This window comes from Pogona vitticeps, chromosome 4 (assembly GCF_051106095.1).
Source record: "Pogona vitticeps strain Pit_001003342236 chromosome 4, PviZW2.1, whole genome shotgun sequence".
In the NCBI taxonomy this organism is placed as follows: Eukaryota; Metazoa; Chordata; class Lepidosauria; order Squamata; family Agamidae; genus Pogona; species Pogona vitticeps.
Genome location: NC_135786.1, coordinates 154,842,942 through 155,118,275, shown reverse-complemented (window position 1 = coordinate 155,118,275; position 275,334 = coordinate 154,842,942). Strand labels below are relative to the sequence as shown.

Genomic DNA, 275,334 nt, shown 5'->3' with positions numbered 1-275,334 from the left:
GAAGTTTAAAGAACAAATACAGAAGTATCCAAAGATCTGAACATCTAAAATGAACATCAGATAATAGTCAACATCCCATTGCTTAGTGCAGTAAATTGCACTGGAGTATGTCAATTGAATTAATGGGGATCTAGTGAGTCAACTCCTCAGTAAGTTCCATTGATTCAGATGAGCCTACTCTGTGGCTTACCATGTTAAAGTAATCTACGTTTAGAGTATGGCCATTTGTATCAATGGAACTAATGGAGGAATTGACCTACCAAATGATTAATGATCAATGGGCCTCCTCTAGCTGCAATTTACTAATCTAAACAACAGGATTTGGTCCAATGTGTCCTCAAAATGATGGCATGACTGGGAGTGTAGATGGGTTGGCTTTATTGAGAGAGCTCTAACATGCAATCTTCCCTTCTTGGATGCACACATTAACGTGAAGGGGTTTGAGTATGTCAGTGAAGATGAGAGCAATACTTTCAGGAGGCCAGTCTCCATTACAAGCCTGGACTTGTAAGGGTCTCTCAAGGGGGAATGGTCACAAGCTGAGGCACCAGACTAAGATGTATCCACTGTCTTGAAGGGTAATGGTTGCATCGGTGGAAGGGAATTGATAGTTCCAGTGGTGATGGGGGCAGCAGCTACTGGGCAACAGCAGTAGCTGAAAGTGAGACTGGCAAAAGAGGCAACAGTGGTGACACTCAAGCTAACTTCTGTTAGTATTGTGCAGAAGGTGGCAATAGTAAACCACTACTGAACTTTCCTTAATGATATGATGAGACAGTTTAAAATGAAACAAGAGATAATGCCGGAAGATGAGACTGCCAGGTTGGAAAGCACTCAATCAGCTACCAGGGAAGAGCAAAGGACAAGTACAAATAGTTGTGTTGCTAATGATACAACAGAGCTGAAATGACATCTTGTGGTTGACAACACATACAATTGGAACACGGAAAGTATGAATCAAGGGAAACTGTAAAGTAAGAATGGAGTGTATAGACATTGCAGCGCTTAGTGTCAGTGAACTAAAGTGGACTAGACTGGACTAGGTAAGATTCAGTGCTGGTTAAGATTGATTGCATCGAACATAAGAAGTTTTAAGTGTGAACCAGATTGTTCTGAATTGCCCTCTTTGGACAGGCCCATAGTTACTGCTGCTCAGAAAGTCCCAAGTCTTTGGTCCTACAAACCCTGGCTCAAGAGCACCAACTGCTGAGAGATGCCATGGTGTCAAAGTGGAGTACTTATGAAGTGTGGCATCATGAAATGTTGCTACAAAAATACTTCATCTTGCCTGCTGATAATCGCTTGAATGTTGCTGGAAGAAGAAAAGTGAAGTAGGCATCCAGCACGACTAAATTGTTTTTACAGGGTTTTTTATTTGTTTATTATGTGCCATCAGATTAAAACTGACTTCAAAGACTGTGGAAATTGGAAGGTCATGGTTTAAAAATGGGCTGGCATGCATATGTATGGTATGGAAAATTCAAAGAACAGACACATTTCTCAGAACATATTGTGAGGAAAGCGTTATGTTTAGTATGGCAAAAATTCCAAGTGCAAACATATAAGAAAATTCCAATATGTGTAGCCCTAATAGAGGCATTTACTGTACATTGAAAGTGTACTTTATTCGTGAGTAAAACCAAGAGGGAGTTTTACGTATAAAGATTTGTTAACTAAAGATAAAACTATTAAAAAAATAAACAAAACTTAGAGAAACTGGGTCTAGCAACAGATTGGTGGTCAATGCTGAAATCAGAAACATGATAGATAAAAAGAACAAAAATACGGGCTTTTTTGAAGGGAAAGTTCAGGTAGATGAACTATGGATCTACACAACTAAGAAAATTTTTAAAAGTATACATATCTATTAGAGTACGACCTAGATGAGAGGGTGAAGGAGGTGATGGTCAAATGGGCACAAAACGTTTGTTATACACAGTATTGATATTGATGACTGGACAAAAATGTGGAAAGACAAGTATAAGCTGATTAAACCCGTCCATCTTAGAGAAAACATCCTTAAAATGTTTCACAGATGGCATTTTACTCCGGTAAAAATGTTAGAAAGCATCAGCAATATTTGTTGGAAACGTAAAAAAAAAAAAAAAAAATCCAGAGATTAATTATCATGTATGGTGGTCATGCGAAAAAGAAAAAAAATGGTTACAGGTTTGGGAAATGTTACAAGAAATTGTTCAGCAAAAAATAATATATTATTACATACACACATACTGTGTGTATGTGTGTGTGTATATATATATATTGTATATATATTGTATATATACTGTATATATATACTGTATGTGTGTGTGTATATACTGTACATATATATACTGTATATATGCAGTATATATATATATACAGTACTTTATATATATATACTACTGTATATTGTATATATATTGTATATATACTGTATATATATACTGTATGTGTGTGTATACTGTATATATATATACTGTATATATGCAGTATATATATATATATATATATATATATATATATATATATATATATATATATATATATATATATATATATATATATATATATATATATATATACACACATACACACATACATACACATACATACATACATACATACATACAGTACTTTATATATATATATATACATACATACATACATACATACATACATACATACATACATACAGTACTTCATATATATATATATATATATATATATAAGTACTGTCTGTCTGTCTGTCTGTCTGTCTGTCTGTCTGTCTGTCTGTCTGTATGTATGTATGTATGTATGTATGTATGTATATATACAGTACTTTATATATATATACTACTGTATGTATATACACATCAGCCGGGTTACTCTAGGTCCCAAAATGGAAGAATGGAGAAGTACTAATGAAGCTACTGGACATTGCAGAACTAGACATGCTTTCAGAGGCAGTATGGGATCAACTGAGACACTTTGTAAAGGAAAGCTGGAAGCTCATATACAATTGGGCCCAGAAACAAACAGAAACTCAGGGGAAGAAATAGTTATGGTGAACTAGTGCTCACAAGAACCCTTTTATGATATTAGATGACCAGACGATGGCGAAATCTTTGATCCATATATGTAGCATGAATGCTTAGTTTTGTTGTTTTTATTATCTATGTTAGTTTCATTAGGTCCTATTATTGTCGTTTTGTATGTTTTGTATGTATGAATAGTAATTTTTTTTAAAAAAGATTAGAACTAACTTATAGCAGCCCTAATAAAGCTTTCAAGGTAAGTGAGATATTTAAGGAGTGACTTTGCCAGTTCCGCACTCCCAGTGAGTTTCCATGGCTGAGCAGGGATTCGAATCCAGGCCTCCTGAGTCCTGGTCCATCACTCTATTTACTATACAACACTGGGTATCTTTGGAGCTTGTGTACAAACATTATAATAGGGGGTTAGAGCATAGTAATCATTTTAAATCAGTTAACTCAGCTGAGAAGGAGAAAGCCAGCAGAGGGCAGAGTGACTCATTCTGCAAACTTTTGAGTTCCTGAGAGATTATGTCCTGCATAAGAACAGTTCATATTACAGGGCTCAAAACATAGAAAACTAACATAATCAGAAAAATATTACTCAATACTCATTTATATTATGCAGAAGAAATGGCTTAATTTTAATATGTTGGATCCTAGTAGGACAACATATGCATTTAATATGCTTCATATGCATATTTAGTATCAATATTTTAGAGCAGGGGTCTCCAAACTTTTCACACGGAGGGCCAAATAAATAAATTTTTGAGGGCTGAAGGAATGTGTGCGTATGCACATGCGCATGCTCCCACTTGCCCACGTACACGCATGCACTCTCGCCCACCTGCACGCACATCTGCATGCACGTGCATACACATGCACAGGCCAGATTAAAAGGCCAGGTGGGCCAGATGTGGCCTGTGGGCCGTACTTTGGAGACCCTTGTTTTAGAGCAGTACTTTTGTTCTATGTTGTTGTTGCTCTTATATGCCATCAAGTTGCCTCCAACCTTATGAATAAACTGTCTCTAAAATGTCCTGTCCTAAACAGTCTTGTTCACCTCTTGCAAACTCAAGACTGTGTAGAGTCAGTCCATCTCATATTCAGTCTTCCTTTTTTCCTGCTGCCTTCCACCTTTCCCAGATTTATTGTATTTTCCAAATAATCCTATGGTCTACCGATGTGCCCAAAGTAGCACAGCCTCCGTTTCAACATTTTTGCCTCTGGAGATAGTTCAGGCTTGATTTGATCTAGAATCCACTTGTTTGTCTTTCTGGCAATCCAGGGTACCTGCAAAACTCTCCTCCAGCACTATACCATACTTAAAAATAAACATTCCCCCCATCAGCTTTCTTTGCTGTCTAGCTTTCACGCCCATACATGGTGATCAGTAATACAAGAATATGGATGATATTGGTCTCAATCTCCAATAAAACATCTTTACACTTGATGACCTTTTCTTTAATTGCTGCCCTTATGACTCTCAGTCTTCTGACCTCTTGGCTGCAGTCTCCATTTGGATTGATTATTGAACCAAGATACTATATAAAATCTTTTATTATTTCAGTTTCTTATTTGTCAATAGCAAATTTGTGTGGTTCTTCTCTAGTCATGATTTTTATCTTCTTAACAAAGGCACTGGAGATAATTGCTGCTTTCTGCCTGTAAAATTGTATAATTGTATCTGAAATTATTGATGTTTCTTTCACCAATTTTCAGTTCTCCTTCATCTTAATCTATTCTAGCTTTCCAGATTATGTTCAGACATAACAGGTAAGTGAGTAAGATATACCTTTATCTATAAGAACCATTCTGTTTCTCCATATTCTGTCCTAATGGTAGCATCTTGTACTTAATACAGTATATCAGGACAATCAACTACTGAGTCACACCCATTTCTTTCAAAACAACCCATAGCTTCTCGTGATCCACACGGTCAAAGGCTTTGCCGTAGTCTCTAAAGCAGTGGTCCCCAACCTTGGGCCTCCAGATGTTCTTGGACTTCAACTCCCAGAAATCCTGGCCAGAAGAGGTGATTGGTGTAGGCTTCTGGGAGTTGTAGTCCAAGAACATCTAGAGGCCCAAGGTTGGGGACCACTGCTCTAAAGCATAGACTGATCAATCTTCTTCTGAAATTACAACAATGTATTTTACATTATGGTAACACAAATATTACTTCTTTAGTTCTGTCCCCAAAAGTACTGACACAGCACACACAATATCATAATTGCTGCTCTGCAGCATCTGTTGTGCAAAAGCTCGTTTTAAACTCTTGTGTGCACACTGGGTTCAAAAGGAAAACATGGGCAAAGTACATACGTAATTCCTGGCCATTTTATATTTGAGATCAACTAATTTAGCCTTTCTCTGAAATACTAAAGTTTGGATTTACTATTTTAACATTTTAATGTGTAATGGGGGATTCAGGGGTGTGGGGGATGCACTTGACCAAATCAGACAGGTCCATAATCATGTAATTGTTTTGATGGCGCATTACATTTGATGGGATAGTCCAAGAATAATTCGGGGTAGGCATGATGGTTATTATAATGCTCAAGTAATATAAACTGGGTCTTGGGCATTCTTTCGAAAACATATATAGCAAAGACTGCAGTGGACCTCACTCTCATGTAAGTGTGCGTATTATTGGTTGTTTTACTCAGACTGGATTTGGCTAGTGAGCAATAAAAATAATATGCTAAAATTGATGGTATTGTGTTGGTAGATAACAAACATGAAGCAGAGGGTGAAAAAGTATGGGCAGCAACTGTCCAGAGATCATTAATAGCCAACCATACTCCAAGAACCTGTCTTGTTGATTGATCATCACCAAGGTGGTAACTCCAGTTCCTTCTCCTGCAGCTCTTTGGCTCTTCTTCAAATAATCTATGGATAGCCAGGAATTACATGGCACTGGCTTCGCAGAAACAGCATTAATCTCTTCACAAATATTGGACATGTGTGCATACAAGAGGCATTGCGGATGTTGCTACAGCTAATTGCAGACATGTTGATAGTATATCTGATTGTACATTCAGCATGTGCCTGGCACAAGCCAATTCACTGCAATCAGCCAAGATTCCTCTTCTGTTTATGTAAATATAGAACAGGATTTTGTTCAGCATTAGTTTCTAATGTGCTAGTATTAATGTATCAAAATAGTTTATTTCTTAAAACATTAATAAAATGATACACACTCTAAATGATTTTTTTTTGTCTCTGAACTGGTTTAATTTTCTTCAAAACTAATTTGAAATTACTTCAAGCAGGTGTATGCAATGTGGAGTCCATGGTATGCATGTGGCCATTTTTGTGGGCCCCTGGCACCATAGCCCTTCCAATTCCACCACACCCATTGTTTTTAAAGGGTTTTGGGGAGAAGGCTTTTCTCAGAGTCCTTCTGTACCCTATAGGGAAGTGATGGTGAACCTTTTTGAGCCTGAGTGCCCAAACTGCAATACAAAACCAACTTATTTATTTCAAAGTGCTAACACGGCAATTAAATCTGAATACTGAGTTTTTAGTTTAGAAAAAACAACTGCCCCTGCGCTGCAACATTTAAATGCTTGTTGTTGTTTTTTCCTAGGGGCAGTATTAACAGAGAAATACTTACCAGTCCTCCAATCCCCCACTGGGTTAGAGTGGTAATGGTCACCATCACACCCCTCTGCTGGACCACTGCACCAGCAGAGGGGAGTGCCAAAATCCAGGATCAGAGGATGGGGAAGTATTTCTTAATGGCAACTTCTGACTCGCATGCCCACAGAGAGGGCTCTGCGTGCCAGCTGTGGTACACGTGCCATTGGTTTGCCATCACTGCTCTAGGGCTTTTGGGGGGTAATTCTGCAATGTTCTGAATGGTCTCCAGCACTCTGGGGCCCTTCATAGCTTTTAATTGGACACCAGAGGGCACAACGGTGTTTACAGTGAACCTTCCCTTTCATAGTTAAGCCCATTTTTGTTTGCAAAAATCCATTGCATGACAACTACATTAAGAAAAAAATAATAATACTGTATACAAATTTGCCACCCTTGCTTCTTGGGCTGCTGGCAAACCTGAAATATGGACTTCAGTTCCCCAGAGATCAGCCATCTCTGAATTAAAGTAAGAACCAGCAATCACTGCTCAGAAATAATGCCCCAGGCATTTAACAGAGCAAGAGATTTTAAAATGGTAATTGAAAACTTTGATGAATTAGGGGGTAGCAAATAAAACTGTAATGAATTAGTTCCAAGCTCTGCTTCTTCTGCCTGTTGAAAAAGGCCGGAGGAAGGTGATATAGTACAATCTTGCTCTCCTTTCCCCAGAATCAGGTGTGCTCAGGAGAAGGAGCAACTAGGTTTATCTTACACCAGTCTTCAGCAAAGAAAAGGAGTGACATGCTGCTGATGCTCCCCTGCCCCATTCTGTTGCCTCCATAGGCACATTAGCAGAAGGGGAAAGGGAGAGCCAGGAGCCATACAACGCTACTGGCCTCTTCTATTGACTGTTCCATCACCAAACATGCTTGACAGAACCACTGCTAACTACAAAGAAAAAGATTTTGGAAAATTGTTGAGGCAGTTCAGAGCTTTTAGTTTAATTAAAGTGACATCTGAGAGAAACATGTCTGCCTCCCCCCCCCCCACAATAGTGAAAGCAGTTTCTTTGCAATAGGCACATTTTTTTCAGCAAAGAAACAAGTTTAAATATTCAGTAATGCTTAAATTCACTTTCTCAGTTCATAAAAACAGTGTAGTTTAAAGCATTTCTTTTTTAAAAAAAGGAACACATTATATACTGGTCAAAAACTTTGCAAGACCTTCAAGGCTTTGGATTCTTACTATGGCTAGAACCAATACCTAACATAGTAAAAGACAAACTGTAGCCTCGGGCAAGGCAGCCCAGTCATTACAAAAGATAAGACAATCCAGGCAGCAGATTCTGGGTGCTAAAAATACCTGCAAAGTGTACCTTAAACCTCTTACTGCTTATAGTACATTTGCTTTGGGAAAGGCATTTCAACCTTTAAAAAGGGTGCATGTGTACAAAAATAAGAAGGCATCCCAGGGTAGGAGATGTGGCCCTCTGGGAAATCCCAGAGGCCTGGACTGGGAACCCATGAAGTTGGTTTCCCATTCATGGCAGAGGATCCTTTTCTTTTAGTCTGCTTTATGGTTGCTGGTGGCTATGTATATGCCAACATACAGTGGAACTGCACAAATCATACTCCAGTTGGGAATGGAGCTGCAATTGCATTACTGTATTTTATGTGCTCATGAATGACATGTTTCACCTGTGCTTCCTGTCAGAATATTATGCCACACAATAGAGCATTTACTCTTTGCACATGAATCAAAGTTTTATTAATAGGCATCCATCTTGAAACAGGTGTGCTGCCACAGAGTCAGCACATGAGGCTGATGCAATCCATGAAATGTGTATTGGATATGATGTAATGTCTGGGAGAAGACATCAGGTGAGGTGCCCAGTGATTGGCTATTCATACTATGTAAGTGCTGCACACTATGGTGAAGTTGGAAGTGTTGTGTTGGCGAGTTGCTGCACAAAGTGCTGTCTGTTTATTTACTGTAAGTGTATTATTTAGTCTGTTGATTGATGTACATAGTTCAGTTGTACATAGTCTATAAATATATTGCTGGTGAAGGAATCTACCATCTCTGTGAGTCTCTTTGCTGTCAACCTGGAAGACTGACTTGTCTCGGAACCATCTCTCACATCCCAAATCTTGACACTTTCTCCATAAATGTCCTTCCTCTGAGTCTTGAGAAAAAGTGTCGAAGTCAGTAAAAAGCTGCTTTCACAGGATTAATGAGAGCTTGATTTCTGGTGGCCCACAAGAATTGCCAAGTTGTGGTCCCTGCTTAAACCACTTTAATTTCAAATCAACGGCGGTGAAGGAAATGAAATATGGTGAACTGGAGTTGTTCTAGAAGCATGGTCACCAAACTCTGGTTACACAGTCCATGTTTCTCTAAGCTGCAGCTCAGGGAAGACTGGCTCTGCAAGTCTGCAGCGGAACCCAACTAAGAACAGCCCTGACTGACAAGCCTGGAAGAAGATGCACCCACTCCCATCCTAGTGACTTAACACCCCCCCCTTTAAAACTGGTTTTACTTTTGAAGAATAGGAGACAAACATGTAAAGGAATACATTCATACGGAATTCTAAATAAGTAGATGTACATGCAATGTTTCCAAAAGTGAGTGTTAAAAATACAACTGCTGTTTTCACTTAATTCTGCAAGTGTCCAGAGTCTAGCATTGAACCAATGAAAACTTCTGTATTAACAGTCTTTAGCAGCATGTACAAGATGTTTCAGGAGCTTAGTCTACTGGATTTGGGATGTCTGCAGTCACAACAATGCATCTTGTATCTCAATCCTTAAGTACTCTGCTTCTTCCTGGAACAGTAGGAGAAATGCACCACATAGCACCAAAACATGTTCCCTCCTATAGCAAAGGATCACCAGCAAAAGCAAAGGCCCTCTTTCTAATGGGTCTGTCAAAGCAATCTGACATTTAATCACAAAATGCATTTTTAAAAAACGATTTAGTGCTATTCAGGTACTGTATTCGGACCATATTCAATGACTGATAATGTTCTTTCTGACCAAATGCCAGAAGTCAGTAGGCTGGTAATGACTTTCATCAGTGCAAGGCTTGCTTTAGGAACTGTCCCGGCTTCCCCTCCTCTTGTACAGGCTGTGAAGCCTCATTATAGAGATGTTTACAGTCCTGGTCCTTATGATTTTCTTCTTGTATGATCGGCCCAAACGTCCTCTTGAACCCTCCCACAGTGCTTGGTGGTTCATCATGGACCATGCTGTGAGAGGAGTTCATTTCAGCACATTTTTCCTTATACGGAGGAGTGTTGCCTGCAAAAGTCTCACAGTGGTTCAGGTTTTCTTCTTGCACAGGGCTCCCCAGGCTGTCATCACTCGACCCGGGAGACATTGATCCCTCTTGGGAGTTCTGGCTGACATAGACCACAATGATCTCTCCTTTAAAATTCATGACTTGTCCACTTGAAATAAATGTTGAATTTCCATTTCCAGTCACATTTCCTAGAGGGTATCAGAAAAAAGGGACAGATCTATATTACTTGTGTATTTATGAAGAGAACTGTGATAGTATGGAGTTATATATTACAGTAGGTGTGTGGGAGGAACCCTTGAAGCTACAAATTCAACCTCTAACAGTAACCGTTCACTCCAGAACAGGAGGCAAACAATTTTGATTCTTATAGCAACGTTGTGTAGTTAATATACAGATTAGCAGGGTGGCCATCAAGATATGTAACATAGTTACTGTATTTTTCTGTGTATAAGACAAAACTTTTGACAAAAATCTTTAGACTAAAAATTGAGGGTTGTCTTTTACACGGAGGTATGCTGAGAAAATGGAGAGAACAGAACGGCCCATACCTTGCCTCTGTAAACAGGCTTCCTTTAATCACGAGGCTTAGCTTCCTCCAGTCAGGAGACTTAGCTTCCTCCAGTCACAAGCCTTATGGAACTGATGTCAGCTGATACTGAACAAACCAATTGGAACACACCTTGTTGGAGATGGAGCCTGTAGACTCAGATTCAACAGGGACTCCTAATGTCCTAGCATTCTGAGCCCAGAGGCTGAATAGTCAAAGCTTTCTTAATTTTGGGGTAAGAAAAGTATGTATGTGTGTCTTATAAAGACACATTTCCTTGTAAATGGAAAAATACGATATGTTCTCTGCCATTAACTCATTTCCTCTACTGCAACAGAATTTCTTCAGAGATATGTGCTTCAGCAATCAGAACCGGAAATTAAGCCATGTTTGTATTCCAATGATGATTACAAAATGAAGCATGATAAATGCAAAGTATGTAGGTAAGAAAAATTACACTCTATGACAAATTGATATCTTTCACTATATGGAGGACCATCTCTGGGGGGCGGGGAAGTGCTAAGTGTATTATCCACTTTGATCTAAAGTAACAAAGACACCAACCTGTGTTGTTTTTTTCAATTATTCCTTCCTTTATATGAGCACCACAGAAGTCAATTTCTTGCTGATATTCTTAAGATTTTTGTGTGATAGAAATCCACTCCCCAGCTCAGTTCTGTAAGCAGTAGAGATGGAGGTATTCGAATATCCCTGTGCAGCTGGACTTAACAAGGGTCCGGCCCCTGGGGTTGGACTGCCCACTCAGGCATCTGGCGGCGAGGGCCTTGCTCTTCGTTCCAATCAGTCTTGGAGCCCCACTCGGCTAGCCACTCCTGGCAATGAGAGGGAGGACGACTCTCCCTGCAAGGCTGCTGAGTCGATAGCCAAGCAGGAAGACACTTCTCCTTCTGGGAATGACTGGAAGGAAGAGCGAGGCTGCTGGCACCGGATGCATGAGTGGATGGTCTGGCCCTAGGGGCTGGACCCTTGTTAAGTCCAGATGCGCAGGGATATTTGTATTCATACATGAATACCCCCATCTCTAGTAATCAGCTTGAGGGCAGTTATGTCAATGATATATGATCCATAGGGTCCCTTCCAGCTCTGCAGTTTTAAGATGATACGTTTTTGTTATTGTTATGACACAGGAGCCTCACGGCGCATTGGTCCAACTGCAGTACTGCAGCCAAAACTCTGCTCACAACCTGGGTTCAATCCTTGGTAGCTGGCTTGAGGTTCACTCAGCCTTCCATGGTTGGGAAACTGAGTACTCAGCTTGGGGGGTAGGGATGTGTAACTTGCTTAATGAACTGCAAACTGCCCAGAGTGCTTTAAGCATTATGTATATGGGGCAGTATATAAGCATTTGATTGTGATGACATATGGTTTCAAGCAATAAAGTTCTTTCAAAGATCAAAGTATTCCTGTATGGCAGATTTCCCCAGCCAGACCAATAATATCAGGGTTAGGAAACAGTGACATAAAGCATAGTGTTTGTGTGTTACATGCTGTCAAGTTCGAACTGACTTAAAGCAACCCTAATAGGACTTTCAAGGCAAGTGAGATATTTAAGGATTAGTTTTACCAGTTCCACTCCCCCAGATGAGTTTCTATGGCTGAACGGGGATTTGAACCCTGGTCTCCAGAGTCCTAGTCTGCCACTCTATCTATTACTCCATACTGGGAATCCAGCAGTAGCATAGTAAGAGGTACTACTTTTCAAAAAGAAACACCAAGAATGTTTCAATCTGCTCAGTTTGTAATTCTCAAACTGTCACTGGAGTTGGACTGGTGAAGGAATTTGCTTCTCATTTCTCCACCATTGCCACAATATTTGGCCGGCCAACTAGCCAGTTGGGAGCGCCAGAAAATGGAGCTTTCTTTGGGCGGGGAAGAAACCACTGGCACCAGCATGTGACCACGCTGGGTCTAGACCATTTCCAGAATCTCGGAGAAAATAAGATTTCCTGGCTCATTCATCAGACTCTTGTAAGACTTAAAGAGCAGGGCATGTCTTACTATAAAACAGCATGAACTAATTGCTTCAGAAAGCATCTCCTAAGGAAGAGGGAAGCCCCCACCCTCATTATTCTACTCTGTTTCCACCTATGTATGACATTAAAAAAAATCAGGTGGTAAGTGCCACCTTTAACTTTTTATTCCGTATTTAAATATATCTAAGGCTCAGACTGGTATCATTTGATTTGTCTTTTCCCTCCCTGTTTTTCATTAAACTTCAGGCTTTGGGCTATAAAGTATGTGGTAACATTTGTCAATCTTCATTAAAAATAAAAGCTACTAGGGGAGGACTCCAGACTGGAATTCTGACATGGGGAAAGACAAAGTTAAATCCTTTTCCAGTGCACCTCCAGCTACTGTATTATGTGCCCTGGAAAGGAAGCTGGGATTGCTATTATAATTTTTTTTACTGGGACAATATTCACTGGGAAAACAGTGCAAGGGGAAGGTTAAATATCTCTTCACCCTGCCTTAATATAGATGAGAGATACTAATGCATGTATTTTTGGAATAATGCCATAAATAAGGAGAACAATTCCACTATAAAAGCCATAGGTGGAAGCACCTTTGTCATTTTGGAAGGGATATTGCGGGGATCCTAAACTTTGGTAGGGTGGATTGGGTCTTGGGGCTAGAAGTTTCCCTGATCGTAATGCAGTTACCCCAAGACATTACAATCATCACTTGCTTAACTTTAGTTTTCACAGGACTACAGATCATTCCAAGATTGTCCTCCTGTTACTGTCAATGGCAAACTCTGAACCACTTAAAAAAAAACCCTAACAGGACTGCCATAAGTCAGAAGCAACATGATGGCCTATAAGAACAACAGATGTACACAGAACAATTTCTTTCCCTCGTCTGATAATTTATTTCCTCCGTTACCTAGGTGCATATCTCCTAGCCAGATTTCATTCATATGGAGACTCAGATGTTGATATCTGATGATAAAGTACCTGATGATCCCCAACACTGGCATACAAACAAGAAGACTCCCAGACTGGCTTACCAGATGCGGCCGAGGGATTGGATGTGCTGCTGTTTGACTCAGGTGTTCTTTTTGTGTCCTGATGCTTTGTACCATTTCCATCACATGGGTCATTTCTTGCACTGGTGCTGCCTGCTGAGCTGTTATGGTCCACAAAGGAAGAGTCCAAGCCACAGGTGGTCAGTGGAGGAGGTCCACTTTCCTTGAAAGAATCTGCGGCATTGCCCAGTTTGCTGGGAGATTCTCTATAAGTTCCTCTACAGGCTGTGCAATTATTTGTATCTCCAGGCATTAAGGAGCAGGCTCTTAGGTCTTGATACTCAAGATCCCTCACGTTGCTACAGGCAGACGGGTGGCAAGAGTTCTCCATGCATTTGTGAGAGGAAACATGAATGGGGTCTGTTCCACAGAAAGAGTCTGTGCAACAGCAGTTTGTTAATTCTGCCAGACTTTCAGTTCCTGTGAAGCACTGGCTTAAACTATCATTCTCCCCCACTTCCACAGGCTCTGAGAAAGGTGAAACAGGTTTACTTTCAGGTTGGCTCAGTAAAGGCAGATAATGGGGGCCATGGGGCGTTCTGTCCGCATACTCATCTTCCGTGGGAATCTGCCTGAAGTGATCATCTTCAGAAAGAAGAGACAGTGCTGGGAAATCCTCTCCTGATCCACAATGGATTGCATTAGGGCCAGCTTTCTCATTCATATGCCCATGTGGGCAGCAGATATCGTCTGAAAATGAGTATTCGTCAAGGTCCAACAAACATGTCCCTTCCAGGAACAGATGACCGGTGGGGCATGCCACGTTTCCATTTACAAAGGTGTCACTAGGGGAGTCCTGCAAAAGGGCAAACAAAAGCAAAGCACTTAAAAACACATCAAGGAAAACACTATTTGGGCAATGGAATGCTAACTACTGTATTTTAAAAGCTATCTGAAGACTTTTCTGTAGCTACTGTGGTGGCATAAAAAGTGTGTTCTAAAAATATAAGATTGGGAGAGTTACTTTGTTGAATCCCAGAATCTCTTAGGCTCTGACTGCCCTGGCAAACTGAACTGGAGCAATCTGGCTTTGCTGCAGGTTGATTTGCAGCCTATTTTATGCTTCTGTTCCAATTAGGTGGTCACAAGGAGACTGCACAGTATCTGATTGTATAGTTGCAGCCTCAGTCAATATGGCCGGTGTCAATACTGCTTAATGGATGTGGAGAGTTGTAGTGCAAAAAAAAAAAAAAAAAAAAAAAAAAAAAGTAATTTTTGCAAGTTCTGGACCTCTCCAAAATCCTGCTTCCCACAGCCACCAGCTAGCTACTTCTCGGAAGCCCAGGATGATCTGTCAAACTTGCCTAGGAAGCCAATGAACAGGAATTAAGGCAAGAGGCTTCTCCTACAAGTAATATATTACACTGGCTTCAGAACATGGAGTTTCCATTTAGCCATCATTTATTTATTTCCTTGAGTTATCTGAGCACAGGTCTTTTAGCCAGGTATCCTAGGGGATGTTCATGACATAGATGTCCATCTATTCTTGCAAGGAAACATCCACAAACAGCATATAAAAGACAAGTAGCAACAGGTGGCTACTCTGAAGGAGACCAGAAAATCATCTACTGGCATGAGAAGTCTGGCCTTCTCTATAGTAGCACTAGCCTTTTGGAACCAGCTTCCGATTGAGCTGTGATTGGCTCTCTCCCTCCCCATTTTTAGGAGGCTGCTGAAGACACTGCTCATCAGAGTGACCTTTCAATGCAACCTTGCTTGATCCCCCCCCCAACCTCTTGTGCTCTGACTTTTTAATGCAGAAATGTTATGCCATCTTGGCTGGATTGCTGAGTTTATTCTTTCCATTTGATTAGTTTTATTTATGATTTTATTGTTGTTTGTTTACAGTTCATTTTATTTTATTATGCTGTAAACTGCCCAGAGTAGTGATTCACACTAATGAGACGGTACACAAAATTAAATAAATCAATGGCAAAATGAGGTGATTAAATTTAATTAAGAAATTTAGATATCTGTAGTGTGAACTGAGAGAAAAATCTGCATCCTATAGGTGCTTCTTTGGTTTTAAAGGTGCCTGGAATGTCTGCCTAGGAAAGCCAATGAGAAATTCAGAGTAATAATATTTCCAGAGAATAAAAATGGCAATTAACATGAAATTCAATGGATTCCAACCAGCTGTAGGCATGTTGCTCAGAGCAAAACTCAGACTTTCCCTGATATCCTTTGTGGTTCCTTGTTCCTTGCAATTTCGCCCTTCCCTCTTGCCCTTCCTTATGTGGTATGGCAGCTACTGAATAACTGTTGACAAAGCTTTGACCTTACTTCACCACTTTGAGTTCACCAGCTGCCAAGGATATCAAACGGAGATTAGAGACAGCATAATATAATAAAAATATGTGCGGGTTAGAATTCACCTTTGTCCCTTTTATTTGTCTGCATATCTCTTGAGCCCAGTATTGTAAATCTGCTGGAGAGAGAGAGAGAGAAAGGTAGGAATCAGTCAGATTTCTGACACAGTAAGAGAGTCACCAATAAAACCTTATACCATGTAACAATCCACAGAAACCAGTTCACCCAGACTGCTTAGTTTTCAACATCTTTTCGGCCCATTGAAAGCAAGGGAGTTCAGGTGATTCATTCACTGTTGGCAGTAGGACTGAGGGAATTCATTCAACACTCTGATGGTCTCACAAGAAGCACAGCACCAGGGCTTCTTTCCACAATGTCTGGATCTAGGAGCCCAGCTGGGTGAAGCTGGTGATATACATCTACCTTGTGTGGCTGAGTGATTGGCTGAAAATGAACTACATTGCTAGCCTCAATACACTGTTTCTTGAGACAAGCTTTACTTGAACCATGCAGGAAAACAAGTTGGGGTAGAATATGCCATGCTGTTGATAACATAGAAGTCACATCTAAATAATATTAAACCCAAGTACTAGAGTTCCGTATCAATTAATGCATTACATTCATACTCTCATATTGTATCTGGGTAAACCCACCACCCTCAGGCTGCGACTATATGGGATTTGCTCTACAGGTGAATTTGAAGTATTTTTTTTACTGACCACATGATGCAAAGTCTTATTTGAATCAAAGCAGCTTTTTTCTCTGCTATTGGGGTGTGTGTGTTTCTCCAACTTTCCAAGCTGGAATGATTCAAACAGGCTTTCTGCCATGTGTTTAATTGTGATATGTTCTTTTAAAGATGAGCATGTGTGTCTGTAAGTGGTGTTTTTGCCTTGTGTAGGTAGTTTGGATGTTGCATTCAGGACCAGAGGAACACCCCCTCCCGAATTCCTTCCTTCCTCCTGATCATCCTCCATTTTTAATTAATTAAAAAAAAATCTTACATACATGAGATTAGTGTTATATCATCCTATCACCTTATCACTGAGTTATTGTTATTATTATTCCCCATATTTATGCCCTCCTCAGTTCCACATCAGATTGACAGAAGTCAGATGGGAGAAAGAAAGAAAGAAAGAAAGAAAGAAAGAAAGAAAGAAAGAAAGAAAGAAAGAAAGAAAGAAAGAAAGAAAGAAAGAAAGAAAGAAAGAAAGAAAGAAAGAGAGGGAGGGAGGGAGGGAGGGAGGGAGGGAGCAAGGGAGGGAATTGTGGGCTGGAATGTGAATCACCTCACATTCCATATGAAGCGTGCACTCCCAAATCAATCCTTTTGTGAGCACTGACTGCAATTTCAAAAATAAAACAGATTGCAAAGCAAATCACAGCAATGTAGTTGCATCCACAATTTCTAGAATTTTAAGCACACTCAAAGCAAATTATTTTTACTGCTTTTTCAATTTACTGTGGACACCACCCTTGAGGGAATAAAAGGAATTACAAGGCATCAGATGTAGTACCAAATCCTCTAAACTCAGTTGAGCTGAAACTTCAATCTAATTTTCTCAAAATGTTCACATTTTAGAAGGGCTTGTATTAACATTGACTGTGTGGACCGTCCCCTCCCTGCCACATAAATGGAAGATGTGGAGCATTCGTGCCTAAAATAGAACATTCCACATGAACTGGATCTTTGTTCCATCTCATATGCCATCAGACTATGACTGACCTGTTCATGATCTAGCTGAGTGCAAGTGATTGGTTGGTTAGTCTGTTGAAATCACATGAACTGCTGAAGGAACAATTATATATAGCCCTGGGAAGACTTGAAAGGAACAACAAAAAAAGCCAAAGACCATATAATCTACTTGCCCCCCTCCTGAAAGAAATTGTGTTTCCGTGAGTAATGTGCTTTGCTGGGATAGGAAGTGGCGAGAACCCTGGGCAAATTAGGACGTCTGTCGATGAAGTAAAGAGCTATAAAGATATGACAGTGGAAGCAACTACTTCCTATCTCTCAAGGCAAGGGTGTGGACCCTATTTCAGCCAAAGTTAATTTCAAAGAAATTTGGGTGTGCTGCATTCCAATGATGGGCAGGATCAATGGCAAATAAGTGGGATCCAAAAACACTAGCATATTTTAGTGTAGAGCTGTTACTGCCATCAACTAAGTCTTAAGAGAGGCATTTATTTATTTATTTATTTATTTATTTATTTATTTATTTATTTATTTATTTATTTATTTATTTATTTATTTGATTTATATCCCGCCCATCTGGTCTGGTCGACCACTTTGGGTGGCTTCCAACAGAAATTTATACAATACAACATAAGAATATTACAAACAGTCTAAACACATACAATAGCAAATCAAATATAGAAGGGAAAAAAGAGTTAAATATTGACAGGAGGGAAGGGCTGAACGTATAACCATGTTTTTAATTGACTCTTGAAAGTGCCCAGCGTAGGGGCCGCATGAATCACCGGAGGAAGGTTATTCCAGAGGCAAGGAGCCACCACCGAGAAGGCCCGATTTCGTGTTCTTTCCTTCCGGCCCTCCCTCAGCATTAGGCTCCTCAGCCTCAACTCTTGGCTCGTGCGGGTGATCCAAGTAGATCTAGGTGGGAGCAGGCGTTCTGCCAGGTATTGAGGTCCTAAACCATTTAGGGCCTTATATATATTAACACTTTGAAGTCAACGCAGAAACGAATGGGCAGCCAATGCAGCACGGCCAGAGTAGGAGAGATATGTTGGAATTTTCTCGCTCCAGTAAGGAGTCTGGCCACTGCATTCTGCACCACCTGAAGTTTCCGCGTCAGCTTCAAAGGAAGCCCCACGTAGAGCGCGTTACAGTAGTCTAATCTAGAGATTACGAGCACATGTACTAAAGTAGTGAGCGTCCCCATGTCTAGGTAAGGTTGCAGCCGGGCAATCCGCCAAAGATGAAAAAAGGCGGAGCGAACTACCAATGCCACCTGTGTTTCCATGGTGAGCGTTGGGTCCAGGTGTACCCCATGCTGCGGACCCCACTCTTCGCAGCCAGGGTCACCCCCCCCCCCCAAATGAGAGAGAGTCACCCAAGCCGCCAGCCACAGCGCCACCCACCCTCAGGACTTCCATCTCGTCCGGGTTCAGCCTGGGATGGGAAAGAAAATGTAACCACTGATTGAAAGTGTCCTGCGGAAGAAAGTGTGGTTCCCTGGGGAACATCAAAGAACTGAAGTGGGACCACATTCAGTTCTAGCCTTTCTTTGAGAGTTACCATGTATAGATTTAATCAGCAGTCAGAAGAGTTGGCATCTCTGTTTCCTTGTAAGTAAAAATATATATGGGTAGGTCTCAAAGGCTACCTGACAGGTATATAGAGAAAGAATCTTCACAAGGGATTCCATTACGGCCTGCCCCAAGTTTGTCTTAGACTTGCAGTAGAGGCTACCATTAAAGTTCAACCTATTCAAGTGATTCTTGCTGGAGAGCAGTATAGATGGATAGAGCTAGCCACAAAACCACTTAAACCAGTCTGACATACTTTTAAAGCTGACTCACAGTTTTAGCCTCAATCAACAACCCAGTAAAGTTGAAATGTTTGCATTTCATCCTGTTTTGTCCAATGGGTGAAAGCAAACCAGCCCAAATTCTACTATTTCAACCTAAGTGAATTGTAGATCTCTGGAAGCCAGCAGTGTGGACTTTCTAGGACTATGAGAACCAAGATGTTTAAGAAGGGATTCTGCAATATCAGGAAAGGAGTCCTGGCCATTTAAATGGAAGGAAACAGATCTGCACTTACAAAATAATTCAAGCACAAGTGTGATTTCTTCCTTTTAAAGAAACTGAGATGCTTGTGTACAGGGCACCTGTTGTCTATACAAGCGAACAGTCACCCCTGGGTCCAAGATGTTGACAAAGGGAATAGCCCATGAGTATTAAATTGAAGGACTCTGGGATGACATTACTCTCTTAAGAATTTCCATTCATTTCAGTCGGCTTAAAAACAAGAACTTCCTGGTGGATTGCTCCCATGGCATATAAGCATACATTGCATTAGAGTCATGGCCAAAGAAATGCCTTGTGGGAGTGAATTCTATGTGTGAAACTCCTAAAACTGGATATAGCTCTTTAGCTTCAGATCAAGAAGGTACATTTGCAGAAATGGCAAGTAAACTTTGCTGAAATGAAGAAGCTGAGAAGAACACTGGCCAAAATCCTGTTGGTGATTCAGGTGCATGCAGATTAAACTGTGTAACTCACTGCAGTGAAGTGCCACTAGTTAATGTGGTACTGGTTGCTTTAGTAGGTATGTCCCTGTTGTATAATCAGATGTGTGCCTTGTAATGCAAGTCAGTAGCAATTCACTGAATCATGCAATTTAACTTGTGCACTCATAAATCACCTATAGGATTCTGGTTACTAAGGGTTAATTTAAAGACAAGTCTAGTGTATATATACTTGTTTATATACTTGTTTTTATAAAGGTAATTTAAAAAAAAAAAGGAAGTAAAAAGATAACATGCAGCTTATGTACCCTGTTTCCCTGAAAATAAGACCTAACCTGAAAATAAGTCCTAGTATGGTCTTTCAGGACACTCCTAATATAAGCCCTACCCCAAAAAATAAGCCTCAGTTAAGTGAAACTCTGTCTTCCACCATTGTGCAGAGCCAGAAGAGGACATGACTGTATCTGAATAAATGTAGGTTGTTGTACATGAAAAAAATAAAACATCCCCTGAAAATAAACCCTAATGTGTTTTTTTTGGAGCAAAAATTAATATAAGACCCTGTCTTATTTTCGGGGAAACATGGTAATAAGACAAGATATCATTAGGAGCCACATACCTTTCAGTGTTTTTCCCTTGTTATGATAGTATATAGCAAGGACTGCAATTCCAATCAAGGCAACAGAGAGGAGTGGAGCAATCAATGTATAAAACAATGTGCTGGTTTCTGGAAAATGAGCAAATCATGTCTGAACATCCAGGAATCTCAGATTCTGATACAGTTCTTAAACTGGTTTTATTCTCCCAAAGGAGTAATTATTTTAATTTATTTATTATTTTGAATTTAACAGTAATTCAGTGGGATCCCTCCCCCAAAAGTGTAGTGTTTGTTCCCCTCTGATTCAAAGCTTAATCAAAAAGTGCATAAAAGAAAACTGAAAACTCCCAGTACAATTTGGGTGTGGGTGGGTGTGCATTAAAAACAAATTGCAATCAGGCTTGCATAAATCCTATTTTAATTAAACTTGCAAGATGAGATGGCAATTCACTGGGAATGATCTTTGGCCTACCAATTTCAATGTTAAAATAATAAGTGGAGTTTAGAGCAGTGTTCCCCAACGTTTTTACTAGTGTGGACTGGGAGAGTCTCTGAGGGAGGTGGGGCGGCCCTTCGCGCTTGCCCTCATTGATGCACGTGCGCAGTGGTTGGGGAGTGCACGCGCCATAGGCGCGTGCGCGTTCCCTCACTGCTTCATGCATGCACAGGAGTGCCTGCACACCCGCACGCCCACCCCACTCCTGCGCGCGGGCGCATGCTTGAAAGGGTGAGGGAGTGTGTGCTGCCGGCGACGGTGGAAGCCTACGAGTCTTTTTTAATTTTAATTTTATTTTACCTAGCTTTTGACAACCCCCCACTCCCGTCGCTGCCGGTGCTGCCGTGAGGAGAGCACCCGGAGCACCCGGGCCTTGTTCTCCCTCCCGGCTCTTGCCAACCCCGGTCGCCGCCGCCGGGCTGGGCCGCCAAGACAGACCTCTCTCCGCGCCCCATGCACAACCTCCTCTCCCCACAGCTGCTTTGCGCCCGCGGGGGCTTGCGGGAAGGGGTGAGGGAGGACTCACGCCAGCGCCAGCACACGCGTGCAAAGCAGCTGTGGGAAGGGGAATGCATGCGGGGGGGCGGGGGGAGGTCTGTCTTGGCGGCCCGGTCGGGCTCAAGCCAGGGACCAGCAATGGGCCGCGGACCGGTCGTTGACGACCTCTGGTTTAGAGGACTTAGAGGATACAGGCCATGTGCCCACCTGAATGTTTTACATCTGATAAGGCTGAAGGGTCTGTTGTGTACACCAACTTCCATTCCCATGAAGTCATAATAAAGACTAATATATATCCTATAAACCATTTGGCCATCACTACTGCCCACAACGTGGACATGTTATTGCTGGTGCTTATATATTAACATCACATCGTTAAAGAAAACACAGTCTTTTAGTGCCAAAAGGTCATGTACACTTTCTAAAAATAATTTCCTTGATTAATCGGGTATAACGTTAAAATTGGCCCATTCCATTTTTTACAATTACCAAAACTATCCAGTAAGAAATTAAAGTCATGAGAAATATTCATTGTTACTCAGTTCTTTCCAAGCTCTGCTACTTACCTTCTTGCAACTGTGTGTTCAGCTGCAGCTTGCAAACGGCATCAGACCGATTATCCCCAGGACTTTTTTCCTCCATTCCAAGAGCTGTGCAGCTTGAGAAAGAATGAATGAAAGGAAGCACTGCATCAAGTATTACACCTACAAAGTTACAGAAATAGAGAACAAACACATGGTGCCTCTCAGCTGTATAAGCATCACTACAAACAGGACCAAGCTGGAGGCTTAAGCAGATGTTACAAGAGATCCAGAATGGAGCAGCAGCCATGATGTTGCTAGCCTGTCTCTAAAGCTGACAGTCAATGGTGTGGTGCTGGAGCAATGCATTGTACAGTAATATCGTATAAACAAGTTACAATAGCCTGAGTGCTACAAGGAAGAGAGAATGAGATTAGCAGTAAGTAGCCTGTTGTTGTTTAGTCGTTAAGTCGTGTCCGACTCTTCATGACCCCATGGACCAGAGCACGCTAGGCCCTCCTGTCTTCCACTGCCTCCCGAATTTGGGGCAAATTCATGTTGGTGCTGTAGCTTCGATGACACTGTTCAACCATCTCGTCCTCTGTTGTCCCCTTCTACTCTTGCCCTCACACTTTGCCAAAATCAGCGTCTTTTCCAGGGGGTCTTCTCTTCTCATGAGATGGCCAAAGTACTGGAGCCTCAGCTTCAGGATTTGTCCTTCCGGAGAGCACTCAGGGTTGATTTCTTTTAGAATGGATAGGGTTGTTCTCTTTGCAGTCCAGGGGACTCTCAAGGGTCTCCTCCAGCACCACAATTCAAAAGCAACAAGTCTTCGGTGGTCAGCCTTCTTTATGGTCCAGCTCTCGCTTCCATACATCACTACAGGAAAAACCAGAGCTTTGACTATGCGGACCTTTGTCGGCAAGTGATGTCTCTGCTTTTTAAGATGCTGTCTAGGTTTGTCATTGCTTTCCTCCCAAGAAGCAGGCGTCTTTTAATTTCGTGGCTGCTGCCACCATCTGCAGTGATCATGGAGCCGAAGAAAGTAAAATCTGTCACTGCCTCCATATCTTCCCCTTCTATTTGCCAGGAAGTGGTGAGATCAGTGGCCATGATCTTAGTTTTTTTGATGTTGAACTTCAGACCATTTTTTTGCGCTCCTGATTAAGAGGTTCTTTAATTCCTCCTCACTTTCTGTCACCAGTGTGGTATCATCAGCATATCTGAGGTTGTTGATAATTCTTCCGGCAATATTAATTCTGGCTTGGGATTCACCCAGTCCAGCCTTTCGCATGATGTATTCTGCATATAACCAGGGAGACAACATACAGCCTTGTCGTACTCCTTTCCCAATTTTGAACCAATCAGTTGTTCTATATCCAGTTCTAACTGTTGCTTCTTGTCCCACATATAGATTTCGCATTAGATAAAGTCGTCAGGCACTCCCATTTCTTTAACAACTTGCCATAATTTGTTGTGGTCGACACAGTCAAAGGCTTTTGCGTAGTCAATGAAGCAGAAGTAGATGTTTTTCTGGAGCTCCCTGGCTTTCTCCATAATCCAACGCATGTTAGCAATTTGGTCTCTAGTTCCTCTGCCCTTCGAAATCCAGCTTGTACTTCTGGGAATTCTCAGTCCACATACTGCTGAAGCCTGCCTTGGAGGATTTTCAGCATAACCTTGTACCCTGTAGTACTCAGTATAGTTCTAAAACAGAGTTACAGATACATGTTCCTAACTTGAGAAGCATCATTGATCTTTGTGGGTAGAATGGCAGACTGGGGACATGAGAAATCCAGATTCAAGTCCTCACTGAACACTGATATGGACACAGTGACCTTGGCCCAAACATTCTTTTGTAATCTTGACCTACTTTACTGGTCTGTTGAGAGATCACGTATGATGGGGAAGAGACATGTGTATGCATTCATGAACTTGTGGGGTCAAAAGTAATGGAGAAATTACCTTTCTCCATGATAAGAAAGGCATATATAATTTCTCCATTATAAATGTAATGGAGAAATTAAATAAATTTCCCACAACCAGAAGCAAATGTTTCTAAATGTAAACAAACAGGCACAGTGAGGCTTTCTTAAACTTTTTACTATGTCAGAGGTTTCTGCTACTTACTTAGTCCAGGTTTTGCAGGCCTCAGTTGCAGACGAGACATTAGAGAAGTATCCTCTAGGACATGGTATGCAGACGGTATTCTTGTTTTGTTGTACTGTGAGAAATATGATAAACAAAATTACTTAGTAGTGCAGCTTTGCTTCACATAATGAGGACAAGCTGCATTGCTAAAAAAAAAAAAAATCATATCTCCACCTGGAAGGGAGAAGAAGTGATTGTGGAGTCTGCTAAGAAAAGCAACCTTGGTCGGCCTTGTGTTTTATGCACCTTGACCTGGAAGAGGGGTGTGTGCCACTTTGCCTGAGGCAGCAAAATGTCTTAAGAACATAATAACATAAGGAGAGCCCTGCTGGATCAGGCAGTCCAGGCGACTCTCAAGGCTCTCAGGCTGACCATAGAAAGAGGAGTGCAGCCTATTAATTTCTATTAAAAAAAAGAGAACTCACTTTCAAATAAGTCAACTTCCCAGAGATATTCAATTAAATCAAACTCTTACCAGGATATTTCACTCCAGAACCGGGAGGGCATTTTATGTTTCGACGGCAGCAGTCACAGTCTTCATTCCAGTGATAGCCAGCCGTGCAGGCACACTGTCGTTGGGAAGTGCTGTTTCCTGGGTTCACTTCTATTAAAGCTCTTCCTTTAAATGAAACAAAAAGGGGGATGTAGATGGGAGTTAAAACCCAAGTTCATGCCTTGATCGCTTCTTTCAGAGCTCTCAACTTCACATAAAACCATAGGTATCCCAGGTCACACTACAGAGAAGTGAGGCTGAGAATCTATCTTGGCTTATGCAGTTTTGCTGTTCACAATGTATGCAGGATTCCTGTTTTATGTCAGTTTAAAAATGCCTGATCCTCCAAGTATGAAGATTCTACTGTTGTGCCAGTTGCAAATTACTTTGCTTTTGTTTTGGCAATTCCTCATCAGGAAGTCAACAAGGGACCCCATTTGGAAGTTCCTTGGGCAGACATGGCAGCTCTGAAGCAATCTGTTTCCTCAAGCATCCAAAGAAACCAAACAAAAAACAAAGGACAAAAACATGTAGCACCTTAAAGACTATTACATTTTAATGGGAGCTTTCATGGATCATGCCCACAATAATGCTGCATCACCTTCTTATCCTGAAACTGGTGTCTCATACATTTTGGCTCACAGTGATTGGAAAACTACCTAGACTAACCCGAACTGTGTATGAACTGTACCACATGAGAAAATTCAGAGATGCATGTAAACATGTGTGCAGGAAAAGAGCAAAAAGGATGATATAGCGGGAGCTTAGGAGCATTCTCCCCCTCCTCACAGGCTGTTGCACGAGAAGAACCCACATCACAGCTGAGTATACTCATTTGCTGTGGCAGATTGTAGTGCAATGCGGTAGCAGAAGTGTGGTCACACTGTAATCATAAATATAATAGAATGCCCTCCCCTTGGAGGCTTAACTGGGCTTGTGCTGGCTCCATTTTGGCACAAAGTCAAACAATATGGCTCTTTATACAAGGTATCAGGGCTCAGTGATCAAGGATGGCTCTGCACTTCTGGGCTATAGAGTTCTGTCCATTATTTTATTATTTATAATTGCTTTATGTTGCTTATTTATACCCAGTCCTAAGATCTCTAGATAAAAGGGCTGAATGCAGATATTTTACTAAAAATATATAACTGTCCATGTACAAATAAGACAAGGAGATGTTTTAGAGGGTACTTTCCCCCCTTGGACCCCTCTTCCCCCCCCCCCCCCGCTGCCTCTCCCAAATTCCTTTACAGGCTCTCTCCCAAAGCCAGCTCTTTGATAGATGCATGTATTTTAATCTATCAACATGATTAAATACTGTATAAGAGTAAAACAAATTCAGCCCTGCTTATACGTTTACAACCTAGTGTTCTGTTCCAACTAATGCAATCAGAAAAGTAGGCAAAAACCCAAATGAGAGTCATCATGACACTTTCCAGTGTTTTCCTTACCATGATCGCATATTTTATGAAGCAAGCACTTTTCTTCTTCATTCCAGACATCCATGTATTCATTTGGGCCACATGGCTGGCATACGGTCTCTGACATGGCAGTGCATTTTGCTGACATATACTTTCCTGAGAAGGACAGGACAAAAGACTGATCACATTTCATGATCCTGGAAATCAGCAAGTAAATCTTTACTAGGGGGGCTTAACTACAGTGATCTTCATCCTCCCAGGTAGAATCCTTCAATTGGTTTACTTGAAGTGAGCGTAGTCAAATGTTTATGCTACAAAGATGGGCTCTTTGCACAGAGCTATGATGGCTAAAAGCATGACCTGGTAGGCCAGGTAGTTTAGCTCTTGACAGAAGGTACCTAATCATGACTGGAGACTCTATAGCCCATGGCAAGTGGAATCAAGAGCAGAAAGCAATGTCTAGGACAGCTGTGGAGTTTGCTGGGTTTTCTGATACTTACCAAGTTCTCAATAAGTGATTCAAAATAGTGGCTGACATACTCTGTTGCTTAGCACAGTAAGTTGCACTAGAGAAGGTTCACTGAATGAGGGTTTTTTATGAGGTAATTTTTGTATTAGTTTCACAGATCCAAATGGACCTACTCTAAATGTTACTTAGTGTGCTAAGCAACAGGACTTCAGTCAACAATTGACAGATCACACCGAAGTATGTTATTTATAAGTCTTGGCTTAGTTGGTACAGGAGTTCAAGTGTCTCAGGTTCCATTTTGAAAATTCAATTCCATCCTGGAGGACATCTCCTGTCTGGCTTCTAAGGCTGCAGTTATGACTCATCTTCCCTAATTAATGACTCAGAGGTTGTGTCCACTCTGAGCATCTGAACTCTTTCAACACAGAAAACACAAAAGTAGTCCTCAGAATATGCTGCTCAGTCCTATGAGATCCAAGGGCTTGTTGATTGTCTCTTATATCTGTATTCCTTTGAATCAACGGATATGCTGTTTTCTTGATTTGGATCATAATGTACCTGAAAACAAACCTTCACTTTCTGTGTGCAGTCTCGGGTACCCATTTTAAGATTTCCATATTGTATACATCAGGCATATTTAATTTAATCTGTGCTTCATCTCCTGGAGAACTGGACCCTCTTTCTGTACACCTAGAAGGACTAAGCACTGTACAGTGGCGCCTCACTAGACAGTTATTCCGCATGACAGTTTTTTTGCTAGACATTGACTTTTTGTGATCGTTATAGCGATTCACAAAACAGTGATTCCTATGGGGGAATTTCGCTGGACAATGTTTGGTCCCTGCTTCGCAAACCAATTTTCGCTAGACAACGATTTTGACAGCTCCCTCCGCACTCGCAAAATGGGTGTTTTCGGGATCTAAGCTTTGCAAGACAGCTATTTAAACAGCTGATCGGCGGTTCGCAAAGCGGCTTTCCTGTGGCCGATCTTCGCTAGACAACGACGAGTCTTGCCCATTGGAACACATTAAACAGTTTTCAGTGCATTCCAATGGGGAAATGCTTTTCGCTTCACAATGATTTTGCTAAACAGCGATTTCAGTGGAACGGATTATCACCGTCTAGCGAGGCACCACTGTACCACTTTTCTAATCAAGACAGCTTCATCATCTCCAGTGTACAGACAATAAACCAGTATTGAGTTAAAATCACTGTGCAGCACCCTATCTCATATACGCAAAAAGGATGCTGATTTTGGAGGCTCCATGAAAAAGAGGATGGTTCTTTTAATAGTTGTGTGGAACAAAAGATTTTAAGTGAAAGAGCTTGCGTGGCTAACTACCCTTGCTGAAATTGCTCTTCTAAAAAACTATTTTAGAGACTGATGACTTGTCTTCTTTTTCCTTTTGTCACCCTAATTCTGATAACCCAAATTCCTTCCTGAACCCCTTTGGGACAGGCTCCAGTTCTATGTGCTAGGAACTATCTGTTCATCTATCTATTCATCCATTCATCTCACAGTACACTGTAAACTATAAACTGCTTCCAAATGTCAACTATTGTGTTTCCCCAAAAATAAGACAGGGTCTTATAATAATTTTTGCTCCAAAAATGCATTAGGGCTTATTTTCAGGGGATATTTTATTTTTATTTTATTTACAACAATCTACATTTATTCAAATACAGTCATGTCATCTTTTTCTGGTTCCTGCACAATGGTGGAGGGCAGAGTTTCACTTAATTGTGGCTTATTTTTGGGGTAGGGCTTATATTACGAGCATCCTAAAAAATCATACTAGGACTTATTTTCAGGTTAGGTCTTATTTTTGGAGAAACAGGGTATTTGAGGAATCTTCCAGACATTGCTGCAACCAGTAAAACTTAGAGGATCATTACATGGACATTTGTCCCTCTGTTTGGTCTTCTGCAATGGACTGGTTTCCTTCTTTTCCAGCAATCACACAATGTATGTGCCAGTGTATGCCAGCCCACCCCAGAGTGCTCTTACCTGTACTATCCTGGCTCCCTCTCAGTGGCTACTCTTCTTAAAGTACAGGTAGGACCATTCCAATTTGGTTCAGTTCCAGCATGTCCGATTGCTGGGACTGAACCAAAATGACTGGCTGGCTGTCCCTTTGAAGAAGCCTGTTAAAGAGGGCAAGAGGATATGATAAAATTTTGCATTTCTTTTTAATTCTTGCTAATGCATCAGTCATCCTTTGAAAGGGCTTCTTTTTTTTATATAAAAGTCCTATAACAATATGCAACAATTAGAAAGAAGTGCAAAATCATTCCTCCCTTCTCCTCCAAAGATGAATGTCAAGGAAAATTTCTCAAGATCATTAACTGGCTTCTTCCTCCATGCTTGCTTAAGCTGCTGAACGATCTCGAGAAATGGGAAGCTTTCCATTAAACGGAAGAAGCCTTGATCAGGCTAAACAGGCTCGCTTGGGTTTCGTGTGGTTGATCCTTGCATGTGGATGCATGGTTTTCACTCAGGGAGTGAACCAATGCAGGAAGAGGCATTCCACACACACACACCCCAGCTCTGACAGACTGGTGGCAGCCAGGCTGCTGGTAGGATGAAATTAGGAGTGTTTCCTGTAAATTCTCACTGTGAGAAGAGTTACATTGCTGTCTTCATGTCAGGGTGGAGGAGGTGAAGCTCTTTTCTTCTCCTGCCCGCTAAAGGCAAATCAAATCATTCTCTCTCTCTCTCTCTCTCTCTCTCTTTCTGTGTGTGTGTGTGTGTGTGTGTGTTTGTGTGTGTGTGTGTGTGTGTGTGTGTGTGTGTGTGTGAGAGAGAGAGAGAGAGAGAGAGAGAGAGAGGTGTGTGGGAGGGAGGTTGGCTCTGTGTGAGGTGCAGATTATAAAGCAGGAAGGAGCCAGAGTGTGGCTGAAATAGATTTGCCATTTGAATGTGAGGATTGCATCAAATGGCTTATGACTCCTCCCTCCCCAAACCCAGCCAATGTTTACACCACACCAGCCTGTATGAAAAGGGCCTGGGTGGACAGGTCTTAAGACCATCTAGTAAGAACTGCTAGATAGCTCAGTGGTTTAGGCATCTGAGTCAGAGCCTGGATGTGTGATTCCTTACTGTGCCTCCTTGACAGGGGCTAGACTCGATGATCCATAAGGTCCCTTCCAGCTCTGCAGCTCTAAGATTATTATTAAGTTTCTGTCACAGAGGTTTGAATTGGATCCTTCTCTGTCTTCTGGCTGTTAAGACATGAAGCACAATCCTATGTCTGTCTATAAGAAGTGGAGTCCAACCATGCCCAGAGGACCACACATTGTCCATGTCGTGCAGCCTTAGCACATGTGGATCTACAGATATACAGTGGTGCCTCGCACAGCGAGGTTAATCCGTCACGGATTAACCCTCGCTGTGTGAAACATCGCTGAGCGGGACAGGAAAGCCCATTGGAACGCATTAAACATAGTTTAATGCATTCCAAATCGGCTGAAAACTCACCGTTCAGCGATGCTTCTGGGGTCCGGCAGCCATTTTCGCGCCCTCCCCTCGCTGAACGAGGGCACGAAAATGGCTGCGATCAGCTGTTCCGCGGCTTCAAAATGGCCGCCGGAACAGCCGAAAGGGCCGGGCGCAGCGTTTTCGCGCCCTTGGTAAGCAAGGGGAGAGCGCGAAAACGCTGCGTGCAGCCATTTCGGCTGTTCCAGCAGCGTTTTCGCGCCCTCCACTTGCTTACCAAGGGCGCGAAAATGCTGCACCCGGCCCTTTCGGCTGTTCCGGCGGCCATTTTGAAGCCGCAGAACAGCTGATCGGCGGGTCGCAAAGCGAAGGTCGGTAAGCGAACCGCTTACCGACCTTCGCTCTGCGATTTTCGCCCATTGGGGCCATTGCTGTGCGATCGCAGTAGCGATCGCAAAAGCGTCCTCGTAGAGCGAATTCATCGCTCTACGAGGCGCTCGTTGTGCGAGGCACCACTGTACCATGGTACTAGAAAGCAAAATGTAAAGCCTATATGCTTTATACAAATCTTGCTTCTGTTGTATGTGTGGCCTTCACTGATGAGTCATCCTTAGCTTAGTAGATGGACATCCCAAATTCCTCTCCTCCTCCTCCTTTCTCAAACTATTACCTCTTTCACATCACAACCTCTCTCCAGCCTTTTTTGTTCAACTTTCAATATATCTTTTAGCTGCCACCTTTTCTATCTGTCTATCATAAACCCATTTCTTTTTCACAATCTTAGTATTTTCTAGTTTTAAAAAATGGCAGCAAGTTATGTGGGCTGTGTCCTTTGTGATGACATTGCCCTGGGATTTCTCTATGGTACCACAGAGACTTAAAAACATGCTGATGAGACTTCATTACGTCTTTACCTTATTTCAACCTCAAAATTCATCAAAAGTAGCAATGCAATAAGGAAGTGGTGGAGGAGGAGAGAACAGATGACTTTTAAAAAAACATTTAATTAAAAAATTAGATTTTGATTTGTGAATAAGAATGTCCTAACATGTTTACCTGGTTCACATTTGGTGCAGCATCGCCCAGCATATTCATAGTGCTGATCACTTTTACAAGGAGGAGTGACTTGTAAGGATATCTGTAGGACAGGAGAAAAGAGAAATACTGACATCACAATTGAAAACCTGTAAATTAAGAAATGTTTCAAGGAGACAAAATTTTCATGGCCAAATACAGATCCGACTCTGACTGCAGGTGCATGCCTTGGGGCTGTTGCAATATAAATATGCCATATATCAAAGATATTTATGGATTAGGCTTTTATGATGCAATCATCCTGCCTCATTCATTCACTCCTGGAATTTTACAGGAATTGTGTTCCTCCTGCCCCCTTCCTTATGTTTTCCCATCACTTTTTTAAAAAATTATAATGATAAAACCCATTTGGAAAGAAAATATGGAATTGCTAAACATTGGTTTTAGATCAGAAGTGCTAGGAACTCTTTCTGCAGAAACATTCCTAGCTCAATTGAAACAAAATGTTCTATCTTTCTTCTAACAGGATGGAAGCAAAATATAGGTGGATTAATATCTCTGACCATTTTCTCCCATTAAGTCACCTTCTTCCTCCTGCTATGTACTGTTGCAGTCTAACTTATGGCACTTCCAAATAGACAGCTCCTAGCTTTTGGGCCCTTCTCTCCTGACAGAATATGTGACAGGAAAAGCACAGGAGGTTTAAACATGGAAGACAGCTCTGAATCCTTCTTTACTCTTGTAAAATTTCATGAACAAGGCAGGATGATTCTCTGTAAAATTTAGAAGCACTCCTAAATGAGAGCCCAAGAAATATTTCAGTTTTTAGAGCTACACATAACATAAATGTCTTTTTTCCATTCATGGGTCATCTCTCTGATATCTGTTTCAGGCCATAATATACTGAAACTCCCCCTTCTTTTTCTTAATAAGGGGACAATGAAATTATACTCAAAAGTAATATTAACATGTGGAAATGAAATTACCTTATTTATATAACAACCGCCAGTTTCTAGGCATTTTAAACGGCATTTAAAAGGTAACTTTAGAAACATTCTGACAGGATTTTTAGAAGTCTGTGCCATTGCATAATCCTAATACTTTTGAAAAACAGGTAGTGAAACAGTAACAAAAAAGAGGAACACTTAATGCAACCAATAATTTTCTAACACTACAACAGGTACTTATAACGAATCATTTTTTAAAAACGAAATACCAAGCAAAAAGAAATTACTTTTAAAAGTAACTTCGCAAGGGCTGATAATAAGAGAGCTGAAATAACCAAGGGAGCTGAAATAGTGCTTCCCAGAAATGTACATAAATGTTTGTTTTGTTTTGTTTCTGTGGTGCCTTTGGTCAAACAAGTTTTTGAAACACAACAAAAACTTGAAATACCAGTTTATCAGACACCACACAAGCACACACACAAAACTGCTTTCAGCTCTCTGGTGAAAAAGAAAAGGGATCTCCAGTTACACTTCAAAAGGCTATATTTACAATTTCAGCACCAACTGCCCAACCTGCTTCTCTTTTTAACATCCTTTTGCAAGATAGATAGCGTTTAACAGCTACCACTAAAAAAAGGTTTGATAAAATAATTGTTTACATAAGCTTTGTAGGATTACCTTCAAACAAGCGAGATAATTTCAGCAAGGATGGGAAATTCCCAGATCTCATAGAAATATAATTCAGTCCCTTCAGAAGTTGGTAAATAATGGACTATACATTTGTGATCATTATAGGTAATCATTTGGAACTGCTTGGTTGACTTATTACTCAAATGGTTACACCTGGATTTAGACATTAATGAATACATATATATCATCTAAAAATCAGAAAGCCGTGAAAAGCTTTGACATAAGCATAACTGAACTTTCAACAGAGACACGGTTTCAACTATAAGCATGTGACTAAGTACGTAAATATATATAAAAAAACAGCACATAGCTAAACTATGTAATTTGCCTCTGTTGAATGTGGCGATGGTCACTAGTTTAGATCATCCCTCACCACATCTGAAGAAACCAGACCGGCTTGGGAGCAGAAGGCACGGCATCCAGCAATCTCCACCAACACTATAAGCCCAACACCCAGCATCTGTTGCTTGAGGCAACGACCTGACTCTGCCTCATGGTAGAGCCAGCCCTTTTGGAAATTCACAAGACAAGACATAAACGTGACACCTTTCTTCTGTTCATTTCCAAGCATACTGCCTGTGAACGTGGGGGTGGGATTGCTTTTCTTCTCTCTTATTGCAGATGGAGCTATCAATCCTCTATGAATTTATCTCATATGTGGTCTACAGCGGGGTACAACAAACGTATCTTTTTGGCACATAGTTTTTCTGGTCTGGAATTTTTCTAACAAAGCATTCATGCTTACATACTGATATCACATTCATTTCCTTCAAACGGCAACTGCAGTGGAAGAATCTAGCTGCAAAAAAGGGCTAAGAAAGAGGAAGCTGTTAATTCAAAATCCAATGGAAACTCATCAAGTTATACCAGCAGGACAACAGATGACAGCACCTACAAAGTGGTAAAGAAACTAGATTGTGCCTGTTGGTGTTAGTGTCACCTCTGTTATCCTCCATCTCTTGTCTTACATGAGTTCTGACCAGATTTTCATCAATATTGGCAAGATAATTTCAGCCCTATCCAGTCTTTTATTAAGAAATGTGATTCTGCGCAGCATTCCCTGATATTGTGTAAGCACTCTACTATAGCTCCTTCCCCTATCATCTGCACATATAGTGCAAATCTTTGTAGGGACAGAGCCTTCATGGAAACGATAAGATAGATTTCAAACAAGCTGGAACTCTGATAGAAAAGAATTCCAACTCATCCAAAGCCCCTGCATACTCAAGTATACATGCTAAGATCTCTTCTGTGGGCAAACTGCAGATACTGGAGAGAGATAAATGGCGTATGACATTAGAAATAGAGCTACTCAGCATATTACATTCCTTATTTGAGTGTTGATGTATTAATGTATTCTCGAAGGCTTTCACGGACAGGATCCGATGGTTGTAGGTTTTTCAACAACATTTGTTGTACTCTTAGAATAGCTATTTGCCTGTAGGGCCCATTCATTCTTGGCTATTCCAAGAATAAAATCACAAGAGCCATTAAACCGAGAAAAGAACACCAAACTGAAGAAGAAAAACAGCTACCCACAAATAAAGTATTTCTGCCATACATCAAAGGGGTCACGGACCACATCGGGAAACTTTGGAAAAAACACAACCTACAAATAGTATTCAAGCCCACGACAAAAATACAGCAAATGTTACAGTCAGCAAAGGACAAAAGGGATCCCCTCACCACTGCAGGAGTATACCGGATACCTTGCAGTTGTGGCCAGGTATATATTGGGACCACAAAACGCAGCATCCACACCAGAATCAAAGAACATAAGAGACACTGCAGACTAAAACAACTGGAAAAACCGGCAGTGGCTGAACATGCCCTGAAACAAGCTGGACATGGAATTCTATTTCAAAACACAGAAGTACTGGATAACACCAGCAATCATCATGTTAGACTACACAGGGAAGCCACTGAAATCCACAAACACCAGGAGAGCTTCAACAAAAAAGAAGAAAGTCTAAAACTCAACAAAGCCTGGCTCCCAGCACTGAAAAATACAGCTTGCAAAAGGTCAACGAACTCTACCCAGCCACAAGGACTGGTGATCACTGCACATAAAAGACTAGCTAATGACACCCATCAATCACAGTGACAGATCATCTCCCTCCCTTACCATAACAATACACCCATAACAAAAAACACCCTGATCACCATAATCACCCAATCTCCTGAAAAAGACAAAAAGCTGATCCCACAGCTATAAATACTAAACTATCCCACACACTACACCAGAATACAGACAGAATTCTAACTCCTGTCCTCTGAAGATGCCGGCCAGAGACTGGTGAAATGTTAGGAAGAAAAACCTTCAGAACATGGCCAAACGTGACCCACCTACTGTGTTTCCCCTTCCTCTTTAATATAAGACAGTGTCTTATATTAATTTTTGCTCCAAAAAGGCATTAGGGCTTACAGTGGGGTCTTGACTTAAGAACGGCTCGAGTTAAGAACATTTTGACTTAAGAACCGCTCTCATAGGAAAATATTGACTTGACTTAAGTACTTAGATTTGAGTTAAGAACTGAAAAAAACCCATGTGGGAGGCAGGGAAAGTGCAAAATTTGAACTTTCAATTAACTGTTGGCCAATGAAAAGGGTGCCTGTCTGCTTCCTCACTCCTCCCAGCGTTTAGAGAGTGGATTGGGAGACAGTCTTCAGACTGCCTGGTACTGTACTGCCTGGACTGTATTTTCCCTGCCCTCCTTGAACCTTTCTTGACCTAAGAAAAAAAAGAAACAAAATATCCCCCTCTAGTGGTCGAAGGCGGAATAGCAGCTTCCCATTAGTTTCTATGGATGGAAAAGAGCAGATACGGATCAAATGGTTTTCAATGCATTCCTATGGGAAATGCAGATTTGACCTGCGAACCTTTTGACTTGAGAACCGCCTTCCAATATGGATTAAGTTCTCAAGTCAAGCCCCCACTGTATTTTCAAGGGATGTTTTATTTTACAGTCATGCCATCTTCTTCCAGTTGATGCACAATGTTGCACAATGGTGGAAGGTGGGATTTCACTTAACTGGGGCTTATTTTTGGGGTAGGGCTTATATTACGAGCATCCTGAAAAATCATACTAGGGCTTATTTTCAGGACAGGTTGTATTTTTGAGAAAACAGGGTACAACAACCATAACTGCTGTATTACTTTAGGATAATCATTGGACAGAGCTACAGATGATCAGAAGTGAGAGAACATTTTGGTTTTACAGCTCCTAGATTTCAGGCAGAACACACACTGGCCAAGTAGCTTTTCCAAGCATTGACTCTATACAGAGCAATTTACTGCTTCATAAATGGCCATCAGGTGGCATGGGTGCAGAAGACTGTCAAAATGTTAACAAATGCGCATGTATTCTTGAAGTCATTTCTTCCTTTTTGGCTTCAGCCTGCAAGTTCCTCATGGTATGAAAACCTTTAACAATAACTTGGATAAACAGGGGCAAAGTCCTTAGCTTTAAGGAACAGTATGCAAATCCTCAAGAGAACACAGAACCCAATGTTAGAGAATACCAGGAAATCTATACATCTAATGAGAGTTCTGCTTTTTTTTAAAAAAAGGGCTACAGTCACTCATAATGAACCCATTCTATGACCTTTATGACAAAAGGAAGTTTTGTTGCTACAAGTTTCAGACACCACCGCACCTTGCAACACTACAATTGTAGACAATTAAAGTGCTTTGTATAGCAATATAACTCGCCTTTTTGATAAGCGGCTGGCAATAAAGTGATTTAAAAGCTGCTTTCTCTTCATATCATGATGCAAACAGAAAAATAAAGTCCATGTTCAGCACTTTTTTATCTCCTTACCAGATTCAGTGCTTTGCAGTCTAACTCCAAGTGCATTTACTCAAAAGTAAGTCCTATTGAGCTCAGTATGACTTATTAGGTAAATGCATACAGGACTGCACTTGTAATCTCTTAGTGTCATGAATGAGTGTAATGTTCAGAGATGGGCGAGCAGGAGGCATTTTAGTTATTTTACTGAAATATTTAAATGATTGTTCCCTGTCAAAGACTGGACTGGCAGAGTCCTGGTCACCTATCTTTCCTGGCCTTGTTGGTTGACATTTCCTGTTCCTTAGCTCCTCAGCCTTTCTATAGATATTGTAATTTCTAATTGCCATCTTTTTTCTATTTTAAAAATATTTCCTTCTGCCTTTAATTCCACAATCCCAAATGGCAAAGACAGCTCTGTGATCCATTCACAGAAACAAAGGTTTGAGTTGGGCAATAACTTTATTGACTCAAGAAAAAGTTAGAAACAAGATGAGCTTTTTTTTGTTCTCCAAAACTGTTCTTCAGCTAAAGATGGTGTAAAAACTCTGATTAAAGCTAATCGTTCAGAAATTGGCCAGATAGGCTGCCTATGGCTCATGAAACCAGACTGCCAACAAAGTAAAATGGAGTTCGGATTCCACATGAGACAGAGAAGACAATAGTAGTATCATTTTGCAGCTACCCTTCCATGGAACTACTACATGCATTTGGGCAGGTATAAGCGCTGCTGCCCCCACCAAGTGCCAGGGTATTGAGCAAAACTCCTTGGACATTATATGCATAGGCTCCAGACTGAGAAAATGAGATGAAGTTGCTTTTATTTACTTTTGGGTAGGTGGTACAGCTCCAATGATATCAATAGCAATCCCTCCCTGCCTGTCCATTCACTGGGAGGCTGAGTTCCAGTCACTGGCCCCTCCAGACAGTCTTGTGTCATTGGGACCACCAGTTGCCTCCACTGGGGCTGGCACATATAGGATCTCTGTAATTGTCCCTGTCAACTTGCACTCTTCAGGTAGGGCCTACAGTATATGGTCAAGCTGGCATTATTCCATGGGATTTACTGCCCCCTCCTGTAAGCACCACTGATGCTCCATTGAGGCATTGACATCGCTTGTACCTCTTTTGGGCTAGAGTGGGTGTTGACTGTCCAGTGGGTCTTGGAGGTCTCTGGTGGCAGCTTGGGCATGGCAACAGCTGACACGGGACCTAATTTAAGCTTTGAACGTGGCCCCTTCCTTGGAATAGGTAGAACTGCACCAGGATCCCCGTCCAAAAGTCCTCCAAGTATGTGTAATCACAGACAGCCTTGGTGAAGAGGACCAGCTCAGGTGTCACCCCAAACCCCCTCCTTCAATTCCCCAATATCTATTCCCATGTCCTCCTCTGTAGTTCCAACACTGCCTTTTCCTCTCAACCTCCTCCAGCCTGCACCTCTTCCAGCTTTATCTTCCCTAGTTATTGGCAGGGGCCTGCCCCCACCTTCTCTTCTAGGTTATTCTCATCACGGGTTTTCTCCCCTATCCTGCGCTGGCTGACCAGCTTCAGCACTTGCTGAGGTTATCTCCAACGGGTGATAAGAGATACTTCATCACAGGCACAGAAAGTAGCCTCCTCACATCAAGGCACAACTGTCTTTTGTAGACTCGGAGCAGAAAAACATGAGCCAAACCCTTTGTCTTTACATCAGCAAAACAGAATAAATCCTGCTATCACACTAAGGTAAAAGCCTATTCCAGTCGTGCCCTGCTGGATGATTACCCCGCTCTATGATGAATCTGCTTTACGTTGACGTTTTTGCGATCGCAAAACAATGTTATAAATGGGGTTTTTTTGCTCTGCGATGATCGGTCCCTGGTTCACTAATTGATTTTCGTTTTACAACAATCAGCAAACAGCTGATTGTTGGGTTTCAAAATGGCCGTCGGCTGAAGAAAATGGCCCCCCGCTGTTTTCTAGGATGGATTCCTCGCTTTACAGGCACCGAAAATGGCCACCGTATAGAGAATCTTTACTGGACGAGCAGGTATTCAGCCCATTGGAACGTACTGAACGGTTTTCAATGCATTTCAATGGTTTTTTAAAAATTCTGTTTGACAACGTTTTCGCTCTACAGCGATTGCACTGGAACGAATTAACGTCATCAAGCGAGGCACCACTGTTATAACCAAATTGGTAGTCATATGTAATAAGCTAGCAGTGATACAGTATTCACTGAGATTCTGTCCAATGGAAGAGTCTCTTCTCATGGCAGCGGAATTTCTTTCAGAAGTAAGTATAAAATGTGGCCGTGTAATTTGTTCACAGAAACTAAGTTTGTGATCAGCTATTATCTTTACTAGGCCACTAAAAATAACCTCTCAAGTTCTCCAGAATTCTTAATCACAAAGATGGAATAAAAGTTGAGCTAAGGCAAATAGTTCAAAAATTAGGACAGGTGTGAGGCCTTCAGACTGCCAACAAAGCAAAATGGAGTTGAGATGCTACATGAAGTGCAGACAAAGGTGTTACTTTGCAATTCCTCTTCTGTCCCATGTAAAATTTAAACTGCATTTTGCTTTCTCCTATGTTCCTTCTTTAAGCCTACAGAAGAAGCCGGTGCCTCACACAAAGGCAACTGACAGATCTAGGGGTCATAATCTTGTTATGTTCGGTGGGATTACTTATGTACTTCCACCCTGTCTGTGTACACATGTGTTTGCAGCATCTTGAAAGACAAATCTTTGCTGGAACAGGTCAAGGACTGAACAAGAAACTGTAGTAGCACACATCCCTTCCCCTTCCTTTAATATAGAAGCCCATGCCAAACTCAAATAGGTACAGCAGAAAGTGGGGTGGGCTCAGCAGAATTCAAAGAACTACCATTAGAGTGGTTTAGAGAAAATACTGATTTGTGATGTTAAAGAGCAATCTTGCTGCAGAAGAAAGCATGTGTCATGGGCTGCTAAAGTTGCTTTTTGTTCAAATGACTATTTAACATGAGACACATCACTGACAGAAGATAGAGTTGCAGGAGCTTCTTTCTTCTTTTGGAACAAAATAAATCTGGAAGAGCAACCTAGGGGTTTTCCACTAGCCTTCTGATAATATCCATTCTAGCCAATAACCTGACCCCTGACACAGATTATTCAGTGGTGATAATCTCCTTCTTTTAAAGTGAATGTTTGCTTAAAGTCTGCACTTACTGTGTGGAGAAAGCTACAACCACCTGGTATTAAAAGTCATGGCCTCTGTGTGCAAGTTTTAGACAGGCCTGAAAAAACTGGCACACATTGGAAAAGTAATTAGCTGTTTAGCAGAACAGATGACATCTTGAGCATTTAATTTGGTGCATCTGAAGCCTAGTACTCACTATGGCCCTCAACAATATTTAGAATTTTTTTTCCTTTTGAAAATGGTTTGTTGCTACTGCTTTATAGTCTAAGTCTGTGGTTCTCAACTTAAGGCTTGACAAATGTTTTGAACTTCAATTCCCAGCATTCCTGATTCCTGGACATGCTGGCTAGACTTTCTGATAGTTGGTGTCCAAAAGGCTGAGGTTATATGTCCAGTCAGCTGTTAACTAATACTGAGCCAGTGGCCAGGTAAATGCTGTCACTCCTTTGTCTTCCTTTCAAAGAAACACTACAGTTTATATGGAATACTGCATTACTCCATCATACTAGCTGCCATAAATCGTACCAAAGCAGTACAATTTTTTTGCCTTGCAATTAGAGTAGAAAAGAAATGGACAGTAGTAGATTCTGTATTAGGACTGTTGTTCTTACACATGATAAAATAACACAACGCAAGCTTGCCCAAGAATATGTAATGTTGCTATCTTATTGCCTGTCATACTCAGTTTGCAAAGAGGGGAACTACTTGTACAGTATCCATTTAGTTTTAAAGTGCAAAGAGAGACAATGGGATTTCTCCACTACATGCCACAATTAACTGGTTGTCAAGCTTTACACTGAGACATTAGGGTAATGAAAAGCAAAGCTGGTTTCCTTGCAAAGTAGTCAATTTCAGCTCTACTATGAACCCTCATAGTAGGGACCTAACAGAAGCAGAAGACGTCAAGAAGAGGTGGCAAGAATACACAGAGGAATTATATCAGAAAGATGTGGATATCCCGGACAACCCAGACAATGTAGTTGCTGACCTTGAGCCAGACATCCTGGAGAGTGAAGTCAAGTGGGCCTTAGAAAGCCTGGCTAACAACAAGGCCAGTGGAGGTGATGGCATTCCAGTTAACTATTTAAAATCTTGAAAGATGATGCTGTTAAGGTGCTACATTCAATATGCCAGCAAGTTTGGAAAACCCAACAGTGGCCAGAGGATTGGAAAAGATCAGTCTACATCCCAATCCCAAAGAAAGGCAGTGCCAAAGAATGCTCCAACTACCGCACAATTGCACTCATTTCACACGCTAGCAAGGTTATGCTCAAAATCCTGCAAGGTAGGCTTCAGCGGTATGTGGACCGAGAACTCCCAGAAGTACAAGCTGGATTCCGAAGAGGCAGAGGAACTAGAGACCAAATTGCTAACTTGCGCTGGATTATGGAGAAAGCCAGAGAGTTCCAGAAAGATATCTACTTCTGCTTCATTGACTATGCAAAAGCCTTTGACTGTGTGGACCACAGCAAACTATGGCAAGTTCTTAAAGAAATGGGAGTGCCTGACCACCTTATCTACCTCCTGAGAAACCTATATGTGAGACAGGAAGCAACAGTTAGAACTGGACATGGAACAACTGATTGGTTCAAAATTGGGAAAGGAGTACGACAAGGCTGTATATTGTTCCCCAGCTTATTTAACTTATATGCAGAATACATCATGCGGAAGGCTGGACTGGAGGAATACCAAGCCGGAATTAAGATTGCCGGAAGAAATATCAACAACCTGAGATATGCAGATGATACCACTCTGATGGCAGAAAGTGAGGAGGAATTAAAGAACCTTGTAATGAGAGTGAAAGAGTAGAGCGCAAAAAACGGTCTGAAACTCAACATCAAAAAAACTAAGATCATGGCCACTGGTCCCATCACCTCCTGGGAAATAGAAGGGAAAGACATGAAGACAGTGACAGATTTTATTTTCCTGGGCTCCATGATCAGTGCAGATGGAGACAGCAGCCACGAAATTAAAAGACGCCTGCTTCTTGGAAGGAAAGCGATGACAAATCTTGACAGCATTTTAAAAAGCAGAGACATCACATTGCCAACAAAAGTCCAAATAGTCAAAGCTATGGTTTTTCCTGTAGTGATGCATGGAAGTGAGAGCTGGACCATAAAGAAAGCAGACCGCCAAAGAATTAATGCCTTTGAATTATGGTGCTGGAGGAGGCTCTTGAGAATCCCCTGGACTGCAAGGAGAACAAACCTATCACTTCTAAAGGAAATCATCCCCGAGTGCTCACTGGAAGGACAGATCCTGAAGCTGAGGCGCCAGTACTTTGGCCTTCTCATGAGAAGAAAAGACTCATTGGAAAAAAACTTGATGTTAGGAAAGTGTGACGGCAAGAGGAGAAGGGGACAACCAAGGATGAGATGGCTGGACAGTGTCTGCGAAGCAACCAACATGAATTTAACACAACTCCGGGAGGCAGTGGAAGATAGGCGGGCCTGGCGTGCTCTGGTCCATGGGGTCACGAAGCGTCGGACACGACTAAACGACCAAACGAATGAACCCTCATGTTGCAGACGAAATGATTTCTTTTTGGTCTTCTAGATTAGAACACAAGTCTTCTTGTGGTTGTGGTAGGAATGGATATTTGATTTTCAACAGCACAATGTATGGAATAAATACCATGTTACTACTGAATGTGAGGGCTTGCAGGACCACACAATGTGGGTTGATGCCAGATGTTTTTATTGCCAACATTTCAATGTTTTTATTATGAAACATATTGCATTATAATGAAATATTGTGATACCTCAAAGATTCCAGATAATCGATTGTCAGTTCTTAAGTAATATTTATAGTCATATTTTCATATTTTCATATGTATCTTATATCTCCACTGCTGTAAATAGCTACATTCATTCATTCATTCATTCATTCATTCATCCATCCATCCATCCATCCATCCATCCATTCATATGGCTATCAACCTCAAATATCATGTGGACAAAATATGATCCTGCTGAATGGTGGGATGGTGGGCACTGTTCATCGAAGCAAGACTTCAAACCTGTGGCTGTTTCTCTCTTATTCCTCAGGAATAAGAAAAAGATTACTGCTTACAACTCAGGCTGCAGCATTTGCAGAATGGCCAGGATAACTTAGAAGCACCATCACAATACCTGTTAGGGGTGTGTGTTCATGCTCACAGATACACACTTTCAGTCACCTACATTTCACTCACCTGAAACATGCCTATCATCTAGGTCGTCTTGGGCTACTTCCTATAAAAAAAAAACACAACACAACAAAAAAAACTGTTCTAGTGCTTCTTGGAAGGCCTAGGTCTCTGCGGGAGGTGTAGTCTTGCTGCCTATTAGGCTCTATAGGGGGCATCCCGGAAGAACCACACTTCCACAAAGACCTAGGCTTCCTGGGAAACATCAGAGCAGTTTCCTTTTCACAGAGGAAGCAGGCCTGAGACAACTTGGAGGATAGGGCCTGTGCCAGGTGTGCAGAATGTAAGTATGTTTAGTTATCTGTGTGGGTAGGAACTTTCAGTATTCTGCCTACAAAAGTATTTGAGAATTCAGAGAACTGGATTCCAAAAAACAGAAACACAAGCAAGCAGCCAAAAACAACACCACCAAATGAATGCCACATCCTAACTCTTCTTCCAAAATCCATGAAAGTTTTGCAACTGTCTTTATTATTTCTTTATTAAATGCAAATGCTATATTTTCCCTATTTTAAAAAAAACCCGGACAGTCCTCCTAGAATACTGACATGCAGCTTGCGTTATTGACTTGAAAATAGTACAGATACGACACCATCAGTGGAGAACAAAATGTATTAATCACGTTAATTACTGCTTAAAGATGTCCTGTTTTCATCTCAATTTGCTTTGACTTAGGCTAGTATCCTATTGAGCTTGCACTGAAAGGCCAGTTCCACCAGTAACGTGATTGTGCTACTTGTGTAAACATTAGCAATATGTGAGCAGATGGCGTGTTTTCTTCATGGAGAGCATTGCTTTCATGATGGTGACACTTTGGGCATGCATTATGATCCCACATTATACACTAGAGGTAACCCTTCCTCACAGCAAACTTGTTACATATATTTATTAAATATATTTGCAAATAATATGGCAGTGGTTATTCATTGCCTTTCAAATGTGTGAAAGAACTCTGGGACAATTCTGAGTTTACATATCTTACAAAAAGGGGATCAAACATTTTTGAACCTCTAGAGTTTTCTCTAGGTCAATGGCTCTCAAGTTTGGGTAATCCAGCTGTTCCTGAATTGCATTCCCAGAATGCTTCACTAGCTGCAATAGCCAGGGTTTCTGAGGGCTGCAGTCCAAGAACACATGGGTTACCCAAGGTTGGGAACCACTGCTCTAAGTGAAAACTAAAACTATCACTTCTCCTCACAGAACCTCATTTGACAGCAGACCCTTCCTTATACCTTATGTCATTACACCAAGACTTCAACACAAAGCCAGATATAGTGGTGCTTTGCTTAATGATTGCCTTGTCAAATGACGAAACCGCTTGATGCTGAAGTTTTTGCGATCGCTTTTGCGATAGCAAAGCGATGTTCCCATGGGGAAAATTCACTTAACGATGATCGGTTCCCTGTTTCGGGAACTGATTTTTTGCTAAACGATGATTCTGAAACAGCTGGTCAGCAGTTCTAAAATGGCCGCCCGCTGTGCAAAATGGCTCCCCACTGTGTTTTCAGGACGGATTCCCTGTTTTACAGGCACCGAAAATGGCCGCCCCTATGGAGGATCTTCACTGGACGTGAGTTTTCAGCCCATTGGAACGCATTGAACCGGTTTCAATGCATTTCAATAGGCTTTTTCATTTCGCTTGACGAGGATTTCGCTTAACAGTGATTTCAATGGAACGAATTATCCTCGTCAAGCGAGGCACCACTGTACTTATTTACTCTTCATTCCTTCCTCAACTTGTCTTTTGTAATATCTTGGCTGAGAAAGCTGAAGATCTAAAAACCTGTGTACGTGATTGTGCCCTTTTTATTGGCCCAATAAAAATATTACAGTAGTATTGATATTGGAATATGGACCATTCAGTGTAACAATTACAGAAAAAGTTATGCAATATAAGCCAATGGGGGACTTTCTATCTCATTCAACCCTGGGGTGGAAATTCATTTTAAAAAGCTTAAGCGGCAGCTTCTTCTAAACAGAATCTTAAGAGTCTTCAAATAGGCACAGAAGAATCTGTGTAGCTCAAGACATTCACTTCCAGATCTCTAATTCAAAACAACTCTTAAACCGTGAAGGAAATGGTTTCCGTGATGTGAACTTTCCAAGGAAGCTTGTCAACCACATCACATAATTTCCATAGAGCAAATATAGGAAAGGGTAAAGCTAACTTGATGGGAGAACACTATTTTTTTTTCTTTTCAGTACAAATCTTGGCTTATAAAAATTTCTGTAAGATGAAGAGTGAATTGTGAACAGGATAAATTATAAATATATATTCAGCTCTTATAAACTGTTACTTGGGAAAAGACAACAAGTAAGCGAAATGCCTTTCCCCCTGCTCAAGGCACAGAGATGCGCTGCTCTGTCTACTGTCCGAAAAAAATATGAGAAAGCCAAGATATTGGCAGACAAATTAATCTGACTGCTGTTGTCGCCTAATGAAGAAGAAATATTAGATTAGGCATCCTTCAGTCTCAAAAGACTATGGTAATGTGCTCTGCATGGAGGACTTGGAACAGTATCTAGTGTGGCTGAGAAGGCCAATTAGACAGTGACAATCCCTTCCACACTGAAGACAAATACCTGTCCCCTGTCCAGCTCCCTGATTTTGCTAGTTTCGGGACTGCCTCTTTGCCTCGGCCTGCTGGACAGGTGTCTCTTCAAAATGGCAGGTGTCTCCTTCAAACTGCCTGCCTCCAGGCCGAATGCTCAAATGTCAGGGTTTCCCATCTGTTGAGGTCCATTCCTAAGGCTTTCAGATCCCGCTTGCAGATATCCTTGTATCGCAGCTGTGGTTTCCCTCTGGGGCGCTTTCCCTGCACTAATTCTCCATACAGGAGATCTTTTGGAATCTGACCATCAGCCATTCTCATGACATGCCCGAGCCAACGTAGACGTCGCTGTTTCAGTAATGTATACATGCTAAGAATTCCAGCTCGTTCTAGGACTACTCTGTTTGGAACTTTGTCCTGCCAGGTGATACCAAAAACATGTCAGAGACAATATGCGTTCCAGAAGAAATATTAAACTCCAAGACTTCGTGACATACGTAAGAATATAGTATTGTAATGATGCTGCCAATTGCAGTCCAATGAGATGGGGTGGACTTTTATATACAGAGGAATTGCCATAACTCAGTGGTATAGAGCATGCACAAGCTCCTCCATCTATCTAGTTAGCACAGAAGTAGTATTAGCCCTACCATTAGGCAGAGTGAGAAGGGCAGTACAGATAACAGATCTGAAGTGTCTTGACAGGGCATAAATTCCTTAGTCGTTTACTATTATATTTTTACTGGCACAGATTGGGAGATGTGTTTGTGCAGTTTCTGTCTCATGTGCAGAAATAACTTGGTTGAGTCTGGAAGTTGAGTCAAAGCAACTGGACTTATTTCTTGTTAGGCTGAAACATTTCGCTACTCATAGAAGTAGCTTCTTCAGTCTGAGGAGAGTTGGTAGGAGGCCCCTGATATATCCTCCACATTGGTTTCACTTCCCCCTGGTCTGAATAGGCTCATTAGACGGACAAAGACTGGGGGTGAGGGATAATCCCACTTCTGCATGCCTTCTCCACCCCATTGTCATGGGTTGGTAACAGTAGTTAACAATGATCTTTCTGGTGTGGTCCTAATCTTTCTGGGGCCGGATGAAAGGGCAGCATGATAAATAGGAGACAGAATGTATCTTACGCCTCCACCCCTGTTGAGTGAGGGATTTTCCATATGCACTTGTATGGCCTCCTTGACCCCTCTCTCAAAGCACCCCTCTTCTCCGTCCAAAATGAGTACATTTGGGACCTAACAAGAAAGAAGTCCAGTTGCCATGACTCAACTTCCAGATAACCTCACCTGGATGACTGAGAATCTTCACAGATAACTTGGCTGAGTGTGGGTACTCTGCATTTTGACTTTTGATGAACTGGGTGCATGTACAGCATCTCACACAGCAAAATATCTTGAGCTGGTGCTGGAAAAGACAGCTAGCTATCTGAGGCATAATAAGCTAGTTTAGTCATGAATTCCTTTTAATCATCTTTGGTATTATGTGAATACATGAAGCCAACTTTCTTGCCTGGTACTGATCCTTGCAGTAGTTCTTAAAGTAGCATTGAAAGATAGCCTCAGAAGTACTCAGTTTTGCTTCAATCATCTATGTGCAATATTTTAGAAAGTAAAAATTTTGCCCACAGATGATCCAGACAAAACTGAGTACTTCTGAATTTCATTTATTTAATCAGATTGTTAAGGATATGCCTAATGAGATCAGTGTCACAAATTTATTTCACTTGAAAACGAGAACATTTAATGTTGTTGTTTAGTCGTTAAGTTGTGTCTGACTCTTTGTGACAACATGGACCAGAGCACACCAGGCCCTCCTGTCTTCCACTGCCTCCCGGAGTTTGGTCAAATTCATGTTGGTAGCTTCAGTGACACTGTCCAACCATCTCGTCCTCTGTCGTCCCCTACTCCTCTTACCTTCACTTTTCCCCAACATCAGGGTCTTTTCCAGGGAGTCTTCTCATGAGATGGCCAAAGTATTGGAGCCTCAGCTTCAGGATCTGTCCTTCCAATGAGCACTAAGGTTTGATTTCTTTCAAAATGAATAGGTTTTTCTCTCTGAAGTCAAGGGGAGTCTCAATAGTCTCCTCCAGCACCACAATTCAATAGCAACAAGTCTTCGGTGATCAGCCTTCTTTATGGTCCAGTTCTTACTTCCATACATCGCTGCTGGAAAAACCATAGCTTTGACTATGTGGACCTTTGTTGGCAAGGTGATGTGTCTACTTTTTAAGATGCTGTCTAGGTTTGTCATCACTTTCCTCTCAAGAAGCAGTCATCTTTTAATTTCATTGCTGCTGTCACCATCTGCAGTGATCAGGGAGCCCAAGAAAGTAAAAACTGTCACTGCCTCTATAACTTCCCCTTCTATTTGCCAGAAGGTGATGGCGCCAGTGGCCATGATCTTAGTTTTTTTGATGTTGAGCTTCAGACCGTTTTTTAAGAGGTTCTTGCTAGGGTGTGAAATGAGTGCAATTGTACAGTAGTTGGAGCATTCTTTGGCACTGCCCTTCTTTGGGATTGGGATGTAGACTGATCTTTTCCATTTAATACTGTATTAGTGTACTGCTAAAGAAGCTGATTAGGAAAGAAAACACATTCAGTACAATGGGACTTACTTTCAATTGAATATGCAAAGGATAGCTTAATTATTTTAGGCTAAATTGTATACATTAAGATTATTACTAGAGTAATATTAAGATCTTGACGTAGCTGGATAGATATCTGGCTGTGGAGCCAAAGGCTGGCATTCTGATTCACCACTATGCCTTTGGGAGAACAAGCAGCCTGTGTGGCTTTGGCCAAACTGCACAGTCCCAGGGCAGCCCAGAAGAAGGGAATGGTCAATCACTTCTTAGTGTTCTTTATACAGTGGGGTCTTGACTTACAAACTTAATCCGTATTGGAAGGTGGTTCGTAGGTCGAAAAGTTCGTAGGTCGAATCTGCATTCCCCATAGGAATGTATTGAAAACCATTTAATCCGTATCTGCTCTTTTTCGTCCATAGAAACTAATGGGAAGCTGCTATTTCGCCTTCTACCACTAGAGGGGGATATTTTTATTTTTTTTTCCTTAGGTTCAGGAAAGAAGGGGGGAGGCAGGGAATAGTTTGCAAAGCACTTTTGAAATCTTTTTTTTTCAATGAAGCCAATTTTAAAGCATGTTTTAAAGCATGTTGTGCTGATTTTTTCAGCACAAAGACACACAGGCAGGCTTTTTAGGTGCTGAGCAAGGCTCCCCAAGCCTTTTCAGAGCCAGCCGATCAGCTGATAGGCAGGGAGAGGAGGGGGCAGGAGCGGGGGGGGGGAAGCACAAAATGGCTGCCAGGCTCCCTTCTGGTGTGGGCTTTTAGCTGTTTCCTGCTCTTTTTCCTGCTGTTTGGGGGCTACCAAGGCCTGGTAAATGACTTTCTTTTATTTATTTTTAAGTTTCTGACCTTTTTTTCCCCTCCAGAAGCCTCTAAGGGGACGGAGGGGCACTTTTTTCCTGTTCGTAACTCGAGGGAAGTTCGTATGTCGAGTCCTTGTTTCCCTATAGGGCGGGTTCGTAAGTTGAATTGTTCGCAAGTAGGGTCGTTCGTAAGTCGAGACCCCACTGTAAAGAATATCCTGGGGAAAAACAGGTCACCATCTATCAGAATTGACTTGACGGCACATTATGATCATTTATTAAGATTGTATTCCAGCACTTCAGTCTCACCTGGAGATATCAGTTTCAGGATAAAATGCAAAACAGATGAGTACTTGCATGGTACATCATTAATGTAATGTGTAGTGAGACCATTAAGAGTTTTACTCATACTGAATGAAAATTGAGTATTTCAATAATTTATGAAAAATAATAATTCTGGACAGTACCCCTGTAGGCTGCAGCTGGTGAAGTCATTTTTTTAAAAAAATGCTTCTCCATGTAAAAACCACCCAGTGGTAAAACAGCCATGGCAGTTTTGGAGTGGTATCATGTTTATGGCTCTGTTTAAATCCTGAAATTTAAATGGTGATGCCAGAGTCCAGGTATGGACCTCTGCTCCATGTTTTACGGACCACAACCAATGACAATTAAAACAGTGACACACCACTGCCACTATTATGGCATTACAATTGCTACATGATCAGATTTCCTTGTCTGCTGGCATGAGTTAGTCAATGTCCAAGATTCACTCTTTAAAAAAAAACACATCTTGTGCCTTTTTATGCATTTTCCTTCCGTGCCTACTTTTGATGCCTAGAATGATATTACTCTTCACACTATATACCAAATTAGAATGAGGAACTTGTTGCCAGGATGTGTTTGAAGGAAGCCAAAGATTTAGCAACATTTACAGAGGAAGCGGGACTTATAAAGCTGACAGGAGTATATACAACTACAGTATAGTGCTACATCTAATAAATTTTGGAAAATGGTAGAGTTTTAACCCTTTGTTTATACTGCAACTATCCACCATGCCCCAGCAAGAACTTCAACTATCCTCTGGACAGGGTGGATTTGATTTAAATTGATTTAAATCATGATTTAAATCACTAGTCAAATAAGAGCTGATTTAAATCATGATTTTTAAATGCAAAGACTCATTCTTACTGGTAATTATAATCTTTAAAATTTGAAACCAGATGAAGATTTCATAATTAGAATAATAACCTGTCAGATTAGTAAAACAGCTATATCAGAAGAGATTTTAGTCTAAGTTAATCACTCATATTTGGAGAACTACTTAAATTGTTTTATTCAACTAAAACAATAACATTATATAGCATAAATATTCCTTTATTTGCTTAAACATCAAGGTGTCCATTCTTTGTACATAGATTTGTAGAACAATGGGATTCAGGTCTCTTCCTAAATGCTGTTCATTTTATACCATTTTTACTGGGAAAATGTGCATGTCATCTCAGCTTGGATAACTTGGATTAACTGAATTAGTTTACCAAAAATGCAACAATTGCATGAATATACAGCTTCATGCTACGTAACAAGATTCTACTTCATGCTGAATAATCTTTAGATAGACTTTTCCCCCAAAAGCATTTCATTAAAATGAATTTGATTTAAAATTTTAAAATCTGATTAAAATTTTTAAAATCTAATTTTTACTTTTTTTAAATTATTGATTTGAATCTAGTGCCACTGGATCAAGACAATTTAATACCTTGTGGCTTAATATGCAGGTGGAACAGCACCACATTGGAAACCACATTGGAAATTGTCACTTGTTAAGGAATAGCTGTGTCTATTCCTCATGATGTGTCAAGCCAGTTTCTATTTAAAAACATTACACAATGTGTCTTTAATAAGACATATAATAAAGACTGGTGTCCAGAACTTCAGGTAGTTCACACAATTAGAAAGATTTATATGGCTGTAACACCCCACCCCTCTGATTTTGTCACTTGCTCCCACCCTAGCTACAGATCTTCCATCCTACACATCAGGCCAAAATGTGAGAATACACAAATGCATGCAGCAATGGAGGATGCACCAAAGGCCCACCACATGAAAGGAATTCTGCTCACGTTTCTGTGGATCCTACCAAAAATGTCAGAAACAGTAAGAGATGTTGAGCCACAAATGTTAGGCTGTCATTAATGACTAAAAACATTTTAGTACCATTCAAGAGTTGGATGACCTTCAAAACTGTGTGCTACTGTGAGTTATAAAAAATATATATCAATTAATGCATTAATCTTTTCCCTGTTGAACTTTGTTGTGTTAATGTATTATGTTACTAACATTTACGTCTTTACTATCTTCCCGTAACAGTGGAGAAATATATTTAAAATGAAATTAAAACTGGATGAATGCATACATGTGGAACTGCTTATTGTATAAAACACAAACTATTATTTTATAGGCAGAGCTTGAATATTCTATTTCACTAAATATGTTACACAGAAACATGATGCTTCAATTTCATTTTCATCAGCTAATCAAAACAGAAAGAATGTTACTTTTTTTCTCTTGTACTGGGAAACTAGAAAGTGCTCTGTGTCCTTGTCAAGTCTCTAATTTCCCCTCCTATGGCAAATGATAAATGCCCCAGTACAGCAATTGCCTTAGACCATGAATACCCAGACTGATTTCATTTCCAGTGATGCCTCGCTTAACGGCGATAATCCGTTCCAGGAAAATCGCTGTTAAGCGAAAATGTCGTAAAGCAAAAATAAAAAGCCCATTGAAACGCATTGAAAACCGTTCAATGCGTTCCAATGGGCTAAAAACTCACAGTCCAGTGAAGATCTTCCAGCGGGGAGCCATTTTAATTACCCGGCAGCCATTATGAAACCGCCGATCAGCTGTTAAAAAACATCATTTTGCGAAGAATCGGTTCCCGAAGCAGGGAAACGATCATCGCAAAGGAAAAAAACCCCACACCCCTATTTAGACCCTCGTTTTGCGATTGCAAAAGCGATCGCAAAAATGTCGTTGTGAAGCAGATTCGTTGTAATGCGGGGTAATCATAAAACGGGGTACGACTGTAGATGTTTGAGGTAGTAACTTCCATAGTTGCCACTGATTAGCAATCCTGGCTGCGGATAATGGAAATTTTAGTCCGAAACACCTGGGGAGAATGAAGTTGCCTACAAATGCCCTTCACTATTATGCAGCTTACAAAAGGCGAACCCAGGTGGATACCATGGTTTCTGCTTGAGCTGTTTCTCAGGCACTGATATCTGTATACATCCTTGTGCAGCTCTGCCACATTCTGTGCAGCACTGACAGCAACACTGACAGAAATAAGTAGTGCTGCACCTGAGGATAGCCTGGGTTAATTGCATTGGTGATTTTAAAATTATGGGCCAAATTGCATTGGAAAATGCTATGAAATTAGTTTCCAGATTTATATCCCATTGTTTTAGGTGTCAGGCTGTAATAAGGGCTGCCATTTTTGTCATGTTCACCTGCCTTATGTGATAGGTAGAAACTAAGAATGTAAAGGATGCTTCTTAGAGGAAAATGGTTTAATAGGAAAAGTCATACTTGTTGTCACATCTCCCTTTCCCACGCAGTTGTTACAATTTACCACAAATCACAAATAAAAGTCAACCATAAATACATGGGTGGTGATTTTGCAAAAGAGAACAAACACACTGAATGAGAGGCAAGCAATCACTCTGAAAATTATCATTATCATGCATCTGCTTATTATTAGACATTTACTCTGCACAATATATTTAACCCTTCAAAGTCCACATTCTTTACCCCATTTTACTTGTCACATTGTCAAGGTGGGTGAATATTATCAGTTGTAAACTAAGGGACACTGAAGACAGACCTTAATACAAGGAAGCAATTATAGACAAAGACCCTCTAAATACAACATTTGAAAGATCTTGGGGAGGGGGGGAAAAAAGGTGTTGAGCCAAAATCTGTCACAACACATTTTTCTGATAAATGTTCTGAAGTTTTTCTCTCTTACTCCTCTAAAAACTGGAGTAAGAGAGAAAAACTGCTTTGAAAAAATATTCCAAACTTCTCCATCATTTTTAAGGTGTCTGCTAACAACACTCTAGAATGAAACCAATGGGACGGAGGTGTAAAGAAACTAAAATGGTGGCCAGAATGCGAACATAGTAGTTCTTGCCACAGAAACTTTAAAAATTCTTATGAGGAAAAGGATAGAGCTTTCCTACAACCACAGCTAATGATGAGCCTCCTACCTCTAAGACGTTGTTAGAGAACTTATCTTTCCTATGGAGAAATTAGGTGACATTGTCCATCCAGTTTCTCTTCCCACAAATATGGTATATAATTTTAAAAAGTTCGTTGCATACAACTATATGTACAACAATATGGTGAACCAGTTTGTTACATCAACTGATACACCCTATAAACCAGTTTGCTACAAAATGACTGTCTTCTCTGTCTTGTCAAATTCTACTGTAATTAAATTGGGGAATTTTGCCATATAACTCAGTGGTTTAGAGACTTGGCTGTGGAGCCAGAGGTTAGGAATTTGATTCCCCACTGTGCCTCCTGCAAGTAGAGCCAGCCTGTGTGGACTTGGGCAAGCTGCACAACCCCAGGCCACTCTCAGAAGGGAATGGTAAACTATTTCTGAGTATTCTTTACCTGAAAAACCCTGAAAAAGGGTAATCATAAGTCAGAATTGACTTGATGGGACATGATTATTATTTATTACTATATAAGCCGTGTCCTCTATCTGTATACATTTTATCTTCTTCAGAGAAAGTTTTTTTCCGGTTACTAGAAACCAATTGTTATAATAATGGCACAGTTAATTCTATGTCTTCTGATTTCCACTAGCTCTTTTACATAAGAAAATAGTATTAATGGCAAAACTTAACTTGCCTTCTTTTCTTTTCTTTTTTTTGGGGGAGTGGTGGTGAAGTAGAAATGTAATTTTTTTCTTATTAAAAGACAATATCAGAATGCTAAGCAAACAGCTATACCTGACCTCTATTTATTTATTTATTTGATTTATACCCCACCTATCTGGACTACTCTATCATTCCAGCAATTATCTTTAACTGTTGTGTAGACGTTATTTAAACCTTGCAAAGTGAAATACAATTTACACTGTAATTAATGAAAACTCATTCAAGTTCTGACACAATAGCTGAAATCTTGTTGCTATAAATTACACTGAGTAAAGCTGATGATGCCATCAGCCTAAAGGACTGTCCAAAATTTGGAATGGTCTGGTTCGCACTGGAGATGTTTATTCTCCTGTGAGAAGGGTCCAGGTAGGTCTTGGGATTGCCACTTTATTCATGTGTAAGCATACCCAGTTAACTCACAAGTAAGCTTTACCTAATTTACTCATGAGTAAGGAGGTGACAGTGGCAGCAGATCAGGCTTGTGATGGCAGTACTGACATGAGCAGAAATCGTTGGGTTGAAGACTGGGAGACAGAAGGGAGTAAAAATCCCCTTTCCACCTTTTCCCTCAGCCAGGGCTCTTGATAATCAGTAGTAATCTGCTGCTGCGTTTTACACAATTAAGCCTATGCTATTATAAATCCCTATTAAGAATTTGGCCAATATTTTCTAACCATCTGATTCACCATATGTTGTACTTCTAAATAATGAAACAGAGGTTTTCATGTGCCAGGGTTTTGATGTTGTACATTCAATAAGCTTTCACTACTCGATTCCTAAATAGGTCTTTTAATATTGTTAAGCTTGCTTTTTCACAGAACATGGCATTGCATAATTGCCCCAATGTACCTTTGCATCACAGCCTACTTTTTTTTATTTTCTTTATGGATTTGTTACCATTTTGCAAAAATAATTAAAGTGAGTAGAAAAATGTAAATAAAAAAGAAAAGTTGGGAGATGCTAAACAGGAGAAAAACAGAAGTAAATCGTCCATTACAATAAGAACTGCCACTTATTTTTTTAAAGAATGTTTTAATGCTTAAACACAGAGTTTAATTTATAGGATAGCTTCCCAAGGGAAGTGGTGAAACCCACATCATTGGAGACCTTTCCAGCTGGAAGAACAGTCACTGTAATGGAAACCACCACTCAGTGAACTAATGGGCTAGTTCCAATAGCGATCAGAAAACAGAGAATAAAAGAAAATGGAAAGCATGGATTCACTACATTCTACTCATTGAGTGTTCCTGTTGCTGTTTTTAACCACATACCAATTATATCCCTACATAGCCTTTGTCTGTAAAGCCTAACTGGCCTCACATACCCTTGAAAGATGAGCTGAGGATGGCTTGTTTTCTTCTGTTATCTTCAAAACTTATTGGAGTCTCAAGACACTAAGGAGATATTTGTTCTAGATAAGGAGTAGCTGTAAGAAATAGAAAGTATAGAAAAAAACTTTCTCTCCCTCTGTTTCTCTTTCTGGGACTACCTTTCTGGGATTACCTCTCTGAAATAATCAGAGAGGAGGCCCTAGGACCACAACTTGGAAACCTTGCCACTGACCAGCTAGCGGGCCATGCTGGTTGGAAGATTTTAGGGTCTGGAATCCCCCAAAGGAAGCGCTTCAAGTTCTGCTTAGGATCTCCTTGTTCGTCATGAAGAAGAAAACTATATGATAAAGTCTTGGGCCATCTCTGTAGTTATGCCTTCTACTTAGAACTCTTTTTTCCCTGGAGACTTATGAGTGACACATGCATCCTTTTGAAACTTTTTCTCCAGTTAGCCAAAGCCTCCTCTTTAAGGTAGGCTTTCAAATTGTTGCAACCTATGAGGATTTATTTTGGATATTTCATTTTCTGTTCCGCTGCCTTTAGCTAAATGTACTGTACATTGTGTATTTTTTGACATACATGTGGGAGGGGAATGAACCCCCCAAAATTGCTTCTCCCCAACCATCTTTAATAATAATAATAATAATAATAATAATAATAATAATAATAATAATAATAATAATAATCATCATCATCATCATCATCTTAGAACTGCAGAGATACAAAGGACATTACGGATCATCAAGTCCAGCTCCTGCCAAGGAGGCACACTAGGTAATCAAACTCCCGACCTCTGGCTCACAGCTAGAGACTTAAATCACTGCCCTATTTTATTCCTGTGGAAACAAAGGCAATCTATACTTAGTGTAAATACCTAATGTGGTGGATAGTGATGGACTGAGATTCAGAAGATCCATATTCAAATCCCAGTTCAGCCATGCAAACTCCCTGAAGGATTGGCACTGGTAAAACTACTACGTACTGTACTTAAGTACGATGTATCTCACTTACCTTGCAAATGCCATTAGAGTCGCTATAAATTGTTTCCAACTTTATGGCACATTAACACACTCATATTTACTATGCTTGTGTGAGAATTACTTGTATTAAAATAAATATTAATTCAAAGAAAATAATTTTGGAGTGGTAACATTCGTTTAAATTATTAGAGTTGGATCCAGTTAACATTCCCCGGACATACATCTTGCTGAAATCTCCGTGACTGGTTACTCTTAACTCCCCTGATCTCAACAAGGTTTAAGAGCTACTTGATTTATAGCACAATCCTATTTATACTTACTTAGGAAATAAGCACCGCTGAGTGCAATGGGACTTACGCCCAGGCGTATGGGCACATCCCAGAAAACTTGTCCTTTTCCAGAAAATTCCTACGTGGGATGTAGCTCAAGAAACTGCGCTCTGCCCTTTCTGCTCTCTCTCTCTCTCTCTCTCTCTCTCTCTCGCATGTTTATTTCGCCACAGAAAGCCCATCTTAAAGCAGTAAGTTTCTAGCTCCGGATTGCCAGGATAGAAATGCAACAACGGGAATTTTAAAGCACACGCGCGCACAAGCACATATATACACAATAAGCTCCCCAGGAATTAGGAGACTGTGTGCCTTTACGTCCCCTTTGCCCCCCTCCCCCAAATCCTCTCACGGAGTCTTACTTACCTGCATGTTGGTGGTGAAAACAAAGAGTCCGACCAGGATCCCGCAGCTTCCCGAGAGAGCCATGCCACCGACCCGGGCGCTATCCTAAACTCTTCCAAGCCAAGTCCTTCAGCCTCCGGCAGAGGCACATTTACGCGCAGGGCTCCTCTCGCCGCCTTCTGTGCAGCCTCAAGGGAAGGGAAACCGCACGAGGAGGACGCAGAGGGAAGTCGGCCCTCCCACTGTGTGGCTTCAGCAGCGCCCCAGGCAATGCCTCCGGAGGGCTCGACTTGCCAAGGTCGGGTTCTCCTCCTCTTCCCCTCGCCACCGCCTTCCGCAATTCCCGCGCGCTTTTTTCTCTCCATTATTATGGTCAACCCCGTTCGTTCCTCTCACGCCTCCTGTTTTCCAAAGAGTTCTCACAGTGTCTGTTGAGCATTTAAGCGAGGCGGCCACTCGTGGTGCGCGCCACGACAGGGCAGGCGGGGGGGGGGGTGTTGTTGTTGTTTTGTTTTGAATTGTTTTAATATGCTATCACTTGTAATTGCTGGAAAAAGGGATTAGAAGTGGGCCCTGCCGTCTTGGGGGACGTAAACAGCTTGGCTGGCCTGGGAGCGGGAAAGTTGCTGCTGAGCCTCGGGCTAAACCTGTTTATAGGAAGGGCGTAATCACCAAATATTGAAATTAATCCAATGCCACCATACTTTGGTATTCAGTTTTTAATTAGGTATGCTGAAATTACCTCTTAAAAATGTGCTTCTGCTCCAGACTGACGAACACACTGTAGTTCCCTCAGCTTCTCTTCATCATCGTCATCATGTGCCCTCAAGTTAATTCTGATTTATGATGACCCTTTTCAGGGGTTTCCAAGTAGAGAATACTCAGAAATAGTTTACCATTCTCTTCTTCTAGGGTACCCTGGGACAGTGCAGCTTGCTCAAGGCCACACAGGCTGGCTCTGCTTGCAGGAGGAACAGTAGGGCACTGAACTCCCAGATACCTAAACGACTGGGCTGTCCAGCCAGTCATCTTCTCTTGCATGCGTCAAAAAAGTTGGTAGACCTATCTGTGTAACATACTCAGCTAACAGCTGGCAGCCTTTGCCTTAGCTTTCCAGTTACTTCCAGTCGTATTTTATTCACAGCTGGCATATGCTTTTAAACTATGGAGATATTAGGCTACTATTAAAGGGTCTTGAATTGTTAATTCATTATTGTAGTTAGTTATTTCTTACCAGAAGAGTCATATTTGGCATATCTGCTCCAGCACAAAAATAAACTAAAATAAACACTGGGCCAGCTCCAGACCCAGTTAATCTCCCCCTTATCTCCCTCCCCTACAGTGGACTGGCTTTCTTCACTGCCCACCAACTAAGCAGTGGTCATGACCATTGTTTCTCTCCTAGGTAGCATCATGCTGTTGCAGAAAGGCTGATTTTAGATATGCAAAAACATCTGTTTACAAGACAAAACATGCAAGAACTAAGTTCCTGGCAAAGGAAAATAGCTCAGCAAATTGAGCACATGCAGAACATCCCAGGTTCAACAGCTGGTATTTCCAGTTATTAAAATAGTTGGTTAGCCAAGGAAGACTTCGGCCTGACATGCAGGAAAGCTGTTGGTTGGAACGAACAATCTTGTAGTACACAGACAAAGTCTGATGTAGTATAAACCAGCCTCCTAAAATGCTATCTGAACTGAAATTATGAAGCTTCTCAATTGGAAAATCCACAGTTTGGCAGGGTGACTTGACAAGTCTGTAATCTCTATAATCTTTCCAGGCAGTTACTTGCTGTGTATTGTCAAGGTTGGATAGCTTTCCAGTAGTCCTCCACCCTGACAGGTAAACATATGTAAGGGGAATATAGCACTCTGGGACTTTTCAGAAGTTTCAGTTCCCATGAAAACCTAGAAATATAGAATTCTACATACATAAGCTTTCTCCCTGCAGTTCACAGACATTGGCAAGCAAGGCCATGAAAGTCACACAGACCCAATACCCTTTTAATTTTGTGGGAAAGGGCTAAAATGAGACCTTTCAGGTAGATTTAATTGCCTGCTTAAGCACTCTTTAAAATCCATATTCACTTCCCACACATACTGGTGAAATTGTGGTTTGTACTGATCAACAGTACATACCCTGCAAAATTGTAAGGCTTTTGGTTGCTTAAAAATGAAAACCACACTTTTAGTCTGAATCACAGATGAGTAAAGAACATGCTTACAATTGCAGAATTGTCTATAACTGAAAAGAGGAAGAAGAGACTTGACATTGTTCCAGCTGTAGTGAGTTCCTGGTAACAGTTTAGGAGGAACAGAACCTGCCTGAGTCAGGATCTGTGTTTTAAAGTGGTTGACCCAGAAGTATTAATAATATGTAAACTAGGGATGGGCAACACTTACCTCTGCAGATATTATTGGACTTCAGCTTCCATTAATTTGAGAGTAGGCTACTGGTACAATTCCACTGCCCCTTTAATCACATAGATCCCATTACACATGAGCAGGATACTGATGGAATTATCTCTAATGTAATTATGTATGAAAAATGGAAGAAGGATTTGTATGGTCAGCCTGGTATAACAATAACAAGATACTGCAAACTTAATTGTGAAGAAAAAGGTACTAGGAGTCTATTGACTTCTTCACGAGCAACTCCTCACATGCCTGTGATTTGACCATGCAGTGTTCACATACTGCAAAACAAGTTTTCAGAACCATAAAGACTTGATTTTAATAACAAACAATGCAGCAGGCTGAATGCTGTGAGTAACATACAATAACTGCATTTCACCTGAACAGTGACAAGCCTGAAGCAGTGCAGGTGACATGTTTTGTTCACTGGTACTAAATTATTGGACATGGAGGGGCACAAATGCTACCTTACTGCCACCCACTCGAATTTAGCAAATCACAGCCACTGTTTTTAGAATACAAGAGAGATGCTAACAGAATATTCAGAAAATAGAGAGGATGTAGAGGCTTCAGTTCTCCTGTAATCAGACCAGTGCTCCTGTCAAATTGATGCTATTTTGAAAATCAGGATAACTTAATATTTGTTAGCCTCAACCATAATTTTCCTGGGATATGCATTACTCAGTGTGCTAGTATGCTATACTTTCTGCCTGCCAAAATTATGCCAGAAAATTGGCATAAGTTTCACTAGATTAGTTTTTCCCCATATTGCCAATTAGCCCCTACTTCTAAAAATGTTTGGTTACTGCTAAATAATGGTTATGTATCTGTGGCAGCTGCAAAACCAGACAAGTAACATGAAATGTTAAGTGTTTTCTAGAGGCTTAAGATATGCTTGCAATCCACTGCTAAATATTTGTTCTAAGAAAATGGACCAGCTCTATATATCATATGAAAGATAACATGCCACTTAGTAATACCAGTTTGCAATCTTTTTCTGGAATGTTTATATATCAAATATTAACTAGCAGTCCACATTTACTCAGACTTTGCTCGACAGCCCTGCAAATGGAAACTATGTTCCTACAATTTGAGCTTTTGGTCTTTTCATTGAATCATAGAATAATGAAGTTGGAAGGGGCATAGAAGGTCATTGAATCCAACCTCCTGCTCAGTGCAGGAATACAAATCAAAGGATATCTGCCAGATCTAAATTTCTCTTGAATGCCTCCAGTGTTGGAGTACTTACCACCTCTCGAGGGAATTGATTCCATTGCTGTACTGCTCTAACCCACATCACATGGATGGCTCATATTCAGCTTGTGATCTACAACTCCTGTCTCATTTGTAGCATTGCTGAGCCAGGTATCCCCCATCTTGCAATTGTATGTTTGGTTTCTTTTTCCTAGATGTAGTAATTGGCACTTATCCGTCAAATTTAATTCTGTTGTTTTCAACCACATGCTTAAGCCTATCCAAGTAGTTTTGAATTTTGTTTCTGTCTTCCACGGTATTAGCTATTCTACCCAATTTTGTGTCATCTGCAAATTTGATTAGCATTTCCTGCATCCCCTGATCCGGGTTATTAATAAAAATTTGAAGAGCAGAAGGCCCAGGACTGAGCCATGGGGTATCCCACTTGTTACCTCCTAACAGTTTGAAAAGGAGCCATTAATCATCACTCTCTGAGTACAATTCTGTAGCACACTATATCCACCTGACAGTTGTTCTATCCAGCCCACACCTAGTTAGCTTGCTAATCCGAGTATCATGGGGCACTTTGTCAAAAGCTTTGCTGAAATCAAGATATACTATGTCTACAGGATTCCCTCTATCAGGGAGGTTACTGAATAAAAAAATGAGATCAGGTTATTCTGGCAGGATTTGTTCTTGACTCTTGGATGCAGTTCATCTGGACCTGGAGATCTGAACTCCTTCAAGGTAGTGAGGTATTCTTTCACTACAGTGGTGCCTCGCTTAACGACAATAATCTGTTCCAGGAAAATCGACGTTAAGCGAAAACATCGTAAAGCGAAATTTAAAACCCCACTGAAACGCATTGAAACCCGTTCAATGGGGTAAAAACTCACCGTCCAGCGAAGATCCTCCATATGGCGGCCATTTTCGCTGCCTGTATAGCGAGGAATCTGTCCCTAAACACAGCGGGGCACCATTTTAATTATTCAGTGGCCATTTTGAATCCACCGATCAGCTGTTAGAAAAACATCATTTTGCGAAGAATTGGTTCCCGAAGCAGGAACCGACCATCACAAAGCGAAATTCCCCCATTTAGACCATCATTTTGTGATCGCAAAAAGATCGTCGTAAAGCAGATTCGTCGTAATGTGGGGCAATCGTTAAGCGAGGCACCACTGTATTTGTTTATCAGTCTCCAGCTGCAATCTTGTCCTTTCCACTTTCACAATTGTCTGGAGGGTCATAGGCCATCCTTTGGGAAAAGACTAAGCTAAAATAGGAACTGAGCAGTTCTGCCTTTTGTCTTCTGTTATCATTTTTCCATCTCCATTGAGTAGCTGAGCCACTGGTCTTTGTCTTTTGCTTATGCACATACCTGAAGAATGCTTTTTTGTTGCTTTTAGTGTCTCTAGCTAGCATCACCTAATTCTCAGCTTTTGCCCTTCTAACGCTATCCCTGGAATTCATTGCTACTTGTCTATACTCTTCCTTGGTGGCTTGACCTTCCTTCCACACTGACCTTTTTGCTATCTCCCATCTTTTTTTCTTCCTGGATTTCTTTCTATTAAAAAAAGTGCCTTTGATATCTAAGAAAGCAAGCTTTCTTATGCTTCCTGGGGATCCTTCAGCTCTCCTCCTTCTGCCATCTTTAATTACTATTAGCCACATTACCTAGGGTAATGACAACTAGATTTTGAGAATAGCCAGAAGGTTCCCCAGCCTTGGCCTCCCTTCCTTGAGAGCAATACTTTAATTTTCAAACAGTATTATTTAGAGAAGCGTGTCATTACTATTTTTTTAAGTATATGAGATAATGATATGAAAAGAAACTTCCTAAGAATTTGGTAAAGATTCCACTTACTTGCACATTCTGTATTCCAACTAAAATCTGAAGCCTTAATCGTAGCTCAGGATAGCACTTGATTTAAAAGTAAAATGTGCCACTTTCAATCCCTGACATCTCTAGAGATGACTAAAACCAACTTTGAAATTCAGAGGACTTCCATCTATCAGTGTATACCATTACAGTGGTGCCCCGCATAGCGAGGTTAATCCGTTCTGGATTAACCGTCGCTATGGGGAAACATCGCTATACGGAACGGAAAAACCCATTGGAACAAAGTTTAATGCGTTCCAATGGGGCCCAAAACTCACCGTTCTGTGATGTTTCCCATCCGGCCGCCATTTTCGTGCCCTCGGTAAGCGAGGGCAGGGCGCGAAAATGCTGCGCGTGGCCATTTTGGGTGTCCGGCAGCCATTTTGGAACCACCAATCAGCTGTTTTTAAAAAATCGCTATGCGAAAATCGGTAAGCGAAACGCTTACCAATCGTCGCAAAGCAATTTTTGGCCACAGAAAGCATCGGTATGCGATCGCATTAGCGATCCCAAAAAACGGATCGCTATGCGAATTCGTCATTAAACGGTGCGCTCGTTATGCAAGGCAGCACTGTATTGAGTTAAATGGAGCCGTTGTGTACCTTCATAGAAGACAGTTTCCTAGGTTGTTCTATCACATGGAAATTACATGCAACCTAATAGTTTAAGGAGACTAACCACAATGATATTCACCTTTTCTCATCTTGGACTCAGTTTTAACTTTTCATCTCCCCTTTCCTAATTTATTATTGTGAGACCTGAGGCGAGGCTATAGAAGCGCTCGCCAGAGTGTCATCCTCCTTTAAGAAGGAAAAGGAGACCCAAACGGAGACTACAACTCCCCGTATCGCGGTCAGGCATCAGGGAATAGACACCTGTGAATTGGAACGGGGTTTGGAGAGACTCTCGGTGGCCACTCAGACAGGACTAGAAAAGGCAGGAACAAGGGTGAAGGAGCAACCATTGGTAGAGGCGAGACATGGGGATATAAAAGGGGAACGGGACAACATACCGGGTGGCTGGGAGCTGATATGGGTCGAGGATCCCTGGACAGGAAGGTGCGAGAAAGTGAGAGTGCCTCGGGAAGAGGCTGATTACAGGAAAAGAAGGGGATTGTCTCCCAAGCCGTCTTATTGGGGGGAATCCGAAGCCAGAGAGTGGCGGAGATGCTTGAGGAGAAGGAAGCAGTGGAAAGGGAAGAACATGAAAGACGAGCATGGCGTCTAGAGGAGGCTCGCCGGAGGAGGTATTTACAGGACCTTGGGACCCCTATGCAGAGGGAACCGACCCCTTTGACCATGAGGGGGGAGACGAGGAGACATTACCCCTGATTGAGGTGGACAGTGATAATAAAGAATAGAGTGAGACCAACCCTTTCACCCAAGGACCCTGGTATGATCCAAGTTATAATCCCTTCCTACAAGATTTATGGACACCCTCGTTTGACCCGTTGGCAACGAGAGAAAAGAACACGGACAAGTTTAATGTTGATACTTCTTTATTTGATGTTCCAATAAATCCCAGTTCTGTTTTTCAAAAAACTGAGCATCCTGTGTTTGTGTCCAATCAGCCTGAGGTTACATTCGAACCCTCACAACTATGTAGATCTTTCCTTTCTTCTTTCTGCTCTAAAGGATGACAGGACTTACCTATTCTGCACAACTGTTCAAAAGATTGTTGGCTGTTTCAGCTACACATAAAATCACTGGGTGAACTTGGGCCAGTCATTTCATCTGAGCCTAACTTAAGCTGCAGGGTTAGTGTGAGGATAAAAAGTGGTGGAGGCTTTATCTCCTAAAGCTTCTTGAATGAAAGGTAGGTTATAAATCAGGGATGGGCAAGGGCAGCCTATGGGCTGTATATGGTGTCTCAAGTCTGTTTTTGAGGCTCCCATGGCCCAGAGTCCCAACTTAGTCTTTCTACTAGCAAAAGGGGCAGTTTTAGCTCTGGAAGTATTTGTCCAGTCACTTCCAGGTTTGTTTTTTGTTTGGAATTTCTGGGCTTGGGCTGTGGCGGGAAATGGGGGGTTAAAATTTAGCCCCAGGTCCATAAAAGTTGCCTACTCATAAATTATGGGTATTTTACTATTAACTACCCATAAATTATGGGTATTTTACTATTAAAAGTTGCCTACTCATGAATTATGGGTATTTTACTATTAACAGCTATGTAGAAAAAGGAACTTCAATGGATGCCTATTGAAGACATCCACTGAAGTTCCTTTTTCTACATAGCTGTTAATAGTAAAATACCATAAAGTAAACAAAATTTAAAATATAATATTAGTCAGTTCTTGACAACTATGGTAAACATTATACTTCTAGAAATATATTTCTATTGACCTGTTTCAAGGGAAACTTCCCTATAGCAGTCCTGCCCATCTTTACTGTTTTTATTTTTTTTGGAAAGACTTAATTTTATTCCAGGATATTTTTAGCAACTTAGGTAGGACTAAGACAAAATAGAAATTGTAAAGGCCCATGATACTGAGGAAAATCAAGCACTCTCCTGGGAGAAACTGCAGCTGCCAGGGTGATGGCCTCTGAGACACCTATCAACTTCATAATGTTACACATAACATCTGCTGCATTCCAAATTGTATGCCACACATTTTCAGACAAACATTACATTTGGCATGTTAGGCGTTTCCTTGCAAACAGCATACCTGTTTCTTCTAGGTATGAGTTTTAACTATTTAAATCATTGTGACAGAATCTTAATGCTGAAAGAGGGCCAAATAATCCATGTAAATTAGAGAGATTTCCCCCAATTATCCTGCCCTACATTGTTTGACTTCTAAGAAGACAGCATTATATCATTATACCAAGCAAGAACGATGAAATACATTTGTTTTGGTCTGATTTGTTGTTTAGTTGTTAAGTCGTGTCCGACTCTCCATGACCCCATGGACCAGAGCACGACAGGCCCTCCTGTCTTCCACTGCCTCCTGGTCTGTTTTACCCTATGATAATTTTCAAACCTTCTCATGTAGAAAAAGATTACAAAAATAGAGATATCCCAGACAGTTCAGTGATGTGAGTTGTATAAAGGTCTAGCATCAATCAGTGAAGTAACTGAAGGTAAAAACACTGATCAGCTGGAAATCCTTAAACAAACATACGAGCAGGAATCTAAAATATTTTATTTCTGAAGAAAGAGTAAGCAGCCACTTCAAATTCCTCAGGAATCTTAGAGCATTTCATCATCAAATGATCTGCTAAAGCAACATTTGCAACTGAATTAGTGCTACCCTCAGGAACTAAAGTGGTAGAGTTGACTTATTTATCATCTTTGTCAAAATATGAATGGATATACAGTGGAACTTAATCCATCCCAGAAGATGTTCGCAAGTTGAAATGTTCTGAGGTCGAATCAGCATTTCCCATTGAAATGTATTGAAACCCGATTAATCTGTTCTGGCTGTTTTTTGTTTGTATGTAGAGGCGCCAGTTGTAAGTCGAAGCATTAGTTCCCATAGGAACTAATGCAAAACCTGTTAATACATCCTCTACCACTAGGGAGAGAATTTTTTTTAAAACCTAAGATGACTTAGGTTAAAAAAAGGGCAGGAAAGAAGGGAGGGAGGGTACAATGGGGAAAAGAGGAAAGAAAGAAGGTCATCACTGGGCCACACAGACCCTTCAGACAAGGTTTGTGCTTTTAAGCACAAAAAGAGAGAAGACAGAGAGAGAGAAGATAATGGGGGTGGGAGTTTGGAGTCTAAAACACATTTTAAACCCACACATTTTAAACCCACACATTTTAAACTCACACACTTTAAACCCACACATTTTAAACCAAACAAAGCAATCAAACTCCATTTTAGAGCACACCATCCAGCACAGACCCTTGCAAAAAAAATTCTGATTTTAAAACCAAAAGACTAAAATTCATTTTAGACCACACCAGCCACCAGCACAGACCCTTGCAGAAAGGGTCTGCAAGACCCATCAGAGCACAGAAACATAACCCCCACCTAACCCAAATCCAAAAATAAAAAATAAAAAAGCCAAAAACCAAAAACAAAACACAGTACGTACAGTACAGTACCAGGCAGTCTGAAGTGTCTCTCTGTATCCACTCTCTAATCGCTGGGGCAAGCGAGGTAGCAATCAAGCAGCCTCTTCGCTGGCCAAGGGTTAACTGAAAGTTCAAATTTCCTGCTTTACCCACATTTTTTTTTCTGTTCGTAAATCGAAGCTCCAGTCGCAAGTCGAAGCAAAATTTTGCGACCGGAGCTATTAGTAAGTCAAAATTTTGTAGGTAGGGGCGTTCGTAAGTCGAGGCACCACTGTAATCTAAACATGTAAGAAGGGTCCTCTCCAAAACAGCCACCTAAAAACATAAAACACTAATACCCTAGTCGAGTATTACAATGTTAGCCTAGGGTATTCAGTTAAATCCGGTGCCTGATTTGTTCTTTGTTAAGACAGTATATTGTTATTACGGTGATCATTCTACACATTTTGCCCTATTTTCCAGTATAAAATTTCTCTCTACTCAGCAGAAATGTCTGATTGACAGAGGATGCAGGAAGATTTGGGCATGTTTGCTAGGAATAATGCTAAAATTGTGATTGTTCAGCCAATGTCTCTACAGACCATGTTACTAGCACAATTGTCCTTTTGCACTGAAAGTGCAATGAGGTTAGGTCTGTTTGTATGAACTTTTAGCTACCTTAGGTTTCCATAAATGTGCCTCAGGTTTATCCAGCCTGCCATGTCTCCTCACCTTAGGATACACACTGCTATGGTATTTAAAGAAATATCTTGTATTTCTTAAAAGAAGCATGCAAAGATAATATACACATATGGACAGCTTGCAATTGTGTGGGAAGAACAATTTAGAATTTGTTAGGGGAATAAATGGTGCTGTGGCTAGTTTTGCATTAGGACTTTGAAGCTAGGCAAGTCTGGGTGGCCTAAAAAGAATCTGGGTCTTGATCTAAATTGCCTTAAATGAGTGTTACAAGGACAAGATAAATTACTAGCACACTTGGGCCAGCATCCTTTTGTGTAGTTAACACAAATGGCATCACTTTTTGACACAAACTGCCTGAAGTTAACTAATCATATTCATTATCTGCTGCCCACTATGTAACACAACAGATACCCATGGTGATTTGTTAAGCTCTGAACATGTGGCCTTTTATGTTACTACTGTGTAACTCCAGTAGATGATTTTGGCCGCTAAATGATAAAACCTCAAAAGCAATCTGCATTAATTTGTTTGTAATGTTTGTGTCTTAATTACGTTGCACTGTAATGACAGGCCACAGTTTAAGTGGGTATCAAGGGCTGGGCAGGTAATTGCTTTCGGTAACTGCAGCACCATATAGCACCAGTGAAGTAGCACCTATGTTCTGACATTTGTTTTGCAAAATCTAAGGCTTGATTTTGATGAAATGCTGACCGAAGGCAAAACCTTTACCAGTATAGTTAATCTACATGCCAAGGTCCCACTTGGAAGTACAGTGGTGCCTCGCTAGACAGTTATCCTGCATGACAGTTTTTTCGCTAGACGTTGACTTTTTGCAGTCGCTATAGCGATTCGCAAAACAGTGATTCCTATGGGGGAATTTCACTGGACAATGTTTGGTCCCTGCTTCGCAAACCAATTTTCGCTAGACAACAATTTCAACAGCTCCCTCCGTGCTCGCAAAATGGGTGTTTCACAAGACAGCTATTTAAACAGCTGATTGGTGGTTCGCAAAGCGGCTTTCCTATAGCTGATCTTCGCTAGATAACGATTCTTCCCCATTGGAACACATTAAACAGATTTCAATGCATTCCAATGGGGAAATGCTTTCTGCTAAACTATGATTTCGCTAAACACTGATTTCAGTGGAACAGATTATCATCGTCTAGCGAGGAACCACTGTACTTACTACATGCTCTAGCCAACAAGAACAGGCTGCATATCTGTAACTGTGACTCTGAGTGGTCATCTATGAACAATGTAATATGTCACATACTTGCCAATAATGGCCTAAGTGGGTATTGCTCTTACACAAACTTACAGGCTTATGCACAGAGAGACCGCACTGTGTGCATGAAGGATATGCATAAAATGCAGATCTATATGGATAAACATTTCTTGTGTGGCAACATCACAGTAAGTTTTTCTTAAGATTAAAACAGCAAATACACCACCTTGCAAAGTCTCACCAAAATCAGCGTGGCTTTCTCTGAAGCATACATGATGATGACCCCACTATAATAGTTCCCAACATCACTACTGCTGCTCATTGGAATGTGCAGTCTAGCAGGTAGGCTGATATTTAGTTGCTTTATACACATTAAAAACACCAATACTTGCATTATGATGCATTTTATAAATCTGTTTTACCCATCACGTCTAGAATAATCTGGCTCTCTGGGCACCTGTAGTGCAAGCAATACTGCACACATTGTGTTTTCCTTCTACTCTGTAATTCAAATATATGGCAACTTTAAAATGCAGAGGAGGAAAAGACAAAAAACCACATCCAAACCAGGAATCAAACCAGTGTTGGCAGTTCTTTCATTTTTGAAAACATTAAAAATTGAGCATTACTCTTTTATAACTTAAATACATAAGTATTCTCCACTTTATTACTTCATGACTGTGACTTCAAATTTACATTATTTTAAGTACCATCGTAACAGCTTCATTTATAATACAGATATCAGCTGAGAATCCATCAGGAAATAAAAAATCTTCACTATATATATAAAAAAAGTATGCTGGAAATACATGAACACAGGACAGGGACTTAATACAGACTTAATTTAGTTTTATAATCAACCACATTTAACCCAAAGTTAACAGATACGTAGCAATATTCAAGAGCAGTGCAAATATCTTTGTAGATCAGAGAAAATTATACTACCAGAACATAAGATGGGGAAATAAAAAGGCAAGTACTTCAAGTACAAGGAATGAGTCTTAATGAGGTCTTTCAGTGTTTACAAGGGCTTCCTTTTCCCGTTCATTTCTTTCTCTGGAATACATTAGCCAGCATGGCTCCTGAGGTGGTCAACTGGCCCATTTTGTTCAGAAACTTGGTCTTTGTGTCTTCACTCACAAGACTTGCCGCAATTGACATAGAGCTAGGGGGAAGGAAAGGCAGGTCAATCTATTGGATCACTAATTAAAATGATCTACAGTAGCAGGGCAAAAAGACTTGGAAAAACTGCTACCAAAAGAACAGTACTGTGTTACAGAGACGCAGTGTCTTTGTCTAAGACAATTTCATGTGTTACATGGCCACCTTTGAAAAAACTGTCATTAAAATATACTGTGATTCTGAACAAAGGCTTTAAAATCATACCCAACTAAGATGTCCCAAGTGAAATGAATCTGCACCCAACAATTCAGTGATTTCAAATTTAATAAGGCAGGTGGTCCTCATTCTTAGCTTGCGTATGAAGACAAAAGAGAAAATAAAGTGTTCTACAGAAAGCACTAACTTGCACTTTCTGTGAAAGCCCAAATTCTGGGCAAAACCACTGTTACTTTCTTCCCCATTTCCAAGTGATGAACAGCAAGCTGTATTCTTCCATTGTACCATAATCTGGACTTTTCTGTTGCCCTCTGCAAAAACCTAGAGATAGACTCCTGTTTCTCCCCTCCATGAGAAGAATAAGGGCACGATTTTTTTGGGTTTTCTAACAAAAATAGAGGACCAAGTTTCAGGACATAAAGCAATGTTCTTTTGATGAAGAAAAAGAAACCTTTCTCGGGAGGAAGGCTTTGGTGTAGTATTCTGGGTGCTCATCAGACAGGACAGTATACTTGTCCACAGTGAGAAGGCAGCTGGATTTAAAGAATCCTACTACCATGTACTTATTCCACTAACACAGTAAGGGATCCAGTGCACATGAAATAACATTATATTATTTTAGCTTGTACATATTTGTTTATACAGTGGTGCCTCGCAAGACGATTTTAATCCATTTCATGGAAATCACTGTCTTGTGAAAACATCGTCTTGCAAAACCCAGTTCCCCATTGGAATGCATTGAAATCTATTTAATGCGTTCAAATGGGGGGGGGAATCACTGTCTTGCGGAAATTGTCCATAGAAGACATCATCTTGCAAAACACAGTTCCACATACCATATTGGGGAAAAGCAATCCCTTCACCTGCACTGCCTTTGGAAATGCAATGGGTCTCAGATGGCCATCCCCCTCTTTCTCTCTCTAGCAAAGAGAGTGAAAGGAATCAAAGCAGCCCCCTGGCTCCTGATAATGGTGACTCCTTTTGCCCTGATCCTTTACCACAGGGGAGAAGAGGAAGAATGCAATACAAGACATCAGTAGGACTTGTTGCCTTTGCAATAGGTCCTGATGAGAAGAAAGAAATGAAAAGGAATCTAGAAAAACCAGGGAAATCACACATGCAATCTCCCATTAGCACAAAATATACAGTTGAGTTCCCCACATTTGGGGAAATCACAGGGATCAGCAGCATACCTGAAGTGCAATGGATGAGTCTCCCCCTGGGAAAACCACTTTTATGACATGGTATTTCCTCTGCAGAGTATGAGTTGGAATGGCCCTTGCACCTCCTACCCAATCTGTCCCCTGACCCCACCCAAGGCATGGTGACCCCCTGGATGCACCTCCCACTCAGTACAGGGCTGCACAGCCCCAGTCCTGCCAGAGGCCAAGAGAGCTCCTCAGTGTTTTGGGGTGCCCTGCAGGACCCCCATCAGGAGCTAGGTGTTCCTCCAACAATCCTCTAGTGCAGTGGTCCCCAACCTTGGGCCTCCAGGTGTTCTTGGACTACAACTCCCTGAATCCTTCACCACTACCTCCACTGGCTAGGATTTCTGGGAGTTGAAGTCCAAGAACATCTGGAGGCCCAAGGTTGGGGATCACTGCTCTAGTGCACAGGTATTAGCATATGCTAATACCTTAAGCTAATACATGTGCACTAGAGGATTGTGGGAGGAACACCTAGCCCCTGATGGGGACAGAAGGGGACAGAATTATGCTAATTCTGGGAGGAACACCTAGCTAATATTAGCTAGGTGTTCCTCCCACAATCCTCTAGGGCACAGGTATTAGCATATGCTAATACCTTAAGCTAATACATGTGTACTAGAGGATTGTGGGAGGAACACCTAGCCCCTGATGGGGACAGAAGGGGGTAGGAGGTGCAAGGACCATTCCAACTCATATCTTGCAGAGGAAATACCATGTTATAAAAGTGGTTTTCTCAGGGGGATGCTTATCTATTGCACTTCAGGTGTGCTGCTGATCCCTGTGATTTCCCCAAATGTGGGGAACTCAACTGCATAATATGTGTTAATGGGGGATTGTGTTTGTGATTTCCCTGGTGTTTTTACAATCTCTTTACTCTTTGGTTCCTGGCTGTTTTCACCATCCTCTACCATTTAAATTTGCAGCCATAGCCCCATTGGTGATGCTTTGAAAGATGGTTTTCCCCCCCATTGAAACACATTAAATACATAAGGCCTACTTTTTTTATCCTAAAAAAGTGGGGGAGAAAGAATATGCTGCTGTTTTTCCAGGAGGCAGACCCTGGAAAGCCAGCAGCATACACTTTCTCCTCCATTTTTGGGGGATTAAAAAGTAGGTCTTATGTAATTAATGTGTTCCAATTGGGGGAAAACCATCTTGCAAAACAGGGTCCAAAACACACACACACACACACACACACACACACACACACACACACACACACACACACACACACACACACACACACACACACACACACACACACACACACACACACACACACACACACACACACACACACACACACACACACACACACCATCTTACGAGGCAAGGACCCAAACATCATTCAATGAAAATTGCTCATAGGAACAATTGTTTTGCGAAGCGCAACATCGCTCAAAAAAAGTCATTGTCTAGCGAATTCCTCATTTTGCGAGGTAATCGTCTAGCAAGGCAGCACTATAATGTTTTTACTAGTTCTGAGAGATTCTCTGCACAACTGTTCTTATAGACAGAAAACATTTAACACACCTTATTCAGGAAAACAGCACACTAGCACAAATTCCATCTATAACCAGCTTATCCCTGCTGAAATCTTTCCAATTCCCTTAAGATTCCATTCCCAATTAGATGGTAATTCTTTAACCTTTCTAATATTTGTAATGTCCTGTTCAACCCAAACCCATATTGTGATGGCTTTCCAATCTGGCTTTTACTTATTTGGCTACTTACCATCTCTCAAAGAAACTGAAGAGGTTACATCTAAGCAAGATACACTTAATCTGTTGTTCTTAAAGGACAGCAAAATGGTTTCTCCCAGATCCCTTGCCTTCTTTGCCTTAGCATTCAGCTGCAAATTTTACATAACTACTCCTTGTTGAGACTGATATGAAAATATATTAAATATTAATGTTGTATAGTTAAATGTAAAATGGCTGATTTTACCTGAGTCACTGTACTGATTGTATTCAGGTGTGGGTATCAAGGATTAAGACTTAATGTTGTACAGCTGTGGTACATGATGAAACTTTGTGTAACAGAAAATGAAGTAATGTATTTTCTGATTGTTCCCAGAACTGTACATAAGTTATGTGTAAAGGAGACATTTTATCTGCTGTAAGTCAGATAACTTTATTCATGCTATGTGTAGTATCATGTCATGTTATGCTGCCAGATGCATGTCTATTCTCTATGTATATATATAAATAGACTAAGTTGTTGGTTTTACTCTCTCAGTGTCGTATTTCTGCTAACCTTACTCTGCTGATATGAGAATGCACTATAATCAAATTCTCAACACTCCTCACATGCATGATACACAGAGATATAAGAAACTGTACATGAGAACTGCTGCTCCCCTGAATTCTCTCATATTCCAGGATCTTTCAGATACCTATAGATTTCATTACTCTCCATCAGATAAGGCCAAAAAGCATTTTCCTGACTTGAAGTTCTAAGGTACAATTGTTGTGTTTGCAACTACCATACAACAGATAAATGAAAAAACACCTATGCCAAGACTAAAAATATGATTATACTTGAACTCTATTTTGATACACACAATAAAGACAAACAATAAGATATGAAAAAAAAATCAGTGCCTTACCCTTGTGGTTCTTGGACACTCCTATTTTCAACTTTTTGTTCACACTCCTTTATCATGGAGCTCAAAATCACCTGATAGGTCAAATCAAAAACAAAAAATTTCAATGTAGTTGCCAATTGTGACATTATATATTCACAAAGGTGGCCCAATTTGTATTGGCGTCACCTCTTCAATATTTTATTAATATCTGAGAAGAAAATACAGTGTTTTTGGAAACATTAGTCAAAGTTAGGAATAAGAAAAATGGTTGCCCAGGACAATCTTTTGCATCTACATCATAGCTAATAACATTCAATTTTGACATATTATATTCTTTCAACGAGCATAGCAATGGACAATAAGTGGTTCTCAGGGGCACAAATGCAACCCCCAGTAATTTAATTTTTACAGTGCGGTTTTCCAACTAAAAATGTACATAAAATGCATACATTTGAGAAAACAACATACATTAGAGCAAAGAAAATCCAGTTACACAAAAAGAGGAATATGAAAATGTGTATGGATTTTTGTGTGAAATTCTAGAAATCCACCAACTCCAGCAAAAAAACACCATGAAAGTGAAGATTAATCAAAAGATAAAATGAGAAAACTCAAAACAAAATTTTCTTAAACACACACACGATTTAAAAAGTAGCTGTTAGTCTGTGTAAGCATACCTAGACAAAACTAAAGCAAAATAAAAAACGCACAAGAAAGTGGCATCATGTTCTTGTGTTTTATTGGTTTTTTTGGTTTTGGTTTTGTCTAGCTATATTGATTAAAGAGACATCTCCACTTTCTATTAAAACCATTCACTTTTTTCTTCTGAAAAGCAAAAGAATTCTCATTTCCATTTTTTAATATACAGAAAGAAAAAAATCTATTCACAAAGAGAAAGTGAAGCGAGAATGGTACAAGGAGAAATTCACTGTTCCTATCAGAAGTATGGCCCCACTGATGCCACTGGATTTTCCTGCAGATACACACCTGCTAGATTTGTTTTTAATTTTACCTTTCTTGCATTTAAGAACTCAAAGAAACTAACAGCATAAATTTATGAGAATTAAAACACAATCAAGACAATTTTAACAGTGGAATAATATACCCGGCTATCAAGAAAAACAGTCCTAATCACCAATTGGGACAAGTGCCCCAAAATAAATCCATCCCAAAGCTTTCCTAAAGGACACAATTCTTAAGTAAATATCAGAAGACATGTCATGAGTAAATCAAGGGGGTCCCTCTGTAGACAGTATTCCAAGAATCCTGAAATCACAATAAAAAGGGCTGGTTCTCATTCCAACTCATCCAGTTGGCAGAGGTATGGGAGGTAGGTTAAAAAGTAGCTTTTCAGATGTGAGAGAACACAGTTTAATCCATTTATGTAAGCTCCATTTCCTTGAGTTGGACCCAGAAATAAAATGGTAATTAATGTGATCAGAGTAAGATGTTCTGTCCTGTTTGCCTCAGATTTTTTAACTCAAAGTGATTTTTTTTCCTTGACAGTTTTCAGGAACATGCTATGGTAATTAAATCTGGAATTTAGTGAAGCATGAGTGACTTGTAGCCAGGTAAAATCTTCTCCAGGAAAGGACAGATTTACTATTTTTTTTTTAGTATTTTATGTTTTCCAGAACAATGTGGGTGCTAAATGTTTGGCCATTTCCATGGAGCTGAAAGAGACTGTTTTGTTAATGGTGAGTTGTGTTTTCTTTCCCACAGATGTGGCATGTCTGTTGTGCCCTCACTGGCTTGTTGTACAGTCAGTTTTATTTTTGAATCACTTCCTCATGCTCTTTGCCAATGCGAGAACACATGTTTGGCAAAGCAGGCCAGCACAAAGCCAGCTAGCTACAGGCTACAACATAACTGCTCTGTACTAAACAATCTCAGAATTGTGTGATTTCTAGTATGAGTATACCTCATGTATCCCTAATGCTACTGTTGCTGAGCATTCTGGAGTAGGTATGCAAAACCCTATAAAAAAGAACATGGAAACAATATTGCCAACTTTTAAACTAACTTATGGGCAAAATTTATCAGCATGTGTATACGTATTCCCTTCTGCACCCCTCATATACAAAGAGCATATTTTTATTCCTGTCAGTACCAGGATGAAGACCATACAGGGGTGAAACAATCTGATCTGTGAGGAGAGTTGCAAACAGCCAATAAAAACAATGATGATAAGACCTGAAGTTTTTCACCTTCAAATTCTATAAAAATTCTAGCATTTAAATCATTCCTTATAATAGGGAAACTCAGGAGGTAAGTGCTAAAATACTGTAGCAAAAATTGGGTTACTAAGAAACAAGAGGGAGCTATCCAGTACGTTCTGGAAGAACATTGCCCGGGACAGATTTTTGATGTGAGAAAGTAATTTTGGATCATGAGGTTTTATCTCCTTTTACTATAAGGTACAGTCTTTAAAAATGGGAAATAACCTGTGATGTTCATATATCTTTCACTCACTGAGTCCAAAACTACAGCCTCTTCTATTCTCAATTTATTTGTTGCTTTATAACTAAAACATTTTTCTTATTATGTTGTCTTTTAATATCCAATAATCAATCACTGAATTGCTTTGCTCATCTTACACCAGATCCAAAATATCACTTTAATTACTTACCTCATGCTCTGGTGAGAGAGTTTCCATGTCACTCCGTAAACACCTGAGTCCTGGTAAAAAGTGATTGATCATTAAATCTTCAGAAATAACTAGAAAGCAAGAAGTTAAGGTCTGACAAAGAAAAAATGGCTCGATGTTGCTTTTGGTCAAAGTCAAAATTGGAAAATCATATACAGAAATCAAAATATATATCTACACTCTCTCACTTCAAAGGATTAACTCTTGAGTGCTGCTGTACTGATTCATTTTTAAAACATGAACGTAAGAATACAGTATATGTAGTTACTGAGAAATACAGTGTATTTACAATGCCAAATGACTTTCAGGAGGGCTTTCTCGTGGACAACACAAATAACAGCACATGTGCTTTTGTATTTTGAAATATAATTTCATGCCCAGCTTGTTTTAGGGCATGTTCAGCTGCTGCCGATTTTTCTGGTTGTTTTAGTTTGCAGTGTCTTTCATGTTCTTTGATCATTGCACACAAAAGACTAGCTAATGACACCGATCAATCATAGTGACAGATCATCTTCCCTCCCTTATCACAACAATACACCTATAACAAAAACACCTTGATCACAATAATCACCCAATCTCCTCAAAAGGACAAAAAGCTGATCCCACAGATGTGAAAGCCTTTGAGAATACATTGATGGGCAATTGTTTGAACATTTTGACGCATGCTTTTTTCATTAGCGTTTCATTCGTACTTTTTAGTTTTACATAATTCAAGTCTACATTGATATATTTTAAAAATCAAAATTTAGGATGCTGTTACTAAAAGTTTCTACCCCTTCCCAAAAGATAAGCAGCTTCTGTAACCAGCCAGAATTTAAGCTTGCAGATGGAGGGGCATGTAAAGTATGATATGACACCATTTTCAAGAACTGCAGGCATTCAGGAGTGCCAGTTTCCTTGTCCCAAGAGTTGGATGGAGGCTGGGGGAGATGCACAGTCATTCGTGTTGCACTGAGGCTCTGAGACAACTCTGTAAGTGATAAGAAGAGTCTTTTCCAGTTGTCCTCAAGGTTTAGTATAGAATCCTGCATCTTTTTCTGATTTTTTTTTCTGAGAAAAAAGTTGCCCCTTTGTGTTACCTACACTAGGTTAAAAAAGAGTTCAGCTTGCCAACATCTCCTTTTTTTAATGTCAAGAGTCAAAAAACTGACAGCTGCAATTAACTTTTGTCAATAGCACAGCTTTCCTTTTGATGAAAACTTTTGCAATAATGCATTAAAGAAGGACAACTGAAAAAAAACATACAGTACTACAGTAGTTTTATTCTTAGGTTCAAAAGTTACCAATATTAATTTATATCCAAGAGAAATAACTAAAAACCTTTCAAAACAATTTATTTGCACACAGTACATATGATACAAGATATATTTGCACCATCTATGCTGATTGCATAAATAGACTCATCAAATGGCATTTTCTAGTTGTCTGTTTTGGACAAATTATTGGAACATGTCCAGCTTCTGCTAAGACTTTAAAAAAGTGACTTTTTTTTACAACCGGGCAGTGAGAATACATGTACTACCTCAAAATGTAGTATCAACTGCACAGTTAAATTTTTTTTAGCCTATTAAGATTTCAAAAGAAATTGGAAGTGGCCTTCCTTAAACTTTCAGTGGTTAGGAGACTCACCATACCAATCTGTCCTCCCCCAGAACACTTATAGTGATATCTATGAATGGAATTGCATCCTTTATTCCGGACCCCTGAACACTACACAAAAACTTCTGTACTTTACTTGAACCTTTCAAAATACAGTGTCATTAAAGAAAAAGAAAAGTTTTCGTTTCCAGAATAAACTGTAGCACATTGCAACACTTTAGCATAACAGGATTTACAAACTGCTGTATTTCTGAGTATAGTGATGACAAAGTCATGACTGATAAATGACAGATTACTTAGACAATTCCTTTAGATACTGAAGTATACAAACCAAACAAGGATACAACAACAGGAGAGTGCACTATAGGCTTCAAAGAGATGAGTAGCAATGTCCAATCTTTTCGAATCTGTAGACTGCTGGTTATTGACCAATGCAAGTTTATGCAAATGTGGAATAACAACTGGAAAAGCAAACATTTCAATGCAACAGGTAAATATTTTATGTAATATAGCTCATACTTTCATTAAGACAGGCAGCTTCCAGAGGCCTGAAACCAACCCAGAGCACCCCTGCCTTCCCATGACACTAACACCCTCATTAACAAACTTAACCTGCTGAGTCACAAAAGACAAGCAACCCCCTCTAGAGGGCACAAACTGCTATTCTCACCTCTTACAACTATTTTAGGCCCATAGGGGCCTAAAATTCAAGCTTAAACTGAAGAGAGTAGGAAAAACCACTGGGCCACTCAGGTATAATCTAAACCAAATCCCTTACGAATACACAGTAGAAGTGAAGAACAGATTTAAGGAACTAGATTTGGTGGACAGAGTGCCTGAAGAACTTTGGATAGAGGCTCGTAACATTGTACAGGAGGCACCAACAAAAACCATCCCAAACAAAAGGAAATGCAAGAAAGCAAAGTGGCTGTCCAACGAGGCCTTACAAATAGCAGAAAAGAGAAGGGAAACAAAATGCAGGGGAGATAGGGAAAGTTACAGAAAATTGAATGCAGATTTCCAAAGAATAGCAAGGAGAGACAAGAGGGCCTTCTTAAATGAACAATGCAAAGAAATAGAGGAAAATAACAGAAAAGGAAAAACCAGAGATCTGTTCAGGAAAATTGGAGATATTAGAGGAAAATTTTGTGCAAAGATGGACATGATAAAAGACAAAAATGAAAGGGACCTCACAGAAGCAGAAGACATCAAGAAGAGGTGGCAAGAATACACAGAGGAATTATATCAGAAAGTTTTGGATATCCCGGACAACCCAGACAATATAGTTGCTGACCTAGAGCCAGACATCCTGGAGAGTGAGGTCAAGTGGGCCTTAGAAAGCCTGGCTAACAACAAGGCCAGTGGAGGTGATGGCACTCCAGTTGAACTATTTAAAATCTTAAAGGATGATGCTGTTAAGGTGCTACATTCAATATGCCAACAAGTTTGGAAAACTCAACAGTGGCCAGAGGACTGGAAAAGATCAGTCTACATCCCAATACCAAAGAAGGGCAGTGCCAAAGAATGCTCCAACTACCGGACAATTGCACTCATCTCACACGCCAGCAAGGTTATGCTCAAAATCATACAAGGTAGGCTTCAGCAGTATGTGGACCGAGAACTCCCAGAAGTACAAGCGGGATTCCGAAGGGGCAGAGGAACTTGAGACCAAATTGCCAACATGCGCTGGATTATGGAGAAAGCCAGAGAGTTCCAGAAAAACATCTACTTCTGCTTCATTGACTGTGCAAAAGCCTTTGACTGTGTGGACCACAGCAAACTATGGCAAGTCCTAAAAGAAATGGGCGTGCCTGACCACCTTATCCATCTCCTGAGAAACCTATATGTGGGACAGGAAGCAACAGTTAGAACTGGATATGGAACAACGGATTGGTTCAAAATTGGGAAAGGAGTACGACAAGGCTGTATATTGTCACCCTACTTATTTAACTTATATGCAGAATACATCATGCGGAAGGCTGGACTGGAGGAATCCCAAGCTGGAGTTAAGATTGCAGGAAGAAATATCAACAACCTCCGATATGCAGATGATACCACTCTGATGGCGGAAAGTGAGGAGGAACTAAAGAACCTTGTAATGAGGGTGAAAGAGGAGAGTGCAAAAAACGGTCTGAAACTCAACATCAAAAAAACTAAGCTCATGGCCACTAGTCCCATCACCTCCTGGGAAATAGAAGGGGAAGATATGGAGGCAGTGACAGATTTTACTTTCTTGGGCTCCATGATCACTGCAGATGGAGACAGCAGCCCCGAAATTGAAAGACGCCTGCTTCTTGGGAGGAAAGCAATGACAAACCTTGACAGCATCTTAAAAAGCAGAGACATCACCTTGCCAACAAAAGTCCGAATAGTCAAAGCTATGGTTTTTCCTGTAGTGTTGTATGGAAGTGAGAGCTGGACCATAAAGAAAGCTGACCGCCGAAGAACTGATGCCTTTGAATTGTGGTGCTGGAGGAGACTCTTGAGAGTTCCCTGGACTGCAAAGAGAACAAACCTATCAATTCTAAAGGAAATCAACCCCGAGTGCTCATTGGAAGGACAGATTCTGAAGCTGAGGCTCCAGTACTTTGGCCATCTAATGAGAAGAGAAGACTCCTTGGAAAAGACTTTGATGTTGGGAAAGTGTGAAGGCAAGAGGAGAAGGGGACAACCGAGGATGAGATGGTTGGACAGTATCATCGAAGCAACCAACATGAATTTGACACAACTCCGGGAGGCGGTGGAAGATAGGAGGGCCTGGCGTGCTCTGGTCCATGGGGTCACGAAGAGTCGGACACGACTAAACGACTGAACAAACAAACAAAGGGGTCTTTTTATCTTCCAAAACTAGGAACAGATGGTTACTTGTGTTTTTGTGGAGAAAAGCTGTTTGCCTACATTACTGCAGTGATTGGCCATTTACCGTATTTTTCGCTCCATAAGACGCACCTTTCCATAAGACGCACCAAATTTTTAGGAGAAGAAAACAGGAAAAAATTATCAGCTTTCTTCTCCTAAAATTTGGTGAGCCTTATGGAGAGGTCCATCTTATGGAACACACCCTAGGGTCCTAGGGTGTGTTCCAGGACCCTCTGGAGCCTCCCCCTGCCTCCCTCGGGGGCGAGAGGGGGTGAAATCGCCACCTTCTGGGGCTCTTCTGAAGTTTCCCAAGCCTCAGAAGAGCCCCCAAAGGTGGTGATTTCATCCCCTCTGGCCCCCAGGGGAGGCAGGGTCAGTCTCCAAAGAGTCCTAGAACACACCCTAGGACCCTTTGGAGACTCACCCTGCCTCCCCCGGGCGACAGAGGGGGCAAAATAGGCAGCTTCCAGGATCTTTTCTGAGCCTTTCCAGGCTCAGAAAAGGTCCTGGAAGCTCCCGATTTTGCCCCGCTGTCCCCGTGGGGGTGGGTGGGTGGGAGCCTGGCAAGGGTCCAAGGGAGCCTCCCACCCCCCCATGGGACCAGGGGGGGTAAAATCGCCAGCTCCCGATTTTACCCCCCCTGGCCACGTGGGGGTGGGTGGGGGGAGGGTGGCATGGGTCCAAGGGAGGGTCCCTTGGACCCTTGCCACCCTCCACCCACCCCCCATGGGACCCGGGGGGGGGGGTAAAATTGCCAGGTTCTGGGAGTGTTTGGAGGCTCCCCAAGCCTCCAAACACTCCCAGAAGCTGGCGATTTAAACCTCCCTGGCCCCATGGGGGTGGGTGGGTGGGAGCCTGGCAAGGGTCCTGGGAGGCTCTCTTGGACCCTTGCCACCCTCCACCCCCCCATGGGACCGGGGGGGGGGTTAAAATCGCCAGCCTCTGGGAGTGTTTGGAGGCTCCCCAAGCCTCCAAACACTCCCAGAAGCTGGCGATTTTACCCCCCCTAGCCACGTGGGGGTGGGTGGGGGGAGGGTGCCATGGGTCCAAGGGAGGGTCCCTTGGACCCTTGCCACCCTCCACCCACCCACCCCCACGGAGCGGGGGGGGGGTTTAAAATCGCCAGCTTCTGAGTGTGTTTGGAGGCTTATCAAGCTTCCAAACACTCCCAGAACCTGGCGATTTCGCCAGGGCTGGCCCCGTGGGGGGGTGGGGGGAGGGTGGCAAGGGTCCTGGGAGGCTCCCTTGGACCCTTGCCACCCTCCACCCACCCCCCCATGGGACCAGGGGGGGTAAAATCGCCAGGTTCTGGGAGTGTTTGGAGGCTCCCCAAGCCTCCAAACACTCCCAGAACCTGGCGATTTCGCCAGGGCTGGCCCCGCGGGGGGGTGGGGGGAGGGTGGCAAGGGTCCTGGAAGGCTCCCTTGGACCCTTGCCACCCTCCACCCCCCCCATGGGACCAGGGGGGGGTAAAATCGCCAGGTTCTGGGAGTGTTTTGAGGCTTGGGAAGCCTCAAAACACTCCCAGAACCTGGCGATTTCGCCAGGGCTGGCCCCGCGGGGGGGTGGGGGGAGGGTGGCAAGGGTCCTGGAAGGCTCTCTTGGACCCTTGCCACCCTCCACCCACCCCCCCATGGGACCAGGGGGGGGTAAAATCGCCAGGTTCTGGGAGTGTTTTGAGGCTTGGGAAGCCTCAAAACACTCCCAGAACCTGGTGATTTTGCCAGTGCTGGCCGGTGCGTGGGTGGGAGGAGCGTCGCAAGGATCTGAGTGAGCTTCCAGGACCCTTGCGACGTTCCCCCCCACCTGGAAGCTGGCGATTTCGCCGGTCCTGGCCCCGTGGGGGCATGGGGGAGCCTCGCAAGGGTCCTGGAAGGCTCACCCGGACCCTTGCGACGCTCCCCCCCACGGGGCCAGCAGCGACGAAATTGCTGCATTCACACCATTAGACGCACTGACTTCCCCACCCACATTTTGGAGGGGGGAAAGTGCGTCTTATGGTGCAAAAAATACGGTAATTACCCCACTTGCTTTAGATTCTTACAAGAATAAGCTACAATAATTGCGGAGCACAAGATAAACACAGATTAGTGATTAATCAAGACAACTTACATTCATCTCTAAATCGTGGCTCGGCATTTGGTCCAACTCTTCCAAAGGTTTTTATGATTTCTGTATGTAAAGAATGTTGATCTTGGTATTGGGGATCATCCAGAAAAGACGCCAACTGCATTTTAACTCTTTCCAAGAGCTGAAGAGGATATGTAACAGAAGTTATCAACACTTTTACATAGAAGCAAACTTTAATTAATATAGTTGAAAACTTACTCAACCTAACTAGCATGGTAATGTATTCTACATATAGTGGACCTCTAGAGTTACCAACTATTGTTATAAAAATATTAATTATTAACTGATCTGTAAGGTTTAGACTGCTTTGCAGATTGAATAAAAAAGTATATAGCAGTTGTTCTATTTTGCCTTATAAGATTACATCATGACAGTGGCTGAAAATCTCTTTATGCTTTACACACACACGTATCTTATGTCTAGATACTAGCATGTCACAATTAGATGGGAAACATGTTCTGGAAGTTTTCTTACATAACCCTGCTTTGCACCACATTCCTTCTACTACTGGGCCATGTATACTGTACGTTATGTGAGTGTGTGTGTGTGTGTGTAAAAAAAAAACAAACTTTCGAGACTTTGGCCTACTCAAATTTAGAAGGCACACAACTTTAGGCACTTGAAGTTGAATTTGCTTATTTTCTTGTTTCATCTATATACATTTTTTAATGTGTTGCACTGATGAGATCATAAGGATGAAAACAGAAGTTTTCAGTCATTCCCTCTGCATTGGTACCTATGAAACTTTGGACATACAGTAAATAAGAAAACCGTGTGGCCATCTCTTCAGAGAATTCGCTAGTTTAACTACAAACAGCTACCGTCACCTAAGAATAATGTGAAGGCATCCTACCTCTCTTTGAGTCACTGTCTCCATAATGGTGCCAAAAGCAGGAATTGTGGCTATTCTTACAGAACTAAAAAGGAAAAGGAACAAACAAGTACAAAGTTCTTCAGTCCTTGACATTAAAGCAGATTTCAATAAAAATTAATACAATTTTAAAATCAGTATTTTTAAAGTTATATTCATTTCTAGCAATGACAAGAGACAGACCAGGAAGAATGCTCAAAATAAAAATTATTAAAAAAAGGGGGGGGGGAGGCAGACAGACAGACAGGATTAACTCAAGATCACAGTCAGAAACTCACAATTCAGGATCACTGGACAAGGTAACAAGGGCCGGAGCAACCCGCTTGTCAACTAAGGCTTCATTCATGCCTCGAAGAGTCAGCTGTAAACCAGTCAACATGCAATAAAAATGGTTTTAAACTGTAACGATAATTACGTTAGCTGTGACTGAGGATGGGCAGGCATAGTCACTGGCTTCTCTGAGTTTAGTCACCCACACAGGGCATCAAGTTTGTTAAGGACTCTTGTTCATGTTTCAGCATTTACTGGCAATACTGTGTTAGTGAGATTAGCATCCCTCTTCAGCATGGAAGAAACAAACACCAGTAAATGGCCTTTGGCACATGTCCAGGCCATGAAAGTATTACAAATGACAGTGTTTCATTTTAGAATGAACTGCAGCTTTGAAAGTTGCAGTATATGTTTCCATCTATAACAATTTCGACAGTTAACAGAAGTTGTATTTTCAAAGTAGGCTTTGATTTTTTTTAAAGTAGCAAGGTCTTTAAAATATTTGCGTTATCTATTTTTAGGTGCTTTATACTGTTCTTATGTTTCATCATCAGAATATTAAGAACACAGCCTGATGGTTTTATTTCTTAACAGGTTGTAAGAGGGATGCTAGTTGAATAAGACAGTCAGGAAACTTACATTTCAGGGTCACTGGAGAGAGTAATGAGAGCAGGAACAACTCTCTGAGCTACCAGAGTTTCATGTACCCCCTTCACCAACAGCTGAGTGGGTAGAGCAGAGGGGTATCACAGGTGACGCACGGAAAGAGTGAGCACAGTATCATGGGAAGAACAGCACAACCAAGAGGAAGAAAAACACAAAAAGCAAACCAAAATTAGAAGCAAATACCACTACACTAAAGTGCTCCTTTAATATAAATATGCAAGAAGGCACAATGAAAGTGCAAGTGGCACAAGCAGGCAGCATGAGCTAGACAAACTGTGGAGCTGTTAAAAAAACAAACAAACCCTGAAGGTATTCTAGGCACTTGCATTCTTAAGTTGCCATTCTGGTTGTGTTTTTGGCCTCTACCATGGATGTGTAAGTTTTGCAATTGAACCATCATTTGTACAAGGGACAAGTGGGGGGTGTCATACACAACGGACATTTATATAATGATTTTATGTGACCAGCACGTACAAGAACTACAGTGCACAGAACAAATTCTAATGGAGAGAGGTAACTTCACATTTTTAAAAATGTGACCTTATGTGAACATTTCAAACTGGACTTTGCAAGCCTCACCCCCAAGGTGTTGCAGGATTTTAAACATACTTTATAAATGCTTTAAGCCAGTGGTTACCAACGTTGGGTAACCCAGGTGTTCTTGGACTGCAATTCCCAGAAGCCTTCACCACTTGCTGTGCTGGCTGGGGTTTCTGGGAGCTGCAGTCCAAGAACACCTAAGTTACCTAAGCTTGGGAACCACTTCTTTAAGCAACAGGTGCATAGTATACACTGAGGTCACTGTAACTTGTCCTTGTGTCTAGAAAGAGATGTAAGGGTAAAGAAGTCAAATCTTATTCTTACTTGTGGGGATCTATTCATAAAGGCTTTGGAAAAAACAACAGTTAAAATACTAAAAAACCCAAAGATTTCATTGAATGTGACATGTTTGCCATTTATTATCACCAGACATTGTTAGAAACCATAGATTCCACATTTTTTCTTCCAAGGCAACCTTTTTTTTAATACAACATGCCCTATATTGAACAAAACAACTTAGAAATGACAGATTAATTTCTTCCTAGTGTTAAATTTCCTTCCGTACATGCTTCAGGTAGCCTGAAAGCCATAATGTATACTTATCAGTCACTGGGAAACTGCTATAGTGGAAATGGCATAGGGTGACAGCTTTTAACCAAAATTTCCAGCATTAAAAATATGGAATTTCTAGATAGATATTCTAGCCAGACTGCTTTCTATGATTAATATGAAATGCTCATTTGTTTTATACATCACAGTCATGAGAAATGCTAACATATTTCCACAAGTAAGTTTCCAAGCTGAATAACAAGTCTGAGCTGAAATAATGTTAGAATACTAAGAACAGGTTGTTGTCACAGTGAATTATCAGTGCAGTTCTTCCATAATGATGTAGCAGCTTATTTCTCTCTGACCTCTACTGCACTGAACTTCCATTGAGCTGAAAATCCTACCATTGTAATAATGGAGGATAGCACCAACTGCATAAGAAATTACCTCTACTTGTACAATGGCAATGCCTGCACAAATGGTATGATTCCATATTAGTTGCAAGCAGGGTTTTCTGCTCAAAGGTAAGTCAGTAGGCTATTAGAGGTTTAAGAAGCACTAGCCAAAAATCACACTGCATAGTTACACCCGAGGAAAGTGAATGCTAGAAGTTATAGCAGCTTCTTGCTGCTAATTAACAAATTCCTCCTTGGCTCTTTTTCGGGTATGCCAGTCCAGTGTGTGGATGTCCATCCAAAAACCCAGCAGGAACTTGTTAAGTGCCAGTGAGAAGACTCTGTAAGTCATGCCATTTGCCTTCTGCAGATGTAGCTACAATAAGGATTTCAGTCATTAGCTTTAAAGTTAGGATTAAAACAAACAAAAAACAAAAACAGACTGATTTTGTGTTCCTTAGTAAACATTTCCCTGAACAAAGCTTGAGATAAACACTGCAAGGAAGATTTGACATAATTGGATGCTACAATACGACATGAATTACTGAAGTAAGGTATATTTTGATACTAAGTATAAAGGAACAGCATGTTGACATAAGGGTGCACTGACTTTGGTCTTTTTAATTTTAAGCTAGCATCCCCATGGAACAAAATTCCAGTTGAAATTCTGTTCGTGCCCATGTGTTCTGTTCAAAAACCGAGGGTGTATTCTCAGAATCTTTAATTGTTAAAGTCATAACTAACCCGTAGCAAATGATTTTGAGTATGTACTCTTGTTTCAGGGTGCTTTGCTGAATTACTCGCTCCAGGATTATTTGCAAACATCCAAGCAACCAACAGATAATAGGTTATCTTATCTTCCAGCAGAGGACTACGGTAAATCTGCCTAACCAGAGTATCAAATGATGAACAGACCCACAATCACATTTGTACTGTGCAAAGGCTGTATTCAAACCAGGACCACACTGAGGTCAGCACACAATATGAATGATGATTCACATAATGCAGTATGGGTGATTAACATGCTCACACACAGAGAAGAAAGGGGAGAGCCAGATAAAAAACAGCATGTTAGTTTATAATAGCTTCAGATGACAACTGCATTTCCTGACTATCCTACCAACCCTTTATGTATATTCTAGTTAGCAGGAAGACATCAGCATGCTGGCACTGTTTCAATTCTTTTAATAAGGGCACACTAAGAAAGTACAGTATATGAAAGAGCATTTCTACCATATGCTTTAGGAAGAAATTAAACAAAACATTTAACTAGAATAAAGGCTGTGGGACACTTCTTATTTGTCATAAAAAGAATTTAGTCCACGAAGCAGACACACAGAATAATACTGTGGGCTAGCTTCACACTGTTTCTCAAGATGCAGTAACAATTCAGAGGGGAAAGGGTTCTATTCTCATTTTAACACCATTCCCAAAATGCTACGTCATCTATGACAAAAGATGTGATATAATTAAAAGAAACTCTTTGCTGCCTGATGAGAAGGCCCATACGTCACCATGCGCAAACAGACTCTTAGTATGAACAAATATTTCCCCAACCAGATTAGCTTCTGCATGACAGCTATACTGATTTTAAAGTTAAAAGACTGGTGCTATAGGCAGATGAAGGGTTAGTGTACTCATATTGAAATTTTAAAATTCATAGCCCACCTTCCCATAGCATGCTTGAGACAGCTAACTACACTAAAAATGTAAAAAAAATATATATATTAGATCAGTACAAAATAAGAAGTTGTCTTGTAGTCAGAAAGAAAACTGAAGCCTGGATTTTCCATTTGCTGGTTGTAATTGCTGTCTGGCTGAAACAAGGGTGATAAATAGAGGGTAGTTCTTGGCTTCTCCCTCTACTGAAACAGTTAATATTCTGTGAACCAGCAGCAGCAACGATAAGTGGACCAAGGTAAACATGCCACACTCCGACATGTTTTCATGGATTTGGTTTTCAAATTACAGTATGCACACAATTTTGGATTTTATTACTGACAAGAATTTGGCATTAATAGATAATAGATAACACTGAGTTCCCAAGACATTAACAAATTATATGGTCTAAACACTGAATGCTGTACTGAAATGATTTCTTACAGCCAATGGAGGTTTTTAAGCATGCAAAGCAGAAACCTGGCATTCAGGTTAGAAACAGAAGGCCAGTTACCACGAAAACTACTTGCAAGTAGATGCAAGCTAGAGATACTGAAAATAAAGTAATAAATGCTAGAAGGCTTATGATCCTATGGATCCGGAATTGTACATGGTTAACATCTTGGTACATTACATAATATATAACGTCTTACAAATAGTTTTAAAAATGGCAATTACTCTGCTTGATATTCATGCATGCAAAACTCCAGCTGCAGATCTGACAAGATGCTTATTGTGTGCCTGGCACCATGTCAGATCATTGCTACAGCTTTTACTACTGGAATTCCACATGCACATAAATGCTGTACAGGATATTAGCTAATATCACAAACTATTAAGAATACATTTTATAATCTCCAGATATACTAGACAATATAAAGCCTCAGTGATCAACTAACTATAGTTGTGGGTCACCTTGCACTGATGACAGGGTAAGGAGCAGGCCTATTTTCCTTTGTCCCCTATTTTTTCTCCTTAGCAGCAACAGGCAGCCAAAGAAAGATGTCCCATAGGACCAAATGTACATTTACACAAGTCTCTTAGAGAGCAATCTCTTTTCATGCAGCACACTGACACCCCCCCCCCAAAAAAAGCCACACTAGCTGCACGCCACTTCCAGGGCAGCTGGTTGCCCCATGCCAAATGAGAATGCACCCTAGAACCCCACCCTACAGGTCCATATTCCTAATTACCTCTTGATTTGCTAATAATTCCCTCTGTGCCATCTCTAACTTGCTTTAAGAATTGAGGAGGCATGTTGTGGTGGATATGGGAGGCAGTAGTGGGGGAACATGGCACTTCTTAAGAGCTGCATTTGGGCCCTGGGTCACCAGTTGCTAAAACATGCTATTAAACACTTCCAAACAGTGTTTGTGTCTTGTAAACTCTTACCTCAAACATTCTAGCAGCTGTACATCGAACAAGTGCTGAAGTATGGACAACTCCATACCATAATACGGTTAGCAGCAACTCGTGATATGCTGGATTTGCACTGAAAACACAAAACAATCAAGATTAAACTATCAATAGTATTTTCTTCCTGAAACAGCTTCACTTACTTTTGCACTTTCTCTCCCTCCCCAACATCTCCGCAGACTTTATATTCTCTGTGAAGCCACTGGCTAACAGTCTTTAATCTAAACCAAAATGAAGTACCTGTAGATATATTTTGTACATGTTCTATAAACTGCTTACTTTCCTGTTTCTCCTAACAATTTAAAATCAGTTTGTTAGCTCCTGACAAATTTTTTTTTCTGTGATAACACACTTAAGACAACTTGAAAAAAAAAGACTGGACGACTGTGTGGATATTAGAAAACTATTACAGTGGTGCCTCGCACAACGAGTGCCTCACACAACGATGAATTCACACAACGATGCCTTTTTCTGTTAAATTTGCTGCCTCACACAGCAATGTTTCCTATGGGGGATTTTCACACAACGATCTCCCTTTTCGCTCCTGTAAAAGTGTCTTACAATGTTTGGACGCTGTTTTAAATGATTGCAATGGTTAGTCCACCTCCTGAAACCTATGCAAACTGATTTTGGTGTTGTTCTGACACTTCGTTAATTTATGATGATTTTTTGTTTTTTCCATTGGAAACCATTAGACAGACCATCCAATGGTTTCCAATGGAGAAAATTCAAAAAATCATCATAAATTAACGAAGTGTCAGAACAACACCAAAATCAGTTTGCATAGGTTTCAGGAGGTGGACTAACCATTGCAATCATTTAAAACAGCTTCCAAACATTGTAAGACACTTTTACAGGAGCGAAAAAGGACGTCGCAAAGGCATTGAAATGTATTGAGTCGGCTTCAATACATTCCAATATAGGAAACATTGTTTCACTCAACGATGTTTCCTATGGGGATTTTCACTGAATGATGGCAATCCGTTCCAATTGGAACGGATTAACCGGTTTTCAATGTATTCCTATGAGAAATGGTGTTTCACAGAACGATGTTTCACACAACGTTGATTTTTTTGGAACCAATTAACATCGTTGTGTGAGGCACCACTGTATAAGCAATCAGATGAGCACATCTAAGAACAGAGTTCAATAAACATTGGAAGCTAAATTGTTATAATTGCACTTGCATGAGAGAGACACCATTTTACTCCCATTCTAGTTATAGAATATACTTTACCCCAGTTCCACAAAAGATGCTTTCAGGCTGTCAAGGGGAGCATAGGATAATGAAAGCATTGTCATTACATCTTCTAAAAATCCAACCAACAGCTTGCGGTCTTCTTCCTAGAAGCAAGTTTTTAAAAAGTTAAGTCTTAGTTTTGCAACTTCTGTCAAGAGACGTCTGAAAATCTAAGCTTGTATTTCTCAAGACAATATCTAGAAATAACTGGGGGATCCCTATGTTAGGTGTAACCCTTTGTTTCAGAGACACTTCTTGACCCTTCAGCAGACTCCTAAGACTGAATGAGCAGTACCAGGTCATCATTCTGGTATTAGCAATCAATGCTGAAGTTTAGACCAACAATCAACTCTCAAGTTGACAACAGTAGTATAATACTTTCAAGAAACTTTGAAGACAGCAAGACTACAAAACTGGTAAAAACATATAATTGCTCACATCTACCATTATCTGTAGATAATTAATAGCATGTGCTATGAATGAAAAGAACCATCTGGCTGCTACTTAGTTTCATGTCACCTGTCATGATGTGTATCAAGTTTCCCATTTTGATTAAATTTTTATTCAAGACTTTGCTTACTGAAAACAGCATTTCAAATCCATCTCATTCCCCTTTCTTCTCAGCTTATTTTAGCAGAGAACACTAAAAAGGCTGCACTCTCCACAGCTAATATATCGTAATGGCAAACCGCAGGGATTATTGTGGCATATTATGCGAATATTAGTCTGATATTTTATTGTAAGACTCATATTCCTGCTTCCAAAAAGGCAAGCAGTTTGATTTTCCACTTGTGGTGAATGAAATATTCTGGTGATTCTGAATTTCCAAGAGAAAAAAAAATTAAAATAAACTTTCTGGCAGGGGAATGATTCTCTTTCTGACACATGGACAGAACATTTACATTGAGAAAAGTAGGGCTACTTGAAATATCACAGTACAGTGGTGCCCCGCTATACGCTTACCCTACATGATGTTGAAATCGCTTCACAATGACATTTTTGCGATCCTTATTGTGATTGCAAAACGATGGTTCTAATGGGGGAAAATCCGCTTGATGTTGATTAGGAGCCTGCTTCACGAATCATTTGTTCACTTAACGACAATTTTTCCGGCTCCGCAAAATGGCTTCCGTTCGCAAAATGGCTTCCCTCCCTTCGCAAAATGGCTGCTTTTCGGAGGGAAGCTTCGCATTGCAGCGACTTTGAACAGCTGATCGGCGGTTCTCTATGGGCAACCTTCGCTGGACAATGAGGTACTTCCCTATTGGAACGCACTGACCGGTTTTCAATGCATTCCAATAGTTTTTTTTTTTCGCTTGACAATGATATCACTTAACAGCGATTTTGCTGGAACGGATTATCGTCGTCAAGTGTCTTCTTTAGGGCCAAATGATTCAAAATGCTTCTTCAAGGCAAAGCACCATTATTTGTTCATTATTAAACGACATCAGAAATGTCATTCTGAATTAGATAATGACTGAGACATGTAAACAGAGACTAGGTTCCACAGAAGAGCTGTCTTCTATACAGGCATGTCCAGGATTCTACTGTTAAAGAAAGTGTATGGGAGCAAAGTTTTTCACCTCTGCCTCCAGGTACCTGCACTCTGAAATGCCTCTCTGGGGGAAAGATGGCTCCTCCCATACAATACAGGGTGGAGAGTTCTGAGAGAGAGACAAATCTCCCCAATCAGAAGAAGTCTGCTCTGTTATGTCTATAGACTGATTGGGAAAACATTTCTTCTTTTAGTGTCTCTAACTTACTTTAGAATCCAAGCCAACATTTACACACGGCTATTATCTATTTAAAGCAGTGGTTCTTAACTTTGGGTTACTCAGGTGTTTTTGAACTGCAACTCCCAGAAACCCCAGCCAGCACAGCTGGTGGTGAAGGCTTCTAGGAGCTGTAGTCCAAAAACACCTGAGTAACCCAAGGTTAAGAACCACTGATTTAAAGCACATACACACTATATTAAAGAGATGACACCATTCTCATTTAAACTTTAATATATTTTAAAGACATTCAGGATTGAAGAACTGTTTACCTGGATATAGCATGTAAGTACACCTGTTGCATAGATAGGAACTGTGGCTTTTGTTAGCACCCCATTCCCTGCTGCAGCATCTGAAATTAAGAAATAAAATTTAATATATATTAAGAAGCAATAACCTGCTGATTTCAAATGAAGTGTACATTTGTCAAATCCTATAATACACCACTCAAATCCAGATGGTTCATATTTTTGGCCCAGCTTCTATTACAATGGAAGTAAACAGATATTTATTTATTATTTATTAGTTTTATTTTTTTGCCGCATTTCTCCCAACAAGGGACCCAAAGTGGCTCACGTTAAAATTCACACAATTTAAAAACACAGTAAGTTAAATATTAAAATAAAAATTAAACAACATATGATTTAAAATACAATTAAAAGATTAAAACATGAAAACATAAGAGATTAAAATTACTTTCCCTTAATGACCAGTGGGTGATCTGAGAGGAATTTTAAAATGGATTGTTGTGCTCTGTTGTTTTAAATGTGTTTTAATGCTGATTTTATTTACTGTTCTTAATCTAATACTTGTTTTATTCTTTTTAAAATATTCATATTTTTAGCTTTTGAATATGATATTTTTAATGATGTGAGCTGCCTTGGATCCCTTCTGGAGAGAAAAGCAGGATAGAAATATTTTAAATAAATAAAAGTTTAGGCATTTCTAGTACTACATTGAGTTCCCTATGTGAAAATGTTACTATGTACATTTATAAAATAAAATGCATTCACTGCTAGTTTTCAACAAATATAGGTAATGAAAAACTAGCATAAAAGGGGCATTTATGCTCTTTTAAAAAGCATAAAGAGCACATACAATTAAAAGTACAGTGGTGCCTCGACGTATGAATGTCCTGACTTACGACCAATTCGAGTTCCAACCAGCTCCAGACGCAAAATTTTTCTTCGACTTGCGACCGGAGTTTCAAGTTATGATAGGAAAAAAGGCAGGAAAAAAGGTGGGGAATTCAAACTGATAATCATTGGTTGGTGAAGAGGATGCTTTTTTGTAGCTCCTTCGCCCAAGCAGTTAGAGAGTGTGCGTTCGGAGGAGGCTTCGGACTGCCTGGTAAAGCTTTCTGCGTTTTAAAAACTGCCTGTTCTGGGTGGGTTTTGCAGCATGCTTTTGGGCTGGGGTGGGTTATATTTCTGTGCTGTGATGGGTCCTGCAGTCTTTGTTTGTTTTTTGTTTGTTTTTTCGCATTTCTGATGAGTCTTGCAGGGTTTGTTTGCTTCCCCCCCATTTCTGATGGGTCTTGGAGGGTTTGTTTGCTTTTTTGGTCCCCCTCCCATTTCCAATGGTTCTTGCAGGGTTTGTTTGCTTTTTTGGTCCCCCCCCCCCCGTTTCTGATGGGTCTTTCAGGGTTTGTTTGCTTTATGTTTATTTTATTTTTTGCATTTCCGATGGGTCTTGCAGGGTTGGTTTACTTTTTGGTTTTCTTTTCTTTCTTTTTTCTTTTTTGCATTTCCGATGGGTCTTGCAGGGTGTGTTTGCTTTTTGGTTTTCTTTTTTTGCATTTCTGATGGATCCTGCAGGCTTGTTTGTTTTTTCCCCCTTTGACTGGAATGGATTAATCGAGCTTCCGATGGGTCTTGCAGTGTTTTGTTTTTTGGTAATTTTTTCCCTGGGCGGAACAGATCAATTGCATTTCAATGCATTCCTATGGGAAATGGTGCTTCGACGTACGACCATTTCAAGTTATAACCATCTTCTGGAATGGATTAAGCTTGTAAGTTGAGGCACCATTGTAGCTGACTAACTTTGCAGTAGGCTAATACTGAATGGGCAGGTTTAACACACAAAATTAGAAAACATGCTTAGTGTAAATGAGGTCTAATATCTCAATTACAGAGGTAATGAACTTATACTTTCTAGGTCCTGTACGTATTTTTAAGGTCTCCAGTAAAAATCACAGACATAAAAAATCTAATACTCACCAATGTTTTCTTCAGAAAGCCTTAAGATTTCCTGGAATTGTGGCTTTACCTAAAAATGAAAAGCAAACTGAAAACACTCTTTTCCTATAAATAGCAAGGTATTAACGGAAATATTGGCCACTGTATAAACAAACAATAGTGCTTTAAAATACTTTTTGTATATATAAACATCACTGTAACAAACATGAATAAAGTGAGAATTACATGAAGGATGCAGCATAGAATCTTCAGAGAAAAACATACCGGTAGTTCAAGTATATGGATATGTCAAGACCCTGTGATAGGTCACAGATAGGGATGGGCACAAACTGCTGATCTGGCAGTTTGTACAGGTTTGTTTAGCAGCCAAACAGGTGTTTGGTGCTTCAAAACCCCACCTCCTCTGATGGGCACCCGCTCAGAGGCATCCCTCAGAGAAGCCAGGCCACTGCTTCCAAATGGACACCTGCTGGAGGAGGCAGAGTGTTGAAGCGCCAAACACATATTCGGCAATTGAACAAATTACAGACCACACCTGGACTGGATTGGCAACGTTGTCAATATTTAGAAAAAAATTGAGTGTACGGGATGCAGAGGTGTTGCCCTAAAGATGAAAAGCACTTTTTAAGAAAGTCTCTCAAAGGACTGCTGGGAAAGTGAAAGCAAAATTGAAGGAGTGCTTCATGAAGAAATAGTTTACATTACAACCAGTTTGCTTAGGAACAGAGCTATTGATAAGATAGCATGACAGAAATATTCCATTCAACCTGTGCCCGTTTTCGCAAGAAAGTATAAACAATTCAATTATGTGATGTGATTTACAAATAGCTCTGCATTGCTAATGCAATAATCTTGCAAATTTTCTGTCTGTTTTATAACTTTATAATGTTAAGTGAGTTATATGAGTTTGAATTTTTAACGTCTTAGACATTAAGACAATACTTAACATATATCCACGTTGTGTCTCTTGAATACCTTATACGTTTTCCCAAGTTATATTAATAGAAATTAGAGCTACTTTTTATACAGTAATTCTTTTAAAATCTTATAATTGTTATTTGAACAATACAAGTGTTATATGAAGCAGTAGGTTTTGAAATATATATTCATCCTTTTAAATATATTTTTACTTCCATATACCTGCCTACAGTATATACATACTTGCTTTCTGGACATTCAATTTATTGACAGGATCAAAGAGAATCATAGAGAAAAGGAATGAAGTATTGTAAAAAGATTGCGAAATCTTCTGAGACTACAGAAAACTTCTCTTTTAAAGAGACCTTGTCAGCTGTGTGTGACACAAGTTTATATCTGTCTCATAAGAAATCTGTTTATCACAGGAATCTCAATGACATAATCAGACATTGAAACAGGATTTCTGATAGTGTGGACCACTGTCATTTTGGCAACACCTTTTTATGATGGTTTTTCACTAGCAGAGACAGAATTGGAGGGAGAGGCAGGATGCTATCTCTCTTCTTTGGAGACCTGCATAAGGATGGACAGTGTGAGAGAAAATTTTGCCTCTTATTGAAGCCAAATGTTGTTGAATGCAACTGCTGATGCTTGCATTTAGTATCAGTGCATACAAATATTATGCCAGGTAGTTTCAGGGTATGTCTTCCGGTACATTTGCTGGATCTATTAACATCAGTAGACTGTTAGGGCTAGGCCCACATCTCATTTGTTTAGACACCATCATCTCCAGTATCAAAAATGAAGATGCTTCAAAGACAACCAGAAGCCTTCTCGAAATAGCTCATTCTTTGCATTAGGTACAACATTTATCAAAATAGAGTTTACCATAAGACTTTTGCAAGTCTATCTACATCTGTCTCTTCTTTCACCACCAGCCATAATAGGCTGCTGGTCATAGATTTAAGGAGACACATCTATCACCTGACATTTCCCAATAAAAAAAGACTGATGATGGAATAGAAGTGCTTAGTTCTTTGCTTTACAGAATGCCATGGAGATATATTTTGGAAAGGAACAGTTCAAATTCATCATTTGTGATGGTGGACTTTCTGTACTTCATGATATGAGCTTATGAATCCTTGCAATAAACCTTCAGTCACAAGCAGGAAATACAAACATTCAAATACAAATTTGCAAAGTAAATTTGAAAACTCATAGAAAGTTAAGGTCAGTTAAGAAATCTTGGTTTAAAAGCCGAGCAGAATAGCTTTATGAGCAAATGAATTTTCATATAAAAACTCTGTGTCAATAGGAAAGACACACTGCTTAAATGAAGGCAAGCTCAAAGCCTTTCAATGGTAGAAGCTACCATTTCATCTTAGCAATTTTTGATTCCACTCTATATACAAGTAAAATGACATGAAATATTTCTACATTTCGTTATCTTATCTAGATGTGAATCAGTTTACCTTTGTATTTGTGAAGACTTTTCCAAATGTTCTACAGAGTCGCCAGAAAAACCTTGAAAATTCATGTACACAAGCTGTTGAGGCTACATTGATTTTGCCAACTATTTCTATGAGCTGTGGCAACCTGAAAATGTAAAGATAACTCATTGTTCATTAGGTTTGCTACACTGTGGACATGACAAGTCTTTTATTTAAAAGTCCTAATACTTTTTATATTTCAGCATTATATATTTAACAGTGCAAATCCCCTTCCCCCTCATTTGCTAATATCACAACAATAATAATTCCAAGAGTTTTGGGAGCTCGCCAAAAAGACACATATTAATGTCCTCAGAAGGAAACACAACATCCAATATTGCAACCCAAAGCAGAATTTATAACACTATGTATATTGTCACTTTGAACTGAAAATAGGAAAGCATGCAATAGATTTTTAAAGGAAAACAAAAAAGAAATAAAGCCTGTCTCTTGTGTGCAGCAATTTGAAGGAATTTCAGCGAATTAAACAAAAAACTCACAGTTGATTAACAACCCATAGTAAGGTATCCCAGCCGGTGGTACCCTCATGTTCCAGCTGGTAATCATATAGCTGTAATAGCACAGCTAGTTGTTCACGACTTCCAATTATAGTGGCTACATCTTGAAGAGGTGACACAGGCCTTGGGAATCTGGTCACTAGCAGCAAACAAAAACAATAACGAGCAGATTTAGAAAATACTCCTTTTGGATTAATCCAATGCAGATTAGAAGAAAACTGATGAATGCAGGAAACCGTAGTATCTTTTACTTAATAAAATAGCTCTGAAAAAATCAAGAGAAAGCACTATTCACTCTTTATTTCATGTAAAATATAATTTGTGGATTTAATCCCATTTAGTCATGACTAAAGTGGCCTAAACCCTAACATTATGCCTAAACTCCAAATTCTGTTGATGAACTGTATCCATACCTGTAAAATACCAGAAAAACATTTGCTTATGAACGGTATTTAGAGACTGGGAGCTAGTACACAAGTTGCTTTATCATCCTCTATTGCAAGGATTGGCAAACTTGGTCTTCAGGTTGCATGGAGCCTGCATGCACGCCCTAAAGCACCCCCCTATTTCTTTTTCATTGAAAAAGACTATCACACCCTCTAGTGGACATTGGGGCATTTTCACTATGGGAGGGGGGGAGTTGGCTTTTTTGAAAATGCCTTATCACAAGTCTAAAGTAGATCTGATGGAGCCTAAAACAATGTGAAATTGCCCCGTCAACCCTCCAGAGGGTATGAGCAGCCTTTCTGAGAGAACATACCTTTTTAAAATTTTGGGTAGGGGAGGGGTTTCCTGGGAGTGGGCAGATTTGGCCTTCTGAAAGTTGCTCAACTCTACCTTAAAGCATCACTTACATCAGGTGTAGGATATTTCAACCTGATTTGCTGGATTCCTGCTGCTTCTGAATACTCTGAGCTGACCATTCCTCATAAAGCAAAAACAGCTGCAAGACTCATGTACCAATGAGTAAGAAATACATGCTGCTAAATTATATGTACTGACGGCTGACCTTTCACTTCACTAGTACTACAGGGTCTTTGCACAGATCTGGTAATTTGTAACGAAGGAGAGAAAATACTAGGGAACCAGACACTGTTCAGAGTTAACAATTTTTTTCTGTTCTTTACTATTCAAGGAAGTATCAGAATAACTTCTGAAAGATATTTACATGCCAGCACTGACAACATTGCAGGAAAATATGCACATTTCACAAAACTTGTTTGTAGATTATGCATCTAACATTCATAGGCTTAAATCCTGTTGTGCAAGTAAACAAAAGGAGTAGCTTTTAGTGGTAAATTGCTATAAATTAAGAAATTTCCCTAGGTAATATCTGTTGTATCTGAAGTTGCTAATAATTTCTATAACTATGGAAAAGGATTTCAGCCATAAGGAGCAGATAGTTAAATCACTTTTAATTGAATTTCTTTTTGCTTCTACTCATAGCCAATGCTATTTATTGTTTTTCTTCTTCATCAAGTAGAACAATGGCGGCACTGTTAATACAACTGTATAAAGGTAAATTGCATCCCCAGATGGGCTTCTTCAAATACTACAATACTGGAATCTGTCTGATAAAAATTTTTAACCAGAGCATTAGGGGTACCAAGACCTACCTCCATGTCCATAGTCAATTTTAAGACATCATGCTACTTAGTGGGTACTCTCACTAAGAAAGGAGCCATGCTGTTCTGGCACAAGATAAGTTACCATATGGTTCAATTTTGGTTTCATTGGCCTATGAAAAATGGGAAAGGATTCTTTGGCAGCTAAGATATCAACCATTACAGTTAAGCTGGGCTATTCCTCATTCTTCCTGCATAGGAGGAGACATGAGGCTGGTCAAGAAGATATTATTAAAAGATTATATGATCCAGACTACCATGGTATCTGTAGTTGGCTGCCATTCCAATAAAATATACAAAGGCTTATCCTTGCCTTTTGGAAAGATGCCCCCATATTTGTCCTTTATTAGCTCACACAAGCCGAGACAATTGCTAATTAAATGCAGACTGAACTTTTTGCAGTTGAAAGACATCCAGCGTTGTTATATGGACCAGCATGGTACGGGTAGATATTGCCCAGCAGAATGCTCTAAGACAGAGGACATGGTACACTTTCTAACAGAGTGCCTCTGTATGCAGATTTGAGGGATCTAAATTTTAGACCCTTAACAATTGGGATCAAAAACAACTCCCCTTTATGCAGTTTTATTTCTGCTAGCTGACACAGACTACTATATATCCTATAGGACTACTAAATTTGTTAAACAAGAAGAAATATGGAATTCATTGCCTGCTTCACAATTTCTTCAAGTTAATTTTACAACTTGACACCTGCTGGAGAATGCTTATTTTATTATGTTATGCTTATCTGACTGTTTATCTGTATTTATATTAATGTCAAATACAGCCTGATTGGTTATGAAGCAATAAAGTATTTGAAATGAAAAGAATAACATTTAACTTTGCTAAATAAATCTTTTTTTAAAAAATGAAGTTGGTACCTTCTATGGGTGGGACTTCACCCTGAAGCTTAGCTTTACTTGTGAATGGTGCATTTTGCAGCACCAATGCAAACAGAGAAGGGATCAAGGACTGTAATGCAGAAAGATACATATGGAGCTTATGTTCATCCAGCCCATGCTCGCCTTCCTGAAAGAAAACAGAAATCCAAGTCAAACCTCTGGTCTTTTGCTACTAAGATATGTATCTATTCAAAATAAGTTTTTGAATAATAAATACATTCATTGGCAGGATATTAGAAAGGCATTTTCATTTTATGTCTTCTAAAATCTATCAGAGAAAGACTAGATATTGGTGTTGCATGAAACTCTCCTCTACAACTTCAACTATTTATCAGAACGTTTTATCAGAAATTGTTATCACTAAGCCTTTTCTGAAAGTTTCATATTTACTGTATTTTTATCTCTTTTCTTCCACAGTGAAATACAAGCATTCTGAAGTAGCCTCCTATCCATTCACTGGCAAGCCTAAGACATGCTTAGATGCACTAAATATTTAAGGTAAATGAACACAAAATTCACAACTAAGTTAAACATTTCAGATTTCACAGATTTTGGTGAGAAATATAGGTATATACTCTGACCTGAGACTGTTTAGTACTATTTGAACTGTGTCCATTATTACTCTCATTCATCTTCTACTATAGCATTCAACTCCTTCCCTATACTTCGATTAGTTTTCTAGCAGATATTTAGGGCAACATGTATGTTATCAAGTGTTCATGTCTGACCTTGCAATCTACAAACATTTTTGAAAAAAATGTCCTGGGAATCTGACAGATATTTAGACCTCCTCTATGTTCCCATACCACTAGGAACAACTGAGCCATTAAGAAGCATATGGAATCAACAGCCAAGTCAGGGAGAATGCTAGCCCACTCCCTTGGTAGTCACACTTGTTGCTCTCCTACCATGGGAAGACGGGTTAGTCTGAATTCTGGAGTCTCCACTACCCAAAGTACATCTCCACATCAGCTGGAAATGACAGGTTACCCACCTGTAATTGTAGTTCTTTGAGTGGACCTCTGTGATTCACACCCTGGGTGATCCATGCCTGTGCAGAGCCTCATTGGAAAGTTCTAGAGCTTCTGTGGTAGCAAAAAACACATTAGAATAAGGCCCCTCCCCCCTCGTATACCTTGGCGCCAAGGCTCCCATTTCAGTTGTGTCAACTGCCGCTAAATTAAGCAGAATGGCATGACAGTGGGGAGGACGGGCGGGACGTGTGAATCACAAAGGTCCACTTGAAGAACTACAATTACAGGCGGGTAACCTATCATTCTTCTTTGTGGCCTCTGTGAATCACACCTGGGTGACTAAAAAGCTGTCTTACCCAGAGGCAGGGTGTCACACCAAGGTAGAAGCTAGAACAGCACGTTCAAAGGCCGCATCAGACTTCTGCCAGAGATCAAGTCTATAATGCCGGATGAAAGTGGACAGCTGTGCCCACGTGGCAGAGGCGCAGACACTTGGAAGAGGTACGCCGCGTAGGAATGCCGTAAAGGTCGCCACTGCTCTGGTGGAGTGAGGGCGAATCACTTTTGGGACTGGTTTGCATGCCAGTTGATACGTGAGGTGAATGGTTGAAGCAACCCATCTAGATATAGTTTGAGATGACTTTGGGGAGGAAAGAAATATCCATGGATAGTTTGACTTTGGAAAAAACTGTAAATAAGGATAGCCGTGACGTAAGGCCACTAAATCACTTGCTTGTTGAGCTGAGGTGATGGCAACAAGGAAAACTGTTTTACAGGTAAGTAGCCGTAAATCAGTTGAAGCTAAATGTTCAAAGGGGGCTTTAGGACGTTGTTGCAGTACTAGTGATAGTGACCACTGCAGGGAAGGCGGGCAGTTATCTGGGAAGATATGAGATGGACCTTTAAGAAAATGATTCAATGTTGGATGCTTGAAGAAATCAGCTGCCGGAGAGTTAGGGGGCTGATAAACTATGGTGGAGAGGTAAACTCTCAAGGAAGAGAGGGAAAGGCCGCTAGACTTGAGATGAAGCAAGAAACTTAGAACAGTAGCAAGTGATGGGTTGATAGAAGACAATGAAGAGGCTTCAGTGAAAGATTTGAATCTGTTCCATTTATACAGGTAAGCCTTTCTAGTGGAGGGCTTCTTTGATTGATGGAGGACGTTCATTAGTGAGGCAGAATCCTCTACACTGCCAGGTGCAGAACAGGTAAGTCTGGGTGGAGTACCTGGGTGTTCTGCGTGAGGAGGTGGGGCAGGTGAGGGAGGTGGTGAATGTCTGATGAGAGATTGTGAAGGACTGGAAACCAGGGTTGTCTCGGCCACCAAGGGGCTATGACGATGGCATCGGGTTTGTCTAGTTGTAGGCAAACCACAACCTTGTGGAGAAGTGGGAACAGCGGAAAATGGTAAGTGAGGGTCTTGGGCCATGGGACGATGATTGCATCTCATTGGGAGTGTTTGCCAATGCTGTCTCAGGAGCAGTATTGTTTGCACTTCCGATTCACACGGGAGGCAAAGAGGTCGGGAGTTGGTTTGCCCCATCTTTCGTACAGGCGAAGAAAAACTGATTGGTCTAACTCCCATTCATGAGCTTGAGAGTTTGTGTGGCTGAGTAGATCGGCCAAGTGACAAGCTGGTAAAGCAGTGGAGTATATAGATGCTGGAGATGCCAAGTGAGAGGAATGATTTCCCTCATCTGGATTAGCGGCAAAGTATCGGGAGGCTGGAGCTGTAAAAGCCTTGCGTGTAGAAGAAAATTGTTCGACTGTCCTGGGTCTTTTAGGTGCCAGGTAGGGAGCAGGTTGGAATTGATGTGAGTCATGGTGATATGGCCGTTTCGACACAGATAGCTGTTGAGATCAAGGCCCGCCATGAGAACGTATGGCCGAGCTGGATAGAGCAACTGGCTGATTGGCAGTTGCGGTTTGTGCCCGACCAGTCGAGCATTGGTTGGGGCAAATGGCAACCCGGTGAGAGTGCTGAATGCGGGTCTGAGCCACACGTGATGAAATAGACGGCTCCAGGGACTGTTGGGGCTGATGTTTCTGAGGCGGTTGTGGTGGATGATGAGATGTTACCGAATAAGGTATGGTCTCTAGTTGTTCGGATCGACCCTGTCAGTTGAAGCAAGTACGGAAGGGTTGCTCAAAAGAACAGAGTGTTGAGGACTGGGAGGAGAAGATGTTAAGCAATCAACTATGTCATCCCATTCCATTGATTGGGAGCAGGGTTGATGGGAGGAGATTCCATCATTGTCAGAAGGCGAACCAATAGAGATTGATTTGGCGGTTTGTTGAGGCTGCTGAGAAATGACTGCAGCTTTAGATTTATGCTGTTTAGGTCTTTTAGGCGGAGAAGGCTCTGGAACCAAAGAGGCTTCGGTGGACATTTGACGTTTAGTGGAGGGGTTAGATATCAAGGATTTCTGTTTTGAGCGCTTCGATTTATGGGAAGTTTTAGACGAAGTGGACAGCGCGTTGGAGTGGGATGGTGTGGTCAATGGATGTTGTTTTGAGGCTTCAAAAAGAGCCTTCTCCATTGCTTTGTTTTGTGAGGTGGCCTTACAAGGAGGTTGGGCCATTTTGGTTGGTTGAAGGGATTGTTCTCAAAGATGGAGTTTTTATCTGGATAAGCGAGAATGGAGGACTCCGCGCTTAAAGTTCTTACAATGCTGGCAGGAGGATGTCTGGTGTGACTCTCCCAAGCAAAAAAGACACTTGCTGTGGCCGTTGGAGTGTGGTATTTTGTTATCACAGACCACACAGTGTTTAAACAGGTCCAAAGGGGCCATGAATAGGAGAAAATAATTTGAGGAGAAAAAACGATGATTGAGGTGTGTGTGTGTGTGTGCTGCGGCCAGAGGCTGAGCGAAGTAGAAAAGAAAAAATCTCTGATGATAATGAATTTGATCTAAAAGTTTAAAGGAAAAAAGTTGATAACAGGAAGGAATCAAGAATAAACTCTCTTTCTCTTTTACTCACAGAAGGAGAACTATGAGGCTCTCAATGCGGCGGTTGAAAGAAACTGAAAGAGGAGCCTTGGCGCCAAGGTACTTATACGAGGGGGAAGTGGCCTTATTCTAATGTGTTTTTTGCTACCGCAGAAGGTCTAGAACTTTCTGATGAGGCTCTGCGCAGGCCGGATCACCCAGGGTGTGATTCACAGAGGCCACGAAGAAGAACCTGATTATCCAGAATTCTAAGTTACATGGAAGGCCTCCATGAATGGTAGTGACTCTCCTGTTCAAACTGTTACCCTTCACATGCAGGAAGGCAACAAAACTGGAGACAGCAGGGCTAGCACTCCTCCACATTGTATAGGATTTTCATCCCTAAATGGGCTTAAAGACTCCCAATACTTTAGAAATTCCTGTGTCATATGCAAACCTTTGGTTTTCACTCATGATTCGACTGTTTCTTTTCATATATGGAAAAAAAACAATGAACACTTCATGGACCAATCAAATAATCACACACTAATTTAATAGCTTTCAGAATTACTATTCTAAGATGCAACAGCCAGAACTATTGTGGATTTGCCTCAGCATAAATGGAACTGCATAAATTGCAGCACTGAACTGCCACCTTGTCGCATGTCAAGTTATTACAGGCTGTTAAGCAAGTATACATTTACACAACAGCAGCAAGTTGTTGCATTTGCATTGTGGTAAGGGCACAGAAGTAAATCGATGGCTTCATAGATAAAATAAACACTAAAAATGCCATACAGAATAGATTAAACAACCTGAGGTTATAACACTGCATATTAACAATTCTACAAATCTGGGCAGAGATGTATTTAAAAAAATAGATGATTTATATGAGCTTCACAAAAATTTGCGAGCAGGAAACATTTTTATACTTACCCTGAGTAGTTTTTCAATTTTATTAAGCAATGTAGGTATAAGATGTGACTGTAAATTTCCTAGTTCTGTAGTCCAAGCAGCATAGGCAGGTAAAAACACCTGATGAGTTGCACCAACGACTCGTTCTGAGGGATCAGCCAAAGCTGAAAGCAGTAGTTCAAACCCCTGTTAATACACAAAGAGACCACTGAAGAATTTTATGTACATAAAAAAAGCACATTGTGCTGCTTATACACTGCACCATTGTGCTTAATGCACTCTTTAAATTGCAGTTTACAATTTTAGTTATGCAACCTACGCATTGCTCTCCCCACCAACAGTGAGCTGGGTACTCAATTTACCAACCTCAGAAGACTGGAAGGCTTAGTGAACCTCGAGCCAGCTACCTGGGAATGAACCTGGGTTATGAGCAATTTTGGCTTATGTATGTATGTATGTATGTATGTATGTATGTATGTATGTATGTATGTATGTATGTATGTATGTATGTATGTATGTATGTATGTATGTATGTATGTATGTATCTATCTATCTATCTATCTATCTATCTATCTATCTATCTATCTATCTATCCATCTATCCATCTATCCATCTATCCATCTATCTATCTATCTATCTATCTATCTATCTATCTATCTATCTATCTATCTATCTATTTGATTTTTACCCCGCCCCTCTAGACCAGGTCTACTCGGGGCGGCTACTGCAATTTAACCACTGCACCATGGGGTTCCTCATTTATATGTTCAAAATATTCCCCAATAAGCAAATGTTTACTATGAATTTGATCAAATAAAATTTCTAATAGTTAGTTGCTATTTTGGGCTTACCACCCCCAAGCTACAGTCTACATAATGAGAATTCCTCCCTGATCTTATAGAATATTCTCTCTCCAACCAATGCATGCTGCTTTGTTAGAAAGCATGAAACATATTCCCAGTTTGTTCAGAGACAAAGTGATTCCACAATTATCCCCTCAATATACTTCAAAGGCACAGCACCTGTTGGTATTTGTCAGGATCATCAATGTACCCCATTATGATACCAAGGCTTCTGATTACAGCTTCTCGCACCAAATCTGCCTTATCTTCCATCAGCATTTGCTGTAGCATGGAAAGTACCAATGAACTACGAATCTCTTTCTGAAAACAGAGAAGAAACTAGTATTTGCTACTTTACATTACACAAAAGCTGAAAACACAAGTCATTAATAATACACACACCTATATGAACTTTTAAAAATGGTTGAAATCTTGTTGTGCAACACAGACAATGCAACTTGGGTGACATCGTAAGCCATGGTGTAGCCCTTAAAATCTTCCTGGTTCCTCTCAGGTTTCAGAAATCTCCAAGGATCCCCTTCATCCTGAGGAATCCTTCAGGAGCCATGAAATTGTAAGAAACAATGTAATGCCCCCAAGTGGTAAGGGACAATTTAAAGCCCAACATTTGCTATTATTGGTCCAGATCTCACTGCTGGGACCAGCACTGCTATATTTTGGGTTTTTAATCACCCCCTACCATGTTCTACAATTCCCCAATGCTTCCCCACAACAAAGAGGATTCCTAGGGAAACCTGTAACTTGTGGTGGGGTGGTGGAGGAATTAGGTTTTAAATTGCTCCCAAAAAGCCAAAGAAAGTTCTGTCTGATGGCATCATCCATGTTGTGTGACATAGCTCCACCAACTAGATTTCAGCCAATGAATCTGTGAAACACTAATGGCAACTGATATTGTAACATTCTGACATATAATTGTTTGACAACAATGTGATTTAATTTAGATTAGAAAAAAGTAACTGGAGAATTGATCAGGTTCCAAGATCATCACTTTAGGTCCCTGGCAGAAACATGGCTATACAGTAAAGCTTTCAAATTGATGCTATTTAGGTGGTTCTTCTTTTGGATTGTACTGCTTTCTCAGTTCTCTTCAGTGTTACAGTAAACGGCATACTGTTGACGTATGTTGTTAATATTACTTTTCTTCCTAATGCTGCTTTTAGTGTATGCATCAATATTGCCTGTAGAAGCAACTGACATTCATAGCTGAGATCCAAAAATTCCAAAGTGGTTCCAGTAGATCCTTGGTGATTACATATTCTGCTCTAACACAGTAGTATTCAATGCCCAATGGAAAAGTCAAAGTCAAAATGAGTTTCTAAATTTATGATATAGCATGGTTTTCCACCAGCACGGAACAAGAAGAAAATCAAGAAATTCCATAGGGGTAGCAATAAAACCTAATTGGTTCTTTGGATTCTATTTGTTGTTTTTGTCTCCTGATTTTAAATTTAGTCTAAGAAAAAAAAAGGAAAACACTTACAGGTAAATAAGGTGCTAATGCTCCACAGGATTCTGCCACTAACAGCCGCCTCTCTGGGTATTTGTGATTGATCTGTGAAAGGGAAAATAAATTTTCCATTAAAAATTCTTTTTGTTCAGTGATAATAATTTTATTATTTGTCTGTTTTTGTTTCCCCAATTCTCACTCATTTGAAAAATCTCTCAACAAGACCGGTACATTAGGGAATTTTTCTTTATTATACTATCACAAGCTTTTTAATTAACAGAGTCAGTATGCATAGCATGCCTTGAACCTGAAATCTTCGTGTTCCCATGTAAGAGGTGAGCCAAAGAAGCATCACAACAGACTAGTGAACAGAGGTGCCAGAAAGACGTTTAAAAATGCACTTTCATGATATTCCTGTAAACCCATTGCTTTTACTTAGGTGCACTTCCAGGGCCAGTTCGAGTTGGCTTGAATTAGGGAATTGCTGAATAATAGTTTAGGTATCTGGTTGCAGAGCCAGAAGTTGGGAATCTGATTTCCCACCATGCCTCCCTGATGGGCTGGACTTGATGATCCACAGGGTCCCTTCCAGCTCTGTGGAGCTAAGATTATCATAAGATTCTAAATTCTTCTTCCATTCCATTTGGATTTGCAGTTCTGATCTCAGAACACCCGAAGGCACGAATCAGTTATCAACACACCCACTGACTATCTAGTTTCTGACCCACATTCTATATGATTTGCTTATTTCAATTATTATTATTACAAAAAGATATAACATATTGAAAACATATTTTTGACTGTGTTACTTTGCAGAAGCCAATAAATTGCAGAAAAATTAGTCCATCCTACTACCTGCTCCCAACATTGTGGTAAGAGCTCTGCTTCAACACGTGTTGGTCCAACATGCCGAGCAAATGCTACACAGCCAGTTAGAATCATCTGCCTATAAATAGAAAATAAATTCAGTCTGGGTGTTTGCATGGTTAGAAAGAGGTACAACAAACTGAAAGGGTTACGCACAAAATGACATTACAAAGATGTTACTGGAAGCCACAAAATTACAGCATTAATTGTTCACAGAAAGAAAAAGGCTGCAATTCTACTGGATTTTGTACATAAAGAGTCCATTCTGATTAAACATCACTTATTAAACAGTCATTGCATCTACAGTCTTGTTAATTCTTTAAAAAATTCAATAACTGACACGTAGCTGGTAACCACTGGAAGGAAGTACATGTTCAGGTTTATGTCGACATTATCTTCAGTTTTATAGGAAAAAATTCTGAGTATCTGATATCTTAACTAAAAAACTTAGGTTTTTAACAGAAAATTACAAAATTTTGGTGGAATATGGGACACTCACTGCGTTGTTAAAAACTACAAGGATTACACATGTGCTAGGAAGTACTAGACACCTCATTGCACAAGCTCTGAAGAACTGGAACTACCTGAGTAATGGACCATTGTGTGAATGGAAACAAGAACAAGAAGATCCCTTTTCTGGGGGATCTAAACACTCTCAAAATAGATATGGGATATGGCACAGGCAAAAATGGGTAAGTCATTTACCATAACTATGGTTCTTCGATTGGATCTCTGTGATTTCACATAGATAGGTAATTTCTGTGAATGTGTAAATCCTGAGAACCTTCCAGACCTTAGAAAATAATTTATTTTTCCAGTGCCTGTGAGAGTGACGGCCTGTGCAGTAAGTGTCCCATGCCAAGGAGACTAGCATCAGTAGTAAGTTGAAGCTTGGGCTGAAGGGGTCAGAAGGGGCAACCAAGGGCAACTTTGTGGGCAAGCAACCACCACTGGAGCTGGAGACTCAGCGTGGGGGTGAAAACAGATGGCTTGGCTTTGTGGGTCTCCAAGACAGTTGAATTGGTGTATAAACCAAGGCTGAAGTGACCTCATGTGTAACTTGGCATGAGAAATGACTGAGGTGGTAGATGTCATCAGACCTAACAGGCGCTGGGCCTGAAACGCTGTGATGATTACATTGGGGTGGAAGCACCATAGCAAGTTTCTCTTGTATTTCTAAGGGAAGAAATGCACAGCTGCAGTGGGAATCTAGGAGGGCGCCAATGTAGGAAACCTGCCTGCAAGGATGCAGGATGGATTTTCTGGGGTTGACTCAAAGACTGAGGTTCTGAATGGTCTGAAGGTGAAAGAGACATCTCATTGGGCTGCTTGGTGAGATGATGTGACCAGGAGCCAGTCATCTATGTGTGGGTACACGGTGATGCCCTGAGTGCACAAGTAAGCAGCAATGGGAGACATGCAGTTTGTAAAAATGAGTGAGGCAGTGGAAAGTTCAAAGGGTAGGGCCCTGAATCAGAAGGCATGGGGACCCAGGGTGAAGATTAGGAAGTGTCTGTGACCCAAGTGGATACTGACATAAAAGTAGGTGTCCTTCAGTTTGATGACGGCGAACCAGTCTCCATGTCACAGAAGGGGGAGGACTAGTACTAGGGTGATTATATGGACCTTGGTGGTCACGATGCAACTGTTGATGTGACAGAGGTTCAGGATGGGACAGAGATCCCCCATCTTTCTTCTGGACTGTGAAGTACTCGGAGAAGATTTGGGATGAAGGAACAGGCTCTATGGCAGACTTTTGCAGGAGGTCAAGGACCCCTTGGTGGAGGATATTGGAGGGGGAAGTGGACCTAAACACATCCACAGGAGGGGGCGATTTGAATTCTATAATGTATCTATGTTGGATGATAGGCAGTACCCACTTATCTGATGTTATTTCTTGCCACTGGGATAGAAATGGGGCAAGAGTGGGAATAGACTCAGCAGAGACTTCAGTGGGACAAAGTCAAAAAGACTATTTAGACTTTTAGCCTAGTTGCTTTGTGGTTGTGGGCTGAGAAAATTTAGATTGATGAATCCTGGAAGTATAGGAAGCAGCTGTAGATGGAGGTGTGTAACACTGCCTGTCAATTTGAGGAGGATGTTAAGTCTGGTAGGACACTGGGCACTGAAACTGGCACTGTGGCATCTGGGGATAAACCCCAAGAAACCTTCCCAGAGAAGTCTTCTTCTGGAGATTGTCCATACTGTCATCAGTCTTCTTATGAAGAGACCCTCTCCGTCAAGAGGAAGGTCTTGATGCGTGCCCACATGTTCTCAGCCAAGCTGGCACAATGAAGCCAGGCATGGTGATGGAGAGTCATGGCTGTTGCTACCTGGTGGGCTGCACACTCAGTAGCATGGCACACCACTTGCATTTGTTGAGCTGCAACTGCCTGGCCCTCATGGTGGAGCTTGAGGGCTTGGTGGCATCGCCCATCTGGCAGTTTGTCCAAAAAGGGGTTGGATTTTACTGCCTAGGTATCTGGTATAGGCTCTCATGGCTCCCTGGTAGTTGGCAATCTGAAGGGCAAGTGAGGCTGTAGGGTAAATTCGTCTGTCGACAGGATAAAGCTTGCAGCCTTCTTTGTTGTTGGGACTGTGAATAAGCGTCCTCAGGACCTAGTTAGTGCAGTATCCACAACTATGGAGTTTGGAGGTGGGTGTTTTGCCAGCAAGTTCACTCCGGTGTAGAAAATTTTGTAGAAGCTATCAATGCAATGAGAGGTAGGGGGAATCTTTGAAGGCTTTTCCCAGACATCTTTGGTGATACCAGTGAGGCAGGGCATCATGACAAGTTAGGCTGGAGCAGAGGAATCCTTGTCAATATGCTTACAATGAGGGTCTAAATCCTGGGGAGCTGGTTTTTGAGCCTGGAGCTCCAGAAACTTTGCAAGGTGGAGGATCAAGTTGGAGAGGATTGGAGGTCTGAAGAGGGAGAACGTGGGTAGTTATCTGCCATGTTGGAGAAAAGAGTTGGGACTAGCACAGATGGCCTGTCTCCAGAGGTATCTGAGGCTGCATCAGAGCCGGGTGAGATGTTGGAACCGAAGTGCTGAAACTTCTCCTGCTAGGGTAATTGCATGTGGTCTGATGGAATCAGGCTGTTGGTCTCAAGTGAGGAGGAATCCAAGGTTGTGGCAGTAGTGCTGGGGATTGCTCGGGTTGGCGTGGACTCAGGCCCCTGAGGTGGAGGTGATGGAACTTGTTGGTAATGATGGTATTGAGGGTGCTTTGGTGCTGGAGCCGAGGTGGTGTCCATCATGTAGAAATGATGGGGATGCTTGTCATGAGGCCTAGCTGGAGCAGAGGCAGGGGCATGATGCTGAGGAGTCCAACTGAGATCAAGAGGGGTTGCTGTTGAGGGAGGCATGGCTGGGTGTCGGTATGTGTGCATCATACCTGGAAAAACAGGACAAGTATGTGTGGCGTAAGTCCAAGGGAATCGGTGCAGGGCAACCAACTACGGACCAGAGGTGTAGCACCATCTGGGGGAGGCCGAAAGCATCTTGTATTGGGAGGTGGTGTGCTCACCATGGTAGTGAGGGTGGTAGTAGGTTTTGATGCCAGGCTCAAGCCATTCTTGGTCCTGGTAGGTATTAGGGTAATAGGGTTGGTGCTGGGAGGCTGTATAGTCCCTCTGTCTTGGGGCCTGGGTGGAGGCAGCATCTCCAAAAGGATTGTAGCTGGGGGTTGCCAAACGATAGTTTGCCAAGGAGAAGAAGGCAGAGAGAGCAAGGAGCCCAGCAATAGTAAAGGGCTGTCCCTGAGCTGGTTGAAAGTTGTGGGCCCAATCCAGAAAATGGCTGAAGACAATCAATGGTGGTGGTGCACTAGGACAACCACCTCATCTTCTGATGGAAGAGTGATGAGCTTGGCAGGTGCAGCAGAGACCTGTTGAAATTGGTCCTGGTCCTGAATGGAGACTTTTTGCAGCTGGTCTCAGTTCCAAGTAGAGACGTGATGGGATTGGTCTTGATCCCAAGCAGAATTTTTGGATGACCTGTCCATTTTGGAAGGCTTCTTGCGCTTCTTACAAGATATGGATTTCAAAACCGAAGTCTCTGAGGCTGAAGTATTGATTTTGACTTCTTCATAGATGGTTTGGTGGTGGTAGAGACGGTGGGGTCTGAAGATGGACCTGAAGCCAAATCTTTAAGTGGATCCATGGGGGAGGGAGCCCAGAAGGAAGGTTCCCAGAGGTGAACTTTTAGACAGTCGTGTTGGTGCCTAATAGTGGTCTTGGTGAAATCCCTGCAATGCTAGCAAGACTGGGGTTTGTGACATTCCCCCAAACAAAACAAGCAAGGGAATGACAGTCCAATGGGGAAGTTTATTCCTGCAGCTCTGGCACTTTTTGTAGGGTCCTTTAGAGCAGTGGTCCCCAACCTTGGGCCTCCAGATGTTCTTGGACTTCAAGTCCCAGAAATCCTGGCCAGCAGAGGTGGTGGTGAAGGCTTCTGGGAGTTGTAGTCCAAGAACATCTGGAGGCCCAAGGTTGGGGACCACTGCTTTAGAGGCCATAAAAGTCCCAGGGCAGAGGCTTGGGGGGGGAATCCTCCCAAAAGGGGGAAAGCAGAATGGAGGAGAAAACCCCCCACTAACTATGAACTGTTTCTTGTAGGTAAAAAGAAAGAACACTCACGAAGAGAAGAAAGGTAAGTAACTTAGCAAAGGGAAGAACATGTTAAACTCCAGAAAGTTCCTGAAATGCATCCTAGGTGGTGGCAAAAATTAACTGAGGGATCACCGTTAGAGGCGCAAAGAAGCAATGTGGGAGTGCAGGGTCTATAACGATATTTCTTTTTCTATGCTCTAGAAGGTTACGAGGATTTGCACATGTCCATCTCTGTGAATTCATGGAGACCACAAAGAAGGTGAAAAATTGTAACAAAGTGATTGTTAATAACCTAAAAAGCTAATTAAAATATGTTTATGTTGAAATAAAGATGTTTTCCACATTTAAGATTAACTTTAAATTAGTACTGTATTACATTTACATTACTATATCAAAGGCTTTACTAGAATGAAGGTGAATAATCCCATCCATGATTTTACTTCTCCCTCCTCTTGCCCATTTTTCATTTCAGAAAAAAAGGAAGTTATAATAATTCTTCTAAACTCCATTCTCATCAAATCAAATATCCTTCTATCCTTTCTTTTCTTGCTCCCCTTATAATCTCATCTCCTTCCATTTCCATTAGTTTATTTTAAGCCTCTTCATCAGGCTGCTCAATTAAGATCTTAGAGCAGGATGAGAAACAGAAAGGTTAAAAAATCCTACCTAATATTAAAGAGGGAAGATCTGAAGTTCCCTGGAATGGGGAGCTGGGTTTTTGTTATTTAGCTCATTGCTGACTCTGTTGCCTAGCAACACCTTTTATTTCCTGGATCCTCTCATCACTGAGAGCATTCTACCACTGAAGAAACATAGATGCAACAGCCCAAAGTTAAGTTAAACACTAATTACTGTAAATTGCCAACTTCTATTTGCAAATATTCAACTTAAGACTATGATAGGTTAGTACCAATCTCTGAGAATACAGAAGGATAAAGGCAATAGGGAAGGGGCTGAATAAATAAATATGCAGCATATGACCTAGCTTTTTGTGGTGGCTAGAAGACAGAGTTGAGGATAAGACCCAACTCTGTTGGGTGAATGGGAGGATCTCCTTTTCACAGACTTTAATACAAAGACACTTAGTCCTGGTGCTGTCTGAGGAGCCAAACAAGGAGAGTTCACTCCTGCCACATCTCTCCTTGCTGCTTTCAGCCATCCACAAGCCCACCAGCCTGGATGCCCCAAATGCTGCTGTGGATGCTCATCCAAGCCAGAAAACCAGAAGTGCATGCAGTGCCAATCACAGAGTGGCTGGTGTGCAGCAGCTGTGCGTCTCTTCTGGAATGATGCACAGTAGCAACTTGAATCCAAATGAGACAGCTCTTCTACAGATGACATCCCTAAAAAGTACAACTGGTAAGATCCTCTCCAAACACTGTATTTTGGACAGAAGCACAGAAACTATTTCAATTTAAAAATGCACCACTCTAGCCATATTCCAGTGTCAGCAAGCTACTGGCTTCACCATTTGCAGGAATAAATGGAGTACAGATTAGACATAAAAGAGGTGAAGTCCTTTCTTCCTTTTCCTGCTCCATGTTTCAACAACTGCCACCTACTGCCCTCCAAGCAGTGACAAGCTAAATTTAGTATTATTTCAGTATTACCAACTACCCCCCCACCCCCGTGTTTACTACCATTTCCAGAAAGTGCTCATTGTAACCTTTTTTGAGGGCATGGCTTGGCACTTATTTATCTGTTCCATACAAAACCTGATCTGCTTATATGTCGCTATAGATAAAATTACGCTATAGATAACATAACACATTTAAAACTACTAGTATCTGTAGCTTTGAAAGACAATATATCTATGTACATTGCATTTGAGACATATGAAAGCAAAAATATCTACATGAAACCTACCAGACTTTGGGGCATTAACTATAAATATACTTATTATAAAAACATGTAAAAAAAGTATAAAAGGCAACATATTAATCAAGATACTATAAACCATTGATTTCAAACTAAGCTTATGAATTTTCAATACAATATGGCAATATGATGCAATATAAAGTGTTAATGTAATCCGTAAAATGTAATGTAAATCATGAATGCCTTGGGTCCCAGCTATTTCAAACATCTTCCTTATAAGCTTCCCCAGGTTTTAAGATAATCAGGAGAGGCCTTTTTTTTCAGTCGGACCACTCTCACAGGTGCATTTGGTGAGGACATGGGAGAGGGCCTTCTCTGTGGCTGCTCCCAGACTCTGAAACTCTCTCATAAGAGGCTACATTGGCTCTGCCTTTGCTGTCCTTCTGCAAGCAGGCAAAGACGTTTCTCTTCCAGTAGGCTTTCTTTGGGACTGTTTGTACTTTTGTTGCTCTTTAAATCTGTTTTAGTAATGCTTTTATCCATTTTAATATGTTTAATTCTTTTTAAATATTCTTATAACTTATTGTTTTTAACTTCTAATATAATTTCTTTTTAATGATATAAGCTGCCTTAGATTCTGTTAAGGAGAAAGGCAGGATACAATATTTTAAACAAGCAAAACATAAAAATACCAAAAAATGAGAAGCAGATAGGAGAAACTGAGGATAACTAAGCAAAGTTTAATATCGCAGTTCACAGTTTGAACAGAAGATCTGCAGTAGAAATAGGCATCAAGTAATCTGTGCCCCTTCATCATGTCTGCTGCCGTGTGTTGCCTTACCCCTTCCTCTCACCAGCTCACCCACTGAAGGGAAGGGAAGATCGTGTGACAGGGAGGAAAAGAGCAGTGTGTGCCAGCAGGTCGGGGGGGGGGGGGGAGAGCGAACATGCATCAGCAGTGCTGCTACGCAGAAACTTATGACAAACTGTAGTGTAATTGGTAGTACAGTTGATGAAATCAAGAAGGATTTATGAAGCAGATTAAGCAACAGCCAGAACCCTATTGCTTGCATACACTTGCATAAGTGTAACACCATAAATCACAGTGATGCACTGCAGCTAGTTAAGAAGCTGCTGCTTGTATTCCTTGTCACACACCAAGTCCAACTTTATGTGAGCAATTTCTACTTCTAGGACTGAGCAAACACTACAAATACTTATTACTACAAGTGTATGTTTGTGAATGAACCCAAAATATATGAACTGATATTTATGATTTAAAGATCTATATTGTTCTTATTGAAGTAGAAAGTTGCTTTTTTACATTCAAACAGCCTTCTAATTAAAACAGGAAAAATTTCTCTCTATAATACATACATACCTTTGCTCATCATCCGGCCTTTTGATTAAGTTGAATAGTATGTGTAGTAGTTGATCTCTCTCTTTGGGTTCAGGATGGAGGCAAGCTGTGCACAGTATGAGTGGTATCAATTCCTAAGAGATTACGAGTAGGAAGGAAAAGTAAAAAAGCTATCAAATGATGTATTAAAGCTTAGGAAATATTTAAACATTCAGAGAGAAGAAAAATACAGTCAAATTGCTATTGATGTGAACATAATTCAATTGCCCATAGAAATGACAAAATGTTAACAATATTCAATTTGGAATTTTCCTGCTGAAATGGAAGAAAAGAAATTCGTTTAAATTTAACAGCAACAAGAGTAATATAAGGAAGCAGGGCATTCTAAGAGACGTTAATGACTACGAAACACCAAACTCAATGTATTGATTCTAGTAAACTCAGAAGCGCAACATGTGACCAAAACATCTCTATCCTTTTGAAGTGAATGGGGCAGTCCCAACTTCTGAAGAACTTTTATAGTGTGTGTTGGACTACTCAATGCTAATTGCTGCTAAGATTTTCCATAATGCTATGGTGTATCTGAAAAAGTGGGCTGTAGTCTATGAAACATCATGCCAAATAAATCTCTTTGTCTTTAAGATGCAAGATGAGTCAGTCCTTGTGGTTTCACTCCATTACACCTAATTAAGAAGGTCCGGTATGACTTATAACCTATTTAAATCATAACTCTTGAGTTGTATATTATCCATAACTTTATATTGGACACTTTACCTCAACAGTTGTAAGACATTTACAGGTAAATAGGCAAAATGTAGATAATTCGGATTTTACTAACTCCTGGCTTTTTCTGCAATGTCTTTAGTGTTCAGTCTGTGAAAGGTAGTCCTACTGTTATCAGTAGATTATGCTGGTTAATACCTGAAGTTACATTTCATTTAAATTTCAGTTATACTTCACTGTTTGAACATAAAAAAGAATGAAAAGCTTTCAAAAGCTTTCTTTTCAGGCTCAAACTCCATATCATATGGTACAAATTCCCAGAGGCAACTCTGATCTTAAGCAATGTGGTCTAAGCCCCTTTCCTTGACATTTGAGTTCAATGTACAAATTTTTACAACATTCACAAAATTAAGGTGATTATTATAGCAGAACAACTGGATAATGAGAAGTTTTCTGAAGATCTTTACATTGACAGATTATTTGAACATGAACAAATTTAAAATTCTCCATTATGTCAAAGCTTTCTTGACTATAGATGAAAGCAGGGCAAGGAAAGAAAATATAACTTGGTTAAAAATATAAAAATTAAGAACACAAAAATAGAAGATTTACATAGCATGTGGAGCATACACAGTGATTTTGTAATAGCGCTTCATTCTCCTTATCAGAGCAAAGTCCTTCTTCAGAAATAATAGCCAGATAAGGAAAGAAGATTATGAAGTCAAATTTATCATTTTCTTTTAAAATGGCAGCTGTATCCTCCTGAGAAAAATGACAGCTTTATTGCTCCTGCTCCAAGATTTCAGAGACATATAACCAAGTTCAAATATGTCACATCTGTTTATATACAACTGGACGTATATTTTAGTATGACCGAGTTTCAAATGGAGACAGAGATACAAATGAAATAATTCCATCAGTAATACTTCTGATCACTTCACCACCAAGAGATTTCGCCTACAACAACTGTACGGAAAATACACTGACTGAAGCAGTCAGACACTGCAAACATTTACAAGTTAACTTTTTGTCTGTTTAACTAGCATTAATATGGAAAGTAACCACTGAACCTTGGAAGACCTCTGGTCTAGTCATTTGCTATTGTATTGGCAAGAGCATCTAATTATTCAAAGAAAAAACTAAAATATTGAGTTGAGGCTCTATGCTTGTTGCAGTTTAAATGTTACATCACTTGTTTCCCAAACGCAAATCTGACAAACTATTTTAAATTAATTTTATCTACTATAATAACCATTTGCATTTATTATGGCATGAAAATGGCTAATCATACTAGCAGCTAGCTTTTTGGTCTTTGGGTTCTGGCCTTTTCCAAATTTGTTAGAAATATGACTCCCTGTGGAGGCTGCCCCAGCACAACAGAGTTAATCCAAATAATACACAGTGGAGTTAAGTAATTTTTATTGAGTTATAATAGACAAAGCAAGTCTTCAGTAACCTCCCTGCTTTGCTTATGCCTGCTTTGTTTCAAAGACCATCTATGCCTCAAAAAAAAAAAAAAAACCACCCGAAAGAGAGCCTATAGAAAAGGGAACAAACGGTATGAAAGAATGGTGAAGGTCTTGAACAAGAGGCTAGAAGCCTAAATATTAATAGACTCTTTCCAAAGGAAAAAAATCAACCAAACACACCAAACCCACTTTCAAACACTTAGTTTAGCTAGAATCTTCACTATTTTACAAATAATGTGTTAGAAATAAATTAAGAGAGAGAGAGAGAGAGAGAGAGAGAGATGATAATAATAATATACTTAGAAGAAGAGAGAAACATGACAAGGATATTTAGACATATATTTTTGTATTTAAAAATCCTAAAGATAGAGTTTGGATGAACTAATAAGGTTTCATTAGTACCACTAAAGAATGTGAAAGATGAATGAGAATAAACAATGTTAGGGAAGATATGTGATGCCCAGTGAGTCCCATCTAGATATGGGGAAATTGGCAGGATAATCTGTGAGGCCTCAAGAGGTATGGCTGGTGGGTATAACATTTAAGATTTGACAGTCAGTTTCATATGGACAAATAGGACACATTAACAATTTAAACATGGGTTTCAAACTGTTAGCATATTAACTCTTCACTGAGTCACTAGTTATGGTGTGTTTAGAGGATAATTCTAGGAATGTCTAAGAAGCAAGTTCAGCTGAATTCAGTGGGATATAGTTCAGCTTTGGTTTAGTTTTCTGAGCATGTTTTATTTCTATAGGCCAAACATGTTTAAAATAAGCATGAAATTAATCATGTAGGACAACAGTAAACTATCATATACTAGGATGAGGGGATAAACATTATATTAAAAATAATTAAGATTAAAATTAACATAAATAATAAAACAAATAAAATACCTTGAACATGTAGCAAAAACATTTGAAAACCTACGACATATTCAAACAATTATTTATACTTTAATATAGGAGAATGAGATTACTATTTTAAACTCATTTTCTTAATAAACATACATAGGGTTGTATTTTAATTTTTTAAAAAAACAGAACACAGTGTTCACAACACAAGTACTAATGTGTTCTAGTAATTTAATTTAAAAACTACCAAGATTTAGAAAATATTCTTTGTATTAGGGGAAGATGAAAATTAAAGATTTAGTTAAGATGTATATGGTAGAAGTACCTGAAAAAATATTTTTTAATACTGAAGTCCAAGATATATTTTAGATAACCTGAAACTGTATCACAGGCAATATTGTTTTAAAAGGAATTAGAACAAAACCCCAGGGAGAAAAGATCCTAAATTTTTCTGAAAGAATGTTAGTCTTTCAGAGGAACATCAACCTAAATGGCAATGTTAGCAACTGGCATCCAATAACATTTATAACAGTGACATCTTGCAAGATTTAGAGTGGGAAAATGTGGTTATATTTAGGAGCATGAACATATGATGTTAAAAATTACATTTTATTAAAAGCCAATATGGAAGACAGGAATTCTCAAGTTTTTCAGAACTCAAAACTATTTTTCATCTTCATTAAATATCCATCATGTTTGGAAGGTCTGTGGAAATGGTAATCAACTTCCCCAGCATGGAAAAATAATTAGAAAAATCCAAATACTTCTTTAGATCAGAATCAACAGTTAAATATTGTTATTATACTCCTGTTATATAGAAAGCCAGCTATCATTTATGTAAGAACCAAAGATATGGGAGACAACTAATATAAGTTAACATTTAATGTGCTATCAATGGAGAAGGAAATATAGATTTTATTCTAGAGAATTTTTAAACATAGTCAAAATACTGATGAATTAAACATACAGATTTTACTTTGAATTGAAACACAGGAACATCACACAACAGAAACTGAAATGCTTGTTGAAGTCTAGGTTTTGAGATGTGAATAGTTGTTTTAGGATTCTCAAGTGGAACTTCTATGTTTTTGGACAAAAAAATTCTCCACTCTACTAACTGCTTTTGTAACTCTGCTTTTATAAACTGTGGTGTTTCAGGGGAACTGCTGATCAAAATGTAAGTCTAATATTATTTGGGAGTGGAAGATTATGTTGTTTTTTAAAAAAATATTGATACTTCCACTCTCAAAATGAGAGAGCATTATAGGACGAGACCAATAACCCAAATCTATGAATCAGCTTATTTTTTGCAAGGTTGCTTCATGTAATCTAGACTGGCTGATATGGGGCAGATACAAGGCTGATGCTTTTACCTTGCAGAAAGCTGGATATTGTATCAGATGGAATTAGTTGTGTATCCACGTCCATTGGCCATATTCTTTCATGCATACTATGGGGTTGGAGCGTTCTCTGCATCGCTGCATCAGGGCTTCTAAACTTCCTTCTATCAACGGGAGTGGAGAAACAATGAGAAACCTTCTTGAGCAGATGTGTCCTAATGCATGTTCCATGTATAGTTAATGAAAGGGAGAGAAGAGAGAAGACAGAAGTAGGATGACAGGGATATTTCTTAAGTAGGGATGGTATGTAGAAAGAGCTCAGAGCTTATATCTGGAGTACCTACACTGCATGAAGATTGTTAAAAAGATTTGAGAATGATTACCTCTCTAGTAAGGAGATGGAATATAGACTGATCTAAGTGTACTGCATTCCCACACATACTTACCTGAAGTAGTTTCCACTTACTTCTGAGTCAACATGCTTAAATTTAAAAGTATACAAGCATCAAGTCCTCTAAGAAGAATACAGATCAACGGCTTTTTGACTTGGTTGGAGATTCAGTTATAGACCCAGAATGTTTGAAGTCACCGTATATCATGTACATGCATATATATTACTTTTATGAAGTTAGTTATATGCTAACTTTATTCATTTCAACAAAACAATGAAAAAACTGGATAGCATAAAAAATATAGACTACACCATTCATCAAGGAAAGAGGCTTCCACTTTTATTAATCAAATTGTACTTGCCTTTATTGGGAAGGAATACCATGTTCTTTAAAAGAAAAAAAGATAACTTCTTTTAAAGAATTCTCACCTAGTTCATCTTTCATCTCTCACTGTAATATGATACAAAAATATCACTTGCCAGAAGAACTACGATTTCCACACTTCTGTGACCTTTAAAGGGTAAGCACGAACCACCAAGCTGTGTTCCCTTTACTTTCCACAATGCTGTTCATGAGTCAGGACGTTTAGCCCATACAAACTCCAAAACACACAAAAGAAATGTCAACATTTCCACTCACAGTATTATTCAATGTGGTAAAGTAAGTTTAAACTACATGAACATTAATAACTATATTTTTTTACGTTCTCCTTTCCATCTAACTGTAAAAACATAGCTTTGGTTTTAATCTAGTATCTGATCTCACTAACAAACTGGGTAGGGGTAAACAAATTGAAATTTAAGTCAGACAAGGTAGAAGTGTTCCAAGTCAGCCAAAAGGGAAATTGGAAATAAGAATTCAACTTGCTCTAGATGGGGTTAAACTCCCACTAAAAAAGCAGGTTTGTAACTTGATGTTCTGCTGGATTTGTCCCTGAACCTGGACACCAAGGTTTCACAGTGGAGGTCAAGAAGGTATTAGCATATTAAAACCTGTTTTATTAACTGTGCCTATTCATAGAGATGTCTGGTCTGGCAACAGTGACACATGCCACTTAAATCTCTGAAACTCAATTTACATAGTGTTTCCTTTGAAGAATGTTTGGAAATGATCAGTCCAATATGCTGCAGCCAGACTTTTGATCAAGACTGGTTACAGGAACTATATCATTTCCAGCTGTTTTAAGCTTCAATTCAAACTGCTGGTTATGACCTATAAAGTCCCACCTAGGCCAAGGCAATTTAAGGGCTGCATCTCTCCATATGAGCTAGCCTCAGCTTTAGGATCTTCAAAAGAGGTCCTTTTCTTGTTTCTATTTGGTGAGAACTCATGAGAGCCCTTTCAATGGCTGCTCCTGGACCCAAGAGAGGCTGTTTCTCCTTCCTTCATCCTTACACTGGCAAAAGAACTTTCTATTCAGCAAAGCTTCTGGCTACTGAGTGGTATACAGAGTTTTCCTGGGACATGTTGTTTTTTTTAAAATCTTTTTTTTTCTTGTGTATATATGTCTCTTTTTGCTGATTTTGTTTTAAAATTATTCTAAGTTATAAGGGTTTCTTAATATCATATCTTTGACACATTTTCAATATTTTAATTTATTTTTTGGTCATCTCGCACCATTTTGTAAACTGCCCTGTGTTCATGAATTGGGAGAAAGGTGTGCTATATATCCAATGAATTAGGTAAATAAATGAATAAATGAATAAATGAATAAATGAATAAATGAATAAATGAATGAATAAATAAATAAATAAGGATCAGGTGCAAGCAACTGTGCAACTACTTGTCCTTTCAGTTAGGGAGCAAGTTTGCAATCAGGGTATACTTCTGGACCTTGCTCTGTCTTGGGATTCCGATAGCCGTCTCCAGAGCCACCTTTATCCAGTTGAGGAGCATCATCCAATGGTGCCGCTTCCTAGATATGGACTCCCTCAGAACATTGGTGCATGCACTGGTCATCTCCTGTATCAACTATTGCAGTGCTCTCTACATGGGGCTGCCCTGGAAATTGCAGCAAATCCAGCATGCGGCAGCCAGATAGGTGGCTGGCGTGAGCAGGTTTGACCACATCTCCCCAGTTTTGGCCCGCCTTCACTGGTTACCTGTTACATCCCAGATCAAATTTAAGGTTTTGATGCTCACCTATAAAGCCCTTCACAGTTTGGAACCACGATACCTGTCAGAGAATCTTTACCCAAGGTCATCTACCTGGTCCATGAGGTCTGTCCAGGCAATGCTCCTCCGAGTAGCCACTCCAAAGGAGGCCAGGATATTGTTCACCAGAAACAGGGCCTTACTTGCTTCCAGTAGAGTTGCAGTTGGCTCCCTCCCTCCCTACATTTAAAAGGCACTTAAGAACACTGCTATCTAGAGAGATCTTTTTTGGGGATCCCTACTTGATGCCCCCCTTTGTTTTCTGGTATGTGTTTTCTCTTATGCTTCCCACTACATGTTTTATATTTTACAATACTCGCCTCTTGAAGGTTTTGGCTTGTTTAACTATTCAAACAAATTTAACTATTTTATTTTATTTTAATATAATGATTACATGTTTTATTTATTTTATTTATTGGACTTATATACCGCCCCATAGCGCTACAAGCACTCTCTGGGCGGTTTACAATTTTTAATTATACAGGCTACACATTGCCCCCCCAGCAAGCTGGGTACTCATTTTACCGACCTCGGAAGGATGGAAGGCTGAGTCAATCTTGAGCCGGCTACCTGGGATTTGAACCCCAGGTCGTGAGCACAGCTTTAGCTGCAGTACAGCGTTTTAACCACTGCGCCACGAGGCTCTTACATTTTAGCTGCTGTAAACCACCCAGCTGCACTAATAGGGTGGTATATAAATCTAATCAATCAAGCAATCAATCCACTATGGGATGTGCTGTTTGAAAAACTAATAAATGTACAAATGAAAAGCCCCTAGATTCACACAACTGGCATCATATTTCTTTGAGTCTTGGTCAATGAGGTTAGAAATACAGCAATATAACAAATATATGCCTGCGCCTATGAAGATCTATGCCATCGGTAATATTTAAATTAATAATTTGCTCCACGTAAAATCAATGACCCCCCCCCAATAGAAACTAGTGTATAATTCATATTCTATTGTATCTGGAAGCAAATCCTATCTCCAAATGCTATATGCTTCTTTGTAACAAAGTATATTTAAACTGGAATAAAAACATGTAACAGTTGCAGCATGGAGGCATCCTTGGTTCAATTAACTTAATATTCGTTGTTTTTGCACTGTTTCAGGCATGTAACATCTAGATTAAAAATACCAGGTACTAATCATTTATATAAAGTGTATGCACAGAAGTGTGTGTACATATATAAACACAAACATATCTTCAAATCTATTAGCACTGAGTGTTATATAGAAACTACCAGGTGTTTACTGGCAGAAATTATGTGAAATGAAGATAACACCCATATTTTATTGTAGTTAAGTTTTGCTATCTAAGATCTAATATAAACCATTAATGTTTCTTCTCTTCTATATTCAGCATTTTGTACATTGTTGCATGATAAACTGTCTCAAAGGAAAATATTTTAAACAGATTATGGAGGCTGAACATGCAAGCACAAATACTAGTAAATATAACAGAACTGATGTACATTTACCTACTTGAATACATTTTCTCTATGTAGTTGCAGTTATCTGTTTTTACAGAATTTGCAAGGATAAAATAAGCAGGAAATTGGGCTCCTGAAATATTACTTAGTCCAAGAGTAACTAGGAGCTACAAACAGAAGCTAAAGCAGCATCCTGCCAAGCTCAGTGGCAACAGTCAGAAACTGTTAACTGATCCTGCAACACAGCCTACATAATCTATTACACACAGAACCAACAGTTTATAAAATTAGGTGCAATGAAAAACTGTATGTCTTAGTGAACAAAATTTCAATACATCGGCCAAAAATGGAGACATATGTTAAATTTGGTCACTGAAGTTGAAGGATCCGTTACATTTATTGACTTTGTTACCTTTCAAAAAAAAGCCTCAAGGGGCTTAAGTGAAAAATGCAATACAGTACTAGTATTGAGAGTGAGAGTTAAAAGCTAAGCTGGCTGTAAAAGCAATTTTAACAAAAAAACAAGATCACATATAACAATCTCATCTCCAGTTCATGTCACTCTTCTTAATATTGACATTTTAAAAATTTTGCCAGTAAGGGCTAAAGTGCTAGTCCATTAACACTATTCCATGTTTTGTTCCTGACTTCCAACAAGGAAAATGCTATTCATATTATTTCTCCCACATAACAATTCATGTTTCTTCATCTTTAAAAAAAAGATACTACATAAACATTTTGCATTCCAAATGCTGAATTCTACATATAATAATAATATGACAATCTTTATAGTTCTATTTATTTGCCAGTCTATAAAGGTAGTGCTATTAGTACGTATTAAAAATGCATGCATTTTCATCTTTTATATCTAGCTCCTCTGGAAGAGACATTCAGCCACTCCACCCTAAGGCCTGTAGTGGTCCAGAGATTCAGGGGCAGTCAGAATATGAGAGTGTGGAAAAAAGTGGCTTTTAATTCTTCTAGCCACCTGTCTATACCTTTTACCTATTACTGGGAGTAAATATTTTAAATATATACAATTCTCACTGAAAATTTAATTGGCAAATTCAACCCAATCTAATATTTAAATTCTACTATGACACACAGAAGCACTAGAAGTGGGCTGAGCTAACACAAGTAAGCAAACAGAAGGGCAAAACAGATGGACTCACAATAACAGCCCTGCAGAGTGCCATCAGGGATCTTAAGCAAAAGGTTAAATAGCAGGAGACCATGCTGTTTTGCTAAACTCACCTGACAGAGATGCACAACCATTCTCTAGGAGTAGAGATGCATGCACAAAAGTAAGAAGATGATTGCAAGTAACAGACTTTCCATATAATATATACTATACAATTCTAAATGAATAGAAATGTCATAGGAAATTGAAAGAAATATATCTAGATTTCTCACCTCTCGCTTTGCAAGCAACACATTAGGAACAATATGCGGCAAACAACGTCCAAGCATAAGCATGACACTTTTTTCACTATCAGCAATCTGAGACACCTAGAAACATAGTTGTAAAAATAAAATCAGAAATATACATATGTATACATATACACATATACAGCAATAGTACAATACAATGCTTAAGGAAAAATAGTTTGGGGCTCTTTGAAAAATGGACCATGACTTGAGTCTAGGCTGAAATGTTCCCTTTGAATATGATGGTCCAAATATTTTTGTGTAGTTATGCTGGCAGAAAGGAAATGGTGTAATTTGCAATAGCTAATTTTCACTAATAAAGAGTCATCATCTGGCTTCTTCACTGTGCAGATATTAGGTGCCTTGGCAGGAAACCAAGAATCCAAGCAGGAACTTGTTAATTAGCAACAATCAGCCACTGCAAATTACACGATTTCTCTTCTGTTGGCTCAAATATGGAATGGGATTTGGGCAACTGAAATAGAAGACTATTATCTGTATGGTACGCCATACATAATTGGATCTAAGAAGAAGTAGGAATAAGTAAGGAGTACTTTATTCTTCTGTGTACAAAACACTCTTTAATTAAATCCCATATTTTTCGCTCCATAAGACGCACCTTTCCATAAGACGCACCAATTTTTAAGGAGAAGAAAACATGAAAATAGAATCTGTTTTCTTTGCTCCATAAGACGCACAGACTTTCCACCCCCCTGTTTTGTGGGGAAAAAGTGTCTTATGGTGCGAAAAATAATTAGACAAAAAAATGAGGGTCATTTTTTACACGGAAGGCAGCACCTTTCCCTGCCTTTTGCAAAGCCGGTAAAGCAGCTGTAAAAGGGTGGCACACTCGCACCCTTTGATTCTGAAGCAGTCATGAAAGGGCTTCAGGATCAAAGGGGTGTGAGCGTGCCGCCCTTTCACAACTGAGTTACCCATTTCCTAAGCCCCGCGGGACTTAGGAAGTGGGTAATGCAGCAGTGAGATCCTGAAGCAGCCATGAAAGGGCTTCAGGATCAAAGGGATGCCAGTGTGACGCCCTTTCACAGCCGCATTACCCATTTCCTAAGCCCCGTGGGACTTCGGAAGTGGGTAAGGCAGCAGTGAAAGGTCAGCCAGATTGCACCCCTTTGATCCTGAAACAGCCATGAAAGGGCTTCAGGATCAAAGGGATGCAAGCGTGACGCCCTTTCACAGCTGCGTTACATATTTCCTAAGCCCTGCGGGCTTAGGAAGTCCACACTGTGAAACCTATGCACACTTAGTTTGGCTTTCCTCTGAGTCTTTGTTAATTTTTGGTGATTTTTTGTTTTTTCCCTCATTGAAATCCATTGGACGGACAGTCCAATGGATTTCAATGAGGGAAAAAACAAAAAATCACCAAAAATTAACGAAGACTCAGAAGAAAGCCAAACTAAGTGTGCGTAGGTTTTACAAGGTAGACTAACTATTCCAACCATTTAAAACATGTTCCAAACATTGTAAGACACTTAAAAATGAGTTAACATGGACATCGGAAAGCCATTCAAAAGCACTGAAGCCGGCTTCAGTGCTTTTGAATGGCTTTCCGTTGGGGAAACATTGTTTCACTTAGCGATGTTTCCTATGGGGATTTTCGCTTAAGGACGTTAATCCGTTCCCATTGGAACGGATTAACCAGTTTTCAATGCATTCCTATGGGAAATGGTGTTTCACTTAACGATGTTTCCCATAGCGATGGGTTTTTTTGGAACCAATTAACATCGTTAAGCGAGGCACCACTGTATTATATTTCTGTTCTATCATTTATTTAGTACTAGTCTTTGATTGTAATAAAGTAAAGAAGCCACTGCATCCTGTCCTGCACAATCCTGAGACATGCTAATAGGAGGAGTTGCCATACATATTAATCAGCTGAAATCTTCTCAATCTTCTGTAATCAAATGACCAGAAATGTCCTCAGAATTTAAAGCTTCAGAGTTTAAAAGAGTCTCTTTTGTCCAATTCTTATGATTGATCAGGATTTAATGTTTTACTATAAGAACATACATACCTCTGAGCCCAAACGGCTCTCTGCTGACATCTGACAGAAAGAGAGCAATGCTTGATGGAATGCAGGTGATAGCTTCCTGAAGTGATGAAGTAAGAAGGGGAGGGAACATAATGGAACGTAACTGGAAAGCTGATATTAATGGAGATCTATTTGCTTCAATAACTGACAAGACAAAAAAAAGAGAGGTTACCTACCTATAACTCTGGTTCTTCGAGTGGTCATCTGTGAATTTACACTAATGGCTTATTCGCGATTGCGTGGAGCAGCCTCGGAACTTTGTAATCCGAGCACATGGTGCCAGGACCTCCTACATGCTGGCTATAACCGCCCCAGGCACCCAGTGCCTCAGTTCCTTAGAACCGACTGCCACTGTACCACATGCAATAACAAACGTGACGGACAGCGGGGAGGAAAGGTGGGGAGTGTGAATTCACAGATGACCACTCGAAAAACCAGAGTTCAAGGTAGGTAACCTCTTTTTCTTCTTCATGGTTTCTGTGAATGCATGCTGATGGGTGACTAGCAAGCTCACTTACCTGGAGGAGGAATGCCACGAAAGTACAGAAGCCAGAACAGCTTGACTGTGCAAATTTCTGCTGCCTCAGCCTTGGCCCGGATGTCAAGGCGGTAGTGGGAGACAAAGGTGGATGGTGTGGCCCATGTGGCAGCCCGACAAATATCTGCAATGTCCACTCCACGGAGAAAGGCAGTCAAGGAGGCTATAGCTCTGGTAGAGTGAGCTTTGACTGAGCCTGGAAGAGGAGTGTCAGCCAAATCATAGGTGAGGTGAATGGTTTGCAGAATTCATCTAGAGATGGTCTGAGAGGAAGCTGGTGCTTCTGATGCTGTTTATCTGGAGGGGCCACCAAAGGTCACAAAGAGCCTTTGTGATGCACGGAAAGCAGCCGTGCGATGAACATAATATGAAAGTGCTTGTTCGACATCAAGGGAGTGTAAAGCTCTTTCGAGTGATGAGGTAGGTGATGCAAAAAAGGCAGGAAGCACAACTGGTTGATTTAAATGAAAAGAGGATTAAACCTTGGGTAGAAAGAAGAGATCTGGGTGGAGAGTCACTTTGTCTGGGTGAAATTGGAGAAATGGAGGGTCCACCCTCAATGCAGCCAGCTCTCCAGCCCTCTGTGCAGAGGTAATTGCAAGGAGGAATGCGGTCTTGAAGGACAACAAGCAGAGCGAAGCGGGAGCTAAGGTTTCAAAGGAAGGATTCATGAGCCAATTTAGAACTAGCTGGAGTGACCACTGCAGTGTGATGGGCTTGTAGGCCGGGTGCATGTTCCTCAGTCCTTGCAAGAACTGCTTCAAGGTCGTATGTCTAAAGAGCACAGCTGCCTGAGAAGAAGGAGGTAGATGGGTTACAATGGCCGCTATGTAGACCTTTAAGGTTGAGTGTGAAAACCTTTACTGGAACAGGTGGAGGAGAAACTGAAGAAGTGCATCTAGAGAAGTCAGGCTGAGAGGTAAGTGGTGAGTCATGGCAAATGTACAGAACACTCTCCATTTTGTAGTAGACCAAGGAGGTTGAGGGCTTGCGTGCATGGCTGAGCACTTCTGCTACAGTCGGGGAAGCCTCTAGGCTGCTAGGTGGAGGGATCTGAGATCTGGATGAAAAATTGGTCCATCATCCCGGGACAGCAGATGGGGAACTATCTTTAGCCTGATGTACTCTGACGTCCTGGGGGGTTAGAGCCAAGAACCATGGTTGGCGAGGCTACCAAGGGGCTATAAGGATCACATCTGCATTTTCGTGTTGGATTTTTACCACTGTCCTGTGCAAAAGGGGAATGGGTGGGAACATTTGGAGCAGGTGGGTAGACCACTGCATCATGAAGGCATCCCCCAGGAACTGGTGACCAATGCCGGCCCATGAGCAATAACTGCTGCACTTTTTGTTGACTTGGGACCCAAAAACATCCATCTCTGGAGTCCCCCAACAGCGGGAAAGCTGATGAAAGGTCGCACTGTCCAGGGCCCATTCATGGGAGCAGGACTGAAGCCTGCTCAGGTGGTATGCAAGGGAATTTCCTTTGCCTGCTACATGCACAGCTATTGGGTATATGTGCCAAACAAAGCACCATTCCCAGAGGTCGATGGTTTGAAATAGGAGGTGGAGTGAGTGAGCGCCACCTTGTTTGTTTATATAATAAATTGCCATAGTATTATCTGTTGCCACTTGGACTACCCGACCAAGGAGAAAGGTCTCAGAGGCCCAAAATGCCTTGGCAATTGCTAACAGTTCTAGCTGGTTGACAAGAATGCACTGGTAACATCCCGCATAGATTACTGCAATGCGCTTTACGTGGGGCTGCCTTTGAAGATGGTCCGGCGACTGCAACTGGTCCAGAATCGAGCTGCGCGGCTGGTGAGTGGTGCAGCCGCCAGGGAACATATCAAGCCGATTCTGTATAAGTTACATTGGCTACCAGTTGCTGCCCGGGCCCAATTCAAAGTGCTTGTTTTGACATATAAATCCCTAAACGGCTTGGGCCCTGGATACCTGAAGGACCGCCTCCTTCCATATGAACCTACCTGGCAGTTAAGATCTAGCCAGGGGGCCCTTTTGAAAGAGCCGTCCCTTAAGGAGGTAAGAGGGATGGTTTGTAGACAAAGGGCCTTTTTGGCAGCTGCCCCCAGACTATGGAATGCCCTCCTGACTGAGATTCGTCTGGCGCCGACGCTGATGACATTTCGGCGCCAGGTCAAAACCTTCCTGTTCCAGAAGGCTTTTAATTGAAATAATATTAGCTGTGGGTCTGATGGCAATTTTAATTGTATTTTAATTGTATTTTAATTATTTTATCTTTTACTGTGTTGAATTTTAATTATTGTAAGCTGCCCAGAGACCTCTAGGTAGTGTGGGCGGCATATAAATTGAATAAATAAATAATAAATAAATAAGAAGGCCAGCTGCCGCTGAAGGCCAGTAGCAATTCATTGTGTGTGGGCCCAAGTGAGTTCCCCAGCCTGTTGGGCTGGCATCTGTAGTGATTTGAATAGTAGGAGACAAGAGGTCAAAAGGCCTTCCTACCCGCAGGTTGCGAGGGAGTCTCCACCAATCCAGTTGTGTGGTGAGCTCTGGCGTAACCTGCATCTGTCTGGATAGGAGGTCTTGAGTCATCAAAAACGGTGAGAGAAACCAGGCCTGAAGAGACCTCATATTCAGTCATGCATGCTGCACGACAGTCGTGGTGGATGCCATAAGACCCAAAAGGCGCTGAACTTCAAGGGCGGGAACCCATGCACCTGAGATGGAGGAGAATAACAAAGATTGTATTTCCAAAATTCTGTTCTCAGGAAGAAAGGCTTGACCCAAGGAAGCACCCAGGGTTGCCCCTATATAATCCACACATTGTGCAGGATGCAAAGTCGACTTCTCTACGTTGAAATTCAATCCTAATGTTGACAGCCAGGAAAGTGCCAACTCCATATGTCTTCTAGCTCGTGATTGGGACTCAGCTACTAGGGGTCAGTCACCCAAATACGGGAATATTGTGATTCCCAAAAGACACAAGTGTGTCATTGCTGGAGCTAAACATTTAGTGAATACCCAAGCTGCAGGAGACAAACCAAAGGGGAGGGCCTTAAACTCATAGGTGTTATCTCCAACAGAGAACCTGAGGAAATGCCGGTGGTCTGACCTGATGCTAAGATGAAAATAAGCATCCTTTAGGTCAATCAGTGTAAACCAATCCTCCCAACATAACATGTGGATAAGAGAGTCCAGGGAAACCATACGAAACCTACGAGGAGTGATGAAGGAGTTCAGGCCACGAAGATCAAAAATAGGACAGAGACCACTGCCTTTCTTGGGGATGGTAAAGTAACCAGAAGAAGGCCACTGAGATATCCGGGTGATGCAGAGGGGCAATAGCATCCTTCTGAAGCAGGGCTTGTATCTCATCTTCCAAAGGGGGGCGGTGGATTTGAATTGTCCCATGATGGGGGGACAGTCAAATTCTATGGCATAGCCTGTGGCAATGATGGATAATACCCACGAATCAGATGTGACAGAACACCAGGAGTGCAGGAAGGGGGCCAAACGGATTGATGGGTCAACTGTAGAGAAGTCAAAGATGCTAAAGAGGCTGCCTGGCTTTGTGAACTGGGCGGCGTTCCTGCTGGCAGGGGCGCTGCCTGCCCACATGTATAGGGGGTACTGGCTGGTAACTCTGAGCCTGCAGCCTCTGCCGATCTTGATATCCCCTGGGCTGGTAAGAATACCTCCAGACGCCCCTGGGATGAGATTGCTGAGCAAAGTAGGATCGCACCGTCTTCTGGAGTTTAAGGAAGTTGTGAAGGATTTTGTCGGTCTTCTCATCGAATAGGCCAACCCCATCAAATGGCAGGTCCTTGATCCTTGCTCTAGCGTCTTCAGATATGCCAGCAGAGTGCAGCCAAGCATGATGGTGTAAAGAAACAGCTGTGGCTAGCTGTTTGGATTCTGCCTCCAGGGTGTGACGAGTGGCGATGCACTCTTGTCTCGCCAGTGCCATAGCCTCTTGATGGTATGAGAGACCCTGGGCTTGAACATCCTCAGGTGCTGCTTCAAACATAGGAAGTGCCACATTTCATAGGTGGTGGTGGTAAGTGTTACATAACAGCACTGATGTTACCTGTCTGTCATGGGTTTGGAGGGAAAGTTCCATCCTATGGGGAGTGGAAGGCGGGACATCAGGAGGAGGGGCTGTACTGTATAAATATGTGATGCCTGTGTGGTGAGAAGACACACACTGAGAGACACTGGGTTGTGACGAAGCAGCAGCTGGGAAGAAGAAGCTGTTGTGGGAGTCTGTGTGTCAGACAGGGTACTTCTGTGTGTCAGAGTACCAACCTGATAGGTTCAGGTGTCTGTTGGTTAGCCAGAACTGATAGGTTCAGGGTCTGTGCTTTAAGTTAAGGGTTCTGGGTGAACCAAACTGTATGCTTGTATGAGGGAGAATAAGCCACGTTACTTTATCCTATTCACCTGATTATTTTATTATCTCTGTGTGTGTATTTAAATAAACCTTATTCTTTTTATTGTTTAAAAATCCATCCCTGGTCTGTGTGACTTCTTATAGGGAATGGTTGGTGGCAGCTTAGTGTAACTGTGTGGCAGATCCCAGTAGGTCTGGGTTTGTCACATTGATTGGTGTCCAGCGTGTGGGATACGACTGGTCCAGTTATCCAGCGGTCCAGCAAAGCCTTGGCAAGTGTGCCCAGAGCAAGGGGGGTCTAGTCAGGGACAGTCTGAGGCGCGTAGGTAATCTTCTAGGTGTACCTCACGGGGAGGTGCACTAGTGGAAGAACGTGCCAACTGGGGAGACTTAGATTAAGGTGCTCTGAGGCAGCCTAGTTTTGGCGGGAAAAAGCTGAGGCAAAACTGCATAGTAACAGTGAGCTAGCTTGCCAGCTGAGAGGCCCAGCAGAGGGGGGTAGGCTCCGACTCGATACTGTTGCAAGTTTAGTGCTGAAGAACAGCAGCAATCTCTAGGGAGAGCTGGTTCTGAGGCAAAAAGGAAAAAAGTGGTCGTTTTATTTTGAGGCTTGACTTTTTAAAGCAGCCTGTTCTGAGGGGGGATTATGCCCTTGACTCGAAGCCAGATAGCAGACATGAGTGAAGTGAAAGACCCCCAGATTGACCAAGGTTCTGAGGATGAATTTGGCTCAGTGCAAGGTGACAGCACAGGAGAGCAGAACCCAGAACTCAGAAAATTGATCCTAGCCCAACAGCATGAACTGAGGGTGAGGGAAATGGAGGAAAGATTAGAGAGAGAGAAAATGGCATTTGAATTAGAGAGAGAGAGAGAGAGAATGGAGAGAGAAGAAAGAATGGAGAGAGAGAAAATGGCGTTTGAATTAAGAAAACTGGAACTGATGAACCAGAACAATAATAACAATAGGGATTCTGAGGGAGGCCAATTGTCTAAGGCTGACCTGAAGAAATTCCCTGTGTACCACAAGGGAGATTGTCCCGAGGTGTTCTTTTCCTTAGTGGAAAGAGCGTTTGTGGACTTCTCAGTGAGGGAAACTGAGAAGATGACCATCATGCGGTCTTTAATCAGTGGTAGCCTGGCTGAGGTTTATGCCGAGATGCCTGAGGAACTGATGAAAGATTTTGCAGAGTTTAAAAAACTGGTGTTTGCCAGACATGGGATAAATGCAGAACAGCTGAGACAAAGATTCAGGTCCCTCACAAAAAAGCCAGAGCAGACTTTTACCCAAGTGGGGGCCCAATTGGTGAGGCTGCTTGAGAAATGGCTATCGCAGGAGGGGACAGAGACCTATGAGCAGCTTAAAGACTTGATAGCACTGGAACAGTTCTATTCAGTCCTGCAAGGGGAATTGAAATTCCAGGTGAGGGAAAGGAAACCGAAATCTGTGGCAGCAGCCGCAGAGATCGCAGATTTTATTTCCCAAATAAGAAAGCCCTTGGGTGAGGGGAAATCTGTAGGTAAACCCAAAGAAACCTACAGCAAGTACTCTCAGGGACCAGGGAAAAGCCAGCAAGGGGGAGGGGCCCATGGTGAAGGGAAGCCCTCAGACATGAAACTAAGACCTCAGATTTTGGAGGGAAAACCAAAACAAGATGAGAGAGAATCAAAATACACCAGAAAATGTTATTTCTGTCAGGGAAAGGGTCATCTAATCTCAGAGTGTGAGAAATTAAAGCAGCTAAAAGGAATGGTGCCTCAGAATTCTAGTGGGACCAAGCCAAAAGCTGTGTTCTGTGTCCAGAAAGAGCAAGGCTCAGTGTCACTGAGGGAGCCTGTTGCCATGGCTACTCAGTCTGAAACAGCTACCTCTGCTGATCAGGCTGAGGAAAATGGTCCTCTTGTGGAGGTAAAGCGCTGCTTGCTGATAAAAACAGATTCTCAGTTGTTTGAGACAGCAGGGGTGGACGTAGGAATACTTGACCGTCAGTATAGGGGGCTGCGGGACACTTGTTCCCAGGTAACCCTGTGCCATCCAGATATCATCCCTAGGGAGTTTATAATCCCAAATGAGAGCATGAAGGTGGCAGGGATTGAGGGGCAGGTAATCTCTCTGCCAGTAGCAGAGGTACCTGTCAACTTTCAAGGCTGGAGGGGAGCTTGGCGGCTAGCGATTTCATCGACTCTGCCAGCAGCCGTGCTCGTGGGAAATGACCTGGCTGAACATGTGAAACGGGTGCTAGTGATTACACGCTCACAAGCCACCACAGGGTTCAGGGGGGTAATGATGAGCCAGAGACGGAAGCAGAGGGGAGTTCAGAAGCTGTGGTGGAAACCTTAACCACAGACAGCAGATTTGGACAGGAGCAAAAGGCAGACGCCACTCTCCAACAGTGTTTTGAACAGGTGACTGACGCCCAGCTAACGCCTGAAACCCCAGTGAGTTTTCTGGAGAAAAAGGGGATTTTATATAGAGAAACCCTGAGGAATATCTCAAAAGGGGGAGATGGGATCAGAAGTCAGCTGGTGGTACCTGAAAAGTATCGCCCCATGATCTTACAAAGGGGTCACTCTGACATGGTTGCTGCACACCTAGGGGTGAAAGGGCCCCTTGATTTGATCAAACAAAATTGGGAGCAGATCACCCAGGATGACCCACAAGACGTTGTGACATACATAGACACCTTGATGAATGACCTAAGGAGAAATCTAGAGCTGGCAGCAGAAAACCTGCAAGCTCAGAAGGTCAGACAGAAAACATGGTATGACCACAAAGCTAGGGAGAGGCACTTTGACCCAGGGGAGGAAGTGCTTTGGCTTAGGCCCTGCAGAGAGAATAAACTGCAGCTCAAATGGGCAGGACCATATAGGGTCATTTCCAAGATGTCCGACCTGAACTACCTAATAGAGCAGGAGGAGAACCAAGCAAGGAGGGTGGTTCATGTGAATGCCCTAAAACCCTACTACAGAGGGGAACAGAGGGTTTTATTCGCGATAAAAGCAGCTGAGAGTGAGGAAGCTGAATTACCCTTCTGGGAGGGTAGAGGGGAAGTAAAATACAACCCAGAGGAGGTAAAGATCAGTCCTGCACTCACCCAAGACCAGCAGAAAGAACTAAAAATGCTGCTTAGTGAATATCAGCAGGTGTTTTCCAACAAGCCGCGGATAGTGAAGGGAGTGATGCATCGGATCCACACAGGGGATGCACCCCCGCAGGCAGTATCCCCATACCGAGTAACGGGACCCTATAGGGACAAGGTGCGGAAGGAGCTGGACGAGATGCTGAGGGAGAACATAATCGTCCCCTCTTCTAGTCCTTGGTCCTCTCCGATAGTCCTTGTGGACAAGCCTGATGGGAGCATTAGGTTTTGTGTCGATTACAGGAAATTAAACCGTGTAACCACTCCTGATGCCTACCCAATGCCCAGGCTAGACAACCTGATTGAAACCATAGGGGGTTGTCGGTTCATCTCATCATTGGACCTGGTAAAGGGATATTGGCAATTAAGAATTGATCCCAGGGATCAAGAAAAAACTGCCTTTTGCAGCCCTTTTGGTCTCTATGAGTTTCGAGTCCTGAGCTTTGGTCTCAGAAATGCACCAGCCACATTCCAAAGGCTGATGGACCAGACCTTGGCAGGGCTCAGTGACTTTACAGTGGCCTACATTGACGACATAGGGATCTTCAGTAATACCTGGGAAGATCACCTGATACACCTGGAGTTAGTGCTGCAGAGGTTAAGTGCAGCAGGGCTAACAGTAAAGGCCAGCAAGTGTCAGCTGGGTAGCCCAGAAATAAAATACTTGGGTCACATGGTAGGGGGAGGAGTGATAAAACCCCTGGAGGCCAAAATAGAAGCTGTTCGTGATTGGCCTAGACCCAACACCAAGAAAAAGGTCAAATCATTTCTTGGGTTGGTGGGCTACTACAGAAAGTTCATCCCGAGGTTTAGCGAGATTGCGGCTCCGCTGACCGATCTGACGAGGAAGAAGGCTGATGACCGCATCCCGTGGACCAGCGACTGTGAGGCGGCGTTCCAGAGGTTGAAGGAGGCGTTAATCAACTATCCAGTCCTGCGGGCTCCAGACTTCGACCGGGAGTTCATCATCTACACCGATGCGTCTAACAGCGGGGTAGGAGCAGTTCTGTGCCAGGAGGATGAGAATGGTGACCAGCATCCAGTGTCCTACCTGAGTAGGAAACTTCAAAAAGGTGAGAGACATTTGGCAACCGTGGAGAAGGAGTGTTTGGCCATAGTCTACGCGATCCAGAAGGCCAAGCCTTACATCTGGGGAAGACATTTTATTCTGTGTACTGACCATTCACCATTGCAATGGTTAAAGACAATGAAAACCCACAATAGCAAACTTATGAGGTGGGCTTTAAACCTACAGGACTATGACTTTGAAGTGAAGGTGGTCAGAGGGTCAGTGAACTGTGTTGCTGACGCCTTATCAAGAAGACCTGAAGAATGAAGACGGCGAAAGAACATGGACTATGTGTATATAATGCTGATAAAAAGTAAAATGTACCTGGTTTTGAATTTGGTTTGTATTAATAAAGGTAAATTGATGTACTGTATATGGTAAAATGTTTAAATGCATATTTGCTATGGTTAACTTGGAGTGTAAGTATGAGTAAGTATAATATGGTATGTATAACTGTTTTTGTGTATTTTATACAGGTTGTTTTTTGGTGAAAAGCACCTTAGCTTTCCCCCTACAAAACAACTTATAAAGAGGGGAGGTGTTACATAACAGCACTGATGTTACCTGTCTGTCATGGGTTTGGAGGGAAAGTTCCATCCTATGGGGAGTGGAAGGCGGGACATCAGGAGGAGGGGCTGTACTGTATAAATATGTGATGCCTGTGTGGTGAGAAGACACACACTGAGAGACACTGGGTTGTGACGAAGCAGCAGCTGGGAAGAAGAAGCTGTTGTGGGAGTCTGTGTGTCAGACAGGGTACTTCTGTGTGTCAGAGTACCAACCTGATAGGTTCAGGTGTCTGTTGGTTAGCCAGAACTGATAGGTTCAGGGTCTGTGCTTTAAGTTAAGGGTTCTGGGTGAACCAAACTGTATGCTTGTATGAGGGAGAATAAGCCACGTTACTTTATCCTATTCACCTGATTATTTTATTATCTCTGTGTGTGTATTTAAATAAACCTTATTCTTTTTATTGTTTAAAAATCCATCCCTGGTCTGTGTGACTTCTTATAGGGAATGGTTGGTGGCAGCTTAGTGTAACTGTGTGGCAGATCCCAGTAGGTCTGGGTTTGTCACAGTAAGCACCCATTGCAGCCAAGTACCTTGCCACTCTGAGGATGAACAAGGCTAAACAGTACATCCTCCAGCTGACGACATCCAGCTTCTGCCTCTCCTTGTTGTTGGGTGAAGTAGATGAGCGATTACAAGCTCTATTCTGTGTGCTGTCGACAACAAAGGAGTTAGGCAAAGGGTGCTTCAAGAGGCAGTCGGTGTCAGCTCCATAAACTTTATACAAATTTTCCACCCTCCTGGGTATCTGATAGGACGTGGAAGGCTTCGCCCAAGACTCTCTCATGAGCTCAGAGAGAGGGAATGAACCTGAGCTGAACGGGAGGAGACTAATTTTGAGAAATGTCTTCATAAAACCAAAAACTGTCTTTTTGGTTGCAGGTACCTCGACGTTGAGCTCAAGGAACTTGTCAATATGGTGGATGAGCAGAGAGTAGGAGGAATAGTCCTCTGATGGAGAAGGAGATGATTGTCCACCACATCCGACACCAGTGTTGGGATGTTAGTAGGTGAACCTTCTTCCTGCTCAGATAACTGTGAATTTGAGTTGTAACTGATAGAGGGAGAGTATGGTGCTCCCTCTATTGGGGCCTGGGGAAGCTCTTTTCCAGTTTGGGCTCAAGTCGAGGTCGGCTCTGGCCTGACAACAGGTAGTCATAGTCAGGGTGTTCAACCTCTGGACCCGACAGTAGCTGTGAGCGCCTGGCACCTCCCGTGGCAGCAGGGTTCGGGGGCAAGTGCCACTTACAAGGTCGAGGGGGAGGCAGGAGAGGATAGCCCTCTACACCCCCGGGTGCATAGTCATGCCATCCCTGATAAGGAGCCGGAGCTGATGAGAAAGGTGCAGCATAGAGTCAGAAGTATTGATATCGGTGGTAGGGGTCATAATGAAAGCTGAAAACGGGTCCTGGTCAAAGTCCTCCATCTTGTAAAATGGCAGGCAGTCATAATAATGCTGCCCCGATGGGTAGGGAACCCCTTTGGCTCCAAAGGGCAGCTACATGGGTCTGGCTGCTCAGCTGGCTGAAGATGTCAAGACTTGTGGGTTCTCTTATGAGGAACCTCAGCTCGAGCCAGCAGCGGCGGTGAAGCCATGGGCTGCTGTGCCCTCAAGCTCTGTGAGGAACACAGGCTAGCCTGTGCCAAGTCGACAAACTCCAAAAAGGTGTTGCCCTAGTCAGGACCATCACTGACAGAAGGGGATGGCGGTGGCAACGGCAGAGGCATGTCCTCATCCCCTGAAGGCAGACCTAGGCAAACCGAATGTTGCCGGGATATCTCCAGCCTCAGTGCCGATGGATCATCTGCCCTAGTAGATTTTGGGGGCTTCTTCTTTTTCTTCAAGCTCAACACCAAAGATGACATTAGTGTAGATGCTGCCGCCGTCGACTTTGGTCCCGAGGAAGATTTAGGTTTAGCCACCATTTTTGCCGCCTTCTAGGCTGCAACTCCAGGCGAACCCGTTAGGGATGGCTGCTGGGCCTTAAGAGAGTCCACGGAGGTACTCTGCAAAGGCGAAAGGGATTCTTCCCACAGGAATGACCTGAGGCGTTGAAGCCTGAGTTTTAGTTTTGGTAAAGCTTTTACAAAAGGTGCACACAGACAGTTGATGTTCTTCCCTGAGGTAGAATGCCCATCAGAAAAGGGGATTTTGTTTGAGCAAACCTCACACCTCTTGAAGAAGCTCTGCGAGGTCATAAACTCAAAGCCAGATAACTTGAATAACTGTCCTATTTTGTTTTTCCAGAATAAACTCACTATGACGAAGTGAAGCCGACGTTCTAAGATCAAGCCAAGGAGGTCCAAGAAGAAAGGGAAAGGTAAGTTTGTTTGGATGGAAGTAAGAGCTGGACCATAAAAAAAGCTGGACCATAAAGAAGGCTGACCGCCGAAGAATTGATGCTTTTGAATTATGGTGCTGGAGGAGACCCTTGAGAGTCCCCTGGACTGCAAAGAAAACAAACCTATCAATTTTGAAGGAAATCAACCCTGAGTGCTCACTGGAGGGACAGATCCTGAAGCTGAGGCTCCAATACTTTGGCCATCTCATGAGAAGAGAAAATTTCCTGGAAAAGACCCTGATGTTGGGAAAGTGTGAGGGCAAGAGGAGAAGGGGACGACAGAGGAAGAGATGGTTGGACAGTGTCATCAAAGCTACCAACATGAATTTGACCCAACTCTGGGAGGCAGTGGAAGACAGGAGGGCCTGGCATGCTCTGGTCCATGGGGTCACGAAGAGTTGGATACAACTTAACGACTAAACAACAAAAAGTTTGATTTAATCACGCGAAGTTCCTAAAGAAGCTGCAGCAGCGGCGGTAAGAAAGGAACTGAGGCACTAGATGCCAGGGGGCAGAGTTATAGCCAGCATGTGGGAGGTCCCAGCACCATGTGCTTGAGCTAGAAAGTTCCAAGGTTGGAAGCACGGATTAACCCATTAGTGTGCATTCACAGAGACCATAAAGAAGAAACAGAGGATATACACAGTGATTTGCAGGTCAGACAAAAAGGTTTTACAAGGTACTCCTACAGCTTTGTAATAATATCACTGTGACTGAAATCCTCTTGCTCAGTGCAGAAAGTTACACTAGAGGCAATCAGGGGGGATCTAATGAGTCAACTCCTCAATAAGTTCCATTGATTCAATGTGCCTGCTTAAGTTGTGACTTACTATGTTAAGCAACAGGATTTCATCCTTTATAAAATACTGTATTCTACAGCAGTAGCAAAACCAGAAAAACATATTTGAAAAACAGAAATATTTGCTCAATGAAACAACACATAAAAAGCTACTGTCTGGAAATATTACTTCATCAAAACAAGCCTAGGTGTACAAAATAGTAACAAAAAACCCAGAGCATAATCATGTAATCCCTTATCCACCATCAGGGTACATTTTTTTTCACTTCAAAAGTGTTACCCAATAAACTGTTTTACTGTTTTTTGGGCAAAGTGCATTTAAAACAGGATGGACAGGTGTTAGTTTAAGCAGCTACTTTGGGAATTACTACCAATGTGTATGACATCACACTTATATCTCTAATCAGGGATCAACAGAGTCCCCGAAGTGGTTTTCAACAATCTATACTCTTCCTCCCTCAGATTTTCCTTTCCCCCCTTCTGCCTCCAATAATTCTCACTGCTTCAGAGGATAGCCCTTGTGTGAAAGAGAGATGGAAAGAGGAGAAACCAGAGTGTGCCGTCCCCTTTGCCAATGAAATCAACATGTGTGGAAATAGATGAGGAGGGAAAAAGACCAAAGGAAAAGGAAAGTGGAGAGGAGATAGTTAAAGAGAAGGTGGAGATCTGCTTAGTGGAGGAAAAGGGGGGTGAAAAGGGGGAGGAGTGAGTGTTATCCATTGGGGAAGAGGATATAAAAGGGTGAGAGAAAAAGCGGGAATTCAGAATTGAGACAGGAGAAGAAGGAATGTGAGTGAGGAAGGAGAAAATAGAAAAGAGGATGAGAGAATGAAAAGTCTGCTAGAAGATTTCCCAAACTTGAAGACTAGAGAGTTACTTCATATTCCAAATCCGGCCAAGCAGAAGGAAACCCCACTGGATCCCTTAGAATGGATGGTGGTAGTGTACCCCAGGGGACAAGGTCGTTGGAGGAAGGTGGTCAGGCCGGACTCTTCTTTTAACCAACCACCTCCGTAGGGCGACTGGGCCAGATATCCATGTTGCAGGACTATTTGCACTGTGAGGAGCACTCTGTTGCGCAAGCCCCTGGATCGGGGGAGGTTTGGACCAGCCCCTTCATAAATCATTTTGGAAAAGAGACTGAACTGTTGATGACAAGTTATGACCAGTTAAAGAACATTAGTTTATTAGGCCCGGTGGAGATAGTTGTTGATTCTCCTGATGTTATGATTAATAAATCTGTTGATGTTATAAAGGAGTCTCCATCAATTTTTCCCACCCGACTAAGGGAACTGCCTATGCATCATAACGAACCTAATCACACCTTGTCTCTTGTTGCTAGACAGCATGGAGAATTGCTATGAACAAAATAGCTACTGGAGCTATAACTTCACCAAAGTAGAAGGGATGTTCACAAAGGACACATCATTAATTGGTGGAGTTGTGCACGTGTAAGTTTACATTATGCTAGCTTCAAAAGATGTCAGCCATCCAGCAGCACATTCAGACAGTGCTTCAACATTAAATATAGTAAAACTGGCACACAACATGGAAGTATTGGGAGTCCCAGGTCAGCATTTCATGTGGAATAATACTGTTAGCATCATGCAGTGCTTCAAGCCTAGCATTTTTCAGGAAAACCTTTCTCCACCAGCCTAAACAGAAAGCAAACTCAACAAATTGACTTACAATTTCAGGCAAGAACCAAGCACTTTTTAAACTAACTCTATACAGTTGGTGAAGCGCTGAAAACTTCCACATTGGTATTTTTCTGTTAGAGAGTATGTTTCACATTACTAACCTGTTGGGTTTATCAAAGTGTATAGCACTTTTATTTGTTGGAAAGCAAGGTGGAATTTTCTCCCTCTCCTTAAAAGGGAGAGATATTCGAGCATCTTCTTTAGAGGACCTTGACTCAGGTTCTGTGAAAATCTTTTTTTCTTCAGACTGAGCATGCTTATCCTCATTAGCTGAACTCTGGATATCTAAATATCTCCCATTATCATCTGGTACTGTGAGAGGCACTTGACCTGAAGATGACTGGACCAAGTCACTTATCATTGGAAACTGAGTTTTTTCACTTCTTAAGTAATCTATTTCACTGAAAGACAGAAGGAAAAAAGAGTTTGGAATTAAGAAAAAAGTGAATAAATAATAAACTACTTCTAATAATCTATGTTGTATATTAATAGAAGTGTATAGAAGTGTATTTCTTTAAAAAATTGTCTCAAGCCAAGTACCTAAGTGGGGGAAGGGAATGCATCAACTGATTAACTGTTTATGTTCTATGTTTCTATGATGAAGCATATTCAAGATGATTTATGGAGAAAAACAAATAGCTTTAAAAATAATAGATAAACATCAGAAAAACTGTATCAGTTTCAAGTAGATATGAAAGGTATATAGGACATCATATGTTCTGAATAAAAATAATGTCAACTTGAATAAAATAGCATTAAGAGCCATTTGAAAGCAAGGAAGAAGAGGGCCAGACAAACCTTTCCTGAAACGTAACAAGGCTATTCTTTTAGGCCCCACTATGAAAAAGGCCCATTTTTTTCACCAATTTCACTTTTGTCAATGAAAGGATGAACAGTTCCTTAAAAACTGAAAGCAGTTCTTGATCAACTTTACATGGAAGCAGCTCACAGGCCACATATGGCACAAATGGCCAAAGCCAGCATGTGGAATTATGACAGTAAACAAATTGGCAGCAACAAAATGATTGATTCTGCTTACTCAAGACAATGGCTGAAATCTTGCTGCTTAACATAATACCTCGACTTATGACCATCCTGACTTGTGACCAAATCGAATTACGACCAGCTCTGGTTGCAAAATTTTGGTTTGACTTGTGACCAGAGCTTTGAGATACAATCAGAAAAAAGATGGGGGGAAAGGCAGGCAATTTAAACTGCTAACCGTTGGTTGGCGAAGAGGCTCCTTCTTTGTAGCTCCTTCACCCCAGTGGTTAGAGAATGTACATTCTGAGAGTGGCATCGGACTGCCTGGTACTGCTTTTATTTTTGCTTTTTGACTTTCGTTTTTAAAACAGAGAGACTGCCTATTCTGGGTGAGTACTGGGGTTTTGCAGCGTGGGTTTGTGCTGGGTGGGGTTTTGCTGGAATGTTTGGATTTTTTAAAAAAATTCTGTGGCTGCTTGGGTTTGGGCTGAGCAAGGGGTTATGTTTCTGTGCTTCAATGGGTCTTGCAGTGTGTCGTTTTAGCATTTTTAAAATTCTGTGGCTGCTTGGTTTTGGGCTGAGTGGGGGGTTATGTTTCTGTGCTTCGATGGGTCTTGCAGTGTGTCGTTTTAGTATTTTTTAAATTCTGTGGCTGCTTCAGTTTGGGCTGGGCAGGGGGGTTATGTTTCTGTGCTTCGATGGTCTTGCAGTGTGTTTTTTAGTGGGGGAGTTGTTGGTTTTCGGCCGGAACAGATTAATCGTGTTTCAGTGTATTCCTATGGGAAATGGTGCTTTGAGTTACAATCAACTTGAGTTACGACCATCATTCCGGAACGGATTAAATTCGCAACTCAAGGCACCACTGTAAGATGGAAGTAAAGCAGGCACATTAAATTTGTCAGATTTGGTGAGTCACCCAACCTGTCAGTCCCATTGATTCAATAGGTCTACTCTAGCTGCTACTCATTATGATAAGCAATAGCATTTCAGCTACTATTGGTTAGAGCACGTTGAGACAAATAAGGTTTTCAGACTATCCTTAAGATTAGGTCTATGCAGAGTAATCTAGTCTGGAAATAACCAGGGCATAAATGACCATGGCTAGATCCCATTTCCTAGCACAGGCCAATGCTGCTCGAACAAACAATGCTGAAAAAAGGCAGTCCTAGCTGCTGGTGCTATCACACATGCCTCGATAGACAGGAATTAATCCAGGGGTGCCCACAAGCACTGATCCTGTATCTTTTACCTGTATCTCTGTAACCTTGCATTAAATGAGGTTAAACATATTTTCTGAAATCATCTGTTTCAACAAATGATTTGTGTTTTCTCTGATATCTCCCCCACTTGGGGAATAAAGTGTGATCTCTATTCTTCATCCAACAGTGCCATGGAATGATACTGCATCACTGCATCTGTACCTTTGGCATTTTGGAGATGCCACTGCCTAGGGCTAGGGAGATGGGGATTGGGCTGCTGCTTTAATCTGTGGCAAAATGAACATTTAAAAATCCCAAATCCCAATTGGGTAAATCCTACCTCACTACAGTGGTTGCTCTATGCTCCAGTAATTCTGAAAAATTTGTCTCCTATTCAAAGTTCAAATCTGCATGCCTTCTTTTGTGGAAAACTATGGGTGATGGTACTTAAAAATATCAGCCTGAAAATAGCAAATAAACACAGTGGCCAAAATTCTGTTGCTTATAGTAAATAATAATAGAGTAATCCCGCTGAATCAATGGAGATTCGGTGAGTAAGCTCCTCCATAAGTTACACAGATTCAAATTGGCCTGCTCTAACTGTGATGTACTTTAGCATAGTAAGTCAGAATTGGCCCATTTGAATCAAAGAATTTATGGAAGACTTGACTCTCTCAATCCCCACTGATTCAATGGGCCTATTCTAGTGTGATTTACTGTGCCAAGCAACAGCATTTTTGCCGCTGATAAGCAAACTTGTGTTTACAAGAAGCTTAAACCCACTGCATACTTTGTTTCAATGAATTTAAGGACACAATTCAGAAACCTGGGCATGTCTAACTACATTATCACCTTAATTGCAGAGGCAATGGGACACGTAGTGAAATACTGCCAATTGCTTTTCTTGTATCAATAAAACTTTAGAATTTTTGCAAACCTACAATGCTGGAGTATATACCTTTCAAGTCTTCGTATTTGTTCCAGAAGAGACCACTTTTCAGTGCTTAATGCATTAATTTGATCTTCCAATTTCTGCACCATTACACATTGCTAGAAGAAAGAAATAAGGAAAAAGTAACTTGGATACTGCATTTTTGGAAAAGATTTTAACATCCAAATATGAATTATATTTTCTACCTCTATTGATTCTGGTGTTCCAAATACAGGAATGTTCTCCAGGATAGGAGTGCTTGCCTCCAGTTCATCCTCTTCAGTGCCAACAGCTATATCCACAACATCTTTTGGAGTTACATGATGATTTCCAAAATCACGGTAGAGCTGTAACAAATCAGGCGGCTTTGGAATGTTCAGCCCTACATCATCCCACAGCTCAAAATCCTTCCAAAGTAAAAACAAAACATTAATTATGCTTTTTGTGTTAACTAAGTACCACAAAATAAGAGAAATACATGGCAAAATGGAAACTAGCAGATTCTGTACTTGCAAGTAATTTAAGAATGACAGTTAAGTAATGCTAAGATCTCATTTGCAAACCAGGTTCATTCTTAAAAGCCTTTAACTACTTTATCAGAACATGAAAGGCTTAATAACAAGAGCATCTTTGCTTTCACCAAATGAAGGATATTATCAAGCCACTGCTGGACCACTCAATGGTTGAAATCCAGTAGTAAGTGACAACTAGAGATAGCATATTGAATCAGTTGGGATTTGGTAAGTCAACTCCTCTGTAAATTCCACTGATTCAATGTGCCTATTCTAGTTCCCACTTACTACAGTGGTGCCTCGACTTACAAATGTCCTGACTTATGACCAATTCGAGTTACGACCAGCTCCGGCTGCAAAATTTTGTTTCAACTTGCAACCGGCGCGTCGAGTTACGAACGGAAAAAGAAGGCGCGGAAGGCGGGGAATTTGAACTGCTTTCAGTTAACTGATGGTCAGCGAAGAGGCCTGGTACTGTACTGTGTTGTTGTTATTTTTGCTTTTTAATTTTTTTTTCTTTTTTGACTTTCTTTTTTAAAACAGACAGACTGCCTGTTCTGGGTGAGTACTGTATGTACAGGGTTTTTACAATGTGGGTTTTGGCTGGGGGGGTTATGTTTCTGTGTTCTGATGGGTCTTGCAGGGTGTAGTTGTAGCATTTTGAGTCCCTGCTAGAATGTGTGTGTTATTACTCTGTGGCTCCTAGAGTTTGTGTACTGTGACCTCTCTTTTGTTTTAAAAGGTGTTTGTTTTAAAAGGTGTTTGTTTAAAATGTGTGGGTTTAAAATCTGTTTTAGAGTCCAAAGTCTCTTCCCCTCATTATCTTCTCTCTCTCTATCCTCTCTCTTTTTTGTGCTTAAAAGCCAAAACCTTTGTCTGAAGGGCCTGTGCCCCAGTTATGACCTTCTTTCTTTCCTCTTTTCCCCATTGTTCCCTCCTTTTCTACCCCTTTTTAACCTAAGTCATCGTAGGTTTTAAAAAAAGTCTCCCCCTTGTGGTAGTAGACGGATTAACTGCTTTCCCATTAGTTCCTATGAGAACGAATGCTTCGACTTGCGACCAGTGCCTTGAGATATGACCAAAAAATGGCTGGAATAGATTAATCACGTTTCAGTGCATTCCTATGGGAAATGGTGCTTCGACTTACGACCATCTTCTGGAACGGATTAAGTTTGCAAGTCGAGGCACGACTGTACTGGATTTCAGCCAACACTGCCATAAAACTTTACATGTAACAGGCTACAGCAGAACCTATTCCTCCAATTATATCCTTGAACTATTATCTCACAAGCAAAGGTAGTGGACATGTTCTCAGGACTTACAGTCTAAACTCATCAGATCTATTTTTATCCTATAACTCGGACATAGTATTCCATATAAAAGAGGGATACCAGCAGGTCAAGGAGCCTAAACTTACATATACAGTAGGACTCCCTTATCCATGGGATCAGTGTCCACTGATTCACTTATCCACAATCTGAAAATATTAAAAATATTAAAATAAAAAAAATCAGAAAAAAACTATTGTATTATCAGAACTGGCCACTAGAGGCAGTCAGAGACAATGCTGTGTATACTAGTTAGTGAAGAACACACTGCATGGTCTCTAGTGGCCAGTTCTGGTAATGCATATGAAAATATTTTTTCCTGGTTTTCTCCCCTTTACCATCTCTCTCTCTCTCTCATTCACTATTATCCACGGGTTTCAGTATCCACAGGGAGCCTTGGAACCAATCCCTAGTGGATATATGGGTTCAAATGTATACATAAAAAAAGAAAATGTTCTGACAGAAACACTAAGAGTAGGGAAGCACACACACATATATATATATATGACAACAAGAGTGAGCATTTTCAGTGAGGAGGTGTGGTGCTAACTGCTTAGAGTGAAGAATCAATTAAAATAGGTAAGGAGAGAGGGGAAATGCTATGCAGTATTTAGAAGACGGCTGAGTGGATTTTTTCCCTGGAAGATACTGAGGATGAGTTCAGGAGGCAAAAAAGGGAAATGAAGCCCCTTTCCTCCAGCACATAGTTTCTAAACACCCTATAAAGAAGAATTTCCACTTTCACACTCTCCAGAAACTATGTAGCAAGGTTTAGGGCAGGTAATTAAGTTGCATATCTGAAACTTTCAGAACGTTAAAGCTAATGTGGTGTAACAGAGTATTGGACTAAGATGTGCGAAATTTAAGCCTAAATCTCCACTTTGTCATAAAGCTCACAGGTATGGCCTAGAAATACTCCCTCAAGCTCACCTTCTTCACAAAGTTGTTGTGAGGATAAAATATGGAGGACCAGAGCCATGTATGCTGTCTCAAACTCACTGGAGAAAAGGCAGGGTATAAATATAACAAATAGATGAGAGCAAGGAAAGATTCAAAAGGATGAGAAAGAAACAAAGGTGACCCCTTCACTCTTTTAAATGCATTCTTCCTTCTGTAAGATATTCCTGGATAAGATAGGATACCTAGATCCATTTCAAACTGACTTACAGTCTGAATATGAGATGGAGACAGCTTTGCTTGTCTACATAGATGATCTATACCTAGAGTTGGGTAAGGGGAATGTGTTCCTGTTGCTTATGCTGGATTCCTGTTAACCTGTGACTATGGTATCTTTCTGGACTGCCTTTGGAACACGACTTGAAGGCATCATTTTACTGTGGCTTCTGTCCTTTGTGGCATTTTGTTAGATATATGTATGCTGGCAGAGGCTGTCCAGAACCTAGACTACCAGTGTGCTGATGACATCCAACTCAAACTGCCATCTAACTCGAAGGAAGCTAGAACAACGCCTGATGTAAGAAAATGGACTGAGTGAGAACAAACTGAAGCTTAATCCAGACAACAGACAAAACAGAGGTACTCCTGGTCAAAAGGAAAATCCTGGAGTAGGAATTTAGTTTGCACTAAATGGGGCTACCGTATTTTTTGCACCATAAGACGCACTTTTCCTCTCAAAACAAGTGGGGGGAGAAGTGTATGCGTCTTATGGAGCAAATACTGTCCCCTCCACGCCACCATCGCTGGCTTCCGAGGCCTCCGGAGGCCTCAGCAGGCCCCGTGGGGGCCTCCCCCCGGCACCATCGCTGGCTTCCGAGGCCTCCGGAGGCCTCAGCAGGCCCCATCGCTGGCTTCCGAGGCCTCTGGAGGCCTCAGCAGGCCCCGTGAGGGCCTCCCCCCGGCACCATCGCTGGCTTCCGAGGCCTCTGGAGGCCTCAGCAGGCCCCATCGCTGGCTTCCGAGGCCTCCGGAGGCCTCAGCAGGCCCCGTGGGGGCCTCCCCCCGGCACCATCGCTGGCTTCCGAGGCCTCCGGAGGCCTCAGCAGGCCCCGTGGGGGCTTCCCCCAGGCACCATCGCTGGCTTCCGAGGCCTCCGGAGGCCTCAGCAGGCCCCGTGGGGGCCTCCCCCAGGCACCATCGCTGGCTTCCGTGGCCTCCGGAGGCCTCAGCAGGCCCCGTGGGGGTCCCCAACCACCACCATCGCTGGCTTCTGAGGACCTCCAGGAGGCTTTCCACTGGTAAGGTGCTGCTTTTTACTTTTTTAAAAAATGTTCTGGGTGGGTTTTGGAGGGTAGATTTGGGCTGGGGGGTATGTTTCTATGTTGCTTTGTGTTTTGGTACTTTTTTTGAAGTCCCAGCATGGGACTTGCTCTCTTTATTTATTTTTACTTTGTTTTTTGGTATTTAAAAATTAGTTGCTGCTTTTTACTTTTTAAAAATGTTCTGGGTGGGTTTTGGAGGGTAGGTTTGGGCTGGGGGGGTATGTTTCTATGTTGCTTTGTGGTTTGGTACTTTTTTTGCAGTCCCAGCATGGGACTTGCTCTGTTTATTTATTTTTACTTTATTTTTTGGTATTTAAAAATTAGTTGCTGCTTTTTACTTTTTAAAAATGTTCTGGGTGGGTTTTGGAGGGTAGATTTGGGCTGGGGGGTATGTTTCTATGTTGCTTTGTGTTTTGGTACTTTTTTTGCAGTCCCAGCATGGGACTTGCTCTGTTCATTTATTTTTACTTTATTTTTTGGTATTTAAAAATTAGTTGCTGCTTTTTACTTTTTAAAAATGTTCTGGGTGGGTTTTGGAGGGTAGATTTGAGCTGGGGGGTATGTTTCTATGTTGCTTTGTGTTTTGGTACTTTTTTTGCAGTCCCAGCATGGGACTTGCTCTGTTTATTTATTTTTACTTTATTTTTTGGTATTTAAAAATTAGTTGCTGCTTTTTACTTTTTAAAAATGTTCTGGGTGGGTTTTGGAGGGTAGATTTGAGCTGGGGGGTATGTTTCTATGTTGCTTTGTTTTTTGGTGATTTTTTTTGGCAGTCCCAGTGTGGGACTTGCTCTGTTTATATATTTTTATTTTATTTTAATTTTCAGTATTTAAAAATTAAGTGCGTCTTAACGTCCGGTGCGTCTTATGGAGCGAAAAATACGGTATATTCCCTCAAAACTGAAATTTGCAACTTGGGAAATATGCCTGGATTTAACCCTGAGGCCGGATACCCAGTTTTCAGCAGTGGCCAAGAGGACATCTGTACAATTAAATCTAACTGTGCCTTTTTCTTGATATGTCTGATCTGGTTACAGTGATGTATGTCATAGGTACAGTACACCCTATCTGTTTACTGCAACATGCTTTACGTGAGGCTACCTTTGAAGAGTACAAATTTCAGCTAGTACAAAATGCTGCCATGAGACAACTGACTGAAGCCAGAGAGCATATCACTCTCATTACCACCACATCACTGCCAACAATGTTCTTCTAAGCCCAACACAAAGGTCTGGTTATGATCTATAAAGCTTTATACTGCTTGAGTATATTCGAGTCTGTATCTCCCTGTATGAGCTCCTGCATTCTAAAATATTCAAGGGAAGATGTTTTCTTGTTGCCATTATCTTTACATGCACATTGGGCAAGTATACACAAGAAGGCCTTTGCAGTGATTGTTCCTAGGCTGTGGAATGCACTCTTTGTTGTCTGTCCTTCCATTCGTGGGTAACAATCCTTTTTTTAACAAGGAGGATTTTAGCAATTAAATTGAGTAAAAGAAAACTGAAATACTGTTGCACCATTGTTCTTTTTGCAGAATGTTTATACTTACTGCTTTTATGTCTGGAACAATAGCTGCTGAGTTAGCAGCTGATGAAATGCAAATATTCTGTTGCCAGTGTCCACTTCTATTATACTATTTCTTACTGAGAGCAGAACTATAACCCTACCCCACTGCTTCTCACACAGAGGTTACTGGATAAACAGAGAAAGAACCACCATACTTCTTTAGAAATAATGCTCAAGAATGATGGTGTACTAGAAAATAAAAGTCTTAAAAACAGGAATAAAGCAAATTGTAAAGAAAACTTTATTTCATCTTACTTGATCATCATTTTCATCTGAAAAAGTTATTGAAGTAAGCTTGTACCCATTCTTCAATAAAAATTCATTGACTAAGAAGTTTAGAGCTCTTTTTTCAAGAGGTTTAATTGGTTCCTAGAAAGAAAATAAGATACATGTAAAAGGCCTAATAATCAGACTCAGAACATAACTAGTATTTTAGGACAACAAACTATTCACGCCTCCACATGACAGAAAAGATGGAGCTAGGGATTGACTAAGCTATTTGCCTAGAGGCAAGGAAGGGCTGAACTACAAAGTAAAAAAAAACACAGCAAATATGACTTCTTTAATTACCCACCTGAATTTCAGGACTTGATTTGTAATTTCTCCGTTCCTGTAAAGGAACTTCATTTTCTGCAAACAGCAATATAGGAAAAAGTATCATTCACTATTTTGTAATTCATCACCTATTTTTATTTTGTCAAAATACAAAAACTATGGAAAAGGTTTATGTACACCACCTGCAGCCTGAGTCAGGTTGGCTCGGAGGGCCTGAATGGTCTCTTTTGCTTTCCGTAGTTCAAACTCCAGGACTGGACAAGGATTTGGATTAAACATACACAGGCATCCAACCAAGAATAGGGAAACAAAAGTAAAATATAAAAAAGCAGGGATGGATATGAAAATAAAATACAATTCGTATTAAAGACAAAGCATGCAATCTTTATGGAACTCATGAACGCATGCAGCAGAGTTAGACTGAAGCAAACTGGTGAACATTTTCCATAATTAAAAATCTAATCTGCATTCATAATTTAAATTGTCTGACAAGGAATGCTATAGGTTTTAAGCAGAATATTGTACCAACTTGACTTTCTCTCAGAACTTGGAACCACTTCTGTTTCAAAGTATTAAGACACACCAGTATTTTAAAAATAAAAGAGGTAAGTGTAACAGTATGAGCATTTTTTTTGCTTTGAGGGGCCAAGATGAATGTGATTAAACTACAACTCCAAAAACAGTATGGAATTATCAGTAGTTACAACTATTAATGAAGAACCTACTATCTTACTGCCATTGCATGGAAGTAGCTTTAATTCTTTCTTGGTGCCAACTGTTACCATGTGGCATCCTGTTTGGTTTTCCCCCAAATAAAAAAAAGTCTTTTGCACAACCTAAGCAAGATGAGGTGTAGCTGTTATGAAATGAATGACAGTATTTATCAAGTATCTCTCTATTTAAAGGAACAGAAGTCACTGATGGGAAATCTGTAATGGAGCTTAACTGCATTGTATGCAATAATGAAAGGAAATTTGATTATACATGAGTTTCATTTGTTTTCAATCAATTACTCAGGGTCTTTGAATATGCTAAACAAATCAAAATTTTATTTTACGAAAAAAGAAAAAAATTTAAATCTATTTTACATGAATCCCTTCACCTTTAGAACATATGTGCAGAGAAATGCATATTACCAATGGATTTGTGTAATCTGCTGAATAATCAGAGTGTATGGAAAAAAAGATTCACTCAGTTTGCATTTTTCTTCTTCAAAAACAGAAGGGGTAGTTCTGAATGGGAAGCACACCACAGCTAATACATGGAACTATACTGTTTGATGCACAGAATTTTACTGCAGAAATATAAAAAGCACAACTGAGGATCTGATGAGGAAGTGTGAAAAAAAATTGGTAATAGTCAGCAATGCTGATCTGCAAATATTTCTGTGCAACAAAGTCAAAAACAATGTTAACAATTTCTGTATTAACAATTCTATAGAAATACCAGCATTAACATAATTTAATATTGGCTTTAAAAGAGCTATTTAATAAATTCATTACTTCAATTAAAAATAAATTAACTACGATGGGCAAGTTCCTTCCATGGAAATATATAAAGATAGATGGATACAGAACAATTGCAGATCAGAATGCCCTGCAACATGATGACAAACATGTTTTTTAAAAAATCAGCAAGAATACAAATTATAGGGGAGTTTTAGAATTCTAGTAAGGAAACTGAACAGCAAGATGCATCACAAGGGGCACAGAAAGCCAGAAAACCCATATCAAATAAACCCATGTCAGACGCCAAAGTATTTTCATCACCCAATGAATACAACTCTGAACAACACTATAACTGCACTCAGTTTCCCCATTAATACAGTTTACTCTGCTGCATGGTTTCTATTTAGACATTGTAACATTTTAAAAAAGGCTAGTAAGCTCAATGGTGTATCAAAACTGTTTTACAGCTGTTAAAAAATGAAACAGTTGAATCCAGATTACAGTTGTACTTATGCCCCAGTGACAAGTTACACTGCAACTAATTTAAGGCTTCTAATGAGGAAAAAAAAAGCTTGAGATTGTTCCTATTACAAATAGTAGAGCTCTTTTAATTCCTATCAAGGAAAGCTGGAGCAAGACAATAAAACTTCCTTGGATGAAGGCTTCTTATTGCTGTTGTGACTCTGAATGTCCTGACCTTAATAAAATGAAAAGTAATGAATTTACTGCATTTTAGAAAGTAATAATCAACTTCGGCATTAGATGAAAATAAACACTAAAATTAATGTTAGGATTCAGATGGTCTCTTGCATCAGCACATTTGAAACCATAACCTTCCATCAATTTCCCCTTGCTTTTTTGTAGTCTCTTCCCTGCACTGTATCTCACACTACACCAGAGAATTTTCCAAATCTTAGAAGCAGCTTTTGGGGTGATTTGGAAGGGGCTGCAATGAGATATAGAAGATGTCTACTTGCGCTTCTCCAGATCAAATTCTGTGTCATTAAATGTGTTACCAAAGACAACTGTTCTTGCAGTACTGTGTGATTGTGGGTACCCCTCCAGAACTTCTAGGAAAAATTAAAAGTAGTAGAACCCCTGGTCAGGAGAGATAATAGCCCTGCCCTTAACACTTCACAGTACCCATCCCTTTGCAGCCAACTTTGCTGTTACTTCATTAGCAACTGAAGTAATTGTACTTTCAAACCTCATGAAGTTAAGTCATGAAGAAGAGAAAAATGGTAGTTATCTACATAATCCTGGTGGCAAAAAATATCAGTATCTGTCTCTGAAAGAAGGTCCCCAGGGAGCAAGAGAAAAGGATGCAGTCCACATGAAAGAGGAGCTAAGCAGTCTGAATGTAGCCAAACCATACTTAAGGCTCAGTCACAATATGCTGCTGGTTGGAATGATAAACAGGCAGGCATAAATGGTCTCCAGCAACAAGAATTACTCAGAGCTCTCTGTAGAACTACTCCTACTCCCTGCTATTCAGGAAACTTGAACTAAATAAGTATCCAGTAGAACCTGACTGGACTAACGGATCTGGCAGAAAGCAGAACCACTATGGACACTGTGTAACTAAGAACTCACAGGATGAAATCCTAATGCTTTACACCAGTGGTCCCCAACCTTGGGCCTCCAGATGTTCTTGGACTACAACTCCCAGAAGCCTTCACACCACCTCTGCTGGCCAGGATTTCTGGGAGTTGAAGTCCTAGAACATCTGGAGGCCCAAGGTTGGAGACCACTGATTTACACATTAAGTTGCAACTATAGTAGGCCCAATCAACTCTGAGTGTTCACTGGAAGGACAGATCCTGAAGCTGAGGCTCCAATACTTTGGCCATCTCATGAGAAGAGAAGACGCCCTGGAAAATACCCTGATGTTGGGAAAGTGTGTGGGCAAGAGGAGAAGGAGATGACAGAGGACGAGATGATTGGACAGTGTCATCGAAGCTACCAACATGAATTTGACCAAACTCCGGGAGGCAGTGGGAGACAGAAGGACCTGCCGTGCTCTGGTCCATGGGGTCACGAAGAGTCGGACATGTCTTGACGGCTAAACAACAACAATAGTAGGTCCACTGAATAAGTGGTGAGCTACTGAGTCAACTCCTCCATAAGTCCCATTGATTCAGTGGGCTTATTCTAGTTGTGATTTCCTGCACCAAGCAACAGGATTTCGGCCACAATGTCCAGTGTTGCAAACCTCGGCCAGAAAAACTATATAAAGTTGAAAGAGGAAACAGAAAACAGCAACCTATTCTTATTTCCTCCCAACTCCTTCATATACATTTTTAAGCCAAGATCAGTCTGCTTCTAAAGGGGGTAAGCAGAGGCTGAGGACAGTTGCCCAAAGAATATGTAGGCACTAGAAAGATTTACTTGGAAGTATGTGTTCAGAGGTGTCATTTGGGAAACCTCAAGTTTAGTGTACTATGTACAACCAGGAATTAGTGAGGTCCTTCCCTATTGTGCTTTCTGTCCCACTCTCTCCTCTAAGTAATATTTTAAAATCTGCCTTTTAAAGTCTAGCTCCACTGATTTAAGCAATCTCACTCAATCTAAATCTTAAATACCTTATAGCTTTAGTATTGGAGAAACAGAAATTCAAAGCCCAGAACATGAAGCAAGAATTGGCAATTTCTGTTTAGTTGGAACCAACTAGAGTCCTTTTCTTGAAAAATTAAATGACTCGACATTTATCTCATCAATTTCACTGATTCATTTTTTTGGATATTGTAAGTAAAATATACACTAGCAAATGTGTGACTAGATTTAACTTTATCTGTAATGTTTAAATAAACAAGATTAAAGTTTGGTACAGTTGTGTTCAAAATTATTCAACCCCCACTGAAATTGAATGTTTTGGCCATTTTGACATTGATTTTGATCATTTAGTCATCTTGCTTACATTTACATGAAAGAGGCACTTGTAGGTCAGAGAAATATAACCTTAAGTTTATAATGACATAACCACAAATGTCTTTTCTGTGCTCACATCATTATTAGTTTTTATTCAACCCCCAAGTAACATTCAATCTTAGTACTTAGTACAACATCCTTTTACAGTTATAACAGCTTTTAAACGTGAAGCATAGCTTGACACAAGTGTCTTGCAGCGATCTACGGGTATCTTCGCCCATTCTTCATGGGCAAAAGCCTCCAGTTCAGTCAAATTCTTAGGCTTGCGCACTGCAACTGCTTTAAGTCCCACCAGAGGTTCTCAATCGGATTTAAGTCTGGTGACTGCGATGGCCACTCCAAAATGTTCCAGCCTTTCCTCTGCAACCATGCTCTAGTGGACTTGGAGGTATGCTTGGGATCATTGTCCTGTTGAAAGGTCCAACATCTCCCAAGCCTCAGGTGTGTGACGGACTGCATCACATTTTCATCCAATATCTCCTGGTACTGAAGAGAATTCATGGTACCTTGTACACGCTGAAGCTTCCCTGTACCTGCAGAAGCAAAACAGCCCCAAAGCATTATTGACCGTCCGCCATGCTTCACAGTAGGCAGGGTGTTCTTTTCGTCATATGCCTTGTTCTTCCTCCTCCAAACATAGCGTTGATCCATGGGCCCAAACAGTTCTAATTTTGTTTCATCAGTCCACAGAACACTATCCCACAACTTTTGTGGTTTGCCCACATGACTTTTGGCATACTGCAGTCGACTCTTCTTATTCTTGGGAGACAGCAAGGGGGTGCGCCTGGGGGTTCTGGCATGGAGACCTTCATTACGCAGTGTGCGCCTTATTGTCTGAGCTGAAACTTCTATACCCACATCTGACAAATCTTTTTTCAGTTCCTCAGCAGTCACACGGGGACTTTTCACCACTCCACGCTTTAGGTAGTGCACAGCAGTCGAAGTCAGCATCTTCTTTCTTCCACGACCAGGTAGCATTTCAACAGTGCCCTTTGCCTTGAATTTGCGAATGATGCTTCCTATGGTGTCTCTTGGTATGTTTAACTTCTTTGCAATCTTCTTATAGCCATTGCCCTTCCTGTGAAGACAAATCACCTCTTCTCTTGTCTTCCTGGACCATTCTCTTGACTTCACCATGTTTGTAACCACACCAGTAAATGTCTAGAAGGAGCTGAGTATCACAGTCATTTTAAAGCTGCCTAATTGGTGCTTATTATGCTTGATTGGTGCTCGGTGACATCCACAGGTGTTTTCAATACCTGATCGAAAACACCTGAATGAACCTCTCTTCTTCAGAGTGGTAGTCTTTAAGGGGTTGAATAATTGTGGCAATGAAGAAACCACAAAAGAAACATTTACTACTGTATTACATAAACAATTGATGTTATTTTAGTTGCATTTGGTTCTTTAAAACGTCCTTGTAGGATTTCACTCTGAATACAATTCCAAATGTACACTATAGTCCCTAAACCCCTTTACAGCATTGGGGGTTGAATAATTTTGAACACAACTGTATCTTTAAAAACCTTGATATTTCATTTTTTAAATTATTCCCCCCTAAGGAAAAAAAATCAGGTCTGAAAGGCAACTGCTTTAGAAAGGCTAGACTATGGTGATCAGCTATGGAACATAATGTACAAATGACTGTATTACGTATTAATAGGTGCATGAAATAGCTTTCTAATTATCAAACTATTGAATACCTGTTTGCAAGGCATAAGAAAATAAATTCTGGATATCTAGCCCAATCTCTATATAGTATTTTGACTTCAAAGGACTAAAGAACAAAAAAAGATCAATCTGACTGGAAGCCAGGAACAGAAAATGTTACGACATGTTTGGAAATGAGGGCAGAGACAGAAGTGCTGCAAAAAGAAACAGCTGGGGAGCCAAGCACAGAGAAGATTCCTGAGATAGAACAGTCCAGGGACAGATGACCCTGAAAGGAGAATGACAGAAGATATCACACAGAAAAATGGTGAATGTGAAAAGTGAGATACATGAAAGGGAATCTTATGCTATGTTTTTATACAGAAGAGGCTATGTGCTGCTATTTGAGCAGTGGAGCAAGGGAAGGTTACCGTATTTTTTGCTCCATAAGATGCACTTCCCCCTCCCCAAATCGTGGGGGGAGGAAGTATATGTGTCTTATGGAACGAATACAGTAAAAAAGGGGTTCCACCACCACCACCCAGAAGCCCCCCACTGCCATGCTGGGAGGTCTCTAAACTAGCACCAGAGACTGCTTGCTGTTTGGACCTCACCATTCTGCACTGCTAGCTTTCTAGGATCTGCTTCCTGGAGCTCAGCTGGAAAACCAGCAAGGCCAACAGGTCTATGGCAGCAGGCAGTGAAAACAGCCAACGACAAAAAGGGAAAGAGTAATTCTGGAAAAACCAGGGGAAACCACAAACACAGTCCCCCACTTAGGCAGCTGATTTTCCCATATTTGGGGAAATCACAGGGGTCAGCACATCCAAAGTGCAATAGATGAGCCTCACCCTGGGAAAACCACTTTTACAATAATGGTATCTCCCCTGCCAGGTATGAATTGGAATGGCCTCTGAACCTCCTGCCCCTTTCTGTGCCCTGTCCCCCAAAGGCATGGTGACCCCCTCAGCTGCACCTCCTGATCAGAACAGGGCTGCACAGCCCCAGTCCCGAAAGAGGCCAAGAGAGCTACTCAGTGTTTTGGGGTGCCCCACAGGACCCCCATCAGGGGCTGGATGTTCCTCCCACAATCCTCCAGTGCACAGATATTAGCATACCTCATATGCAGGGAAGGCAGGGAAAGCAGGGAAATTCAAACTTTCAGTTAGTGAAAAGGCTGCTTGTCTGCTTCCTTGCTAGTCCAAGCAGTTAGAGAGATGGGAGAGAGACCTGGGACTGCCTGGTATTGTCGTTTTAAAATGTAAAATTTAGTTTAAAAGCTGTTTGTTTGGGGTTAATGCTTGGGAGAAAAGGTGCTCCATTTGAGTTGAAACCTGCTTGTGTAGAAATGTGCATACTTGCTTTAAAAGCTGCCTAGGAAGTGTTCAGACCAGCGCCGATCAGCTGTTAGGTGGGGAAAGGAGCAGGAGTGGAGAAGAGCACAAAATGGCTGCCGACTGCCTGCTGGCTTTTAGCTTTTTGGGGCTCTTTTTTGGCTGTTCTGGGGTCTACCAAGGCACTGTGAAGAGCAAGGCTCAGTCTACAGTACCTGGTAAGTGACTTTCTTTTAAATTTTTTAAAGTTTCTGACCTTCCCCCCCCATAAAAATGCATTAATTAATTTTCAATATATTTCTATGGGAAATTTGGATTCAACTTACAAACTTTTCAACTACGTAGTTCTGGGCATCTAGTAGAGAATGTATTTCCAAAGGGTGTTGCAGCAAGGAAACTAACTGTGCCTCGTGACTTCTAACTGGATTACAGTACCTGCTTCTTGATTTCAGCTACTATAGTTTGTATTCAGTTTTTTTGGCTCGTCAAGAACATTGTTCATGGCTTTGTGTGGCCTAACCTGTTGTGCCTTGCATGCTATAAACGTTCAATTATGTCAGAAAATGGCGATTTGGTCTTATGCTGAGCATGTGCTACTGCTGGTGAATGGGATCAGGTTAAGCTTTGTGTTGCTGTTCTTTTGCATAACCTAAAGTAAATAAGGAAAACCAGCTGTTAAATAGTTTAATTCCACTATTTATCCTCCACACAACTAAAAGGGACCTCTCAATGCAGTGCCAAATCAGACAAACCATTTCTAACTTAATATACACTTGAGCTGTAGCTGGGCAGATTTGCACAACAATCTCATCTGTCACTGAGACATTTCTATAAGCACGGGGAGGAGGTGGATGAAAGGAAATGTAAAATACAGGTAGAGTGGTATAGGTCTTATCACTAGCTGATAATGGTCTATATTAATGCCACTGTTGATTGCTGTTCACTTTACATGGTTCAAATGTTATTCTGTTATAGTTTATTAAATATTTTATTACACTATTTGGTTCAGAATATATTTTCCTTGTGTTCCTCCTCTAAAAAGTAGGTGCGTCTTAAGGTCAGGTGCGTCATATGGAGCAAAAAATACGGTAAGTAGGAAAGAAGGGGTTGCAATGCTGAGGAATCAGGAAGGCAATGGAGATAGTAAGAACATAACAAGTTCTTCTTACTGGCTAATTTCTATGAATTAAAATTTTAGCTGAAGGATTTACTCTACATTCCGGGGGGGCGGGGGCGGAGGGAAATGGCCACATACAGCCATAGAAAGCTCTTTAAACAAATTATTGTTTAACAGTATAAATTAAACTTAGTTAAAATGCTCTATTTTTCTGCCAAACAGCATAAAAAGTAGTGCGTAGCACATTTCTTGGAAGCACCGAAAACATGCATATTCTGCCCCTGTTTACAGTATATTCAAGGCAGTTGCTAGAAACATGACAATTTCCTAACTCTTCAGGATTGGCAAATTAAGGCTTTGAAAGTCTCAAAATACCATGAAATTTGGACATAACAAGAAAAAAGGCTGGATTTAGGTATCTGCTGTAGATTATTTTGAGGATTAAATCCCAAAACAGACTTCCTCAAATTAGTTCCTGCACAATGTTTTGGAGCACAATGCAAATAAGCCACATCAGCATGGCTAACTGATAAAGAGGATGGCAGTTGTAATCTAAACATGTGGCAGGAACCAGATGGAGAGGGAGTCTGCCTTAAGGAGACAAGTGAATGGCAAAAGGCTGACTGTTACTGCATGATCACAGAAGTGGGCTGGGCTACCATACCCAGGAAGATGCTCCAACAAGAAATAATAAAGTTAACCTTATTCAAACAGATGTCTTTCAGTTTGCAGAATGAAACAGAATCAAACCTGCATGAACAGATTGGTATTAATTTTAACCCTTATCTAGCAACATTTATCTAGATATATTTTTCTGGACCACTGACTATTAGGTATCATATGGATTTTTTTATTAGTCTGAAAGAAATACTGAAATATTTCTGCCTAAATCTAAACAATTTCCAATTTTCAAAAATATTTTATTTATTTATTCAATTTGTATCCCACTCCCATTAGTATCACAGCACTACTCTGGGAGGGTTACAACAAGTAAAACAGAAAACAAAACTAAAAATAGAGGTATTAAACCACCAGTAATAACCCTAAAAAACCCCAAATGGCACCGACTAATCTCATCACGCATTTCAACAGCATTTTATTTTCTACAGAAGCTCTTCTTGAAGAGTTTTAGTGCTACCACTTTGTTACAATTATACCAGTGACCAAAAAATCTAAAAAGACAACATACATCACTGAAACATTATTAGAAAAATATTTCAAGATCAAGATGTAGTGTTATCAATTTTATTACTTGGTCCAAAAAAATCATGTTGCTAGATGTGCTTTGTAAATTTTACAATGCGAGGTTACAACCACTGCTGCAAAGTAAAAATACTGATGCTTATTTCACACCTTATCTGAAACATTACTTACCAGCCACCCGTTCATCTGCTTCCCTGTTTCCATCATCTGAATATCTTGCAAAGTCCAAAGAATCAAGAGTGCTAATGCTTCCCGCTCGATCTACAAAAAAAACAACAACACTTATTTGAAGAAAAGAGCATACAATTGTGATCCAGAAGATCAATTCATGAGAGTCACATATATTTGAAATCTGCTTGGGGCTTTCACTACAACACTTCATACACAAAATAATTCACACATATGAACAAGACAGAGCACTAGAAATCTGATGACCGGCTTCACTGGGACTGCAAAGACTATACTGCCAGCTTTAAGTTGCATTTCTCTTCATTTACATTATTATAAAATGTTTCATTATACTCCGTTCTCTTCACCTCCACTTTCTCCCCCTCCCCCCCCAAAAAAGATCTTTTAAAGCGTAATTATTTAAAAGGAGAAAGAATACATGAAAATCAATCCAAGGAGGATACAGGGACCATGCAAGCACAGCATCTATTTCATAAAGTTATACAGAATACACTACAGCAATAAAAGTGACTTTCCTTGTGATTAATAGGAGGAAGAGGAAAAAGTGGAAGCACAATGGCTGCAGAGGAAGCAAAGGAGCGTCTCAAATACCATTATGTTCCCTTCAACTGAATGCTTCTTTAGCATCAGTTATGAGCAAGGTTCCTTCTAATTTTCCAGAGCACTGGCATGGCCCCCGCCTTGTGCATGGAGGGTTTCTAGCCATAACTGGAAGCAAAAGGACAGCAACACTGGCTTGGCTGCCTGCCCCTGCCAATGCAGTGCTATATGGTTGCACAGCTTATGAGAAAATTATATGAATGCCTATTGCACTTAAATCTTGAACATACACATATTCAGTAGTAGTCCCCTCCAGCCAAATCCTGTTCCCATAACTATTTGCAGAGTAAGCTGATGATGCCATTAGCTTGTACAAATAAAATTTATTTTAAATTTATTAAATGTTTCCTATACCCCTGTTGGAAGTTCTGAGGATCCCTAGGGTTTCCTTTTGCCTTGGGGAAGGCTTTGGGAGCCTCAGGATGGGAAAGTCTTTAATTGTCAAAAAACACTATTAAATTGCTGCTGCCAGCAATATGGTGACAATTTTTGGCAATTAAAGACTGCCCCTCTCCATCCCAAGGCTCCAAAGACTACCTCAGACAAAACAGAGCTCTAGGGAATCTTGGAACTCTGAAACTCTAGTAGGGGAATGGGAAGGGAGGGAGGGGAAGGGGAAGGAAGGCACACAAGTGAACATAAAGAAAACAAGCAAATCCCACCCAACCCACAGACGTAAATATAATAAATATATAAGAAAAAATAATAATAACGTATCCACAACCCAGCCTGTTCACCCTCTTACAGTCCATAACAAAGGCCATGCAGCTTCCCCGTCTGAAGAGGGAAAAGAGCTATAGAGCTGCATGTCATCAACATACTGATGAGACTGCACTCCGATTCTCTGAATAACCTCCCCCAGCAGCCTCATACAAATGTTAAACTGGGGTGAAGACTGCCCCTGTGGGACTCTACACTGCAGAACCCACTGAATCAAAACAGCCTCTCGAAGCAGTACCATCTGGGACTGGCTTTCAAGGAAGGACTGGAGCCAGTGTAGCACTAGCCCTCTGATTCCCAACCTCAATAGCCGATCCAGAAGGATATCATGGCCGATGGAATCAAGGGCTACTGAGAGATCCAGGAGAATCAACAGGGTTACACTCTCTCATTTAGCCTTCCCGAAGAGGTCATCGAACAGGATGACTGGAACTGTTTCAGTCCCATCGCACAGTGTAAACCCTGAATGTAAGACTAGTGGTGTCCTCCAAGAATGTCTGCAACTGGTCAGTCAACACCCTCCCAATCAGCTTTCCTATGAACAGTATATTGGCAGCAGGATAAAAGTTGTTTAAATTGTCTGTTGCCAAATTGGTCTTTTTAAGAATGGGTCGGATTATTGTCACCTTCAAGCAGGGGGGCATATATCCTTCCTGCAAGGAGCTATTTATGCTCTAGACAGCCCATTCCACTGTCATTTCCTTGGCTGGTTTAATAAATCAGGAGAGTCTAATCCTGTGGCAATGGCCTTCCAACATGCAAATACCTTGTCCATGTCACCAGGTAATATAAACTAAAATTGATCCAATACAACTGGAGAAGACAGTGCATTGGACATTTCAATCTGACCCACTGCCACCATAATCTCACACTAGTAAGAAATTTTACTAGTGTGAGTTCATAACATCATCAGCTTTTGCTGCACAAGGTTATGTGAACAGGATTTTGGACACTGCATGCAGAATTCTATCACAATACTTTAGAGAGTTAAGCTGAATCCCCTCAAACCAGAATTGTTGATTCTTGCTTCTGTACAGCATGAAATTTGCAACTCTCTACCAAGTACTGAAATAGTAGAAGAAACTGAGCTGTCTCAAAAGAATCAAAGATACTAGCCCAATACTAAATGGCTAGCACAGTGCTGTATTACTAGCCATTTCAGTATTTGATTGGCTGGCTCCAGTGAGGAGCTAGCCACTGAGCAATTAATGGCTATGATTTACACTTGTTTGCTACTTATATCACACTGCCCTACTCAGATGCAGAGCAGCTACAGTTTCCTTTCCTTCCTTTCTGCAAAACTTTCTCAAAAGTTATTCAGGTTTTCCCCAGACTGGAGTAAGTTTATGAACAGCACAGAAAATGAGCAACAAATTGTGCTGCAAACACACTCAGTAATACATCTATCAATGAGAAAATTGTATTTGGGCTATTGCAAACGTACTTGAGATTTGGCTTTTTAAAGAAAATACATAGAGCTATATAAGTGTTTTCCTGTATACTTTACTCTGGTTGACCCACTGAGTCACAAACCTACGTTACCAGTTTATTTTGCTCTAACTTCCTGGTTTACAGGTTGAACAAGTTATTTTGGCAACCTGTTTTTTAATTATTTCATAATACTCCACACCCTTCCATTATTTCTTGCTATTCTCCATTCTCAAGTGAAAAAAAATTCTATTTCAAGATATATAATACTAAGCACAAATTAGTGAAATACTTAAGTGTTAAATAAAATATACAGTACCAAGGAGTTGAAATAATTTTATTTAAATTAAGCAAAAAAGACATGTACAGGAATTTAAAATTTCCCAAGATGTTTGTCTCAACATGTTGGCAAAATTAATGAGAAAAAAAAAGAAAAACAAAATATTGTGGCACTTTAAAGACTAACAGGTTTATTTCAGTGTGAGCTTCTGTAGATTAAAATTTACTTCTTCAGACATATCAGACTAGATTTTGATCCACGAAAGCTCACACTGAAATAAATCTGTTAGTCTTTAAAGTGCCATAATATCTTTGCCTCTTTCTTTTTACCTCTTCTTCCCCTTCCCCTCCCGATCTGCCAACAGGAATATTCAAGAATGCAAGGAACATTTGCAATAGAGTAGTCTTCCCAAACCTGGCACTCCTGCGACATCATCTGTCCCAAGAAGCATGGCTAATGGTCAGGAAATATATTAATTTCAGTCCTAAACATTTTGAATACATAAAGCTTAGGAAGGCTGTGCATAGATTTGTTTTCTTGCTTAGATAATTCTTATTTATATCTCAGAATGATCTGTGTTACAGCATTGTGTTTGTAATGTCTTCTAACTGGTGAGAAACCACTGTTATAAAAAAAATATACAAATGGTTTAGGTATCTGGCTGTGCAGCCCGAGTTTAGGAGTTCAGTTCCCCACTGTGCCATCTTGACAGGGGATGAACTTGATGATCCATAGGGTCCCTTCCAGCTCTGAAGTTCTAAGATGATGATGACTGATTTGCTAAATTGTAGGGAATTTTTGGAAAGGTACCATAGCTCATGCTTCTGAAGAAGTACTTAGGGGCTAGCTGCTGATGTGCTGATCCACCCACCTAATTCTTCTGCATATAAGCACTGTGTTCCCTTATCAGAAAAGAAGAAATGAGTGCATACTGAGGCTCTATGGAGAAACAGTGGGGAAATGCAAAGCATGATAACACGTCTCAGTATTTTCTGGCATGTCTACAAATGTATAAAGAGCAAATGTTCTACAGTGGTGCCTCACTTAACGGGCACTCCATTTAGCGATGAAACTGCATAGCGATTAAGTTTTTGCGATCGCAAAAGCAATTGCACTGCAATGTTTTAAATGGGTTTTTTTCGCTTTGTGATGATCGGTTCCCTGTTTCACTTACCGATTATCGCAAAGCGATGATTTTTAACAGCTGATCGGCAGTTCCAAAATGGCCGCTGGGTAAAAAAAATGGCCACCCGCTGTGTGTAGGGACGGATTCCTCGCTTCAGAGGTAGCAAAAATGGCCACCGTATGGAGGATCTTCACTTTAAGGTGAGTTTTAAGCCCACAGGAACACATTAAACAGGTTTTAATGCGTTTCTATGGGTTTTTTTAATCGCATAGCGACGAAATCGCTTAGCAGCGATTTTTGCTGCACGGATTAACGTCGCTATGCGAGGCACCACTGTACTGTACTTCCTTTCACACACCTGTATACAGTATGATGTACTGTATGTGGCTAGCCATCAATGGAGCAGGACTCATACTGTAGTGCTGTACTAAATGTCACTTGAATAGAAGCAAAACACTGATGTCATGACCATCCTGGTCTGTAGATGTTGTGGGCATGAAGCTGATGACAAATTGAGCAGGCACAAGCATCTGCTACCTGGTTCAGCTTCAATGCACTTTCAAGCAACCCTGAGAAAATTATTGTTCTCTGTACCAGACAAACTGACTGATTTACCTGTTAGTTCCATCTGAAAAAGTGATTTTCCAGGACATTCAAATAAGTTTCTTCAGGCTAAATAATAACTGTGTAAAGAGTGGGCTGCGAACAAAATTTTTATTGTCCTACGTCTCAAACTGGCAAAAATGTTTCAAGAACTTAGCTCTTCTTTTGGCAGAGGAGTCAATTCTTAAATACACTACTGTTTTATGAGCATGAACCTGTTATTTACAGAAGAGATCATTTCATTCCAATTTTGCAGAACCAGATTTTGTTACACAATTATGACTCAATTACAGTAATTGATCTCATTCAGAGCATTCAATCTTAATGGTTTTATAGGAAACTGCATAACACATGCACAAGCCTAAGTTCTTAGGGAAATTTTATATCTGACATTACAGTGGTGCCCCGCTTGATAACAATAATTTATTCTGTTAAAATCGCTGTTAAGCGATATCGTCGTCAAGCGAAAGGAAAAAACCCATTGAAATGCATTGAAAACAGGTTCAATGCATTCCAATGGGCGAAATACCTCATCGTCCAGCAAAGATCCTCCATGGGGGAAGCCATTTTCGGTCGCTGTCTTCCAGGAATAGGTCCGGAAAACAGTGGGCGGCCATTTTGAAACCCGATGATCAGCTGTTTTTGATCTTGTAATGTGAAGAATCAGTTCCTGAAGCAGGGAACCGATCATCGTAAAACGGATTTTCTCCATTTAAACATCGTTTTGCAATTGCAATAGCGATCGCAAAAACCTCATCGTGAAGCGATTTCATCGTGGAGTGGGCTAATCATCAAGCGGGGCACCTCTCTATACACATTATAAATCTGGATGGTTTTAAAAAGCAAAATACTTTTCTCTTGAATAAAATCGTGATTAAAGTTAAGCAATATGTAGGACACAAATAAAATTCAAGTCATTCTTGATGTGGAAATGAAGATATAGATTACAAAAGCAAAAACTGGTTCCAGGAAACGTGGAAGCAATATTGAAAACTTTCAAACATACTTGGGTGTGGTAACTATGGAAGTATCTAAGTCACTCATGAAACACTATGCTGGAATGTAGGTATCTAAGTAAAGGTTTGTTTCTGAAACTGTATGCTAAAAAGACACCCTTAAATACCAGCATTCTCAGCATTATTTTGAGAGAATGACAGATGAAAAGACAGTTTATAAACTAAAGATACTATGTCTATTTGGTTTATATACTGTATTTCAGTGAAGTAAGTTACCTTTATATTAAATACTTGTGTCTTGTTTTGAAGGAGACTTGAAAGGAAAATTCCTCTTACTACAAACAAATACATTTGTATACAATATTAATTTCGTGCACTATGAAATTTACTTGAAAAACATGTGGCAATTTGCTCCCAGTTTTGCTTATTTGGAATTCCACTGTACTAGGTGGCTTTCAAATACTTACTGGTGTATTTTTTTTCCAGTCATAAGTTACTTGGTGTAACCAGATCCCAACTACATTGACTCTTCTGGTCACTATTCTGCTTCTGTTTTAGTGTCTGTAGCTACTCCCCACTTGCACAGTGCCCATCATTTCACATTAGAAATGGATATCTGATGCATCTATGACGGATGTGAAATACATTTAGGTTTTATAAAATTATGAACTAGTTAACAATTTCTGTTGAGAACAGAAATTCAGTCCCCAGAACTTTCATTCAGCTTTGCCTTCATTGCTCAGAAAGAGTGTTTAATTTGACCCTGTAACTATCATAGTAATTAATAGCATGGGGTGGTGATGAAGGGAGGGAAGCAAGGGAAGCAACTTACTGATGGCCAACTCTTTGCATCATTATTCAGAGAAGCAGTGAAGGATGCCTTTTGCTCAAGACACTGGGGAGATTATGAGAACATGCCTTATTGGTGAAGTAAGAAAAAGATGTTGTGATAAGATGTGAAGAAAGGTGGGAAGCAGATAGAAAATTTTGATCCCCCCGCTGTGTTTTTTCTTCTGTATTCTTTCATTTTCTGCTAGCTCCAGTGAACCTGATTATCCTATAATGTACATTTAAAATATAAAAGGAATGGGAAAAGAAACATGTACAAAACATTCCTTGTTTAATAGCGCAAACATATGTTTTCAAATAAAAAAGCTTTGTCAAATTTTAAAAACCATCATAACCTAGCTTTGTTGCATTATAAAATCTATATACATTTCTCACATCCACAATGTATAATTAAAAGCAATGTAATAAATCTGACTTGAGATTGATTTTTTTTAAAAAAATCATTAGCTTCAAAACATAATCTACTGCTAACAATGGCCACTTCCAAAAATATACTAATCAGTCCAAATCATTAGATCCTGCATCTAGATCCTGCATCTAGAAAGACCTGTTTCTAAGTATCTACCTTCTATATCTCCCTAACTACTCCTAAGGAATAATGTGCACAGGATGATCAAGCCAGCTGCACACTGAACAGATGCTCTTTAAATAAGCAACCCTTGAAGGAAAGTGAAGACTTAAATTAGAGGACTCAAAACCCCTAATGCAAGTGTCTCTCCTCTCTCTAGAAAATAAGGAAAGGGGCAGAAATTCCAGGGCCTGGCTTACGTCCGACAATTTCTGCATAGAGAATACTTGGATCAGTTTGTAAATTCATGGGTACAGGATTCTACACTGATGTACTCACAGAAGGGTGCTCTTGGCAATAATCTATCCACTTTTTAAAGGGGGGGAGGGGGAGAGAAAGCAAAAGGGCCACATTACTTTGCTCCCCCCTTTTCTCCCTCCTAACTCTCTGATAATTCTTCCTCTAGAATCATTCCTTGTGCATCCACTCCCTGGTGTGTTCTCCAAATTAGTTCTGGAGGAATGAAGGAAACTGTGAGGCAGTATGAAGCTGTAGACAGAGAAAGGAAGAAAGTTCCCAAAGTTCCACTACTGTAATGATAATTCAGTATCTATTTCTCCAATACAATACTAAAGTATCATTTTGCAATTTGACAGCAATAATTTCTGGGAAGAACCATTCATGCTGCAAGCCTGAACAAGCAGCAGAATACTGGAACACAGGATCCACACACACTGTTAACCTCATGTTTTACAAATCAAAAGACTGATCAAGCAGTAATTTTCTAGTTCTCTCAAAAAGAGTAAATGATCACATAATGAGTTTCTTTGTTCATGTCATACAGATGTGAGTGAATGAATCACTATTTTTTTTTCAAAAGGCAAGTTCTTATTTCATCAGAACATATGACAGCTTGCTCCTCCTTATTTCTATTATTAGTACAGGAAATAATCATGACTTTAAAAGTCAAAATTGTTCTTGTATACTTTCACATATCTACAAAATGGCTAATCAAGATCATCCAAGGTATATCCTGGTTTTGCCACTGTGGAAAGCTATGCAATTTAATACCTCCTTAGATCATGGTAACTCCTATGCTTACCTTAAGTTGGTTCAGTTTCACGCAGCACTCAACATAGTGAGCACTCAACACATGGAAACACAGTGTTGAAAAAATCTTTTTGAGAAACCTACAATGGTTTCAGCATAACCCATATCCTGGCAACAAGATAGCAAGAAGTAAAAATACTTCCACACTAGTGTACCATTTCAAAGTCAGTCACCATGATAATAGCATTTATTTTTGCTCTTGTTAGCAGGAAATGTTGTACAGATGCTGTTGATTAATAAAAACAGGAAAGGCAACTATTGTCTAATGGGGCAGGCAGGGTACTATACCCTGAAGTTTGGAAGTGGAGAATTTAGTAAAAGGGTGATGTTGCTATTTTGTACAGTATTGATATTTTTTCAATAGAAACATCAACATCAGGATCTCATTAAACCCTTTAGTTCCAAATTTCAAGGTACATTATCCTATCTGTCCCATTACACAATACTGTACTGTAGTGCCTTTTCAGGAAGTAATTGTTTTTATTAATCAACAACATCTGTACAACATTTCTTGCTAACAAGAGCAAAAATAATACCATTATCATGATGATTGACTCTGAAATTATTCAGGATACACTAGTGCAGTGATGGCGAACCTATGGCACGTGTGCCACAGCTGGCACACAGAGCCTTCTCTGTGGGCACATGAGCTATAAATCGCCATAGAGAATTACTTACCCATCCTCCGATTCCAGATTTTGGCACTCCCTTCTGCTGGTGCAGTGGTCCAGTAGAGGGGTGCAATGGTGACCATTACCAGTCTAGCCCAATGGGGGATTGGAGGACCAGGAAGTATTTCGTTGTTAATACTGCCCATAAGAAAAAACAATAAGCATTTAACCCTTGCAGTGCAGGAGCAGTTGTTTTTTTCTAAACTAAAACCTTAGCATTTGGGTTTTAATTGCAGTATTGGCACTTTGAAATAAATAAGTTGATTTTGTGTTGCAGTTTGGGCACTCGGGCTCAAAAAGGTTCAATATCATTGCACTAGTGTATAAGGATTTTAATTTTTTACTTAACATACTGTATTTGATTAGTAGGGATTATCAAATAAATTCCAAAACACCTTAAAATACAAGGCTAGCTTTAGCCAAAAACTTATACAAAAATTGCCGTTTCCAAATACAACGCACCAATGGCAACTGCACTTCCATCATTAAACATGAGAAAGAAATACATCACTGTTGAGAAAGAAAAACTATATTTTCTATTTGGCAAATTGGTAGGGGTGTAAAATCAGTAGGGGTGCCACTTCATGAGTTCTCTCTATGTTCCCAACCTGGTGTTTCAGCATCAAACTGCAAGTGGCAGAATGGCCAGTTTTTGTTTCCAAAAGGGATAATGTGATTTGGAGCAACTCCAGCTGACAAACTACCCAATCTTGCAGAAGGACTGAAAAAAGTGAAATGCTTCACAGATCAGAAATTACTTTGTGATGGTTTTTCCCTACTGTGCAGATGGGAGCAATATACACTTACCACCTACAGTATATGATGACAACTTACAGGGCAACTCAATTTTTGTAACAAATTTCACGCGTCCTTAAAAACATATGCCTTAATAAGCTTAAACAATCCACAAACAGGAAAGACGACTAGTGCTTGAAAACTATGCCTCTGACATAGCAACCCTGCCAGTGCAAACCCACACACATGTGGAGTGGTGATCAACTGTAATCCAAATCCAAGCCTTATAGTGTACTACAGTTCCCACTGACTACAGTAGGATTTTTCTCTCAGATATATAGGGCTGCAGCCTTCAAGGGATCAAGCTTACTTTCGTAATAAGACAGAGTACACCCAAAATCAGACAGATGGAAAGGTTTCACCGAGTCAAGCAAGCAAGGCGTTGCCAGCAGCGTTACTTCACGAGTGCCATGTCAAAACACTGGCTTTCACAACGAGGCCTACCTACAAGACCAATCGGCCGCTGCTTCAACCGAACCCTTGTTTCTGTGAAGATTTACAGAAGCCCTGACGCGAAATAAAGGAAGGGCAGCGAAAGCAAACACGCGCCAAGGTCAATCCAGGGCCGCAATAACGAAAAGGGGGAAAGAGAGGTGGCGATGAACACCCGGCTCCGCCGGGGCTCGGTCTGCCGGGGGGTGGGTGGGGTGGGGTGGGGCGGGGCGGCTGCCCTCGACTTACGGAGCTGTCCGGTGGTGCCAGGCTCCTTGCCTCCTCCGGCCACCGCCAGGGCCCCCGGAGCGGCCGAGGCGGGCGGGGTCGGGGCCGGGGTCCCAGCGCCGGCCCCGCTCTGCCGCTCGAAGTTGCCCGGGTTGGAGAAATAGTCGCGCAGGCGAGGCAGCTCCCGGCCGCTCTCCAGCAGCTCCGTGTGCAGCTCGAGAGCCGTCAGGATGAACTGGTCCCGCAGCAGCTGAGCCGCCAGCGCGTCCACGGGCACTCGGGGCGGCTCCTCGGCCTGCAGAGGAGGAGGAGGAGGGGGCAAAAGCGGCGGCGGCGGCGGCTGCTGCTGCGGGAGGGGCGGCGAGGAGGGGGCGGCGGGCACCGCGAGCGGAGCGGCAGAACCCCCCGGGTCGCTGCTGCTGCTGCCGCCGCCGGGCCTGGTGTCTTCGGGGTCTGACTCCTCCGAGTCACTGAGGAAGGGGTTCACTCCGCCGCCCCCCACGGCCGCCATCTTGAGAGAAGAGGAAGCACCCGCCGCAGGGCCCTTCGGAGCAAGCGCCCCAGCCAAACCCCGTTACCACAGCAGCGAGCAGCAGCCCACCAATCACCGGCGCCCTCCTTCTCCTCCTCCCCCCTTTCGCTCCTCCTCCTCCTTCCTTCCCCCTCCACCTGTCCCAGCTTCCGAGTCGCAAACCTCGCGAGTGCGCCGCTGCGACACTTCCGGTGGGTGAAATCCGGGGGTGGGAATTGGAGATATTCAAAGGATCGCCGCGCCTCAAACAGCTGGAAGGAGCATCCTTCTGTGTGTGTGTGTGTGTGGGGGGGGAACCCGCTTATTTGTACCATCTTATTTGCAGAAGGTAGTAAAATTGGAGCGGTAGAAACGCACAAGATGTTGCGCAGCGGCCGTTCCTTCCCCACCAAAGGGAGAAAAAAGAAAGCGAGCATAAGAATTCCGGCTATACAACTACGTCTTATCTCACATCAAACACGCTACTTTTTAAGTTCCGAAATATTTAAAAATCCATGTTATACTTCCCAAGTGTCGACGGGTGGCGACAGTATTAGCAAATTGCACCATCTAATAACAGCTTTGCATTGCTGTGAGACCATTGCTACTGTACTCCCCTTATAGGCTGGGGAAGTGAAAGCTGTCCCTTTATGTTGTTGTTGTTTAGTCGCGTCCGACTCTTCGTGACCCCATGGACCAGAGCACGCCAGGTCCTCCTATCCTCCACTGCCTCCCGGAGTAGGGTCAAATTCATGTTGGTCGCTTTGATGACACTGTCCAACCATCTCATCCCCTGTCGTCCCCTTCTCCTCTTGCCAACATCAAGGTCTTTTCCAAGGAGTCTTCTCATGAGATGGCCAAAGTACTGGAGCCTCAGCTTCAGGATCTGTCCTTCCAGTGAGCACTCAGGCTTGATTTCCTTTAGAATGGATAGGTTTGTTCTCCTTGCAGTCTAGGGGACTCTCAAGAATCTCCAGCACCACAATTCAAAAGCATCAATTCTTCCGCAGTCAGCTTTCTGCAGCGTATTCTGTTTTTGCCTGACACAATGGGAACAACAAAAGTGGAGTACTGTACATGACAGGGTGGTTCGAAGCCACTCAATTTCAGAGACTCCTCCAACATTCAATAACGACAGCGGATTAGATGGCAGGAGTATCCTAAACTCTAGATCTGCGTACACACACTCTAGGATATGTGCTTTAGGAAGAGCCACGCTGGGTCAGACCAAAGGCCCCTATAATCCAACATACTGCTCACACAATGGCTAGGCACTCGCCAACAGAAAGTTCATTAGCAGGGCAGGCATTCATCTCATGTCCTCTAATAACAGAAACGCTGGCTTATTAGCACAGCATGTTATCTCTGCTATGTGGGTGACAGTCATCCTGATTAGCAGCAACTGATAGCTTTATTTACCCATTAAGCCGAATATATCCAGCCCTCATTTAAATTTATGCAAGTTTTCAAGTTGACAACCGACATCACCACATCCTGTGGCAATGGATTTCATATTTGAATTAGGAATGTGTGGACAAGTACTTCCACTTATCCATTCTGGAACTCCCATTACACAGCTTTATCATTAAAGTAGTATCTTTTTTAAAAAAAAAAAAAATTAAAACCTGCTCCCGCCCGCTCAGATTCAGTGGAGAACTCCAGAGTGGGTAATCCTCTCATGAGAAAAGAACTAATTGATACATATATCTATGTATCGTTAGTACACACAACTCGGGAGTTAAGTCCTGAATCTAGAACTGTAATATCCAATTCACCGCATTAATTACCACAAAATTTAGGATTGTTGTAGAATGGCTTCCTATGCTGCTGTAGCTATTCTATAGTTTCTCGCTTACTTTACTGGTTTTTCAACAATGAGGGCAGAGTGTCTCCTAATAAAACCTAATTAAGTTTGCAGCACAGGTGATTCTAAAGACAAACATCTCAGTCGTCCCTCCAAAACACTACCTTCTCAGCCCAAAGGCTGCTTTCAGATGAATCCTGTAACCGCCCAATTTGAAGGCTGCAATCCTGTCCCAATTTGCCTAGGAATAAACTCCATTGCAGTGAACGGAAGGCACACAGCATGAAGGCTTTAACTCAGCGTAAAATGGACCTGTGAAACCAAATAGAAAGCGTGGGCATCAGTCTATCGTTCTCTATCTCTAGAAACATGATCGGCGGTGCACAGAGGGAGGCGGGGCAATGTACAACTGTGATTGGGCGTTATTGGGGAGACATAGAGATACCAAGAGAGAGAAGAGACTCTTCCGTCTCCTAACTCCCTAGCCCTCTTTCCACCGGGATCTCGCGATAATTTTCATGCCGCCCAGGCGCCCTGTGAGGACTGCGGCGGGGCGCTTGCTGCCGGGGCTGTAAGTAGTAAAGCAGCGGTCGGGCGCCCTTGCCAGCGGGCTTGGAGTGGGCAAACTCGGTGGCCGAGTTGGCGTGGTGCTTCTGCGGGGAAACCTCCTTGGGGGTGGCGGCTCTGAGCCAAGAGGCTTCGCTGTGTTAGTTCCCAGCCTCGTGAGGCTTCCCTGAACTCACTCTCTCGCTCTCGGCTCAGGTGGGCTCATGGTTCAGAGAAGCTGACCAAAGCCTTCCTGCCTCCCATCTTTTTCACTCTTTAAAAAAATGTTGGCTACTCCCAGGTAGTGAAGGCGAGTGGCACGTACGAGGCTGTCGTTAGCCACCCAGCTCACTCCCGCCTGCATCCGTACTAGACGCGGAGGGTCCAGAGCCCGCTGGGCTTCCCTTGCTGCGTTGGCTCCGTTGGACTTCACTCTCTCTCCCCCCCCCATCATCCTTGTCCCACTATTGGCTAGGTTGTCTAGTCGACTGGGTCTCAAACTGGGGTCTCCAGGTGTCCTTGGACTGCAGTTCCCAGAAGCCTTCACCACTTGCTATGCTGGCCAGGATTTCTGGGAGTTGAAGTCCAAGAACATCTGGGTACCCAAGTTTGAGAACCACTGGTCTAGGACTGATAGAAGTGTAGGTTGAATCCAGCAACACCCGGAGGACTGTAGGTTTCCCATTCCCACCGTTCTTAAATTGGGCAAGGCAGCTCAGTGTCCTAAACCTATGCAGACTTTTCCTCTTGTAAAGTGTTGCTGTTTTCCCAGTAGCAGAGGTGTTTAATTAGGGCAGAATGCAGTATGATTGTAACTTAACAAGAGATAAAGTTGATCCTTTTGTGATGTTAACTGTGACTTCACAGAAGTGCTACTGTTTTAGGTACCAGGCTTCACTAAATTGTGGATGAAGAAAATCACATAGTTCAACTGCACGCTTGTGCTGTGCGTTTTGGTGGCACATACAAGTGTGCAACAAATGCATCTTCTAAAGTCACCAAAATGTAACTGTTTTGATTAGTTTTGAGAACTAGTGCAGATAAATGATTACTATTTTAAAAATGTAGCTCAAAAACAACCACCGGGGAATGGGGCTTAGAATCTCATACTTCAAATATTTATTTTGAAAGGTAACATCGAAAGTTGCACCCAGTATCCATTCCTAGCCCAAATGTGCATTTGGGGACCAATGTTTGCAATGCCCTAGTGGTCTGTGTGATTGGGTTCTGTATTTTGTCTAGGCGGCTCCTCTGTTTCTGCGGGAAATAAAAAGGGAGATGTCTTTATAATTTTTGAATTGTCGCTTTTATTCACACCTTCTTCCTCCAGCACATTGCTTATAGCAGTGGTTCTTAACCTTGGGTTACTTGGGTGTTTTTGGACTGCAAGTCCCAGAAGCCTTCACCACCAGCTGTGCTGGCTGGGGTTTCTGGGAATTGCAGTTCAAAAACACCTGAGTAACCCAAGGTTAAGAACCACTGGCTTATAGGATCAAATAACTTCAACTCGGGCAACAGGCCACAACTCACAGAACTGAATGTCTTCTCATAGTCCCAGGGACTCATTGGGGAAGTTTCCCAAGCCATTCCTGGCAGCCGTGTGTCCTGGGAGGAGTGCTCCGCAGGGCGCAAATAGTCCCGCAACAGGCATGGTGGATCCAGCCTCTCTCGTCTGGACGGTCGTAGAACCGATTATGCGTGATCTCTGCCTCATGTTGTAGCTCCAGTTCCCTAGGCGCCATGATCACCGTCCACTCTCTAGTCACGTACTGGATTAGCTTCTTTTCCTTAATACCTGGTTCTGGCAAGAGCCCTCCGACACGCAAATTGGGAAACTCTCTCAAGAGCCCCTGATGTCTTATGTTTTCAAACGCCTTCTTACATGCCTCGATTCTCTTATTCTCATACTCTGCTATCACTGAGCTGAAGCAGCGTACTCCCTCTTCATTTATATCCTCCTCCTAAACTGTCAACTCCTGCTCCGCCTCCTTCCCGCTCTTACCCTCTTCTACTAAACAAACATCTACCTTTCCCGCCTTTTCCATCGGTTCAATTTCTCCCGCCTTTGGTACAACAGTCCGCCCTGACTTCTGTAGTTCTTCACTTTTCTTACATTCTCTATCTTCTGTATTAGCCTTAGTTATCATGGACGGCTCACTGACACCTCCTTCACAGTCTGTTCTAGATCAGCCTCTGAACTGGTATTCTGTCCCAGCTCCTCAGTTGAAAAGCAATGCTGTCATGATTTAGAAAAGCTCTGGCTTCGATCTAACTCAGTCACAGACTCAGTTGCAGGGCTAATACTTGCTTTCATTCAGCTTCATGTACTGCAGTGGGTGATTACAGGGACATGGCAAGATAGTGGGTGGGTGGAAAAAGCAATATATACTACCTTTTGAGAAGATGTTTGTGAGAAGAATATGCTACAATTAATGTAACACGAATAATAAATTATCCTACCCTGTTTCCCTGAAAATAAGACCTAACCTTAAAATAAGCCCTAGTATGATTTTTCAGGATGCTCGTAATATAAGCCCTACCCCAAAAATAAGCCCTAGTTAAGTGAAAGCCCATCCTCCACCATTGTGCACCATATGATGTGTTTTGAAGAAACCCATATAGCTTAAGCAGGGGCTTTTGGCCTATTGAAGTTGGATGGACAAGAAACAATATTTACGGAGATTCCAACTTGATAGCACAACGACAGCAATTCATGGAAAAATAGCGATTTTGGGAGAGGGGAGATGCCTCAGGAATGTACTGATTGTTAGCTGTTTGAATTGGTCAAGAAATCCGGTTGAAATATTGGGCCAACTTTTGCAGAGTTGCTGGCAACTAAATGATTATAGTGAGGTAGCTAAGTAACAAAAACAACAAAGAACCTTGTGGCATCTTTTGGACAATCAAATATTGAGTTCATAAGGCTTTCCTGGATTGTAGCCCCACTTCATCAGATGAAGCAGTTTACAATCAGTGAAAGAGTATGCTAGGTAGAGTTTTATTGCTTTGGAGGTGCCATAAGACTGTTTGTTGTTCTAAATAATAAATGTTCCTAATTTTTAAGGTCTAATGCTTTATAGAATGTAAAAGAGCTTGCAGCTGTAGCTATAGATCTGCTTAGGCATTTGATGATTATACTAAATTTTAAAAAGATGAGTCTTTTCTTAGCAAGCCTATCCTCCTAGTGATATACAGCACACACTACAGTGTTTTCTTGGAGTATTATATGAATAAAATAGAATTACAGTAGGACTTCCATGTCTGCTGGGGATTGGTTCCAAGTCCCCCATGGATACTGAATATAAATATCATGGTAAAAGGAAGAAAAGAAAAAAAACAAGTGCTCTCTGAATGCTGACGGTGAAGGCTAATAAGTATGGCTGGGGCAGATGTATTCATAGAACAGTACACAGTAGTTGTGGTTATTCTGTTCTAGGGACTCCAGATATAAAGAAGTGCACCAAGAACATCATCCCCCTCTTGTTGCATCTGGCGCCACAAGGACATGATACTCTACACAGGTGAAGAAGAGAGAATATACTGAGTGGGATTATTGGACTCTTGCATTCATTAGATATTTCTCTCCAAGAAGTGCAGTGCACTCAAAATACCCAGGACCTGTGATGCCTGACTCCTTCTTTACTATATGGAGAAGTTGCATGTGAAGGGGGATCTTGTTGCCACAAAACCAGGTGAGTTCCCACTTCATGCAAGGCAAGCAGTGGAAGGTTTTTGCCAAAGATGTGTGCCTAGCACCAGTGTTGTTCTCCTTTGGGTACCAGGCAAAATTATTTTCCAATTCATTTGGGCATTGGAAGACTTACTGTGAGCTAATGATATGATGACATTTGTAGTGGTTTGGCTAATGATATAGAGAGGAAGAGAAATAATGGTAGTGCAGATGAACAATTTTAGTTTTGTGTGGTTTAAAATAATACTTAATCGATCATTTATTTATAGTTGAATTTGGTGTTACTTTAATTATAGACTGATTTAATCTTTTTACATTAATTGTGGATTGTCTTATGTTGCAAATAATCTTGAGAATTCTTCAGTTGTACTGTAGAAAGAAAATTTTTAGCTCAGAATGTAGAGAACTGGATTAACAAAGTCAGCTGGGAAAATTATTTTATTTATTATGGCGACATCCCACTTTTCTTTACAAATGCGAATCATCCTTTCTCATACAGTGGTACCTCGACTTACAAACATCTCCACTTGCGAACATTTCGCATTATGAATGGCTCCATTTGCAAAATGTTGCTTCGACTTGCGAACAGAGCCTCGCCTTCAAATGAAAAAAGAAAACCTTTCCTGCCCCTTTTTTGACCTGAGTTCATCTTAGGACTTAGGTCAAAAGAAGAAAAATTCTCCCCCTAGTAGTAGAGCATGGATTAACCGGCTTTGCATTAGTTCCTATGGGAACTAATGCCTCTACTTACGAACAGTGCCTCGACATATGAACAAAAAAATCCTGAATGGATTAAATGGTTTTCAGTGCATTCCTATGGGAAATCTTGCCTCAATTTATGAACTTTTCGATGTACGAATGCCATTCCAATACGGATTAAGTTCGTAAGTCAAGGTACCACTGTATTTATTTTGACAGTAACTCTGGACTTGACTAGATGGTTCAGACTGGAGCAAGCTAAATAAGGTGTCTTAAGGTTGCATTGAGGTCCAGTATACCTTTTGATGTGATCCTTGCATCCACCTGGCTTACACACCTCAAGCAACTCTATTTGGCCTGTCTCCTTTAAGACAAGAAAGAAAACAACAAGAACAAAATCTACCCCCTTGCCCTCTTTTGTCTCACCCTCCTTCTGGGAGGAAGCTTTCCATTTCTCCCCCAAAAGATACAATGCATCAGTGCTGCTTTATTTTTATTTTTTTTGCTTCCTCCCTCTGACCCAGAGGAAGTTTTTAATTTCCCAATATCCTTAAATGCTAAGCTTAGCAATACTGTATTGGGAAATTGAAACTGAATGGGCAATTTAAAGCAGAAGGGTTTGCTTTGATTCAATCCCAGCAATCTCACATGCTGGAAATGAACCAAAATGGAGCAATCCTATCTGCACCTAAATAACAGTAGCCCCTGACAGGGAGCCAGAAAGGTGCAAGTAGGTGGATCATGGCCTCTCCCAATTTGAAGACACCCTTGTCCAGCAGGCTGAGGTGAAGAGGCAGTCCCGAAACTAGCAAAATCAGGGAGCTGGACAGGGGACAGATTATATTTGTCTTCGGTGTGGAAGGGATTGTTACTCTCGAATTGGCTTTCTCAGCCACACTAGATGCTGTTCCAAGTCCTCCATACAGAGCATATTACCATAGTCTCTTGAGAATGAAGGATACCTACGAGGACCTTTTATTAATAATGAAGGTCCAGGCCTTATGTCATTTTAAAAGAACCAAGTAGAAATTGTTTATTGATACAGGTGGCGACAGGACAAGCAATGTTATTAACTCTTAAACAAACATTCTCCTTTATCTCTCTCAACTACCACTCTCCCACCCAAACGCCAAATCTCTCTATCTCAAAACCCTATCTAAACTCCTCCTCCTGCTGCTGAGTCTCTTAGACCTCATAACTCCGCGCCTCCAGCAGTCCCAATAAAAAAGCAACCATTTATTTATTTATTTATTTATTTATTTATTTATTTATTTATTTAGTTAGTTAGTTAGTTAGTTAGTTAGTTAGTTAGTTAGTTAGTTAGTTAGTTAGTTAGTTAGTTAGTTAGTTAGTTAGTTAGTTAGCTTTGTGCATGCCGAGTAGAGGCCACATTTAAATTCACTAGTCATGATGGCACATTCCTGCTGAGTTACCAGTGGCATTGTTGCCCCCTCACTTGGTGTCAATTGTACTGTCCTTTCTTCCTTATTCATGTGGACCCTGTCCCTGTCACTTGGTTTTCTTTTTGTGCAGACAATAATATAATCATATTATGTAGAATATTCTAATATAATGTTTCTGGGTCTCCTTGAGCCTGTAGTATAATGCAAGCATTCTCTGAGTTTATGTTTCTCTCTTGGTAGAACTCTTTACAATTGAGTAGTGGGGGGTACTTTTCTGGCTATTGCAGTGGCTGGCAATGCATGACAGCCTCCAAAGGCTGATTCCGTGTCTCCTGCCACCACAACCGCTACAGAAATTGGTGATGATGCTGTATCTGCTAGCAAAGAGCATGAAAATGGAATAACCACTGCAAGGAACTGTAAAACTCCACTCGTACCAGCAAAACCACTGCTCTCCAGAGCCAAACGTCCTGTTGGTTCCTCCTACTTTCCCCTCTTGTCATTTTTCTGTTGAAATTCACAGAAAGAAAAATAATAGGGGTGCAGCCCTCAGTGAGTGCATTTGGATCCAGTATAAGCTCCATCACTAGGCAATTGTCTAACTTTTAAATATAGCCCACATTGTGGTGTCATTTTGTAAGTTCGGTAAACAGCTTTAGTAGTGGCATGCCATTAGATGGGCAGTATAAATTAAACATGCAAGCAAATAAGCAAGCAAGCAAACCTCAAGGTTGGATTCCCTTGTTGGGATGTTATTGGGAATTTATGGTAAAATTGGCCTTTAGTGGGAGTGGGATTATAGGAGGGCTTAAAGGAAAAATGCTTGACCATAACCTTCGTTCATGGTGTCATTAAAAATTATTATTAAAAGAGGCCCATATCACTGGTGATAGACTACAATTCCCATCACTCCTCGTAAGTGAGGCAAATAGTGAAACATGATGTCAGCTGCAGTCTTGCAACATCTAAAGATTTGCTTGTTGCTTGCCTTTGGTCTATGGTGCTGTAAACCTTCTGAGAGTTGTTGTGATGGTCTTAGCCAAATTCTGCTATGGCTTCTGAAAGACTTGTTGGTCTTTCTGTGTCATGCACCCCATATTTTGGGGTTGCACCAGAGGGCAGATTGAATAGCTGTCGCCTAGGAAATTCAACAGAAAGTTCAAAGGAGCACGTCTTGAACGTGAAACAGTTGCTTCATGACCTACAAGTCAGGACAGCAGATAATCATATTCTTTTCCCTTGGATATTTTGCGAAGGAATTGTCAATGCTGAATGTTGGCTTGACAAGTTGAGTAATATTAAATGGAATATTTAGCTCTTGGGAAGCTTTGTGCCTCAGGTTGTATTCATACTGCTGCAATAATCTTCTGCATAGCTGAGCCATATTAACAATTTAAAACAGGTGACATTTGTTATTGTAATGTGCAAAACACTCATGAGTATATTCATTATAAAGGCATTTTAACATATTGTATGATGTGAGTTACCAAACATATTTCAGTGTAAATGTGTATAAACTGAAATATACAATGAATCATATGCATCATGCAAATTAATTCATGTTAATTTTATCTTCTCATAGGTGGGAATATCACTGTGTGTAGGTTTTTAAAACCCTGGTGTAGAATAATGTAACAGAGACTGTCTATATGCAACTTAGAGAAGCAATATGAATGCAGTCTGAAAACCTGGTTAATGTACAGAAGTATTCTTAATGCTGAACAATATGGTAGTATCAGTTTAATATTTTAACAGAGGTGACATTCCTCTCTGGTTTCCATTTATTTACGGATGAATTGTTTCATATCTCTTTGACAGTTTGAATTAAATCTTGTGTAATGTTTTTTTTAAAACCTGTCAACTAGAAAAATAGCCGATAATCATACCCTTTTTGTAACAGACGTGCCATGGCATTGACGGTTATTGAAAATGCATTTTTAGTTGATGCTTTTAAATTATATACAGCAGGAATATATTGCTCGTTGGAGCACGGTGCTTCTAAAGTATTTTTAGTGACTTACCTTGACACTTTTAAATATAGCTTCACACTAGCATAGCATATTCATCTGAATAATGCTTTGTACATATTTCACCATGTATTGGAAACATAAATAGAAATGGAAAACAAATGGTTGCAGATTTTGTGAAGATTTATATTGTAGTCTTTAAAGGGGGGGGGGGGAATGAGCTTAGCATCTCCAACAATGTGAAGTGTCTGAAATTTTCATTTGCCGTTGTGGCTTTGGGAAAACTAGGTCTGCATATTGCCTCATTATGTTGACATTTCCATTAATCTTGGAAGACCTGAATCAGCAAAAGAAATACAGTTTCCATAGTGGGAAAAAATCTTCACAGGCACTCTGGTAGTAGATTTCCCTCCAACATTACTTGAAGAAATTGAAGAAAGAAAGAAGTCTTCTTATCAGGCAGTAATAGAGCTGCGACAACTTCTTTTGTTGTACTTCGGTTCCCAAGAGCTGTGGCCTGCGCTCTTAAAATATATGTAAAATGTTGGACTGGACTGGATTGGGGGCAGCCTCAGTTTGTTAGGGTTAGTGTGAATCCTAGGTATGGTGTCATGAATATTAATATGCTATCTGAATGGACCAATGAGAGTGTTGGAGAGGTGGAGTCATGAGATGTAAGAGTCTCTGCAGGGGGAGGAGATGGGGGATTAGAGCAGAGGTCCCCAACCCCCGGTCCGTGGCCCATTGCCAGTCCGTGGCCTGAGCCAGATTGGGCCGCAAAGACAGACCTCCCACCCACCCTCGCACACACTGCCCTCGGCAGAGACCCTTTGCGCATGTGTGCACTAGCACCCACACAACTGCTCCCTCACCTTTTTGTGCATGCGCCCGAGCACCGCCCTGCCGTTTGCACATGCACATGAGCGCGCCCTGCCATTTGCGCATGAGCGCAAGCATGACCACACGAGCACTCTCCCTCTCCTTTGCACATGCGCGAGAGGTTGGGGACTTCTGGATTAGAGGATTTGTGTTTTGGAGTAGAGAGAGACGGTTGGCAGTTGAGAGTGTACGAAGAAGGATGTTTTGTTAAGAGTTAACTACATTGATCATACCTTCATCTCCTGTAATAATAAACAATTTCTATTTGGTTCTTTTCAAAATGACACTTTGCCTGGACCTCTGTGATTGATAATAAACAATGTTGATGTAATCAACTGGTGGCAGCGATGCGACATGTAGCTTGTTCCGTTTGATTGGTGAAACAACCCAGGGACAGGTGGGAATGTGACAAATTGGTGGCACAAAACAATCCAGTGGAAAAAAATTGAATTGGCTTGAGTTTGAAGGTATTCCTAGCTAGGAGAGGTTAGGACCTGTGGTAAGAAGTGGTTATCCGTTAAAGTCTTGACATGACGTGGTTATCCATTAGAGTCTTGACATTAGCGACATGACATGTAGCTTGTGCCCTTTGATTGGTGAAAGAACCAAGGGACAGGCGAGTACGTGACAGGTGTCCATGGTAGGCCTTGAACTTCAGGGAGGTCAGGGGGTCCATGAAGGGAACTACACCTGTGGTAGGCATGACTGGCCTTCCTGCAGTTATGGGATTGTCCTCTGATAACCTTACAGAATACTATTCTGAAAGTCTGCTGCAGAAATGGGAATTGGGTATCCTAAGGTTTGTGTGTGGCCCACCTAATCATCCAGAATCCTGCCCCATCTATAGACAGGGATATTTCCAAATGACTCCAATGGGTGTGAATGTCCATTTTTGTGCTGTTTGTCACCACTGGAACCTCTTGCCACACCAAATAGATTTGAAAAACAAAACAGAAACAACCTTCAGTTTGTTTGACTTTGTGTATGAGAGGGAGGATAAGTGTGGCCCTTAAAGGTATGGATGATGGGGTGGAAAAAATGAGTCTGTAGCTTCCTACTCTGTACATAATGGCTGTGAGTCATTTTTAGGGCACAAGAGGCAACACTAGTATCAGGATGACATTTCTGTTGCCAGGGCATCCATTGCACAGTGTGGCAAATGCTGGGTCCCACTGCAGCTGATGCTGGTCACAAACACTGCTTTTCCTTTAAAGAAGACTTTCTTACAGAGAGACATTCATCCATTGGATTTAAAGAGAAGCATTAGGTGAAGTGGCTGCTGTCTTCGCTTCCTCACAAAGCATCTGTTGGTAGTGATCCTTTGGTTGATGCTTCTTTTCACAGCACCAGACTAAATACCGCTGCCTGCCTGTCTGTTCCTCCTGCACATGCTCTAAAAGTCATGTGTTAGGGTGGGGAAATAGAAGGATCCTTCCCTGGAGTACCCTCAGGTTCAGCCCTTGGGACAGAGTTTATAGAATCCAGGCTGATAAATAAGACATCTTCACAAGATGCTTTTCTAGGAACTTTAAGAATGCCTGAAGGAGATAAACAAATATGGATGTAGATTTTCTAACCCAAAAGCTGCAGGCCTCAATGCTGTTTATGCATTTTAATTTACTGTATTTTGTTGCAATTCTCAGTTGTTTTCTTTTGTAAAAAATTTAAATGGCTACCAGGTTTGATTTGCCCTCATAGAATTATGGCCTCTAATGCAACTAATTACAGTACTGTATTGTCTAATGCAACTAATTATTGTGTATTCTTGGTCCACACAACAACCTATAATTGTAATTTGTTGCATGCCTGATCTGTAATTCTTTTCATCTCTTAGAGCTGGACTCTCCTCTGACAAGCTGTCGCCATGAACATGCAGATCTTTATTGTTGCTGGTCTCCTGGTACACTGTGTGTTCCTGATCTCTATCTTTGATATTTACTTCACATCTCCTTTGGTCCATGGCATGACTCCTCAGCACACACCACTGCCTCCACCAGCACAGCGCTTAGTACTTTTTGTCGCTGATGGTTTACGTGCAGACTCGCTTTATGAAGTAGATGACGATGGCACTTCTAATGCTCATTACCTGAGGTAACTGTTTCCAGAGGTGCAGCCATGTTATTTACTTGCAGCAAAAGAATCCTGATTCGCTAAGACATTTATTGTGACATAGATTTTCATGGACTGTAGCACATTGCATTTCTTATCCAACTTCTACTCAGTGGAACTACAATCCCCAGCTGCCTCCGTCCAGAGAACTCTGGGGAGATGCTGGTTCTTCTCCAATTTGCCAGAAAGCTTGGTGAAGGAGAGAAGTAGGAGAAATGTTTTCATCCTCTTCTAAGCAGGCTCCTGTCTTTCCCCTTAGCCTTCCATATTTGCTGGATGGCTAAAACCTTTTCTGCCCTGCACAAGTGGTCGGAAGTAACAAACATTTTTTCCTGTTCATTCTGTTCTTCTCCAACACTTCCTGCAAGTGACACAGAAGACCTGCCTCTTCCTCAACACCTCTGGTGAACACAAAGGGCTGGAGTGAGAGAGAGGTGAGGCCTTGCTGCACTTCCACAAAGACTTGGAACACCGTGAGGAATGCTTGTTGGTTCTGATGTATATCTAAGCAGATACGTTAGTGAGAGCCTGTCATAGACTGCTTTGAGTCTCACTTGGCACTGTTGTCTGCTTGCCCACCCCAGCATATTAAGTGGGCTCTGTTGTACAGAGCATTGCTGAGGATGATGGGTGTTGTGGTCCAGAACATCTGGAGGGCATCCCACGTTGCTTATGCCTGCAAGAGAGTTGTACAGGAGCACCTTGTAAAATATAGTGTTCCAGTTAGAGCAATGCTTGAACTATTAAGACTTGAAGGTTCTATACTACTTCTCTGCTGCAGGCATGGATTTTCAAACTTTCACTGCATTTGCTTGGATGAGACAACCTGTACAAATCATAAAGCATCAAGTAAGTGTAGCATTCTATGCATCTGATTCCTTTTGTGATACTGGAACCCAGTAAATTTCTAGATTAGGTTCCTCTGGGAGTGGCATGGCATTTCTTGAGGCATGCCATGAATCTCTTCCAGCAAATCTCATTTGTCTCACTTTTCTGATACATTATTTCCCCTTGTTTAACAGAGGTTATGCAGGACCATTTCACTTCAGGGCAAAGTACAGCAACGAATTTCTGCTCTACTACTTTTCTGTTTAAGGGGAGCTATGATAACAGAGTACTGTATGAACTGTCCTATCTCAGCAATGGAGTGATCCAATCCAGGAAGCCTTCAGGCAGAGGGCAGAAACCTTTGAATCGGAGGAAGGAAAGTGTGATCTGGTTTTTCAGCCCCTTATCTAGCTGATGATTATGTCTTCTTTTGCCCTGCTTTTGTTGTATCTAGAGTGAACATTTAGTACTGATTAGAACTAAAAGTTTTTTCTAAGTATTCATTTTGGAAGTTGCTTTAAACAAGGAAGCCTCGCCTGCATTGATTTCTGAACTTTTATGTTTCTTCATCTCCACCCCTAGTTCTGTAATGCCTAACCTGAATAGACTCCCTGTCTTCAAATTTAGTTATTATGTCTGAGAAATATAGCCAACGCCTAAGGTCAATAACAATATTCTCACTAAATGCAGTAGAAATGATTTGCACCAACATGCTGGAGATACAGGTCAAATGTACCGGAGAATCATTAAATTACCATTAAAACATTGTTTTCAGTATAGAATAAGCATACTGTTTATCTCAGAGGTCAAAATGTGTAGTGTATCCTTGCTAAACCTAATGCAGTATACTCATTTTCACACTTTCAGACTGGGTGGACTTGATTTAAACCAAGTGGATTTAAATCACAATTTAAATCACAATTTAAATTTTAAAAAATGGATTTAAATTGTGATTTTAATCAATTTGATTTTTTAAAAATATTTGATTTTTTAATCCACTCTGCTTTCAGAAATTTTGAAATTGTCAGTAAAGTATGAACACAAGGGGCTGACTTGGTTTGGATACTATGATGAGCCACAGTTTTATTGTTGTGGAAACAAGCCTGAGTAAACATTGAGGTCATGCTTTTTCTTCTTTTCTTTCCTCCTCCTCCTGGGCATGAAAAGGAGATAAAAAGTATCTAATTTCTGTATTAACTCTACTTTTATTGCTACAGCAAAGTTAGAAGCTCCATGGTTAGTTTTTTTTTCAAAAATAAATAATAAGTTATCACTTGATCCTATCTGTTTCAATAAACCATAGTTCAGCATAACTCCAGTTATTTATTATTAGGTAGGAAAAATAGCAAAAGGGACATGGTGGCGCTGCGGGCTAAACCGCAGAGGTCTGTGCTGCAGGGTCAGAAGACCAAGCACGAGACGGAGTGAGCGCCCGTTGCTTGTCCCAGCTCCCGCCAACCTAGCGGTTCGAAAGCATGCAAATGCAAGTAGATAAATAGGGACCACCTTGGTGGGAAGGTAACAGCGTTCCGTGTCTAAGTTGCACTGGCCATGTGACCACGGAAGATTGTCTTCGGACAAAACTCTGGCTCTATGGCTTGGAAATGGGGATGAGCACCGCCCCCTAGAGTCGAACACAACTGGACAAAAATTGTCAAGGGGAACCTTTACCTTTACCTAAAATTGCAAAGCATCATTACTGTACACTGGAAGTGTCATGGTTGTGAGAGGCCTGAGGCTTGCTTCCATGAATTCTATACTGAAGGTGCACATTGTGGCAAAGAATTCAATATCTAGTAAATTCTGTGCACAAAATTCTTGGAGCATGGTACAAGTTTCTTCACAGTAGCTTAAAAAGTGGAACCACTTTATTTTGACTAGAATTCTTCAATCACCTTTGTTAAGTTAAAAATCCATGTACTCATCAGCCTTGTGTCTTACTTTCAGGCACATCATACTATCCAAAGGCAGCTGGGGAGTATCTCATACTCGTGTCCCAACAGAATCTAGACCTGGGCATGTAGCCCTCATCGCTGGATTTTATGAAGATGTCAGTGCTGTTGCTAGAGGTAGGCCAATAGCTGATCCATCCACGCAATGAATTGTTTTAATAAACTGATAAACTGTTACAATATTTTGTGACTAATTCTCAAATGATTATTTCTTGGTTCCTGAGATAAATCAATGGAAGGAGGTTCATGGACGTTTGTGTCTTCTATATGCAAGCCCTCGGCCCAAAAGCCTCTCTGGACATTATCCCTGATCCTCTGAACATTTTTCAGGGCTGCAAATATGAAAGAGGATCAGGAGAATTTTCTTCCATGAACGTCCTTAATTCGGTTTACTCTAGTATTTCCCAAGCCCTGCTACTTTGCAATTCAAAGGAATGGGAATTATGCTTATGCTGAGTTTATTTGTTTCAACATAAATGATATATTCCTGTTGTTTTTCTGTTCTTTAAATATTATTCAATATTATTCTTTAAATATTTCTGTTCTTTATAAATATTAATAAAAATGTATATAAACTATTTTTGGAGAAACTGAACTGCTGTGAACATTACCTCGAATGGTAGTCTTCAGTATGCACCTGCTATTTGAAAGAGAAAATAAGAACCTTTACTGCAGAATCTGATGCTTCCCTACTGAAAAGTCCTAATAACCTAAATGCTATTGTTAGTCCCCAATAGAGTAGGTCTGTTACTTGAGTGGATACTCAGTGCTTAAGTAAGTAACATTTTTTTAAAAATGGGTCTACTCTAGTTGAAACTAACAATTGGATTTAGGCTATTGAGTTCAAAGAGGCTTGACTCTCACTAACATGTATACATAATTGATTTTCTGCTTGTATCTGGGAATTAAGACTAGGCTTTAACTGTCATCAGAGTTAAAGGAAAAAGGGAAAATAACTTTGATCAGCTGTTCAAAGTGTTCCTGCAGGAGGTATGATGCAAAATATGTCATACACTGAGTTTTCTCTCAGGTTTATTGTGGGGTTAAGTTAGCTAACAAATATATCTGGTTAAGACTTTTGATGTTATGTTAGTGTATATAGTGCACTTAGTAGCTGATCCATATGTAAGAATTCTGTTCTGTGAAAGAAGAATGTATACTGTAAGTTATGATATGCATATGTTTGTTCATTTTTCGGAATATACGAGTGCTTGACTGCTGCAGCCAGCTGTAGCTTCCTATTTTGTATGGAAAGTGGTGTGTATGACCAATGATAAAATATCTGCATGATCATATAAATGTGGTTGTGAGTGTTCTTACTAAATATGACTGTATTCACTTCTCCCAAATGTGTTTTGCTATCATTATACTCCCACAACAAAATCTAGCTCTCCTTCTCTAAGTAACATGCAGCAATAAGAATATGTCTTTTGATGAACAGGATGGAAAGAAAACCCAGTGGAATTTGATTCTATTTTCAATGAAAGTAAATATACTTGGAGCTGGGGAAGTCCAGACATTCTGCCTATGTTTGCCAAAGGTAAGCATGTTTAACCTTACTGGTACTTATTTTCCAAAAGACTTCCTACAGAATGCAGTACTGTACAGTCGTGCCCCGCTTTACGATTGCCCCACATTACAACGAAACCGCATTATGATGACATTTTTGCAATCGCTTTTGCGATCACAAAACGATGAACTGAATAGACTTTTTTCGCTTTGCGATGATCAGTTCCCTGCTTCGGGAACCGATTCTTCGCAAAACAACGATTTTCCTACAGCTGATCGGCGGTTTCAAAATGGCCGCTGGATAAATAAAATGTCTCCCCACTGTTTTCTGGGATGGATTCCTCACAAGACAGCCACCAAAAATGGCTGCCCTATGGAGGATCTTCGCTGGACGGTGAGTTTTTAGCCCATTGGAATGCATTAAACAGGTTTTAATGCATTTCAGTGGGTTTTTTTTTAATTACAACGTTTTCATTCTGCAGTGATTTCGCTGGAACGAATTAACATCGTAATGCGAGGCACCACTGTATTCAGATTGTGCTTTGAATTTGCACATGCCAGAAAAGGCAGCTCTTTTGGAGACATGTGATCTGTTGCTGTTGAAAACATGCTGGCTGAATAGAATTGGTAGTCCCAATCAGAGTCCACCCATTGAATCAATAGTATTTAAATATATATTGACTCACCATTCAACAGTTGATTCAAGGGGAGATGCTGTTAGGAATCACCAGTCTATATATGTTCTGCATATTTATGCTCATTTTTGTATTTTCTGCACTACAAACCATGGTGACAGTTTTGTTTGTTCGTTTTCTCAAAATCCACTCTAATGAGAAGGCTGTTGTTGTTTACTGGACACATCTTGTTTACTTAGCTTGTAGAGGCCTAACCATGAGTCACTCTCTTAAACTGTTTATATGTTGCTTTATTATGCTTCGCCCAAATTCACTACAAGCAACTTTTTTTTAACTTGTTGCTTTTGCTGAACATCAGACTGTTGTGTGGAATGTTACAGGTAGTTCATTGGCCAGAATCCAAGTGGCAAATTATCCTGACATAACTCCATTGGTATAAAGTTCAAAAGCAAATTGCTGTAACTTAAAAAGTCAATGTAAGCAGTGGATGTTGTGCACAACAGTCATGCAACTGACGTGCAGCAGCTTGTGCATGCCTCTACCAACTTTCTAACTTGCAGTAGTTTGCAGCTGAGAATTAGACTGATGGGGTTTTGCCAGGAAGTGTAACTAACAGGATTCTGACCTTTGTTCTGTAATTTAAAAATGTTTTATATATTTATTTTCATTTAAGTCTCTTTATTACAATTTTTTCAAAACAACAACACACACCCCAGATTCTAGCAGGTTCATCAAGGATGGTTTATGAATAAACTAAAAGAATTAAATATTAACCAAAAATTCAAGAGCATATATATTAAGTAGACAGTATAAAAAGAAATAGCTATATTTATATGCCATTTTAAATGAGAAACAAAAACACAATTAAAGCAGGCTGAATAAGTAGAAGAGAAAAGAATTTTCTTTTTTTTTTTCATTCCAGGAACTGATAAACAAGGCCCATCTTTCAATAAACTGATTATTTTGTGCATAATTTAATTCCTTTTTGAAATAGGTATATTTCAGCATTAGTGTCATTTCCCACATCTTCTTTAGCCAGTCAACTATTATTGGACTGTTTTTGTTCTGCTAGAATTGGCCAGTACATACTTGGCCATTGTAGGAAATATAGCAGTCATTTGTATATCAACATTCACTACAACATTTTTCACCAAGCACAGTAGTATTTTTTTTATTTCTTGGTATGGTGTATTCTGTGACGACTTTTATATTATATTTGTAATCGGTTTCTTTGAACTCTTAGAGCTGGTCTCTTCTCTGACAAGCCAACACTATGAGCATACAGAACTTTAGTTACCTGTGTCCTGGTACATTGTGTGCTCCTGATTAATGCCTGGTTTTGTGATTCTTTAACCTTGTAAAAGAAGAATACATAAAGAGTAGATAAAGCAGGGTATTCTAGGAATGACAGGACATTCCAGTCCAAAATGTTGGGAGAATATCAGCTTGTCTACTCCTGTTGTAAAGTTATTATTCATTAAATTAAAGTCCGGGCTGCCCCTGGCTATATCTTTAAAGGCTGAATATAACAACACTCTTATTACTGTTTCTTAGTTTTTTAAAAAACAAAATTCCTCATCTGGGTGATTCGTTGCAGGTGCTACTGGAGATCATGTTTACACCCATTGTTACAAGGCTGAAAGTGAAGACTTTGCTGCAGAAGATGCCACTGTTCTAGACACTTGGGTTTTTGATCATGTTAAGGTAAATTAAAACATTTGTTTTGCATCTGATGTGCCTAGATCGGACCAAACACATATTAAAAGACCCAGTGGCTGCAATCTTGTTGCTTAGCATAGTATGTTCCACTAGAGGAGGCCGATTTGAATCAATGGAATTGAACAGAGGAGTTGACTCACCAAGTCCCCGCTGATTTAGTGAGCCTACTCTAGTGCAACTCCTAGGATTTCAGCCAACATGTTTTTGCCAAAGGAAGCATGGGAAAACAGACACACACACAAAAAGAGAGAGAGAGAGAGAGAGATACGTATGTCCTTTGTGCCTGTCTCTTTTCCTTGTGCATGGTTATGGTACCTTTTATATAAAATGGTCTCTTAGGTGCTATCTGGTAATCATGTATATAGCTGGTGTCTCTTCTTGATCTGTTGGGCTTCAGGGGAAGTACATCTTTCTGTCCTGGACTGTGTGTGTGAGAGAGAGAGATTGAGTTGGCAGGGCAGAAGGGAATTACCAGTGTTTTTCTCTGTGTACACAGATCTTTTGTTCTCCTTTGATTCTTTAGGGCTATTTCCCAGATCAAACTAGACATCAAGAGGACCGCGCATTTCCTCCCATTCATCTGTTTTCCTTTATGAGAAATATGGTCTCAGCAATCAGACTTGCAAATTAAGTTTATGTTTATCTTCCAGTGGCCAGTCTCAAAACAAAGAATGCTAAATGCAAGATATGTAGTTGTGGGAAAGTGCATACTACTGCAAGTAGACATTTTTCATCAGCTAAGGCTGTTCCTCTTTGTAATGCACTGTAATTATGTTGTATTTTCTTGTGCCTTTCTCTTCCTTTTTAGATGTTAATAAGAAACATTTGTAAAATCCTGGTTAAGAAACTGTTAAGACAAGGATGGGATTTGATTGTTCCCTTTATGTTGAGGTTAGAAGTTTCTACAGTTAGAGGCATGTGTTACACATACTTCAGTAACATAATTGACACCAAACTGTTTACTTTTTTCCTGTAGAAGGAAATGGAGGGCAATTATCAAATGGAAGAATTTAACCAAATTTAGCTCTTTAAGCAGCACACTTTCTTCTATATGACATAATCAACAAGAACAACAAAATCCTTTTTGGATCTTTCTTGGTGATCAGAATAATGTTTAATGGACCTTTTTCATCTAGGAGTTCTTCAACTCTGCCAGAAACAATGAAACTTTGCACTCTAAATTGCATGAGCCAAAAATAGTTTTCTTCCTGCACTTATTAGGAATAGACACAAATGGACATGCTCATCGGCCACATTCAAGGTACATTGTATTAATTTTTATCTTCTGAAGTGTAATAGAGTATGATATAGTCAAAATTACACAGTTTTAAGTACCCATTATTGTCAGTGGGAGAGAGTTAAACATGGACTTACCTTCCATATTGAAATAAATGGGGCTTAAAAGGACTTAATAATGATTGGATCATACCCTTTGTGTGTTTTCAAAAAATCACTTTTGTTTCAGCCATGTCCAGTACATTAAATACATTTGAACTGCATAGAGACCTGGTCATGAATCTTTCTGAGCAAGTTGGCTAGCTATGCTGTAACAAAATATTTCAAGCATTTTCTGAACATGTTTAGTTAACATAAAAGTCATAGAGCAGCTGCAAATATTATAACATCTTCCAAATATTTAAAGCTTTAAATGTTTTTAATAATTGAATCGATTTTTAATGATTGCCATAGTTTAATTGCTTTTTAATCTGTAATTTGCTGTGATTTTAGTTTTATTTTAACATTATGAGCCTTGTATCCCCTCAGAGGGAGAAAGATGGCCGACAAATGATACTAAACTAACCTATCAAAGGACTAGATAGAGGATAGTAGTATGAGTCAAAGGTTACTGTTGAGAAAAGGGGAGAAACAATATGCCCTAATACAAATACATCACTTTCTTTTGTAAATGGTCTGCTGCTTGATGTAGTAGGCAAAATATGGGTTTCCAGATGTTGGACTGGAATTCTCATCAGCCAGTGTAATCAGTGGTGAGGAGTGCAGGGAGTTGTAGTCTAACAACATCTGAAGACTTAAGTTTCCCAATGTATAATCTGATTTATTTATTTATTTGTTAATCATTCATTTAGTGGAACTACTCTGGGTGATTTACGTACACAAAAAGTATATTGTAATAAAATTACACTTGTTAACTGCATTTCTAATATTTCAACTGAAGCAGAAATGGAACTCCCTGTTTATAAATTTAGGAGTACTGGTCTCACAGTTGTATCTGTTCAGTCATTATAGCTGAAAGAACAGTGTTTTCATCCTATATTGTTTGAAAAAAAATTCTGTGTCATAGCATATTGTAACCCAGGTCATTTTTTTTCTTCTTAAATATTCATTAGAATACAGAGTTGGTAAAATAAAAGTAATAAACATGACAAAAGCCTAGTGGACAATAGATAAATTACTTAGTATGTAGCAAGAGAGAAAGGATCCTATACAGTAGTTGCAGTTTATATGAGAACACTTAAGTGATGGGAGCATCTACCAATGCTTTTGATCAGGTATTATTTAAAGCTGGCTCTCACTGTGTCATATTGGAGTTCTGGACAAAGCAATTTACAGCTATTTACCTACCCAGTATTCAGGTTGGACGATCACTAGTATACATGCAAAATTTTATGTTTTGAAGTCTTGCTGTTTTGAAAATCTGTTCTATAGAGTAAAACAAAAAACAAATTTGATTTCAAGATTTAACCACTTACGTCAGGATATTAGTAGTATCTATGCATGATTTCATGTTTCTATCTCCTACTCTTCTGGACATCTTTTTAGATAAACAACCTTGAGTTCAGAATATAACCTTCTTGGTTATTTATATTGGGACATCAGGAGGATCTATGCAAAACTTTGTGTTTCAAATATTCTTGCAGAGAAGCAAATATTTCAGAGACCTTTCAGGACAAACAGCCTTTTGGAAATTTGTTTGTTTGTTTGTTAGGCTTTTGTTGGGTCCATCTAATGGCATGCCAACACTCTGGGCAGCTTACTCACATAAAAAAGGGGAAAAAACCATAAACATAAAAACACTGCTGTAAACCTAAACATAAAAACACAGTGAAATATAACATTAATTACAATATTTATAACCTGTCTTTTAGATTAAACGTTTTACAGCATAGAAGAAAGGTAAAAAGACCTCACATTGATAAAACACATTGTGAGAAATCATAACTCATTAAGGGACAGCAGAATTCAAGGACAACTATTAAAAATGTGTCCCATTGGCAGAAGATGGTAAAAGACCATCAGGACTGTAGGGAAAGCACAACTGGACTAGGTTCTCTGAAGCCCTTCACTTGTTTGCTTGCCTCCATGTCCTCAACATCACACTTTAATTCCTTTATAACAGTACTGTTATGTGTCAGTGGAGCAAGGACTTGTTCTGTCATACTGCCTGTCAGCCAAAGTTTCAAACATGTCTGTACTATGACTGTGTATCTCTTAGTAGAGTGCCAAGTTTCTAGTATAATGGGCGAAGTAAATTTATTCATTCATTCCATGTATTTACATTTATAATCCACCTTTCCTCCAGTGATCTCTGATATAATATAAGCTATCCTTCTCTCCACTTTATCCATACAGCTAGAACCCCATGATAGAGATCAGGTTGAGAGAAGGTGCCTGGCCTCATCCAGTGAGTTTCAGGGCTCAGCATATACTGGAATCTGGATCTTTCAAGTCCTGGTTCAACACACTAAATGCAAAATAAATTTGTAAAAACCCATTTCTGTTTGGTGTAGATCAATCCCAGGCTTATAGGAACTTCATTATAATTATTCTGTCAAAACATGTTGTTGTTTTCTGTCCTCTACAGGGAGTATAAGAACAATATCAGGAAAGTTGATGAAGGTATAAAAGAAATTGTTTCGGTGATTGAGGATTTTTATGGAAATGACGGCAACACAGCTTTTATCTTGACTTCTGACCATGGAATGACAGATTGGGGTGAGATCTTTCAGAAGGTTATCACAGAGTTAGTGGCTAGCAAGAAATGTTTTATGTTCTGTGCCCTCTTTCCCAGAGAGGCAGGAAGTTCAGAATCAGTTTTCTTTTGGGTTGAAAACATGACCTAGTATGATTGTAGTCTTTAAAAAAACTGTTTGCAATGTATACAATCAGAGGAAGGGGACATATTGTACATTAGCACAGGGTGATCTGGCTCTACTATTACACAGAATGAAATAAGTGCTACAGACAGGAGGTGCTGGAAGACCAGTGTACACTCCCAGGCCTTTCTTCCTTAATGAAATATCTTGGGTTGGTCTTGCATACAATTATTCCCAGATTCAGAGTCATGAATTTCTCAGAATAGCAACCTCAGCCTGAGAACCTCAAATCTGCTTCTCTAGGAATCTCTTCATATTTTTTGCTTGTCATGCATAAAGTCAAAAACTTTTAAAGAAGGATCAAAACAACCATTCTTGAATCTACATGACACACTGGGACTGAACAATGCAGCCACACTCATTCTTGCTCCCTCTGTAAAGATTAGGAAGTGATACTGGTGGAGCGGATGTTTTGCATATAAAAGAATGCATTTTCTGGTCTTTCCAGTTTTCTGGATCATAGGACTGGGGAGGCCTTGCCTTTGACTTTGGAAACCCGCTGAGAATTGATAAGTGGGATAGATGTATGTTTATAGTGAGCCATATGGATGTATAATACATCCATAAATTCACAGGAATTGTTAGGCAGAAGTGGTTTTTGATGGTCTTGAGCATATTCTGCTTGATGGGTGTAAATGTTCTAAAAGGTATTATTTAATGCTTACAGCTATGGAAGCTCAGGAGCAGTGGCGTGATGTTAAGAAATAACAGTTTATTGTAAAGTAATTTTGACTTGCTTTTTGCCATTTGCTTAGGGACACATGGAGCCAGTCATCCATCAGAGACTTTAACACCACTAGTTACTTGGGGCGCAGGAATCAAATATCCACAGAGAGTCACCTCACAACAATTTGAAGATGATTTTTTGAAAGGTAATAGGATTACATGTGTGAACTGTGTATTGTTTTGTTTCTGTACGGGTTTAAAACACAGGGTGCTTTGCAATCTTTATCTTAGTTACCACAGGTAAGTTGACTTATTTCCCAAAACAATTTGCAGAGAGCAACAGCTTGATGAAGGTTATACAAGTGACTTAATTGCTCACAAGGGATACGGATGCGGAACTGCAGCCCAACACTTGAGCTCACGATAACTTTACTAAAGGACATAAGGAGAAGCAATGTGACCACTCAGATGTTTGGATTTTCATTGAATATCCTTGCAAGCAATGTTTCCTCTAAGCCACATGGGTGTGCACAACCGCATTAAGCGTGCAGCACTGCTTCAGGCGCCCACAGCTAAGTGAGTGTTGCCAGACATTTGCTTCTGATCGTGGCTGGAACCCTGTGTGCAGGCACAGAGCCTCCGTGCAGGACTCAAAGAAAATTAGAGGGAAAGTTGCTTGCAGGTTAAACAACAACAACAACAACCAACAGAGGCTGCAATCTGGAGTTTCCTTATTTGGAACATGGTGAGACCGATCTCTGACTTATCTCCTAAGTAAAAAGTGTTTTAGGGTCAAGCTGTAAATTGAAATGGAGGACTTCCAGACCAAATTTGGTCTGCCATGCAACACTATAAAGGTTTTAGAAGCCCCAGGCAACACTTTTCCCTAGTCCTTTCCTCCCAGGCCCAAGAAGGAGACAGGAACAGGTTGTGTGGCCATGAGGAATTCACACTGAGGCTATGCTGCCTCAAACAGCTTCATACCTCCTTTCCATTCCACGATTGGTTATGGGGAGGAGGGAACAAAGCTAGTTTGAGACTCAGCCATCAGCTTCTCGAGTCTGCTTCTACCTCACTCTTCTCTTCCCTTCCTTCCTGGATAGCTGACGCCAGCTGCACAGTCAGCCAGGATCTAGACCAGCAGCTGGCAACGTTTGTGGCGTGTGGCCTCAAGACAACCCAAAGGAGCCTAGATATAAATTCCCAGTACCACCCAGCATCACTGTATCCCAATATTTTTAATTGAAAAATGCTTTTAAAATTGCCATGTGCCTTATAGAAGAAGGCATGAGGACAATTTTCCCATGTTCTGGGATTCCCTCAACAGTGCTGGAACCCCTAACTGCCCCCCCTTTTTGTAATAACATTAACTGGGGATGAGGGTCCAGGGATGTGTGGGTATGGCCCTGGACCTCTGGAGGCTGCCCAAACCATGCCTAGAGGATCAGTTCTTCTACTGTAAGTATTGATTTACTTCCTTCTGACAAGCAGAGAAAACCATTGAGTGATTATTTGGCACAGAAGGGAGGAGTCAGGATGACATCAAAGGGAGAGGCCCTCTCTGATGCCATCCAGTTCCAGGTGATGCAAGATATCCAGGGATAGGTTCCACCCCTCAGGACAATCCATGCTCCTCTTAAACATCTTTTTAGGAAAGTAGATGCAAATGATGGTTAACTGAAAAAAATTAACCATACAGAAAAAGAATTCATGCTGCTTTTCTTAACGGCTCAAACTCCTTCACTTTCATTTGTTCTCATAGGGCACAAAGTAATTGTTTCTAGTTTTGAAAGCACTCACAAAAGTTAAAAGTTCTTTACAAAGTTTCTAAGCAATGTCTTGGATCCTAAAGAAGCAAAATGTATGCATCTGATTTTAGTTGAGGGCTTTATTTTAAAAGGGGATGGGAAATGCAGAGAATTGTTAGAAGAAAAGGAAGTATGTGTGGCCTGGCCATTTGGTGTGTGAAATACATTTTTGGGATCCATGAAAATCCAGCCTTTCACAATTTCTTCTCTGGTCATATGTAAGCAAACCTTTGCCAGAGACCAGAATCCTCTTGGGGGAAAAAACCCAGTCACACAATGGTAATTGTGCAGGAGGTTTGCAACCTTTGTCAAGGTGTCTTTGGCACAATTGATTTCACAACTAGTGTGTGACTGGTTGCATGACAGAGACATAGCCATGGGATGTGAACCACCAGCATAATTACTGTAGCACATGGTATTTTTCTAGTAGGATTCTGACTAAAGAAACAATGCTAATGGCTGTACCTAGCCACAGTAAGAACCTAGGCATTCAGTTGCATTTCCCTTTTTCTAAGTGATAGTGACTGAGATCCATAGTTTTCCTTATTGCCCTAAATACTTCATTTCCCTGTGTTTAATGTTTGCTACCACTCACCTGTGATCACTCTGTGAAACTTCTTGTCTCCTAGAGTAGAATTATAGGGTTTAAGTAAGATTAGACCTAACTTAAAACTAATCACAAATAGGAGGCAATCCAGTAGTAAGTCACAATTAGAATAGGCCCACTGGATCAGTGAGTTGACTCGCTAAATCCCCACCAGTTCAATGCTTTACTCTAGTAAAGCACTCTAGTACTCATAGATTATTTCCTGAGAAAACAAATCTAGGAGCTGTATTCTTTAAGCTCAGCTATGCAGTATATTTTAGGCTCCCCCAAGTACAAAGCGTGGCAGACCTATTCCCTATCTAGCAAGCTGGTTGATAGCATCAAGATGTTGATTTCCTCAAAGATATGCGCATTACTTTTGTCTTGACATGTTATTTGAAAAAGCTCAAATAAATTTGTTTTGAGTGCTCTTGGCAAATATCTGAACATGTTTTCTGAAGTGAGAGCATTAATTTTTTTTAGTAGAAAAAGCATGTTATGTAGTAGAACAAGGTGAAAACTCTTAAAGCATCAGCAAACTTATATTTTCCTCTCAGACCTGTTTACAGCATGTAGATTTGTATCACAACATTGTCTTTTCTTTTCTTTTTTTTCTTATTCTTTTATAGATTGGAAGCTGGAGACCTTGAAGCGGCAGGATGTCAGCCAGGTACCTAGTTGTATTTAGCTTACAGCTCATTAACACTTCTCTTAAATTTGAGCTAGAAAGACATATAAATGACAGAATGATTTACAGTTTTAGTATCCAGATGTTGTTTTTTAACTGGAGACATAACGGCCAAACAGCTGGGTGGTTCAAATCAGCATGACCCTTGCAATTGTAATGCTCACAGTTTCTTGAAACTAAATATCTTTCTTTCCATTACATTTGTTTTATCCATGGTGTAGTATTTTTGCTCATTAGCCTTGATCAGAATTGCAATACTCCATAACCAGAATTTGAAGTGGGATTGCCTGTCAATAGGGCCATTTTTGGTGATGCCCAGAGAGCAGTACTGGTGCCATGGCTAATATATGAGTAACATTATGTCTGTGAAGAAACATGTAGCTCTTCAGTCTAATTGCTAATCTCAGGTAGAGTAGACCCACTGAATCAGTAGGACAAACATATATGTTACTTTACTATTCAGGAATTGATTCAGTAGGTCTACTGTGGTCCATGCTAGCAACTGAATTTAGACCTTAATTTATTAATTTTTATTTTAGACCTTTATAAGTGTCAGCCCACCCCCTGCCAACCGTATAGGGCACTTCTTACTTAGACTTTGAAATAACGATAAATGCAACCCATGTCTCATAAGTAGTTACTAAGTCTCTCTTTTTAATGCCCTGCGTCTTCTAGGACTCGCCTGATTTTTAATTTTTAAAAAATGCAGCTGTGGCGAAAAGATAAATCAGCAGTGTGGTGGACAATGAGGGGTGGTGTTCCGTGAAAGGGTTTCCAGTATTTATTGGCACAGGAAAGCTTTAATTATCTTCAGTTGCAAGTCTCTTCTTTTTTCTTCCTTCAATCTCTTCTTTGTCATTTAAACAGGCTTTGCAACCATTTGTTATTTAAATACATCCTGCCATTCTTTTTCCATAGTAACCAAATTTAAGCTGTACAGTTCTCAGAGTTGATTTAAATTTATTCGTTAATGAATGAAAAGGAGTCTTTAGTGAATTTTCATTGCTCTTTAATTTTAGTCCCATTGGGTTTTGAGGGAAATGAATAAAAAATAATGTATTACTCTTTAATCTATTATTCAGTCTAATTGGACTTGTGATACTCCTTAATACTACAATACTTTATTATAATAAAGTATAACAGAATATATAAGATATATATAACACATATATAGTAATATAATATGTATGTATGTATGTATGTATGTATGTATGTATGTATGTATGTATGTATGTATGTATGTATGTATGTATGTATGTATGTATGTATTTAATTTAATTTAATTTAATTTAATTTAATTTAATTTAATTTAATTTAATTTAATTTATATGCCGCCCACACTACCTAAGGGTCTCTGGACAGCTTACAACAATTTGAATTCAATAAAAAAAAATAAAAACAATTAAAATACAATTAAAAATACAATCCTCTAAAATCTTCCATCAGGACCCACAGTTGATATTATTTCAATTAAAAGCCTTCTGGAACACGAAGGTTTTGACCTTGCGCTGAAATGTCAGACGAATCTCAATTGGGACGGCGTTCCATAGTCTGGGGGCAGTGCCGAAAAAGCCCTTTGTCTGCAAACCATCCCTCTTACCTCCCTGAGGGATGGTACTTTCAGGAGGGCCTCCTGGCGAGATCTTAATTGCCGGGTAGGTTCATATGGAAGGAGGCGGTCCTTCAGGTATCCAGGGCCCAAGCTGTTTAGAGCTTTATATGTCAAAACAGGCACTTTGAATTGGGCCTGGGCAGTGACGGGTAGCCAATGCAATTTAAACAGAATCGGCCTGATGTGTCCCCTAGCGGCCCCACCACTCACCAGCCACGCAGCTCGATTCTGAACCAATTGCAGTCACCGGACCGCCTTCAAAGGCAGCCCCATGAACAGTGCATTGCTGTAATCTATATGGGATGTTACCAGTGCATGCATATACTGTATATATAGAAATAAATTATGGTAGGGTACCCAGTTGGTGTAGTGGATACAGTGACAGAATAAGACAGAGGAAATCTGGGTGTGAATCTCCACTCAGCCATGGACACTTTCTGTGGGAGGCATGGGTGGCGCTGCTAAAACTACTAAAATATCTTAGCTCAAAAAACCCTATTACGGTTGCTGTAAATCGGATGTGACTTGATGGCACGAAATGCAAACAAGCTGCAATAGAAGAAGGTAAGACCAACTAAGCTCTGCTCATTCACTTAGACAACACTCCCTTTGCAACCCTCCGAAAAATGCCTCCAGCTTCACAGAAGTGGCCTTCTGCTAGCTTATGGAAAGACTCCCTTCCTGTTATGCCAACCCACATTTTTAATTTCCTAAAAACAGTACAATATATAAGACCCAGTTATGCCTCAAACATGGGAGCAGTTGTTTTGCAGGGCCTGTCACAAATCTTGAGAAACTGCATTGTATATTGCATTGTAACAAAATCATAATGCTTTAATTCTGTTTTGCTTTTCAGCTTTAAATTGACAATGTTTTGTTTGTAGGCTGATATCGCACCACTGATGGCTTCCCTTATTGGAGTGCCTTTTCCTCTGAACTCAGTGGTAAGATATATGCTAGTTTTCCTCTTGACAATTAAATGGGCAAGAATTGCTTTCCCTCTTCGGGATGTACTGTATGTATGATGCACTGATATACAGCTCTTTGTACAGATTAAGTACCTAGCAAAGTAGTTGAGAAGGGAACCAGAGAGCTGTGCCTTCCTCCCCTAGTAACACACCCCATGTTTTGCCCTAAAAGTTGCCAACTTTTCTATTGGGGTTAGAGTCAAGGGCTGGTCTTCTCACTAGCAGTAATAGCAGCCAGCTGCAGCCACTAGGCTTTTATTCTCAGTAACAACACTTCATTCTGAAATGGGCAGCTTCCAGAGGTCCATTGGCTGACAAGCTCACTGCTGGAGCTTGAAGAGCTACACCTATCTCTGTGCCATTTTTAGCTTTTTTTAAAGTTAGCCCCTAATAAGCCCTAGTGGCTGTTGAAAACAGTTTCATCAGGTCCCCCCCCCCCTTTGAATTGTCTGAGACCCTGGACAGGCCTCTTTTCCAAAACAGAAATCTAGAAATAATTTCCCATTTGGTGGAAGAACAAGACCCTGTGGCTGTAAAATAGCTTATGGTGCCTCTAAAACCTGATGAAATTGCCAGTCACACCCTTGGGGTGTGTGTCTATTTTTTTCAGAAGTGTTTTTTTTTGGGGGGGAGACAGGGGGTTGCTATTAGGTGTGAGAACCTTGCCCACCCCTGCTTTGAAGTGTCAATTGAGGTTGAAGATAAGACTGTAAATAGACTGGGCTCCTTCCGGGATGCTTGTGATGTAGGTTTGTCAGAAATAACCTCATTCTGCCACTGCTTTATGGGGCTTAGCGTGGGCAGAGAAGAAAGTGTTGGTAAAGCGAAATGGCGTTACTCCTTCTTTAACAAAACATTCCCCTCAATTATAGAGACTCTAATTTATTTAGTGGAGCAGATTTTGCACCTTCTCTTGTAGTTTAGCTGCCTGTAGCTATTTTAGTTCCTTTCTACTGAAAACAGCAGAAACTCTGGAGAATCAATGTTGATCCTACTTGTGGCACCCAAATTTGGGCTTCCTTAGTGATAATTAGATTTCTCAAAGACTTAGGGCCTGATCACATGAGCAATTTGAATCATTTCTTTTTTTCTCCCCCCCCCCCGCTCTTATTTCATTCTGTTTTGGATAACAGCTGCCTCTGTGCCTCAGTCTCCTTTCATTGTTCAAGTTTCAGGGCTTACATGTGTGCTGCAAAAACTTTCCATGGATAGTAAGCATTTTTTAAAATAATAATAACAAAAGGGTACAAGCATAGTGGCCATGGCATCCCAAACCCCAACCTGTTTGCAAAGTAATTGACAGCAACTTTCATACATGCCGAAATGAAAATGATTGAAGTGATACAGGTACATTTTACCTGTATCACTTTTTCCACTGGTGAGGTGGAAAAAAAAGATTGGCTGGCCAAATGACTCAATGTTAACCCCGCCCCCCCGCATCATGTGAATGGAAATTTATAGAAAAATTTAAATAATGGCAGAGTTTATATAACTGGTGTTCTTTTGACGTGTATGATCAAGCCCTTAGAATCTGCAAGCTATATTTGTTTTTTATATCTGTGTAGCAACATACACATCACAGATTTGTGTGTCAAAAGAGAAACATTGTAGATAGAAAATGCTGTATGTCAGTTTGACAATACTGTATGGGAAAATCTTTTATGTTCTTATAAAACTCTGTCAACTCCCATGTGTAGCTTGAAGTGTACAATCTAAAAATTACTACTTCAGCTACTAGAACGCTTTCATGCCTACATCAGCTTTGTATGGTTTGGAAAAATGTACCATCATCAGGGACTGTCAAAGTACATTGCTCAGTGTACTTTCCTGAAAACTTGAACTTCCCACGTTTCTGGAATATTTTAGTGATCCCATAAAGGTGTTACTGAACCATAATTCTGCATCTGCTTGCAATCTAATGTAATGCCCATAGAGTATTTTATACTATGTCGAAGGGCCCAAAGGCAGAAAACAGCTTTTGAAAGGGAAAATCAGGGTATTAATATGTTCAATAAATAAATGGAGAGGAGTGGTTTCAGTTTTTTAAAAAAACCTCACACCTTCTTCAGCCTGAGACAGTTGCTTTGTCTCCAAAACAAAAGAGACTACTGTATTTCTGTTGTTGGCTGTATGTTTGGTGGGTGTGTAAAAGATGTTTGCATATGTAAGACCCCAGCCATGCAAGAGAGACCCTTAGTTGCACATAGGGGGATTTTACATTGTTGTAAAAAAAACAACAACAGGTCCTCTTCTCTGGTAAAAACCTGTACATGCTTTTTTAATTTCACTCTGTGAAATAATATGACTTTTGGTGTGTTTTCAGGGTGTCCTTCCTCTGGAGTACTTGAATAATACAGCTCGTTTTAAAGCAGAAAGTATCTTTACAAATGCTGCTCAGATTCTTGAGCAATATAAGGTAAATAAGCAATCTCTGGAATGCAAACATATATTCAGAGCGAGAAAAACAGCCCATGTGTCAAAATTATTGCAGGAGAGAGGCAGAACATGCTTATTTACGTGTTTATGATGTATGTAATTTATTTATATCATTTAGAGTGATAGAAGAATTACATGTGCACTCTCAAGATACTGAGTTTATAAAGAAGCAGCAATAGCATTAAGGAAACTAGCTTGAAATTCTGCACTTATAATTACCATAATCATAATTTAGTCCTGTGGCCGGCTGACAGCTTTCACTGATTTGAGGATCAATGTGAATGTTTTATGATAATTGTATTAGAATGGGAAATTTAATTTCCAAGGGTCACGTGCTGGCTAGCTGGTGTGAATTGATGGTATTGAAAGCAGTGCATTCTAATAAAGGGTTAGAATTGGTCCTAGAATTTAATTCCCATCTCCTTAATGACTATTTCTGGCAATCCTCAAAGTGCTCTGCTGGCACACATCCTATTTAGGCAACTGGGGACTTGAATCATAAGCACTGACAGAGCTGGGCTTGACATTTCCTCTTGAGCTAGGATTGAAATAATCTTGTTTTAATTCATGCATGCATTTTCTTATATGTGCCAGATAAAACAGAAAATGGATTTCTTGGACTTTGGACATCCAGCGTGAGATTAGGATACTTCAAAGACTACCTGTCCCAGTGCATGCATATTTGCTGATTAAAGGCAGGCCATCTTAGGTGTTCCACTGATGTCTCAAACAGAACAAGGAAACTGCTGTTTTTTTGCAGGAGTGGGAACAATGACTCCCAGAACAATGACTCCTCCAACTGGTGGAGTTTGGGAGTTGTCCAAAAAATATCCTTGAGGGACGTTGTTAAAAGCAAAACCAAGAAAGAATGTCTGCCACAAAACCCCATCTTTCCCATGCTTTAGTCTGAAGTATCTTGGCTGGGGCAAAGGACAGGGCCTTTGTTCTTCCTGTGACTAGGCTTGGAACTCAGTCTTAAAGGAAATTTGCTTTTCCCCCTCTTTAATGTCTTTTGCAGTGACAGATATTCTCTGTGAAATAAAAAAGAGAGACATAGCTGTTTTTTTCCTTGTGCAAAATCCCAAAACAGGAGTGGTTAATCCCTTTATGGGACCACTAAAATATGAACAGGTGAGCATCAGAGTTCTGTAGGACTGATCTTCAAGGTGGCCATTGCAGGGCTTGTGGCATTAAACCAGAAAAGCCCTCAAATCATTCTGGCTAGATGCTGAAACTCCAGAATCTGACTGAAGTTCCAAAATGGAGACAGCAAATTTAAAGAATAAGATTGCAGTGGTGTGGTAGTATCTGGGGTTGCCTTAGGGGATGTACAGTACATCAATAGTCTTTCCCCATTTCTGTAGACAAAAAGATATTAGTTACTCAGTCCCCTGTATGAACACATAGGGTTTCTGCTTTAGCTAGGAGAAGTAGCAGCTAGAAAAATGGTAGTTCACGTATCAGAAAGATTGGTCGCTTGACCTGGTTGGTTCAGTCAGTGGTGGATGCCAGCCTGCCAGATGGGTGGGCTTGTCTGCGCCACCACGTTGCCCTTGGCTGCTGGTAGCCGACCTTCATGTCATTGTGCTGGAGGTCCTGGCAAACACCAAGGCCTTTTGGGCCTCTGAGCCCCTACTCTGGGGTTGGGTGGTCCAGGTCACATCAGGCAATACCACTGCAGTTTATTATATAAACAAGCAGGGCGGTGCTCATTCATTACACCTTCTCTTTTGCACCATTGACCTTTCAGAATGGTGTGCTTGCCACATTTATCCAGTGGCTGTACATTTCGCAGGCAGAAACAATTCCGTAGTAGACCATCTCAGAAGACTGCAGTCCTGTCCTCACGAGTGGACTCTCGATGATGCTGTCTTTCACCACCTCTGCCGTTGATGGGACAGACATAGATGTTTTCGCATCCCAGATGAACAAGATGTGTGTCATGTGTTGCTCCCGAACCAGCATCAGCCATAATTACGTAGGGGACGCTTCCTGATGAACTGGTCACGGGGCTGCCTTTACAGGTTTCCACCTTTCCCCCCTCTTCAAAGGACTGCTGTTTGAATCCAACATGAGTGTGCAAATGTCATGCTTGGTTGCCTCGCTAGCCATGGTTCTCAATCCTGCTCCCGTGAGCTGCAGAATACATCAGGCTGCAGCTGGTCCCTCACCTACTATCTTGGGACAAGTATCAGATGTTTCATCCGGGTCTCGTGTCCCTCTACCTGTCAGCTTGGAGTCTTTCCCCGACAGTAACAGACATGCTCGATCATGCTTGAAAACCTTCTACCACCTTGACCTACTCCTTTAATGGGTAGGCTTTCTGTCACTTTGCATCAAGACAACATTTGCCTACTAGGCCAATTTCCCCTTCACCTGTTTCGCCTGGGACTGGTCCATTCTACCTGCAAGCTATTTCTCCGAGGCCTGGAGAATATGTGCCCTGCCTATAGACCACTAACACCTTAGTGGTCTCTCGAATTACTTCTTCAGCAGCTTATGAGGCCTCCCTTCAAGCCCTTGGCATCAGCATCGCTCTGCTTGCTAGACTGCCTTTCTCCTGGCAATATCCTTAGCTTGCAGGACTGGAGGACTGGTTACACTAAGAGCAGATCCTCTTTTATGCAAAGTAACCTTACGGCCAGACCTTACCTCCTTCCCTAAGATATTTTCTGCCTTCCATTTGAACCAGCCAGCTGTCTTTCCTGTCTTCTATTCCACACCATCTTCTCCGTGTGAGACAGTGCTGCACGCTCTAGATGGGAAGCATGCTCTGTCATATGATGTGCGTCATACGACCACTTTTCGTGCCTCACAGCATCTCCTTGTCACCTTTGCTGGCTCCTCCTTCAGAGCACCAGCTTCCTCTCGGACCATCTCTAGATGGATAGTCCAGGCCATCCATCTTGCCTATAACTTGGCAAAGACTCCTCTTCCAAAATCACTGAGAGCTCACTCTACTAGAGCTGTTGCATCCTCAATGGCCTTTCTCCATGGAGTGGACATCCCAGATGGCTGCCACACTGCCATATGTGCCACTCCGTCTACCTTCATCTCGCACTACCGCCTGGATGTCCAGCCCAAGGCTCAGGCTGCAGTAGGTCGAGCTGTCCTGGCTTCTGCACTTTCGTGACGTCCCTCATCCTGGTTAGTCAGCTTGCCAGTCACCCATTAGTGTGCATTCACAGAGACCACGAAGGAAAAAAGAGGTTACTTACCTGTAACTCTGGTTCTTCAAGTGGTCCTCTATGAATTCACACGTCCCACCCTCCTCCCCGCTGTCCAACACGTGTGCCATGGCATGTTGGGCAGCGGCGGTTGGTTCTTTGGAACTGAGGCACTGGGTGCCGGGGGCAGAGTTATATAGTCAGGTGTAGGGGAGGCCCCGGCTTAAAGCTGTGGAAGTTTCTGAAAATACTCTGCCTGAGTGCAGATTAACCTATTAGTGTGAATTCACAGAGGACCACTCGAAGAACCAGAGTTACAGGTAAGCAACCTCTTTTCTCACTTCATTTAATCATTCATTCATTTATTCCTATACTGCCCATCTAGTGAATCACTACTCTGGGTGGTGTACAACAAATTAAACATACATTGTACAGCAATATCTTACAATGGATTATTGGAAGAACTCAAAGCATTGAAATTAATATGGAGACATTTATCTCCACATTTTTCTTCTGCATTTTTAGCAGTATATGCTGGTGTTCCTTTAAGTCAATTATTCCATACAGGCTCTTTTTTGTTAACAGCTTCAGTTATTTTTCTATTGTTTATTTTAAGGTTAAGATGGCTCAGAAGAAGAAAAGCACATTACCATTTCTGTTTTCACCATTCAAGTAAGTACATTTTCCCTGTACATCTGAGAGAGAATGACTATTGTGGGAACAGTTACTATCATAAGCAAAGGTCATTAGAATGGCTGTAAGGAAAAAATTACAAATCCATGCTACTATAATTCCTTTAAAATGTCTCAGAAAAGTCCATGCTTTTGAACTACCTGGGTTTTTTCATCACGTGGCATGTTACCCCCTCCTCCAAATAAAGAGTTCATGGGGTGGAATGTGGCTGATTTGGTTGAGGTTATGGTCTATATATGATTATCGTTTTAAGGAGGATGTCTTGTAACAAACCAATGGATCAGGGCCAGCTCTCCCATTTTAGTCCAGATGCTGTTGTAAACTAGCTGGAGTGGAGGAAGGCTTCTCTCAGCTTAGTACCTTTGATAGTTTTTTAGGCCACAACTCTCTTTCTCCTCAGCCACCATAACCACTGCACCTGCCGCCTGAGGATGGAGGAAATGGTAGTCTACCACATCTTGAGGATACTGTGTTGGGGAAGTTTGAATAAGACGTTACTGATGCAGGAGGGAATGAGAAACTGTCTCTCCACGTACTGTCAGGCAACTCTCATAGCCAGTGGTAAAGAAGGACCTGGGTTTTTTAATTCAGCAGCATAGAAGGCTGCCAGCTGTATGTTATCTCATTGATCCTTACAGTAATCTTGTGAGAGAAATAAACATTGCATCCCTGTGTTTGGAAGAGGAGTGGGTAGACCTGAAACTAAAACCTCAAAGAGGATGGTTTGCCCCCTCCTGAATGAATACCTAACAGAAACTGAAACTGATCTGAGAAATTCCCTGGTTCCTAGCTCTCAAGGGTAACTGTGATATTCCTATAGGCTGTGTCACTGGTATACCAATTTGTTCTTGAAGTTTGGCTAAGTAGCTGGGGCCTTAAACGAGAATCCCCTGGTGTTGACTGGAGGAGCTAATGCCTGCTTTTTAAATTATGCATGCTTAGCCTTTGCAAGACAAACAGAAAAGCGATTCTTTCAAGCTCTGTTTGTGCTGATCTTCCAGAGCTTCCCCATTAAGCCCCTTTCACTCCTAAGTGTTTTGCATCACATTTTCCAGACCTTCAGGCTAAAAGTGCTGTTTGTGTTCAGCTGAAGTCTTCTGATTCTACTGCTGTGCTGGCCAGGGGAGTTGCTGGAGATCCCCATCTCACCCTCTTCTGGCCTTTGATTGACTCCTGACTATAATGTAATTTACATGCAAAATGCATAAATATACAAACATGTCTTGTCTGTTCTCTCTTGTCAGTCCTTTTTTTTTTAACGTTGTCATGAGGGGCTTACACAATTCATTAGAGTCAAAACTTATGAAAATTGAGGAACTTTGTTTCCTGTTTTCCTTTTTTTGTTTGTTTTGCAAGAGGCTTCTACTTGTATGTTGCATTTTCAATTTTATTCATGCTTTTTTGTTTTAAGTGTTAATATGCTTATGCATGCATTTGTAATAAATTCATTTGACTACATTGGAGTGCAGTACAAACCACTTTGTCTGATGCCTTTGTTGTTGTTTAGTTGGTCAGTTGTGTCTGACTCTTCGTGACCCCATGGACCAGAGCATGCCAGGCCTTCCTGTCTTCTACTGCCTCCTGGAGTTGGGTCAAATTCATGTTGGTAGCTTCGGTTACACTGTCCATCCATCTTGTCCTCTGTTGTTCCCTTCTCCTCTTGCCTTCACACTTTCCCAACATCAGTGTCTTTTCCAAGGAGTCTTCTCTTCTCATGAGATGGCCAAAGTATTGGAGCCTCAGCTTCAGCATCTGTCTTTCCAGTGAGCACTCAGGGTTGATTTCCTTTAGAATGAATAGGTTTGTTCTCCTTGCAGTCCAGGGGACTCTCAAGAGTGTCCACCAGCACCACAATTCAAAAGCATCAATTTTTCGGCGGTCAGCCTTCTTTATGGTCCAGCTCTCACTTCCATACATCGCTACTGGAAAAACCATAGCTTTTACTATGCGGACCTTTGTCGACAATGTGATGTCTCTGCTTTTTAAGATGCTGTCTAGGTTTGTCATCACTTTCCTTCCAAAAAGCAGGCGTCTTTTAATTTTGTGGCTGCTGTCTCCATCTGCAGTGATCATGGAGCCTCCATATCTTCCCCTTCATTTGCCAGGAGGTGATGGGACCAGTGGCCATGATCTTAGGTTTTTTTTATGTTGAGCTTCAGACCATTTTTGCACTCTCCTCTTTTACCCTCATTAAGAGGTTATTTAATTCCTCCTCTCTTTCTGCCATCAGAGTGGTATCATCTGCATATCGGAGATTTTGATTCTGGTTTGGCCTCCAGTCTGGCCTTTCGCATGATGTATTCTGCATAAAAGTTAAATAAGCAGGGGGACAATGTACAGCCTTGTCATACTCCTTTCCCAATTTTGAACCAATCAGTTGTTCCATATCCAGTTCTAATTGATGCTTCCTGTCCCACGTACAGATTTCTCAGGAGATAGATAAGGTGATCAGGCGCTCCTGTTTCTTTAAGGACTTGCCATAGTTTGCTGTGGTCCACACAGTCAAAAGTTTTTGCACAGTCAATGAAGCAGAATTAGTTTTTTTTCCTGGAACTCTCTGGCTTTCTCCATAATCCAGCACATGTTAGCAATTTGGTCTCTAGTTCCTCTGCCCCTTCAAAATCCAGCTTGCACTTCTGGGAGTTCTTGGTCCACATACTGCTGAAACCTGCCTTGAAGGATTTTTTGAGCATAACCTTGCTAGTGTGTGAAATGAGTGCTAGAAGATGTTGTAAGTCTTCATAGAATTGGTCAGTTTCAGCCTCTTCAGGATCGGTGGTTGGTGTGTAAACTTGGATTACTATGATGTTGAAAGGTCTGCCTTGGATTCATATTGAAATCATTCTCTCATTGTTGAGATTGTATCCCAGTGCAGCTTTTCCCACTCTTTTGTTGACTATGAGGGCTACTCCATTTCTTCTACCTGATTCTTGCCCACAATAGTGGATATGATAATAGTCTGAATTGAATTTGCCCATTCCCATCCATTTTAGTTCACTGACGCCCAGGATGTCAATATTTATTCTTGCCATCTCCTGTTTGACCACATCCAGCTTCCCAAGGTTCATAGATCTTACATTCCAGGTTCCTATGCAGTATTTTTCTTTGCAGGATCAGACTTTCCTTTTACTTCCATGTCCACAGCTGAGCGTCCTTTCGGCTTTGGCCCAACCACTTCATTAGCTCTGGAGCTACTTGTACTTATCCTCCGCTCTACCTCAGTAGCATGTTGGACGCTTTTCGACCTGAGGGGCTCATCTTCCAGCATCATATCTTTTAGTTTTGTTTCTGTTCATGGGGTTTTCTTGGCAAAGATATTGGACTGGCTAGCCAGTTCCTGCTCTAGGTCAGTGGTTCTTAACCTTTGTTACTCAAATGTTTTTGAACTGCAACTCCCAGAAACCCCAGCCAGCACGGTTGGTGGTGAAGGCTTCTGGGAGTTGCAGTCCAAAACTCCTGAGCAACCCAAGGTTAAGAACCAGTGCTCTAGGTGGATCGTGTTTAGTCAGAACTCTCCAGTATGACCTGTCCGTCTTGGGTGTCCCTGCAAGGCATAGCCCATAGCTTCTCTGAATTACTCAAGCCCCTTTGCCACGACAAGGCAGCAGTCTGTGAGGGGGTCTGATGCTTTGGAAAGTCTAGAAAGTTGATGGCTGTGTTATTTTCAGTGGCAGCAAGTTTTTTCCCCTCATTCACCAGTGGTACTTTTATTTTACCACAGAAGTTAAATCAATTCGTTGAAATCAATTCCACATATGTGAACACCTCTTTTGTTGCTGTGGATATATTGCTATCATGGTAGTATCGAAGCCCCATTGGACTGAGTAGACATTGTTGCTTTATTCTAAGTGTCCTCATTAGGGTTGGAAGTGTGTTAAAGCAGAGAAGAGGTAATTGAACACATGGCCAATCAAACGATCCCAGTATGTATATTTGAGGTTTCTTTTTTTAAAAGAAACTGTAAACCTAAAGAAGAAAGTGGGAATGTGTTGGAAACACATATGTAAGTATGCATATGATGCAAGCATGGATTTTTCTTTTAGTTTTCTTTCTACTTACTCTGGTTCTGTGAGGGTGCAGTAACTTTGCTTCCTTCAGAAAAAGTACTACAACGGCCAAAATGTCATCTCCAAAGAAATCAGACCAAACTGTAATCTATTGAGATTACTGCCCTGGTTCATTTTTGTCACAGATTTGGTGCTTGGGCTGTCAGCTGATTGAGTTGTTTTGTTTTAAATGGGAGCTGGGAATGATGGGGGGGGGATATTAATTTTGTCAGGTGTACTTCCACTGAGAGTATTTGACATATCATAGGGGACAGTTTACAAGCTTCTGTGCAATTTGCACTTATGTTTAGTTATACTATATAATTAATTGTCCTGACATATGAATGATGTTGTTATTTATGTTCTTGAGACTAAGCAGCTTTTGTCTCCTCATTGTTGATTATGAGCCTTGTTATTTTAGAAGCTATAATCCCAAGCCTCTTGGGGCTTCTCAGTATTATACAGGTGCAGTGTGATCTGTAAGATCTATTTCGCATTAGTACAGATTTCCCATGTACCAAACACAAAAGATGTATAGAAGCAATGCACCATTTGAAATATATAGGAAGTTTTTATGAACATGAGTTTTGGCTTTCTATTTTTTTACAAGACAGCAATCTGTTAATTGCAGCCTGAGTTTTTTTTTGAAGAACCAATTTATTAAACAGTAGTTCTTAAAGAGAAATGTTTCCACTCTTCTCCTTTCTTACAGAAAAAAAAGATTTAAGATTAAGATTTTACAATATTTTGTTCTGTTCATTTTTGCACAGGCCTCTCTCTGATTCAGAGCAGATTGACATCCTTAGGAAAGCAAGAACTTTCATTCAGCATGGGAAATATGAGGAAGCAGTAAGTGAACCAAATGAGTCAATTCCATCTTCCTTTAGTTTTCTGTGTGATATTTTAACAAGCTCTGTGGTGTTGTTATTTGGTTTTCTCTCCCTATTTCTGTCACTTAGTAGTAGCATATAGACTTTTCATGTACCAAACAGAAGTTTCATCTCCAAAATAAAAGCACAGAAGCAAAAACCTTTCTCTGTGACTTGTATTTGAAGACCATCTGGGGGCTCAGTTGCACATCAGTGAGGGCAGTGGGCATTAGCTGGACAGTGTCTATGTTTGTCCTAGCAAATTTGTTAATTTATTTATTTATTGCTGACAAACATTTGTTAGAATTTACCTGTACAAACACATAGAGAATATGTAATTTTGTTAGTCTGTCTCAGCATAGTTGGAGGGAAAAAAAAGGCAAATAAACCAGGATAACTATATGACCACTAGCAGCTATTTTTGGTAATTAAAAACTTCCTCCTCTATTCCTGCGGCCCCCAGGGGTTCCAAGCGATTAAAAGGAGGAAATGTTTAATTTCCAAAACTTTGTCCTGGCTGATACAATCATCAACCTTAAGTGATGTAATTTACAGAAGCAAGATTTCACTCATATGGCTTTCTACTCACCATATCAAATTTTAAAAAAAGATATGTGTCCTGTGGTTGTTATGGGTTTTTGGGCTCTTTTGCCATGTTCTGAAGGCTGTTCTTCCTAATGTTCCACCAGTCTCTGTGGCCGGCATCTTCAGAGGATTGGAGTAGCACTCTGTGCTCTACTATAGTACCACTATAGTATATAGTATAGTGGTATAGCATATAGCATACTGTATAGTATATAGTATATAGTATACTGCTATATATAGTGGTACAGTGGGACCTCGACTTATGAATGTCCCTACCTACTAACTTTTTGACTTACTAACGGCTCGGTTTGCAAAAATGTGCATGGACTTGCGAACAGAGCCTTGACCTCCGAAGGCAAAAAGGCAGGGGAAAAGGACAGGAAATTCAATTTTCCCACCCTTTTCCCCTGCCTTTTTGCCTTTGATGGTCGAGGCTCTGTTCGCAAGTCAATGCCAATTTTTGCAAATGGAGCGATTGGCACCTTTGGAGGTCTCAAAGGGATTTCTCCCCCAACATCGGAGGAAGCCCTTTGAGACCTCTAGAGGCAAAAAGGCAGGGGGCAGGGGCGGGAAATTTGAATTTCCAACCCTTTCCCCCTGCCTTTTTGCCTTTTTTCTTCCCTCAGAATGCATCAATCGGTTTTCAATGCATTCCTATGGGAAATTGTGCTTCGACTTAAGAACGTTTCGACTTAAGAACACAGTCCCAATATGGATTAAGTTCTTAAATCGAGGTACCACTATATAGTTATCCTGGCTTATATGTGTCTTGTGTTTTAACCTACAAGAGAAGAAAAGAACTTTGAAGGTGAGGATTATGTGTTGATATAGGACGGGGGGGGAATAAGGGTTAAGTAGTTCCCCCTCCTGCTGCTTTCCCTCTCTTTTCTGCAGCTTCTGAGGGAACTTTTCATTTTAACAAAGCCGTGGAGGTGAAGAGTATCATGTAGCTGAAGGTTTCTTGTGATTTGCCCATTCATTTTCAAATCCTAAGACTCAATGGGTCTCATATCTAATTGCGTAAAATGTCCTTTGTTTCTGTCTTTTCTGTAGGTATCTCTTTGTATCAAGCTGATTAACCTTGCTTTAGAAGGGCTCTCATATTATCATACATATGACAGGTTTTTCTTAGGCGTAAGTGTTGCCATGGGTTTTGTAGGCTGGACATTTTACGTGATCCTCATTATCATAAAGGCACATACTGGTCTGACTAGGAATATCACAATATATAAGGTGAGTTAAAATGTACCATTCCTGTGCTCTATGGTTGCTCAATATATGGCTCTTCTGTGTAGCAAAGGTAATTCATTGCTTGATGGCTTTGTCTAGTGTAGTAGGACTTGCAATCCTACCAGCTGACATTAACCATTTTAGGAGGCATTTACTCATTGGCTACATCTTTTCTTCTCATGTAGCTCACATTAAAAATATCTTGATAAACAGCACCAGGTAAATGCAAATTCCCCAAATTATACCTTGCCCTGTGAATACAAACCTTGTATATCAGGATAAGAGCCAAGGTAGAATGCTTCACCAGATGTCTGGGGATATTTTTACGTAGGGGGATGTTTTTTAGTTTTTAAAAAACACATGGACTAGGATTTATTCACCCAAGAACATCTGTCAATTGCCTTAATGATTTCTGGGGATGGGATGGAGGAGTGCTCCAACTCATTTATTGAATTCACCATCAGTACGTAGTGGTGAGTTTATATAATTAAACACAATTTCTCAGAAGGTTTCCTAGTGGGAAATGTTGTTGTCCAAATGGGAAATGAAGCAGTTTCCTAGTTTGAAGTGAGGATGGCCCCATGGTGTGTTCTGGTAAGCCAGTGAGAATATCAGACCAACACTGTGTTTGAGTTCAAATACTGTATCTATTGACATTGGTGAAATTAAACGGGAAAAGGAGGGAGCTAACAAAGAGGAAAAAAGCAAAATATTGTGGCACTTCAAACACTAATAAATTTGTTAAGGACTGCTACCTAAGGAGATTAACAGCTTGCTAATCACATTACAGTGGTGCCCCGTATAGCGAGGTTAATCCGTACCGGATTAACCTTCGCTATGCGAAAACATCGCTGTACGGGCAAGGAAAGCCTATTGGAACACATTAAACTTAGTTTAATGCGTTCCAATAAGCATCCAAACTTACCCCTCCAGCGATGTTTTCGCGTCCGGCGGCCATTTTGGAGCCGCCGATCAGCTGATCGACGGCTCCAAAATGGCCGCCGGATGACCCGAAATGCCCCCCCGCAGCGTTTTCGTGACCTCGGTAAGCAAGGGGAGGGCGCGAAAACACCGATAGGGGGCCATTTCGGGTCATCCGGCGGCCATTTTGGAGCCGCCGATCAGCTGTTTGGCGGCTCCAAAATGGCCGCCGGACGCCCCAATCGTCGCAAAGCGAGTGCGGCGATTGGGGCAGATCCGTATAGCGATCCCCAAAAAGGGATCGCTATACGGATTCTTCGTTAAACGGTGCGCTCGTTAAGCGAGGCACCACTGTATTGTGTTAACAAACCATTGTCACTTTGTTATCTGTATCTTCACATGTCCATGCCTTGTCAACATGGTGATATGTGTAAATTTAGAGGACCTGTATTTGTACTCCCTGTGACTGAAGAACTGGACTTTGATTCAAAAATGTTCACACTGAAATAAATCTGTTAGGCTTTATGGAAAATATATTGCCTTTTCCACCTCCTTCCCCCCCACTTTAATTTCCTTTAATTTTTGCCAAGATGCTGAGATAAAATGAGATGTTTATATTGTAATACTTCATTTTAAATAATTTTTCTTTCAGGCACTTAAATATATTATTAGTATACATTTACAAGTATTTATTTATTTTTCAGGCAGCTGGCAGTTTTTTTCAATATACATTTCTTGCTGTTGGAGTATTGATAGCCATTTTCCTTCTCATTCAAAGTTTACCTTGGACCTATTACATATATTGTCTATTACCAGTTCTGCTATGGTATGCAGTTTTGAAAGAGTAAGTTTTTTAAAGCTGGGGTTGGGGGTGCTAGTTTGGAACTCAGCTGATGTGTTTGAAAACAATCGTGAGGAATCAAATATGGCTTTTCCTGTTTAAAATACTTGTTTTCTAAAACCTTCACATTTAGTATATATAGTTTCCAAAAACAAAGTAGATTTATTATGTGATGGGTAGCATTATGCCACTTCCAATGTGTCTCTGCCACTTAGAATGGGGTGAGCAAGAAGGTAGATCTAGATCTACTGGTTAATCTTTTGGTGGTTTGCAGTAGATCAGCAAGGGTGTGTGAAGAACCCCTAGTTTGAACAACAAAATTATTTCTCCTATCAAAAATTGGCTGCTGAAATGGAATAAAATTTGGATTAAAAAAGAATGGACTTTTGTGGAGAAGGGATGTGAGCTCCATTTCATTCAGTCTGATCCTGAATACAAACTAAGCTCACAATGTGCTTTGAGGCACCATGTTCTTTAATTTGAAGTGCTCTTTGTACTTGGCTGTGGTTGGAGGATCCGGGGTTTCTAATAAAGAAGCAATGATGAGCCTGTAACTCTGCGTAACAGAGTTGCAGGCAGTTAGAAAACTATCACAGGAATAGTAATGACAGTCTTGTACATTGGTACCTCGACTTACGAACATAATTTGTATTGGAATGGCGTTCGTATGTCGAAAAGTTCGTACGTCGAGGCAAGATTTCCCATAGGAATGCATTGAAAACCATTTAATCCGTTCAGGCTGTTTTTTGTTCGTATGTCGAGGCGCTGTTCGTAAGTAGAAGCATTAGTTCCCATAGGAACTAATGCAAAGCCGGTTAATCTGTACTCTACCACTAGGGGGAGTTTTTAAATTTTTTTTCTTCTTTTGACCTAAGATGAACTTGGGTAAAAAAAAAGGGCAGGAAAGTTTTTTTCGTTTGTAAGTCGAGGCTCCGTTCACAAGTCGAAGCAATATTGTGCAAACGGAGCTGTTCATAACTCAAAACGTTCGCAAGTGGAGACGTTCGTAAGTCGAGGTACCACTGTAATACTTATGTGCCTGTGAAGGACAGCTCACACGTCACTCCTGTCCGTCAGGTTAGAGCTCTGGTGTGGGACCCTATGACAGGACTGGAGGGGCGGAACCAACGGAACTAGGAGGGAAAAAAGTTTGGGACTGTTAGGGCAGCTGGAGAGAGAGAAGAAGAAGAGACAGAGACATATAGGGTGTTAAGACAGACAGTTAGGTTAGGATTAAGACAAGGACTTGGAAAGTTGGTGTATTTGAGAACTGAAGGAGTTAAAAGTAATAAGAAATAAACTGTTTGAATATTTAACACTGTGAGTAAAGTGAATCTTTATAAGTAAACGTACAGTATCTAAAGTCCAAAGCACGTTTAATGAATGAATAATACAAGACCATCCATAATTTTCCTTATGTGATTTACCTATTAACCAATAAATATAACATTGTTATATTTGACAGCATTGATCCATTATTCATATTTGGTACAGTGAGGAGAATATCCTCTGGGGGCAGCACAAAAAGGAAGAAAATAAAAAGTTGTGCCCAAAGGCAGACCTGGGTGTTAGGGAAAACAAAAAGGGGAGCTAGGGATGTGCGACAGTGCCATTCATACAAAATCTTACAGTTTTTTTGCTGATGAAGGGCTGGTGATTCTAAGCTCTGGAGCAAGTGTTTAATACAGAAGAAAGATATTTCAGTAACTTGATTTCCTGCAAGCATGAGTAGGTTCCAATCTTTTGCCTCTGTAAGCTAGAGCTTGTGGTATTACAAGATTTGGGTACATTATATGCAATGAACTAAGTTCTGTAGGCCGTTTGTGAGTAGTAGCAGATGAAATATTCATTCACCAGCAGAGGTGCATACAAAATTTAATCAACACAATTTGTACAAAGACTGCATACAAAAATTCATAAGATTACAAGAAGGACAGAGCATGAGCATCAAAGCAGAAAAATTGTTGATAGAAGGACAAATGAGGACCTGATACACAGGGGATGTTAAGAGTGAATGAAGGAGGATGAAGTAGTTTTTCTGAATGAAACAGTCTTCAGTATTTAACTCTGCCTTCTAGCTACTGGAGCCATAACTTTGATGCAGGCTAGCAGAGCATCATAGTCCTTTGGAGTATTTTCTAGGGGATATCTATTTATTAGCCTTTTCCTGCACTTGTGGACTTCACCATTATGAACACTAATGTATATGAAACACATCTGCCTGCCACACCACACTCAATTTACCCAGAACATGTAAAATTATGTTAGTTAAGTAGTAGTCTTTAGTTTTACACTGGAAATATTATATCTCTTACACTTTAAAGTTCTTTATCATATACTAATTATGTATTTTCTGATCTAATAAGAAATGATTTTCTCGTCTAATATTTTCAAACAGATATCCTGTAATTCAAGAAGTGATTACATTTCTATTGAAGTTTCAACGAACACAGTTTGTTGGATTCTTGTTAGTCTTCACCTTGGGAATTGAAATATTAGTAAGTAATTATTTATTTATTTTATTTTATTTATTTGATTTATACCCCGCCTATCTGGGCTACTTGATACTGTCTTTTAAAATTGTTTATTAAAATGTTGAAGTGTAAAACTCAGTGGAAAAATATCTTATAATTAAACTACGTATAATAAAAGGCATGAATACAGAGCATTTGCTAAAAAGTACTGGACATGTGTAAAGTTTACTTCATTGAGAATAATGTTATTCTTGCTAATTTATTTCTCTGTGTATGTGTTTTCTATTTGCACGGACTAGGTTTGCTCCTTCTTTTATCGGTCTGCTCTTAGCTTTGGTCTGATTACCTTTTCTGCATGGCCTTTGGTTACGAAGCCATGGACTCAAGTCAAGGTATTTTCTGTGTGGAAAAGCTCTGATTCTTTCTGTAGAAGGAGTGTGTTCAAAACCCCTTGGAAATGCATGCCTACATGAAGGCACCATGAAAGTTTCCCTCAAAGTTAGCGAAACAGCCTTCAAAAGGCTTGTAGGGTTTTGAAAGGGGGGGGGGAGTCAACACTTGTTTCACAAATAGCCAGCTATATCCAGTGGTTGGTTTTTAACAGGAGAGATATTGACTTAGAAACCATGCAGTCAATCTTGAAAATGGCTGTTCCCTTCTTGGACTGTAGTTTCCTGCATTGCAGTTCCTTGGTGGATGATTTTATAGCATTATATGCACAGAGGCATTGGATGAAATCCTGTTGCTTACTGTAGTATGTTACATAGAGTAGGCCCATTGAATCTGTGAGGATTTGGTGAGTCAACTCTGCTGTAATTTCCAATGAGCCTACTCTAGTTGCAGTTTACTACTGGATTTTAGCCTGTGCTTCTCAACCTAATCTATCTTGTTTCCTTTGTGTGAAGGTAAAACAGGAAACAATGTAAGCTATTTGGAAGTGGAATAAGAATGCATTAAGTAAATAAGAAGATGGATCAGTTGAAAACGTTCTGTAAGCTGGAAGAAAAACTTGAAAGTATATTATTCAAAGAAAAGTTTGGAGAAGAGATTTAAAAACTTACTAACTCTTTCCTTAAATATATGTTAGAAAATTGGAAAACGTTTAGGGGTGTATTGAGGCCACCAACTTTTCCCTTATCCCTGGTAGTGGATTTAAAGAATTTTCCAGAAAATCTTAAAAAAACTTTTAAGAATATATTAAAAGATAAAGGGATAAATAGGATAAAAGATTGGATAGAGAAGATTGAAGATAAAGGAAATATAAAAGAGATTTTGGGAGGAGAGGGGATTTCTTCATTTAACATGATTCAAATAGAAAGGTGGACAAGGGAAAGGAAAAGTAAGGAAGGGAACAGTAGAAAAATGACAAAATTTGAAGAGATTATTGAAAAAAGACTGAAATTAGAGGAAAAGATAGAAAGAAAGAGAACTGTAAGTCAAATATATAAATTATTAATTCAGGCCGAACAGGACACACAAGTATTAAAAGCACAGTGACAATATGACTTGGATAAAGAATCAGTAGGAAAAGAGTGGGATGAAATGTGGGATCAAAGAATTATGAAGAATGTGTCTGTAAGGATAAAAGAAAACTGTTATAAGGTAATATGGAGGTGGTATTTAATGCCGGTAAAACTGAATATAATAAATAAAAATTATCATCACTATGTTGGAGGTGTAAAAAAGAGGGGACATATTTACATATGTGATGATTATGTGAAGTAAGAAAGAAAGAATGGAAGCAAATTTTTAAAGAAATAAGGGAAATAACTGGATTAAATATTCAAATGTCCCCATCAATGGCTCTATTGAACATGGTTAAGAAAGATCAATTGTTGAAAGAAAATGAGGATTTAATTGTAATAACAGTTACGGCAGCAAGGTTAATATTTGCAAGAAATCGAAAAATGATGACCAAAATAATTTAGAGGAATGGTGTAGAGAATTATGGGATATGGCAATTAATGATAAATTGACATGTGATATGAAAATAATGATTTTTAGAAAATATGGAGTGTATTCCTGGAATATGTATTTCAGAGAGGGAAGAAACAATGAATTTTTGGAGAGAAAATGGATTGAATGAATTTTAAAAACATTGTTAATGCTAGCCCTGAGGGTGAAGGTAGCACTGGTGTATTATGTAATTGCATTTTAATGTGGATAAAAAGAAAATGTTCTGTAAGCTAATCAAGGTTAAGAGGTCCCTTCAAAATTGGTGGTGTAACCAGAGATTCAGTGGGGCCTCAGGGCCACCTTCTTTGGAATGACTGTGTTGAGATAGTAGGGAGGGCATTTAAACATGCTTGCCTGGAGTGAGTTCTTGTTCAGGGATTAGTTGGTAGATTTCATCATGTGTTCACCACATCACTGTAGAGTCAGCTGTTTAATTGCACAAGCTTTTTCACCCCAAGGTGCTGACTATCTTCATCACCCTTGATTTCTGCTATCTTGTTGTTGGTTAGACATTGTGTAAATCCAGTTTTAGATACTGTATATCTAGAGTGGATCTACTGAAGTGAATGGAAATTTGTTACAACTTAACTTCAGTTGCTTTCAGTTGGTCAACACTAGGCAAGTCTAACACTGGAATTTATCCACTGTGTTTTCTCTTAGATTCATATTTTCCTAAAATAGTATTTCCACTGAATTGAGCTATTGCGCATAAAAAAGTGACTGTGAGATGCTCGTTGAACCTTGCAGGAAACTTTTAACTGAAAATGTAAGCAAGGAGGCAAATTTAGAGCATGAATCATTTTTGTGAAGGTTAGGCACTTTCACAAAGTTATTGCTATAATTTTACCTGAATTTTTTTTTTTTTACTTAGCGTTTTGATTCCCATAATTAGTTCTGTTTATACACGTGACTTTTATATATCTATACACATAGTCTGTTCTTTTAAATTGTAGGTAACTGCACTAAGCTGGATTCTTTCATGCTTGCTTCTGGCAGTTTTCCCCTTGATGCCCATTGTAGGAAGACAGCCGAATATCTCTCTGGTGTAAGAGCATGTATCTGTTTATTTCAACTTTCTGTTTTCTCATTTAACATGTACAAACCTGATCTGATTCTTGTTATTGGGAAGAAATTATGTTACTGAGAGTCCATCAGTGTTGTTGAAATTTGGAGTTTAATTATGTGGGAAATGCATTATTTATTATTGTCTTTAACTTCTTTGATGAAAAATCAAACTGAATATTAACTACTAAGTTATCCTTTGGTGGAGAGGGATATCCCAGAGGACAAGATATAGATCTCCTCCCACTGGCATTCAGTTTTCGAGCTCCTTCCTGATCCATCTATGAAGTAGGATGTTCTCTAAAAGAATAGTGGAGAAATATGATATGCTAGCATCCTGTTGGCCTCTCAGAGAAGGGAGAGAGAAAGGAAAATAAAATGCACATGACATTGTAATATGTTAAGGAAGAAATACTGGAGAGAGCAGGAAAGAAGTGCAGCAGAGAGGGCCTCAGTTGTGAGTAGCACTTGCAGATGCTGTGGGGAACAGCTCATATGGCTGGTGTAAATTCCAAGCCATATGGAAAGTGTTGTAGGGCATGTGCTGTAACAGATGGAGAAGGCACTGACTACCATCCGGCCTTAAAGAGTGACAGTACTAAATAAACTCCAGTGTTCTAGTGAAATCCTCTAACATTTGCAGTACATTCTAGTTGATGGTGATGATCAAGAGTCTGTGAGGCACCAGAGTGGCATTCAAAAGGAAAAGCTTACAGAAGGAAACTTAGATATTTTCCTTCCTCCTCAGTAGCCCTAGTTGATCAGTCATGCATCCATACCTGGGATTGATTCCAATGCGGAAAAAGCCAGGCACCAGGGATCACTCACAGCAGAGTTAAAGTTCTCAAGCCCAGCATTAAGAGAACCCCTTCAAATGTCAGATGAGGATGAGTGGAACATACACGGGGAGGAAAAAGTGTCAGGGTTTCCTGTTGTCCCCCTTTTCTGGCAAGTGTTTATTGTCCTCAGATGCTAAACCAAAACCACACGCCTGGCACATGGGAGTTGCCCCAGTCATTTGTGATTACAATGTTCCCACTCACCTCCCTATGGTATGGAATCATACCCCACCAAAATATCTGCCGGGGGCATGTATGTGAAAGGTATCTAATCTGTACCCTGAAAGGGTGAAATGAAAGATGCCTTTCCGCCTAAGATTGCCGTACAACCATCAGAATTCAACACAGTGGCATGAGAGACAGGTATGAGTGAGTGTGGGGGCCCCTTTGGGACCCTGGTGGGGATCGCCTAGTCAGGTTCTATGATCTTTCTCTTAACTTTTATCAAGCTTTCCTGCCAAGTCACATAATGGCATTGCTTATTTGTGTTTTAATCTGAGGGCTTTTCAGAAACTGAAAAGATGGACACATTTATCATTAGAGGAAGTGGTAGATGTACGCATATATTGAGTCTTGTGAGAGAGGACGTAATTTAACAATCTTGACTCTGGGCTATCACCTCCTTCTCCATAAAGCTCAGATAAAATGTCTTATCCATGTTGCAAAATTGCTCTTTATTGAATGCGTAATTTAATCTTCACCAATATTACTCCTAAAGCTGTACTTTCAAAATAGACTAACAAATAGTTTATCTCTTACAGAACAGCAGCAGGCCTGCTGACTTTGTTGATGGCTTTATCCTACCTGGTGGCATGTCTTTGGAAAAGCAAACAAAAATACCTGCATCATACGGATCTAAAAATATATCTTTTTCAGGTTAGACCATTCTGTGAACATGAATTATTGAGTAGTTAATTTTCATTTATGCAGTTGCTGTCTAAAAATCTGTTGTGTATTTTCTTCTGGGCCAATCTATTTCTAACCAAGAATCACAACACCCGGACTGATTTCTGTTTTTGAAGCACTACAATCCAGCACCTTCAGAGAGGAAGCAGAGCTCCATATAGGCTTCTTATTATTTTGTCAACACAGGAGTGCTCCATTTATATCTCTAAGAATCTCTCTCTGCATTTAAAATCTTTTCTCCATCACAAAAGATAATGGGCGCCTTATAGTTCATCTAATAATGTTAAATAATTATCACTATCACATGACAATAAAATTCAGATGTGGCTTTTCTGTTAACACCCATTTGTTTATTTTGCTACCTTAACTGTTGAGGATCTCAGTGTTGAGGATCCTTGTAAGATACACCTAACCCTAATATATAGTGGTGCCTCGCAAGACGATGACCCCGCCAAACGATGAATCTGCATAACGATGACTTTTTGCAATCACTATAGCGATTCTCAAAACAGTCATTCCAATGGGGGATTTTCGCTGGACATCGATTAGGTCCGTGCTTCGCGAACCATTTGTTTGCAAGATGATTTTTTTCGCTGATCGTCGGCTTTGAAAATGGCTGCCCTGTGTTTTCCAGACCCATGCTTCGCAGGGCAGCCATTTTTACAGCTGATCAGCGCTCGCAAAATGGCTTCCCTATGGACGATCTTCACTGGACGACGAGGTATTTTCCCCATTGGAACGCATTAAACTGGGTTTCAATGCATTCCAATGGGGAAAGGGTTTTTGCATGATGACGATTTCGCTAAACAGCGATTTCAATGGGACAGATTATTGTTGTCATGCGGGGCACCACTGTAATCAGATGATTTCTTTGCAAAACTCATGTCTCTGTTCCCTTTGCCATATATAATCTCATGGAAAGGTAAATCCTTGCTATTTTCTCTGAATCACCAGAGACTGCCTGAATTGGAAGAAGATGTTGGTAGTCATGGACCCAGTAGAATTTAACGACTGTGGAACTAATAGAATTTTGTGTCTATGGAGGACTGTTGTTGGAGACAGGCTGACTGTGAACATGAAACCTGCTTAACAGATTTAAGATGGGAAAGGAATAGTGCCCTGGCCCATGTTAGTTAAAGATCTTTGATTGATTTTGGACTTTTTGTTTTGTTTTGCTTTCCTTTCACTTCCTTTTGCTTTGCTTCCTTGAGCGGCAATGCAGTTCTATGTACATTAACTGAATAATAAATCTCACTGCATTTAGTAGAATTTACTTCCAAATAAGGTTGTATTCCTAGCATGAACCATATGGACTGTTTTCTGGTTGAAGATTGGGGAGGTAGTTCCAATCTCCCAGTCTCATTGGAATACAACCACATGGATGATTGCATTCGCTACTCAAATTACTACAATTCCTATGTGATTTGTAGTTGGATAAAGTATAGGGTACATAATAATACTGTCTGGAGATGCTGCCAGACTTCATAATCCCTAGGCTCAAACTGTAAACTTTTGTGGCCTATAATGCTTAACTCCAAACATGGACACTGCAGCCTCTCAAGTTATTCTCCAGCTCAAATTTTAATCAAAACTAAAATCAAACTCTTTTTTTCCCACCTACAATGCTTGTTAGAGGAGGGGAGAGATGCCCCAATTCCATATTCCTCTAGTTATGGTGTTTTTAGGACAGCAAGCCAAGCACCAAGAGCACTAAAAAAATCTGTCAGGAGCACTAGGAAAATAATCTGCTAATGCTCCTGGTGGTGCCATGGATGTAGAGAAGAAGGGACGAGACAATATACACCTCCTCTGCCTCATTCTCCTCCTCATGGCATAGCTCTTGGAGTAGTTATTGGGTGCACAGTAACTTGTGGGGTGGTATCTGGAGATTCAGAGGATTGGGGGAAGACTCATGTCTTTGCTGCTCACCTTGACCAGCTTGAACAAATAATAATAATAATTACATGCTGTAAAGTTGATTTATTTATTGATTTATTTATTGATTTATTTATTTATTTATTTATTTTATTTTATTTTATTTTATTTTATTTTATTTTATTTTATTTTATTTTATTTTATTTTATTTTATTTATAACCCGCCTATCTAGTCAATAGACCACTCTAGGCGGCTCTTATGGCAACCTTTTCCAGGATTTTCCAGATACCAGAGTACTTAGAAGTGGTTTACCATTCTTTTCTTTTTGGGGCTGTCAGAATGGTTGGGTACCTGGTGTGAGGCTGTGAGTGTGATTATCTGCGGTGCCTCTTGAGAGAAAAGCCAGCCTATGTACCTTTGAGGAAACTGCACAGTCCCAGGGCACCTACAGAGGAAGAAATGATAACCCACTCTACCCTATGCCTATAAAACACTGTAAAAGTTTGAATCACCTTTTAATTATTAAATATCTTGATGGCATGTAACTATTATTGACCTGAATGAGGTCTGAGGAAATCAAACTATTTTCTGATTGTGGGGAGCCTTAATTTGGCTTATTCCAAGCTTTTTTTGAGACAAACCCAGGAAAGGCGGTAGTCACCTATTAATCTAAGTGGTTTAATAGTTGTTTTTACTCTCACCAAGGGAGTCTGATGATTATAATTCACTGAGTGAGGCGGCAGCAAATCCTGCAACAAGTAATGTTTAGCATCCTTGCCAAGTTTTAATTTCCAGGAACTTTAGAGGAACCAAAACTATTGAGCTGGAACACAGTCAGACATAAATAGCCAGGACCATAGGAGCAATCCACCATTGCCATGTGCCTTACTGAATCTCACCCGTCTGAATACAGCTGATTTTGCCTGATTTTGGAAGGAGGGTCAGCCTGCTTAATACTCATATGGCAGAGCATCAGGGATCTACAGGTGGGGAAGGGGGGGGGAAATCTACCTGACACCCTGGAGACCTGTTGCCATCCAGAGTTGATAATATTGGGCTAAATGGAACAGCCTGATTCAGTATAAGGCAACTTGCTATGTTTGTGCAGATCCCACCTTCACCTTATATGGGGAACAGTACATGCTTTGTTTCATATGTATGACATTCAGAGGTTAAATGTGAAATGTAACTGTTTAGGGTATGTTTCAAAATTCTATACAAAATACAGTACTTCTGGGAGGGAACTACAAGCAAGATGTTTCAAAATTACCTGTATAGATAAATAAAACAAATGCACCCCTTCTTCCTTCTTCCTCCAATTTCTGTCATCTTTGTTCATTTTCTAAGGTTAAATATTTCCTCTGTTCCAAATTCTCAATGTGAAGGACAAGGATGGCTGTGCAGGGTCAGCATTGTGTGGAGGGAAAAGATAAAGAACATCTTTAGCTTATGGCCTCAAACCACTTTGTCAAAATAGGTTACATTTTATCATCCAATGGAGTATATTTTCTGCATCTCTTCTATTGTATATTATGAAATCAGATCATGTTGGAATATAACAGCATTGTTCCTGCCAAGATATAAGATTCCAGTGACATTTCCTTCTTCTACAGACAATGCACATGAGCACATTATGTTAAGGATTTGTGTGTTTTAAAAAGTACTAGCAGACCTTCCCTTTCATGGCTCTTATATAGGGATCTATTCAACCTTTAAAACAGTAAAACAATTCATTCCTAATATGGAGCAGGTATAATGGGGTGAATATTGCAGGAAACAAACAAGGCGTTAGGACTCTTGTCTCTTTGTGTGGCACACATGGTTAAATATTTTATCATCGTGGCAAATTACACAGTAATTATTAATGCCCAGCAGATATAAACAACAAAAAAGACCTCTGTGCTGGTGCTAATAAGTAATGGTGTGTGTGTGTGTGTGTGTGTGTGTGTCTGTCTGTCTGTCTGTCTGTCTGTGTCTGTCTGTGTCTGTGTCTGTGTGTGTCTGTGTGTGTGTGTGGTGTGTGTGTGTATGCTATTCCTGGCAAATATTAAATGAATAAACTGACAATTACCACTGTGTGTGTGTGTGTGTGTTGATATCTATATGCTCTTCCTGGCAAATATTAAATAAATAAACTGACAATTACCACTAGATGTCACTATAAATGTAGCATGGTTAGGAGAATTGCAGGAGCTAAATTGATTATGATGAAAACCTAAAAAGATTGTGCCCGTGTAATTTGCCGTAGCTGTATGATCAGAGTCTCCCTTTTACTTGCTTTGAAATGCTTCAGATTATCTAAGTGGGCTTTTAGGGGTGAGGTGACCATGACTTATATTAGGTTGATCTGCCATGTTGGCTTTCCCACAACATGTGGAAAGAAAACAGTTCAGTTTGTGGTTAGAAAGAGTGTAATGGATTTGTTGCAGTCATGTTCAGTTTGTTTAGTTACAGTTAAAGTTCATTGACAATAAATCAGGAGTTGTAAAGTTTTAAATTTATGATTAAATGATAACTTTAAGGGAAAATTTTGCAAATTACCGTATTTTTCGCTCCATAAGACGCACCTTTCCATAAGACGCACCGATTTTTTAGGAGAAGAAAACAGGAAAATGTAATCTGTTTTCTTCGCTCCATAAGATGCACAGACTTTCCACCCCCCTGTTTTGTGGGAAAAAAGTGAGTCTTATGGTGCAAAAAATACAGTAATTACTAGTTTAACATATATAATGATGTATGTTCTGTCTTACTTTTTCTTTCCTTGCCTATGTATTCTGGATTAACTACTTCTCTAAATGTACCTCGAGTGTGATAAGAAAATCAGACTAGGGTTCTGGTTTTGGTTAGGTTATCTGAAAAGTACCTGAGGTAAAGATCTGAAAGCTGTTTTTTTTCACACTTCAGAAGCACAGAAGCACTATGGATGTAAGATTTCCTTTACCCATCAGAATGATGGACATTTCCAGTGAAGTAATAGAATCTGCACTTGCTATATAAGCACACTTCACAGGTGCGTCTGATAGGGACACAGGAGAGAGCCTTCTCTGTCACTGCTGCCAGACTTTGGAACTCTCTCCCACAGGAGGCCAGATGGGCCCCATCTTTGCTGTCCTTCCGCAAGCAGGCAAAGGCCTTTCTTTTAGGCAAGCCTTCCCTCAGTAACTATCTACCTGTGTGTGATCTTTAGATGGATTGTTATGCATTAGTGTTTTGACTGGATTTTTGCTTATTTTCCATTTTTGTGTTCTCCATTTCTCAGAGTGGCATTGTTTTTTCTTTTTTTAATTGTACTGTTCTTAGCTTTAAATATTGTCTTTTCCTGATGTTAACCACAGATGTATACTCATTGTTTTCTTCTTTAAATACTGTACTGTCTTTCACTGTTATAAGCTGCCTTGGGTCTTTTTCAAGGAGAAAGCCATGGTAAAAAATATTAAAAAAAATAAATTATGGAACACATACTTGTGATAAACATTTCTAAATGCATGCTACAGTCACTGTTTAAATGTACATTTAAAATATGTGCTTATGGAGGAAAGATGAGTACACTTGTGATTCCCCGCATGAAAGCTGTGGGATTTTATAGACTTTGTGACCCTCAGATGGAAGCCCACAGAAGATTATGCCTCATCTAAAGGTTATCCCTGCTAGAATGTTACATTTCTATAATTTTCATTGAGGAGCCTCTTGGAAAACTGGTTAAATTGCAGTGAGGACTCTGCTCAAGTCCCAGGTTCAATTCCAGGTAGCTGGTTCAACGTTTACTCGGCCTTCCTTCATTCTGAGGTTGGTAACTGAGTACCCAACTTGCGGGGGTGGGTGGCGGCAATGTGTAACCTGCATAATTAAATTGTAAACTGCCAAGAGTGTGCTTTAAGCGCTATGAGGTTGTACATAAGCAGCATGCTTTGTTTCATTGTTGGGATCGATGTAATAAAAATACTTGGATCCAGTGTCGCTGTCAGTAGAATAGGCTTGGAGGAGACTAAAACAGGCATGGTCACACACATCCCCATGCACAAATCCTTCAGTTTTTTTTGATAAACTTTGGTCAGAGATGGGATATTTGTATTCGTATCCCTTGGGATATGAATATGAATGTCTCATCTCTAATTGTGATAATTTGCAGAGCTACACATAGGTAGGATTTTTTTTTGAAGGACTAAGGTCATTGCTGCTGCTACCACCACCACTACTGCTACTCCCAGAATTCCTCAACCAATATATCATTTTTTTCCCCCAGCTCTGGAACTGGGTGGGGATGTAAGCTGCTAAAGGTGCTTTTTACAATTGCAGAGCTAAGGGAACTTATCTTATCACCATCATGCTGTACATTTGCTGAATAAACATTCGGAAACTGATTTCAGAATCCTTGGAGATTCTAAGAATCCAGACGTATTTTTGTGACATGTGTAAATGTATTTAGCCTAATAAACTCTTCCCTGTATTGACTTCCTTCTGTCCTTATCTGATGTTATGAGTGGGAATTGCTTTATAAGGGAAATGCAGTGCTAACAAGTGGATCTTTTTTTAAAAAAAACAACAAACCACTATTATTATTGCTAGATTTTCTATCCTTTTTTCCTTTCTAAAGCTTTACATATGAAATGGAATTATAGTATGACATTGACTAGTGGATCTACTATCTTATAAAAATGACGGTAAAAGTTATATGACTGTAGAAGTCCAGGTAGGTAGGAAAAATCTCAGAGAATTGTTATATGATGGCACATAATTAATTAAACCAGCATAAAATTCAGTGCCAAATTGTTGCTTGATGATCTGCTTTTATTACTTCTCTGAACTATAATGTTGACAGTTTGTAAATAGAGTCCTACTGATAAGTCTCTCCTCAATGAACTTTGTTGATAGACCTCCTCCTCTCTAGGTTTATTTTCTGGTTCTACTATTTATTCAATCTGAGTAAAATCAAGCATGAAATCCAGTTATGGAAGTCTGAATCAACAATTTGTTTGGGGAGTTGCTGAATAGTTTACAGTGGTATGCAAAAGACAATGGAATTATACAGTTTTTGATACCATCCAAGACTACATGGCCAGGTGGAATGTTAAGTGGTAATTGGATCCTAGAACTTTTAGTTTTGATAAAATAAGATTTGGGTGTAGTTTTCATTTATTGAAATACTGTGTTCCATATTGAAGGTACTTGGGAAGCTTCACTATAATTTTGAATATGATCGTAATAATATTTAAGTAATATTGTTAAATATTTTTCTGAAAAACTACTGATTTACGTGGCTCTATAGTGTGTATTTTCAGGCAGAGCTTGGAAAAGTCAGTGTCTTCAACTACATGTACCAAGCGCGCCCCGCCCCCCCCCCCCCCCCCCCGCCAGCATGGCTATTCCCAGAGCAAACTATTAACATGTCCTGGTTAGGGGGTTTTGGAAGTTATAGTTGAAAAATAAACTTTTTCCAAGCTGTGTTCAGGAAGTCAGCCTAAGGTGATCCAGAGATCAGATCCATGATTATAGGGTTAGATGCAAACTAGTGTTAGTGAAATTCTGTTCATACTGGAAGAAGGAAAAGAGAGTGATTCTTGTGATTTTTTATTTTCCTGGTAGCATCCACATGACTCCTGAAAAACTGCTTTGAAGGGGAAAGGGCCCCTTTATAGAACCATGAGTGGTCATGCAAAGAATTGCAAGGAGAAAAGGGAACTGGCAAGGACCTTTCTTCACTTTTCATAGGGTGGAGAAATTCCAGCCATTTAAGAACATGTGCACCATTTACAACACTGCACATCCCTCTTGTCATTGAAACTTGGCCATTTTTTCTTACTAAAGCTTCAGACATATGATCTTCTGTAAGCCTTGCTTGCTTTGTCTTCTATCATTTCAGATTTTGAAGAGGCAGAATCTATATAACAAGCTTAACTGTTAACATCACTAATATTGCATATTCCTTGCAGGATCGTGGGACCACCTAGATGAATTATCCTTACCATTCTTCTTCTTTTTTTTTAATTAGCTGCTGAATCTGGCAGTGGCAACATATGTTGTAAACAGTACTCACCGCAGCCTTCGCAGCAAACAAGGATTGCCTGTCATAAATCAAATTATTAGCTGGACGACATTAGGTAAGCCTGCGTTATCTTGGCAGATTATTTTAGATATCGATCTGTCAGGCAGAGATCAATGTTGAATTTTTTGCTATTTATACGTATACCTGGTTGTTTAAAAGTGTAATCTTTGCCAGCAGCAGCTGACCCCAAGAACAGGTTGTGTTCTGTAATTATACATAAACACATGTATCCATAAGCATCGTCCTGCAAAACAAAATATAGAACCAATCCACTATAAGAAGTATATAAACAATACTGATTTAGAAGCAGACTGATACTTGGAGATGAATAATGCAGAGTGATATTAATGGGATATCTCATTAACTATTATAAAGTTCAGATCAGAGTTGGCAACTCTTTCTTTTTTTGGATAACAGCCGCTTGAACACCCCCAGCCAGCATAGCATAATTCTTGTCAGACTGAAGTCTGCAGCAGTTCTTGAACCCAGGGCTTCAGGAATGTAGGGCTGGGATTCATAGACTATAGTGGTCAAAATAAATGGGTAGCCAATGTCTTAGAGTGGTTAGAGTATTAGGGCTTAATCTAATGTTAGTCTTATAAAGAGCAGGCCCACTGAAATGGATAAAACTTTAGTTGGTTGTGATTCATATGTCCTGCTCATCTTATTCTGAGTGGCGCTAATGTTGGATTTGACTTTTTGTTTCTTTGTTTATTTCACTTATATGCTGCCCACACTACCCAAAGGTCTCTGGGTGGCTTACAACAATTAAAATAAATACAAAAATAAGACAATTAAAATACAATTAAAATATATACTCTAAAAATTGCCACAGTTGATATTATTTCAATTTAAAGCCTTCTGGAACAGGAAGGTTTTGACCTGGTGCCGAAATGTCATCAGCATTGGTGCCAGACGAATCTCAATTGGGATGGCGTTCCATAGACTGGGGGCAGCTGCTGAAAAGGCCCTTTGTCTACAAGCCATCCCTCTTACCTACTTGAGGGATGGCTCTTTCAAAAGGGCCCCCTGGCTAGATCTTAACTGCCAGGTAGATTCATATGGAAGGAGGCGGTCTTTCAGGTATCCAGGGCCCAAGCCGTTTAGGGCTTTATATGTCAAAACAAGCACTTTGAATTGTGCTCGGGCAGCAACTGGTAGCCGATGTAATTTAAGCAGAATTGGCTTCATATGTTCCCTAGCGGCCCCACCACTCACCAGCTGCGCAGGTCAATTCTGGACCAGCTGCAGTCGCCGGACTGTCTTCAAAGGCAACTCCACGTACAGTGCATTGCAGTAATCTATGCGAGATGTTACATTTAGACATGGCCGAGGCAGATCCAAGTTCAAATCCCGCTTCCACCATGAAGGTTGGGGGGTAATTTTGGGCTGGTCATAATTTCTCAGTCTAATCTACCTCTCAAGGTTAATGGGAAGATAACATCAAAAGGCAGAACTATGTATACCACAATGAGCTTAATGTGTGCGTGTGTATCTGTACAGAGATAGATAGATTAGACAGACAGACAGACAGACAGACAGACAGACAGACAGACAGACAGACAGATAGATAGATAGATAGATAGATAGATAGATAGATAGATAGATAGATAGATAGATAGATTCAGACTACAGTAGTTAGATATATATCAGTATACAGTATATATGTTTAACTATTCTGAACTAATCTAAGGCAGCTTCTTGAATTCCCTATTTCAACAAGCCCCATCTGGTTCAAGTAGGTGAGGAGGCACCAAGCTTTCATCCGTAAACACCAAACTGTTTTGGCACAATATTTTTCATATTCTTACATAATATCTGAACAGGATTCCTTCAAAGAGTTCTTTTTTTTTCTTTTTATAACGTAAGGCTTAATAACATGAGTGTTTGTATGTAATCGCAAGGCATGGGCATTTCTATGTTTGCCAACTACTGCCAGTTAAGGGCACGGACACTGACCCCTATCAAGGCTCCAGGGGTCAGGCTGGCATATCTTGTCTGAGCACAGAGGAAGCTTGGCCCTTCTGCTCCAGACTGGTTTACTTTGCCTGCTCCTTCCCTCCCTCCCTCCCTCTCTCAAACATTATGGCACCTTGAAGACTTATGTTTTAATGTGAGATTTATGTGGATCAACCCCACTTCCTCAGACATTAGAGGGAGACTATCAAGCTGTGAATACTGGAATTGTTTTATAGCTTGATAGTACTCTTCCTGTAATAACAAACTCCAGGCACTTTGACTGTTATCTGTATCCCCGCCTGCTCATGGGGCCATGTATAGACATGGCAGTCATAAAGTGTCATCTAATGTCTGAGGAAGTGGGCTTGATCCATGAAAGCTCATACTAAAATATAATCACCTTCAAGGTGCCACAATGTTTTTGTTGTTTCTTTTTCTTTTTGTCTGATATGCTTGCACTTATTTGGCTACTCCTTTGAAACCTGCAGCTCTGAAAGGCCTAACATGCAGGATGAAAGGCAAGAGGTTTATGTTCATTTCTAAAAATCTCTTAAGACCTATAATCCCGAGTGGGTCAAGTGTTATCTGTTCATACCTGTAAAGTCTTCTTGATCAGGTTCCCTACCTAGCATTAGCTAGGATCCTCTCCCTGCTCAAGCTGGATACACAGTGACCTTATTTTGCCTTCTTAAACTACGTAACACTTTATCTCACCCCACCGGACACTTTGCTTGGGAGCCAAGTCTGACATCATCATACATTCTTGCTTTTAAGTTACAGCAAGGAAAAGAAAACCTTAGATAATACTGTATAGCAGTAATCCCCAAAGAGAAACTTTGCAGGCAGTCTTATTTTTGGAAGATTTTGTTGGGTTTCAATATTTGTTGGAATGTGATTGAAAAGAATGTCTATTATCTTGCTTATATGTACAGTTATATCAATATATATAAGATTCACTGAGTACAGTGGTGCCTCGCAAGACAAAATTAATCCGTTCCACGGTTAATGCCGTCTAGCGAAAAGTTCGTCTTGCGAGGCACAGTTTCCCATAGGAATGCATTGAAATTTAATTAATGCGTTCCTATGGGGAAAAAAGTCCAAATAAAATAAAATAAAATAAAGTCACTTACCAGGTACTGTAGACTGAGCCTGGCTCCTCACAGTGCCTTGGTAGCCCCGAAAAGCAGAAAAATGAGTGCCAAACAGCTGAGAGCCCGACCCAGCCCGACCCTCACAGCTGATCGGCGCTGGGTCTTAGAAGCTTTCCCTGGGCTTGACCAGCACCGAAAAAGAGCTAGAAATAGCTCCCCCCCACCCCACCCCCCACATGGCAAAGCGGGCCCTGCTTCATCTTGCAAAGCAGGGCCATAGGATTGTTTGTCTTGCGAGGCACCAAAGCCCTAGCCAGACCCATTCGTCTAGCGGGTTTTTCATTCCGCGAGGCACTGTAATGTGTCGGAAAATATGAGTGGAGCTCACTGTGTATTATTATGTTTTTGAGCTGTGAAATTCAGTCACATAGTTTGCCTGTGTGGCAGATACCAGCAGTGGTTAATTTTCTGTGTAAAGGTCTATTTTTAAATTCCTACACAGCAAGCTACTGTAGGAATGAACAGACAGACAGACAAACGTGTTCGATAGTGCTACGGTGTAATTCATTACAAATGAATGAACATTCATTACAATGCTGATCAATATAATTCATAGACAGCTTGAGGTTGACTCAACCAGGTAACTAGCTTGAAACTAGCTCAACCTTCCATCCTCCTGAAATTGGTAAATTGAGTACCCAGCTTACTGGAGAGCAAGGCGACTGGGGGAGGGCAATGTGTAGCCTGCATAATTAAATTGTAAATGACCCAGAAAGTGCTTTAAGCATTATGAGGTGGTATATATGCATCACACCTTGCTTTTACCAAAGGATAAAGAAAGCAGCCTAGGTATAACCTTCTGCATCTTTAGTTTTTCAGCATATGGTGCACAAGTATGGTGTTTCCAGCCTTTGGGAACTATGGAAGTGGTATTTAAATAGTTCATTACTGACAGGTATTCTATTTATTGCAGTTTCATCCTTGATAATGCCACTCCTAAGCCCCACATTTCTGTTCCTGAGGTTGCTGAGCATCCTTCTTTCTTTGATGTCAACATACCTTCTGCTAAGTACAGGGTAATGTTCTTGTTTATTAATAGGATTTTGGGTGGGTGAGGGTTTCCTTACAGTTTAAGCTATTTGAAGTCACAAACGTATAGATGTGTTTAAAACAAGGGTGGAGAAAATGCAGCCATCCCTCTTCCCTATGCTGCCAGTCAGTTCACTGGGGTATGCATTTTGTCAGTGGATAGCCTGAAAACTCCCAGCCGTTTTGGGCAACATGATGGTGTTCTTCCATGGGAACACAAACATTAGTTTGTTAACAAGGGTCTAATAAATATGGTTACAAAAATAGAATAAAATAATATGAAGGCCGGGGAGTTGAATCAGAATTGAAAGAGAAACAAAGGCTTGAATGTTCAAGCCAATGTTCAGTTCTCATCACCTTCAAAATTACATGCTGATCTCTTAACTAAAATATACAACTTGTTCCTTAAAATGGCCAAAGTGCCAGAGGACTGAAGGATAGCACATGTCACACCAATCTTTAAAAAGGGAAGGAGACCGGGAAACTACAGGCCAGTTAGCCTAATGTCTGTTCCAGGAAAGATGGTGGAAAGCCTCATTCAAGATAAAATCTTAAAACACATAGAAGAACAAGCCTTGCTGATGGAAAATCAGCATGGCTTCTGTAAGGGTAAGTCTTGCTTCACAAACCTTTTAGAATTCTTTGAAAAGGTCAATGTGGACTGTTGTTTGACGTAGTCACTCAGGAAAGGCTGCTGAGAAAGCTCCACAGTCAGGTGATAAGAGGGCAGGTCCCCTTATGGACTGAGAATTGGTTGAGAACTAGGAAACAGAGTAGGTCTCAATGGGCAGTTTTCACAATGGAGATAGGTGAAGAGTGGTGTGCCCCAGGGATCTCTCTTGGGACCGGTGCTTTTCAACCTGTTCACAAATGACCTGGAGACAGGGATAAGCAGTGAGGTGGCCAAGTTTGCAGATGACACAAATGTTTTCCTGGTGGTAAAGACCAGGAGAGGTTGTGAAGAGCTCCAGAAGGATCTCTCCAAACTAGGAGAATGGGTGGCAAAATGGCAAATGCGTTTCAATATAAGAGAATGTAACATAATGCACATTGGGGTGAAAAATCAAAACTTTAGTTATCAGCTGATGGGTTCTGAGCTGTCTGTGACGGATCAGGAAAGAGATCTTGATGTGCTGGTGGCCAGCTCAATGAAAGTGTCAACTCAGTGAAGAAGGCCAATTCTATGCTATCATTGCAAAGGGGATTGAAAATTAAACAGCCAACATTATAATACCATTTTACAAAATGCTGGTAAGGCCGTACCTAGAGTATTGCATATAGTTCTGGTTGCCACACCTCAAAAAAGACATAGTGGAAGTGGAAAAGGTGCAGAAGATAGCAACTAAAATGATTCCTGGGCTGGGGCATCACGCTTATGAGGAAGCATTTGGGGCTCTTTAGTCTAGAGAAAAGGCACCTGAGGGAGGACATGATTGAGACGCATAAAATTATACAGGGGATGAATAAAGTTGGTAGAAGGAAGCTCTTTTCCTTCTCACACAATACCAGAACCAGGGGACATCCACTCCAATTGAGTGTTGGGAGAGTGAGAACAGACAAAAGAAAATATTTATTTACCCAGCGTGTTGTTAGTCTGTGGAGCTCCTTGCCACAGGATGTGGCCTAGATGCCTTTAAAAGGGGACTGACAGATTTCTGGAGGAAAAATCCATCACAGGTTACAAGCCATGATGGGGATGTATAATCTCCAAGCTTTAAAGGAAGGTACTTCAGAATGCCAGATGCAGGGGAGTGCTATCAGAAGACAGGTACCTAGCCTCATGTGCTCCCAGAAGCATCTGGTGGGGCCACTGCGAGAGACAGGAAGCTGGACTAGATGGGCCCTTGGCCTGATCCAGCAGGGCTCTTCTTATGTTCTTAGGTTCTTACATCCATGCTTAAAAGCGACCATTTCAAATCAACAGAAAACTATTGAAGGAGTGCTGTGCATCTCAACTGTTTGACATATGCTCCATCCATCGAAATGATATGTGAATGAGGTGTACTAGTCTATCGACTAGATAGGCGGGATATAAATAAAATAAAATAAATAAATAAATAAATTTGAATTTAGTCTTTTTCTATGGCCACCAATTGACAAACAAGTACTGTAGCAACCTCCTTCCTCAGCTAGCATTCCTTACCTGAAGGTGGGCAGGTGGAGAAATAAAGCCATTGCCTTGGTTTCTTCTTTTAAATTAACTTGCTGTCAAAATATACATTCATGTAGGTATGAAGCCCTTTTCCCTCTGGCGCTGGCTTTGTTGATGTTTGTGTGGATAAATGTGGAACAAGAAGCAGTACAGCATTACGGATTTTTACATAAGCCAAAGGTAATGTTTCAGGATAACTACATTTATGCCAGGGAAGCATCTTAGTCCTCACATTGTTGGGCACTAATTGTCTGTTGGTTTGATTTAGTTTTAGTAACCAAATTGTGGAAGAACAGTTGAAATAGTTGGGTATGCTTAGGCTAGAGCAAAGGAAATTACAGGGACACATAATAGTTGGCTTCAAATATTTTAAGGATTGTCATGTAGTAGATCCAGGACCAGTGGGTAGAAAAAGCAGGGAGGTAGATTTTGACTAAATCTTCAAAGAAACTGCCTACTGATGAGAGATAAGATGCTGTCTAGACTATGCTGTGAGTCATGTAGATTGACACAGCACCAAAGGGAAGCATCTTCACCTGGTGATCTGGCACTTCAGTTCCCTCCCTTCAGAGTTCACCAGATGAGAAGAACAGAATTGCAAAATCAGCTTTTGTAAACTTTAAAAATATGTCACTTTCCACTCCTTTGGGGAAAAAAAGAAATAAGAGAGCAAATTGAAAGGTCACAGAGGTATTTTCTTACCTAAGGCAGCAGAAGTATTTCAACTTGATCATCTTCCTTGAACGATAACTTCCTTGAGAGAGTCATTAAAGTATAATAAAACGGTAGGAAAAGAGGCTTTTGTTGGCACTACAAGCTGGCTTCTCTGAAAGAATCCCTTTAATTTCTCATTTCCTCCCTGGAAAATATACCTTTTAATATCAATGCGATCCCGACTGGCGTTGCTTTTATTGATCTCTCTTCTGCTGTGTTTATAGCTTGCTGCTCTCAGCTTTTCGCACACCACGGATATAACACAGTTTCGACAACTCCACGTAGATGATATCAGGCGATCTTTCTTCTTTGTATCCTTTTGCACTTTGAACAAAGACCTGACTGAAAGAGTGCCAGTGATGGCACCGCAATGCAACGAGCTGGCTATCTAGAAGTGAAGATGATGAATCTTTTTTTAAAGTTGTTTCTGGAAAGAAGAGTTATGCTGGAATGTCTTACTGTTTAACAAGGCATAAGATCTGTTTCTTAAGATGGTGCTAACTTGAAATTGCTGGTGAGGTGTTTCCAGCAAAAGTGCTTGTCAGAAAAACTGTCTATGTATATACATTATGAAAGAATGTAGTTTAATGAAGCAGTATTACCACTGTTCAAGACCTTTATGAGAGCAGGTAAGGGACTGTAGGTTGTCCACTCCAGCCCTTGGCATCTGTTGATCTGATTGTCCAAATGAAGATTGATACTACACAGGTAAAATATGTGCTTTTAAATCTTGGTGAGCAGAATCTTGTCTCTTGTAGTGTTCGCTTTTCAGTTGTTTATTCTCAAAGATGAGATGAACACTCCTTAGAGAGACATGTTCTGAATTTCTGTAATTGTGCACATATTCTCCCAACACTGTGCAGAGCTACCTCAACATATTAAGCGTGCAAAAAACAAACTAAAGGTAGCCATTTCAAAAGCTCTGTAGGAGTGATAATGCTTGCCGGTATAACTGAAGACTGAAACTGGGGATCTGGGAGAAGGGCAGAAAGGTCACTACAGCTCTTGCTCCCTTTAATCTACCCTATTGCAGGAACGGTGCAGGTAAAATTGTCTTTCATTAGCCTCGCCTCTCAACAGCAAAGTAATGAGGCCTGATTTAAGCAGGCAAATGGGAATGGCTCTCATCCTCTTGAAGTCATTTTAGTACACTCCATTGTCTTCCTTTTCCTTTCTGACAGCAGAAGTGGGTCAACCAAAGCAGCCATGCTTTAAGCCTCCTGAGTTAAACAGCTTCTGTTAGTCTAGCTGACATATTTGAACCCATGTGGGTCTAACACAGTGTGTTAAGATACAGAAGGGTGTGAGATGGGATGAGCATATGTGCGAATGTGTGTGGAATGAACTTTTGTTTCCTTAGCATATTCAGGTCTTCTTCATGGTGACAGCATTTTTTGGTACCGGAAACATAGCTTCTGTTAACAGGTAAATACTGTTCATTATCTTGAGAGATGCTGAAAGAAGATCACTGTAGTGCTTTTATTCTGCTTCATCTGAATGCTCCTTGGACCATAAAACTTGAGCAAATTTATTTTGCAATGTCATCATTTATTATATATATATATCAGTTTTCCATTCCTACTATTTAAGTTGTACTAGCCAATCATGAGGCCAAGGTATATACGCACATAGAACCCCTTTCCCTCGGGCTGTGAAGATTTTACCAGGGGTTCTGCCAAAATTTGAAGTCGTTTTTTTTCCCCACCTACAACTTTCTGAATCTCCTAATAGAGGAACTGTAGTAGTCCTAAAAAGTTACTCGGCCAAACTTTGTATTTCTTCCCACTGGGTGAAGACTAGGTGAGTAAGAGCTACATATGCATGTGTCCACTCTGCACATGTGGGAATTGTACTCAGCATTCCCTATCAGATGGAATGGAAGCAAAAACCCAACCATGCAGAAAATGGATGCACAAGTAGCAGCAGGTCATTGAGAGCAGGAGAGAATGTGCCACGGCTTGTGCTTTGCGGCAGCTTGCATCGGGACTTTTGTCTGGACACATCCAAGTCGTGAAATGGCAGTTGTGAAAGCGCCCACAGACAGGGAAGCATTTTGCAAAGCGTAAGGTGCTGTCAGTAGCAGGCACGAACTGTCATTTGTTCCAACCAATCTGCAAACAGGGATAAATTGTGAGAAACCTGTACTGTGTCTTCCAGAATTGTTCCATGATGCATCACATTTTTGTAGGAGAAAAAAAAAGTCCTGTTATTTCTGTGGTGAACATGGTTTGCAAAATGTATATGAATAGTGCTTCTCTCGTTCTCTTCCTCGGCATCTAGCTTTGATCCAACTTCCGTCTACTGCTTTTTGACAGTTTTCAGCCCTTTCTTGATGGGAGGCTTGCTACTGTGGAAGGTTAGTCACTTTTAGGGAGTGCTGCTCCCAATATGATTGAGCTTGCAATCCTGAGCACAATTACTTGGCGTTTAGCTTACTGAAGTCTGTGGGACTCACGGCCAAGAAATATGGATAGAACTGTGATACCACTTTAACAGATGATATGCCACACAGTGCAGCTAGGTTTTCTTTTCAGTTTTCTCAGACACAAACTATGATGTTTTTACTTTGGCTGTGCTTCAACATAGGTGTATTTTGCCTGATTTTCATGCTGGCTAATGTTTTTCCCTAATGTTATGGACCTGTAATGGGCTGTAAATCAAACTAAATAAAATAAATGGTATTGAAGTAATATATAAAATTCCAGAATGAATGCGTATTTGCAGCTGCTTGCCTCTAACAGAAAAGCACAATCAAGTGTAAAAGACAAAGCCCATAAGAGCTATGTGGAGAGAAGAGGGTTTCTTGAGGGGGGGTGGTGGCAGACCTAGAGTAGGATTGCCAAGCCACCATTGGATTTGGGCTACTTTCATTTAAAAAGAAAAAGAAAATGCTACATTCTCTGGCGGTGCAGAGGAGGAGGACACTATACTGGCCTACCCCTGTCACCACCCAGATCACATTGGGGCCCTGAAAGAATTTTTGGTAGATCTTCAACTCTCTTTCAGCAGGCTTGTTACCTGTCTTTGACCAGGTCAACATCCCAGTGCAAGGTCCAGTTGCTGGTAGTCCTGCTGGTACTTTTTTCTTTCACTTTCCTCATCCCGTTCCCCCCCCAAACCCGGTCTCTCCTTCATTGTTTACCTCCTCCCTGTCTCTCCTCTCATTTTGTGAACCGTTCTTTGCCTTTTCATTCTTTTTCTGCCTCATTTACAAAAAAAAAGTCATTTTCTTTCTTTCGCTCTCTGTCCTCCTTCCCCCAGTGGGTCTCATCGGCAAGGAGAAACAGGATTACAGGCTTGCCAAGGTTACTGAAGGGAAAGTCTGCCAAAAACCACACAGCTGTGAAAAAAGCCACTTTACTTTGGATGTCTTGCAGCCTACTGAGGCCTTCCCAGTGCATGTTCAGGACATGCGTTGTATTGACTTTCTGGAGTGAATCACTGAGAGGCCCCTGATCCCCTGGGGCCTGCTTCTCAACTGCTCTGCTTATTCTCACACATGTGAAGGCCTGGTAATCGTGGTCTCTCACCCCTCCACCCCACCCCACAGATCTCAAGGCAGTTGATTTGACCACGGCAACAGCTACTGCTCTTCCCACGATTCCTTCAATATTTCCTTCAGCCTGGAGCCCAACAACCCTTTGAATCTTTTAATCCCAGTGTTGAGTTCCTAAACGTCTTCCTTTGTTGCGCCCACTAGGGAGCCTCTGACAGTTACCCTCTACCTCAGGCACTTTACCAAGCGCATCATGCCTTGTCTATGGGGATGGGGATGAGGTATGGCCCAGATGCTCTCTTGCTTGTGCCTCCCAGGCCTCTAAAGATCATTCCTCTTGGTCGCACCAAGCATCCTTTCACAGTGCTTCTGGCACACTGCAACATTTAACCTATTTTTCCGTGTATAAGAGGCTCCCCAGACTTTTCTAACCCAAAATTAAGAATTCAATATTTTAAACATAAAATAGAATACATTTTTACCGTATTTAGTAATTAGGTAATTAGGGTCGTGGTGGCGCTGCGGGTTAAACCACAGAAGCCTCTGTGTTGCAAGGCCAGCCATCATAAGATCGAATCCACATGACGGAGTGAGCTCCCGTCACTTGCCCCAGCTCCTGCCAGCCTAGCAGTTCAAAAGCATGTAAATGTGAGTAGATAAATAGGTACCACCTCGGTGGGAAGGTCACAGCGTTCCCTGTCTAGCGTTGCACTGGCCACATGACCACGGAAACTGTCTTCAGACAAACGCCGGATCTGTGGCTTGGAAACGGGGATGAGCACCACGCCCTAGAGTTGGACAGGACTGGACTAAATGTAAGGGGAACCTTTACCTTTACCAACATTTACATACCAGTACTGTCCCTGTTGCATCTGAGCACTCCCTACATGCTCCACCTCCAACAAGGTGTGTTCTAGTTGGTTTGTTCAGCATTAGTTGACATCAGTTACATAAGCCTCGCGATTGGAGGAAGCTAAGCCTCCTGATTGGAGGCAGCCTGTTTGCAGAGGCAAGGTATGGGCTGTTTTGTTCTCTCCTCAGCTTACTTCCATGTATAAGACAACCCTAAATTTTTAGTGTAAAGATTTTAGACAAAAGTATTGTCTTATACACAGAAAAATATGGTAAATTATCGTCATCATCTACAGTGGGGTCTCGACTTACGAACGGCTCGACATACGAACGTTTCGACTTACGAACCGCTCTCATAGGAATATATGGACTCGACTTACGAACTTAGATTCGAGTTACGAACTCTTTTTTTTCCTTTTTTTAAAAGCTAAGTCATCTTAGGTTAGAGGGAAAAAAGAAAAAATATATCCCCCTCTAGTGGCAGAAGGCGGAATAGCAGCTTCCCATCAGTTTCTATGGACGAAAAGAGCAGATACGGATTAAATGGTTTTCAATGCATTCCTATGGGAAATGCAGATTCGACTTAAGAACTTTTCGACCTGAGAACTGCCTTCCAATACGGATTAAGTTCGTAAGTCGAGACCCCACTGTAGTTGAAAGTCTTATCTCTTCAGAATTTGCTTGTTTGCTTGTTTTTACCTCCTCACCCCCTTTCTCCTTGAAAAATACCCAAGACAGCTTACAACATTGAAAGACAGCATTTAAGTTGAAAACAATGAATATACAACGGTGGTTAATATTATTAGAAGACTATATTTAAAGCTCAGAATAATGAGTATAAAGAGGCATCTTACGCCATTAGAAGGCAATATTAAAGCTGAGAACAATAAGTATACAAATATTGAAAAGAAATTGGAGTCACATTCCACCACATGCCCATCTCCTTCCCCCTACCAGGTTCTCGCCACCCAGGCTCAGGGTTCTGGCTGCAAGTATTCGAGACCCCTTGCCTACTTAACGCCGCTCTTCCCAAAAAGCCCCTCCATCCCTCATTACCCATTCCTCCAAAGAGGATGCAATGAAATGATTTAGATTTTGAAGGTAGTGTGTGATAGAAAGCTGTGGGCCTGCCAAAAACTCTTTCAGGGCCAAGTTTCCTGCCTTCAGATCTGGGTGGTGACACAAATAAGCCAATATAGTGGAGTCTTCCTTTGCACCTATCAGAAGGAACGCTTACAGGGAATGCCCACTGTACTATTTTCTTCCCTTCTTCAGGCTGCCTCCCCCACAAAAATGAAATTCATAAGTAGTTTGTCACTTTTTCTTCTCTTTGCATTTCCAGTGCAGCAAAATCGCAAGCGACTCAGGAATGCAACATTTTAAAATCCTGAACACAGGGGTGTTGTTGTAGACTGAGTAATAGGAAAGGATGCAATCATACAACATCACCAGGAGTGTTTCGTGGCAGGTCTCCAAATGCCTTGCGTTCAAAAGCTGTGGGACGATAGCATCACGTCAGTTCACAAGTCAGATAACCCAGTACTATACCTGCACTGAGAACTCCAAATGCCACTTCAAGGCAGTATCCAGATTCAGATCTAGAGCTGTCTGTATAGATCTATATGTGCGGATGATACCTGGATGAAAGACGATAATGCCACACTGTGGGAAATCTACTGTTTGGATTCTTGTGGAGAAAATGAGCAAGTGAATGCTGTGCACCACAAGATGGAATAGTCAACATAGATGTATTCAGTGGTTTGGAAGTGGGGCTTCAGGAGTAGTGGCATGGCAAGGAATGAGGGATTTCTTCATTGACAGGAGCAGTGATAGCAGAGGCAGCAGGTCCTAGCGATCTTCCACAGATTCTTTGGCATACAAATCTCTTTGGGAAGTGTTCCTCAGAGGGAGATGCTTTAAACAATGGTGTAACACATTATCTGTACTTTTAATAGTCTTCCTAATATACTTATCACAAGTGTTAGAATGAGTGAAATGAAGTGGGTTATTAATATGTCTTCATGTGCTGCAGGGAACTGCTATCTCAGTGAGTTAACATATCTGTTAATTAGGTCAAATATCTGAATGAGTGCTTCATAGAAGAAACTGCTTGACAATTGTGTGTCCACAATGTTAAATTTTGTAAGCACAACTTTTGAGGGTGCTTGGCTGTCTTGATGAATGCTAGCAATGCCAACTGAAGGCTTGTCCTTGTTCCATAAGAGATTGCCAGTAGCTTAATGTGATTCTTGTCCTCAGCAGATTGCAATCCCCTTTGTTCTTGTGTCATGTGCTTTTGAAGCTGTTCAAGTCACAACCCAGCTATCATCTAAAAGGTATAGTAAACGCTTTTGCTGAAGAAGCAGTTGCTTTGGGGTTCACTTTGCAGAACACAGTCTGCTGCTGTTTTGTAAATGACTGTGTTGAATGTACTGTAATTACCAATCTTCATTCACTGTGGGAAGAATGCATGATTCTGAAACCTCTGATCATATGTAATTGCTTAATTTACTAAATTGAATTACTGGTCCCAGTTAGAATACACCCTTTGAATCAGTGGGCCTTGGTGTGTTGATATACACTAATTGGCAATGGTTTGAATAGGTCTGGTCCAGTTGAGACTAAAAATTGAATTACGGCAAATATATTTTAGAGTTGAGGTGGTAAAAGTAATAGCCCATGTGATCAAAGAACAGATGTATATCTTACCTTCACCATACACCTTAGAGCATTTCATGCACTAGACCAGTAGTTCCCAATTTTGGACCCTCATATGTTCTTGGACTACAGCTTCCAGAAAACCTGACTGGTACAGCTAGTGGTGAAGGCTTCTGGGAGTTTTAGTCCAAGAACATCTGGAGATCCAAGGTTAGGAACCACTACACTAGACAAATAATCAATATGGTTCTTTAGTTCATAGGATGCTCTTTGTTTCTTCACTATGGCAGAGGAGGTTGTTCTTTTCCATGATATCACATGATTTCACAGATGATTCTTCAAGCAGTGATGGTTACTACAGGTTAAGAGTCTGAATTAGGCTATAGATCTGATATTTGCTGCAGTCCAGTCAAGGCTATCACTATTGCTACCTATGCAACTTAATGTTCTCAGTATTCTGAATACTGTAACACAGCACAATCTGACAAACAGAGACTGAGTTTAAGAATGGCCTTCTTCTTAATGAAGGTTTTGCTGCTGTGGCTGCTAATGATTTTGAGTATAATGTGAACTTATAAAGAATGAGAATTCTTGCAGTGATTTTTAGCTGTCCTCGGAGTTGACAGGCATATGTATGTATTTGTCTCTCTGTGGGATCGTCACCAAATGTTTTGACATTAATTTCAGCAGTGTGATGGTATCCCGTTGTGCATCTGCTTTGCATAGTCAAATCTGTAAGCTAGATTTGTCACAATTTAATAATTATGAGAGGCCTTATTAATTTACTAAGCTTGATGCTTGATAAAATGGGCAAATTCTGTTTCTTTTTCTCAGAGGGAAACAATATGATAGAAGTCATTGCTGAAATTTTGCTCAGTTGCCATGGCGCAGCACATTTTAATGAAATTTCACATTGTAACTAATCATGCTCTCATAATTATAATTCTTCTGAATTAAATTATTATTATAGCTAATGGCCCATCCTCTCTTCCTGCTACTAGGTCAGCTGTTTAGTCCAAACCAGTCATTAGTGATTTAAAACAGTGTTCATGTTCAAACCACTTAAAGAAAAGAGAAAGATAATGAAGTAACTTCTGCTTTCTATAGCATAGAGTTGGCACATCTCCCAGTACCTAAAGATCATTGTGGCCATTTCACAAGGTCAATGGCATCTTCTACCACTTTCACTAGAGATGGTCCACTCCTTGATATTTGCACAACAGCAACTTGGTCACATCCCTTAACTGTCGTTTCGTACTGAAGACTAGGTGTGTGCATTAAGGCAGATGTATTCTTTGGGCAAACTTTGCTATTTTCTGTATTGGTGTAACTAACCCACCTCCTGGAAATGGGCTGACCAAGTCACCTCTCTGTGTGAGTTAAGGAGATCAAGAAGAAGGGGGACAGGTTACTTAGCTGTTGTCTGTGAACTCACACAACTCACATACTCTGCTTGTTCTATCACGCTTCATCTTTCTCTGCTGTTGATGGAGTGGAGCTGATGGGGAACTGTTGGGGCAGACAGAGATATACTCAGCAGGGGTTGGGTGCGGGAATCTTGTTGAAAGAATGCCAATCGCTAGGAGATTCTGAATGTGGCTCTGCCACATGTGTGAGTTACAGATGATCAGTTGAACAACCACAATAACAGGTAAACAACCTGCCCCCTTTCTGTATTAGCATCTCAGTAATCCTAACTGCAGTGATAACCTAAGTTCAGTAAATTCAGTTGTTCTCATTTCGCAAACAGGCATGACCACGAGGCTCAGCACAGGCACAGTCAAGTTATTGCAAATGCCCCAAGCTGAATTTCAGACTTTGTGTAATTTCCATTCTTTGGAAGGTCATATTTGTTGAATATTTGCATTTCCTGCATTGTTCAACTTCTGCATGGAAAATTACTTGTTAGGGAAGTGTGTGCATGCATTGGTCAACCCTTTTGTGACCCACAACATAGTTTGCATAATGAACCTGTGGGAAAATAGTGTACAGCAGCTCTAAGGAAAAAAGAAAAATTCATCGGTACTTCTTTAGTCCAGTGAGGAGAGATGAAAGAGTGAGAATTGGAATGTAGGGGCAGGGGAAAGTAAGAGTATGGGGAGATACTCACGGGTTTCTAACGCAGGTGATCCTGTTCATGACTGAAGGAGTGTTGTGGTGGAGGGAGAGACAAACTAGCATGACATGAAAAAAATGGAAGATAACGGGAGAGAGCTCTGGGATGAGAGTGGAACAAATGGATTTGTAATCCAAGTGAAGCTAGGTACATTTGCTAATATTCAAATATAGGGAAGTTGACTTCATTTCTATAATTTAAACGAGTCATAGAATTCAGCTGACGTTAACAAAAGGTTTTGATATTCTGATGCTTAGCGGAAAGTGGAAAGACCTGATATATAACACTAAGAAAATAGATCAAAGGAGAACAACTGTACCTCTCAAACTTGTTTTGTCATATTCTTAGAATTCTGTGAAACTTTCTTGCAATACTGATGAACTATGAATTAAAGTCTTCCTCTGACACTCTCTCCCTCCCCACCCTCTCTCTCTTTCCCCAGGCTTTTCCTCATTGTTCTTGTGATTTCAGACATTATGGCTTTGGTAAGCTACTGTTGGACATTCTGTACGAATAAGATCAAAACCCAGAGAGTCCTGCTAATTCAATCAAGAGATATCTGAATTAGTTTCAGACTTCAAAGTTTATGGAACTAGGACATCAACTGCAGATAGAACCCCCACTACTCCACAGTCCTTTGTACATCATCTAATGAATGCATCAGAAGAGACATAATCTTTATTACTTCAGTTCTTTCACTGAGCTATTTTTAAGTTAACATGGCTAGGTTTTCATTTACTTCAGACTGAATGTTCAAGACTGGGAGTGAAAGGGAATGCCAGATGCACCTGGGTGCCTAGTTTAATTTTTCATTCTCTTCTTCCCTGCCTTCAAAACATGGTCTGCTTCATTTTTTAAAACAAGATATAAGAATTACCAAGGGGAGGGTAAGAGACCCAAGGAGAAGTAAATGACACTGTGTATACAATGCAAGCAGTTGGGCAAAGGAGAAGCAGACCATCTCAACATCCCTGTGATTTTAGGCAAAGAATTATTAAGTGACCTTCTTAATGAATGAAAAAAAGTACACACTCCCCACTGCCCTAGCCTGTTCGCTGGCAGTACTATATATACACATCATGACATAGCTTGAAGCAATGTGCCTTCAAAACACTGTAAGAAGGGATTTTTATTCTTTCATGATCTCCCATCTCTTATTCTTCCCAGAGGAGCTACGTGAAGTGACAACACCTTCTGCTTTTGTTATGTCACATCATGGAGTTTATGCCGTAGAATAAATGTATCTAATATTAGACATCAGAGACTGTCATAATTTTAATTACATTAGTCAACAAAAGAATGGTCCTTCCTGGTTCCAGTCTGGAAGGTCTATTCAGTCACAAATAAAATGCCAAAATAGCATGGTAATTATTTTATTTGAATTGGTTCAAAGGAATACCACACACAGGAGAAAGTATTTCCAAGACCCAATTCAATTCAGGGAACACCATATATTGCCAGTTCAGAAAGGATTATTTTTCTATTTAAGTAATAAAGGCCTAGGCAGACAGTATCTAGCATACACACATATACAGTGGTGCCTCACACAACGATGTTAATTGGTTCCAAAAAAATCAACGTTGTGTGAAACATCGTTCTGTGAAACACCATTTCCCATAGGAATGCATTGAAAACCGGTTAATCCGTTCCAATTGGAATGGATTGCCATCGCTGAGTGAAAATCCCCATAGGAAACATCGCTGTGTGAAACAATGTTTCCTTCATTGCAATGTATTGAAGCCGACTCAATACATTCCAATGGCTTTGTGAAGTCCTTTTTCGCTCCTGTAAAAGTGTCTTACAATGTTTGGACGCTGTTTTAAATGATTGCAATGGTTAGTCCACCTCCTGAAACCTATGCAAACTGATTTTGGTGTTGTTCTGACACTTCGTTAATTTATGATGATTTTTTGTTTTTTCCATTGGAAACCATTAGACAGACCATCCAATGGTTTCCAATGGAGAAAATTCAAAAAATCATCATAAATTAACGAAGTGTCAGAACAACACCAAAATCAGTTTGCATAGGTTTCAGGAGGTGGACTAACCATTGCAATCATTTAAAACAGCGTCCAAACATTGTAAGACACTTTTACAGGAGCAAAAAGGGAGATCGTTGTGTGAAAATCCCCCATAGGAAACATCGCTGTGTGAGGCAGCAAATTTAACAGAAAAAGGCATCGTTGTGTGAATTCATCGTTGTGTGAGGCACTCATTGTGCGAGGCACCACTGTACATGATATAATTTACTATCTTGCTTTCTTTGGAATCCATTTATATTCTTTCTTGTAAATTACCATGAGCAGATTGGACTGCAGTTCACACTGGCCATAATGCTAGGGTTTATTGGAGTTGTCATTCGGGTTGATTCCTGATAGAACCATTTGCAGCTGAAGGTGAGAGAGATGGACTAGCCAAAGATGTTCTAGTGGACCAAACTATATGTTAAGAGAGAAGCGTGACTGTCACTAGGACCAGCAAGCCCATTGTCTTCTTGTGTTAAACTGGCAAAAGATGTATGGCACATCCTTTGTCATGCCTTCACGCAATAAAGTAGAGTTGGGGAAGTGGAATATATGGTAATAATGTGGGTCTTGTTGCCCTAGACTTCATGAGGGAGATGCATGATTGGTTGTAAAATCAAGCTTGCCACAGCATATTCATACAGCTTAGCAGAAATTTGAACTTAGCTCCCTAGTGTTCTAGCCTCCAAAATATTTTTTTCCTGACTTGTTTGTTATTTAGTTAAAGATTATCTGATGAAATCTGGGCATTTTTTGCTCGAACTGTGTAAATGCCCTGAATGAGCAGCTTGGAACAGATATTTGAGCCTTGTCATTCTCGTTGTGAAATGTTTATTTGAGGAATAAAAGTGTGCTCTTTTTTTTCTTTTTCTCTCCTTAGCACTTCTTCTTTCTGGTTAAAGATTATGGAAGCTGGCTCGATATTGGAACAAGGTACAAGTCCCCTCTTTGACAATTTCTTCCTCTTTTGTGGGTCATAAAAATGTGCGGCTTATAAACCGAACATTTATCTGAATATATTTCTTCATTAAAACACTGTTTCCTGTCTGTGACTTTTCCAATTCAGGGAAATATTTCAGTGACATTGCATTTCTTTATCTATTCATTCTAATTTTAATAATTGATTTTAATTAATTATAATGATCATTATACTTTTTAAATTTTATTTTTATTTCTTGCCCCATTAAGTTTCTGTGGCAAGGGATTTGAATTAATAGCGGTGAAACACTTTGGTTGAAATCCTGTTGTTTAGCAGAGTAAGTCACACTAAAGCAGGTCCACTGGGGATTTGGTGGGTCAACTTTCCATAAGGGCCTTCCCTGTTTGCCACTTACTTTAGCATAGTAAGTCACAACTAGAGTAGGTCCATTTGAATCAATGGATCCCACAGAGGAGTTGATTCACCATATCGCTACTAGAGACGGGCACAACTTAAGTCATCCCTCTTCGTACAAAGTGTCTTGCGCAGCACCACAGCTGCCACACATTCTCTCTGACCACTACCCCTGGGTGGCTGGCCCACTCATACATCGTTGCGCACCACTGGGGTCCTCTTCTCCAACAGCTGCCCAGTCCAGGCAAGAGCTTGAACTGCCCTGCCCTGCCTGCTCTAGCAGCCGACCACTGAATGGCTGTGCAGGGAGAAGCCCTGTCTCACCTTCTCATTGGGGTGTTCGCCTGCCAGAGGAGGCAGGGCAGGGCAGACTGGGCAGCCACTGGAGAAGGAGGACTCTGGAAGGCTTTGACAACATGTGAGAGCAGCAGCCAGCTAGGGGGGTGGTTGGAGGGAACATGCGGCAGCTGTGGTGCCGCGTGACACATTTCGTACAAAGAGGGACAACTTACGTCATGCCCATATCTAATCCCTACTGATTCAATGGGCCTATTCCAGTAGGACGTACTATGCTAAGCAACAGGGTTTCAGCCTTTGTGTGCTATCCTTATCAGCCTAGGCTGTCTTTTGCATCTCCTTCTCACCAGCCATGATTCTCAGGTATGTATGTATGTATGTATGTATGTATGTATGTATGTATGTGTGTGTGTGTGTGTGTGTGTGTGTGTGTGTGTGTGTGTGTGTGTGTGTGTGTGTGTGTGTGTGTGTGTGTGTGTGTGTGTGTGTGTGTGTGTGTGTGTGTGTGTATGTGTGTATGTATGTATGTATGTATGTAAGAGCTTCTGATTTTTTTATTTTATTTAGTTAATTTTCTTGGGTTTTGAATTAATCAAAAGTAGTTTTCTGAACTGTTCTGATGGTTCAGGCTTGGAAATGGTGAATAACATTGCCAAAGGGTGGTTTGGTGTGTCATGACGTTGGTTTAGTTCTGTTTGAAGACATTGCTCACGGGATTTTTTTTCTAAGAAAAACTTTGATAATCTAATGTCTGAATTTAAGGTGTATATATGGAATTGTCCCTCTCACAATCATGCTACACCTTTCTCTGCAACCATCTGTTCTTTTCTCAGCCAGAGTCTGGATAGTGTCATGATCCCAGATAGGCTAGTCCAGGAGGCGAACAAACAGGCCTACCTGAGAGTCCAATAAATCAGGTGCAGAAGAGCCAAAGCCAGAGTCCAAAAGCAATCTAAAGTCAATCAGTTTAATAGTCACCAAAACAAACAGAGAGAGTTTAAGTCAAGCCAGTGCAACATGTTATAGACAGCCAGGGGATCAGCAGTGAGCATCAAGCTATGCAGAAGGCAAGATCAGAAGCCACAGGAGAAGTTGTCTCCAGCGAAACTCCCAGTGAGAACCTGAGACTTATATAGTCAGGCTGCTGGAGCCCATTCATTCATTTGGAAAAGGAACTTAGCTGCAGGGTTTGGTGTGATAGTCTCATTGGTAAGAAGGACTTTCTCTAAAAGTGACCCCTACTCTTGAAGAGGTCTCTTTTACTGAGGAACCTTTCCCTGCAATCAAATACTTCTCCTGGGGTCTTCTAGCTGGGCTCATGCCTTTATCTAGTGGCATTCTTGGGAACTGGGAGGCAATCCATCCCCTTCCCCTGACTCAGGAACAATGCTGCTCCTTCCAAGAATTCAACCTTCTCGACCACCCGAGGTGCAGGAGTTGCAGGATCCAGCAGTTCCCTTTCCATATCAGACGTAAATGGGGGTACCAGCTCATCCTTGCTGAAGGCTTGTCCAGCAGGATCATGACAGCAAGAGACTACAGAGTTTGCCTAAGGCCCCACAAGCTGGCTTTTCTGGAATGCACAGTAGGAAATTGAACTCCTAACCTCTGGCTCCACAGCTAACTCACTGAGATATCCAGCCACCTACATTACTCATTACTTTTTGTTAATTTGGTATAAAATTTGAAAAATTCCCTCAAAATAGCTCTAAAATGGAAATTAGAAAAAGGTACATAGAATATGATATCAATTACAGCAAAACTTATTGTTATTCCTGCTTCTTGGCCACAAACCTGTTTATGTACATATAAAGTTTGCTTAACAAGCCATGGCTAATTGCAGCCAATTAAGGAAGTGCTGGAGTATATCTCAATTGTGTGGTTGAGCACATGACCAGATGGATGACTGAGATGTGCCCTGGCACCTAGTTAATTAGCTACAATCAGCCACAGCAAGTTATGCAAATACCATTAGGATTGTGGTCATTATTTGACTTTTGAAATGTGGCTTCATTATACACTTGTACCCTTTTGGAAGGGTGACATATTGCCATGTAATGGTATAATTTATAACTTGTTAGTTTTAAGCTTGGACCCTTGGACCAGCATAGACTTGTTTTGTCCCAGGAAATGTTCTGCTTTGTTGGACTCATCCATAACTCTGGCATGTCCAATGGTCATTTGGTTGGGTCAAGGAGAACGAAGATTGCTATTCCAAGCATGTACTAGTTAGACATTAGCCCTATCCATTTGTTTAGTATCTGGGTAAGTTAAAAGCAGAAAGAGGGAAAACAAAGTACCGCCACTTCCTCCCCCATCACTTTTCTGACACAAAGGAACAGATCTAAAGAGAAGGAACTGCTAGAACCTTCATTTCACAGTGTTTCAGCTCATGGATTGAAGGATCTTTAAACTTGTTGCTTCATACACCCACAGTAATGATAGAGGGGCCGGGGTAGCTTGCTCTCCTTCCTTGTGTGTTTATTGCACCAGGATAGCGAATAGCTGAAAAGCAGTACACCTTTCAGTTGCCTGTCAGTGGGCAATGATTTGAGCACGCACCCTATAATTGCTGCTAAGCAAAACAGTTTCTTGCTATTTTGAACCAGTTCTCAAAACCTTTCTTAGTGGTTATGAATTATTTTGTTCTGCAGCCTTTTCAGAAAACTGTTCTAAGTCCAGATGTGGAAAGCTGCTTTTCTAGAAGTGTTTTGTTTAGGGTTTGGGGGGGGAAAGTCTGTGTTTGTTAATAGGGGGAAAAATCTGATGAAAGTATACAGGAATGTTGAAATTTCCAGAACTGCTGATGATTTTACCACTTCTTCATCTTTTCTTTGGGGCATTTCTATCCCTCATGTATTTCAGCATTTAATTGGTATGCCATTTTCCTGCTCTTCTCGGATCATTAATGAGGTTATTAAGCGCTACTACACCTTAACAGTCCCAGTGGCATGGTGTTCGGTGAATGAACAAGCTAGGCTTGATTCTGTTCCCATAAGTCATAAATCCTCAGCTGTCTCCTCAAATGTAAGGAGAGAACTACTTATTACAAGCACTGGGAAGTCAGTCTGTGATTGTAATCTGTTGTAACTTTGATTTGGCTTCTGACATTTCCATTTCCATAGCATACATTTCTCCACCTTTAGTAGCATTAGTCAGTGATATGGATGGGCCATGGACAGGGAAGTCCAGAAGCAGGTCTTTCTCTGTGATAACACCTTGGCTGTGGAAAGTTGGACTCGCTTTCTCCCTGGTCTGCTTTCAGAGGCAGACAAAGCTGTATTATTCTCCAAGGGCTTTGGTCTCTAAAATTGGTTGTGGAACTGGCTTTCAAATAATAAGCTTTAAAATAATATTTTTATCTGTTTCATTGTACATCACCTTTGCAACTCTGGGAAGCAGAAAAGTGACACCACTTATTTTTAGTAGGTAAAACGTACATGGAGAGAGTAATGACTTGATAATGCATTCTTGTACTCCTTATTGAGTTTTGGAAAGAATAGAATTCAGCACCGGCTGCTACTAGCATCACCTGCCACATAGCTATGTTAATATGCAGTTTGGTTCGAAATCTCTTTACTAGATGTTCTTGTTCAAGATGAATTTAATTTGTTATGAAAGAGCTACATCAGTCACTGAACACATCAGTCACAGCACTGAAACACTTTCTAAGTTAGCAGTTCTGGTTTCTTTGAAAAGTTGGCCTTTCTGTAGAGGTACTGCAAAATAAGCACTAGGTCAATATATGCATCTAGGAACATAGGAACAGCCTTATACTGCTCAGACCTTGTTCTTTCTAGATCAGTACTGTCAGTTGCTTTTCTGGATTTTCTATAGACTTCTGCCCTAACTCTATAGGGAGAGCTTTGTTATCACCTAGTGGTCTTCATTCCAAGTTGTAACTGTTAACCATGTCTGACCCAAACAATGGTGTTTAGCATGCTATATTATTCCTGTAACAAAAGTCCCTCTTTTAATAGCAATAAACTGTGTTAGTACTGGTAATGCAGTTGTGTTCCAGCCTGACTTGACAACAAAACATCAATATAAAGAAAGCTCATGACAGTTAAGGTATGAATCTTTGTCTTACCACATAGGCTCTGGAAAGGGCAAAAAGTGATGTCATGAACATAATGCATGCCTAGTTGGATGTAGCCATTGCAAGTGGTAGGAGCTGATATTTGCCTGTCGGATGCATAGGACAGAATTGCAAAGCAGAGAAAGCAGTACACACCCAGTAGTTTCTTACCAGATGTTTTGGGTCTAAATCCAAATGCTAATCACAACTAGAGGAGACCCATTGAAAAAGTGGGGCTTATGTAGGGAGAGATTTAACATTCAGCATTTGGTTCAGTTGGTTTACTTTAATTAGGACTGGCAGTTAGATTGAAGCCTTGAACTTAAATTCCTAGAAGCCCCAGCTAGGGTGGACAAAGGCCAGTTGAAGTCCCTAACATCTGGAGGGCCAAAGATTGAGTACCATTGCCCTTGTCTATAGCAGTCTGCTGAGAGAGGTCTGGTTGGTTCTTCACTGCCAAGATGACTGTGAGCATCACCAAAATCCCTCAGGCAGCACATATCAGATTGCTGTTAGTAAATGGTGAAAGTTCTGAGGGCAGCTTAATTTTAAATCATGGACCTCTGTTTGGTTACAGACAATGGTTTAGAACAGTATGTTTTCAATGCCTATCTGTGAAGTAGAGACATTGTACTAAGCTGCTCCCAGATTCCTGATACTAGAAACGACCTTCCTTTTAAGGAGTTACATAACTTCAATTTTTTTAAAGCCAGGGAGTGGACATAGTGCTTTCACATAACTCAAAATCATCATGGGAGAAAGCCCTACCCTTATACATATCTCCATTTGTGCTTTCCAAATCCTCTCATGCATCCAGTGCCTCCCCACCTCACACTGATCTACTTCTACCCTGATTTGCAAATATTCTTACTGACCTTCATACGAAATGAACTTGTAAATTAGATGCTGTTGAAACATTGGACCTGTACAACATAATAGTTGAAGAATATTAAACCTTGCCGAGCTGTTATGACTAGATACTGCTTTTTTGTTCAAGAAACTTAGCTTTTTGTTTCCTTTTAAAATTACTGCATGAAAACTAATTTCCCAAGCAGAGCTGCCTGCAGCCTTTGTGGTCCTGGTTGCTGATAGCCTCAGATATATTGGCAGGCTGCCACTACGTGATAACAAATGGAGCAGGGATTGCTTTTAATTGCATTCTATTTGTAGCATGATTTCTTTACCTCCTTGGCATTTTTGCTGAACCTTCTTATGCCTGGTTAAATCTATTACCGCATTTAAGAGAGTAATGAATGCATCACACCTATCTGCTTCTTACTGCATGTGGTTTTTCCCCCCTCCCCAAAGCTTTATAAGGGGTCCATACATGTTGTGCTTATCTTCTACATGATGGAGTAAATTGCATGTGTAAGTGAGCCTTCACAGATTAAATATTGTTGGTCAAACCTTTATGTCTCCCCAGCACTTTCCAAAAGCAATGCTTTTCAAAGGACTCTGTTCCTACATTTAAGCTGTAGGTTTTCATAGATGAGGTCTAAATGAGGTTCAGCTCTTACACAGCTGTTTGATGGTATGTTTCCAAGATTAGGCTATGGAAAAAAACTATTCTGCTTTTCTGTATTAGGCTACAGATACTGTACACTAACAATATCTCATCTGGTTTATTATAATGTCTGGGTTTTTAAAGTTCATTTTGCCTTCCTAATTCCATTAGTTTTGCTTTAAAACTGTAGTGTAATGGCAGATTCTGATATCTTTCTAATACCTGTCTCTTATTTGAATACTTGGATGCATAAAATTGTCTGTCTTTTCGGTACAGTAGGTATCATTTTCAGTCCCAGCACTACATCCTGCCCCTTTGGTTTTCTCCCACTTTTCTTCTCATAGTACCTTGAATTTTCCTCTCTGGTCCTTGTCGCCAGCCTATTTGTGTATTTTCTCGTATAGCTGGAGTGCTCTTAAGCCAAGAGGAGCTTCTCAGTTCTTCACTGGCTGAAATCCTGTTTTGTAATTTTAAGGCTGATGACATCATAAGCAGGGCAATTTTTGAGAAATTAAACATTTCCTACTTCTCTCTCAAGGCTCCAATGACTCCTGCATAATCTCTTTCATTATCAAGCAGCTGTGGGAGCCCCAAGACAGGAGAGGGAACTCTTTAATTATCAAACGTCGCCACCATCAGAATGACTTTACTGATGAGGAATGAGATTATGCGGGAGGCTTGAGGCAGAGGTTGTTGTTGTTGTTGTTTAGTCGTTTAGTTGTATCTTCGCGAATACGTTGTTGTTGTTGTTTAGTTGTGTCTTTGTGACCCCATGGACCAGAGCATGCCAGGCCCTCCTGTCTTCCACTCCCTCCCGGAGTTGGGTCAAATTCATGTTGGTAGCTTCGATGACATGATTAATTTCCAATAAATCAGCCCTGCTGATGATGTTCTCACCCTTACGCAAGTGTAATTTACATAACAGGATTTCACCCATCAAATGTAAATATATTTTAAAGAATATATTTAAATAATCCTTTAGAATATTATACAAAGGAAGAACATTTTCCCACTCTTTTTGAAGGAATTGTCTGAACAGATCAGGACAAAAACTGCCTATTATGTTGCTCTTTTTTGATCCTGTATGAGAATGAAAAGAAGAAAGCTTTTAAAAATTAGTGGTAGCATTTTAAATAGCCATTGAATTTTGTACAAAAAATTGTATTGACATGCTTCATTATTTATTTCGCATTTTCACAATATTAAAGAGAGCAATATTAAAGTAAATGAAGACCAAGAGATCATAACACATGTAAAAAAAAAACTAGAAAGCTAGAATACTTAATCACTTAGTGTAGCAGCACACTTTTTAAATGAGAAATGGAAAGAACAGATTGTTATAGTTGGTCATGGGAAACTAAATACAGGAAGGAGAATAACTTACTAACTGAAGAAAATGGAGGATTGGTTTAGATTGCAATATAATAGTGTTGCTTAGAGTTGCCACATGCAAAGTCAAGATAACCATGATGACATCTGGTCGCCAGTAGGAGGAAGAACAAAGAAGAGAAAGAATGCACAGTCCTTTTCAGCCATGCCCAGAAAGCCTTTCTTTTGTGAAAGCAGACATGTTTTCTTGATCTATCACATTTATATCTTGTCCTTTCCTCGAGGAGTTTGGGACATCACACTGGTATTATCCCTTGATAATAAGTATCAAGTATATGTTTCAGATAATAGCAAATTAGATTGTTCTAATCAAGTCTGACCATTTTCAAGTGGCCCATACTAGCTCTCTCCTTGCTGCTATTGTAGCCATACCCTTGGTTATGATTTCCTATTGGATTTGGCATTTCAGTTGTATGTTTGGCATTTAGCTGGATTCTATTGAAGACAACAAATGTTTCCCACTGAGTGAATAGATTATCTAAGGCTATGTAGTTTAAACTTCTAGCTCCAAATGAATGAACAAACTATAAAGTCATGAACTCCATTTATTTATTCAAAGTAATTAAAACTTCATTGAAATTCTCAGAGGACTAAAACTTGCATTAGAATATTCATTGGAAGCTCCACTTTATTGGTTTTTTTAAAAAAGAATAGTGACAATAGGAGACTTGATTTGAAAATGCAGAGTCCCACTTTATCCTGTGTTGGCAGCTTAAACATTGAGAAGCAAGGAAGGCTAGTTAGGATCTAATTCTCAGTATGAAACTTTGCAGAAAGCTTTAAAGAAAAATCCAGCAACAATTTTCTTCTCTTTGAAGCCATCCTGAAGTGTAGAGAACAAATTCAGCCAAAGCAGCTGGGCTGCAAGATTAGGTTTTTTCCTCCCAGGAGAAGCTCCTGTTATCAGTTTATTATATAAGTGCTCCTGTGAACTGTGAAGTCCAAAGGGTGCTGACCAGGCTGTTGAAGCAATGCCTTCTGCACCTCAACAAACCAGATTGAATATTATCAGTTTCTGAACTGTACCTTCTTTATGGGAGTTGATTGGTAATGGCAGCAACAGCACGTAGTTTAGTGCGCTGCTTCTGCATAGTTGTACTTGAGGCTAGAGGCTGGGGAAGAAAGTTCCAAAGCTGTTCTGAAAGGAGCAATGTGACTAATGTAGAAGGAATAAAAATTGTGACGATGGTATTCCTCCAGACCGAGCAACACTTTCTGTTTCTATTGTTTTATATTCAGAGTGTTTGCTGATCACTTAGGTATACTTTACAGTTTCATGAGGCCATTTGAGATGAGCCATGGACTTTGATTTCTGGAAATGGCAGTCTGTCCAACATATAAGGAACTGTGCTTGTGCAACAAAAGGCCTGGGATGGCTATAGTCTGGACATCTTCATGATCCACTTACAGCGCTCATTATTTGAAGCATAGAGATCCTTAACCCTCCCCCATGAAGCATTGTATCAGTCACTCTATACGTGCCATCTTTTTTGTCAAACTACTTCAGATTCTTCTGCTATCCTTGAAAAGCAGTGTCCTTGAAGAGGGAAGGAAATATGTGTTTAAAGTCTAGGGCAGTGGTTCTTAACCTTTGTTACTCGGATGTTTTTGAACTGCAACTCCCAGAAACCCCAGCCAGCACAGTTGGTGGTGAAGGCTTCTGGGAGTTGCAGTCCAAAACTCCTGATTAACCCAAGGTTAAGAACCAGTGGTCTAGGGTATTACATGCCAAGAATGAGGAAAGCCACTAGATGGCAAGTCCCATCAACCCTAGCTGGTACTGCGAAAAATGCTTTCTGCTTACAGATGCCTAGCTCATTGATGCTTTCCACTATGTGAGGGAATATCATTTGTAACACAGTGCTGCAAAGAATGGAAGTGCAAAAGCACAAATATTCCAATTGATTGCTAACGATATTAAGCAATTCTCATCATGAAATGGAATAAAGAGAATGTGAAGGACACAAGCAAATTGCTGAACAGTTAATAGAACACTTTGCTTTGTGTCTTAGCCATTTACATCTCCAGTCTTATGAATACTTTTGTATGAAGCTAAGAAACTGGCTTGGTTTTTCATGGTCTGGATCCTGTTGTGGAGTAAATTTTGGAAGCAATTTAAGAAAAGAGATCTCTGTAGACATTATCTGAGTCACATGACTTGGTACTCAACAAATAATGTATCTGAAGATGTCTTAACTTCATGGCTCTTCACTCCCAACAGTCACACCTTTTGCATAATTGTGCAACAGGATTTCAGCCAATAATCTTTTTAATGCTATACTGTATCTGCCACCCTCCAGGATGGCTCTCCAGGATTTCAGCAGGTTCCAGACTAATTTGGAGATACTGGGGATCAAACCTGGGAATTTGTACATGTAAAATGTATTTCTTAAGCAGAAGCTTCATCCTTGCTTACCCCTAAAAGAATTTTCTTAAGGTGGGAAGTTGCCTTCCATTCTGCAGAGAAAATTTTATTTATAATAAATATTTTTAGTAAATGGCAGGGGAGGAAACCATTCTGGGAAACAAGCTATTTTTTCTATTGGTTCAGGAGTCCTAAATTAAAGTTACAATTGGTTTTAAACATTGGGGTTTTTGATTTTTGATTTTTTAATATCATGTGAACTTGAATCCTGCCATTTTTGCATGTGACACTGTCTAGATACAGAGAGGTCAAGCTGGCTCTGAAACGGTTGCACTTTGACAGACTGCCAAAACTATATTATCTTGCATGGCGTTTGGTCTCTGGAACAGATCTTTTATTTTATTTTCTGAACTTTTATTCCACCTTGCTCCCAGTGACAGTACTCAAGATGGCTCACACATCATTAAAAGAGAATGGAATGAATGTGAAGTCAGACTAGCATCCTGTGGAGTTTAACCAGGCTAAGTATAAAGACCCAAACCAAACCCACTGGGACTATAGAAGCACCGAGGTACCTGGAACTTCACCTACTGACCAAATAGACTCTTTGTAGAGCCAGCAAGCAATTCAAATCCCCACCTCATAAAACCTAGCGAGATGCCGCAGCCAGCCCACTTGCTTGGTTCTGCAGTTTTACATCTACAGGCTACATCAGGGACCCAAAAGATAGCCCCAACTTCAAGGGCTGGTTATTTGAAAATTGTTTCTTGGAACATAGCTGGCTGGGACTCTGGAATGAATGATCAAGGAATTATGCAACATACAAGAAGCATTAAAAATAGTTAAACATGAAATATTAAGATCATCATATAAAAAGTATTAAAAAGTATAAAATCATTTTAAAATACTTTACATCAAGGTGGCATTTGTTTTCTAAATTGTAAACATTTTCTTTCAGAATCATTTTAAGTCTCCTTTAAAAACATATTGTCATTACTATAATGATAATGATGATATATCACTTTGGGACCATCCTCACTCCAAAATAAATGAACACAAACTCTTCCATATAATTATTTTTTATCTTTAAAAAACTACTTGCGTTGGGTGAGTTGTGGGCTATTTTCTCTTTTTATGAGATTTTAGGGTTAGCAGTGCAGTTAGAGTTAGTATTTAATAGACACATCTTGACTTGACTGCACCCATTCAATATTCGTCCTGAAAGGCACAAACTTGCTGACAACCAGGAATGCCACTTCTGCTTATTGGTGCTGTGGTTCACTGATACACAGCATGAAACATTTTTTATCCTAGTATGTTACGTTGGCTGGAACAAAAGAAAGCCTCCCTGGCAAAATCCAGTAGATTCATTGGAACGATGTTTGTTTTTCAGGGAATGACGCTGCAGAATGTGTACATTGCAGGTCTCAATCTGACTGAATGCCCTCTTCCGGCATATGTAAGCTAATGGGACCCAATTCAGTTGCAACTAAATTGATTCTCATTTGTGCCAATTAGACTTGTCATTAATATTTTGTTCTTGTTAATTGAACTTCAGCATGGCAAACTTCTGGATTGCTTTTTTTTATGTTTTCTGTAGTGAAAGGTAAGCTATAGTGAAGGTCTCGATTTTTGTTAAAATAGTAAGCCAGATCCATATAATACTTTGTCAAGAAAGCAGTTTGTTTGGTTTGGTTTTGGGTTTTTGAGGCTCCCTAAATCTGGTATCTCTACTGCCTTCATTAATTTAATCATCTAGTTAGATCGTTCCTTTGCATGCAAACACTCTGACTGGTATGGTAGCAACTTTGATTCTGTTCTGAAGCAAATTCAGACTGTATAATTCTGAACACACACTGTGTGTTTAAACACATTGTTTGTTTTGTAAGTTATACTTTGAGCCAAAGTAGTAAGAAAGAACAAACTATAACCTGGGAGCCTAAGAGAAAATGATGATGCTCCTCTTGTGTCCACTGGCTCACAACACCTGGACTGCTTAGGGCATTTGTGGTAGCCTCAAGAACATGTCATGTGAACATAACGGTTTGAGTAACCATGAAACTTAGTTTTGTTTTTTGTTTTTTGGTTTTTTAAAAAAATTCTGGATAGTATCAACCCTTACAGTCTTTGTGTCCTTTGTGACCATAATTCTTTTGTTCTGTCTGTAACAATGTGTATTGTAATGGTCAACACAACAATAAATTGCCCTGATGGACATATAGAATTATAACATTGGTGGCTTGATAGTGCTGAGTGAGCCCGCATGACTATGGTAGCATATGTCTTATCTTACCAGCAAACGTAGTTCTCTCTAGACTTGTTGCTTTAATAAGCTGCTTTCTAATACACCGTTTCCTCTCTGTTTCAGCATTAGCCATTACGTCCTTGTGATGTCCTTCACTATCTTTCTGATGCTCTTAAGCGGACTGGCCCAGCTGCTCACTACAAAGAGACTAGGCCTTTGGGAAGGAACAAAGCACCATTCATTGTGACAGATGACTGAGATGCCCATATTTTCGGAACTTGCACTCTTCCTGAGGGATAGATAGAATTATGAGATTGGCTGCTTGAACTCGTAAAGAACTTGATACTACAGACAATGCCTTGACCCTGATTGTCTTTAGAATTGAATCTAGTGTGTGTGTGTTTTAAAGGATGGTGAAGGTACACTGCCGTAAGCCTCTTGCCAAAACCCAAATGACAGAGTGACCTTTTTTGGGGGGTGTTAAATATGAGTGCTGTGCTCAGTTTCCCAGTTGGGATTCAGATGGGTGACAAGAAGGGAAATTGGCTCTATAATTTGTCTGAAAGGTACAGGAAAACAATTCCAAGGACTGCTGTCTGTAGGACACAACTACTGTCTTGCCCGTTGTCCTTAAATCACTATGCATTTTTGGACAAAATAATAGATTGATATGCCAAGAGATCAGCATGCTCCAGAATTTATTTCATGCTGTGTTTCATTTTGGAGTTTAAAATTAATCTTAAAGGCTTATGTATAAATGGGTTGAGACTAAAGCTGGGATTCTGCTACTTTTTAAAATGGGTGTGTGCTTGTGTGGAGAAAGAAAGGACTTTTTAAGCACTGTATTTTTATACTTCTTTAAGATGCAGAAAACAAATGCAATTAATTCAGGAAACAATATATTTTTTTCTCTAAGTAAACCAGCAAAATCCTGTAATGATGTGAGAGGGGACTGGGCCACAAGTGTATCATTGGCACAGCATAAAAATGGGCACCATGTTGCATAATATGCTTTTGGTGGTTTTAACAGCTTTCATCTGGAGGGTTAGTCTGTCAATTAAAAAATGAGCCTAATGCTTCTCCAGCCAAGCCTTGATAAGTCAACAGAACTTTTCCAGTGAGTGACAGTAGTTGCTGTTGCTGAAGAATTTAGGGGGGCAAGAGGGATGGATAGTGTATTCAAACTAGATTGAGAGCTTGTGATGCTACCAATTCTAAAAAACAACATGAAGTTATTCTATATATTTTGCTTAACATATTTTTTTCCTGGATATAATATGTAAGAAGCTGTAGGAAACCAAGAATTGGTTATACAGTGGTGCCCCGCATAGTGACGTTAATCCATTCCAGGATTAACGTCGCTATCCAGAAACATCGCTATGTGTGTGTGGGGGAACGTTTAATGCGTTCCTATTGGGGAAAAACTCACCGGTAAGCGAAGATTCCCCCATCCGGCCGCCATTTTTCCTGCCCGGTAAGCGAAGAATCCGGGCAAAAACACAGCGGGCGGCCATTTTACCATCTCCGCTCCAGCCCCTCCCCTTCCCCGCCTTACAGCTGATCCGCGCCGCTCTTAGAAGCTTGCCCAGGCTTGCCCAGCAGGTAAATAGGCAGTGGAAACGCCCTGGGGAAGCCTCTGAAAGCGGTGCTTTGCCGGGGTGGGGGTGGGTGGGGATGGGTGGGGTGTGGCAGGGGCAGGCCCTCCACCCCCAGCGCCCCCCTGTGGCAAAGCGGGGCTTTCAGAGGTGCATTTTCACTGCTGAAAAAGCCCCAGGAGGCTTCTGAAAGTGGCGCTTTGCTGGGGTGGGTGGGGGTGGGGATGTGGCAGGGGCAGGCCCACCCCCCGCCCCCCAGAGCCCCCCCTCATGCCGCTTTCAGAAGCCTCCTGGGGCTTTTTCAGCAGTGAAAATGCACCTCTGAAAGCCCCGCTTTGCTGCGGGGGGCGCTGGGGGGGCGGGCCTGCCTCTGCCACACCCCCACCCACCCCCACCCCAGCAAAGCGCCGCTTTCAGAGGCTTCCCCAGTGCATTTCCACTGCCTATTTACCTGCTGGGCAAGCTTCTAAGAGCAGTATGGATCAGCTGTAAGGCGGGGAGGAGGAGGGGCTGGAGCGGAGAAGATGGCTCCCGGCTCTTTTCTGGGATGATTGCTTCCCCCCTCATCGCAAACGCCCTGTTTTCACACAGCTGATGGGGGGCCTTTGCTAAGATCCCTGGCCCTGCCGATCAGCTGTGCAAAAATGGGGCGTTTCCGATGATGGGGGGGAAGCCATAATCGCAAAGCGATTTTCCCCTATAGGGAACATCGCAATGCGATCGCTTTTGCGATCGCAAAATCCACATCGCTATGCGGATTCGTTGTTAAATGGGGCACCCGTTAAGCGAGGCACCACTGTAATCAGAAGAGGATGATCAGTCCCCATAAAGGGACGTCCACCCAGCCATCCTCAGTAAAGTTCCATGAATGTGACAGGGCAGTTTCTGTATAAAAGCTGAATATCCGGATGCACTCCAAAATAGTATCTTTCTCCAGTGTAAACTGTGACTAAAATCTTGTTGCTCAGTGTAGTAAATTACAGTACAGTAGGTCCAGTGAACCAGTGGGGATTTGACGAGTCAACTCCTCCAGATGTTGATTTAAATGAGTCTACTTTAGTTGCTGTTTACTTTAGCATAGTGAGTTGTGACTGGAGTAGGCCCATTTGAATCAATGAAACCTATGGAGGAATTGGCTCACCAAATCCCTAGTGATTCAGTGGGCCTACTCTAGTACAACTTACTATGCTAAGCAAGAGGATTTCAGCTTGTAAAATCCTTTGGGGGGGGTTCAGAATAAAAAACAATGGAGTCTTGGGGATATTTTGTTTTGCAATGTTGTTACTTTAAAAATAAAAAACGGGGGGAAAAAAACCTCTTTCCTCATTTGTGCCTCTCAAACATAATGGTCACCACATGGGAGCAAATATAACAATGACATAGGGCCCTGCATTTTTCTGAAGCTCTTGGATGATCTTTTGTGCCTTAGTAAGGGTTATAGTGGCAACACGAAATTACTTTGAAACTAAATTCCCTTTACCTTTAATTACTGGACATTAATTCTTTTTAAAAGGAAATGCTGCAGTTTAATTTTGCAGGGTCCCCTCCCCCACCAACATAAGACACTTGGAGAAACCTGGTCCTGCCCTCAGATTAAAGCTTCAAAGGCGTTCTGCAGAGATTTTGTTTGTCACACTTGTATCATGCTCTTCATCAGTTCATGGCGCTGTTCTATTTCAGTCTCCCAGACTTGTGGACCAGGTTAGACTAAAGAACGGCGATTTGCCCAAGGCCATCTCAAGGAGATGATTATCTGAGCAGAGTACTGAACATCACCATTGGAACTATTCATTATACTGAAACAAAATGTTCTGTCAAAGTTGAACCGGCAAATTCTAAAGCAACAGGAAATTGAGGTGGGGGGAAGTATCACTTAGAAGATGTTTTGGTTGGTGAAGTTATGGGGTTGAGTCTGTACTAGAATTCATATAACCCAACGGATAGGAAATGCCTTTTTCTGTACCCAATGACTGCTACTTAGGAGTTGACTTATGTGCCCTGCGGATTCCAGTGGTTCTCAGACTGTTGTATAGCCATCACCCATCACTATGTTTCGATGTCCAGATGTTTTATAAAATGCTATTAGACATTTGTACATTTCTCTGCAGTCAGAGAATGCTAGGTATGGACTGAAAATCTGCTTTACAACATGAGATGAAACACACTATGTTCAAACAATAATAAGTAATTGAGCTGTAAATTTGCATAAGTATCTCACAGAATGTATTTCTATGAAATGAATATGATTGGCAGATAATTCTGACTCCCAATATCAGCTACAACTGCACTTGTTAATAATTTGAAGTGTACTTAACGGAAGGTGCATGTTCCATTAAGAACAATTTAAACTGCTACCATTCTTTAGATTTGTCATCTAACTGAAAAAATACAAAGAAGTATTGAGATATTGAGTATTTAGTATTGAGATTTGCTGCACAACCCAAAAGGGCTCCAAAGAAGGTGACGAGAAATAATAGCAGTAACAGTAAGAAACAAAATTCTAATATCTAATACATGTAGCATGGGCTGATACAGATTTTGCTTTCTCACTCTTCAATTTTTCCCCACAAGCCATTTCCAAAAGCAGACAAAGAGCAATGTTTCAAAGTGTCTTGTCTGTGCCTTTTTCTAACAAATGGAGCGATTGCACACCAGCTATCCGTGGCATGCTGCCTTCTATGTCTCTTTGTTCCATCACAGCCGTACTTCGTTGAGATCATAGGTGAAGGCTCTGTTCCAATTGTCATTAACTTCAGAGGCAAGATAAATGCAAGGAGGCATGGCTTGCCTGGATGGGAAAAGACTTTTCAATATCAACTCCAGGTGGTGAGCAATGTTTCTACTGACACCGATAAAAAAGGGATATCCAGATAATTCACAAACTAATTGCCGTGCATGGCCTGCAGCTGAACTATCCATGTTGATGATAACCTATAGTCTTCCAAAGATCATGCAGCAATTACTGACTACCACTTTTCCAGATTGCTTTCCTGTAGATCAGGGCAGACATCTGAGGCCTTCAGATGGTTTGGCTGGCAGCTCCCATCATCCCTAGTCAATGGTTAAGAATTATAGAGATGCAGTCTTAAAACATCTGTAGGCCCAAAGTTGCCCACCACTCTGTAGATCTTCCACTTGTCCTGCTGAGAGGACAATAAATGCCAGTGACACAGAAACATTGGAAGTTGTCCAGTGCTGTTTATTCTGACTAGCATAAGCTCTCCAGAGCCTCAGGCAGAGGTCTTCTCCTTGTACCACTACCTGATCCTTTTAATTAGCGATGCCAAGAATAATACCTTCTGCAGTCAGAGGTATTCATTATGAGCTGAGATGAGCTATCATTCCATACAATCACTCACTGAGAATAAGAATTGCAGAGCAGCATAACACACTGGCAGATCTCTATGACTGTAGCTATGCACTATAAATACTGACATAATGGCTTTCCAAATGACTACAGTTCTGGATTTCCACATAGGTCATGCGTGTTCATGTTCCTGATTGATCGCTACAGATGGTGGACTTCCTGCGCAATTGCCGTGTGGAGTAACATCCTGCCATAACTCTTGAAAAGGAAAGAAAGAATATTCATGGATTTTGCTCAATTCCATAGTTGGAGAAATCCACTAAGCATGCATAGCATGAAACATTAAAGGTGCCTGGAAGCTTATTCAGAAGTAATTGTGTTGTGGGATTTTTGCTGGGGTTTTGTTTTGTGTTTTGCAAACTTTCAAAAAGAAATATGTGGCTGTTATTCAATTTATTTTCAGTACCCATTTTCTATTCTTTTTTTTTCCAGTTTTTTTTTGTTTTTTTGTTTTTTTTTTTGGAGAAAATCATCTAAAAAGGTAGGAAGATGGTATAACATATACAAAATACCCCAATAAAGCATTTTGGCCCTCCAAAAGTAGCAGTAAAAATAACAAGCAAATGTTATTCACTACAGGGGGAAGATAACATTGCCAGTCATTACATTATTTTCAAAAGGACTTCATCATGTCCCTCTTATCCACAAACGTAACACATTATCGAAAGGCTGAAATCCTGTTCTATAAATCACTGGTTCTTAACCTTGGGTTACTCAGGAGTTTTGGACTGCAACTCCCAGAAGCCTTCACCACCAGCTGTCCTGACTGGGGTTTCTGGGAGTTGCAGTTTAAATGCATCCAAGTAACAAAGGTTAAGAACCACTGCTATAAATCATGCCTATAAAAGGGTGATGATGTCACCAGCAGGGGGTAATTTTTATTTTAAAAACATTCCTACAACTTTCCCACTTTGGTTGCACAACTTTTCCAATACCTGTGTAATCCCGTTAATTGCATGGAAGCCATAGGAGCTGCTAGTTAGAAGGAGGAAATTTTAATTATTGAAAATTGCCATTGCTGGATTGTGTTAGTATAATTTCTTTAACTGTGCAACAATTTGTGTGAACAAATAGCATTTTTGAAAATATGTTCCACATACTGAACAGGTTTCACTTTTTCAAAAGGCCATAAAGGGACAACAAATGTAGAATAATGAAATCTGTACCCTCTGGCAAAAAAACAAAAAGGAGTAAAATAAAATAGAATTCTTCCAAATACGAGAACAAATCATAGAAAGAGAGACAACCAATAAAAGTTGGCTGCATTTCTTGCTTTTTGGCTTATACATATGTCAGCACATGGAATTGGGAAGATGGGTTTGGTTCCCACTGTCTTGTGATGTGCATAAGATTATTATTTTTATTCCATTTGCTTTGTGAGTTTCACTGACTCCCTCTGACCATCACTCTTCAGGGCTATGTTACACATCCCCTGTGGGAAGTCATACTGGTCTGTTCTATTGCTGGATTTCCTCTGGGTAGGAACTTTGGAACTACCTGCTTGAATATTTCCCAGCACTGGAAGCCAGCAGAATCTTGCCATTTCAGCAGAATTTAATACAGTAGACTTATCCAGTCTATTAGATTGGATTGTGGAATTACACAGCTCTCTCTTCTGCACATAAACAAGTTTCAAATCCAGTATTCTTCAACCCAAGGTTAAGGCAATTATTGAAGAAAGAGGGAAATTGGGGAGGGGGAGTCAATTCCCTTGCTCTTCTTTTACTGGGAGTGGATGACTTGTCTTAGCTGTTGTTAGGAAGCTCTGGAAAAGCAACACCATTGTTTGTGTCGGAACCTACAGATAGAAACCTCTCAAACACAAATTTTGCAAGATCTGACCCAGTCTCCTCCTATCCCTTGGTCATTTCATAAATTCATCATGCAACAGAAACAAGCTATTTATTCGTAGCTTAATGAGCAGCACACTAGGCCATCTATCATCAAGGGATGTGGTGGCGCTGCAGGTTAAACCACTGAAGCCTCTGTGCTGAAAGGTCAGAAGACCTGCAGTCACAAGATCGAATCCACGCGACGGAGTGAGTCCCCATCGCTTGTCCCAGCTCCCGCCAACCTAGCAGTTCGAAAGCATGCAAAATGCAAAAATGCGAGTAGATAAATAGTTACCACCTTGGTGGGAAGGTAAACGGCATTCTGTGTCTAGTCACGCTGGCCATGTGACCACGGAGGATTGTCTGCGGACAAACGCTAGCTCTATGGGTTGGAAATGGAGATGAGCACCACCACCTAGAGTTGGACACGATTGGACAAATTGTCAAGAGGAACCTTTACCTTTAGGCCATCTATCTGTATTTGAAAGAAGCATTTCTAGTACCTGCACAATCTTTTCTGGAATATTATCCTCAGTCAGCTATTAGCCGTGGAACCGCTGTACATTATAAAACATTTTGGGAGACATCCTAGCTTGCCCAACCTGTTCATATGGAGCAAAATGCCAAGGTTGTTGCATCAGTTTATGTGAAGTCCAAGGTCACCATTGCCCTGCTGAACTGAATGTGTGCCTTAGTACAGGGATGGGCAGAAGTCCTAAATGGCTTGGAGCCAAGTTACCTGAGAGTCCACCTCCATCCCTATGGGCACATCTGGAATTTTCAGCAGAAGCCCTGTTGTATGTCCCACCGCCCTGAGAGGCAAGTTAGATGCCTACAAGAGACAGTACAGTACTTTTTTTGTCATAAAACTTTGATTGGGAATCATTTTCCCTGACCAATTATAAGGAATTTTTTTTGCTAACCCTGCAGAGTTCTAGCATATCCCAGGCAAAGCACTGGAACCACCCCCCCAACTCTCCTGGCAATTGCAACCCCTTCTTGAGGTCAGCAAGCCCAGTAGTTACTCTGCCTCAGAGTCCAAACCAGCTCTGCAGGGAAGAATCGTACACCACTCCCCTTAATAAGGAGACAAGACTGAATTTAGGACCAAACTCTGCCCCCATCACAGTTCCAAGGAATACAGTGAATGTGGAGCATATTTCATTTTATTGAAGCAAAGAGTTCAGCTCAAATGGGAGGGAGGGAACACTTTGAAGAAAAAAGGCAAGTAGAAATTTAAAGTAGAACAGCTGGCAAGAAACAACACTAGAGGAAAAACAACAAAGTTAACTAATCTACTTTAATAACACAAAGGGACTTAATTGAAGCAGTAGACAAGACTCCTGAGCTTACACAGAGCCTACATCTCACCAACAGCACATGGATTAACATTGCATTGATCTATCTACTTATGTGCTCTAACCCTCAGCAACAGCCAACACAAATTCAGTTTTTCAGTGGTTTCCAACCTTGGATTCCCATATGTTCTTGGACTAAAACTCCCAGAAGCCTTCACCACTAGCTGTGCTGGCCAAGATTTCTGGGAGCTGTAGTGCAAGAATATCTGGGGAGCCAAGGCTGGGAACCACTGTTCTAGAATATGAGTTATCCTGCACGTACCCCAAAAAGGAACAGAACTGAACTAATTGGTAATTAGATTGACTGCTAGGCTGGTCAAACTGTCCTTGACTTAGCTCACTTCCAGTTAACACAGGCAACTTCTAAGGGGAACTGCCACTTCTTCTACCTCAACTCCCATCAGTGAGGCCTCAACTATGATAGAAATGGTTTGGCTCTTTAAAATTTCTTCACACCAAAAGTGTAGCGTCCTGTAGGGTTTTCTTGAAATCTGTTACCAAAGAATATTGGCTTTTCAAAAAAGGCTTTAAAATGGGTTTTAATCTATTTTATTTTACATTGCTTCAGGAGCCTAGTGGACAGAAGAGCAGTAAATAAAGATTTTTGAATTATGATGATGATGATGATGATGATGATGATGATGATGATGATGATGATAATAATAATAATAATAATAATAATAATAATAATAATAATAATAATAATAATAATAATAATAATAATAATAATAATAATCTCTATATTATTTGAGGGAGATTAAGAAGAGTTTTCAACTTCCAGTGGTTTAACAGCAGTGCTCCACCATACACACATCAGGTTGCTGAAATAAAACAAAATAAGAAAAATATCCCGATCCTGCCTTGGCCATGATCCGGCTAATGCTAGTGATGAAGAATCTAGTTGGAAATAAATGGATCCAGGTTGCTTGTGATTAAAGCATTCCATTAATACAGCCCAATGTCAATTAATTTTACCTGGGCCAGTTCCTTTGAGCCCTTTGAAAAAGCAAATAAGCCCCAAACAAACTTAGCCCAGGAGCAGCCAAACCAAACTTGGCCATCTAAAGAAAATAAAGTACAAGGAGTCCTGGGGAATAACCAAGCGATTCTTTTGTGGTTTTGTTGACGAAGTGCTTAGAGATCTTATGTTTACACAGAGAGTAAGCACACAGGAAGAATAAGGGAGTGTTGCACAAACAATCTTTCCATGCAAACCAGGAAATAAAACAAAGCAAGAATTGTCTCAGCTAAAAAAATAGGATTGTTTATGCCAACTTTGAATTAAGGTGATATAACTCAAAAATGTTCATTACTGATATCCTGTCATCACCTAATGATATTGGGACTTATATATTATTGGTATACTTCCCTACTGTTAACCCAGTCTATTTTTATACACACAGTAGTTCTATCTGATCCATTGGTATATCTATCTACAAGAGTTATTCTCATAGATATAATTACACAACCCTTAAATTCTGCTGCTGTTGAATTGTACCAGAAAGATAGAGTTGTGTGTTTGAATCTTACAGTTCAAAACTAACCATGGCTAATTATTTCAATGGGACAGTTTCCATATACAGTACCTGTATATGCATCTAGGCTTGCAGAGTGAAAAGCTCTAGTGAGCAGAAGATAATGCAGCTCACTGATGCTGCTGTTATTTTCAGACTTAAGTTCTGTAAAGTCTAGACCAATTTTGATCTCTTAACATTAGCACTACAGTAGTTTCATTTCAAGTTTCTGTCTCCTTTTTAAAAGGAAATCTTTGATGTACAAACCAATGAAGCAGAAGTGCCTGCAGTTAATTCAGCAGCTATTTTGACACTGAGAATCCCCAGAAAAAGGGCAGCCTAAGGAAAAGGACAAAGATGATCTCTACCATTTCATGGTGGATGAGACCGGCAGTCAAATTTTACTTCAGTGCTGTTGATGGGACAGTGTCTTCCACTGAACAACTGAGCAAAACAGTTTGGGAGGTACAGGACAGGGTGTGTGATATACATAGTTATGTTGTCTATCAGGAAAACGGTAAAATGTGGCTCAGAAGGAATGGCTGCCTCCATCCACTGTGGCCTGAGGGATTTGGTTCTTTACTCTTCCAAATGGTAGGCCTTTCCTGGCTGCAAGTCAGCATGCTGAAGATGGGGATAGTGCCAGGCTGCAACTACATTGACAAATATTTCAAGATGTATTCTGCAATTAGCATAGGTGTTATTCAATGATCACACAGCACAGAATGCAATGTAATCAGCCTGGCCTATTTTTGCTTCTGATTCAGAACTTTCCCCCCTGCCATGGTGGCTCCTACTTTTTATAAGCTGGAATGATTCAGATGGTGCTTTCCCTGTGTGATCATTTGCTTTATTCTGCAAAAGGACAGGGAAGCCACAAATCTGGGTGGTGTTATGGTGACTATTGACTTGGGCATGATGTTTTTGGACTGTGAGAACATACGTCTCTGTGATCTTTCTCCCTAGTGGCCCTGAAGGTTTATTTTTATTTTTAAAAAACGAACTACTGACTTTACTGCTAGGTCACCTTATTGATACATTAGTTTAGTGCTCGATCATATCTGAACAGACACACACAAAAAGATAAGGAGAGCTAGGTGAGTGGTATAAAAGGAAGGGGGGCACATATCAAATTGAGTGACAGTGCAGGCACCAGCACTGAAACAATCCAGAGTTTTTGTGTGATTGCCTAAATAAAATATAACTATAAAAGAGACTGCAAATCAAGCCACAGCAAAGCCAAATTGTTCTGATTTAGCTTGCCAGTGTAGTCACACCATCAGTTTTGCTGTTTACTCTCTTCTCACAAGGTGAGCCGCCTTAATCTACCGTCTCTACAGAAGATATTTACTGTTGGAATTTGTGAGATTTGAAGTACACACAATATTGCTGCTGGCAGCCTTCCTGAAAACATTGCCAGTGTCCAGCCCAATTTGCCACTTGAGGCAGGCAAGATGTTGCACTCCATCTTTAACTCCATTCTGCAAATCCCAATAGAACCATACCTTGTCCTATATATGCAACATAACCACAGTGGACATGATTCTTGCTCTGCTGCACCTGAATGCAGCAGGCTAATTTACAGAATGCAAGGCAAGTCATATGGTACACACAGCATAATCCTTCAAATCCTCATCATTGCTTCTCTCTTCTTCCACCTGGCTTTGTCCTGCCTGGCACCTGCTGCCTCTCTGTGCCTTATAGTAGGGCTGTAATACATAGTCATTACCTTCGCCAAAAGATGTAAAAGAACCTTTAAGTGTGCCAGCATTGCAGGATCTGCATGTAAAGGTTTGTACCACGAAAAAAGAGGGAGAAATGTTTTAACCCAAAGCATTTTTAAATTTAACTTTGAGACTGATTACATATCACAAACATTGGCATTAACAGCTGATTTCAACTTGCACCAACAGGAATTAAGAAAACACAATATGTTGAAAATATTTGTCACTAACCAATATCACACCAAAGCCCTAAGTTGGGTGGGGGAGAAGAAAACCAAATTCCTACCTGTAATTGCCTCTGCATCCCTTTCTTAAATGCTTTAAGTCTGAAAGGGTTGTATGTCACTAAAACCAATTGATACCAATTGATAACCAGTTTATTTCTGTCTCATTGATTTAGTGCATTGACTCTACATAAATATGACTATGAATTCAAACCATTCCCTCTAAATGTGCCCAGATATCTACACTAGCATCATGAATAATTCAATACAAAGTGGTAAAAGCCAAGATTTTATGGTACTGAAATTGGATTTACTGAAGGGATATCACAATTCATAACTCTTAAAGATTTTTTGGTAAAATGTTAAAAGATACAGTGGTGCCTTACTAGATGATGATAATCTATTCCACTGAAATCGCTGTTTAGCGAAATCATTGTCTAGTGAAAAGCATTTCCCCATTGGAATGCATTGAAACCTGTTTAATGCGTTCCAATGGGGAAGAATCGTCATTGTCTAGT

The 275,334-nt window shown here is 40.7% G+C and overlaps 3 protein-coding genes, 1 long non-coding RNA gene, 2 other non-coding genes and 1 pseudogene across 16 annotated transcripts; 3 read left to right on the top strand and 4 right to left on the bottom strand.

Annotated features, from left to right (window-relative positions):
- Positions 1-8,315: 8,315 nt before the first annotated feature.
- On the bottom strand, positions 8,316-56,970 carry TNFRSF11A (TNF receptor superfamily member 11a). Of its 2 annotated transcripts, none has more exons than XM_020786656.3 (10): positions 56,781-56,970; positions 31,135-31,216; positions 26,204-26,329; positions 24,735-24,878; positions 24,239-24,332; positions 22,154-22,245; positions 20,615-20,722; positions 15,847-15,899; positions 13,454-14,267; positions 8,316-10,066 (listed from the first exon to the last, which is right to left on the bottom strand). In XM_020786656.3, the coding sequence occupies exons 1-10, from the start codon at positions 56,841-56,843 to the stop codon at positions 9,651-9,653; spliced, it is 1,992 nt and encodes a 663-aa protein (XP_020642315.3). In that variant the 5' UTR covers positions 56,844-56,970; the 3' UTR covers positions 8,316-9,650. The 2 variants fall into 2 exon arrangements, with proteins under 2 accessions (XP_020642315.3, XP_072854633.2); XM_072998532.2 differs by having other exon boundaries at positions 15,847-15,896.
- Positions 56,971-68,803: 11,833 nt separating this feature from the next.
- RELCH (RAB11 binding and LisH domain, coiled-coil and HEAT repeat containing) lies at positions 68,804-171,794 on the bottom strand. Of its 8 annotated transcripts, XR_013545148.1 has the most exons (30): positions 171,223-171,794; positions 160,878-160,967; positions 151,209-151,280; positions 151,046-151,101; positions 150,727-150,840; positions 145,050-145,250; positions 144,871-144,962; positions 141,831-142,130; positions 127,185-127,260; positions 125,138-125,233; positions 115,380-115,492; positions 107,554-107,644; positions 106,732-106,803; positions 105,411-105,551; positions 104,410-104,574; positions 99,549-99,696; positions 97,025-97,181; positions 96,507-96,630; positions 94,138-94,186; positions 92,191-92,270; positions 90,144-90,250; positions 88,883-88,982; positions 84,321-84,403; positions 83,690-83,772; positions 83,394-83,457; positions 82,523-82,661; positions 77,896-78,012; positions 75,935-76,023; positions 73,327-73,397; positions 68,804-69,337 (listed from the first exon to the last, which is right to left on the bottom strand). XR_013545148.1 is itself a non-coding variant. In XM_072998529.2 (29 exons), exons 1-29 carry the CDS (start codon positions 171,710-171,712, stop codon positions 69,217-69,219), a joined length of 3,618 nt encoding a protein of 1,205 aa, XP_072854630.2. In that variant the 5' UTR covers positions 171,713-171,784; the 3' UTR covers positions 68,804-69,216. The 8 variants fall into 8 exon arrangements, 6 of the variants coding, with proteins under 6 accessions (XP_072854630.2, XP_072854629.2, XP_078249519.1 ...); XM_072998529.2 differs by lacking the exon at positions 84,321-84,403 and having other exon boundaries at positions 171,223-171,784; XM_072998528.2 differs by lacking the exon at positions 83,690-83,772 and having other exon boundaries at positions 171,223-171,783.
- LOC140707118 (U1 spliceosomal RNA) lies at positions 70,615-70,778 on the bottom strand. The gene has a single exon (XR_012087101.2). It is a non-coding gene; the product is annotated as a U1 spliceosomal RNA (small nuclear RNA).
- LOC140707116 (U1 spliceosomal RNA) lies at positions 71,407-71,572 on the top strand. The gene has a single exon (XR_012087099.2). It is a non-coding gene; the product is annotated as a U1 spliceosomal RNA (small nuclear RNA).
- LOC140707102 (U1 spliceosomal RNA) lies at positions 157,800-157,954 on the bottom strand (annotated as a pseudogene).
- A 2,155-nt stretch (positions 171,795-173,949) lies between the features above and the next one.
- On the top strand, positions 173,950-264,147 carry PIGN (phosphatidylinositol glycan anchor biosynthesis class N). Of its 3 annotated transcripts, none has more exons than XM_020786684.3 (30): positions 173,950-174,087; positions 177,499-177,754; positions 184,536-184,792; positions 187,586-187,707; positions 189,032-189,130; positions 191,332-191,438; positions 192,590-192,714; positions 195,277-195,407; positions 196,324-196,440; positions 199,258-199,298; positions 201,813-201,872; positions 204,220-204,312; positions 208,116-208,171; positions 213,009-213,087; positions 214,746-214,925; positions 216,548-216,687; positions 219,083-219,182; positions 219,458-219,550; positions 222,068-222,159; positions 223,777-223,891; positions 231,787-231,895; positions 235,864-235,966; positions 238,209-238,311; positions 239,070-239,156; positions 240,215-240,270; positions 241,126-241,201; positions 245,456-245,529; positions 248,410-248,452; positions 250,872-250,924; positions 263,326-264,147. In XM_020786684.3, exons 3-30 carry the CDS (start codon positions 184,566-184,568, stop codon positions 263,447-263,449), a joined length of 2,805 nt encoding a protein of 934 aa, XP_020642343.3. In that variant the 5' UTR covers positions 173,950-174,087; positions 177,499-177,754; positions 184,536-184,565; the 3' UTR covers positions 263,450-264,147. The 3 variants fall into 3 exon arrangements, with proteins under 3 accessions (XP_020642343.3, XP_020642340.3, XP_020642342.3); XM_020786681.3 differs by having other exon boundaries at positions 245,453-245,529; XM_020786683.3 differs by lacking the exon at positions 177,499-177,754 and having other exon boundaries at positions 173,997-174,087; positions 245,453-245,529.
- A 3,349-nt stretch (positions 264,148-267,496) lies between these two features.
- Positions 267,497-268,474, top strand: LOC140706841 (uncharacterized). Its single transcript, XR_012086721.2, has 2 exons — positions 267,497-267,623; positions 268,276-268,474. It is a non-coding gene; the product is annotated as an uncharacterized LOC140706841 (long non-coding RNA).
- Positions 268,475-275,334: the final 6,860 nt, after the last annotated feature.

What these genes read in the sequence shown, in the direction of transcription:
- RELCH (XM_072998529.2), bottom strand. Translation starts at nt 171,712, where the DNA reads ATGGCGGCCGTGGGGGGCGGCGGAGTGAACCCCTTCCTCAGTGACTCG. An exon ending in TTGTCCAGTGATCCTGAATT is followed by an intron (nt 83,458 to 83,689) that starts GTGAGTTTCTGA and finishes TTTCCTTTTTAG; the next exon opens with TTCTGTAAGAATAGCCACAA. An exon ending in GCCACGATTTAGAGATGAAT is followed by an intron (nt 78,013 to 82,522) that starts GTAAGTTGTCTT and finishes TTGCTTTTCCAG; the next exon opens with TTGTTATTCCACATTTGCAT.
- TNFRSF11A (XM_020786656.3), bottom strand. Translation starts at nt 56,843, where the DNA reads ATGGCTCTCTCGGGAAGCTGCGGGATCCTGGTCGGACTCTTTGTTTTC. An exon ending in GAACACACAGTTGCAAGAAG is followed by an intron (nt 20,723 to 22,153) that starts GTAAGTAGCAGA and finishes CTCATTTTCCAG; the next exon opens with AAACCAGCACATTGTTTTAT. An exon ending in CAAGGGAAAAACACTGAAAG is followed by an intron (nt 15,900 to 20,614) that starts GTATGTGGCTCC and finishes CTCTCTCTCCAG; the next exon opens with CAGATTTACAATACTGGGCT.
- PIGN (XM_020786681.3), top strand. Translation starts at nt 184,566, where the DNA reads ATGAACATGCAGATCTTTATTGTTGCTGGTCTCCTGGTACACTGTGTG. An exon ending in TCTAATGCTCATTACCTGAG is followed by an intron (nt 184,793 to 187,585) that starts GTAACTGTTTCC and finishes TCTTACTTTCAG; the next exon opens with GCACATCATACTATCCAAAG. An exon ending in GAGGCTTGCTACTGTGGAAG is followed by an intron (nt 241,202 to 245,452) that starts GTTAGTCACTTT and finishes TCTTGTCCTCAG; the next exon opens with CAGATTGCAATCCCCTTTGT.